This window comes from Cotesia typhae, unplaced genomic scaffold (genome assembly GCF_013202065.1).
Source record: "Cotesia typhae breed Kobodo isofemale line unplaced genomic scaffold, CoteBio_Ctyphae contig_48, whole genome shotgun sequence".
NCBI lineage: Eukaryota > Metazoa > Arthropoda > Insecta > Hymenoptera > Braconidae > Cotesia > Cotesia typhae.
Genome location: NW_027423756.1, coordinates 13,351,068 through 13,554,254, shown reverse-complemented (window position 1 = coordinate 13,554,254; position 203,187 = coordinate 13,351,068). Strand labels below are relative to the sequence as shown.

Sequence of the window (203,187 nt, the reverse complement as noted above, 5' to 3'; positions counted from 1 at the left end):
ATTAAAGTATAAAGAGAGAAAGAAAAAGTGAGCAATCGCGATTTCCTGTCGTTCGCTGGCGTACGGTGGATGCCTGAGCCTCGCGCAAAGAACGGCAGGTGCATGAGATCACTGAGTACCGGCTAATCGCTTATGCACCGTGGCTCTTTTCTCCGACAATAAAATCGTATAGGATACTTTTATTTGTATATGTGGTGTGGTATCCCTACACCTTGTGACTTAAATGCAATTTTATACGATACGGTGAAGAGTAGGGTCTCTTATACCGGCACACACGCCTCACTGGCCATGCGTGTGGGCGTTGGAATTCATACCATCCGCAGTTACGCATCCACTTGGTAAAACCATCTAATTTGCATGTAATTGTGTATGCCTAACGCTAAGATCCGATTGTTGACATAACCAAGGCTAATATTACTTTATTTTATATTTTATTTTACTAAACCATCACAGGCTATTATTATTTAATTATCAATTATCTACAGTAATATTTTTATTATTTTTTAATAAAGTTATTATAATTATTGAAGAATTTTTTTTCTCATTTTTTTTTTTTTTTTTTTTTGATTGAAAAATAATTTTGAAATATTTAAAAATTTATTTAGTATAACAATAATAAAAAATTAAAATTCGCTGAAATAATTAAAAGAATTCACGGAATGTATACATAAATTTATGTTCTACATTAGAGCGATGAATATAAAGACAACCGAAGCTTGAAGATTTCCATTAGATGTAAATGAGAATATGTAAGTATGAATACGTTTATTGTGGTACGAATGATAATTACTATATGAGCAAGGTATAGCAACTGGGAACTTATGTTTAATTATTTAAATAAAGTAATGCCGTGACAGGGATGTTTATTGCAAGTGCAGGCAAATGAGTGAAACTAAACACGCGAGGACAGGGAAAAAATAATAATAAAACGGAATGAGGTGCTGATGGGGTAGCGGCCAAGAGAGAAGAGAGACGAAGAAAGAGAAAGAGCCAGAAGACTTTCTTTGTACTCCGTGTGTAAGTCGGCCCATTAGCATCGCTCACGATCTAACTGATAACAACGTTTTCTTGGAAACGAAACGCTCGTGCGCTACTGGAATACGTGCTTCAACAGTCGAATTTCCTTCATTCTAGTGAACCTCTGCCTCTTCCTCTTCCTCTTCATCTGGCTCTGCACTAGTACACTGTAATTCCAACTTAAACTTTTAAGACTCGACGAAAGATCGAACGAGTTTTATACATGCGATACTAGTTATGTACCCAGCCATCAGCTGCTTAAACTTAAACTTAAACTTCAACCCATGTGAGTCTATTGACGATTAAAATTTATTAACCGATTAAATTCAATCGTTAGTTAACGATAAATTAATTTAAATAATGTTTCCACATAAATCGAGAGTTTCCAATGTAACTACAATAAATCCTGAGTAAACTATGAAATACTCGTGAAATACTCCAGGTCGTTATAAGTTATAGCAGGATCGAATGTTAGACTGAGAAAGTTCCAAAAATTGGAGTCGAGTGTGCTCGATATATACGTCAGTGTATAGCCGGGATAAGTAATAGTGAAATACGTTTTTAGTTCGCGAGAAAGAGGAAGCGAGAAAATCTTAAAATCAGCTTGAGAGCTCGAGCTTAATGTTCTTAACTCAAGAAAGAATAAGAACGAGTCTTGAGGACTGAAAGAGAAGCCAGAGTCGTGATGCAATAAAACAGCGCCACCCACTGGGCCCGCCGTTATCTTCCAGGGATCTCTGGCAATGCCTCACTTTACTCTCTGATCCTGAACGGTGCGCCAGGAAGTAGACCTATGCCGAAGAGGCCGCAGGGTGCATAATGAACTCGTTAATTAACTATCAGGAAGCTACATCAAATCTGATAACTATTTCAGCCACACGATCTACCAATCTTACTCTTCGTCTCCATCTTCATCTCCATACTGGAGATACTTTCCTCCAAATCAGGGCATTATTCCTATTTTTTTAGGTACATAGATTTAAATTTAAAACTGAACTCTCCTAAACTCTTGTTAGGAGACGATTTAGCGATCATTCGCCCTCTGTTGGGGCTTTTCAACACTATCTTCAATTTTATAAATTATTAATAGAGCTCCAAATTTTTTTAAAAGGCCATTTATGGAATTATCAGATTTTTTTACGAGCAGGTATAGTGATCAGATATTTATCGTGAAGAAACACTCGGAACTATCCACAAAATAGATCTCGGAAAGAAGTATAGTATAAATTGAAGAGAAGGGTACGTGCGATGCCCCAAGGCAGTATGGTAACTACAACCAAACGGCGTCGGGAGCCTCCTCGAACAAAGCATATTATTAGACATCTACTGAACGGTACGAGCCACCCGCAACTGGGACAGATCAGTGGAAAATAACCCGCAGCGATAAAAACAAAATTTAAGATTTGGGAATTATATTGATCTTAACGTTATTCTAGGCAACACACGTGATGATCTAATCCTATTATCTGGATGTATATTATTAAACACGTATCAATCAGAGTGGTTCTGATGCGCTTTTAAATACGCCGCTTCTGTTGATTTATTAGGCGCTGGATACTGCTCCGATCTCGGGTAAACGATTGCCTTCGGGGCATTTTACTTTTAGATTTTTTTAATAAAAATTTCCGAGCAAACAAAAAGGCTCTTGTGCTTCCTCTTCACCTTAAATTCATACGCCTCGGGCTCTAGATATATCTCCTACCTTTATATGTATCCTCGGCACGGGCTGCTAACCAGCTGTATATTGCATTATTAATTAATTTCGTAGTTATCTAATTAAAATCAATATTCATTACAAGTGTGTGCTTGTTCTTTATAAATATAAATTAATTATCCAGCTTTAGCAATTGTTGTGTGCTGTTAATTCGCATTTGCTATTGCTATTAGTTTTCAACTTGAAACTATTAATAGGTTAATAATAAATTTCCATATTGCCTATCCCTTTATAAATATTTTATGTGTATGCTTAAACAATGAGCAAACCTAATTTAAAACTATTTTATTTCCTGGAAAACACAATACGTTACTTTCTACCTGACACATCAATCATTTTAGCTGACATGTAAGCTGTAATTTGGGTAACCCAAACCACAAAACAGCATATATATATCTACAGCAGCCTTATTTCATAGTTCACATCTTTCTTCCCTTCATTCACCCTTTGTCTCTCTGTTTGCTATTTCAAGCCGTTTATAAATTTGTGGTCTAAAACCTGCATAATTAGAATCCTTCAAAAAATTATTAAAATCGTCCTTGAAGTGTTACCGGCCAGCTGATTTATTGAAGCCTAATTCCTAATTGGTAAACATCATCTACGATACGCATAAAAATTAAAATTAGGCTTGAGACCTTGCCTTCAACTACATTTAAAATAATAGCGAGACAGATACCCATTATCATTATTTTCAGAAACATTTATTCAAATTTTCGCGGTCAGACTGAATAATAAATTGGTGGGGAATTTAGGAAGCTTTGTTGCTAAGCAAAAGTTGCTAAGGGGAGGAGATTTTGAGTGGTAAATATTATTATTTGTCCAATTTTTGCTAAATATATTTATTTATTAAACTGTATTACGAGTTAGGAGCTTGAAAAAAAAAAATCTAAAGAAGTAACGACTACCGATATCGATAGATCAAAAGTATCTTCAAAGTGAGGAGCTGCGAAAACTCAATTTATCAAGTTCAAAAACACAATCCCAAAATGAAGAACGTAGTGATCCCTTAAATGATCTTGATATCGAGCGATTTTATCCGTTTATATGGATAATCGATCGATAGTGCCGGGCGATACGAAGGTAAGAAGGGCTAAAAGAACTCAACACTCTGGATGCTGAATGCTGGGCAGATTTAAGATTGCAGTTGGATCTGCAATCACAGGACGGGGATCGTGCGATCGTCAGGTGAGAAATATCGAGATCGCACTTGCTGGAACACAATAGTATACTTAATACTTAAATATTGAGTTAAGATTGCTCAGTTGATGTTCAGTGAAGAGTCACATTGATCTCTAAAACTAGCTGATCGAATTTTCAAAACCTTCATTTGATAGATGAAGATCACTTGATAAATAATAAATGTAATTGCCTTTTGGAAATAATAAAATCTTCACTTTTGGGCTGGTGGGTTTTCGAATTAGAAGTTAGAGTCAAAGAATCGGTGGGCAGAGCATCGTAATTTCTGTCGAGTATTGTATTCTGATGAATTTATGAATGCTACGGAATATTTGAATGTTGCCAAGAGGGACGTACCATGTCTAGCCAAGCCTGTATCTAAGACTAAAGATTTTAGAGTGTAGTGTGTTGCTCAAGCTTAATATTCTCTTGCCCGGCTTCGACAGGATGTAAATCATTTGAAACTTCTAGCGCCACCCCTATAATCACTTGGTTGCGGTTCTGCGTTTTGCTGATCCGTAGAAAACATTTTTGAATTCCGAGATTTACTTTTAAGGACTCAGTTCTTCTAATAATTAATTTTATTTTTAATCAGATTTTCATCGTAAAATTTTCACACAGTCATTATAATAAAAATAAAAAAAGGCTTTAATGAATATTTGTAATATAAAAATTACAATATTGCTCCAAAGTATAGATCGAGAATAATAAAAAAAAAAAAAAAAAAATAATAATAATAATAATAATAATAATAATAATAATAATTGGCTGGAATACTAGTAATCATAAAATATGAATTTCTTAAAATTGCATATGCAAGATCCTTTTTTCTGTGGATTAAAAAAAAAAAAAAAGTGTTTTAAAATTAATGATTATATAGAGATATAAATAAACCTCCACCTGCTGATGCAGAGATTTAAAAAATGCTGATAGTCTCGGGGAGCAGTGGAACATATCTGTTGATACAGAGGAAAGGGAGAGGAGGGTTGAGTATAAAGTTCAGCGCTTGAACAAAGTAATACAATAATAGGTGTATACTAATGATACAGGGCCCAGTTGCGCGGGTTAGGCCCACTGAATTCAGTCACGTAGTTGCATTAAACTTAATATAAATAATAGCGGTTTGTGGAGCGTGGAGCGTCCGAGTATCCGAGTATCCGAGTATCCAATACCATCCACCTTGTACCTATCTCCATCTTCTCTCCCGCGCGTTCAAGTCCGCGTTCGATACGAGAAGGACTGTAGAGTGGAGCATAATACATCGCTGATTCCCTCTCGCCGCATAACCCTTTATATACTTTATATCGAGGCTCCACGTATGTAGCTATACCAATACACGGAGATAACACTCGCCTCCACTTAATAAGCAGGATCATCCTCGGATCCTGAATCACCGGCAGCCAGCGAGCTCGACCCAACAGCATCCAGTGATCGTCAGTCTTCTTTTATCCTATATTCAACGACCCCTCTTTATCTTTTTTTATTTTATTATTATTCTCCTCCATTTATTTTTACTTTTTTTCTTTTATTATTTTTTAGTCATTATCCACTATTGAACTAATTATCTCTATATGATCCAACGGTAAAAATAACCGATATTTTTTAAGTTAAATTAAGCTCGTGATGATTAAATATCACTGAGGGTTTATTTAGTTATTAAAAAATTGCCGGTTGTGGGTTCAAATTAAATTTTTAAATTAAATAAAATTTGAAAAAAAAATTATTATTAATTTTTATTTAACTTAAAAGCACATCATGACTAATACTGCGGGAGTCTTTTTTCTAGGCTGGCCTCGGGGTGCAAAATAGGATCATCATAATTGTCCCAAACTGTATACTGTAGCATAGAATCACCATATAATTACAATGGTAGTGTAACATGATAATTATGCTTTGGAATTGCCTTGTGGTTATTTCTAATTGACGAATATTATATTGGATTGCTTTTAGGGTTATGCTTTTATTTAAATCCATTTTTGTGTAAATCATTTTTCACGAGCTCTCACATACACATAATACCAGTGATTCCGATTTTTGCACCTTGTTATTAACAGATGAACTTTAAAACTTCTGTCAGTCACAAAAATATTATAGTCCTTTTTACTTTTATTACTTCTTGGCATTCTCTATCACAATTATAAAATAATTCACCTGACCAACATTGTAATTATTAATAATCAATCAATATTCCTCATAAAACAATTATAATTAACTATTTTTTACCCTCATAAAATGTTTAATAATATATATATATATATATATATATATATATATATATATATATATATATATATATATATATATATATATACTCGTTTTAAAATTTTTAAAAAATTACTCATGTCAAAAATTCCATTTAATTTATGGAAAAATAATTCAAATAATTTCTCTGTTGCTATTGAACGCTGCTGGGCGATAAGTATCGTCTTCTCCCTCAATACAATACATGTCAAAGAAATAAAATATCTTTCCTCTAATACGTCCCCTCAATTATAGTACCCAAATCCAGACAATAAATTTTGAAAAAAATAACAAAACCGAAATGACTGATTTAAATATTTATTGAGCCGTAATATTTTATCTCTTCGCGTTCATTAATTTCACGATAATTAATGCCACGTATCAGAGTTATTTTTTTGGTATTGAATCGTCGCCTTGGCTGACTAGATGTTACGTAGGAGAGACGATAAGAGAGCGAATAAGAAAGACGCAACCCCTGGACAAGTTAATGAAACGGAAGAAATAACGGCAATCAGCAAAATATAAATGAGGAATGGGGAACTGAATCCCGTTTGCACGTCACGCGCACACCAGTTCATCTATATATATTTTTCTCATTCTTTTACCGTCTCTCTTACTTGCTCTTACTTACTTACTTCTGTATGCTTTAATTTTTTTTTTTTTTAATATTTTTACCCTCCTTTTTTCATCATACAGTGGCTCTGTGTGAGGTGAGAAATAAAGTTTAATTATGAGCATGAGAAACTGGATGCTCTCTTGAAGGACATTATCTTACGATGAGAATAATTATGAGCTCCTAAAAATTGCTGATGAGGATGAGACATTCGTGTTTTGTTCTCTAGATATTATATTATATTATATTATATTATATTATAACTATAACTTTAACTACAACTATAACGGCTCAGTCACGAAATGAATCACGCGTATTTATATATTTATTTATATCTCACGAAGAAACAATTAAAAAAAATAAAATCGGATTGTTGTAAATTCATTCGTTTGTTATTTTCTTGGAATGGATAATGATATTGTTTAAATAGTGAAAAAAAAAAAAATAATAATAATAATAATGTTAAGTAAGATGTAAGGAAGCGGCAAGAAGTCGAACGCATGCTATTAAATATATTTTTCTCATCAGTGATTATTATTTTCTACGCTACGTATTTTATTTATTTATTTTTTTTTTTTTAATTTTTTTTATCAAAATTTCTTTAAATATTTCGGACAAAAATTGGAAATTTAAAAAATGTTTTTAATTTTACAGAAAAAAATTAATATATATATAGATTAGCTCATTAAAAACGGACAAAGAGATCGGATCTGGAGTGAAGGAATGAGATCGATTAATAACTCGCGTAAAAGGTTTCTCGCGAATAGAAAATCTGAAGATTTTCCAGTCACGTTCAACTCAGGCTGAAGTTAATTTACGAAATAAATAATATCTTCTTGCACGGCGGATGGGTGTGTGAAAGGGGCGCGGGTGGAAGGTAAGAGGCACATTGGTGTAGAGAAAAGGACACTGCGTTACAATACACTTGTAGAGAATAGAACGAAAAGATGAGTGAGCTAAGAGGAAGAAAAGGAAAAGCAGGAGAAAGAAGAAGCCAACAAGGTGGAGAAGACTCATAAAGCTGCCTACGTGTCGAGAGTAATGAGAACCGGTGATTTTTCTTTTCACACTCACGTCTGCAGATAGAAAAAAATAACTATGTACAATAACATCATAAGCATGTATGTCTGTATTCTTCAGGGCAACAATTAAAAATTGCTAATATTTTATTATTAATTTTTTTTATCCACCACGCTGACATTAAAACTAAATATCTGTCATATTCTCGTGAGTTAAATAAATAGCCGAGGTGAAGGATATTAAAAATAAAAATGAAAAATTCTGTTTTCCATCTTAATATATTTTCTAAATCGCCTTGGCAAGTTTAATACCCTCACACTCTTTTCCTTGCTTTCTGATTAATACCTCTGACTAATAACATTTTTTCTCCGGGGAAAAAGAGAGACGTGAATTTTATACGGACTTATACAAAATTAAAACACACATATTTATCCGTGTAAGAAAAATTTTTATTTTTAAACATATGTGACTTTATAATAAATTCAGAATTAATTTTTCTTTCTGTAATTAAAAATTAATCATAAAATTATATTAGTCTTAAAATTTGAAATTCATAATCAAATATTTTTTTTTGCACGAGTAATGTCCAATATTAAAGGCATTGAATCTGACTTTTACCCAGGACGCATCTTTTTTTGCTTCCACCCTCTGGCCTCTACTCTTTATCTTCTTACTCAGGTTCTATATCTAGTTCCAGTTCTTTTCTCGAGGCTTTGTTCTTCCGGATGGCCGAGCAGCCGCAGCTCTTGTTCTTCCGGCCGAAGACAAAGACCATTTTATAACCTTTTACAACAAAATTCCAGTGAGTAATCATTTGACATTATGATTATCATTATTCATTAAATTAAAACATAATAGTTGTGAATTTTTAGGATTTTTTGGTCTATAAATGTCACAGATTGGAGCCTGTCTCGGATATTCAGCCCGTCAGAATTTGTAACAGACGTGTCGTTGCGTGGATTGCATTTATAAAGTTGATATTGTGGATAATAATGCCGGCGTCACGGGACTTTTGATGGTATAGGACGGGAGACAACGACGACGGTTTACCTTTTCTTCCGTCCTCCGGTTGTTTTTATTCTTGTTGGTCTTAGGTTATCACCTTTTTGTTATACTTGTTCGTCTACTGATGTGTCGTGGTGCTTTTTACTCTTATTCTCACGCGCCCTCTATTGCATTTTCTGCAAACCGGGTAACTATAAAATGGTGGTTTGTAGATGTCAGGCTCGTCACCTCGCCCGAGACCTGGCATTGATTAATCACCGTAATATTCCCCCGTATACGGAGGATCTTACATCGTTGACACTTGGCTGAAAATAACACCGCGGTGACCAGAGACCATCATTTTCACCGTTCAATTACCGAGAATCTTTCGCATTCCTGGAAATTAAAGAAATTATTTTCTTTACTAAAATTTAATATGTTTTATTGTTCTTCTGCAAAAACAATTATTTCAAGCTTTGTAACAGTCTCTCTTTAAATTCATTTTTTTTTTTTTTTTTAATATACATCAACATTTTTAAATTCTACAGAGAGAAATTTTAGATACAAACATACAATAAAAACAAATTTTTAGTTGCAATAAAATTTATTACTTTATGAATAAAGTATCGAATTTATCCAGCTAGTGAATCCTTTAAATTTTATAAAGATAATTAGCTTTCATTTGAACTGCAAAAATAAATAATAGATTAAAATAAAAAAAAAAAAAAAAAAAAAAAAATAATAAGAAAAAAAAAGTAAGTAAATATTACTATCAAAAGTTAGTTATAAAACTTGACAGCTTACATCGAATAAGACAGATATTTAGTGTTCAGAGAACCGTGACAGCTCGTTACTAGTAGTGCTTCGATTGGATCGCCAATCGATTAGGTATCAAATTTCAACTAGTTTTCAGTCAGCCGATAAACTTAAGAGCTCTAGTCGATAATTTTCTTACCATACAGTTTATCGAAAAGTAATGATAAGCCATATAATGATGTCCAACTTTAGAAGCGATAGGTGATAGACCAAAATTAACGATATATTTATCAGCACTTTCTTTCACCAAGTGTTTGTAAACATTTAAACGCTTATAGATAATATCTTGTGACAATTACCGATGAAAGTCTTCGGTGACATTGATAAATAAATCGTTAATTAATTTAATAGTAATAGTAATAGTAACCACTAAAAGATCCTCATCGAGATCAAGTTCATCGAGCTTTGAGTAAATAAAGAAATTATCGTTCAATAAGCCTCATTGTAAGTTGTATGAAAAAATTTTAATTGTTAAATTGTTAAACTCAATATCTGAATCTAGTTTATCACGTTGTAATGACTGACATAAAAGACAATCGACTTTAACCGTTATCAGTATTTTGTCGATCTTTTTAATTTTTTAAACAATTTCATTAGAGAAATAATGGCGCAATTATTTTATTTAGACTAATAGAAAAAATGTTTTAATATTAAAACAATATGAAATTGATAGATGGTTAAAAATGATAAATATAATCTGTGTGTGTGTGTGTGTGTGGGGGGGGGAAGGATCCGGTAATGCCCAGAACAAGGTTGGTGGTCCCTGGTTGCCTTTTTGCGATGGGGAAGCAACCGGAGGTATAAGGCTGATATGAGGAAAAGGATTGACGCGATCTCTATTAACCTCTAGCTTAGCCACGAGACCACGCGGTGTATCGCCGTTTATTATGTGATATTCTGCACAATGTACTATTTACTGTCTACTGTCGAGTTTAATTCTGGTAGCCAGATAATATAACTGTGTGGTAGCTCAGGATAACTAACGTAAAACACAAGAAAGAACCTGATTGCGGTATCATTAAACACACGTGTTTAATCCATTCGATTCTCGTTACTACGACATCTGTTTTACGTTAACACTCTTTATCAGCAAGAAAATTCTTCGCTCTATCAATCATTCTATTTTATATTAATTTATATAATTAAGAATAAGAAAAAAAATTTGTTTTTGGCGTATCTGTACATGATAAAAAATTTCTAATCAATATTTTATAAATTAATAATTATAAAACAATATTTTTATTTTATTATTATTACTAATATTTTTTATCTTTAGAACAGAACAAGTTTACTAAAAAGGAAGTAGAGTTGTATAAAGAGCGGGTGGATTGAAATGAATATCGAGATTTATATCATTAAAAATATTTTTCTCAAAGATAAACTAACGTTTTTTACAGAAAGTTAAGTTAAAGTTATTTTTATTTATTGTATATAAATGAAATAGCGAGAAATAGTAAGGCATTAGCGGGCAGGATTCTTGCAGTGTACATAACAAAGCAATAGAGATAGAGAATGGTATGGAGAATAAAAAAACCGATTGGTAATATCTTTGAGTTTAAAAGAGTCCAACTGCCGTTGTAATCTCCCGGTTGTCGTTTTATCGGTATTAGAGAGTTAACTTTGTTGTCGACGTTCGGCTTGCGCCACAACATAAACACGATCAGATTTCCACGACTCCATCGCGAATAAAATGACGTCCATGTCTTTAACCCATTATAAGCGACTAATTACTAAACTGCTCTGTCTAGCTAATAAATTATTGCCTACCTCACCGCCACCGCAATCTTTTGCTAAAGACTCCTCTACATTGAACACTGTCTACAAAAGAATTCATGCTCAACACACTACGCACTGGAAACCAACTTCGTCTCACGCGTTCTTTACATTTACCTTTTTCCCCGTACTCAGATTGCTGACACTTCTTTTCTTTCTAGCTATTGCACGGAAAATATACGATTATAAATCATTTAAGAATTTTTTTTAATCGGATAAATTAACGTTACTTTGCTCTTTGTAAGAGATTATTTTTTATATTTAAAATTCTGGTGAGTTTTCTTCATTTATTGTGACAGTAAAATAAGACATTTTGGAATTTTTATTTCATGTTTGCAAGTATTAAATTTATTACTAAAATTGGATTATTTTTTTATTTAATTTAATTTAAATTTAAAAAAAAAAATATTTTAGAGCTAATTTCAAATACTTTAAATTTCGAAAATTTATCTCCGAAATGTTTTTCATAAAATTAAAAAAAAAAATAATTCACGTATAAAAGGGGTCTTTGCATGTTTGCTTTCAATATCAGTCATTGTACAAATCGACGTAAAAAAAAAAAAAAAAAAAAAAAAAAAAAAAAAAATTGCACTGTTAAAATATTTTTCTTACAAAAAGTTTGTTGATTTGTTGATAATCTTGAGAATGACCGATAAATAAAAAAATACCTGATCCAAATCGAGATTTACTTGAAAATTTTCCAATAATTTATTTTTAACTTAAAAAAAAAAAAAAAAATTCTGTTGCCTGAATTTCAAAATAATCCACGTACAAAAGTGAGTGTAAAAGTAAAAACATGATTTATTTAAATTTTTAATTCCATTATATCCGTTTACGTGTGTTAAGTCCGAATTGTTACTCAGCAAGAACACTGAATAAGTGTTTGTACATAACACAAGATTGTGCGATGAATATCTATTATATTACAAAAGGTATGTATGGGATGTATGGGTACCATACGGGCATCAGGTAGGGAGACTTTGGGAGACTATTATAAGATATGCAAAGTATTTTGTGTTTGCCATAACAAGCACCTCATTGACCCATTGCATGGCTCGGTAGCCACGCATTCAATTATTATTGTCTTCAAGTGTGGTATATCGTGTTTCGTGGTCGTATAGGTGCAAAGAAGAACAACCAGTTTACTGAGTGGGTGGTAACTGGAATCCAACACTGATTTCAAGAGGATTGTGGAAATTTACTCCGATATTTTTTTCTGTAATGAAACGGAAAAAAAAAAAATTTATTTAAAAAAATTAAATTGTTAAATAATTTTATATTTATAAAGATAAATTATTAAATTTAAAGAATAGTCCTGTATAAAATATAATTTTATATTTTACATCGGAAACACAAAAAATTGTAAATAAATAACTAATAGCTTCTCGTTAGGTCAAGCCCTTTAAGAAGTAGCGTGAGGAAAGATCTGAAATCGAATTTACGTAAGCAATAAGGTGTTTCACGAGTTGAGACAAAGTTTATATAAATTTATGTTTATGTATATGTATATGCTGAGGATCGATATGTATGAGGCAAATGTAGCGTACGCAGATAAGATCCTCTCGGGGCACTGGGCACTCTCAGGTTCATGGATAACCCGGGTGCGGTACTACTCGTGGTGGACCTCTGCAGAGGCTACGAGGATATGGGAGAGTACGCGCCCGTGCTTGCTGGGTGTAATTGGACAGGCCCTTTTGAGATCGTATCACTTGTGGATCGAGATCCTCGCACCCGCACTCGCTACTTTTCTACACTCATCATTTATCCTTTTCTCATACTAACTTATTTTAATAAGTTCATTTGATAATACAATGATTTTTAATATTACTTTAATTGATCTAAAATTTTTCTCAAACCAAGAAAAATTTATTAGATAAAAAGTTTTTCTATTTATATATTAATTATTCATAATAAAAAATAAGAATAAATTTTTATTTGTTCAAGTAGCATACAAACGACCTATTTAAGCTGCTTATACATTTAAAAAAAGTATATAAAAGAAAATTTTTATAATATTATGTTTAATAAAACGATTTTCATGATATTAGCGTATTAAATGTACCCTCAAAGGTTTTATAAGTTATAATTAAAAATTAAAATAATGTTTAAGAGTAAAAATTGTGCGAACAATCAACAGGTGTAAATTCAAATATATATTCAAAGTGGATCGCGTGCATGAAGAAATAAAAAAAGAAATATGATGTATCCTGCGTATGCTAATAACAACGAAGTAAAGCGCTCAGCTTTTCCTCATGCTCACATCAGCATCAGTATCTGCATAAAAGCGTTGGCGGGAATAATATTTTTCCACGAGGCCCGCGGGTATAAGCCTGCAAACACATGTGGGGCATATAGTATAAAGCGACCGATAGATAGCGTGTACACCCGCAATGTATCACGTGTGTGTTTCATACAACACACGAAGGCTAAGCGACGGATACTCTCGTGCGAAGAGCTAAGGCAAGAGACGGTAATACGCTCTACAACTCTCCTTTTCTCTTATTTCTTGTCCTCCCCCCAGTTAAGTTCCTATCTCACTTGGATCGACTCACGTAATTGGGCGCCTAAGAACGTACGATATTGCACCATGCAAATATCCAACATTCCCCGCCAAAAAGTGACTAAATAAAAACCCGGATTACTCTTGGGTGACCTACGCCTGCTTGTATTGTCCAAGAGAAATTTTTTTCACATGTTATTAAGAGAATAAGAAAAATTTTTTTAATAAATTCAATCTCTAGCAATAAAATATTTATTTAAAAAAAAAAAAAAAAAAAATGAGACAACAAAATTTTTTTACAATCAGTTTGTGCTTTCAGATCAGAGTGAAAATAGTTGTTAATGTTGTTCAGAGTTTATATTATTGGTGATTGCGTAGGTGTGTGTCTGATATCGAAAGAGAAGAAAAGAAAAATTGGAGGTGGATGAGAATGAAGCGGAGGAAGTGGTGAATCGAGTCTCGAATACTTAGCTTGGCTGCGTAAAGAGTCGTGTCAAAAGAAGTGCAAGGCGAAACCAGGTGCGAACGGAATGCGGTCCAATCCATTCGCGGAATCCGATCTTCCCTCAGTAAATCCCATCCATGGAAAAAGCTCCTGGAATAATATGTTTTGAGTGTCGGCATTTGCTGCTACTGGTGATACTTCATTTCAACCAAACTTACCACTGATTTTTGATTGTCTACATAGTTATTTTCTGTTGAACCAAATCTCTTTTCTCTCTTTGCCTCTGGGTACCAAAAAAATATTTACAATCAACCGAACACTCTGTGACTTTTTATATCAGAGTCAGAGTTTAAATCCAGTACAATTCTAACTAATATTGAATTTTTTTTTTTTTTCTAAAACAATAATTTATGATTAATTTAAGTCTACCATAGCGACAAGTTGTACATTTCATACAAAGATATCTAAACATGAATGCCGGCTGGTAATTGGAGTCTACTCGGTGGACCTCATTGCATACTTAAAACGCCAACAATTTGTAGCGTCGGATAAAAAGTAAGCAATTAACTGGGACTTTCGTTCTGGCGATACTCGGTTACTCTGTTGCTATTATGAGTTAGCTGCCTTTTAATTTCAAATTCTCGAGTATTATAACTTACCTTTCCTGGTATAGTAATGGATGTTACGTTAAACGCTTTGTAAAAATTTTAAATGCCTGCTAAGTACATGAGAAATTTTATCTTGCTTGTCAATTTTAAAATCCAAGCTCGATGCTAAAATCCAAATGTTGAGATTTTTTTAACATAAATTTCATTTAATCTTCGGAAAATTTCTAATTTTCGGAGCTTTCTAATTTCCACAGGGATCAATTGCGTAAAATAATAAGTACAAAGTTTAAATCAGTGACTTGTACTTGTCAAGTATAAAAAAAATATGGAAAAAAGCGACGGCGAAGAAAGAAGAATAAGCTCTAAAGTATGGGAACATTACGTAGTGCTTATAAATATATGTGAATGTTGTAAGTAACTGAAGGAGTAGAGCTGGAGCTGAAGCCAACGCTCAAAGACTTAGTACCGGCGGCAATACAACAGCAGCTGCACACAGAGGTAGCCCGCCCCCAGTGGTTCACATAATCGTTATCAAGATCAAGATTCGTGTCCTCGTCTTAGATCCTAATCTAATTTAATATCCTCCAATGAAAAATGAATATACCCTCGCCATCACTGTAGACAAATAATTTATCTATTTTGCAAAATAATATTTTTGTCTATGAAAATAATTAAAACCAGTCCGCTAATTATTGGACCGAGGATTTTTGTATAAAGAGACGTTAAATGAAATTAATTATTGAGGTAGATTATTGCTGTAAAATGATGACGAGATTGATTGAAGATACTGACAATAAAATGATTTTGAATAAAGTTGATACGCACTGAGGATCACTGTTGAAGGACAGTTTCTTGCACGTTGGATGCGTCAGTAAAAACAATCGTATCAACTCAACTCACTCATGGCTCATGGCTGACGAGTCCAGCTTGACGCTACGGAAGAAAGATAAGGATGGGGATAAAAAGAAGGAGGATAAAGAATGATGAATAAGGAGGATGACAACGACAACTACCAGTCAAACAGGAGACGGAAGATGGCCGCAAGCTCTGTCTCTCAGCATCTCAGGATCTGAGGAGTTGAGTTTTAAGCGAGCAACAATCGAGTCGGCTGGATTCGTTTAACTATGCGAGGTATTTTCACGACAACTCTTTGATTCAGTCGCGACTGGTAAAATGCCCGTATCGGTTGGAGCCCAAACCCCGGTGCCTGGCACCCATATGTTTTGCTTTAATCCTCTCAATCTCTTACTTTCTCCTCGGAACATTGTAAATTTTAAAATACATCCCCCTGTTTTCTTCATCATTACAATATTTTCGTAAATAACCCTCTGGGCACCTAAAAACATGTTCGTTCTACGTGTTTGCCAGGAAAAAAACAAATCCTCCAAAATTACTTAATTCCAGGTAAAATCAACAGGACCAAAAAGGAGTGAATGGGTTCCCAACGTGATGGAATGACGAAACTAAAGGGTATTATAAGTAAGGTACGCTGCTCCTCAGCTAAATGCTATTCGACAACTTCCGAAATCCGAAACTAAAAGTCTGGAATTTGTATGAATACGGATACTAAAGATTCAGAGAACCAAGAATGGCTGTCCTGGTGGTACGTGACCGCGCATGCGCGTGCTTTTTGCCCTCAAGAATGCTGGAACGGCGGGTCGTTTGAATCGAGCGCTGATTGCGCGCGAGCTCTCAGCTCTCAACAATTGCTGGGCATCTCTTTTTATCATTTACCCGACTCCTTATTTCTCTCTTACTTTAATGTTCTTCTCCGCAAACTGATTTTGTATGAGTCGCGGCAATCGCCTGATCACTACGGAATTTGTAGCTCAATTAACTGTTCGCAGATGTGACTTTCCTTACTTAAAAACTGCTAACTCAACTTACTCCATGAATTCATTTGAATTTTATTCAATCAAAAAAAATTATTATCATTTTATATACATTTATTACCAAGTTTTGTTGGACGTATCGTTTGCATAATCCATATCAAGCAGCCGTACATGATTTTCGATAAGTTCTGAGATCAAAAGTGGCCACACATAATTTTTTCAAAAATTAGTATTTCTAATTTCCAATAGGTGGCGCATGGTCGCTAAATTTTCTTGCTATAAGAGAGTTAATTTCTAAAATATAAATATTTTTTTTTTTTTTTTCACTTTTCTTGGAAGCTTATCTATAATTGATTTTTACAAAATTATTTCACAAACATTAATACGTAAAAAGCATTCAAAAATAAAGTTATCAAAAATATATTTACTTAATATTCATAGGACGAGACAAGTGATCTTATGCTGGCAAACCTTGGGGTGGCGGGTTGATTTATCATTTGCACGGAATGCAGATACTTTATAAATTATATACAGAAGACATTGGACGTCAGACGGGCTGGCAATCTACAGTGACTTAACGTCAGAGTCAGGCATGCCAAGTATGAGCCTATCAAATACCGTCTATCCCCCTCTTTTAATCCTCATTTTAATCCTCAAGGTCACTTTATTTTTGTCACAATTCAATTAATTCTCCTTTTTTTACCCATCACGTTGTTAAAGTTAACATCGCCAGCTAGATAATGAATAAAATAACGGTATAATATTTCCAATTTCCGAATTTGTGGAATTATTCAAATCTAATGAGCCGACTTTAATGTTAAGGCAGTCGACGCAAAAAATGGAGAGTATTTTTCGGATTAACAGCCTAGGAAACTGTTGGCTCTGAATCTAAAAGGGTAAAACAGGATAAATGCCCGTACTTAGTTGCATTCAAATATGGTGTATGGTATGATGAGCGCATCTTCAGTATTCTGAAGATCAGGAATAAGAAATAAGAAATAAAATATGTTATATCCTCGGTAACCGGGGCTTGCCGCCATCTTTAATAACTACTAACACGCCATATTGCGGGTAGCGTCTTCTTTTTGTCATAATGAGACACGGCCGTGAGGTTAAACAGATTGCCAGGTGTCTTCTGGCAGTCGGAAAGCCATCTGAGACCAAATACTCGGCATATACTCACCATCTTTTCTTTTTAAATCCCCAGAGTTTCGCACCGTCGATATCATTACACCGAAATTAAGCCTTTTTTTTCATCAGTCGTCTTAATCTTCGAAATATAGTGTTACGCCCGTGTTACACCTTTCTTGACACTCCGTTTCTTGTAAATTGTTTCTTTTTTCATTTAACTCGGAAATTGAATTAAAAGTAAAGTAAGAAATTAAATTTAACGTTGTAATTAGAATCAGGATTTATGGATTCGAGATTTCAATCATTTTCCCAGTGGTAAATCTATGAGAGACATTATATTAGCAATGATACTAATGAGCTCAGCGTGTTCATCAGAATATAGCGGTTGTAATTGAATTAATTTTTTTTTTTTTTTTTTTTTTTTTTTTTTTTTTTTTTTTTTATAGGTACTAACATTAAATTTATAAGTTCATTTAGTGATTTAAAAGCAATTAGAATTGCTGATTGCTTCTTTAAATTGTTTTAAGATTAATAAATATTTAAATTTTTTTAGCCAAAATGAGCCTTGGAGCCTTGACTATGGTGATTTCATATAGCTCAACATTATCGTGAGAGAAAATTATTTTAGATAAATTTCAATTAAAATGGCATTAAAGGAGGAAGAACATAAAAATGAGAAAAATAGATTCAATGTATTAGCAAAGAATAATAGAGCAAAAAAGTGAACCGGAAACAGACGTATGTCATCCCTGATGTCAGTGACTTTTACTCCTACAGAATCTTTTCTTGCAGACTAGTGCCTGATCATTCTTGATCTAACTCGTGGTACTTACATTTACACGCCAAGCCGATACATCTATCCCGATCGACACGGGTACGGAATTTTAGTTGGCTCCTTCTTTCGCGTGGCGTTTAAACAAATAGACCCTGGTTGTTCTTCAGTCTCTTGCTGTGAACTCGTTGTTGTTATTGTTGTTGTTGTTGTTGTTGTTAGCTTCTTATATTCGAGTTGCATACCGTCTCGCGCCTCCGTGACACTGCACATCGAGTGTAGCTGCTAAAAAATTGTTGCCCGATAGGTCGATAAGTCACCTGATTCATAATCCTCTGACTGTTTATCATTGTCAATGCGAACCCAAGGGCAAAAAATATTTGGTACTTTGAGCGACTCACCGACATGTATCCGCGGGTAGGACAAAACAATTATAAATTATTTAATATATATCCTCTTCTTGAACCCCAGACATTCCTAATTGTAAGGCAAAAGTCCGGTTTTATTTTTTTATTTTTAATAAATTTTATTTGGTGACCAACCACCGAAGTCTCATTTTTCTTCTTTATTTTATATAAATTTATCCGATATAGTGGAAGTAATAATAATAATTTTTAGCGTGAGAAATCAATAATATAGAGTTTAAAATATTAATTTTATATTGGTTTACCAGAGTATCGAAGTATTAAATATAATAAATGAATAAATTGTCAAGTATACATACAAGTGACTTGAGAACCTGATTCTTTGATACATTAAAGACGCAAGAAAATTCTTGCAAGCGTGGGAAATAAAAAGCACTGTCCAGACGGTCCAAACCTTTTGTATATACATATATGTATATGTATAAATAAGTTTTTGTAAAAAAAATTTATAAGCTCCGGCTACTATTGAATGACAGAGTTATAACTGAGAGAAAAAATATCGAGACTTTGCAATTATTATGTGACTTTTTAGTTTTCTGTGAAAAAAAAATATTATATGGACTTTTCATGCCATATAAAAAAATTTTGAGGTCCATGTCCAGTCTGCTGTAGTTATATATGCCTACATTTAATTTTTTTAATTAAAGTTAGTACTGAAAGTTTCCGTTAGGCGGCGCATAGTCGCTAAATTTTTTCACTAGCAAAGAGTTAATTTTTAAAATTTAGGATTAAATTTTTTTTTTTTTTTTTTTTTTTTTTTTTTTCTACAGAAGAGCTCTTCTGTCATTAATTTTTTAGTTAAATTAACTACTAATTAATTTTTATCTTCTACAAATTTCGAATTTACTAAAAAAATTTTTTTATCGGTTTAATAAACGAGCAACAAACAGCTCATCATCGATTGAGTATTTATTTTAGTATCTTATATGACATGCTAGCCATGAATTGTTGATACTCGTTGGTTGTTGAAATCAGTCGGTAGAATAGAAGCTGTGTCTCGAGTAAGAGACCCGCGGGTTCCAGCTCGGTGCTGGAGAGGGAAAATAGTGGGAGAGAAAATGTATGAGCTAGGGAGAAGGAGAGGTATCAAGATCATTCTGGACCAATGGAGGAGCTTCCTCTTATAACCGTATGCAAACTCTATCACCGCCTCTGCCTCTGAGGAGATTCATTGACTATGCAAAGTCCTTGTGCTAAACTACATTCTCCGCCCATAATCTGTAGCTTCACTGTCCACACATTATTATTATTTAAACATCTATCAGACATTCATCTTGCCAAGATCCAGTCACCAGATAAAAAGACATTTCTGCCAGCAAAAACTGCATAGGTCTGATTCCTGCAGAGTAAACCTAGGTCAGCTTTGCCATGGAAATTTTATCAGCAAAACCTGATTTGTTACGATGTTTTATGATAATACTATACTGTTTTATCTTTTAAATTATTTATTTAAAAACAAACAACAATTAGAGCTTCTACTGCTTGAATTATTTTTTTTCTATTTTACTCAAGTGATACAAATAAATAATAAGACGATACATTTTTGATTCGTCGGTAATTATTGACAAAAACTACTGGCTTTGAAATAGAATCAATAATGTGGGAAAATATTTTACAGTATTACGTAATTTAAACACCAATTAATTGATCGATAATTTTGATTTTTGCAATTTTTAAATATTAACATAAAGTTAAGGCTACATAAAATTGAGAGAAATTAAAATTAAAAATCATGGGAAAATATATACGAATAAAATAATTATTTATGATGTTTAACAGATCATTATAGAAAACATGCAGACTGTGAAATTACCCTGGTGACTTTTTCCACCAGCTGGAAAATAAATACAACAGCTAGTATTGCTATACAATTTTATATCTAGCATCCAGTGTACGCCGCTCAGTAATTATTTTTTAATGCAGTCTAATATATAAATCGCAGACTTTCTTGATATGAAAAAATACGTGGATTTTCCTAGAATACTAATAAATTAGCATTGTTAAATAGTTAACAATGAATTTATGGTTAGTGAGCTCGCTAATAATTTTCAAGGAATCCACTTTATATCTAATAAGCGCAGTTAATGATGTTGGATTATCAATAAAATAAATAAATAAACTGTTAAAAGGATTAATATATGATAATTAATTAATAATACATTGGTTAAAAATAAAACAGAGTTTGGTCGGACAGAGATGGATAGACGAGGATTGTGGGCGGCAAAGCAATACGTTTAAATTTTTTCGAGAATACTGTGTGTGGGAGCGCCGTTTGATCTTACCGCTACTGGTTGCATTACACATATATATGGTTGAGAGTGTAGAGACGCGTGTGTTAAGTCACAAAGTATATACACACACGTATAAAAAGCAAAAAAAAAGTTTCCGCGTTAACCATTCGCAAAAAGTGTCCTTAAAATTTCAGGGTACTGACCAGCTAGCTTGGTAAAAAGAGAGAAGACATTTGTGGTAAATGTTAATATCGAAGGACGGATATAAATATCTCTTAATAAATATTTTGAGTTTATAATTTAAACAATCAAAGGAATAATAAATAATATAAATGACTGAAAAAAATTATTACGTTAACGTGCAGTTGATAACCATTCGATCCGATAAGACGTTATACGCCGGATGTTTATTTCAAAAGTGAAATAACGACGCTGGAGAGACGCCAACCATCGTAAATCCTAAGGATCGAGAAAAATGACGTAAATTTCACTTCTTAGATTTTTACGTTACGTTAGTCATTTTTCTCATTCTTGTTTTTATCTTTTTTGTAACATTGATTTTTTCGGGCTTTGGTTTGACAATTGACCGAGATTACTACTTAATTTAAGGAGCTTTCTTAAAATAGTAACCACGGAACTGTCACGGATAAATCTTTCGGAAAATTTTTTATAATATATTTTAAAGCCAAAAATCGGATCACAAATTTAATAATCATCATTCATATTAATTTTGGTAGAAAAATAATCAATTTAGGATTTTTTCCGTTAAATAAAATAGATAGCCTAACATCGACAATAAATTTGAAAAATACGTGAAGCATAATGTGACCACATGTTGTTATCTCAAACTAGGCGAATTTAGTACACACACTACACAGGGGAATGTGTAGACCATAAGACAGAATTTTTTCCAATATATGAAATACATATCTTGAGCCACGCCTCGTACGTGTCTTATCAAGATGGCGCCACATTGTAAACATTTTCCAGTATTTTTTAATTATTCATTAATCGCCCAGACGAAAGACCATATAGAGCAGAATAATTTAATAATTTAAAACGTCAGCATGAAAAAACATTAGTCATTAGTTGGGGAAACGTAAGACCAAGTGAAAAAATATTACGTCAAATAATGAATTTTATAAAATGAATAGAGTTAAGAAAAATATTGAGCATAATTAGTGTGAGAAGGTGGATATTGGAGGGGAAAGTAACTGTTGGAGCGAGTCAAGTGTGGGTAGAGATGAGGGTGGACGAGTAGGTGGATGGAGACGTCGAGAGGACAGAGAAGCCGAGGGGAGGTAAGGTTAGCTGGGGGGAGGGGGTTGTACACCTCTACGATCCATATTTTACAATATGGCCGAGGGTGGCTGGCAGGTTAGAAGTAGCCTATAGGCAACCCCGCTGATGTACGCAGGTCTGCCAACGATTGGTCGATAACGCGAGGGTTCTATACCATTCTTCACATTGTCTCGCGCTCGGAGCCGCGTATGCAGATCCTCCCCACTATATTTTACGTAGGGATGGCTTTACTTTTACATTTTTTTCCCTTTTTATCAGCAACCCCTTGATGTATCAACGACCTATCACGTTTCTTCTTCACGCTCTTGCAAAACTGGAGGTGGATCTTTTTCACGTTTTACAGCTTTTAAATATGGCGGATGTTTATGGTTTTAATTTTTTCTGCAGGCTGTCTTCAAACTCAAGTCCCAGACATTTAATTTTATTTTTTTTTTAATCTACTTAATAAATTAATTCTTTGAGAAAAATTTTTTTAAATAATATTTTTGATCAGAAGAAAATATTGATTTATTATATTTGTTGTTAAATTAAAAATTTCAAATAAATTTTGAGGAAAAAAAAAATACTTGTTGGATTAAGAAGAATTTATTTTGAAATAATAATACTTTGAAATCAATATTCTGTCACTCGGACAGGAATAGATATACTTTGTTGTATAAATAATGGGAATGGCAAACAAAAGCGATGGTGTGTAGATATATAATATGTCCTCTTGAAGTCATAAGAAAACGAGACTTGGAAATAGTAATGATATTATGTTTGCTTGAGCATTTCTGGTGGAGTACTGTAAGGAGAACTGCAGGGCAACTAACTGGAGAAGGATAAAGATAAAAGATAAAATATAAAAGAACGAGTGAGAGTAGGTGGCTGCAGGAGGGAGGGAGAGATAGAGAAACAGGAGGTTGTAAGAGGGCGGAATCCATGGACTGGACAGTAGGATGAGTCGTAATATCCCGAGTAAAACTTTTCACTCAACGTGAAAATAGAGGGAGCTAGAGAAGTTTGAGAGATATGAGGACGAGCGAGCGAGAAAAAAAAAAATAACCGAAGTAAGGAGGCACCAGGGTAAGAAAAAGAGGCTAAATACAAAGAATGTAATGTCCTCCTTGGGACTCTGTACTGTCTACGGATTTTTCCGAGATATCCCGAGAAATAATAAGGATAACGATGCTGAGAACAAGTGCCCTACGACAAGGAATTCCTTTTCTACTTGTGGCTTCTACAGCACGTGCATTCTTATACTTACTGTCAGTTCAAGTTTACTAAACATTAAACTTGTGTCTTTCTATCGATTTAGATCAATATCTGCTCTAGGACCTAATTTTTTTATTTGTTTTTACAAGTACACTCTTTATCAAAAATTTCGGGAAATACAGTGTGTTTATTTTTTCTCTTAATAATTAAATCAAGAAAAAATTATGTCTATTTTATGCCCATATAATATTTTTTTGAATAATTTTAGTTTCAAAAATTTCCAACAGAGGGCGAATGATCGCTAAATTTTCTCGCTGCAGGAGAGTTAACTTTCAAACTATATATAAGTTTTATAATAAAAATAAAATCAGAATAAAAAATTTAAAATACTTTAAAGGAAATAATTTTTTTCAATTATTAATTAATTAAACATAAATTACAATTAACAAGATTCTAGAAATAAAAATGATGAATTAAAAGTAAATAAGGAATTAAATAAAATACTTTCCACCGCACCGAGAAAATGTCCATCAAACTTTTGCGCAATAAATTCAAATCCTTTAAATAATTATTAATTACCACTACTTACATAAATAACTTAAAAAATAATAATAATAAAAATGATGTTGATGATTGTTGGAACCAATCAACAGATAAAAATCAAAGTGTGGGGAGTAAATGTCCATAAAGGATACCGTGAGAATTAGAACTATAGCTGGATATTAACTTAGCAAGCCAGAGTTTAGAATCTCCTCAACTAAGACTAGCTCACCGATAAAAACTTACCTTCATTATGCGAACGGCATCCGTAATAATAGTTAAAATTGCCGTAAATGGCTGTGACGCTCTTACACGTATTCTCGACGCGGTTGTACGCTCAGCATAAGTAGAAGGCCCCCGCGGTGGTTCGACAACAATCTCAATGTAATGTTAGTAAGTATAAGTACACATTGAATAACTTTTAATAGTTATCATGCGGCAGGATAAGGATAACCGAATGACAAATGAATACCGATCTCTGTTCGGTTAGGTTAGGTTCTTGCTACCTAACTCAGTCAAGAGGCCCATAGATCTTAACCAGCGGCCATTGGGTATTTAGCAATGTAAATGAGCTTCGTGTGCGTATATGTCGCAATAATTATGTTACTTAACCACCCCAAGATCTATAAACGAGATTTATAATTTTAAAGAAAGAAAATGTATAAATAAATAAATAATTATAGTTAGTTACAATACTTTGATACTTTAATGCCAGATTGGGAGGCAAAACCCAAGCAGTTACTCCAACTGCGAGTTGTTTAAAAGAGTTATCACCGTTTTTTTTATCATCCTGTTCCCCGGTTCGCGGTTCAGTAAAGTTGGCATTACTGACCAAGGAATATCCATTAGAAATCGTCAACACACACTCGCTCGAATTCTCCTTAAGTTGTCTCCTCATAAAAGAAACTGTTATTTAGTAAAGCTCATTATCGACTGACATTCTTCAGCGCAAGACTACTCAGAGTATCTCGAAGAAGCTGATGATGCCGATTTCAATCCTCATCCTCCAGTGTAACTCTTTTTAATTTTCATTCCCTGTAATTTTATGATCTTCAAGATTTCATCAGACATCAAGCATCAACCATCGCAATTTCCCTTTTAATTGCTCCTCCCATCGGCATGCAAATATTTTATAAATGTAATTATTAACGACCCTACTAGTTGGCAACATCAGAGAAAGCATGACTCGCCGTGGGGTCTTGCCCACCTACGTTGCCTTCACGTCACGTGTCAACAAGGATATTACGTCATGGTGTCACGCTATCAAGAAGACTTAGAATTTATTTATGAGAATTTTTGGGGAACTTTGGTGTGAAAAGTGGGCTAATTTATTTATTAGATTGTAATAGCTCTTTAAATTCAAATAAATTTTCGATTTTTGATGTTTTTGCGGATGACCACTGACTATCAAGCAACTCGCTCAGCAATAATAGCTAGAATCGTGAAGTGTTAATTTTAAAATTCTATTCGGTGACTTTTACGAAAATGTTAGAATAAATACGGCAATGGTAATAAAGATTGACAAAATTTAATCGAGTTAAACGGATATTTGTCTAAAAATAGTCCTTGGTCGCTTACCAATTGACAAGCTGACTAATGGAAGTCATTTACAATCTCCGGGGTTACGGCTGTTAACTACTTAAGTAATGTTAGCTGATAAAAATAGTTGTGACACTATGAATAATAAATAAATAATGAATTTATTTATTGAATGTCGGATATACTTTTTTTGGTTAAAAAAACTAGAGACAAGTTATTTTATGAGAAATAGCGAATTCGTTTGTGGATTTTTAACAAATAGAAAGTATGGAATTGCTTGTCCTTTGGGTGAAAATGTTAATTGTAAAAGCAATCAGGTAAATTAGTTTTTTTTTCGGACGAGTTTTATAAGATAATTCCAACTATTCGGGAAAAATATTCTGGGAAGGTTTATTAGGCGATATAAAAATGAAAAATAAATTTATTTTTATAATTAATAATGATTTTATTTAGTAGTCTGTGAATGATCTATTTAAATTTATCCTAATTAAATTTTTTTATTGAAAAAAATTATTTTTGTCTCGGAAATATATATTTTTAATTTTAATTTTCTAGTAGCGAGAAAATTTAGCGACTATGTGCCATCTGTCGGAGGTTATGGACACTATATTTCATAAAAAAATTATATATGAATATTTTAAACAATGCTCGTACTTACATTGAGTTAATTTTAATATTAGATCATGTATGGACTTGGAAAAAATTAAATATGAATATATAAGACAATTTAAAAAATTTTTTTCACGGTTACACATTTTAAGAGGGGAAATTTTAAAATGATAATAAGGTTCTAGCACCATCTGATGGCACCCTTGTAAAACATTTCACCAGAACGAAAATCGATGACCAGAGAATAAAAGTCTACGTGGGACCTCATTCCATTCTGAAAGGTCATCGACCTTTCCCAACACCACGGGCTACAGGACTAGAAAATCAACCAAATGCTTTAAAAGTTCAATCAATCACTCATCATTAAACTAGTAGTTAAAAGAGAGAGTAAGAGAAAGACGTAAAAAAAGGAAGGAGAATAAAAATAATAATATGACAGTGGAGTGTTTTATTGTAATTAAAAGTATAAATAAAAAGAGGTTAAAGAAGAAACAAAATAATCAGATCCTGAGAGTGGGACAGAATTCATCGGATTGTGGTTTATTGTTGCTGAGAAATTACGATGAGAGGAAGCACCAATCATTTGGTACAGCTGGACTAACGGGACCGAAGCGAAAGTCGATTCGTGCCGGTCGCAAATTCAATTAAAAGTTGCGGTTATTAAGTTGGACAATGAGTCCCGAGAGGGTTGGAGAACTGGTAAAAAGACTCGATGACTCTATTCCTCTCTCTCCTTCTTATTACTAACTCCCAGTGACTTGGCCGGGGAACAACAAACCTAAGGGGTAATACTAATAGGGTCCTTGCTTATTCCACTCGGCTCTGCCCGCCTTGATTAAGCTCCGCGCGACGCCTAGAGAAAATATAATGACTTTCGCTCTACTCTGCAAATTCCATCTCCAAGCCACCCTCGCTTTAGATCACCCGACTCTTTATTACGATTATATATCTCTCTCTCTCTCTCTCTCTCCCTTCAACTCTATGTCTAAACATTTTTACTCTTAATAACACTTTCAATTTTTTTAATTAACATTTTTTTCAATTTGAAACTTTTGCTGGTCGTAATGGCCAGCCCAATTGATAGTATACCGAGCAATCTCAAGTAAGGACACCAGTGTGCTGAGATTAAAGGAATAAATATCTCGAAACCGATAATTGTATTGGTAGTTCCGGTAACTAATGATCGTAAAGTCATTACTGCGGCTTCTTCGATCCACAGATTGGTTATACAAAGGACCCCAACGTGTAACTCTTTTTTTACTACCTTACAGATGTAATTTCAACTAGAATAGAAAAATAAAACTAAGTATGGCTTTCAGCAAATTGCTTAATGTAATTTAAGACAAAAATGATTATTCATTGTCCTTTTCATACAAATAATAATATTATATTCTATTAATAATTAAGATATAAAATTACAATTAATTAGTGAAGAGTAAATATTGGTATAATATCGCATAAAAAATGTCAAAAGAGCTTATAAAAAAATTTTTAATGACCCTACAAATATTAGGGATGTATAAATTTACTAAAAAAAGAAGAAAAAAATTTCTTAATTTATAATAGTCTTTTTTTTTTTTTTTTTTTTTTTTTTTTTTTTTTTTTTTTAATATATTCCTCGACAATAAAATAACAGTATTTCATGTAGAAGATTTAACTATTCGTTATAAACAACGGAAAGATAATAGAGAAGGGATAAAATAATAAATTTTCTGTCTGGTATTTATATATATGATATGATATAGTGATTGAAAATAATCCAACAGTCGATACATACCATGATAAAATATATAGCGATAGGTCAGTATGCAAGGGTGCATTATTTCACAAAGTTTAACCTCATGATCCTTGAAAGTAAAGAGGACATAACTCTGGCGTGCATGTGCGAGCATGTATAGCGCAAAAGTCTCAACAACAACAGTAACAGCTAAAGCAACAACGAACATATCGAAAAGTTGCCGATAAATAAAAGTGCAAATACATGCGTGACGGGACTTTATATGCAGCTTTAAAATACGCAAGAGTAATACTATAACTTAACGATACACGAGGAAGGTCAAACGATCCTGAGTATGTACTCGATCGACTCTGGTCATTCGTATCGAATTGCTTTAAAATAATAATACAATACCGAGTACAATACATATTTTCTCCTCATCTCGGAGATATTGAACACAACACTTCCACACGCTGCGGGAAGTCACCCGATGATGTTCAGTGGCGCTTGTATGCGACACACTTGAGATGCAAAACAGACTTTTGCCGTATGAGATCTGAATAAACATTATTACTTTATTAATAATTCTAGCACGTTAAATAGCTCTTTTATTTACTTTCAATCATAACAGTATCGTCGCTTATTAATTTTCTATTCAAGTTTTCAACAAATGATACGTAACATTCTGGAGAAATTAATTTTAGGAGTATCTGGGCCCATAACCTGTGATGTAACCCACAAAGGCTTTTATTGGGTAAAAAAAATTATTAAAACTTCTGATATTTTTACAATAATTCCTTTTATGTTTTTACAAGAAAAAAAAAAAAAAAAAAATAATTATTGAATCAAGAGTTTTTTTCAATTTTTTATCCATGCAGATAAATTTCTCTAATAAAAATAATAAATAAAGCTCCCTGATGATCAAAGTTTGATAAATGAAGCACATGATTCATTTTTTATATATTATTCACATGTTCTAGCATATGCTGTCTCGAAAAATTCAGCAAACTACTGCTGAACTTTATTGAAAATCGTATTTCTTACAGATTATTCCACCATCAATCAAATGAATTCAATTCAATTGTAATATGACCTCAAGTAAAAGACATACATTACAATTTATACTCGTATATATTTCTTCTGATAAAATAACTAGTTTAATAATATTAAAACTCACTATTATTGATAACAATAGGAAATTTTTACTCAAAAAAAAAAAAAAAAACAAAAAAATATAATCATGATAAACAACTCCTTTGAAATTGACAGATTTGATATATTAGTAGATAAGTAGTCGTGAGTTCTCACTTCATTTATCATGAAACTAGCCCACCTGTCGTCTCTCCTACTCCTGGCTTTCTCCTTCCACTTTTCGATTATTCTTTTATTTATTTTTTACATTCCTGTTGACGGATCGTGGAGCTGAAAAGCACACACATTTTAAGTAAATAACTTCTTATCATTTGTCATGCTTTTTTTATCGATTTTATTTTAAAATATGTGAGCAAAAAAAAATAAATGAGTCTTGAAAGCTGCAAAATTACCAAAATTTTCTAAAATTAAATGAAAAATTTAGAGCAGCAGGTGTTGAGTCCTGATAAAAACAAACTTACTCACAAATATTCTCAGATTCTCACATGTATCTTGGAGATAAAAGTCCGCAGCATCAAAATTCACATGGACTCATCGAAAAATAAAACTACTTTGCTTATACTCTACACTATACTCCGTCAAAGCGCAAAGCGGCTGCGTAAATTATCTCAGCAGTATGTACTTACAAAAGATTTACAATCTAGCCAGCAAGGTTTGATTTACACACCCGCGCGTTCTTATATACTCACTGTGGACCACAGCCAGAAGGCCTTTTTTTATTTTTATTTATTTATTTATTATTCATTTTTTTTTGCAAAGTGAAATATGCAACAGGATCCTACTTCAGCAGACTCTCCTCTTATCTCTCTCTTATGCATATCCGCTCCCATCTACAACGATATTCGACACAATGCGCTAACAATGCTATAAACCTATGAATTACGATGCCTCGTTTGATCGGTGCTCTTCGCTCTTTACTCCTCTTGTTTATTCTCACAGTCAACATGATTGACTCGACTTTATTATTCCTTAACTCGAATTATATCGACGCTGAATAAATCATCAACGTGTGATGTTCAAATTATAATTATTGATTTTTAAAATTATTATTTTTAGGATAAAAAAAAATTTAATTTACAGTGTAATTATTTTTTTAATGCACGATATTTATGTAAATAAAATTTATTAACCTTTCCACGATTAGGGAAGCGATATATTAAAGACTAACTGTCTTTAGACGTTTGTAAGTTTGCATGGTATTGAAAACAGGTGAAAAAGGATGAAAAAAAATGTAAAAAATCTCGGGAAGAAACAGAAGAGGAAGATGTTTAAGAAGAAGGTGAGGCCGAAGAAGAAATACAAAAGCAAAGAGTATAAAAAATAAAAATATCAGTGAGAAGACTTACACTCGTATTGCCAAGCTATGAATCGTCGAAGCGCGAGATCGTAAAGCCAACGTTATCATCTTCTGCATCTTAATGTAGGGTACGCTCCTTACGTATATAATATCTACATAAGTACGAGGCTGCGTGTATGTTACAAACGCACAGTGTGCCAAAGAGCAAGGAGCAACCAGCAAGAGCTACAGCCGCGATAAAAAATAAGAGGAGATTGTGTAACGTATGCAGAGCCCGTTGGCACAGGTGTCCGACGTCTCAAACAACATCTTTATGCTCAACTCTTCCACGGATCCCCCCTGACACTATTCATCTTTTGGAAAACTATTTTTTATTTAAGTGTTTAAATATATATTTTTTATTTTTATGAATTAATTTTCAGAATAATTATTTTTTCAAGATTTATTATTATGTATATTACATAGACCCGGTATGATTAGCTTACACGAGTGTAGAGATTAGATTAGATAGTATTTTTTATTTACCCAAGATTATTTTTATATTTTATTTTAATGTTTGTTATTTATCCATGGAAAATTATTTTATCTTTGATATTATTTAACCTGTTTCAAATATTTATTTTTTTATTTTAAAAATACATTTTATAGCTGTTAAATAATTTTTAAGAATGATGATGGAAAGATTTTTTAATATTTATAAGCAGTTAAAAAATTATTTTATTACAAATCAATTTTTAAAAAATTAAAAATAAGTCCTTTTTTATTTTGAACAACGCCTACCATTGTATCCTCGGGCGTTGCTTCCCGTTCAGCAGCCATAATCGCAATGACTTTTATGAGTTAGCAGTATAAAATAAAATAGGTGGCTCTATCTGGACTATCCGGAATCGGTCACTATACTAGTTACTGTGAGGATCAGCAACAGGACTGTTGACTTGTTGGTAGATGAGATAACTAAAAACAACAAGCCTGATACCTGACGGGCTGCGTCTTCTGCTGAGACTCAGGAGAACATTTAAATGATGTCGCCGGCTAAACTGTCGAGAAGGAGAATAGAACAAGGACTAGACATGTATACTGCTACTGCTAAAGAGCAGATATGTGTATTGCAATATTTTTACCGAGAGGAAACAGCGACACCGCGAATAACTCACATGCACAGGTACAAGTCGCAGAAGTAGTGGTTAGACGGCTAGACGGACTGATGGAGAAACGACGGACTTGGCTCAGTCACCGGTGACATCCTGGATCGCGGTGCCGCCTTTTTCTTTTCCTCTCTTTTTGACGTCTCCTGTCCTTTCCTCGTCTAATATAAACTTTTATCCTCCGGTCGGGTGTAATGGATAGACCAAGAGCAACAAAGAAGGTGAATTAAGAGTTCCGCTGGTGAGTACTGGATAGGAAAAGACTTAAATTTACGTCGACTTATTTCATAGGGTTACGGGAGGGGGCCGAGAAAGGAGGGATGCTAATCAGATGCCGACAACGCCGGCGAAGATCAAAAGAAAGTAGCGTCGCGGCTCGTCACCGCACGCGCGGCCGAGCCTTTATTTGAATGCGCTATCTCTACTCGGGGAGAGTCAGCCCATAGCTCCGGGTCCCTCTTTTTTGGGACTTTGTCGTTGCCCTTTACAACCCGTGGAATCTTTGCCAATTTCAAATTGGGTTACTTTTTTTATCAACTCCAATTTATTTATTTATTTATTTATTTATTTCATTTATTTCATTTATACATCTTTTGATGTTGCTTGATATTAAAATTAAGTCATATATGAGCATAAAAAATAAAATGTTATTCTTTTTTAATCCATATTACTAAGAGAATAAACAAATAAAAATTATTTTAAATTTTTCAATTAAAAAAAAATGAAATTACTTAGGAGTATTAATTTATATTAATTTGATGAAAAAATAAAAATGATAGCCAGCGTGTCATCTATAGAAGAGATTCAGTAGCTAGTGACGTTTGCATTCCAATTCCAGAAGAGCGATGTTAGGCTTGGTGGCGGTGTCCTTTACCAGCCAAACATACTCAACATAGGAGTTTAATAATATGCGACGCGGTGTCTCTTTGCTAAACAGTCAGCAGAACCAGCAGTAGGAACAGACCAGTTTCGCCCTCATTTTCTCTCTCTCTCTCTCTCTCTCTCTCTCTCTCTCTCTCTCTCTCTATCTCATTCTCTCCTCTGTTTCCTCTCGAACTGTCTAATAAAACAATCGTCGATTATCGTGCAATTATGCCGTCTCATTAATCCACCAGCAATTATCTCTCCCCCTCCCTCGTCCCTCTTGCCCCTTTATTTCTCCGCTTTTATTCTTTCGTGTTGGTCCTTTTGGTTATTCTGGTTCCTTCATTTATAAGTTATGAACGCACCAGCTTCTTCACCGGCAATTACATCCCGCTGTGTAGACTAATGTTGATCACAACGATTCACTCGGACAATGACTCGGGATATAATTTAACCTTACTTTTAACAACAACAATAACAACCATAACAACGATTATAATAATAATAGTCACATTAAAAATGATTGCCATTCGGTCCATCAGTAGCTTCTTTGATTATTAATCCGTGAAGATTAAGAAAATTTGGAATAAAAAATTAATGTTTGATTTTTTTGAATAATTTTCGGGATAATATAAAATAAGGATAATTCTCATACATCCTGATAAGGCTTCAGTATTTAATTTTTCAGTGGATTGCAATTTTAGCAATACTGACTACCCACGAGAAGAAAAAAAACACACACTTAGCATCACCCGAGGATGCGATGATTGAAAAAATCGAAAGTAGCCCGGAGATTATTCTCAAGAGAATCGAATCTGGTTGCTGACGAGTGACAGGCGGCGGCTTTGCCACGATGTAGATTTGTTTGCATTTAAAAATCAAATCCACCGCTCCACCTCAGCTCTCTTCTGTTGTCTTTGATGCCTCGATACCTGAACATGGACATCAGCCGAGGAGAAACAGAAGCAATCGCTCGTCACAGTAGCAGCAGGTCTCGCACGATCACGATAGGATTTTGAGATGGTGTGTGGAAGTTTAAACTCTGGATCCTCAATCCTCTTATTTCTCAACATCAACACACTGTTGGTATGCACGGGTCTCTCAGTTGCTTCTTCACTCTGGTCCTTTCCTCTACAGGTCCCGGGACAATGCTCGCTAGTTTTTGCGGCGTTTGCTTCCCCAGAGCGACAAGACAGGGAAGGTCCAGCGAGGATTCGAGCAACATCCAAGACCAAGACCGAGCAGGAGCTAACAACCGTCCGTTTTCTGTCTTAGTTCTTCTTCTTCTTCTTCTTGTTCTTCTTTCGAGGGGAAGAAACCGAGGAGGCTTCCTCATGCCTCTAGGAACAATGAAACCAAAAATTCAGCCGGCACCCCAAGAATGCGATGCATGATTACCTACTTCGAGTGAGAAGTCGATCCAGATCCTTTGATCTTCTCTTCGCCACCCCAGAAGACGATCTTTGGAATACTGCCCACCAAGAAAAAAAAAAGTACTTTTACGATCATCTTTTCTATGAATTGTTTTGCTTCAAGTTCTGCTAAATATAAGATCATCTTCATCAATGACACTTAATTGCCACACGCAAGGATGTAACTTTGAAAATTTTTAATTTATAAAAAAAATAAACACAAAATTAAGCTGCAACACTAAATATTTATGCTTCAGAAACATTATTTATTACAAAATAACTAGATTTATTTTTTATTATTAAATTAGTAAAAACTAATATTATTTTTTTACAAATAAGTACCATATTTGTTAAGGTAGCAAAAATTTTCGATACTTGAAAAAAAAAAAAAAAAAAATGTCTGAAGATGATAATTTTATTGGTTTTTCCAATGGTATGTATGAAGCAATAGACTAAGACTGCTGTGGGAATTGGATCGATGAAAAAATGTGTAATGAACGATCTGCAATAATAAAAATAGAATAGAATAAAATATAAATTTATAAAGAGTATAGGATAGGAATTATTATGAAGACATGAAATAATATACAACTGTAGCTGTACCAGGCTATTTCTTCCTGGCAATAATACATGTCCTGTGGTTATTTATGCAACTAAGTAATTATGCGACTGAATAAAGTTTGTACTTGAAGAAAAAGATGACTGATGCTGCATTTGATGCGACTTGAGAGTAGAACAACTCCACCTTTTACCTTCTACCTTGTTCTCTCCTCGGGTTTATCTTCATCCTTATCCTTCTCCTCGTCCAGCACTTTGATCTCTCGTTTCAACTCTTACGCGCGATTCTTGCTGACGTTAAATATAAATTTCAAATGTCCTATGGCGTCGAATTTTTGTTGGAATTTCGTCGACTTAATTTTATATCCAATTACATTGCATAAAATTGTATAAGTTTGTAGTAAATATTAATCACTACTTCTACTTGTAGATATAAATATATTCCAATGAATTAATATACTTCTCTCATTGATTTAATATTGGAAAGTTGAAAAAATATTTATTTATATTTTATTTTAATCAAATTGCATTAAAAATTCAAATTTGTTGCTGATAAAAAAATTTCTGTAGCTTGATTTTTTATTTAATTAATCAATAATACTTGTTGGTAATTTACTTATTATTTTTTCCTTATTTAAATATTATAATTAAAAATATCCAAAAATTTTATTTACTAAAAAAAATTTTATGTCAATTTAAAGTGCACTTAATTATTTACAAAAACTCTCTAATTATATAATATAATTTAAAAATAATAAATATTAGAATACTTTCAACTTTATCCAAGACTTAACATCGATAAATAGATTTAAAGCGAACTGGACTGAAGAAAAAAAAATGAATACAAATACAAATGAAGATTATAATTGTAATTATTTGAGTAAAGACAAAGATTAAGAGGATGCAGCTGGCGATTTAAAGTTATCGTCCGTTTGGAAGTTCGATTAGTGAGGTATCGATGAAAGAGTTGGATGCAATAATAATAGGGCAGTGGATAAACTTCTTATGAATTGAGCACACAAAATAAAAATTAAAAAATGAAAATATACATTTGTGTTGTTTGTGTAGACAAAGAGGAAGAAGAATAATAATATCGCAGGATGGAGGCCGTGAATGAACAGAATGGGGGGCCTTGGAGTTCACGCTAATACCAGCTAAGAGAAGACAGATTAAAAAGCCCCTATTTAAATATTATCAATGAAATTACAGTGCTCATCCAGCACAATTTCTCAGTCTCAAAGATTATTACTTATTATTTGTACTTATGCTTGCTCAATAGTAATTCTTAATCGTCCTTGCCAATATAATCGGCCGTCCTTATGATTTAATTCCTTGTTTTCTTTCGACTAATTTTATTGTCCGATAAATCTTCGGGTTTATATTTATAATGCGGCTTCTGATGCTTTAAATGTTTTTTACAGATTATAAAAAATATTAACTGTTAAATTTTAAAAATTAAAAGAGTTTTTTACTGCCCGGAGGTTTTGCCAGTTATTTATTCTTCTAATATTTTTATTGCGATCCTTGGCATTGTTAAGCCATTTCAGTACAATACATAATAATGTAATGTATTAGATGTAATACATATAAAGAAGAAATAATTACTTTAGTATGATCAATATCTGAAGTAAGAAGTTGGCGTGACTCTGCATAAAAGCAAAACACTTAAATGTTCATACACATACACATATATTTATATTTATATGTATATAAATACACATGAGTACCAGAGTCTGTCGGATTGTAGATTCTCCCGGAGGCGGGCATATAATTAGGTGAGAAATATTAATGTGAAACTAAGAGCAATAAATCCTCGTAGCCGCGAGGGAAACATTGAGTCAAAAGTGCAGGGAAACGTCGAGTGACTTAAATATTTGTTAATAATCATAACGATTTTAACACTATTTGTTAATTCTTAATATTTTAAATAACCACATCATGTGTCTATGAACTCTTATTATGCAACTCTTTTATTATTATTTTTATTGCATTCGTTTACTGGCTAATCGATTCATTTTTTTTTATTTTCTACAAGGTTTTTAAGCCAAACAGTCGATTAGACTATTATTTCTTTAGAAATTTAGAATTTTAAAATTTACATCGTTGCGTATAGAAAAATAATTTTTTTTTTTTTTTGTTATTCGACGATAATAAAAAAATTAATTTGATGAGTCATTAAAAATCTTTTTAAGGAATAAAAAAGAAACATTTATTTTATTTAAATTTGTTCATCAAAAAAATTATTGAATTGAAAATTTTTTCTTTCAAATTAATTTTTCATAAATACGAAAATAACAATTACAATTTCGACGTAAAAAAATTATAACAAGTCATAAATTTTCTTAAAATTAAATCTAAATAATATAATTATAATTTTGTTAAATAAAATTATTATCTAAGATACAAAAATTTATTTTTCAATTGAAATTCAAAGCTACTTAATAAAATGAAAAACTTTTGTCACTCTGGCTGGAAAAAAAAAAAAAAAAAAAAAAAAAAAAATCTAAAGAATGAAATAGAAGTAGCCCTGAGTAAGCAACTCTGAGAGAACGTGTCGGCATGGTCAAAGCACAAACTTGGACTCTGAATCTAAGATGCAATCTGATACACTGAACCAACTCAGATTACTATATACGAGCCCCCGCTGAGTCCACGCACCTTAAAACATCATCCTCACGTGCCACCACCAAAACACTCTGAATTATAATCCCATCGAATGTAATGTGCAGATCTGGAGCACTTTTCCGGAGCAGGATATCTGGAAAATACAAGACAGTAAATTGATATGATTTTTCATTTTTAATTTGATCGATCGAGAAAAAGATATAAAAAAAGAGAGAGAATTACGGAGAATATGAAGGAGTTTCTTTGTTTGTTGCTCTCGAATCCTGAAGTGAAGTGTATGATGTCTCTTGTGTATTGCAGGCATTGTACGTATACGGTGTAGAGTCACGTTCGAGCAATGCAAGAAAGTACTATGATTATCTATAATACGACGATGATCCGTATAGTAATACCAACCCACTTTCGAATTAATCGGATTGTTCTACGTCCAAGTGCTTATTAAGGAACCCGAGAGTATAAAACCATGCAAACTCAATATTGCTTTTACGGGCTGAGACCAGATACATATATTAATTTTATAAATTAATTCTAAGAACAAACCCTATAAAAATTTAAATAACCGCTATTGGAAATTTTGATTATTAAAATAATTGTATCGATGTGATAATTTCGCGAGTCAGGATAATTTTATTATACAAACTTTAAAAAATTTAATTAATAATTATTGAGAGAAAGAGATTTGATAACTCAATAAATGTACAGACAAAATAATTTTCTTGGTTCAAAATTTTTTTCTTTAAAATCAAATTAATTTTTTTTTTTTAGTGTATGGAGAAAATTAATTTGCAATAAAGAGCCAGAAGCTTTCTTTTTAATTTTAAAAATCAAGCTTTAATATTTTTTCATTTCTGTCTTAAATTATTAAATTAATTTTTTCAGTTAAGTAATTAAAAGAAAAAAGTAAATTTATAAAAAATTTTTTTGTTTAAGAATTTTTCTATTCAAATCACAAAGTCAATGTTCTTGAAAACTATTTAGTTGATTAAAGTGAATTTTTTGTGTATGATAAATCGGCTATGCAAATAAACAGGTTAAGTAAAATTATTAATGTCTGATAATGCCCGTCGAAAACGATTATCTCAATAAACAAGTCGTAACATTTATCAAGTCAATCACAAGATCTTTGATTTCTCAAATGATCTATCTAATAAAACGCACGAGTACTAAGTGCAGCAAAAAAGTAAATATACAGGTTAAGTCCGTTAAGTTGTTTTCCGTTAGGTTAACGCCCCTTAAGTACTTACTGAGAATTGTTTAAATTAATGCTCTCCTATGTTTTTAACATCCATATAAATGCTCCCTTATAAACACTTGTCCTGCTAATACTTTTCCTTTAGGGTTATCACTGCCAGATGGTTCTTTTCTTTTTATGTATCAACCAACAGTCTTCATAATTACTCATTATCATACCTGCAATTATTATTATAATTATTATTTTGTCTGATATTTATTTTAAATTAAAAAAAATTTATAAAAGCAAATTTAAATTTAACAAGAATAAATAAATAAATTAAATTCGTTCGACTTTCTTAAACCTTTCAAGTAACATGAGACGAAATTAATTCGTGCGTATAAACAAAAGCACTAGTATTTTCTTATTTATTTTAATTTAATAAAGTAAATGTAAAACTATATGGATAAATAATAATATATTTTACAGAGTGGAACAATCAGACATGTTCAGGCAAGGATAGAATAACTTTTATTATTGTTAAACATTAAACATCATTTTAAAGGATTCAAAGTCGTTCAAGGTAGGTGAGTGAGGTGAATCTGTATTTAAAATGTATATATAAGAGCAGAATGGATATTACATGTCTTGGAAGTGGACGACTGTCTCTCCAGGCTGATGCAAAAAAGTTCAGATGACTGTTGACTGTTGACGAGTAGAGCGAGAGTCGTCGTTTCAATTCCGTGCAAATAAATCCGTGACTCGTAACATGTCATGAGCCGTACCGTGATGCATGATTTCATGGAATTGGCCAGAAGACTTAAGACCTGCTCTTGGGATAAGGAGAAGATACTACACACTAGCTAGTGGCGTTGCTATTTTTAAGTTGGAAGTACCAACGCCAAGTCTAATATAAACGCGTGTGGGAAAACTCAACAGATGCATTATGTATTTATTGCTTTAAGTTAGTTGGGAATTACTTTGCCACTGTAATGACTTTCTGCCCCTGCACTGTCTTAGGAATGCCATACAACTGATTTATCGTTTATACCTGCAGTGTCTTCTCCTGTTATTTTGTTATCGCCCGGCTATTTTCCTCAATACGTGCTATAACTATTACGATTAAATTCTATCGTCATTCTCATTAAATCTTACATTTATGAAATTTGTTTATTTGCGTAACAATCGTTTACGTCAATCTTTATGATCATCCACTGGAGGAGATCAATTGATTAGTTGAAATTTTTTTTTTTTTTTTTTTTTTTTTTTTTTTAAAGTCATTATTATTATTATTATTATTATTATTATTATTATTATTATTATTATATTTATGCCGGACGTGGATAGCGTTAAAGAGATCTAATGTTTTTTTTAATGCAATAGTTTCACTAATTGCCTAGACTTGGTGTGCGTGCATGCGAACCTGCCATAAATTCAGATTAATTAATGCTAAAGGATATTTTATATGCAAGCATTGCAAATGAAAAATATAATTTATTACCAAGTTAAGTCTCTTGATAATAATAATTTTTTTTTTTTTTTTTTTATTCCGTAAGATTTTTAATTGAGAAATGATATGTAAATTCATAGTTATAATATATTGTTTTAGTTTTGCGTGAGTTTGCACTTTTTATATTTATACACCTTCGGTATGATGAGACAACTTTTGATAACTTTGTTTTCCTTTATAAATATTTACACGAGCGTAGCGAATAAGCGAATACACAACTACCGGAAATATAAAACGTTAATTTTATTAGCTTTTTCTCATTTATTTTACTTTTATAGCTATTTACGACTTTTAGGAATTAATTGTTCTAAAAAAATTATTTTTTCCTTTTTTTAAAATTAAATTAATTGTATTTATCGATTTTTATTGTTAAAAAAATACTTTTTTACGAATTTAATCTAAGAAGATGACCATGAAGCGAAAAAAAAAATTTTTAAAGTGTAAAATGTTATCTCTGACTTATATGCGAGCTGGTAATTGAATAAACATAATAGAGAATAAATAATCAATAATCATAAGCTTGTCAGTACGCTAATACACTGATATATGTATTTATAACGATTGATAAAATATCTACTCTTTAACGTTAATGTTTACTAACTGACGAGCATTTATCGTTATCGATAAATACATGTCTCAATCAATAGTTTTATTAGATTATCTTTATTCCATAATAAATCATCGTTATTTTCATGATAAAGTAATATTAATTTTTCTCGAAACTCAGCTCGCTCTATTTGGATTTTTTCATATCGAAAAATCACTCATCAAGGCTGAGATATATCCTCGATACTATTAAACGATAAATCATTTTATTTTTTAAATTATAAATAAATTAATTAAAAAAAAATAGTATGAATAATTAATCTGATTTTGTTGATTGTTTTTTTTTTTTTTTTTTTTTTTTTCTTTTAAAATTAATAACTAACTTTATTTATTTGTGAATAATAAAATTCAATTGAAAAGTCTTTTTATAGACTTGATCGATTATAAAATATTCAGTGATTCAATAATAATATCTGTATTTAAAAGAAAACGACTTATAATAACAGAGTGCGTCATTAATTTGTAAATTATAAGTACGTCGAACGCATACAAATGTCTAATGACAAATAGAAATGGTTATTTATTTTTTGTTCTCATTAGACATAATACAAGTGTCCTCAATTTAAACGACGCAAGGATGTGTTGACAATTGTCGAGTGTCAATCGATCATTAATATTGTAAAATCGAATTATGCCTCGAGAGCTTGAGCAATATAATAATCATTAAATCACCTGTATAAATTTTATGTATCTATTATTGTAAATTGTAACAAAATATCGGTTGTTTAAATTTAGTATTTTTATTGAGACGCAGATCACCTTCCCTAATAAGGCATTTTACTCTGAGAATAAATGTTTCTCCGAACAATGATACATATTTATTTTTATTAAGAATAAGTTATGATTGTAGGTATACATCGATCTCAGACGATAGTTTAGTTAATTATCATTAATTACTGGCTTTAAATTCCCCAACAAATTCCGTTAGCTATAAAAATACTTTTATGTCAACTCTCAAGACATTTATGTTAATTATTTTAACAACTAGGCGACTTGGTCGATGATGAATTGGTGTTGCTCAATAGAAATTTATTTGTATATTACATTTGTCAAGAAAAATATTTTTCTGCCTTTTTTAGGATCTTTGTCGTAAATCATTCAGAGGGTTGATGACAAACATTTTTTTTTTTTTTATTGTATTAATAAATTATGAGATTTTTTTGTTGGAAAATAATTTTTTAGTGATATAATTATTAAATTTAAAATATTAGTATTATTATTTGTTTTTTAATTAAAATTTTAGAAATTTTTTTTTTCATAACCATACACTTAAAAATTTATTTAATTAATAATTATCACTTTAATTTTTCTTTGTATTAAAAATAATAAAATTATTTTTTTCAAAATTTTTACTTCATTTAAAATTCTTTTAATTAAAAAAAAAAGTTTTTTAACTCCAAAAAAAATAAATTATGTTTTAAACTTTACATAAATAATAATATTAATAATAAAAATATTTATCAATTTAAAAATTAAAAATTTCAATAATAATTTTTCAAAGCTTAAAAAAAAATCAAACTTTCCCAGTGCGCATTTGATAGCTAACAAACACATAATTTCTTAAGCGCAGCCGCTCTCCCCATCTGTAATATCTTGCGAATGTAAGTGAAAAGGATGAGAGTTCCAGTTGGTGAAGTTATCCACCTCTTGCCCCGATTTCTCGAGCTTTTCACAAGCATTGTACACTGTTGAAGGTAGGGGGTGTTAAACGTACGATGATACCAGTGTTTCCGCCGCCAAAACATTCTCCGAGAAAACAAAACAACCTGAAAAATTATGAGAGTTTGTACCATTCGCAATAACTAAGCTCTGATATATATATATATATTACATTTTTTAAAGCTCTGTTAAACTTTTTCCTACCTATTCGCTGGCCATCGAGCAGCAGGGATGATTTGTAGACTGTCAGCCAATCTGAAAATGAAAAACATTTTTAATAAATGCGCATAAGGTAAATAATTGGAGGGTAATTATCGTTATTACTATTTTTTTCTCGGATATTCATGGAATTTGCTATTTAAATAAAACTCGACATGCGTAAATGTATTATTTCATGGAAAAGAATTAAAAATAAAAGGGATTACTTAAAATAGTCCGATTATAATAGACAAGAAATTATCCTGCGTGAAATTATCAAGAATAAATTTAATTTTAATTTACATTTTATTTTTCTTTTTTATTTACAGACAATTTAAAGTACTCAAGTTGTCAAATGTTAATAAGTTTTAGAGCAGCAGATTAACACATCGGATAGCTTACAGACTTTCCGGGCAATAAATTTTAATTCAAATGAGATTATTATATCGTAAAATTACAATTTAATCCTAATCAAAGAAAACTTTCTATCAACACTTGCTAGGTTGAGAAATAAATAAAATAATTAATTTTTAATTGTAAGATCTAATTTGTAAAATCGCAAGATATCATTGCTACAATTCATAAGCAAATAATAAAATCCATACGGTCTTCACTGAGCCATCAACAATAACTTTTTCCGTCAGACCTCATACATTATATTACAAAGAAAACAAGAAGAGCCATTGAGGAAGAAATGAATAAAGGTTTATCTTAATCCACGGCTGAATGAGCAGACGAGCTCTTAAACTCTTTTCCTTCAATTTTTTCATCATAACATGTCTTTATACTCATCTTTACTCTTTACTGTAAATACATATGTGAGTTCATAACCTATCACACTTCATCTTAGACTTATCTCTACGTCTATCGGTATTTAACAAAAAATATTAAAAATTTTTTTAAGGAAAACAACTTAAATACTGTTTTTATAATTTTAATAAAAAATCCTCCCTATCTTTAAAGATGATCTTTGATTATAAACTGAGCATGAAATTTTCGATCGAGATTTACGATAACGATTAAATTGCATCACCGGTAATTATCACTCATTCATCAGTTATTGACTTTGTAACTAATTAAATAAGTACCAGCCTTAGTAATTATAATTAACAATGATTAGTAATAATAACTGGGTGGAAATCATGGTTATTAATTTTTATAATTAACCCAAATGGCAATTGAACATTCACGTCATCGCTCCAGTGTACTTTCTCAGTTAAGCAATTTCTTTTAATTCCATTCGTAGAAATCATGAGCTATTTATAATGAAATTATATTATTAATTAATTATAATTCACTGAATTTCCATAGTGTTAAATTTCATTTGGAGCAAAAAATTCTTAATTTCCGATTGAAATAATAATGAGGCGTTCGAAAGTTTATTTTAATAATTTTTACTAATCCAGATTTCAGAAAGCGATCACTGAAAAAAAAAAAATTAAATCAAGAGAAAAAATTCTTGAATTATTTTTTCTGTGGTGGATTTTTTTTTTATTAATCTTACACCCGAATCTTGAAATAAAATTAAAAAAAAAAAAAAAAATTCTGTCAGTAAAAATAATTTACTATCCAAAAATATTAAATGGAAATAACCTCGCTAAGTAATCGCGATCGATTCAAAGTAATTCAGCAATTCTTCTCGTGTTTCACGAGGATACATGATACCGTATGTAAACAGCATTACATTAGCACGACTGATCAAACACCTCCAGGGTGTTGATGGCATGATGACGCACGTTTTACTTCCGGTGATAGGTAATATTATGCCCCGAAATTACCAAATTTTGTTTTCTTTTGTGTAAGCTCAAATTGGTTTTATTCTCAGTGAGACTTTATTTGCAGTACGATAATTTTTGAATAATTTATTGATTCCAGTATTCCGTGACAGCGAGTAAGTAATGAGTTTAATATTCTGATAACAATTTTACTGAAAGGGTTGCTAAAGGATAACTGCTATGCTCTGAGAAGGAAAAAAAAAAAGAGTGAGAGAAGCTTCTGTAATTGACGTTTAGTTACATTCGATGCTAGGTAATAAGACAAATAGCCTAGGATCACAGAGATCGTCGGTGGTCTGCTTGGTGTCAGGAAAATTGAAATTCTACTAGTCACTGTGACATGTTTACGTCTTTCAGACATTTTATTTTATTTCATTCATGATTTTTAATATCACTTTCAATGATTTTTGGTAGCAGGTCCGTGGCTAACAGCATTAAAATTTATTTATTATAAATAAAAATCAAATCATCGAAAATTATGAATTTTTGATGAATAATTTTGAACTTGTAACGAGTAAAATAAATTTAGAATAAAGTTTTGAACTTTATAAAGATTTGCATGGTCGTTAAGCTCGATCTGGTTCGGTTGAATCGTTGTATCGGTGGAATGGGGGCGTTCACTCTCGCTAATCACCGTATCGCCGGCGTCGATGAGAAAAAGAGGCTGTAACTCTTGATACTTGTGTATGTCTGGCGAAGAATTAAATGCACAAAAAGTGGTAATTTCGAAGGCGAACCGGGGACCGAGGAGCTAGAGGGGCAAATTGCGATAAGTGGTACCTGCACGCTTGCCGCACGTGGGAACATTAATTGTGCCACTATCATCTGGAGTACATGTATAGAAGTACGTAAACACGCGATATACTAGTAATACGCATCTTTTTTTACTTTTATCATTATTATTATTGTTAACTAATAATAATATCTGTAATGATAAACTACATTATTACTGAGAACTTGTTCAATTTTTTTAATCTTAATACAAAATCACGTAAAAGTATTTGCTGAGTATTTTTCATAATCTAAAAAAATTATCTGATCGTTTATATATTATTATATTATGAATTTTTCTTTAGACTAAAAAATGTGCTTTTTCAAAATTATTATTTAAATCCTTAAATTTATAATATAGAATTTTTTTTCTGAAATAAAAAATATTTTTAAACAAAAATAATAAAAGTTTTAAGTGAACTTGAATATAATGATTATTAATTCAAGAAAATAAAAAGGATATAAAGCAGTATCTTTACTTAAAGTAAGAAAATATTTACTTGATACTATTCAAACACACAACTACTTGGAAAAAATTTTTTTTTTATTCTCAATCTCGATGATCCGGTATCTTTTATTACGATAGAAACATTCTGAGATGTTTAAAGCATCATTTACAGCCTAGTTCTTATTTACAAGGCTAGAACATTATTACATACTTTAATTCCATACTCTGCTAATTAATTTTACTTTTAATTTCAAATAAATTTAATTCACTATCGTGCAAAAAACCCGAGAAATTTTTTGATCCAAAGAAATTTAAGGATTTAGCGAGATAAATAAATTCGGTCGTTTACGGATTGTACCATTTGTTGATGATACAGCTGTAGTGCATTGTAAATCCTTGTCGATAGGAAGTCAATGCCCGGAACAGTTGCGTGACCGCAGCATAAACTGCTGGTGCTTTTTTCATTTCTCTCTTTCATCTCCATTGAATTCTTTGTTTTCTCCAGCTCGTCTCCTTTTTATTTAATCTTCTGGTCTAGGTTGTGCCCCCCACGTGCCATGACGAACGTCGTTAATCCGGTTATCGAGAGTTCTCGCTAATTTATCAGGATCCATGCAGAGACGTGTGGAAGTAGGAGGAATAAAAGAGCACCACAAGTGACTACTTTTTATTTTTATTTTTATTTTTACTCTTTTTATTTTCTTGTTCATTCTATCATCGACTGATTGTTAGTTTACAACACGGTGTGTGCAAAAAACTTTTTCATTCTTACTCTAGCATACTAAATTAGATACTCACATACTTACTCAAAACTCCTCAGCAACTAGACCTTCCTACTGTGAATTAGATTTCACTTTGCCTTTTTTCTCACGGTATACTTCGGTGGAGTCATCCTCTTCATTCATCCAATTGTAATTTCACTTCATATGTTATTAAACACGTCCTCAATAGCCAATAAGTCTTCGATATCTCATTCATTCTTTTTTTTATCATTAATAATTAATGAATAATGGCTTCTCATTAATCTCGAGCAAATTCTGAAAACAAATAATTTTTTAATTCAAAATAAATTAATTAAAATTATAAAAACAATTTTTTTTTTTTTTTAATTATTTTATTTAAAAAAAAAAAAAAACTACTAAAATTATAAAAATGGATCTTTAAAAATAACTAACCAGAAAAATTTTTATAAAATTAAACATTTTTATATAAACGATTTTTTCAAAATAAAAAAAAAAAAAAAAAAAAAAATATCCAAATCATTACTTTTCAACGAGACTTATAAAAAAAAAAACTGATGAACGAAATGATCCACATAAAAATGTCGTTTGACATCACAAGGAAGCATCTTTAGAGGATCTGAGATGCTCTTCCGATAACCTCAAAGCGGTGAAGCAAGGTATATGCTAGTAAGACCGTATAGAGTCTTTAAGTCTTTGGGCACGAGACCACGGCGACGGAGACTTGGGAGATTCATTCTTATAGTTGTGGGATTACCCCTTTGCCCGGTGGTTGTTGTTGTTGTTGTTGTTGTTGTTAGTCCTCGCGGTTACGTAGCCACATACTGGGGAACAACTGAGGGAACCCATGGTGGTCCTTACTAACCAGGTGGATTATATACCAGAGGGAACTGGAGAGCATGCTCAACTAATTAACTCGCCAAGTTACTAAAAGAGACGGTGATCGTGCCCTTGTGGATTTTTTATGAAATTAATAAACCGGAACCCGGGGCCAGGGGTTCTCAAGGTCAATATTCAAATGCTATGAATAATAATAATAATTTTTAATTTAATTTAAAAAAATTTTGTATTTTTTACCAATACAAAGATTTTGGGATTGACGAAAAAGCACGATGATTGACAGGAGCTAAACGAGTTTATATCCGGAATGGTTGGCTCCTTTCACTAGAGCGGCCCTCTGGCCGCTACACACAAAATAGCCGTATCTGTATCTGTATGGCAGGCCTATACTATCTAGATGCCTCGGATCGCAATGGGAATAAAAATGTGAAACTGTAAATTGTGCGTGGGAAAAAATTGATCCCTCGACGATCGTATATAGTGGTTTTGTGATACCTATAACAACGTTAGGTGTGTCAAGGTATAGATATATATGTTACATATAAACCACCATCGAATCCAACATTCGAGGATTTAAATGCGCGGGCGAGCAGACTTATAGGCTAGGGTGAGGGTTGAGAATTTGTTATAAGTTATGTTGGATCACTCCCCAGTGAATATGGAGAAAGAATTTTTTTTTAACACTTCTCGGGAAGCTAGGCGTGATGTGAGGCAAGAGGATACCGGAAAAAAAAACACCGAGGTGCTTCTTCACGGTGTCTCGCGCGTGCTCGCTAGCCAAGGGAATGTTGCTAAACGTTGCCAAGAATACAAAGCGCTGGATAAAATATGAAAATTGAGGAAAAAGTGCATATGCCAACCCTCAAAGCTTTGATGCATTTCACACATTCATTTAAATTTTTTTTTTTTTTTTTTTAAGAAGTCTTTTGATTTCTTTGAATGATCTCAAATATTCCTGATGATAATTACTCGTAATAAAATTTAAAAAAGTTAAAAAATAATTTATATTTAAAATTTACACTCTCTTGTTACGAGACAATTTAGCGATCATACGCCACCTGTTGGAAAATTTTAAAACTATTTTTGATCAAACAAATTTAATATGGCATATTAAATCATATCAGACCTGATATGAACCATGTAATAAATTTTTTTACAGATAATTGACAAAAAACTCAGACTTGAAGAGAAATTCTAAAGCTGTAGTTTCCATGGAAACTCATCAGAGTGTGTTATTATTCTACTATCAATATCACAGGAATATTAAGAAATAGCTCTGCGGTATTCCCATATTTGCGGACGGCAATGAACCATTTGAATGAGGTGCTGTCTATGCATGGCACGCCTTATTTCCAGCAGCCCTCTGGCTAGCTTTAGTATAAATAATATTTTTCCTATTTTCTTTCCTCGGTAATTCCCTTATTCACCCGCTCGCCTCGTGATACCTCAACCTCTCACTCGAAGGCGATTTCTCGGGATATTTATTACCTAAGCGTGATTTTTACAAAAATTTTGGTTTAATAAATCCTACATAAGCCGAAAATATATTTTCGATTGGAAAAACTTGGTTGTGTTTCACAAAATTCATAAATTTTTTATTTTACCGATGAATCATTTTTTGGACGTCACTGTCATTTGTGGAACAATTAAACCATCAACCGAGAGCAATAGACGGATGAGTATTACTTGAGAATAAAAGAGGATACAGAAGGATGGGTGAAAGAAAAAACAAGACGTTGTCTTTTTGGTCTCGCTAGACGTGTGTTCTTGTTGGTGTAGCGACGCGGCGACAAAAATAGCGTATGATTGAGTGAACGCCGCGAGGGATTTACCGTCGGAGAGTTCGACCAGAGGGTGAGGATTCAGAGTGCCAGAAAGAACAATCGAGGGGGGATCGACGTCCACATTTACCCGCTGAGCTTCTGGGGACTGTACCGCCTTGCGGGAACCAATATTCGCAAAAATGACGCTGTCAAATGTTTTTCCTATCCCCTTTTTTTATCCTGATTTTTATCATTTGTTTCGTCCCCGATAAAATATAAATTAAGACTCATCCACTATGCGCTAGTCAAACTACTTTTTGTACTTTCAAATAATGTGATCGCTCCAGTTCGGTCATTTATAAATGGGCACTTTTTCATTTGTTTTAAGTGAATTTATCAATAATTGAGGATTCGATCAAATAAATTAACCCCCTGATCCATTTGTAACTTCAAACAAAAGTAAAGAAAACAGAGTTGAGAGACACAGAAAAGGACCGAGATAGTCGACTATCATTTCCGTCGGTTATCGTATCGATATGACGACCGAGGGTTCTTTTAAGTCCTAAGTAAAATCATTAGTAATAGGATTGTCCTACCCTATTTTAGATTTCTTGTTTGTCTTTGGCTTTTAAATAAAATTTATTGACTTTTTTTTATCAAATAAAATTAATTTATAGTCACTAAAAAATGTGAATAATTTTTTTTTTTTTTTTTTTTTTTTTTAAGTAAAAAATATAAAGAGTAAACTTATTGCAAGATATTTTTGAAATTGCCATTACAAATTGACAAAGAAAAATATAAAAGCCTCATAAAAACGGTCGGCATTTGATATTTCGTAAGATTCGGTGAGATATATATCGAGTTAGTATAACCGATAGAATCACAGACATGATACAGCTGAAGTAGATATATAGTGACACAGGTACACTTGAGTCATACTTACAGTTATCCACACATACATAAAATATGTATACACAGTTGTATAGAATTTTAGTGAGCGGATTCTGGTGGAGACATCTCAATGATAAGATATCGGTTGCAGTCGTAGAAAAATTTTCTCGATGGACATCATGAACTCAGTCACAAATAATTTCGATTGCTTTTGAGAAAATCGTTTATCGAGGAAAAATATACTTTTGAGAAGAGTCAAAGCCTCGAACCAGGAGCCAGGACAGTCTGCGAAACAAAAGCAAATAAAAATAAATAAGCAAATAAAAGTAGGAGAAGAAAAGGGCAAAGGATAGTGTCGAGACGAAACAGCAATCAATAAAGAGGACGTTAGGAGCCGTTCGTTGGATTCCTTCAATCAAATTGGGAACATCAAAGCTATGGGGATGACTTGAAGAGTATAAGGAGTTCGGAGAATCATAAGAAAAGGACCTAAGAAGGTGGAAAGCATTCCTCAGGGGTAGAAGCCGGGAATTAGCTGGTATCTCGAACCCTCGAGACAAAGAGAACCACCACCACCACCACCACTGGCAACTACCATCACTGCTATTCTAGCCTGCTCCTTTGACCAACGACTCTCCGTCATCTCTAAGACTTTCGTTAAGCCAACCGAGCCAACATTTTCGAACAAAAGCTAATTAACGTTCTCTTATATACAATAGTAGGATTCAAGTTCGAGCAGTATAAGTAGGAAAATTTAAGAGCTAAGCTAGACTTATTTACTCTCTATTATCTCCAGCTCTAGTACTAACTTGTATGGTTGATAGAGAAAGAGAAGGGGTAATAATTAATCGGAAAAATTGAAATAATTTTCTTGAAATGGGGAAGTGGAGAAAATATGAAAGAATGAGAAAATATTGTTATCTGTCGGATTTTATGCAACTATTCCCCTGAAAATGGCGAGATTTTTATCTCTGGACAAACTTATCAAGGCATCAGAGTAATTAGAATGAGAAATATCTCGGTCTGTTTGATCGTAGACGTGCACATGACGACTTGAATTAATACTATATAAACTCTCATCTACAATTGTTTAAATCGTAAATCGTGAGTGTGGAAACCCGTAGCACTTTAACAGAGGACGTTGAATAAAAATAATAAATAATTATTTTGCGTGAGTTATGTGGTGCGTGGCATCATGACTTATTTATTTCTTATTTAAGATGCATACCATGCATATGCATTATATTTATTTACTGGCTCTAATAAAATTAATGCTTCGTTCTTCATTTTAGTTTTTCAAATATTCAATATTGCAATTATTCGCGATGATTAATCGGCTGAGCTTATTATTTATTTTATACTATATTATATTATAGTACGTAATAGCATTTAACAAACTATTTTATTAATTATATTCTATAGACAGGAAGCGGAAGTTTCTCCATGCCTAAATTTTCATTAATCATATTTACAAGCTGCATAATATGACAATTTATTTTTTTTATAAACGTCCAAAGATTTGATTTATAATTTATAATATTTTCTTTTAAATTTATTTAATTAATTGTTATTAAAATTAAATTGAATTTTTAATTAGCTAAAATTATTATTACAGTTTAACAATCTTTAAAACAATGGCCGTTCTTATCTACAGTTTACGACGAGGTTAAAGTCACGAAGGGTGAAGAGTGAAGGGATGAAAAAGTAGTATACCAGGAATAAGATGACAAGAAATATATATTCGCGCATGCGCCAGTGAAAAAAGCGAAATAAGAATAGTCCGAGGGAGAAGAAAGAAAGAAAAGTAAACCCTCGAGGACCAGTACAGTGTTCTAGTCGGACAGGGTGAGAGAAGGAACGCAAACGAATGGAAAGTACCCACCACCGAGCGTCGAGGGAGAAGGAAAATAGGGGTAGAGAGAGAGTAGGGGATGTAAATGCCCCTGTGATGTATCGGATCGATGCGCCAGCCAGCATCGCCAGCATCCAGACATCCCTGCTTTACTACGCAACCTAAAAACGTCCTCCGAGATGGATTGCTTGCTAAAATTTTTTATTTTTTAAATTTCCCGGATTAAAACGGCATTACATGGTAATAAGTTTGCAAAATATCCGATCTAGAGTAACTCCCTTTTGGATTACTCCCTCTTGATGACAACTTTGATAAATATATAATGTTAGAGAGTTTGTTGGGCGTTGGAAAATCCAATTGAAAGCCCAGCGACTCGGGATGTTACGCAATTACTTGAGTTACTTCGGAAGGATAACATTTACGGATAGAAGAGTGCCAAGAATTGTTGAGGGAACTTTGAATTGGTGGAAGCAGTTGTCGCAGATTCGACTTGAGAAGAAATGAAAAGGAAAACATGAGCTCGTTTTTAAAAGTTATCTCCAGTCGTAGCGAGTGGTCACCAGTCAAACTAAAACTACTGTTTGACTATGTATGTATCATAGGATATATATATATATATATATATATATATATATATTTTTAGCAAGCTGACCGCACCACCCGCAGGGCGTACACTCTAGTAAGCTCAACTTTTTAGTATAGGTAGATATATTTTCCGAGGAAAGCCTAGTTGTAGCTTAAAGTTACTTGGCACATACTTCTGCTCGCTGTCGGGGACAAACTTTTCGTGGGAGGAAACTGCATCAGGATGAGAAGCCTAATAGAAATAGAGACAGTTAAGTTCTAAGTCAAAAGAAGACTCGTGTTTTCTATTAATTGCCTGTGAAAGCTTCTTATAAAAAAAAAAAAGCTCAATTTTGTTTTGTCTTAGAAAAAGTTTACGATGCACGGGTATGCTTTCGAAAGTTAACGAACTAAGCCGATTAATGATAATAAATGAAAGATAAATTATTTTTATTGCATTAACATCACTAGTATGATTTCTTATTTCTCAAAGCACCGGTGGATTGATGTTAAAAGTAAGATAACTATAAAATTGTAATAACTAGTTATAAAAGTCAAGCTTACGTCGCTCATTAGTAAGGTTTCGTGTTAATTAGTTAACCAATATCAACATAATATTAGCATTCCAATGAGCTAAGAATAATATTATTTGTTCTTTCTCATATTATTTTTTTTCTATATATCATAAACTCTACCGGAATCAGAGCACAAGTATTCCAGGTGATACACAATTGTTATATTATTATGTTGGTTTAAGTATCACTGATACTAATCAAACTCTAAGTTAATATATGTGAATCTATTAAATGTTTGTTGATTAAATTAAATTTTTTTTTAATTAACAAACTATAATTTTTTGTAACGAGATAATTTATTCTATTAATGATATCAATTACGACCGGACATATTTTTATACAATCTTTTTAATTTGTTCTTAATTAAAAGTAAATTATAGTTTTAAAAAATAATTTTTAATACTTGCTGGAAATATTTTATTTTAATTCTATTATGATAAATTTTCAGGAAGAATTTAAATAATAAATTCTGAATGGATAAAACAAGGCTTGCGCATTGGAATCCTTTTTCAACCAATAGGACTCGTCGGAGGGTGAAAGTGATTTTTTAAAATTTAAAAGGGGTAGAGAATCAATCCGACAAGGTCTTCTTGTCGGATTGGTTAGTGCGAATATAAAATGAATAGGTAACAAAATTTTAGACATGCGCAGGTTGTATGCAAAACAATCGGAGTATCAAAGGACCAATGGAAGTCTAACTTTAAAATTGAGTTGAATTTATCCCTCGAGCAATAGCCACGGACTGAACCAGCGAGGGACGTCCCACAAAGTTCACCCTTATCATATCATGTGTGTCAGAAAGAAAGGGATCGAGTAATAAATGCGCAAGTTAAAAAAATGACGTAACCGAACGACCAATCACCCAGCAGGTGGCGGAGGGCGTTGTGTTTATGTGAAACTTTTGTTCATTTATATTTCCATTTGATAAATAAATAATGTTGTGTTGAAAAAGATAAATCTAGGGAGAAAAAGAAAGCATAGTAGACTTTAGAAAGAAACTTTTTGTGGAAATAAAAATTATAAAATTTACTGATAGAAACAAATTACTAAAAATTGTACATTAGTGTCGGGAGAAAGATATAGGGTTATATAAGCAGTCAGACACAAAGACTAGAAGCAAAGCCACGAGTTAAAATTGTAGAGGAAAAGGAAAAGTAAAAGTAAAAAAGAGTATAGCTAATACAAAAGATAAAACAGTGAACCACCCTCTTTGATCGTGTTGCTGTAAGGTAGTTGGCATCCATTTCTTATTTCTTTTAATCTTGCTTGCCCGCAAACGGGCAACCGGGCGTTAATTCAACGGCATTGATTGCCACACGAATCTAACCTCTCCCCACTAGTTTTTTCTGTAACCAACCGGTCTTTTCTCTCCTTTTTCCCTTTCCCACGAGCTCCGGTAGGGGGTTTTCCACCTTCTCTGCTATTACTTTTCGGGGAACTAATGGTCTTACATTTAATCGTGAAAATAAATTTCAATTCATTATTTTGTCATATATTTATTATCTAAATTAAGACTAGAAAAAAAGAAAAACGGTGGACAAGGTAAATAAATTTTTTCAGGGCATGATTTTAATGGGGGAAAAAAAAAAAAAATAATGATGAAGACATACTGAGGAAAATGACACCGAGCTCTCGTTCTCGTTCAATGCAAACGATCGAGATAAATGGTTAAAGAGAATGGTAAGGGCTGGAACATTGGACGGTGTGAGAAGAACAAGAAGATCTCAAGGGGGTTTACAGGGAAAAAGAGGGAAAATTTAGACCGAAGGAGAGAATAGGACGGGATAAAAGGCCAGAACATGAATGTGAGGGTCAATCTATAATAAAGCCTGGCGCTATCTTGACTAGCTAGCGCGGACACGAACACTGGGGAATCGTAAAAAAGGAAAAGAGGATACTGCTTAAGAACGGATTATGGGGGTGAAATCGTATGAACGATAGTCTGTGCTGTAGACACATGTCTTCACATGTGGAGAAACTTTCTCTATTAATATGTTTCGTTGTATCTGTGATGATACTTTGATGTCACTCGGAGATAACTTAACTCAACAGAGGATGCTTTTTTATTCAGATTCTGGGTGATAAGAAGATTAAAGCAACACTCGAAAGCTTTTTAAAAAATTAAACTTCTTAAAAAGAAATATTAGTGATTATTAATTTCATGAATTTTAACAAACCTTAAAGAATTTTCTAATATTATCTAAAATATCCATATATAATTTTTTTAATATGAATATTGGCCATATTAAATCATATTCGGCTTATTATATTTTTTTGTGAAATTTAGTTTTGAAAACTTCCGATAGGCGGCGCATGTGCGTTAAATTTTCTCGCTACAAGAGAGTTCATTTCTAAAATATAGATAAAAATTTTTTATTTCTTTTGTAGTTTAATTAATCACTAAGCTAAATTTTATTTTATACGATAATTATAATAAAAATTTCTTTTTTATTCTTATATTCAGCTAAAAAAATTTTTTTCACGGATTAGTTTCTTTTAAATTTGAAACTTTGAATAAACAAGACATTAATGAACGAAAAATCAGTCACGTGTAGTTACATTGGTGAGTTGTACTAACATTAGCGGAAGCGTAGGGTTGCTATAGTTACGTCACAAAAGTCACGTGAAACTAATAGTAATCCAGGAAAAATCCCAGACGGCTGACAAAAGAGGAGAAGAAAAGAAGACATGTATCGTCTGTGTAGTCAGAGGGTGGTTAATGAACCTAAATCCGTTTACGATAAATGCGATGCGAGGACACACAGAGCACGTCGCTTCGTTAAATAGTTTGCATCCAATTCAAACATCATCAAATGATGAAACGTAAGATAACTTTGAAGTCTAAACTGAAAATAAATTAATCTTCGCTGTAGTTTTTTATTTCGAGTAAACTTGAAATTGAATTACCGAGTTTAGGAAAACTTTCCCGATGATATTTTTTGCTTTTGTTGATCAGAGTTTTAAACTTTAAATAAATACAAAGTTATTAATGAATTAATGATTATGACAGATAGACTGTGTTGTAAAATTTATGTTACATTCGATTGATATTTCATTTCAATTCCATTTGCCTGGTTTTTGTGCAATCACGTTATATGTTCATTCATTCAGAGTGTACACGTGACCTCATTAAATACATGCACGCAAGCTTTGTTAGATTACATTATATTTGAAAAATAATTAATGATACTTTTCAATGTGGATTATTTATTTTGAAATCCCAGATTAAATGAAATTTAATATTTCATTTAAATTGTCTTATTTATTCCATTTAATTTAAGAAAATAAATTGTTTTTAATAACTCTTTACATCCACAATAATTTTTTTCCCACATAATTTTGTCAAGAAAGCCCAAAAAAATATCAATAAGTAAGCCTATTATAATTTTTCTCGTATTCAAGCTTGTGTAATTATTCCAAGTGATTTAATCCAGTTGTCAGTGATTGGTAATTCGACGCAATAGTATAAGAAATCGTTTTTCTGGAATACGAAAAAATTTATAGGGGAAACTCTTGTATATATTGTCAATGAATGCAAGCTTATTGATTTAATGAAAAGATGTCTGTTATTTACTCCATCGCCGGCTCCAAAAAAAATAATTAATTTAAGAAAAAAAAAGAAAATAGTTGTAATTTTATGTATGCATAGAAAAAGGTCGATGGACTTGTGATATAAGGATGAAGGGTGCCCTTGTGTTTGTCAGGCACCTGTTGACCCTGTCAGGTACCTTCGTGTGAAGCAAATTATTATGTGAATACAACTTCTTTTATGTCGGAAATTATAAACATTATGTTTACGTAAACGATAGTATCTTAATTGTAAATATATCCAAATGAGTTCACACAATGGCTGGTAGGATGAAAAATAATATCTTAATAGTAAATATTTAAGCATTACCATTTATCGTTGAGTGTAATAAAGGGTGAAATAAAATTCCGAGCAATATTGTTTTAATTTCTTATTTCTCAAGTTATTTTAACGTTCTTTTTGTTGCAGTAATTCCCGTTATTGAAGTTATATTTCACGTACTTTTCACATTCCTCCCCTGTATTTCCGCGGAATCCATAATATCACCGTCCGAGAGCGGGAAGGGGGGGGGGGAGAGAGTCTGTTCAACTAGCCTATATAAAACTAACAGTTTCTCGTGCTCGCGCAAACAATACCAAAATTATGTTCAAGAGAGTTTTCTTCCTTCGGGAAACTTAAGTTTTGCAATCTTTTCGAAATACTTTATTGTCTCTATATTATACGAGAACTTAAAACTTTCCATAGTTATTCAATATCCCTACATAGGATTGCTCCAGACAATCGTATATCGATATTAAAAACTGGACAATAAAACCTATAATAACTTTATTTCAATAAATCATGGAATTTTTTTTCTTTTAAAAAAATTTAAATCAAAAATTTTAAGTTTGCAATTTTTAGACTATAAAAAAATAATTTGTCGATTTTTAAGATAAAAATAAATTATTAAAGATAGTATCGGAAAATGTAAAGAAAAAAAATTAATTCGAAAGCGAAAAAAACTAAAAAAATAGTCGTAAGAGATTGGAGCATGAAAAGTTGGATTGTTTAATAATACGAAGCTTTTGGAGCCTATCTTACTCTCACAGATTTAGAGAAAAAGTAGACCTGGAAGAAGACATAACTGAGGGTGAGTTTGTCATAAAAGCAACCAACTCCACTTTTCTCCTTTCTCCACTCGGGTTGTCGCTTAACGAGATTTCTTTCAATTAAACTGTCTTCCCTCTTCTCTTTTCCTTTTCCGCCCCTCCAAAAATCGAGAAATAACAACCGACAGTCGCGTTATCGGAACTTGCCAGAAGTCTCTTTTTCTCCTTCTTCCTCAACTCTCTATTCTCAATAATCTTTCTTGAGTTCTCTCTCCCTCTGCCCATTTGCTGAACTTCGATAACGTTATCGCGATGCTGATGCGAAATTATCCCTCCAGTAAATCCTAAAAATGATCCTCATTGATCTTGCCTACCAAGATAAATGACTTTATTAAATATTTTTTAAAAATAATTCCCTTTTCTCCCGAGTAAATCGTAAAAGTTTATACTTGTGACATTTTAAAATTTTCCATTACTATGATTATCATTATCATTATTATTATTAGATTTTTTTTTTTATTGTAAGCACCGAGACGTATGGTGTTATTTTCTTATAGGCCAAACGAACATAGAACGTTATAGACGCATGAACAAGGTGGAAGTTACGAGAGTAGTGTTACACCGGACGCTCGTAATGTCAACTGACGTCTAATGTTTTACTATTTGCTTCTTCTTTATCTAGATCTTGGGTCTTGCTCTTTCGCTCGCAGGCTACAAACTTGTTATCTTTATTCTTGATTCTTATTTTTCATTTTTGATGCTCTTTTTCAACAAAATTACTTATAATATCTGGTAGTACCGGACAGACACACCCGGTAACGTCACGATCCGTCCAATTCCACAGAGAAATGCCCTCTTTATTATCTATTACAAGCAATCTACCATCTAAAACTCCTTTATTACTTATTTCTTAACGTTTAACTTTTTTATTTTATTTATTTACTTATTATTATTATTATTATTATTATTATTATCGTCATCTTTTAATCTAGATTATGTTTTTTCTATTTAATTTTATTTTACTCTATTTTATTCAGTCCAGTCGAATAAACTAAACACGATAGATTCTGTTGTATAAACTAGTCAGCTAATTCAGATCGACTGTACCGTTAAATTACCAGAGTCAACGATGTAATGAGAGGGTGAATACGGAGGGTAAGAAATTTATCCCCTACAGCTGATGCAACTCAGCTAATCACAGCGTCTCATTTGGGACTCTCATACGTGCCGGAATTAAATTATAAGGAAGAATATACTTGCAATTTTATAATTAATTTTAGCATAACTTATTTTAGAGAAGAAAAATAAATTATTTTAAAGTCTTAACGAAAAATTTTATAAATTTTTTAAGAAATTGTAAAAAATATAAATTTTAATTAACAAGAACAATTATTGAGAGCTTCAAAAATAATAAAAAAACAATCAGTCACCCGCCTATATTTGCTCATTAACGAACCCTTGGATAAAATAGCGCCAGAAAAGTAAAAGACAGAGGGGAAGAAATGACACAAGGGTCGCGTGCAGAATATCGAGACCAGAAACTCGTTACAATGCGCAAGAAGAACAATACGTTGTCCTCAAACGGACACAAATTACACTCGAGAATGGGCGCGATCTCGAGATTGTCCGTGTACGTTTCGAATTCAATTGGAACCCACGCACAGCAGAGAAGATATATATTTATGTATATTTGTATTTATCTTACAAACTTTTCCGTTGGTCTGAAAAAATTTCAGGTTGTTGAACTCGTCGCTGTTTTTAGCGATATTGTTTAAATTTATTTTATTAACAATTACGAGTGATGGAAGATGGTCATTTGAAAAGAAATTATAAACAAAAAGAAAAAAAAGTGTTGGGAAGAAAAGAATTTGTCGGAGATGACCCTCGCTTCGGCATTACTTCTCGTACCAGAAAAGGAATCTCATGATGAGATACCCAAGCGTCAGACCGCAAATAAATAAATCAATTAAAATTTAAATTCTACTGAAAGAATTAAATCGCTAATTGCTCCTGGTGAAAGAACGTGCAATGGATTTGCAATACAATGTCGCTTACGACGAAAGGGGCTTTGAGAAAAAATTAAATTTTAGCCCATGCTAACAAAATTAACATTGCAAACCTTTTAAACACACCGGTTATTTTTTTTTTTTTTTTCTTACTTCAATTATAAATTTCTTCTATTTTATGCAGCGAAGGAGTTTAACAATCGACAGAAAAAAATTTTGGGCAAACGGAAATGAGAAGTGGACAATTATTCAAATGAATTTGTTGTAACGAATAAAATAAATTAAATTAAATTAACCAACAGTTGTCAACCCACTCAAGGATAAGTCAAACGAAATTTATTGTTAGAAAAAGCAAAGTCTATTCATCCAGATGAGTTCTTCATTGCCAGCGCTGGACGCTCACGTACCAGAATAAGATCCGTTCATTTATTATATGAATATTAATGTCTACGAAATTAATGCAAAACAATTCTCTGGTTAAGTGAGACGAGTTGCTCTGCTCGAGCAATCGGTATGCAACGATACCTGCCACCCAGTTTTTTTCGATCGCTTTCAGTAAATAATGTTTTTATCATTTATTTATAATTGTATATATGTTATGTTGTTGATTCCGAGTATTTAAAGCATCACCTCGTGTTTGATCTGATTCCTGATTAATTATCCTGAAATCAATCAGTATGTACTCAAGATAAAATTGTAAATAAATATAGAGATATATCTGTAGGAATAAATTTTATATTTTTATTATTTATAGAAGCTTCAGGGTTATTGTTTTATTCATGATAATTTTAAAGAAATTGAATATCAAAGGTTTAATTTACCTGTTAAAGGCCAAATTATCAAGAAGATACATGAAGGTAAATATTAGAGAGAAAAAAATGTCAAGAAAACATTGAAAGAACAAGTAGGATTGATACTAAAGAGTTTGAACCTCAAACTGATGGTTTGTGTTATAAAAAGGGTGTTTAAAACATCCTCGGTCTCAGGACATTCTTCGGGACAGATCGACGAGGATCTTAGCAAATATTTGGTTAGTCTTTGATGGGTTTTAGCTCGGAAGGACTTAGAATGAGGGAGAGACAAGCCTCTGACTGGGTATATCTATACTCGTATACCACTGAAGCGTCGAAGGGATGAGGGTGAATAAAAATAAAAAAGTTGAGAAAGAAACGTCGTGGCAAGAAGTTGGTGGGCAAGGATGCTAGGTCTGATCCAAGATCGAGCATCGAACAAACGGATGAGCCGTTAGACTCCGGGAATGCCGAGCATTTTTATTGGATCCAGGTTAGACGGGCTAACCATTTCCTTCTGTCTTCTTTTATCGGTTTTATTCGTTTCTTATACTCATCGGGAATCCGATCAGCCAAACGGAAGCATCAGGATAAGAACACCTTACCCGTACTATAACATTTGATTTCGATCTTGTATGTACCTACTTCTCGAAAGAACAAGAACAAAAAACAAGGATACTAGACGAATATCATCACTCAACGCGACCATATCCAAAGTGTTAAAGACTTATAAAAGTGTATTAGACCTAAAAAAATAAACAGAATCACACATTCCGTATCATCATCATCATCATCATCATCATCAATTCCAACATTTCGAATTCCGTGATCTGATTTTTATCGCTCTTTCTCTTAGTATTGGTGAGGGAGAACTGAACAGAGGGTTACTTCAGGCCGACTGCTAGGTATTTTTCGAAATAAGATACCCTTTTGAACTAAAGAATGATACTCATTACTAATGTTGTGACGGGAATCCGTTTTAGGGTTCGCAGAATCGAGTTACACTGAACTATGGTGTTGGATTTCTACATAATATCAAATCATTCTTTCGATGCTTTCGATTTATTACTATCGTTAGTACCATTAATATCGTTTTACTCAAATAGTTTATTATTGTTCTAAGAAAACACCCATGAAATAAAATTTTCTAATTTGGACTACGAATTAAACGAATAAAATATTTATCACAGTTAACAATTTTATAAAAATTTGAAAAGCTTCTCGAGCTGTAATATTCCTTTTAATATACAATAAAAAATTTTAAACTTAAATAGTAGACATACGTGCATGGTCTATATCTACTTAAGCATCGACCCGTCTTCTATCCACGTGATCCACCGTACAATAACATTGGTTCTCTTCCGCTTTGTATTTTGTGAGTCAATTCGAAACATGAATCGTATAATAATTCAGTAAAGCAAAGGAAAATACGGAAGATATTATTCGTCCCACCTCGTGCTCGTCTTGAATCAACTCCATATTTATGGTCAAGGCGCCGTTTTGAAATTCTCCGCTCAGACTCTCCCTATTATATATACACCTACATTTCCCCACTGCACACATCAACCAACTCAAGCTAAACTCCTTTGGGACCACATCATAAACCAGACATAAAAAACTACCATTTTTTTTTTCCATAAAATAAATTACAAATGCTAAAAAAATATCAACTTTACTTGCAGCGCTAGTTTTTAAAAGCCCGTCTAGAATTTAAATCGAAGAAACATTTTATTCTTAATATTAATTGCGGTAAAAAGTGATATTAATTAACGTAATTAATATTGTCTTTACACGGTATGTAAGAAAGTGATCGATTACTGACGGTAACGGATCGTTTGCCACACATAAAGACTCCGTCAAAGCAGTTTCCACTTCCGTAACGTCTGGCAGCCTTTCTTTTTTTATCTTTCTGTGGAACTCACGCTCCAACTCTCACCACCTCCGTTTGTCTTTCCTCCGAGTCCATCCAAATGGAATAGAATAGAAGCGTGATCCCGTCTCTACCCCTACATACTTTACACCCTATTCTTACTATACCTATTCTTGCTTTTACTATTTACTGTATACCGTCGATCGAACAGTACCCAATGCTAAATAGCAGAAACATAATTTTGTGAGTGCAGAGAAATTGCTTTATCGAGTGGAATAATGGACCGTATTCATCGGCCCTCACAATTTCTCTTCTCTCATTTAGACTTTTGTAATTTTGTTTTTTGCGTAGACAAAATTTGCTTCTACACCCAAAAAAGAAAAAAATAATTATTATGTCTTGTGTCAAAAAATACTATTGTAATTAAAAAAATTATTGTCTATGAATAAAATTAAAATCTCAACAGAAATTTGTTAATAATAATTAAATTTAAAAGCAGCGTAAGACTGTAAAATTTTGTTATTACAAAAAATGAGAATTTTGAGTAAGAAAAAAAATTTTAATTTTTTTTTTTTTGATAATAATAAATATTAAAAATTGAAAAAATATTGTAATGATAAATCTTATTCAATTTCAACGATTAAAATTGGTCGCTTTAAACTTTACAATAATATTTCATCACTGAGGACAATTGTCCGAGTAAAAATGATAAAAATATTTTTATAATTTTTTCACCACCAAGAATTGTACCTCTTTGTGGAAGCACTCAAGAAATCGCATTTTTTTTTTTTTTTTTTTTTTTTTTTCATCTTAAAAAGACTAGACACGTAAAGTGCTGGAAAATTGAGTATACTAGCCGGAGAATAGCAGCGCTCAGCGTGAGCATAAAAAGCAGAAATGTTCAGGCTCATTCATTTTGAATTATTATTCTATTTGAATCAAATTACTGCTAGTTTATTCTCCGTTAATTGATTATTTTTTTTTTTTAACTTCCCGCTAAGAAAATTAAAAATTTTGAAAAATTGGGAAAATTTAAATTTTTGCTTCCGGATGTGTAAATGGCCATAAATCCTAAAATAATGGCTCTAAATGCAATATTAACCACTATAAATTGTTCCTCGGGAAATTTCCTACAAGATACGTTTGTGTTTTATAGAGAAAAAAAATTTTTTTTGACAGATATTTAGACTTAAAAAAAATTTCAAAAATCGAAAATTTTAATTTGAGTTTCCGGACCTTCAAGTGGCCATAACTCCTAAAATAATGGCTTTAAATGCAATTGTAACCACTCCAAATTGTTCCTCGGGAAATTTCCTACAAGATATGTATGTGTTTTATACGGAAATAATTTTTTTTTTAAAGATATTTAGACTTTAAAAATATTTGAAAAATCGAAAATTTCAATTTTTGTTTCCGGATCTTTAAGTGGCAATAACTCCTAAAATAATGGCTTTAAATGCAATTCTGACCATTCTAAATTATTCCTCGGGAAATTTCCTACAAGATACGTTTGTGTTTTATGGAGAAAAAAATTTTTTTTTGACAGATATTTAGACTTAAAAAAAATTTCAAAAATCGAAAATTCAAATTTATGTTTCCGGATCTTCAAGTGGCCATAACTTCTAAAATAATAGCTTTAAATGCAATTCTAACCACTCTAAAGTGTTCCTCGGTAAATTTCCTACAAGATACATTTGTGTTTTATGGAGAAAAAAATTTTTTTTTGACAGATTAGACTTAAAAAAAATTTCAAAAATCGAAAATTTAAATTTGTGTTTCCGAATCTTCAAGTGGTCATAACTCCTAAAATAATGGCTTAAAATGCAATTCTAACCACTCTAAAGTGTTCCTCGGTAAATTTCCTACAAGATACGTTTGTGTTTTATGGAGAAAAAAATTTTTTTTTGACAGATATTTAGACTTAAAAAAAATTTCAAACATCGAAAATTCAAATTTGTGTTTCCGGATCTTCAAGTGGCCATAACTCTTATAATAATGGGTTTCATAGCAATTTTGACCACTCGAAATTGTTTTTCTAATTTTTTTCAATTGTTTTGATATTAAATAACACATGTTACGAGATTGCTTTAAATGCACGACAATTTGATAATAAGTGTTCATTTTCTCCGATACTTTTTTTAAGTATTTGTTATAATTTTATAACAGGGATAATTAAAAATAATAATAACAATAAGATGAACGCGCGTCGATTGCAACTCTGAAGAAACGGCAATTAAAAACTGAGATGCCGATTGTGCACTGAAGAATTCCCTTCTTCATTCTTAATCCCTTATTCCGTTGATGTGCAGGCGTAACGGACGGTTATGTAGAGTGAATTAAGAAGATCGAAGGAATACAAAGGTAAAGGCTAAACCAAAGTGACTCTTTGAAGCGCCAAGACTCTTATACTCAAATGGCGGCGCATCAAGAACCAGTCACTGAACAATTACACCGTCGAGCAGTGTATAAATAAGACCACAGTAGCTTCAAGCTTTAAGACAATCAGCATTCTCAATTTTTGGTTTTTAAATTTTATTAATCAATTTTTCGTATAAAAAATTAAGAAATAAATTAAAAAATAAATTTGATTAATTTTTTGTCATTAGTCATTTGTATTACAAAAAGTTCTAACACTTGAAAAGACTGAATGTAAAGCTTTCACATTTGGGAAACCCTTGATGCAAATGGTTCTATTCATTGGAGTTGTCAAAGGGCGAGAGAATATTTTCCTGTAAGTCTCAGGACACGAGGGTGTGTCGCTCTCGGCTTACACTTGATACTTTCTCGAGATGAAACGAGTTCTCTCGCAATCTTGTGACTTTTTATTGAGACCCGCGTTTTCTCGATGTGTATAAGGCATTCAAGTTAGGAACAGAAAAGAGACTACGTGCCGGACTTTGTTAGAACCTAAAAGTACACTACAGAGTTTATGCTTTTGAGGGAACGAAATGTGCGATGGAATATATGTCCAACGCATTCAGATAAGCTATTGTCAAACAAACGCTTGAAATTCTCACACCGCTGCAAAAAAAGTCTATTTTTTTTTTTTTTTTCATTTTTATTAATATCTTTTGTTAATTTAATTTTAAATTATGTAGAAAATAATACTCAAGATACATAAAATTAAATATCTCAATATAAATTCAAAAAAATTTAATAAATAAGTTAATAAGAGAGTTTAAAATTCATTAAAATAATTCACAAAACTTTTTTTTTAAGGAAAAGTAGCTTAAAAAAAATAATATTGATTATAGTGATGAAAGAAAAGGGACAATAAAAAAGAAAAACTAAAAAAACAGAGAGTCAAGGGCACAGAAGAACCTGGGCACGATGCTGGACCCTTTAGATTTCAGAATCCACCCGCTTGGATCAATAATACCACCCCATTTTAGCGCATGCTCACTTTACCCCTCTCGGTGACTGAGTGGTTGAGCGTACACACTCGGTATTTCTCCCTCTACTCTCCAGTATCATCCACCCCCTAATATTGTAAGACTTCAAGACACCGTATATCGTATATCGTATATCGTACATATTTTCTCCATGCAACATTCATACCGCCGTCAATATTATATGTACAAAATAATAACCTGTGCATTTATTATTAGGGATGAGGGATCGGGGGTTTCAAACGGAAAAATAAGACAAGAGAGCTAAACGTGACGTTTGTTGTAGGCAAAAATCAAGTGTCAGAATACAGGAATAGAAATAGGAGCACCGAAGGAAAAATATAAATATATATCATTGTTAGTATTAGGGGATTTATGATCAATGATGCGGATAAACGCTTATGCAAATGTATCAACAACTCTTATGATTGATTATCTCAACGACTTGCTGTAATTTATTGTTCGCAGTATGAATATCATTATAATAAATTATTTATATTTCCTTGTGAATTTAATTCATTAAAAAAAATTTTTTATTTAAAAAATTAATTAATTGAAGAAATAAAATAATTAAAAATTGAATTATGAATGTCTAATAAAGAGCAACTTGCAGTTTTTTTAATACTCTTATTTAATTAATTAAATTAAAAATAATTTAATTGAATTTATTTACTTTGCGTAATACTTCGAGTACGAATCTACGTCTTATAAATTAAACATGTATTTGTATTTATATTTATATTTATATTTATATATTATGAATAAAACTGTTGTGAAAAACATTATCATAATATAATATGCTAATCAACGAAAGCTATGACGACATTCGATATCAGACTTTAAACGAGTTTACTAGTTTATTTTAACAGAATACATGGTTAGTTTATTGCCAAAAGCCATTGACTACACACTCGAAATAATAAATTTATCATAATAGCTTTGATTAATCATATTTTGATCTGTAATTATGAGGTAACTTGATTTGAGAGCATCGATTATTGATGAAGCACAATTTTCTATTTTAATCATGAGTGTTGTAAAAAAAATATTGAGTCAAAAAGAAACCAGGGAATGGTTAATGAGGTCAGTCATTCTCATTATGTTTATGTTATATATTATTGTTATTAAATATATTTTTAAGGAGTATTGAGCAATGTTATTAAAAAATTTAGCACGCATTTTTGGGGCCCTGTATTGAATTGGGGAATTCCTATAGCGGCAATATCAGACTTTAAAAAGAGTCCTGAAATAATCAGCGGTAACATGACTTTAGGTATAAATTTAAATAATTAATATAATAATAATGATAATAATTATTATATTGTATTATTTTTTACTCAAGCATTAATCGTGTATTCAATGGCTTTCTTGCGGTTCGCAGTCAAAGTTCAACCGAGAAACATATTGTTATTTGCATGTCATACTGTTAACCTAGCAGCTCAGATAACACAAGGAACGAGATTCATCAATCATCACTACATTCAAAAAAATAAATCAACTATTAAAAATTAAAGAGGTTTGTAAATTTTTTTAATTAATTTCAAAAAGTGAATTTGATGATTTTCATCCTAAAAAAATTTATTTTTCCTTTGGTCTGCACAGTCGATCTCGATTCCCATGTTTTCCCTTATCTTCGAAATCCAGAGAGCCGAATTATTCAACGTGCCCCGATTCGATGGACGAATATATAAGAAGAGCAATAATTTTGTGTGTGGAAAAGGCCAAGAGCCCGCGCATTTCAGGGGATCGAATGTAGTGTGTAGTATATAGAATGAGATGGACGATGGGATACTGTCGATTGTAGCTCAAGGGAGAGACGCTCTACCGACTGCAGGGGTCACTTTATACGATCTGCTACATCGAGATATATCCCATCGAATTCGTATTCTATTTTTATTTTATTTTACTTTTTCGGAATGCTAAGCTACTTGGTTTACGTCTTCCATAGATCGACTCTTGTTTCCTCACCCTCTTTTGCCTATAAACTCCACCCCACCCGCCGAATAAATATATATCACCTTATTAAGCCCGAGCCTTTTCTCTCCCAGGAATTAATTCCAGTTTCTAAATTCTTAGGATTATACGGAATTTGTTATAAAGAAGGAGAATAGACAAAAATTATTAATATGGATCAGTCCTTTAAAAAAAAATTTTTTTAATAGGTCTATTTATAATTTTTCATATGCCTGAATATGAAAATTTGGCTGAATATAATCTAATACCTCCATAAAAAAAAAAAAATTTTTCATAAAAATTAGTATTGAAAAATTCCAACAGGCGGCGCATCGTCATTTAATTTTCTCGCTAGCGGAGAGTTAATTTCTAAAATATAGATAATACATTTTAAAACATTAAAATGTTATCTGACATTACTTTTTTTAGTTTAATTAACAATTAAATTAATTTAATTGATAAAATTTTTAAATAGAACAATAATAAATAGATATTTTAGTGAATGATTGGGATATTTGGATGAACGAGACAAGAGAATGAGAGTGAATGAGTCCTCTGGGACTGATTTCGCAAACAAATGTCGACGATTGAATCCTGGCAACTTGCAAGATGGATTGTTCTCTTTGAATCACAGATTACCCAGGCCTCTCTCTCGCTCCCTTGCTTCGTATCCCCATCAACCAGTAGTTCCATCAGACAACGTTCTTCACAATCGCCTGCCTTTCTCTCGTCGCTCCACGCTTTGCTACTGTCCAACAATTTGCCATTCCACTCACGCTGCGTCCTAGCAGTAGTCTCGTGTCTTTTACTTTCACTTATGGTGGGTAAATTTGACAATATCAATTTGTACTAGTGATATTTTAAGTAGACTAGTAGAATAAGTGTCGTTCAAATTATAATTATATACAAAAAAATTTTTTTTTGAATTTAAAATCTTTGGAAAGGCTTCTCAATTTAATCGACAAGACAAATTGAGAAATAAAAATGAACTGTAAAATATGAAGGAGGAAGATTATAAAGTCGTTATTGATGAATGAATCTAAAGCCAAAGGGGCTTGAGCAACCCTCAGTCTATCAGACAACCTTTCTACTCCCAAACAATCTTTAAATTGAGTGCGTTGGCTTATGACACCCGTGTAAACTTTTTTTACCGAGGAAAAAATTCCGTGGGTCCTTCCCCTGTTTTTTTATCCTCCTGAAACTCGATGAAATGCGTAAAGAATTTCGAATTACACAGCGAACACTGAAGAACATGAAACAGTAGTAGGGTAGCGTAGGAGGGTCGACATGAATCAAAAGCTCGGCTGACGTGAAACAGACATTATTTCAACTGCTGGTATTTCGGTTGCCAAAAAATGATTGTCATATTTACATTTGCCGTTCAAATTATAGTAATTTTGAAAGTATACATTGTGTATTAAATTAATTTTAACTCGAATTTGAATTCTTTTGTAGCAAATTATTGATTCTGCTAACAAAGACAGCTCGAGATATTTTATGAAATTATTTGCCATATCGAATGACTCACATTTTCCGGGATACATAAATTTCTGCTCGCCAGCAGCGACGCTTGGACAGTAAAAAAAGACAGAAATGTGATTTTCTCTCTGCGTTTTATAAAAGGGCGAATATCTCATGGGATTGTCGAGGATTTATAGTTTTTATGGAAAACACCGACGCCTGCAAGCACATGAATCATGTTCTGTCTTACGGACAAAACAAAAGATTTTTACTGTTACCAAAATAAATGTATAAATATAAATAAACAGTGATAATACATTCAAAATTTCCCAAAGAAAATTGAGCTATAACTTTTTTTTGATAAGAAAAAAAGAAGTGTAATATTATTAATATTAATCCCCCATCAAGTTTTCTCCCTTTTATTATTGAGATAGGCTTTTTTTTTTAAGCAATGTACATAGCATTGAGTACCACTGGTTATATGTAATATGTAATATAAAGATAAGATGTTCCCTGGTGTTTGGATGTACCACGACCCTCAATCGGAGATTATGTTGCCGGGCTCGTAGATACAGACGCACCCTCAACTTGACGTGAAAACACCGTATCCAAATATGACCCGTCATCAGTGACGAGTGACGAGCGTACCCTCAATCTCGACTCCCGCAAGTCTTGACTATCCATGATCTTGCCACCGGTTGTTCCAACCTGTTTTTTTTTTTTTATAGAAGCCCAATTTATACCCGCTCCTATTTTGCTGTTGCCGCTGGAGAATTAAATTGTTCTGCTAGTTTATTACTAGAAAGTAATGTAAGGGCTCTTGAAATTGCTGTTGATTGGTAGTGCGGTTACTCGAATGGGACAAGTCCGAGGGGATCATGGTTATCATGATAAAAATGTTTCCCTTATGATTTTTTAACGTTAAGTGTTCTTATATTTTTATATATGGAAACTTTTAGTGAATTTAAAAAAAAAAAAAAAAAAAAAAAAAAACACGTGAGAAAAATTGTTGATTTGTTCATATATAATTTTTTATATGTTCTAATATAATTTGATGGGAAAATTAGTCATATGTAATTTTTTTTTTATAAAATAGTTATAAAAATATCTGGCGGAGGGCGCATGATCGCTAAATTTTCTCGTTACAAAAGAGTTAAATTCTAGAATCTAAAAAAATTTTTTTCTGAAACTGGAGTCTAGAAAAATTTTTATTATCGAATAAAAATTTGAAGAAACTAAAAATAAAGTACTCAATAAAAGTATAAGAATTATTTGACGAATTCAGTGGAATAGCTTGTGTGACTGAAGATGTTTTATGATCCGTAACGGCGCTTAGGAGGCAAAGTCTATAAGCATCAATTCATCCCCTAAATTCCACCCTCGCCGGTACATAAAAAAATACTTTATTCAAGTGACAATATCACACGATTCATTGATATTTGAATATATTTTCAAAGAAAATTGAATTTTCGGTGGTTAAAGGACAAGAACATAGAAGAGTAAAAACACTATTGATCGACATTTTCATAAAAACTCGAGCTCCCGGTCCTTTGCTGTTATTTTCCCATATGCACGTTCCACCCGACAGGGACCGGGAGGGTGACCGCAAACGCCCGAGCCAGTAACTTTGAAGGATTTTTTTTATTCATGTGACGTGTTCGAGAGCTCGAAAAAACACATTTCAACTATTTTAGTGATTTCGAAGGATGCCGATACCGATCCCAAGGAATGGGTAAGAGACCTCTTGGCAATTTTAAACTACCCTCTGAGTCCAGCCTCTCACGAATAATACATAAGCATTCAAAAGCTACCAATCCTCCAAGGAAATGCATGAAAGATACTCCCGATTCCCGAATTTCATTTTGTCAATAAATTTTATAATAATTTCCATGAAAATTCATTTTCTTATTTATTTTAATTAAAAAAAAAATCTCATCCTTTTATAATAATTAATAATAAATTTTCTGGGGATCTGTTTAATAATTTCAAATTTTGTTGATTATTTTAAGCTAATAAAAATAGTATAACAATAATAAAGATTTAAGAAATAAAAAAAAAAAAAAAAAAAAAAAAAAAACTAATGGACGAAAACAATAAATTAGTTACGGGAAAAAAATGTCGTGGGAAATAATTATCTGGCGAATAGTTATGTTATGATCACAAGATTATTTAACGGACGATAGGAGTTAAAGACCGGGAGAATAGAAGTTACCAGCAAACTTTGTATTTAGTAACTGCATTACCCAAGCTATTGGCTGGGAGACTCGGACCAATAAAAAACTTTACAGCCTCATATTATGAATGCAAGAAATAATTATCTCATGAATACATTAGGGTTTTAGTATCCTCCAATAGGGAGCGAACCGTAAAGTGTGCGGCATCAAAGAAAGATCTCAACCAGCCTCGGATTTTCAACAGAGCTCTTTAAGCAATTGCTAATATATGCCTTCTTATTTTTATTATCATTATCTTTATTTTTTACAACTGCTACACTCTCGCTCATCCATTCATGGGCTCGGTGATTTGCACGGTGTTTTTTTATTGTTAATTCACATCGGGGAGAAATAAGGCTCGAGGAGGAAGGGAACGAGGACTGTCACAAGGTGATTGATTGCTTAGCGACACCCCAGAGATTTTCACGGAGAGTTTAAGTAAAGGGTGAACATACTTTGGAAAAGCTCTCAATGTGCTTTGGAATATCAGTCACTGAATCACACGTGAACTTGACGGTACATCAAAGGTACATTAAATTTATCTTCAGCTTCTTTATTTGTTATATTTCTTCATTATTTTGGGTATTTTTTGTTACAAAAAATAACAATATGAAATTCATTTGACCGGTAACTGGATTTTCTTTGCGATAACAGTATTTTGTCTCAAATAGTTCTTTACTTTAACTTATATTCAGAAAGTAGACGATGAAGTTTGAAGATAAGTTAGAAGTGACTTTGCCGATTCTTGTCAATCTCATTTCGTCATTTCTTTATGATATAACTTTAATAAAAATTCTATATCAGCAATAACTCTATTATCGTTATCTTTGACAACTTTTTTAAATATTTTTAAGGGAAGAAATCCTTTTAAAAGTTTTATTTCTTCATTTTTCAAAAATTTAATCCATTTAGATAGAATATATTTGCCAGAAAAAAAAAAATATAAAATATTTAGCACTGTAATTTTTTATTGAATAAAAATTTTTCCAAAACTATAAAATAATAAAATGAAAACACTCATCTAAAAGAATTTCTTCCTCAAAAGTCAATAGATGCTTTCACCTTTCTTCCAGTTATTAAATTTAAGCAAGTTCTTTGATCAATAAATTAAGTTGAATTGAATGCAGATATTAAAATTGAATAAAAGTTGTTTTAACATGGATCAAGAGCCTGACGGATGCACGGGGGTGTAGAGTAAAGTCAAGGGATAAATACGACAGTGGAATACCAATGCTAGGCAAAAAGAGTACGAACTACGAGGCAATGCTGTGCTGGGGAACAAAGAGCATCGAGCCTTTTTCTAGAAACACGTCGCCACACGGTTGACTTGCTCTCGAACCTCCGCTAAAGAAATATATCTACTCCTGTGTCATATAAAAATGTGTTTATATGACCATGGCAACTGGAAAGACGGAAACATCGTCGTTGTGACGCTGACGTTGTACAAAAGTCGCTAGAATAAATCCTCCATGGATTTTTCATAATAAATTAAATGTCAAATAACTATTATTATTATTATTATTGTTATTATTATTGCTATAATAAAAGTTTATGCAATTTACTGTGGCTAATATAAGTAATTACTTGTAATTAGCGGAGCAAAAAAAATAGCCGTACATATATATGGAGTAGATGTACGTCTATGTCTATATTAAATGGAATAAAATGAAAAAAGAATCCATCTGTATTGTAAGAACCTTTCACGAAAGACCAATGCTCAACGTGAAGTATAACGATGAGCTTCGTTTCCGCTTCCGGCCTTCATGATTTTCGCCCCGTCAACTCCATTCTTCTGGTGTTCGACTCTGCGCACGCTTCTCATTTTCTCCCACTATCTTATACATTACTCTACGCTACTTTCGTTCTTCAACTGTCGGGGATTTCCCCTTTTATGTCCGATCTCAAATCTTTGCTGATTGTGCATTTATTGTTCAAAAATTATCAGTTTCTCCGAACATAATTATAAATGCATTTTTATGACAATTTTATACCAACGTTCATCTAATTCAGCAAATTTATTAAATTATTAAGCTGGTTAAAAGCGAAAATAATTTTTTTTGGGACACAAGAAACAAGAACAGGCCAGGATTCGAACCTGAATCTTCTGATTACATATTAGGAGTTCTAACACTCAAGTCACTATCTTTTTCACTATCTATCTTATTAATAATTTCTAAAAAAAAAAACTATAGAGACAGAAATTTCTAAAATTTCTAAATAAATTAAAAATATAGCATTCTATTATTAAATTATAAATTTTTATCAAAGATCTGACTGCCCTTTCAATGCAAAAAAATAAAAATAAGATTTATAATTAAAAAAAAAAAATTATCTACCCATTGTAAAGTCTAAAATCTATATGAAAATAATTATAATAATAATAAAATGAATTTTACCTGAACAATCTGGCAGTGACATTTCCACAAATAAAATGTTGAGCATTGAAAATGTTGAGACTTCGAAATGATTGGCTACTTTGATAAGAATTGGTAGATTTTTACACGTAAATATATATCCGAGGTTGTGTATATATATATGACCAGCGTAATCCCGAGTGACCGCTCACCCTCCGTTGCCAAAGCGAGTCCTGGACTTCAGACTGTAGCTCTCGAGATTTCTTTCCTGAAAAGAAAACGGAATTGAAATCGGCTTTTCGAAATTGCACGTCTACCATCCCTCGGGAAAGAAATGCAAACACAAACCACGTACTATGAGAAACTAGAAAAGGAAAGGTGGACCCGGATAGATCTTGCTGTAGTGAGATAAAATATAAAAAAAGAATAAATAAATAAAGGTAAAGAAGGAGATAAAAAAAATTCAAGCATTCAACGAATATATCGTTACTTTGAGGATTTTAACCCTCGAACGGGAGGCAAAGTAAACGTAAACCTTGCAATTCCGATGACTTTGATGCCAAGTAAACATTTTAGGAGATTTCGACAAACGATTCATTGTAGATATTATTTTTTTTATTCAAGCAAACACATTTGATAATAAAAAAGTCTCCCTTAGTTTACTCGGTTAGTTTCAAATTACAAGGATCAATTATTATTTGCTAATTAGTAATTTAATTTATTAAACTTTGCTGCTAATTCAATTATTTTAAGCCTTTTTTCGATCAAAAGATCAATTTAAAAAAAACTTCAAGGCCTAAAATAACTTTTTTCAAAATTTTCAGAGCTAATGCTGTCATTTAAAGTATCTAGGTTTATAATGCATCGATTACGAAATTAATAAACTCCCTAAGAAAGGGTCAAGATACAGCCAATAACTTCAATTTTTTGAAATTTTTAATATTCGCGACATCTAAAAGCCACAGAAGGAACTCGGAGCTCGTTCATCGATTTTCGAAAATAAGGATAACTTTGTCTGGTACCGCTTCAACCCCTCGACAGCTGATCAGAACACTCGGTTTTATACCGTACAACTGCAAGAGAACTCGCTGGATAAAAGTGAAAGCTGTAGAAATGGTAACTGATAAAATAGAACCGGTGAATTTATTTTATAAGATATCAATTTATGAATTCAGCCATTGGTAATTTTATTTCTGAATAAAATAGTTTGATATTTCGAAAAAAAAATTTTCTTTGTTCTCCATTGATTTATCTCCTTGTTAACTAATTAAAATACTGATGAAACTACTAAAACACTAATATCACTTAATAATGCAATGATAAAAAATTAATTCGATTCAAGAGAAAAAATTTAGAGCCTAAAAAATTATTTCTAAAAATTTTTGGAGCTTAAATTAAACTGATAAATGTTTATTGGTTCAAGTGAATTTTGTTTGATTAAAAATAATTACATAAATTTCTTTAGAATAATTTGTTTAGATCAAGATTTTTTCTTGTAAGTCTAGTTAATTTTTTTTATAAAAGTAGTATTGTCTAATTCATAAAGCTAAACTTCGTTTGATAACATAAAGGACGTTTACAAAAGTCAATGATTTTTTAAAGAAAAAAAATTTATAGCTTGTAGCATAAAATTGAAAGTAAAATTAATCAAATCTGACGGTCGCTACGTGAATCAGACATATGCATTGAAGCTTTAAAATATAAAAACTGAAATTAATTTTCAAAAAATTACAAATTTGTATTAAATATAAATTATAAAAACAATTTTTCATAAAAATAGAGATAATAAAGGATACATTACTGAATTTATTGAGACTAAGTACTTCTACACTTGCAAGTGATTAACCAAATTTAGCACCATCACGATGATATCGTTATCCGAGAAATTCATGAAGAAATAACTGACTACTGTCAGTATTTAAATCCCCATAGATTTTTTATAAGGACAAAACATTGCTCTAATAAAATAAAAATTTTCTTTGTATGTTTAGACGCGAATGCAAAACTCTACGTCAACGCCCGACGGAACGAAAGCATGATGAATATATAATTTTTTTTTTTTAATGGCTTTTAACTACTCTTATTTGTAAAACAAAGAAATTAAAACAGCACATACTGTAGAATAAAATAAAAATACTTACAATTGAAGGATTTATCCAATACCAGAAAATTTTAACCGAGAAAATTGTTTTATAAAATTCACCGCGACGTCATTTGTTTCCATTGTGTAAAAATTAATTAATTTAACACTTGAATACATTATTCCAATATATTTTGAAATAATCCACGTTTTAGTTAACTAATAATTCAATTAGTGCTTCGAATGATCTGTAAACCAAAGCTTAAATTATTTTTGATGAATTTTGGGATTAAATATTTTAAAAATAATTAATTTCACTGTAATTTTTGATAATAATCTTAAAAGAAAGATTAATGGACTATATTTTGATTAAATTTTATTTTTTATCAACAAACTAGATGATAAAATAGCTCGAACAAAAATTAAAATGATTTTTGGTAATAAACGACGATTTTATGAAGCTTTTTTGGATTTAAAAGAATCTTATCTTTGAATATTAACTAAAAATATTAAAATTAAGTTATTTTGTTACTAACACTTATACCGTAAATGCTGAAGTAACTCTGAGAAACCCTTCCCGTCGACTCAAAAAATGCAAAGCGCAAGGAAAAATAAGCTCCACCCCCGAGTTTCTAAGAACGCGAATGTTTCCACGATATTCTATATATTTTTCTACTAAAACCACACCCCTTTTGTAAAAAAATTTATCTATTAAAAAATTACTAAACAATTAAAAAATTTTAATCAAAACTAATCATCAATTTAGAGAAAAATTACACCGAAAAGCTCAAAAGTTCTAAGAAAGTATATTTAAAAATTTTTCCGTTTTTTATAACAAAATATAATTTATAAAATTAAAAATGACTTTTTCCAGAGGCTTTGTTATGTTTTTTAGGAACGTTGTGTGGCCTTAAAAAAGGGGTGAATGGAAGGGTGAACTGTAAAAAGGGGTACATAGTGTTCTTTTTTAGACTTTCGTCAACCCTTGCACAGATGTTAGCTAATACCGTTTTATTTATTATTTTTTGTACGTTTACCCATCGGAATAGTTCACCGTTTTTTTTTTTTTTTTTTTTTTAAATCAGAAACTATTTCCAAAATAAAATGTAGTTAATGTTCTGAAAAAATATCATGAAATATAATGGATACAAACTGATGTAACAAAAAATTGTTTTGTTAAAAAAAAAAAAACTAAGCAATAAATATTTAATAGAAATTTTTTTCTATGATCGTTACAGTCAGAGTTTTTATAAATAATAAATTATAGTGAAAGTCAACATGTAGAGAAGCTTTTGTTAGTTTTAGGAAATATTTTTTGGGCTTTTTAGAATTATTTGTTATTTTTTTAGTTTTCATCATTCATTTAATTTAACTAATCAAGGATTATTGATTAATTTTATTTTAAAATAAATAATAAATATTCATTTAATTTTTTTTAATTAAAAATTAAAAGATTAAAATTTTAAAATAGAATTAATGGATTAAATAACAAGTAAATAATTTTTTTAATGAAATTAAAAAAATTTCTGAACTTTAATTTAACTAAAATGATAGTAAAAAATTGAATTCTTTTGTAAATTAATTCTATTTTAATAAAAAAATTTTTTTATCTTTAAGAAAGTATAAATAAATTTTTTTCACACGATAAAAAAATAAAATTGATATTAATTTATTAAAAAATCACACAAACGCACATTTGGAAAATTCACACACTGAAATTTAAACCAAAATCCACAATAAAAAATTTTTATAAATTTTTAATTTTAATATAAAAAATGAAGTGACAACTTGAATGCTCTGAGAAACACTGAACTACCCTTTCGATATAAACTTGTGAATACGGGATAGCTGGTTAGGTCTGAACCAATCGGCTGCTACCTTGAGCATCCCTTAAAGAACAGATCCCACCACTACGTATTTTAAAACGGAGCTTGCAAGCTTCCTATCGTTTACTGATATATCAAATGCGCAGTTTAATATATTTCCATAATATATATGAGTATTCAAAATTATTACAATTTAAATAATTTTTCAATCGAATACAAAAATATTCTCAAAAGTTAATTATATATTGTAAATAAAATGCAACTATTTATCATTTTGTTGAGTTAAAAATTTTTTATCCAAAAAATTAAAGCTAATATTTATAATTTAAAGTACAAAAATTTCAAAAGAGCTAGTTAAGGTTTTTTTAACGTTCTTCTTTTATGGGCACAGTTTTTTACAAATAAAGGGGTGCTGGTACCCCTTTTTTTTATGTTGGAAACTAACACCCCTTGTAGGGATAAAAAAAGGATGAACTGATGGCTTCAGAAAGAGATACATTTACTGTTTAGAAATCGATAGTTGAAATATTTAAATAAAAAATAAATCGATAGTTAATTTTTTATTATTGTGATTTTGAAAAATTAAAACTTTAATAAAAAAATATTTATTAAAATTTTTAATTATTTTCTAACAATACTTAATTTTTATGATATTAAAATTATTGAAATGAACAGACAGACAATTCTTTTAATTTTTAATAATCATAAAAACAAATATTTATAAAAATGTTTTTTTCTCTTACCTCTGTCAAAATTTTTCATAGTAATTTCATTGAAAAATCTAATAATTTTTTTTAAATCATGAAACTTTCTTATAGTATTACACAATAAAAAATTATTTAACACTTTTTTCACTTTTAATAATTATAATAATAATCTTGAATTTAAATTTATTTTCATACTTTCAGTTTCACATCTTAACCTCAACAAAATTTCAACCATACCAACTGCTGACTCACTAAAGCCGCCATTACCAACAATCCCAAATTCAAACATCCACGCCCTCTTTATTGCTTATTTGTTTTTCTGCATCTCGTCGATCGTATCTCCACTTGATGATTTGGAGTTTAATAATTAAATTAAATGTTCTAAATGTCGTAGTGTAGGTTATGATAAAATAATTTTAACTTAATTTTAATAATTATAACATAAAAATGACATTATATCATTTTGGTAATTGTGTAGCACTAGTTTATGTGCCATACTACTTAACATATAAATATTCTGGGCTGTAAGTAAAAAAAAAAAACATTACTTTATTTACTTGTTATTGAAATCACCAGGTATCTGACAATTTTTATCACAATTAAATTATTATAAAAAATATTTAACAAAAAAATTTCAATTAGTAGAAATAAAAATGATTACTATTGTAAATTTTTTTTAATATTATTTAATTAATTTAAAATTATTAAAATTATCAGATGTCATGATTCGCTGTCATTTATTTTATATTAATTAAAAATAAATTTTACAGATCAGAATACGGAACATTTTGGAAATGCATTCAAGCAGGTGGCATTTATATATTTACTCAACTTGTAAAAATGTTAGCACTTGCAACATTTTTTCCTACTGCTGACAACATTAGTCAGGATGGCTTTGACATTTTTGGGGTATGTATTTAATAAAATTTTACTTAAATTAGTCGACGTTCAAAAATTTTAAATTTTATTTGTTAAAAAAATTCTTAAAATTATCAAATATCTGCTCAATTAATTTTCATTTTTTTAATTAATTAAATAACGAATAAAATTCTTAAAAAAAAAAAAAAAAAAATTGCAGGTATAATTTGCAAGTTTTTTCAATAAAAATTTCAAATGTCGGCTAATTTAATTTTTATTTTAATGAAATTAAATTATTTTTCTCCTTACAATTTTAATTTATTAAAATGTACTCCAGGAATTTTGGAAATACTCAATAGACTTAGCAGACCTAGTAGGATTATTGGTAGTCCTAAAAGGAATCCCCGGAAAAGGACACGCCAAAGTTTTAACCGCAGGAATAGGCTGGGCTGGAGCGGAAGTTCTTTTGACAAGATTCCTACTCCTGTGGGTAGGAGCACGAGGAGCCGAATTCGACTGGAAATATATCCAGAAATGCTTGGAATCGAATATATCTCTAGTCCAACATATAACGACCGCAACATTAGTCTGGTTGTGGTCGCGACATGATTTGAAGAGAAGCTTGGTCCCGCTGGTAATCAGCATGCTGCTGTTAACCGTATACAGACCATTAATATTAGATTTATTAGTTTCTTTGTTACTCGCTGGACCTTGGTCATCACTGCTGATCAAAGCGGTGACGACTCTCTTCATGGGTGGAATTACCCTTCATATCTACGCTGGTCTAGCCAAATTCATTGGAATTTTTTAAGTATCAAATTTAATTCTGTTTTTCACTGCCTTATTTTTTCATAGTAATTATTTCTTTACTGTAAACATAAATCATCCATCTAATTGTCAAATTTACTTTTTAAGATTGTAATAAAAATAAAAAATTTACTTCTAGACTAGATAATTTTTTTTGACAATCGTAAGCTTAAGAATAAATTATTCAAATAATTAATTATTATTTTTAAAAAGGGTATCTTTAAAAAAAAAAAATAAAATTTATTTAATAAAAATTTTTTATTATTTAATATGGAGAATATTTAAGTAGAAAACACATAGATAACATAAAGCAACATTAAATGATCAAAACGATCGTTTAAACAATGAAAATATTTTTAGATGAAAATAACTGAACTTTATAACTATAAATATAAATATTTTTATGAAGTTGAACACTGATGGCCTTCCATATCGTCATCAGATTGACTATCACTGTTTCTGCTGCTACTTGAATCGTTTGAAGAATCTGAATTATTCCCGTATGAGCGATCGTTTGCTGCTCTTTGAGCCGCTGAGGCTCCTTGAATTCTTCCCAGTCGACTACTTACTCTGAAGCTACGGTATCTACTGATATGACGAAGAAATACTGCAAGCATTCGTGAGTCAAATGGATCTGGTTCACGAGTGATATCATCTGCGCGTCTTTTCATGTTAGTTTTAACACACTGAAATATTTTATTTATTAATTTAAGTTTTTTTTTCATTAATTTTATTTTTTAAGTATTAATAATTTTAATTTAATTAAAAGAAGACTTACAACATCCAAATCCTTCATCGCGGGTGGAAACCCACTAGTAGGAACCCAAATTTTAACATCGCTATCAAGACCACTAGTCGCTAACATTGGTATAAATGGATGTGATTCCAAGCAATTGACCTGTAAATAATTTATTCATTAATATTTTTTCAATGGATAAAAATTAAAATAAAATAATTTAAAAATAATCCTACCACTCCTTGATCATCTCCCTGCATCCACTGAACAATAGCTTCGGAATTTTTATCCCAGAAGAAAATATTTCCGCAATCAGACCCGGAAACAATAAATTCACTTTTGGGTCCGAAGAAATTAACGCTTTTAACAGTTGCGCTATTACGATGTCCCTCGTATTTATGAGCGTAATCTTGAGTTGGATTTGGGGAAACAGTATCGAACAAATAAATATCGTCATCATTGTAAGATGTGACTATTTCCGTTCCATTGTAATTATACACTGCTGATGTTACGTACGCTGTTTGTCCGTTTATAGGCTGGATAAAAAATAATTTAGATCATAAAATAAATTATAAATTATAGTAAAAAAAATGTATTTCAAAAATTTAATCTTCAGAAACTCTAAAAAATTATAAATGCTTTTTTTTTTTTTTTTTTTTTTTTTTTGTAATAATTTTCTAGATCTAGTTCATTATTAAAGAAATATAAAAAAATTTTCAAGTGTCTGATAATAAAAATAATAAATTAAAAATTACCATATTTCTCGGACATAATTTTTGAACAGGTTCCTGAACTCTTCGCCTGTCAAATATTTTAACACTCTGAGAACGACCGCCTACGCAAAAATATTGACTGTCACGTGGATTTATATGAATAGTATAAAGCATCGTATGATTGCCATCTTCCTTGACTGTCATCAATCTGCAGCGAAAAAAAAAAAAATTATCAGTAACTTAAAAATAGACTTATCCAAAAAAATATTACCTGGTTGATTTTTCAACACGAATATCTATCGACAGTACTTTTCCATCATCTCCAACAGACAGAATGTTGTAAGGATTATCAGAATGAGTCGCGAGTCTTCTCGCTTCCTCGCGATGACTGGCCAACTTTTTATGTACATTTGTATTTAAATCTAACAGTCTGACTTGACCATCACGAGCACAAGTTACAATGTACGACTCATAGTCGATCGATAACCATTTAGCTTCGAAGACATTCAATGAATGTCCGGTTTCGAAGACACCCCGCTTTTTTCCGGACGCCCAGTCCCAGACGATAACTTGCAAGTCGTCTGAGCCACTAGCCAGCTTAGTTCCGTCTTCACTGAAGTTTAATGCGTTGACACAACCCTGGAATTCATTCAGTTACATCAAAATATTCATAAATAATGAGTAAAAATTTAATTAATATAATTTTTATAGCAACCTCGTGTCCGTTTAACTTGTGCATTAATTCCAACCTCTGTACAGTGTGTAAAGAACCATAGAACCTTCGATTAAAGAACCTATTATTACCAATCTCACGATTTATCATCTCTGGTACCATAAACCACTTTGGCTTTGGTTTTACTTTGGTCAATACTTCGGGTACTTCCATGCTTATTTCTTCTTCGCTGGCTGTTGACCATTCATCAGAGTCACCTTCTAAATTAAAATAAAAAATAAATATTTCCAAATTATTTATAATAATAGAAAACATAAAATATGGTAAAATCCATATTTTTTTTTTTTTTTTTAAATTGCATTTACAATTTATTAAAATTCCTACATCTTAATTTTGTTTCTCATTTTTTTTTTTTTTTTTTTTTTTTTTTTTTGCCATAATTTATTTGTCAAAATTTAATTTCAGTGTCATTAAAATACACTACCTTTAGCACTATCTATAACTTTATCACTATCATCAGAATTAGAATTCCTTTCGGGATCTTGGTTGAAATTCTTACTCGTTTTTTCAGGATCAACAACATTATAAGACTCATCATCAACAGAAGAGTCCAATTCCTGTGAACTAGAGTTAGAATCTCGTGCTTTTTTCCCAGATTTACTGTCAGAATCCTCATTATTATCAGAATTTTTTCTGTAATGCCGTTTTTTTAATTTAGACTTGGGTTTTTGGATTTTGGCATGACTGCAGCTTGGCAAGTTCTTATCAGCACCTGAAGACCCGGAATTTTTATTATTTTCACTCGAAGGATTCCCAGAGCCTACATTATCCAATATATCTGCAAAAACGAAACGTAAGTTCAATTTTCTACCTAAAATATAAAAATTAAAATACCTTCTAACGGATTGTCAATCGGCACATTATTGTCATGATTTTCCAACAAGCCATTGACATTTGCAGGCTTATATTTTTTCTCTAGAGGTTCATTGTCTGTTCTACAATCCACACTATCAATCTTGTTATTGTCCTCATCACAATTTCCAAGATTTTTCTCGATTGCATTGTCGCAATCCATTGATAAATTATTAATGACAATTTCTCGGATGGAATTATCATCGGTTTTATTTTCAACTTCCATGTTTGACAAATTTCCATTTACTGTCTCATCACAATATTCGGTATTTTTGTTTTTATCTTCCTTGACATTTTTAGTCACCTGGTCTTTATCGTTGTCCATGATTAATGTAATTATTTAATCATTACATTCTTCTTTTTTATTTATACGTGCCGGATAAATAAATTATTTACATTTCAAAAGTTTTTGACAAAAAAATTAACCAAAAAATTATTAAAATTATTTGTGCATGCAAATTTAATTTTTTTGTTTATTATTTTGCTATATAAAATAGCACCAAGCTGATTTTTATTAAAACAACTGTTATTATTCTAAGAATATTAACTTTATTATTTATTTGCGTTTTAAAAATTATTGAAGGGTTAAAGTAAAGAATTTTTTAGTGGATTAGCAAGAACAATGTGTGAACATTTACGTAAACGAAGTATCTATTGCAGCGTTGCCGTCAGGGTTTAGCACACATCCCCACATGCAAAGACAAAATTCCCCACATTCCTCACTAGTAATTTTAGAAATCCCCACTCATTCCCCAACCGCTATAATGGCGCGATAATTCAAATTTAACACAACACTGAAGTTGGCAGATGTTAAAAATTTTTTTTGGAATTTTATAGCAATTAAATTATTAAAAAAAATTTAATTAAAAAGTTTCACGTGTGAAAATTAATAAAAATTGAAAATGAAAATTTTTAGAAGTATTTTTTTTTTTTTTTTTTTTTGTAATTAATTTGTTAAGAAAATTTTTAAAATTAACAGCTGACCGCTAACTTCAGTATACACATAATGCTCAGTATAGTTCTCTATTTTATTGACAGACAGCGCTCTCTGAGAATTTCTAATTTACCAACCTTTTTTTTGACACTTTAATTCTTTATTTTTAATTACAAAAAAAAAGTTTGTAACACAAAAACTATTAATTATTTATTTATAAAAAATTATTTCTTCTTTAAATGAGCTTTAAAGTGATGAAATGTAAAAAAAAATTTAAAATTTTGGGTTTTAATAATTTTTAAATCACTATAGATCAGCTGGTAAGGATCTAACAAATCTATAGTATGTAAAATATAATAATAATAACAATTTTTATAATTATGCATTCAACCAATTTGTAGTAGAGTAACTTTTTTATTTTTTATAATGTAAAATATATTATTTTTATTAAAATTTATAGCACAAATAATTGTAAATTAAAATTTTTAAACATGTGGGAGTTAAAAAAATATTGTTGTTTGTGTGTTATAATTAAAAGTTTGTGTAAAAAGTAATATTGAAAATAACAATCACTGTTATTAATTGTTGCTTATGCTTCTAATCACTTATCGACATTAATTGATTTTTCAATCATGTTATTGAAGTAAAAATTAGAAAAATTGTAAGTATGTTTCAGAAAAATTTTTATAAAAATTAATTTATCAAATATTTGATAATTTTTGTAACAAATAAATTATGGAATAAAAATTAACATGTAGAAATTTTTAAAAATTAAAAATGCAATTTTTTTATAATAATTTCATTTTATCTTTATTGTCATAAAAAATTATCAAGTGACTGCTAAATTTTAATATCACAAAATTTTTATTAAATGTACAAAATTTTATAATACCCAATCATTTTTTTTTTTTTTTTTAATAGGCTCAATAAGAATTGTGCAAAAAAAAAAATGTTTCATAAACACGAAGAAATAATTACTCGAGCATAATGTACCTGCGTTCATTAAAAAGGAAGTTGATATTCTTTTCAGGATATCTCATTGGATTTATAATTACACTCTACTTAGCTTCTATTGTCAGCACGTGTAATCACAAAGACTGCCATGGTAAGTCATGGAAATTGACTAAAAATACAAACATAAATGTAGTAAACAAAAAATTGACGATACGTGGTGTGAAATTATCGTATCAAGACATCAATTTACCAGAAGACAATTTGATTAAAGATACTCAAAAATTAAAATACCAAAAATGGCTGAGAGGATATAACATTACCCTGTCAAAAATCAACTTGGACCATCAATACTACGGATCATTATTCGAGAGTAATTATACATCATCTTCACTAGAGTCAGATTGGTTAAAGTCAGAAATAAACATTGTATGCGTAGTATTTGTTGAAAAAATAAAATTAGCCAAAGCGATACACAATACTTGGAGTAAAAATTGCAACAAGGTGTATTTTTTTTCCCACAAGGTCACTGATAACGACAGCAATCCATCGATAGTAAAATTATCGGTAAAAATAACGTCATCGTGGCAACTACTTTGTGAATCATTGCACCACGTGTGGAGGTCTTTAAATGACTCGTTGAAATGGGTGATAGTTATCAAGGACGAGACTATGATATTATTAGAAAATTTAAGGTACTACGTCGCTCCGCTGGACTACAAAGATGACCATTACTTGGGACACCCGGTTGTTTTATGGGGCCAAGCCTACAATGTGGCCCAAGCTGGTTACATTTTGAGCAGAGGAGCTGTTGAAAAAATAATTAGTCACTTTAATACTCATGAGAAATGCTTGGCGGGTGGTAAATATTGGAAACAAGAAGACTACTATCTCGGCAAACATTTAGCAGCTTTGAATATTCAACCGTCTGATACCAGAGATTATAAACTAAGAGATATATTTCATGGATATCCATTACAAACTCTTTTATGGGGCTTGAATAAATTAGGAAATTATTTTAAAAGAGCAGTGTATCCTGGAGGAGACTGCTGCTCTCCAAGATCGGTGACATTCAGTGTTCCTGATGCAGAACAGTTGTACACTATCAATTACTATCTTTATCACTTATTTGTACACAATAGCAGAGGAATTTATGGAAATAAACCTGCTCCTACGCCAGTACCCGAACAAGAGGTATGTTTCTTCTTCAAAAATATTTTATTTTAATTTGATGGAATTTATAAAAGTCATTTTTTTTTTTTTTTTTTTTTTTTTTTTTTTTTTTTTTTTTTTTTAGGTTTGGAAACTAGCATTGAAAGACGAGTTTAACATCACTTATTTTGATAATATTACTAATGAAGTGTATTACAAAATTTGGAGATTTAAATATGTTGACCCAATGAACTTGAAGCTTATGACTAATAAGGAGTATATCAATGGGTCGGATATTTTTGAAGCGCTTTGGACTAAACAAGAATCTGAAAGAGTTAAGCGTAATTAGATTTTTTATTTATTAATTGCTTAATTTATTTTTACAGTATTAATATTATTAAAAGAAGAATATAGATATGAACATATATATATATATATATATATATATATATATATATATATATATATATATATATATATATATATATATATATATATATATTTATGTTAATTTAAATGATAGTGTTTTAATATTTTTAAGAATTTTTAATGTCCATTAATCCGTCCGAATATTTTTTTGTTTTAATAAAATAGTTTATTTTATTTTATGTTAAAATTATTTATTTTTTTAAAATAAAATTTACTTTCACAATGTGACTTCTGTAATAAAATAAATTTATAGATTGATACTGCTTGTAGAGCTGATAAGAATTCAAAAGACGTCAAGATTACAAATTTATAGTCAATTTTTTTTTTCTTCACAATCGATAAATATAAAAAATTTCATTTTGAAAATCAAAAAATGAAATTTTTAATTTTAGTTAAAAATTTATTTGTCATTTTATTTTATTTTATTTTAATTATTTTTATTGTAGTAATTAATTAATCGATCAGCTTCTCTAAACCCAGTTTCAATTGCTCCATGAACAGTAGCAAAATGATACGCAGTAGCTTCTCCAGCAAACTGCAAAACCTAAAATAAAAATATAATTAAATAAAATCTTGATAAAAATATATATATTCTTCTTACTGGTGAATCATTTTTCATAATTGGCTCGGCATAATCTTTATTATCAATCCCATTAGCTTCAGCTTGAACAGAAAGGTAACTCCAGGTTCCAAGAAAATTTTCATTAGTGCTCCAAGAACTCCTAACAAATATATTTATATAAATTTATAATCAATGCTTAAAAACTACAACCAAAATACCGTTTTATTATCGAAGGCTCCGTGAGGTTGCAGGCTTTTCCAAAAAACCTCTTTAAAATATCTTTGACTTGTTCCTGGAACATTTCTTCAGGAAGAATTTCCATTTCATTGACATGAGGCCCAGTGATCCATAGTACAAACAATTTGGGCTTGTGCTCTGTTTTGGATCCTACAGATAAACCGAGCATCCATCTCTTCTGAGGCTAGAAGAATATTTTTAATTAAATTAAAAGTTTTTTTATTTCACAATAAATAAATAAATAAAACGCAAAATTTATACATCATTTTCGATTTGTTTTCGGTCTTCTTCAGTCCAATACATCCCCCATAAACCAATTGGTTCATTTATATACCACGGAACGTCATAGTAAATCAATATTTTAGCTGCTGTTCCAAAAGAAAGACTCTGAAAAAAAAAATTAATGCTTTAAAAATTTTTTTTTTAAATATTTTAATGAAATTTTTGTTACTTTTATTGTATTGATTTTCTTCTCAGGCAACTGAGGCTTGAATAAAGTGTCGATATTCTTCTGAAGAACTCCAAGAGACACTGTAACTACGACGTGGTCAGCCGAATATTCTTTTTTATTAGCAGTAATTACTTTTACAGGAGTTTCTTCATATTTTATCTCAGTAACTTTTGTATTAAGCTTTGTTATATTCTTCACAGGTAATTCTTCTTCCGGATTTGGATATTTTTTCTAAAATAATAACTTTTTTTTTTAATATTAATATTTTTAATTACACTAAAAAAAAAAAAAAAAAAATTAATTTTAATCAGAAGAAAATTTTTTTAAAGAGTTTAATTGTTTTGGATTAAGAGAAAAAATTTTTTAATCAAGAAAAATTTCTTAGTTTAAGAATTTTTTTTACTCAAAAGAAGATGATACTTTTCAAAATTATTTACTTGATTCAATTAAATTTTTTTTCTGTGTATAAAAAGAAATTACAAACCATAAGTATATCCAAAATAGTAGCGTAAGTTCTTTCTTTCCAATTAATAGCCTGTTCTCCTTCACATTCTGGATAATCTCTGACGCTTTTCGCGGAAAGATTGTGCCAAGTTGGAGCAGCTTCATTTGTCATTTCCACCATGTCCAGAAGATGAAGCAATGGTTTGTGTTGATTGGCATGTATTTCTTCATAATTTTTAAAAAAATCCATTAACCTGAATAAAAAATAAAATTTAAAAATAATTAATAATAAATAAATAAACATCGGAAAATAATTATTTACTTCTTCTCAGCGTATTCTCCAAATGAACCACTATTCAAATCTTTGAGGCTCTCATTGATAGAATCAGACGAACTAATATTCTCCATAAGATATTCAACCAAAGAGCTTGATGCGTTTAAAGATATTTCTTCACCATTAGATCCATATATTTTTGAACTAAAATAAAACTCTTTATTTTCGCTCAATCTTTCAAGAAGCCCCAAGGGCCAAGCCAGTTCAAATGCAACATTATCTTTTTCTCCGTGGACCCATTGCGCTCCCACATCAACTAAATAATCTCCTAAAATAAAAAACTTATTAAAAATACAATTATAAATTTATATTTTTTTAAGTAAAAAATTTAAGTACCAATTTTTATTGAATGAACTCTTCCACCTATTCGATTTTCCGCTTCAAGAATAGTTAGATTTCTAAATCCATTTTGAAGCAATTTTGAAGCGGTTGCGATTCCGGATGGTCCTGAACCAATTATTAAAATCCGAGGAAATATTTCTTCAGAAGAAAATATACAGTTTATTAAACAAATTAAAATTAAAAGCTTCATAGTCACGCTGTGAGGATTTTTGTTATTACTATGATTTAGATAGCCACCGCGTTTTATTTTATAATAGAATTATAAGAGATAAAGTTGATAGTTGATCTTGGGTTATTTTATCAGCGTCAGAGTTCATTTGATTTTTATCCAATATAAAGTAATCTGAAGGACCGCTTATTTTATCATATTATTTATTGATTTTAATAGAAATATCTGCTAAAAAAAAATTTATTATTAATGTAATCATTTATTGTTCTTTCGTTAGGTCATTCAAACTGATAAACTTTAAAACTAAATATATCTAATTAAATCTAGTTAGTTTTATTTTCTTATTATTATTTTAATATAAATACTGAAGTTAGTTTACACTTGTCAATTTTTTTAATTTTTACAAAAAGTCTACAATAAAAATAATTCTTTAAAAAATTTGCATTAATAATTTTTTTGAATTTTCACATGTAGAATTTTTTTTATTAAAGTTTTTTCAATAATAATTTTATTGCTTTAAAATTATAAAAATATTTATGTCAGTTAACTTCAGTGTTAAAATAAATTTAATATTTTAAATAATTAATTTTTTATAAATTAATTATTTTTTTTTTTTTTTTATAATAATTAATCAAACGATCAGCTTCTCTCCACCCCGAATCGATGGCTCCGTGAACAGTTGAATGATGTGACGACGTAGCTTCTCCAGCAAATTGCAGCACCTGGATAATAAAATTAATCTTAATAAAAATTTATCAATACTAACTAATAAATTAAACTCAATTATTTACGGGTTTATCATCTTTGATTATAGGCTCAACGTAATCTTCAATATGAGCATCAGCAGTATCAGCTTTGACTCCTCGGAAGCTATAAGTTCCCAAGAAATTTTCGTTGGTGTTCCAAAGAGTCCTGAAGAAAAAAATAAATAAATAAAATAACTTTTCAATAAAAACCATAAAAACTCACCGTTTTATAATTGTAGGCTCTGTGAGGTTGTACGCTTTTCCAAAAAACCGCGTCATGAATCCTTTCATTTGTTCTTGGAACAAATTATCAGGCGTTCGTTCCATCTCATTAATATTGGGCCCGGTCACCCAGAAGAGCATCAGCTTCGGTTTATGTTCCACTCTTATTCCTACAGATATTCCCAGCATCCATCTCTTCTCGGGCTGTAAAATAAATATGAAAATAAAAATTGATACTATCAATCATACAAATACGTACATCTTTTTCTATTTCTCTCCTGTCAGCAGCGGTCCAATAAACAGCCCTGAAGTAAACCGGATCGTTCAACCACCAAGGGTTTTCGTAGTACAGGATTATTTTAGCGACATGTCCGAAAGAGAGATTCTAAAATCAAGCAATTGATGTAGTTATAAATAAAGATTTATAAATTATCAAAATTATCAAAAATAATTATTAATACTTTTATTGCATTAAGCTTTTTTCCAGTTAAATGCGGATTGAATAGTATGTCTATATTCTTCTGAAGAACTCCTAAAGATGGTGTAACTATTACGTGGTCAGCTAAGTATTCTTCTTTATTAGCAGTGATTATTTTTACAGGAATTTCTTCATATTTTATCTGAGTAACTTTTGTATTTAATTTTGTTATATTCTTCACAGGCAATTCTTCCTCTGGATTCGGATATTTTTTCTATAACAACAAGAATTTTATTATAATATTAATTTTTTTTTAATTATAAAAGAGAGTACAAGTCATTTTAATTAATAATTAAATTAATTATTGCAAGAAGAAATAATTAAAAAAAAAAATTCAAATTCTAGAAGCTTTAAAAAAATTATAAATGCAATTTTTTAAAAATACAAATAATTTTTTTAATCTAGTTTTTTTTTTTTAATTAAAAAATTAAATTAAATCTTAATTATTAAATATAAATACAAACCATCAATATGTCAAGAATAGTTGTATAAGACCGTTCCTTCCAATTAATAACCTGATCTCCTTCACACTCGTCGTAATCTCTTGTACCTATTGCCGAAATTTCATGCCAAGTATCTCCGGCCTCTAACACCATTTGCATCATATCAAAAAGATGAAGCAGAGGTTCGTATTTATCAGGAGTTATTTCTGAACGTAATCTGACATATTCGTAAAACCTACCGAAAGAAGATACATAAATTTAACATAGTCTTGTTTTGAAGAAGAAATATGTACTTACTTAATTACTGCGAGTTCACCAAAGGAACCAGTATTTAATTTATCAATATAATCACCAATAGAATGATCTATTCCTCCAAGAATCGCAGCTAGCGGCATTACAATAGCTTCTGGTATTTCTTCTCCAGAAGATCCAAATGTGCGTGTTCTAAAATTGAACTTGGTAAATTCTTTGTTTTCGGTTGACTTCTCGAGAAGTCCTAATGGCCAGGCTAATTCAAAAGCAACGTTATTTTTCTCTCCGTGCACCCATTCAGCACCGAGGTCGACTAAATAGTCAGCTGTAGCATACAATTAATTAAAAATTAGTCTATTAATGAAGATATTTGCAGTTAAAATTCTTACCTATTTTAATAGAATAAACTCTCCCTCCAATTCGATCTTCCGCTTCGAGAATTGTGACATTATTGAATCCATTTTGGAGCAATCTTGAAGCTGCAGCGATTCCTGATGGACCAGCACCGATAATTATTATTTTAGGTGAGATTTCTTCAGAAGAAATAACACTTATCAAACCTAGTAGAAGAATTAAAGCTTTCATTGTTGATCAAGAAGAAATAATCAAATCTACTGACAGTAAGATTTATTTTATACTCATAATAACTGTCTAATAATTATATCTCTTCAATTTATCATGTATTTATTTATTCTAAAGATATTAAAGTTCATGGATTTGTTAAATCACAAAGTTATCTCGATTGCATAACATAAAAATAGCATTTAAATTTTATTTTATAAAAAAAGTCGCCTAGAAGTATCTATTAAATTAAAAATAAATTCTTTATTTCTAAAAATAAAACAAGTAAGAAAAAATCTAAGTGTCAAAATATTTGTACCGCTGGATTTTATATTTTAGAATTGAAATTTTTTATGTAGCGATGGACAAAAATTTTTTAATTATTTGTTACATTAATTATCAGAGTAATAATCAATTATCCGATCTGCTTCTCGCCATCTCGATTCAACGGCACCGTTTACCAGACTCCAGTGTTCAGCAGTACCTTCACCAGCGAATTGCACTACCTATAAAATAAAATTAAGTATAATTTCTTAATCCTTAATAATTTATTTATTAAAAAAATTAAAGGACATACTGGTTTATCATTTATTAAAATCGGCTCGGCATAGTCTTGAGTAGGATTATCAAACTTATCATCAGGTAGCCCCGCAGTGCGATAGGTACCTTGAAAGTTTTCATTAGTGTTCCACATACTCCTAAAACATCAAATTCAGTAGCTCATAATTAATTTATTTAATTAATTAACGGTAATATCAATTATACCGAATTATCTCCGTCGGCTCAGTGATATTGTAAGCTTGTCCAAAGAACATTTTAATAAGCTCGTTGATTTGTACGTAGAACAAGTCGTCAGGAACCAACTCCATTTCCGTGACGTATTCTCCAGTTACCCAAACCTTAAGCAACTTCAATTTATGCTCGATCCTCGTTCCCACCGATACACTAAGCATCCACTTTCTCATAGGCTAACAAATAATTTATTAAATATTAACATTAATTCTTAAAATACTCCAAACAATAAAATCCTTACATCATTTTCTATTTCTTTTCTGTCTTCATCCGTCCAGTATATCCCCCGAATGTAAGTTAAGTCTTCTAGCCATCAAGGGTCTTTATAGTAAAGGATTATTTTAGCATTATGCCCATAGGTAAGATTCTAAAATAAAATTACAAGTTTTTTTTTTTTTTTTTATCATTAATCTATTATATTAAAACAAAAAATCTTACCTTAATTACATTAACTTTCTTCTCAGGTAATTGTGGATTGAAGAGCGTGTCCATATGGTTCTGAAGAACCCCCAGAGACACTGTAACTATAACGTGGTCAGCTTCGTATTCTTCTCCACCAGCAGTCATCACTTTTACGGAATTTTCATCGTATTTTATCTCAGTAACTTTTGTATTAAACTTTGTTTTTTTCTTCACAAGTAATTCTAACGCTGGATCCGGATATTTTTTCTAAAATAAAGTAGAATTAAAAATTTATTTAAGCAACCTTGCAGTCACTATGTGATAATAGATTACAAACCATAAGTAAGCCTAAAAGGGTACTGTAAGCTCGTTCTTTCCAATTAATAGCATGATCTCCATCAATCGCTATTAGCTTCAATAAACTGTTTACAGAAACATTATACCAACTTTTGCCAGCATCGTGTACATTGTCCAACAAATTCAGCAAATACTTTAAAGGCTCATGTAAGTCAGGGCTTATTTCTGGATGATCTTTAAAGTACTTATCCAACCTGAAGAATATAAATATATAAAAGTTTTTAAAAATTTCTATCTCAAAAATTTAATTAATAATTAATCAATTAATGTTCACCTAGGATCGAAGTATTCACCAAGATTTTCGGCTTTTACATAATCACTCTCATCCTTAGAATTTATTTCTTCCATGACTTTATTGAAATATTGCACCAATTCACTAGCTACATCTCGAGGGATTTCGTCCCCAGAAGATCCGAAGAGTCTTGCCGTTGTATTCCACGCATTATATCCAGAACATTTCTCAAGAAGACCCAACGGATCAGCTAAGTCAAATACTGCGTTACCTTCTTCTCTTACGACCCATTCACCTCCAAGGTCAACCACGTACCCACCTGTGATAAAAATGTACATTAATTTACAAAATTATGAAGAAAGAAGAAATAATTTTTCACCTATTTCAACGGAATGAATTCTTCCTCCAATTCTATTTTCCGCTTCAAGAATAGTAATATTGTCAAATCCATTCTCAATTAATCTTGCTGCTGCTGCGACTCCTGATACACCTGCTCCAATAATTATGACTCTAGGAGACTTTCCTTCAGAATTAAAGAAATAAGTTATCACGAGTAACAAGATCAAAAGTCTTTTTTCCATTCCCCTTGGAAGAAAGGAGAATGTTGCGGTGAATGCGAGCAAACATTTTGTATAAAAAATGGAATTTTACATCAAATAAATGCCACCTGGCAATCTAATGATAGTTGCAAGACTTATATACTTGTCAAGTTAAAAACAATCAGGTACAATAAAATATTTATAATTAATTTTATAGTAATTGATCATTTAAATTATTAATTAATAAAAACTTTTTTAGTTGATTTTAAACAGCACTTCTCAACAATGTCCTGATGTGTCTAATTGTAAATCGCTAAGAATTAGTGACAATGGTTGCTGTAACGTATGCGCTGAAGAGAATACTAATTTAGGTAAAAAATTTAATTCTGTTTATATTTTTATCAGCATAAAAATTTATTGAATAAATTGGTTTTTTTTTTTTTTTTTTTTTTTTAAATTATTAGTCATAAAAATTTTTAAAATTGACAGATGTCAGCTGATTTCAGTATAATATGAAATTTTATTATTTATGTATAAATGTGTTACAGTTACTCAAAGACAATTGAAAGAATGTAATTGTTGTCAACCAATTGGTAAATTGAGGACAATCACTGTTGATCTGACATGTGATGATAAGACTAAATTTCCACAACAAGTACGAGTTCCAAATAAATGTTCATGTCTAGGATGCAACAATTATCTTTCTCAAAAAGTCATAGTTAATAGAAAAGCTTAAAAATTTTTTTTCTTTAATTCTTCATCCGTAAAATGCTTCACTGTTTATTTAATTGTTATTATAATTATGAGTATACTAAAAAAAAATAACTCTAATATTCATTTTATTAAATAAATGTAAATGTACTATTTAATAAATATATTATCTCTACTTACATGTATTTCATTGAATTTATTTTCGAAATATTTTTCTTCTGAACATTCCATGACCTTATCAATTTAGTTAATTGTCTTTATTATTATTTCACGTGTATAAATAAAATAAATCCCGCCATCATTGATTTGATTCACGGTCGGTAGGTTATCTTCACAGCCGTAGTTAACAAAATGTCCGCTAGGCAGTGACACATTTACAAGTACTACCTTTGTGCAAAATATGCGGAAAAAAAAAAAAAAAAAAAAAAAATAGTGAAGTCAACAATAACACACACGATTACATGACACGGAGTTTAGATGATTAAGTTTTATTAATTTTAATAAATAACAGTAAATAAAAAAAATGGAACCGATAGACGAAATTGAAAAACTTGAGTATCTGTCACTAGTTTCTAAAATTTGCACTGAACTGGAAAACCATTTGGGTCTCAATGACAAAGATTTAGGTATGTTTATCTACTTTCAACTTGACATTTTTTTTAGCAATAAAATTCGTGAAATAATTTAATAAAAAAATTCTACAAGTGAAAATTAGAAAAAAATTTTTAAAATCACGTTTATTACAGTAGTTGATTTGTGATAAGAATTAAAAAAATTGACAGCTGTCATAATTCAATGACATTAAATTCAACTGTCACTTTACAATATAAAAAATTTTTTTTAATAAATAAATAAATTATTAAAAAAATGGACTTGTAGAAATTTAATAAAATTAAAAATGCAATTTTTTTTTAAATAATTAAAATAAAAATTTTTTTTGTTGAAGAAAATAAAAAAATTATCAAGTGACAGCTAAATTAAATGTCATTATTTAACTTCAGTATAATAAATTAATAATTTTTTTTTTACAGCTGAGTTCATAATTCATTTAGCAACAGAAAATCCGACATCTGATGGATTTAAACAAGCGTTACGAGATAGTGGAGGCGAACTTTCTGTAAATATAATAATTATTTTATTTACTTTGTATCAAATAATTTTGTAATTTAATTAATTATAGCGTTTAATGTTTAGGATTCATTTATGGACAATTTACTCCGAATAATTCAGCACATGAAACCTTCTAAAACATCAGACACCAAGGATTCGCTGAAAAATTCAAAACAGAGTGAAGCCGCTAAAAAATACCCAGTCTTGGCCTTGGCAAACAGCGCCCCAGTAGCTCTTTCAGACGACGAGGAGGTGAACGAAGCTATGTCAGCACTCGAAGCCTTGGCTCCTTCTTCTCTGCAAAAAGCTAATGAAAATAATGAAAATGAAAAAAATTCAAAAAAAGTAGAGAAGGAGGATAAACGTAAACGTAAACGTTCACGATCTAGATCTAAATCAAGAGAGCGAAGACACAGGTCGAGAAGTCCCCAGAGAAGAAGACAAAGATCTCGTTCTGGCAATCGATCTGTTACGAGAAATATTAAATTAAAATCTAGGAATCGTGATAGGTCAAGGTCGAGAAATCGGGATAGTTCCAGGTCAAAAAATCGCGATCAAAAACGACGAAGATCGAGAAGCCGCAACAGATCATCCTCAAGGGATCGAAAACAGCGACGCAAATCAAGAGACAGGTCTGATCGTGACCGTCGAAAAATTAAAAGCCGCTCGAGATCTAGATCAGCTGAAGAAATTCCATTAGATCCTGAAGTTGGAAAAATTTACTCTGGAAAAGTAGCAAACATTGTACAGTTTGGATGTTTCGTCCAATTGGAAGGGTTGCGACGAAGGTGGGAAGGCTTGGTACATATTTCACAATTACGACGCGAAGGACGTGTCGTCAATGCCAGTGATGTAATTTCTCGTGGTCAAAAAGTTTTAGTCAAAGTTTTAAATATTAATGGCCAAAAAGTTTCACTGACTATGAAAGACGTTGATCAAGAAACTGGACGCGATTTAAATCCTATTTTACCGTTGACCAAGTCAGAAGAAGATGAAAAACACTTGAGAAATCCTGATCGTCCAACTTCACTCTTAGAGCTGCAAGGAAATATTGACGACGATGAGACGCACTCACGGAAACGAGTTCAACGTATTTCATCTCCAGAAAGGTGGGAAATCAAACAGATGCTTGCTGCTAGTTGTATCGATCGCAGTGAGCTGCCTGAATTTGATATGGAGACTGGAGTGCTTCCTCGTGAAGATGATGAAGAAGAAGACGTTGAAATTGAATTAGTAGAGGAGGATCCGCCATTTCTTCACGATCACGATAGAGCTCTTCGAGATTTGAGTCCTATAAGAATTGTTAAAAATCCTGATGGATCTCTAGCACTGGCTGCAATGACGCAGAGTGCTCTGGCCAAAGAACGTCGAGAGCAAAAAATGCTGCAACGTGAACAGGAAATGGACCAGGCGCCTACTGGGTTCAACAAAACTTGGATTGATCCTCTTCCCGACACGGAAAATAGAAATTTAGCTTCAAATATGCGTGGTATTGGATTGCAATCACAAGATTTGCCAGAATGGAAGAAACATGTGATTGGTGGTAAAAAATCTTCCTTTGGTAAAAAAACAAATTTAACTCTTCTTGAACAACGACAACACTTGCCAATTTTCAAGCTGAGAGACGAATTATTGAAAGCTGTGACAGACAATCAAATTTTAATAGTTATCGGTGAAACTGGTTCAGGAAAAACAACGCAAATCACACAATACTTGGCAGAAGCAGGATTTACGGCAAGAGGAAAAATAGGTTGCACGCAGCCCAGGAGAGTCTCAGCTATGTCTGTTGCTAAAAGAGTCGCTGAAGAGTTTGGATGTCGGCTCGGTCAAGAAGTTGGTTACACAATACGATTTGAAGATTGCACCGGGCCTGAAACAAGCATTAAATACATGACTGACGGTATGCTTCTTCGTGAGTGTTTGATGGATCTCGACTTGAAAATGTACTCAGTGATTATGTTGGACGAGGCTCATGAACGTACTATCCACACTGATGTTTTATTCGGGCTGTTGAAACAAGCAGTTGAACGGCGACCAGACTTGAAGCTAATCGTTACAAGTGCTACTCTTGATGCAGTCAAGTTCTCTCAGTACTTCAAAGAAGCTCCAATCTTCACAATACCTGGTCGTACATTCGACGTAGAAATAATGTACACTAAAGAGCCTGAGACAGATTACTTGGATGCTGCTTTGATCACTGTAATGCAAATCCATCTACGAGAACCACCAGGAGATATTCTGTTATTTTTAACGGGTCAAGAAGAAATCGATACTGCCTGTGAAATCCTTTACGAGCGCATGAAATCACTGGGCCCAGACGTTCCTGAGCTTATTATTCTTCCTATATACTCAGCGCTGCCCTCTGAAATGCAAACTAGAATTTTTGAACCTGCACCACCTGGATCACGTAAAGTTGTCATTGCGACAAACATTGCTGAAACGAGTCTGACTATTGACGGTATTTATTACGTCGTTGATCCGGGATTTGTCAAGCAGAAAGTCTACAATTCTAAAACCGGCATGGACAGTCTGATTGTTACGCCCATCAGTCAAGCTGCTGCAAAACAGCGCGCAGGTCGCGCAGGAAGAACTGGCCCGGGAAAATGTTACAGACTATACACAGAACGGGCTTACAGAGATGAGATGTTACCTACTCCAGTTCCTGAAATTCAAAGAACTAATTTAGCTACCACTGTATTACAATTGAAAACAATGGGTATCAATGATTTATTGAACTTTGGATTCATGGATCCTCCTCCTGCAGAATCATTAGTTATGGCTCTTGAGTTATTACACAGTCTCAGTGCTCTAGATAATGAAGGGTTGCTTACGAGACTAGGAAGAAGAATGGCCGAATTTCCACTGGAGCCAAATCTCTCGAAAATGTTGATTATGAGTGTCCATCTTCAGTGCTCTGATGAAATATTGACAATTGTTAGCATGCTGTCTGTACAAAATGTATTTTATCGGCCAAAAGATAAACAAGCGTTGGCTGATCAGAAGAAAGCTAAATTCAATCAAGCTGAAGGGGATCATCTTACTCTTTTAGCAGTTTACAATTCTTGGAAGAATAATAAATTCAGCAACGCGTGGTGTTACGAAAACTTTGTTCAAATTCGGACATTGAAGCGAGCTCAAGATGTAAGGAAACAATTGCTCGGTATTATGGACAGGCATAAATTAGATGTCGTTTCTGCTGGAAAAAATACAGTAAGAGTTCAAAAAGCTGTTTGCTCGGGTTTCTTTAGGAATGCAGCGAAGAAAGATCCTCAAGAAGGATATAGAACGCTAGTTGATAGTCAAGTTGTCTATATTCATCCAAGCAGTGCTTTGTTTAATAGACAACCTGAGTGGGTCATTTACCACGAGCTCGTACAAACTACTAAGGAATATATGCGGGAGGTAACTACCATTGATCCCAAATGGCTTGTAGAATTTGCCCCAGCTTTCTTCAAATTCAGTGACCCGACCAAATTGAGCAAGTTTAAGAAAAATCAACGACTTGAACCACTGTATAATAAATATGAAGAACCCAATGCGTGGCGAATTTCTAGAGTACGACGTCGACGAAATTAAATTTTATTTTTACGTATATAATACGTATCTAATTTTATAGTCTATTGAATTTATGATTTGATCATTATTCTGTATTAATGCATATAATTGCAATAATTGTTATTTTTTTGTAAATATTTATAAAATATTATCATCATTAATAAAATAAATTATATGAGTATTTTTAACGATTGATTTTCTTATAATTTCATGCTTTTAAATCAAAAATTAAATATTTTACCAATTAAAAAAAGAAAAATTGTTGACTCACAATTACTGAATTTTATAATGAAGAAAATGTCTTAAATAACTATACAGTTTATTTATTTTATGTCAAACTTTATTTCAATATCTATTACAAACTTTTACTAATTATTTATGATTAGTATAAATGTGAAAATTATTACAAATGTAATTAAATAATATTAGAAAGAAGAAAATTATATTCAATACATTTTACTTATAATAAATGCGTTATATTTTACTGAATTAATATCAAAACTATAAATGTTTAAGTAAGACATTATACTTATTACCTGAAAAATACAAATAAGAGAAAAAAAAAAAAAAATTAATTATTAAGTACGTATCAAAACCTAGAATAATGTTTAATCTCCAAGGATTTTACTAAATTTTCTACATAATCTTGAATTTAATTTTAGTTAAAGTCATGTCTGAAAAAAAATTAACGATAAATTAATATTTTATATATTATAAAACAGTAAATAAAATATATATATATATATATATATATATATATATATATATATATATATATATATATATTAATTACTTTTTTTAAGCTGTTAAGTGATTAGATTTGCGGTCATCTCGGTCATTTAGCTTCTTGGCGACATCAGCAATAAGTTGTCTGTATTTATACGCATCAATATTTTTGCTCAATTGGTAAAAAATGAACCAATCTCCTATTTCAAACTTCTGTGTAATAATGTACACATGATGTGACATTGACAAGCGAGAGCGTGCGCTCAAAAGCATGCCCCGAAATTGTCTTGGTCCCACTAATACAGCAATTCGATAAACTAAGCTTAATCCGCTGAGAATTCCCAGAATTATGAACCAGAACCAAATAAAGATGTAAATCTTTTCATTGATAACGTTCAGTGGGAGCACACACAGCGCGTCGATTCTCTCAATGTTTCCAGAGCTTCCGAACATGTGAAAAGTACACTTGGTGATTTTTGGAAAAATGCGGGCCATTGGATCTATTCTATGCTCGGATTCAATTTCAGTAAATCTCACGACGTCTATGCCGTAAGTTTTAAATTCACCATCAAGGAAGAAATCAATTAAATAAATCTGTCCGATGACGTTGATAAAATTCAGTATCTCGCAGAAAAAGAAGCGATACGCATAAACATTTTGTGATCCTAAATTCCTTAATAAATAATTAACTAACGCGCTGTAGTTCTTGTCAGTTTGTTCGGTATTAGTGGAGATAGGACAGTTGAGATCTTGCATGATCATTTTCATCCTACCGCCTTCCCAAATTTTCCAGAGGTAGCGCGGGACGTAGAAGAGAACCGCTTGGAAAAATAACATGAAGCAAACCCATTGGTAGTACTTGTGATATTTAACCGGTTCGTTGAATTTACCAAATCCTACTCCTGGATAAACAACATGTCGGCCAATGGTACCAGTTACATTGGGCATCGTGAAGGTAGTGAGCACCCAGCAGTAGGTGTCCATTACAGCTTGTGGTATTTCTTTACTACCACCTATACAATCAATTGGATCTCCGACGAATTGCTTGCATGTTATCAACACAGAAAAAACCACGAGTAGGATCATCGTAGCTTTGTAATGTAACCGGAATACATTGTTGTCAATACACACCTGGTCTATCTTTAACAAACCTTTTATTTTGCTAAGTACTTCAAACATTGTTAGTTAGATCAATTGTCTTTTAAATTGTTTTTCTGTAAAAAAAAAAAAAAAAAAAAATTTTATTAGGATTTTTTTGAAAGAAGAAATTTTAATATAATTAATGTGATATTTAAATTAGAAGAAATTTGACAATTTTTGATTTTTTTTTTTTTTTTTAATCAATTAAAATTATAAATAAAAAAATATTGGACTTGGAATTTTTCAAACTTTTTTTTTTCAATTTTTTTTTTTCTATTTTTTTTTTTTTTTTTTTTTTTTTTTTTTTTAAAAATTTTAAAAATTTTTCAGCAGTATTAAAATTAATTAAAAATTAAAAAAAAAAAAAAAATACGATGATTATTATAGGTTAATTATTGAAATAAATTTGCATACCTTGTAGCGTGTAGCTTCGGATCTTTTTTTAATCAAGTGCTGTTATTCACACAATTAAGTTGTCAATTTGATTTAAATCAACACGTCTTATAAAAATGTAACCTTTTTTAATTAAATAGACCTCAGTGTTACTTTCTTTTATTTTTTTATTAGCTGGATATTTTTTTGTTTTAGAAAATATAAACGTCCGAAGCTTCTCTCGTGTTCGATCCCTTTGTCTGAAAGATTTATCCCCACCACTTTGACTCGCCGCGAAGTCAAGTCCCGCCGGGCCGCCGGAACTACTACATGTGTCGCTGTAAACAATGCTGGCACATATAGCTGTACTAAATCAACGGGTTTTTTTTTCCTTTTTTTATCTATTTTAATTTTTAAAAGAATTATAATGAATTTTTAAGGAAAAATACATTTTTAAAAATATAAAAACAGCCAAAATGTCAATGAGAAGAAATAGTGATAAATTGAAATGTTTTGATAAAAATGAAACACACTGTAATGGTGAAATGGCAGATATGTATTGTAAAAAACATCCTTTGGATAAAGTGACATTTTATTGTTACTCATGTAAAGTATGATAATCATAAATTTAATAATAATACTAAAGTTACCCGACATTTTTAATTTTTGGATTTAAAAAAATTGTCAGATGTTTTTTAATTTCAGTTTTATATTGTTATTTTTAATTAATATTTATCAATTTATTTTTTATCAGGAACCAATCTGCATTGAATGTCTACGGTATGAACACAAATCCTTAAAACACCACTATGAAAGTATTAGCAAAACTGAATCCCGTCTTGATAAAGAACTAAGTTCTATAAATGATAAAATCGACGATTTGGAAAGTGTTCAACCTCAAAATGAAAAAATTATTGAAGAAATCGATTTTCAATATTATCAAGTTGAGGATAAAATAAATGAAACTTATCAAACTCTCGAAATTCTCTTGAAAAAATATCGAGATGATAGTTTGATCAAGCTAAAAGAACTGCGGAAATCACGAAAGTTTGAAGTGATCGAGACGTTTTCCAAGTAAGTAAAAAATATTACTGTAACTGTAATAAGGAAACTTTTGATAATTATTGATACAAATTTTAGAATGACTGATTGTTCCTTGGAAATAAACACTGAAATACACCAATTTTTTACACAATTTTTAAGAAGTAATAACACGTTAGATAACATTGCTCTTAAAGAAAAATTAATTGAAGAGCTCACAAATTGTGTCAATCGGATGTCAAAATTAAAAAACGAGTTTCGTGTGGATTTTAATAAATTTAATGAGCAATGTTTTTCAGAAATGATGGATAACTTCAGTAAAATGATTGACGAAAAAATGGTAAAGCTTAGATTTATGATTAAATTAATTAAACAAAAATTATTCTTACTTGGAATAATGATTTATGATAATTTTTTTCTTTTCAAATAAGATTCAGAGAATTTATCATTCTTCGAATCCGTTTTTGGATAAATTAACAGAAAGTGAGAGATATACTCTTAAAGAAGTAACTATCGATCGTAAAACGCCTCAATTAAATGGTGTTAATAAACAAACTGATAATAATTGTCATTCTTCACAACTATCTTCGTTACAAAGTCGAGAATCTTCAATACCAAATCAAGAACAATCTACAGAAGAAAAAAAAATTCAAATGGTTGAAGAAGAAGAAACATTTTGTCCCTCTGATAAAAAAAATAATTCAGCTGAAGATCATAAAAACTTTATAGTTTCTAGAAATGCTCCATTAAAGTATTTTTTGACAAAAAATTTAGATAACAATTTTAGGCCAGCAAGCTTGAGGCTAGAAAAAAAATTTAACTATTTTACAAACCCGCAAGATTTTTGCTTGAACACCAAAGGTAATATTGTTGTTGCAGACACCGGAAATCACCGAATTGGGGTGAGTAAATTTTTGATCAAAAAATATAAATCTAATAGAGAAAATTCAGTGTTAATCATCTTGATACATTTTTTTTTTTTTTTTTTTTTTTCCAGGTTTACGATCGATATGGTAATCATAAATTTGAATTTGGACGCCATTGCAAAATCAAAAGTTTTTTTTTATTCCCCAAGTGTGTGAGCATATTTATGAATAGTAATTCACAGAATTATGGAAACATAGTCATTTATGATAAAGTACATTATTGCTGTCGGCTACAAATATTCACCGAAGGCGGCGATTATTTAAAAATTGCTAAATTTAAAGAAATGGCTAAAATAGAAGCTCTTACAACGACAATGGATGATCTTATTATTACTATGGACGCAAATAAGGAAATATTTATCATTTCTGATACCCTAGTGATAATTAATAGAATCAATTGCCATAAATTTCTGACGATTCCATTCTATATAGCTGCAAAAGGTAATTTATTAAATAATACAATGCTCAACTTATCAAAAAATCAATTTAATAAAAATGTTTTTTCTAATTACAGACGATGAAATATTTATCACTGATTGGAAGAAACATAATATATCAGTTATTAATAGAAAAGGCCAATTTTTAGGATACATTGGCTTTGAAAAACAAACCTTCTGCCCTCGAGGAATTTGTTTCGTTGGTGATAAAATTATATTCAGTCACATAGATCGTTTGAATGATGCTGTTAATTTTTATGAGTATTCAAAAAATGGACGCTGTTACTTGAAATATGTATTAAAAAATATTAAAGTATGTATATTATAATTTATAATAATAATAATCCCATTTATATGTTTAAAATTAAAACGAAACGTTATTAAAAAATTTTTTATTTTGTAGGTCTCTATATCAGGTAGATTTGAGATAACAAAGGATGGTTTTTTGGTGTTACTAGGCAAATTTCCTGTTTCGAAAATCATGATTTTAAAAACTTTAACGCAGTTTAATTAATTTATTAATTTTTTCTTGCATGTTTGTAGTAATTGGTTCTGTTTAATTATTTATTATATTTTATTGTCATGCGATAATTACCATATTTTATGATGGAATATTTACGCCTATTATTCAAGCATTGTAAAATAATATTTACGATTACTTAATGACTTTTACGGGTCATTTTACAATTTAACTACCTGCTCTTATAAAAGGTTTCATTTTGTAAATAATTTCTAATAATATAATTATTAGAATAATTATTTGTTAAAAAAAATTCTTAAAATTTTCAAATATCTGCTGAATTAATTTTCATTAATTTATAAGAAAAAAAAAATAATAAATCATTTTATTTTAACAATAAAGTTTATATTTTTAATTTCTGTACTTCAATTTTAGCCATTTTTCATTTTTATTAAAATAGCGCATGCGTTCACCGTTTCCATGCCAACCAATAACTGGTAGTGAGGTTGGCTTCACAATGCGCCCACCTTCTCGTCACTTATGATTTCACCGCGTGACTTTATTGTGGCGCTGACTATGAAAAAGAATAGGCATGTTGTTTTAGTAGTCTTTATTAATTTTATCGCCATTTATACAAGTGTTACAATGATAAATTAAAAATATTTTTACATTGAAAAGTAGTTTGTTTTAAAATAAAAAGCCACAAAATGTCTCACCCACCAAGTGAACATGAAAAAAATAATTTGCCGCAAGGTGATCTCGTTCATTATTCAAATGAAATTACCACTCATCAAGTGCATCAAATACAAAGTCCTGTAAATATAAATATGCCAATGATTGCAACGATCGTGCCGAGCCAGTTACAAATGCAGTATCCAGTAGTTCAACAACCTGTAAGATGTTTTAATAATTTCCATTCAATTATATTAATATTATTTAATTTTACTTAAGTTAATTACATATGATTAATAAATACATGATCCAATGTAATGTACATTATTTTGTCAATCACAGCAAAGCATACCGCCACCGGTTCAAGGTCAACCACTTGCTTTGTACGCTTATCATCAACCTATAATTTTGCAGCCAAGTTATGGGTATCAACCTACGGGTCAGTTTTTAACTGGTAAGTATTATCTATTTATATTTGTGACGACGAAAAATAAATAAAATAAACAGTAACCAAATACTTACGGGTATAATAATAATAATAATAATAATAATAATAATAATAATAATAATAATAATAATAATAATAATAATAATAATAATAAATAATACTGTCATTGATAGTATAGTTTGTGATGATGTCATAACATGATAAACACTCTTTTTATCATCAGATTAATTTTAGTATTTAAAATCATCTGTTTTGATTTATCTATATAGATAATTTTTATTTTCTTTCTTCAGTGTATCAGGCGGCTTATGATAGTCCACCAAATAATCCAATTACTGTGGTGCCCAACATCCCCCAGTCACCCCTATATAATCAACCAGGTATGAATAAATTGTTTTTAATTAAATTGAAAATTTTTTATCTTACATTATTTCGATGATTGTCTTTTTTTTTTTTTTTTTTTTTATTATTAAATTAGTGAAAATTATAATTATTTTATTAAATAATTATAATTTTTACCCTGATCTATATATTTTATGTTTATACTGGCAATTTTTTTAATCTTAAATTCTTTTTTTTAATCAGAAAAATTTTTTAAAATCTTAAAATTGTCAGTTACTGTGTTTTAAATTGAGCAGCTGTATATCTTATATCATATAATAAACTTTTTAAAAAATCACTCTTTAGAAACACTTGCACAAGCACCGCCGAACCCGATACCACCTCCGGTAATTCACCAAAATACAGCACCATGTAAAAAAAAAAATAGACCACATGCACTGACCAGCATAATCAATCCAAAAACTGGAGAAAATGTAGCAGAAACCATTTATCAAGAAGCCGAGACTGAAACCCACAGTGAATCTTCGTACTCTGAGGTATATTTTTTAATTTAATTTAAAATAATCAAGAAAATTAAATAAACCGAATTTATTTAATTAAATAATTATTTTTTCATAGCGCTTGCAGACAAGTATTGAATTTTCATCTGATATTAGTATAGAAGAAATTGCCCCACCAGAACACGAGCTAGTTACGCCGGTATCATCTTCACCAGTTAAACATAAACACCCAAAGTCACCGAGTGTCAATCCGAAGAGTCCACCGGAAAATTATCAATTAAGTGCACAGCCTCAGTATACAAATGCACCAAATAATGCTCAAACGATTGTTACTCAGAGTAGAATCCAGCCCAGTTCTAGTCATGAACATAATACTCCACCGAGTCATCAACATTCAATTTCCACTGGCGATCAATCTTTAATTTCCACCGGCGATCAATCTTACAATCAATACTATGACAGTTATCAACATATTCAACATTACCCACAGCCTGTATCTGTTAATCCTCAATATAAAGCACCCCTAGTTAACATTCACAATCAAATTCCACCAAATTATCCCCAGCAAGTTACTTCGAATGTTGAGTACAATCAAAATCCCCAATGGATTAACCAACAGAGTAATTATGCTGGTACCCACCAGCAACATTATCCACAAGTTAATTATCAGCAACCTACCGCGATGAATGTTCAACCTCAAAATTACCCCGTGAGTGATCCAGTTTATAATAGAAACAATCAAGCATACGGAATTATGGCGAATACTCACGGGCGGAGTTCTACAAGCCATCAGCGATTGCCCGAAGCGTATCCACGACATCCTGCCCCCAATTATCAACATAATTTAACAACATATAGTCGAGAATCTAGTCATGCACGTAATCAACAGTACAATTTACCAGTCCAAGTTAATTTTCAACATCCTGCTTATAGAAACACTCAACATATGGTACCAGAAAGCGGCCAAACTGCAAATATTTATCACAAAAAACCAGCTCTACCAAACAATAGTGATAAAATTGCTTCAATCTCTAGTCAACAATATGTTTCAGTCACTAACACTCAACAAACTATTATTACATCATCTCAAGTTGTTATTTCACATACTAATCAGCAAATTTATACTGCTAATTCTAAGCAAAATGTTACACACAATTATTATCAAGGGGCTGCTGCATCGAATGTTTCAGCTCAACAGATTCCACCTCAATACAGATCAACTGGTCAAGATCAACTTCCACAGGATAGTAGAAAATCTATTTCTTCTGCACAAGGTTCTGTGAATATAAATCAGAATCTTCCTGCACCTAATTTTCCTCCTCAGCAAGTAAACTATCAACCAATTTCTATTCCTGTGCAAGAAAATCAAAGAATTAATCAACAATTCAGTTCCAATATTCCTGAAAGTAATTATCAAGCTTCAATAAATCAGAAAAATCAATATCAAAGTATGAGACAGCACCATCACGAAACAAAACGAAGACGAAACGAAGGGTATTCCAAGCCGACGAATAATTCTAACCAGAGAACATTTTCAGGGCAAACTTATAGTGGTGTGAAACCACCAGCGGTAATGAGCTCGACACATCCAACTATAATATTAAAGCATTCTGTAACACCTGAAGCAGAACCGAAACCTGTAAAAGTTCCATTTAAACCACATGTGACATTCCAAGAAAATACTAGGCCGGAGAACACTCATTCACATGTGAGTGCTAATACGTCGCATGCTACTTCGAGATCTTTCCATCGAAATATGGTGAGAATGTCACAGTATCCGCAACTTCGACCACATAAACCCTCTAATCCACAATATCAATATCACCCAAGATATCCTCATGCACAGAGCTTACCGTCATATAATTTAGGGTCTACTCCTTCTGGGAACACTGGGACTATTCACAAACAATCTAGTAACTTGAATGTCCCTATTACATTAACTAACCAGCCTGTATCACCGACAACAAATCAGGATGCTCCGAGAACAATTTTAGGACGACCTGAGCAAGGTTCGAATCAGCAAATTGAGACAATACGGCCGTCTTTATTTCCAAATCCCACGGACGATTCAGCCGGACAAAAAAGTTTAGAAAATATCACTACTAATCCGCCAGAAAAATTGTCTCAAAATGATCAACAACAGCAAAGCTCAAATTTAAAACCGCGGTCAGATTCGTCAGAAACTTCTGTAGCAACTAACTCTGGGACCCTTAAAACTGACTCGGTTCTCATCACTCAACCCAGTGTGAAAGAGAAATCTTTACCAGAACCGGTAGTGGAAAAAACTAATGAACGTACGGTGAATATTAATGTTTTAGATGCACCTCAAACTTCAAAATCTTCGACACCTTTAGTTGCAACTAATCAGCAAAAAATTAAACAGAACCAACCTGAAAAAAAATCATCTTCAAGTACTCTAGATACTGCTGGCTCAATAAAAGTTATTCCAAGTAGTTCTACTTCTAAAAATGATTTTAAAGAGATTAGAAAAGATTCAGATACAAGCGTAAAATCTAAAGATTTGTCGGTAGATTCTCAAAAACCTGAGAGTCAATCTAAATTGAGTTATTCATCAATTCTGGCAAGTGGTAGTAAATCTACACTAACTGGTACAATTCCGAAGACATTGAGACCTGTAGACAGTCAAAGTAACTCTTATCGAGAGCAACAAACTTCGAATAACGCGGAGGATAAACTTGGTAAAAAGTTTAAAAGTAAGATATATATATATATATATATATATATATATTTTTTTTTTTTTTTTTTTTTTTTTTATTGTATTTATTTACATATTTATGAACATATTGAGAAATATTTTGATATGTTTATTTATATAAAATCTATGTTCAGTTATTAAAGTAATAATTTATTTTTTAGGTAAGAGTAAAAAGAAAAACAAATATAGATATGATAATGATTGGTATGGAAATGATTTTACTCCGGAGAGACGCCAAGATTATATAGAAAGGCCAATGGAATCAAGACAGGAGTTGAATGAGAGATCACTTTCATCCTTATCATCAGTATCAAATACTTCCCGAAAATCTCAGCCCGTATATTCGAACAGACAAGAACCAGTTGTGGAATCAAAACAGTTAAAGTTAGATAACAAATCATCATCATCATCATCATCGTCACCAAATATGTCGAAAGAAACTCTACCAGTATCTTCTACTGGATTTGAAAAACAAACTGTGGAATTAAAACAGTTAAAGTTAGATAACAAATCATCATCATCATCATCATCATCATCACCAAATATGTCGAGAGAAACTCTACCAGTATCTTCTACTGGACTTGAAAAACAAACTGTGGAATCAAAACAGGTAGAGACAGATAAAAAATCATCATCCTCACCGAGTACGTCGAGAGAAACTCTACCAGTATCTTCTACTGGACTTGAAAAACAAACTGTGGAATCAAAACAGATAGAGTCAGATAAAAAATTATCAGCAAGTACGTCAAAAGAAACTCTACCGGTTTCTTCGACCGAGCCTCAAGAACAAGCTGAAGAATCAAAACCGTCGAAGGTGAATAAACCATCATCATTATCATCATCAGGTACTCTGGAAAAAATTCGAATTGTCCCTTTGAGCGATCTTCAAGAACAACCTAAAACATCAAAGCAGTCAAAGGTAGATAAAAAATCGTCGAGTAGTTCAAAAAAAAATCGAGCAGGGCCTTCGAGCGAATCTCAAGAACAAACTGGGGCTTCAAGACAGTCGGAGCTGGATCAAAAACTATCATCGTCGTCATCTAATACTTCAAAAAAAAATCAAGTGTTATCTGCGTCCGAAATTCAAAAACAAACTGCGCTGTCCGAAGCAGAACAGTTGGCATTAAATTTAGAACCATTATCATTATTCAAAGACTTGGAAAAAAAAGAAAAAGACCCATTTGACGACGCAGTAGAAATAGACCATGTGAAATTACATAAGTTGAAGTTACAATTAAAGAGGCTAGGATCATACTCATCACCACCGGATAATACACCAACTCAACTAATACCTTTGAACGAAGTTGAAGGACAAGCTTCGGAAGATCCCGAAAATGAAGAGATAAAAAAGATTCTAGAAGAATTTCTAGAAGATACCTTAGACGATGATAAGGATGTAATTTTTCCTGAGGATCATCAAACATTCCAAGTGCTGGTAGATCAAAATAAAGAAATAGTAATTGATCAAGTGTACGATGTATCTTCAGAAAACGGGATGAATAAATTTAGAGCAGAAATCGGTGAAAAGTCAAAAATGAGTGACCCACAGCTAATAAAATCTTTCTTCTTACAAAAATTTACATTTCTGAGTCCCAGTGAAATTGAAAATGTTGACGATCTTCTAAATACTCCAGACACTATTCAAGAATCAGCAGAAATAGTTTCAGAAGTTGTAATCACTCCAAAAACTACTACTGACAAAAACAAGTCAGCTGATGTAAAATATTATAGCGAAGATGAAACCATCAAAAGTAAAATTGTTTTAGATGATCCAGGTTTCAAAATTTGTACTAGTGAATCTATAGCTGATGAGACTGAAGAAATTTCACAACTTGTATGTCAGAAAAATAAAAAAAATTTACAGCAGCCTGATGACTTAAAATGTAATCCTCAAGTCCCAATTTGTATTATACCAGAGTGTAGTATTGAAATGAATACAGAGAGTGAACTTGAGGTTGAAAAAAGTCAAGTGGAGCCTCAAGAAGAAACACTTTCATCAAATCAATTAAAATGTTCAACTGAAATAAATCAATACGACCGCGAGTTTCTTTTGAGACTTAGAAATTCTCCTTACAGTCAAATCCGATTGGCAAATTTGCCTGATATTGAAATTGTTAACCATAAATCAAACTATCAAATTAATTATAACACTCCGAAAAAGCACTCACGCGCTTTTCCAGAGCCATCATTTAAACCTTCTGAACATTTTAACTATCACACTAGAACATGTTCTTCAAAAATGATCTTACCTTCGAGAAATAATACCCCAGAAATAAAATCAAAGCCCTCTGAACCACCAATGATACATTTTAGATTGTCAAATTCTGAAGATGTAGCGTTACATAAAATAGATAATGCATGGAAGCCGTCTGTTAAGAAAAATAATTCATCAGAAGCTAGAGACCGAGAAAAAGCAGAATTGGTTTATAAAAAAGTCCGTAGTGTATTGAATAAACTCACACCCGAAAAATTTGCTACACTTATTGGACAAATAAAAGATTTAGAAATAGAAAACGAGGAAACATTGGAAAAAATTATTGACTTGGTATTTAATAAGGCTATTGCCGAACCAAATTTTGCCGTAGGCTACGCTTCAATGTGTAACGAAATTAGTCATTTAAAAATTTATAATTCAAGCACAGATGATAAAAAAAATTTCAAGAAATTTCTTATTAATCGATGTCAAGGTGAATTTGAAAAAGCTGCTTCTGACGAGGCTGTTAAGCAACAAAAATTAGAAGAAATAAAACAGTGTGCTGATTCTGAAGAGAAGAAAAAATTACAATTAAGTCTTGAAGAATACGATTATCAAATCAGGAAAAGATCTGTTGGGATTGTTAAATTTATTGGGGAATTATTTAAAAAGGAAATGTTGACTAGAAAAATAATGGAATGGTGTATAAGTCAACTTTTGAGCACTCCAGATGAAGAAAGATTGGAATGTTTGTGTAAATTGTTGACAACTATTGGAAAGTTATATGAGGAAAAAATTAGCTTGGAAAGTTATATAAAACAATTGAAAAATTTAGCAAATCAAAACACTGAATATAAAGTCAGTTCGAGAATCCGATTTATGATTCAAGATGTTGTTGAGTTGAGACTCAATAACTGGGTTCCTCGTCGCAGTGATTCTAATCCAACAACTATGGATCAATTGCAGAGAGACGTCGAACAAGAAGAGCGTAAAAATTTTTTCTATCTAAATACACCCCAAGAAATGAATCGTAGAAACGATCGTACACCTTATCGTCAGCAAAATGATCGCGTAACTCCTCAAAACACGAGCCACAATGAAGATCGTTTTACCCCAAAAGAAACGTACGGTAGGCAAAGAGATTATTCGAGCAGTGGAAGACGGAATAGTCGAGCTAGTACCAGATCTGACAGTGAAAGACGGAGTCCGTCTAAATCAAGAAATGGAATTAATATATCAATAAGACCTCCACTGGAAGATACTCATGTTTTGGGAAATAGAAATGCTTATATATGGAACAAAACTCCGTCGATGCACACGCCCACGGAGACTTACAACCCATACAGTTTATTGGACACGCCTAACTTGGCAGTAGATGGAGATAGAGATAGACTGTCTGTTAATACTGCGGGGTCACGCTCGGCTGGTCCAAAAGAATATCGCAGCAATTCATCTTGGAGAGGACGTCATTCGTATAGTAGTACTCAAGCCAGTAGTCAAACCAGCAGCAGCAGCAGCAGCAGCTCTTTGAGACAAGAATCTTTATCAATAAAAACGATTTTGCCCAGCATACAAAATACTAATAATTTATTCCAACCGGAGTTTACATCACAAAGTAGTCTGCCGCTTGCATCTTCGTCTAAATTGAGCAGCAATAGCAGTAATGTCAGTGATAAGCCTCAACAAACTGAAAGAGCAGAAGAGGTGAAAGATTATTCTAAGGTCTTTAATGATATTTTGGACTGCTGCTATAATTCTACCGATGCTGCATTCATTAAAGTAAGTTATTTATTTATTAATTAATTAATTAATTTATTATTCTTTAAATTATAAATCATAATTTGAAAATTATAACAAAAATAATTTCTTATTAAATGATGCCCATTTAAATTAAAAATTATATTTAAATTGTACGTTTTTTGTTATTTATCTTTTTGCATCATTTCTAAAATCATTTTTTTTTTTTTTTTTTTTTTTTTTTTTTTTTTTTTTTTTAGGATATTGAAAATGTGTTAAATGAATTAGAAACTTGTGCATTTGCGCAATTTCTCCAAGAAACAACTTTAAGAATTTTTGAAGACTCCTGTTCAAAAGCTCTTACAAGATATTCATTAATGCTATCTCACATGATAAAGATTAAATTTATTTCTTTCTTATTGTTCCAAACAGAGTAAGTTGTATGAATATAATTATCTATGAACAATATTTAAAAGAAGACACTGATTTTAATTAATTTTTTTTTTTTTCCCCATAGGTACCAAAAAATACTTGAAACAGTTGATGACATGATATTAGATATTCCTCACTGCTTGACCCATCTTTCACAACTTCTATTAGAAATGTTGATATCCGGCCTTCATCCGTTTACTGAATTAAAGCAAACCTTGTCTTCTCTGAAGAATGAAGAACAAAGAAGAAAGATTTTAGGGGAAGTGTTGTCGCTTTTGAAAAATAGCCAAGGATCCGAATGGTTAGCGGACCAATGGAGTAATAGCGAATTACTGTGGACTGATTTTCTTGATCTCAATGAGGAACCGCTTGATGGATTTATAAATATGTACAAGTTGGATTGTCTTAAGGATGATTGTAATAATTCTAAAAGAATTACATCTATAGAATTAAGTTTTACCGAAATTCAAAATCATTTAGTCGGGGTTTTACCAATAGATGACTTCGACAATGTTGTTTCTTGGATATCTGTAAGTGTAATTAATTTTAATAAGTGTAGAGTATCTAATATTTGTCAAAGGTATTAAAATTATAAATTAAATAATTATTACAGGTAAATGTCGGTGAGAGATCCGAGCAGCCTCAATTTGTAAGAAATCTTGTTACATCTATTTTAAGAGTTTCTATTGGTAAGAAATTAATTTTTTTATTTTGATCTTATTATTTATTTATTTTAAAATTCTGTAAAAATTAATAATTTTATTTGATGATTATTTTTAAAAATTTTATTCTTAAATTCTTAGAACAAAACGGAGAGTCGTGGAAACTAAATGAAGAAATGTTTAATAAATTATTGCGATATATCCAACATTATGTAGACACAAATTTTCAATTGGAGCTTCAATGTTTGTACGCGATCCAGGCATATATTTATAAATTAGAGCATCCCCAAGGTATAAATAAAAATTAGACATGTCAATATAAAGGTTTTTTTTTTTTTTTTTTTTTTTTAATTTAATTTAATTAAATAATATAATAATAAATTTTTTTTTTTTTTTTTTTTTTTTTTTTTTTTTTTTTACCAGGTGTGTTAGCTCGTATCGTGAGTATCTTATGCTCTGAATCAATCATAGCAGATGAGACATTTTTAGCGTGGCGAGACAGTAAAGAAGAAACCGAAGTTCAAGGTCGCGGAACTGTCATGTCAGCGCTTCGGTCATTTTTCTTTTCTTATCGTTTCTAGAAAGCGATAAAACTTGATATTCCATTTCAGAGCTTTATCTAATATATTTATTTTTATTTTGTGATTGTTATTTATTATTTATATATTTATGAGTTCTTGTATTTGTTTTTTTTTTTTTTTTTTTTTTTTTTTTTTTTTTTTTTTTTTTTTTTTTTGTTTACGAAGTTTTGAATTCATTTATTTATTGAGATGATAATTTATAAAATTAATTCGAGTTAAATGATTTAAAATAAAACAAGTTATTGTTAGAGAATATTCTATTATATAAAATGTACAAATTTAGCCTTCGTAATTCTATTGCAATGTTACAATTATTCGAAATTTTATCTTGTTTATATGAAAGTGATATTTAGAATATTAGAACTAAAAAGTATAGTATTTAAAATTTAATAATTTTCTAACTCTTGAAAAAAAATGAGATATTTTTCGTAACATGTGTAAATATTCAATATTTTTTTACGGGAATGAATAAAAATAAAGTGCATTTATTGAAACTATCATTTTAAATACATTAAGTACAAATTTGTAAATTTAACAATTCTCAATTTTAGCGTAACAGTAATTTTAAGTTTTCAATTTATTTTATTTTATTATGTGTTAATTAATTTTTAATAATGTTAAACTACTGGAAAAATTCTAACAATGTGTAATTGTAAAACTAGAAAATTTTTGAGACCTAAAATCATTAAGAGTCTCAAAAGAAGTATATAATCTTTTAATACCATCAATGTTGTTATTAGTTACTACTGTAGTATGAAGAATTATTTTTTTAAGTGACTTTACAGCCCCTTCGATGAGTTCTTTTTACCTGAAAAACTGACGCAGGTAAAATTTAACATCCCTAAGTACTTTAGAAAATTTTCCGGTTTGAATAGTGAGTATAGTAAATTTTAGAAATTAACATTACGGTGCTACGAAAATATACAACTGAGTTTTACTCCAACCGAAACATTACATTTCGTTTTCTGCTCCGGTTGAGGAAACATCTGCTGAATTTTTGTAGTTTTGTGAAAAGTTTAACAGCTAAAGTGCACAGTGTTTTAATTTCTCTACAATATATATTATTGTCAATAATATTAAGTGATATATTATTTATTATTTAATTGACAAATATAAAATATTTTATAAATCACTAATAGTTTTTTAAAAAATTTAATTTGCTCTAAAATATAAACATGACGATATCAAGTGTAAATAATTTAAAAATTAATGGAGAATCTAATAATAATAAACAGTACGATCGTGATTTTTTAATGAAACTACGAGATATTCCTCAGTGTAAAATAAAACCTGCTTATCTTACTAACCGCTTTGAAAGTATTCACAAATCCAATTTTAGAGTGAGTATTTTTATTTTATTTTAAATAATTAATTTTCTTTTTTTAATTTTATTGAACACGTGTTATTGTTCTGAAACTTTTAAAAAGTTGAAAATATTTTTTTAATAACAAGCCACGCTTTAGTCATGCTTTCAACTAAAGAGGTTATTTTTATAGGAATTCTCATCTAACAGGAATGGAGGTGGCAGAATAAATGGTTTTAATTCAAAATCACATCATCAACTATTTCCTAGTTTTGCAAAACCTTCAGGTGGACAATTGGTAATTTATATTTTTATAATAATAATTATTATTATTTATAATTCAAGTTTTTATGATGACATTAAATTTAACTGTCACTTGATAATTTTTTTAACAAAAAAAAATAATTAAAAATTTTTTTAAAATTTTTTGGCAATTAAATATAATAATAAAAGTTAACTGACGTTTTTAATTTTTTTTACAAATGAAAAAATTTTTTTTATTCTTTTGTAATCATTTTTTCAATTAAAAAAAAAAAAAAAAAAATTCTAAAAATTTTCAAATATCAGCTTACTTAATTTTCATCAATTATAATTATTATAAAAAATTAATTTTGATATTTTTATTCTGTAAATATTCATGATAATAATTTTATTTTAATTATTAGTCTCATCATCTGGCAAAACGGAGTATTTCTCAAGAAAATGTTGCTAGACCCAGAAGGAGTGGGATGATCCATGTATCATTATCACTGAATGAATCTATAAAATTACGTGAGTCTACTAATGCTTGGAAACCAACTCTGCTGAAAAAAAAGACTGGAGCACAAGTGGAAGAAGAAACCCAAGTTCTTTACAAGAAAGTTCGCAGTGTATTAAATAAACTAACCCCGGAAAAATTCGACAAACTTGTTGGACAAGTGCGAGCATTAGAAATTGACTCACAGGATAAATTGCAAGGTGTCATCAATCTGGTATTCAACAAGGCGATTGATGAGCCAAATTTTACTGTAGCGTATGTTCTAATGTGCAAAGAACTTGCACTGATGAAAGTTAATACACAAAATGAAAAAAATTCGTCCCAGGAAAATGGAAATTCGGCTGCGAAAGTAAACTTCCGCAAGTTACTTATTACTCGGTGTCAAGTAGAATTTGAAAAAAATAAAACTAATGAAACACAGAGAACTGAAAAGGTGAAAGAAATTGAAGGATGCAATGACGCTAAAAAGAAAAAAGATTTGCAGTCAGAACTTGCAGAGTATGATCGTAAAATTAGAATAAAGTCTGTTGGAAATATTAAATTTATCGGTGAATTGTACAAACAAAGAATGTTGACAAGCAATATAATGAATTTATGTATTAATCATTTATTGCAAACACCGGATGAAGAAAATTTAGAGTGTTTATGTAAATTACTGACGACTATTGGAAAAATATTCGAAAAAACAAATGACCTTTCCTTGTACTTTAAGAAATTATCAGAGTTTGTTAATCAAAAGGGAGAAAAGAAGATTAATTCTAGAATAAGATTTATGATTCAAGATATTATTGATTTAAGATTAAATCAATGGATTCCTCGTCATAATGATAATAATCCTAAAACAATAAGTCAAATTCAAAAGGAAGTTGAGACTAAACAGTTTATCAACTCACATTTGAATTCTTCGTATAATCCATTACAAGATTCTCGTATTGATAATAGACGAAGAAGTCGTAAGTTTATTTTTTATTTTATTTGAACTAGCACTTCCGTGATTCACGAATTATAAATAAATTTTGATGATAATTTTTTTTGTTTTAGTTATGGGTCCACCAAGTCACTCGAGCAATGGTTGGAGTGTAGCGACAAGTAAATCAAGGCAGTCGTATACCATAGAAACTTCTAAATTGAAAATCAACACTTCAGTAGATGAGGTAACGTTAGGTAGCAAAAATTCTTACACTTGGAAGCCTCTAGGACCACCAGCTCCTGAAATATTATCACCTAATAAATTTTCTATCCTTGATACTAAGCTTGAAGAACAAAACTCAAGACATTCATATGCTGGATCACGATCTATAGGATTTTCCGAGAGGTCTAATGATAGATCCTTTCAAAGAGGCACTAATAACAGCCAGCAGAGAAGAGTTCCCTTGTTTGAGCAGAGATTAGCGATGTTAAAAAATACTTACAGTGGAAATACTCTTCCAGTAGCTCCAGCGGAAAAAAATTCTTCATCAGTACCAAGTCAAGTTTGTGTAAATAAATCTCTGCAGAGTGAAATAATAAAATCACTTTTAAAAACTTGCGAAAATTTTGCAAACCCTGAAGAATTTATTAAAGCTGCTGAGGCGACAGTTGTGAAAAACTTCGACAATTCTTCCTACGAATTTTTTGTCAGTGAGACCATGAACTATGTACTTGAAAAGTCTAAGCTTGTACGTCATAGGTACTCGGTTTTATTATCATACATAATCGAGAAAAATATTATTTCTCTATGTCTGTTCCAAAAAGAGTTCAAAAAATTATTAGAAATTCAAGAAGATTTAGTAATTGATATTCCTAATTGCCAAACATACCTTGTAGAAATATTGTCCGGGTTATTGACTTCAGGTGCTCATCCGTTTATTGAATTGAAGCAAACGCTAGCTGCACTCAAAAATAAGGGTTGTGGAAAATTCTTGGGAGAATTATTATCTACTGTAGCAGAAAATCAAAAACATGAGTGGGTAGCTGGTGAATGGAAAAAGAGTGGACTAACGTGGTCCAATTTGATCGACACCCAGCGAGAATCAGTTGATGAGATTATTAAAAATTACAGCTTGGAATTTTTAACCGATTCTGCGAAAGTAAAAAAATCACCGCAGACAGATAATTATTATTTTAACAAAAATTTTAATCAGTTATTGGCTTGTATGCGTAAAAATAGTGTAATTGACTCTATTACTCATTTCATTACTGTAAATATTTAATTAATAATTTTTTTTTCAATTAAATTGGCATAGTTTTTTTTTTTTTTTTTTTTTTTTTTTATAATGATTTTTACGGTTTTAGACGAACTTTGGAGAGCAACCAGCTAAACTTAAATTTTCCAGGTGTCTTATTGAGGCAATTTTGACCGTTTCTGTTGGTAAGTAATTATTTTTTTATAAATAGATACTTTTCAATTGCATTAAATAATTTTTTTTTTTTTTTTTTCTAATATTAGATAATGAAAATGGATGTCACAAATTAAATACTGAAAAATTTAAACAACTCTTACCACTATTAACACGATATGTTGATGCTGATTCAAAAAAGGAACTTGAAGTACTTTTTGGAATTCAACAATTTATTCACGGCTTATTGTATCCTCAAGGTATGTTTTTATATTACACTAAAGTTAGCCGACGCTTTTAATTTTTTTTTTTTTCATTAATTAAATTAGAACAAAAAAATATTTTTAAAAAATTGCACTTACAGTTTTTCAAGTTTTTTACAAAATAAAATTATTTTTCGATGAAAAAAAATTCTATAAATTTTTAAATGTCGGCTAATTTAATTTTTATTATTTTCATTTATAATAAATTCTGATAATTAATTATTTTTTTTTTTTTTTTATTAAAGGGCTACTAAGCAGCATAATTGCAGTAATTTACGACGAAGGTATTATTTCAGAAGAAGCATTTTTGTCTTGGCAAAAATGTGAAGATCCGGCGGAAATGGAAGGTCATGCGATAGTAATAAAGTCGCTTACATCTTTCTTTGTTAATCTTTCAGAAGGAAGTGAAGAAGACGATTCCGAAGAATAGTCAATTAAACATTATTAAATAATATTAATCTAACGAATTATTTTTATAATGATTCACGTATTAGTGAAAACAAAACAAGCCTTTTTATAAATTTTTATCATGAGTTATTTATTAAATAAATTTAATTAAGTCTTTATAACAAAATTATATTAGAATTTTTTTCGGTTTCCATACTATAGATTTTATTACAATAAATATATTAATTATTTATATTTATTCTAGCATGATTGAGATTGCATAATAATCAATAAATTTTTTATATACAGAGATTATGCGTATGTTAAGTGTTGATCGATGTCAGAAGATTTTAAATATTGTGACTGATGCCTGAATAAATTTAATCAACTAATAAAATTACGGCGTCAGACTTGATGATAGTTGAAGAAAACAAACCTCCAAACTATCAGGTATATCCTTTTAAATTTCCATCAGTAAAAATTTTAATAATAAAATATTGATAATATTTATACGTCAAAAAATTTTTAAGTAATTTTATTCATATAAAAATATTTAGAAAGCTATTGGGTTGTTTCGTTTTTCTTTTTTACTAAATCAACCAGTTGACGATATCGTTGCTGGCATTCTTCCTGAAAAATACAAGAAAATAATCAATATTATTGAAATAATATCATGACTGCAATGATTGCCAGTCAAGTAATTATTTGCGATACGTACTTTCGTTTTTCCTTCAATACAATTGGCTATTTTTTCCCACCTATCAACAGAAGAGCTTTTAGGATATTTCAATAAAGCAGCTTCCAAAGCTTTCTGTTCTTCTTGACTCCAAACGACATCACTTTCTGGATTTTCTGCTCTGGTTTTAATTTTTTTCGGCTGCTGAACCACCGAAGGTTCTTCAGCAGTTTGATTGGGTTTCAAACCCTCATCTTTAATTTTTTTAACCATATGCGTTACTTCATTGACACTGCGGTTCATAATCTCGGCTATTTTTTCCCATCGATCAGGCGTACCTCCGGGATATTTTTTGACTAACTTTATCAGCTCTAGTATATCATCATCTGTCCAAAGACCACCCGTATACTTAGGCTTCTCATAAACATGATTAGCCCGGATGTTTTCCTTTTTTTTTAATTCACTAGAATTATTACCACTGTGTTCTTGGGGTGTAAATCCAGCACGACGTCGCCTTGGACCTCTTGCCACCGGTTCTTGCTCGGCTTGTTCATTTTCTTCAGCTCTGACAAAAATTAACATGCTTAAAATTAAATTATAAAATAACTTATTAATTAAAGTAAAATTAATTACAATGCTGCTTCTTCTTCTAATTTTCGCCTCTTACGCTCTTCAATCATTTCTTTAATTGCTCGTATCGTTGATGGAATCCCTACGATTGACGCGAAAGTCCAACATGGTAATTGAAACGGCAAGGTATTCCACACACTAGGCGTAGGAATTTTTTCAAGGATATCTGCCAAGTCTGGTACTTCCATTTTACCTTTACGATTTTTCTTTTGTAATTTTTGTAATTTGCTACCTAGTACTTGTTCCTATTTATAAAAATAAAAAAAAATTTTATTAGTAAATTTAAAAGCATTATTTCATTCTTAAAAAAAATTTTTTATTTAAAACAAAATCATACTCTATTAAGGCTGTAAAATTATTGATACTATTTTATATGTTTAATTTCAAATGGCCTAAAGCTATAAAACCGATTGTAATCGTCAAGCAACCAGTAATAAAATTTATTCCTTTAATTACTATTGTTAAAAAAAATTCTATGTATAATACAAGTAGATTGTATTTGATTAATTATTATTAGAATAAATATTTAGATATTTAATTTATTACTATAAAAAAATTTTAGATTAAAAAAATTAATTTAAAAAATATATAATGAATTTAATAATTTTTTTTTTACTTACATAAGTGTATCGTTTTTCAAAATAAGCAGCCCATGCTACAATATATTGACCAATTGTTATAACGATAAACAATATAATACTCATTTCCAATAATCCCATTTTTCTAACATGGCGATAATAATAAACAGCTGACCGCCAATTTGGCAGTCCATTGACGAGAACATTGTCATAATGTTTTCTTTTATTTGTATCTCTTAAAACATCGTACACAGAGACTAACTGAAAGTAATAAATAAAAATTAATTGCAATAAATATTAACCAATACTTAAAAAAAATAAATAAAAACTAAATTAGCTGACATTGATAAATTTTTATTATTTTTTTATTAAAAAATTTTGACATGCAGAATTATTTCTAAATAATTTTATCAGTCAAAAGCTAATTGAATTATTTAAATTATTAAAAAGGATTTACTTACATTTCTAAACTTAACATCAGCATCAGGCGCATCATTTTTATCAGGATGCAGTTGTAGAGATAATTGCCGAAAGGCTTTCCTGATACTCGTCGCATTGGCATCCTTGAATGAAAAATAAATAAATGTTAATTAAAAAATATAAAATATTTATTTTTAAATAATAAATAAAAAATTTACCTGCGTTAAACCAAGGAGTTGATAGAAATTTTGATTAACTTCCTCGACTACATCAAAAACTTCTAATTCATCATCGTCCCAAGCGACAGAAACATTACATATGTTTAAAAATTGTAAAGTGATGAAAATAATAGCTACAAACTTCATTTTTTATTACTCAGTAATTATCATATCACTAAAAAATTTTTTAATTTATTTATTAATATTTAATTACACTTATTTCAAGGAATATGTTGTAATTAATTAATGTGATGGTGAATTAGTGAAAACTGATTTTTGTGATAATTGAAACTCCTTTTAAATGCCACATTGTACTATATAAATGTCATTTATACGTTTACTTTCCTCGAACTAACTTTGAGGACTCTGAAAGACAATCAGAATTTTTAATTCATGCCTAGAAAAACTTATTTCATAAAAAAACTAACATGTGGTGACTTGCCAATACATACACAAAGTTGATTATGAATCTATAAGTATTGAAGAATTTTTTTAAGTGAGGTTATCTTTTATCTTCTTCATATCTTTAGTTTTCTTGTTTAGTTGGTATCCTTTTTGCGGGTACTATATATACCAACATCTGTCAATATAGAGGGCGTGCTATCTTGAAATAGACAAAAAAAAAAAAAAAATATAAATTGTTTTCTATAAATTTCTCTTTATTTACTTACAAATAAATAATAAAATTTATTTTTGTTCCGATGTCTTCGCAGTTACAAGTTTTTTTTTTCCACTCAAGTTTTTAAAATTTATCAGAAGAATATCAACTTTACTCCTTGTGTCCAAAAAATAGTGCCAAATCTCAAATTAAAGTGAAATTTATTTTTTGCTTTAAAAAAATCATTTCTTCTGAAGAAATCAAAGAATTAATTTTCAGGTTAATCATGACACTGAAGTTGACAGACATTAAAAATTTTTTTAGAATTTTATAGCAATTAAAATATTATAAAAAAAAAAAAAAAATTGTAATTAAAAAATTCCACATGTGAAAATTAATATAAATTACAAGTAAAAATTTTTAGAAGGATTTTTTTATTATAATTGATTTGTTATAAGAATTTTTGAAATTGACAGCTGACAGTTAACTTCATTATCATTGTTAATCATAAAAAATTTCAAGGTATTTTATAATTTTTAAGGAATTATAGTTTTTAATAAAAAAAAGTATTTAATTTTTTGATTGTTTTATATTCTTGAATAATATATAAGATTATGTTTGAAGAAAATGAATAGTAATTATATTTACGTGAATCCAAGCAAGTCAAATAAATGTGACAGGTAAAAAGCAATACCCTCCGAAATTATTGACTAAAGAGCAATAACAAATCGATAAATAATACGCAATGGCTAAAAATAAATAATAAAATAAGTGTCGACGCACATGATACATACATTGACCTTCTGGACATATTATATTCATCCCCTGATGGAAAATACATGAATATGGACATGAATATAATTCTACACCTGTAAACTGAAACTGAAACGTTATAGCGCAGAATCCACCCCCGATATATACAAAGACCCTTCCAACAGAGAATTCGGCATCGCTTATCGTTTCTCTTTGTATAATGGTGCAGACTATCCGCATCTTTACTATCATACCTATTCTTTTGATAATCTTCGCAAGCCAAGTAAGAGTGATAGGACTGAGTAAGAAAGATATTAAATAATACTATTAGTATTAGAAAATTTAATTAGTTATTTTGCCAAAAGTAAACGAAAAAAAAAAAAAAAAAAAAAAAAAACAGTTTAACAATGATGTAGTGCGGTTATACATATGAGAAAATTTTTGATCTGCATCAGTTTCAAGTCGATCAATACGAGTTGTTTCTTCGGCTCTTTGGAGTCACTATAAACTCTATCAACTAAATCAAGTGTATTATTTCTTTATGCGTAAGTTAAACTATTTTTTTTTTTTTTATTTTTTATATTACAAATCGATACATTAACTCACTATTAATTATTAATTGTTGTTACGTGTAACAAAACACACTGGAGTGAATGTTAATTTGCAAATTACTATTGTTATATTATTATCTATTGAAATATTTATTTTTATTTTTAAAATTTATTCTGGTCAATTGACACTTCTGCAAAAAAATGAGTATAAGTATGTTGACGGCTTTATATTTGACGTAATAACTAGTTTTATAGATATATTGTGTTATCATAAGTGTATATATCAATAATAGTTTGATGTTTGTTCTACCCTTGAAGGTCTCTGCTAAATTCTGCAATGGAGGGCATGAGTAAGTGTTTTGATTGCATTTTAATTCCTCTTTTTTTTTTTTTTTTTTTTTTTTTTTTTTTTTTTTCATTGTCCTTGTAGGCTTCTGTCACTTTTAATAATCATTATTATTATTATTATTATTATTATTACTTATCTAACATATACTCACTGTTTTTTAATTGAAGATTGAAAAAAATTTTTTTTATCCAAAAAAATTATTTTTTACAATTTTCAGTTGCTCTCCTCCAAAAGAGTGCTGCTCACTGGGCTGTTGTTATATGTATTCACAGCCAACAACTCCAGTCACCGAAATGTTTGCGTTCTTGATTTGGACTTATTGGTATTTATGGTGCGTAAAATTTTAAATATTTATTAATTGCTGAAAATCAAGTGTTTTAATTTTGAAAAGTTACTCCAAACTTATAAAAATTACAGAGGAAAGTTTTAGTAATAAATTTTGCATCGCCGAATATTGATGTTGTTAAAAATAACTCTCCAATCAAGTTGAATGGATTTAAAGATATTTTTATTATTTCCTGAGTTAAATTTATTCACTATCCTTGTATAAATTTTTTTAACTATTTTATTATTTAATTTTACAAAACTATTTCTTCCCAAAATAGATAAAATTTCAGTAATTTATTTTAATTTTATTTAACAAAAAAATTGCATTTTTAATTTTTTTAAATATCTAAATGTTAATTTTTTTTTGTCATAATTTATTTGTTAAAAAAAAAAAATTATTAAATATAAGGCAAGATTAATTTTTATGTAAAAATTAAATTTTTTATTAAACAGGGCAGCAATATTAGCAGGATTAACACTTGCTGCGGTGTGTGGATGCTGGCTATGGCAACGACGTCGATTAGGATCATCGGGTGATAGCTCAATATCTGATCGTGCATCATCATCATCTTTTTACCTGCCACCACATTACAGTCGTTGCAGTTCTTTTGTCCAGGCTCTGCCACCTCCGTATAATGAGGTAAGTAGAACATATAAAAGTATGTAAATAGATTTATATATAAGACAAGTCATGAGTTATTAGATATAACATCAGCTAATTGGATTTATTAATATGCACGATATATTAAGGTAACGGCGAAACCGGATTTGTACCCATTAGTAATCGGATTTGACGAAGGAATGGGCAAAGGAACATCAGGTTTTGTAATGCGATACTTCCGTACATTGTCACACGCAAGTACTTTGGACTCACTCAGTTCGAGTTTCATGTGTAATGTAGTGAATGAAGCTAATACTATTATTCCACCTCCGTATTCGTGTGACAACAGTATCGATGAATTATCAACGATGGGGTGCGATAGAGCGGAAATCGGTGCCGGGGAATCCGTTGTTTCACTTACCAATAATAGAACAACCTCAGACATATCAAGCTTAGCGGCACAATCACCGTGTTCCCCACCTAGAGCTACTAGTCCAACGTTAGAGGTATGCAATCTAATTAATTTGTAATTAAAAATTAATTAATTTTAAATTTAAATTATTAATTACAGTTACGAGAATTGTTAGACAAAATTCAACAGCTACCAAATGAACACAATAGCAATGTGATAAATCATCAAAACCGAGCGCAAGCGCTGCATTCATCAAATATTAATTCATCATTACAAAGACCACCTAGTCCTAGTGGTGAATGTGCATCCTCGCGTATGAGACGCGCGCGAGGAAAAATGTACATGCCTTTAGGATTGCCTAATTCGAGAAATAAAACCAAACGATGGCTTTCTAGATCAGCGCCTACTACTCCATCCGGTAATATTCCTATGGCTTTATTTCCCGGACAAAATATGAGGCCTTTGGAACACGATAATTACAATCAACAAGTTATACCATTGTTGTCGGAACAAGAAGAAACCGATAATATTAATATTAATAGTATTGAAAATTCACATAATGTTACTTCATTATTGAGAGAACGGGAGGAACAATTATGACAACAATAATTATAGTTTATTATTATTAATTACCATTATTGATATTAATCATGTAATTAGATGTAATGTTTTAATAATCGATCTATTATGTCGATTGTGTTATATATTGTCTTTTATGAAATTTAAAAAACAGTCCTTGAATGTAACGATTCAAACGTTATTGAAATATCAAGACTGCTACTGACCGGGTGAAGATTACTAGTCATTTTATATAGGATTTTAAATAATACTCAAGTTAGCCGACGTTTTTCATTTTTTTTTTTTTTTTTTTTTTTTTTTTTTTTTTATAAATTAGAACTAAAAAATTGAAATTATAATTTTTCAAGTTTATTACAAATGTAAGCTTTTTTTTTTTTTAGTAATAATTTTTTTTTTTTTTTTTTTAATTTCATTTGTAAAAAATTTGAAAAACTGTAAGTACAATTAAAAAAAAAATTTTTTTAGTTTTAATTTAATAAACTAAATAAAATCAAAAAATAAAAAAGGTCGGCTAACTTTATTATTATTAATTTTTATAGATTTTAATTGTTTTTAATGTCTCTAGTTATTTTATTTAAAAAGTATCAACACGTCTAGTATATTACTGCTGATATTTTGAAATAAAATTAAAAAGTTCATATATTATGAATTTTTTTAACTGCCTACGCATTGTCATTTAGTTTTTTTGAATATCTGACATAAATTATTAAAAAAACAATAGCTTTCAAGTAATTATTTTTAATTTAATTTTTATAAATTTTAACTAAATAAATTTGATAGTAAAAATTTTTTTCAATAAAAATACATCGAATTAAAGATATTTGCTTATTATTGACATCAATAAAATTATAGAAAAAATTATATTACAATTGCATACTCAAAAAGAAAAAAAAAAAAGCTTATAAAATTTTAAATAAAAAAAAAAAAATAAGAGATTTATATCTTCTTGATTAAATATTTGAATTAATAATAAATATATTAATTAATTTATAAAAATCCATCCAATAAAATACCACCCGGAAGAAAAATAAAGCATGAAATAGTATAACGTTTTTATGACAATATGCATTGTTAAAATAATAATAATAATAATTACAATTAAAATAATTTTTAAATGACGCGATTGCATTAAAAAGGCAATGTAAAATATCAAATCCGTCAATAAATAATTATTATGTTTTAAATGGGCAGTGATAAAATAGTTTGCACTCGTTTATATATGCCCAGGTGCACAGACATGTTATAGACATCATAATAATTACAAACAAATAATAATAATAAAATATCTAATACGAAAAAAATTAAATAATGCACTAAAAGTGAAAAACATTCGATAAAAATAATTAATTAATTATTAATTAATAGTAGATAAAAAGCAAATTCAAAATTTGTGGCAAGTACAATACGCACATTGTGTAATGCGATCACAAACTTTGGATAGTTAAATTTTGAATAAATGTGTAGTCTAAAAAAAAAAAAAAAAAAAAAAAAAAAAAAATGTAAAATAAATTTTGTCAAGCGGCCCGATTTATTATTATACAATATATCATCTACATACGTCACGTATTGCCATGTATTTTTTTATAAAGTATAAATAAAATATGAATTCAAGCTTTTATTTTTTAATTTATTTCAATTTTTGAATTTAAAATTAATTTTTTTAATTTTTTACAAAAAATCATTAAATAAAATACTAAAATAATTATAACAAAAGTACAAAAATAAATATTTGTATGGAAATATCGAAACAACAATTTTAGCAATTTATTAATTTATTTATTATTGTAATTGAATAATAAATATAATACTTATACCACTTTACGTTACAGACGGATAGAGTAATAGACTTTTAGATAATTTTTTAGCATGCTAATGGACGTAAAATTAATTATTACTTTCATAGTAACTTAAAAATTATTTAAAAAAATGTTAGTTAAAAAAAAATTCTGAGTTATTGAATTACCAGCAAGTAATTAAATAGTTTTTACTGGCATCTTTTCATGTATTCATATTATCAACTAATGAGTATATTTTTTTTAATTAGGTCTTACTATTTAGTAAGTAAATTTATAACATTCACAATTTTAAAAAAATAATAAAACTTTTTTGATATTTAATGAAAAAAATTATTAAAATAAAATTTATAATATTGCAGTAATACATTAAATAATTAAAACTAATAATTTATTAGTGAAAAATTCATTTTTATTTTAAATAAAAACAAATTTTTGGTCTTTAAAAACAATTTTTGTCTCTCCTTAGTTTCTCATTTCAATAATAAGTATTTAAGACTAAGTAAATGTTCTTTTACATATATACAAATCCAAACAATTAGACAGGGTGCATATTACAATTGTACCCTGTTAAAATATATCACATATATTGAAAGAAGAAAGTTAAAAAGCAAACCAAATTACGTATATAATTATCCAATCCAAGCTTAATTTTAATTACGTAAATTTTTTTCCTTAAAATGTTTGCCAGTATCTACTCTTCAACAATAAATAACGCTAAATTGTAGTCATTAACTTTTCCATAACAATAAGATCACAAAGTACATTTAAACAATATTTTTTAGGTCATATTATAAATTTTACTTAAACAATATAATTTTTTTTTTTTTTTTTTTTTTTTTTTTTTTTTTTTTTTTATAATCTTAATGTGCGTACGGACGAATATATATTTTCAATCTTTATGCATTCAAGTTAAACTATATAAATATATTTATTTATAAATATAAAAAATGCTTGACTAATTGTTGATAAAAAAAAAAAATCACGAATGCCTATTTATTTTTTTTTTATGCTCGTCAAGCACTGTCCATATTATTTTCAAAAATTAAACATATTATGTTTAAGTGGTTTTTTATAATATCAACTATTTATTGACTTACCTATCAGACTTTTCTTTTAGAGATTATTTAGAATTATTCAATAATTCTCGTCATGGTGTTAAAATTATTAACTATGAATCTTTTCTTCAAAAACCCTATTTCAACTGGCCGTTTGGTAAATATGTCTTAAAAATATGATTCTGAAATTAGCAAACATCTGAAAATTATTCGAAATTTTACAACAAATCAATTATTATATCGACGTTCTAATTAAATTTATCTATCAAAATTTATTATCACTTAAAAAAATAATTTAATTACTTTAATTTCTAATAGAGGTTTAGTATTTTGGTTTGGATCATTCAAATAATTTATAATTGGACTATTGCTACATCAAAATGTCAAAAAATCACTCTCTAAAAAATAAGGAGTTAGACCAATTGCTAATTAGACCGTCGATATAAAAAATATTTTTAAAAATACAATTAAATTGTTATAACAATCTAAAAAATTTTTAGATGTCTGTTAAATTCAGTATCATTTAAAAATTTGGTATCCATTTAGTATAAATTTATAAAAATGGTGTAAAAAGTTTTATAGAAAATTTTATAAAAAGATTTGTGTATTGTTTCTTTACTGAAAAAAAAAAAAAAAAAAAAAAAAAAAAACCCTATCTAGAGAAAATATGTCATGGTATTATTATGCAATACTTGTATGGTTATTAGCTCCACTGATAGCACTGAAAAGTGCAGCGCTATTGCGTTTAAAGCTTCCAACTTGGTCATCAGGCCATATTGATTCTCCAAGTAATGACGATAAATTCTGACACAACTTCTGATAATTCTCCCTCAGAACTTCTTGATATTCGTGTTGATCACTAGTAATTAATTTACTATTTATTTGCAACGCCGTGTAGCATATTTTAATAAAGTCTCTAAACACATCCTTCAGCTCTTCAACCTTGTCGTCTGGATACTGCGGTGATAAAGCAGGATCTAAAAATGCTGATGCATATGTCAGCGGCCCGGCATTGACAGTAACACAAACGCTTCCTTGAAGTCTTAGTTGCAATTTTTTAACATCAGTTGGTGCTAGCAAAGCAACATCCTCCAACTCTTGTACACGCTGTCTCATTTCATCCAACGCCACTTCTATGGGAGTCAATTCTATTATTTTCTTCTCTATTATTGGGATCCGTTTTTTTATGTATGGAAATGAATATTGCGTTGTTATTATTGTTCTTCGTTTCCATTGATCCTCAGGATTTCCGCGTGGCTTACCTTCGTGGGTGAACGGAGTTTCAAACATAAAACACGAGACATCGTGATTTTGTTCAAATTCTGTTAAACGTGATTCTAATTCTAATTTTTCAAAGTACGGTGTCACGTGTGTTAATTGAATGTAAGCCATTTTTTGATCAAGATCACTCAATTTTATCGGCGCTGAGTCCATTATCATTTTAACATTTTCTACACCGAATTTTTCAGAAAATAATCGGTATAGCCTTTCTGATATTTCTGGTAAGGATGTTACTTTAGGCTCTTTATAAATATACTCTTGACCATTTTCTTCTTCAAAATAGGCCTAAATAAAAGAAAAAATAGTATTAAAAGCGATTTTACCATATAACTAGCCTGGATACAAAATTTTTCTTATTCTCTTAATAATATAGATTACGTAATTAAAAAAACAAAAAAAAAAAAAAAAAAAAAAAAAAAAAAAATTTACTTACTGAACCGAAAAATGCAACACGATAAAATCTTCCAAGCAATCTTTTTCCCGTTTTTGTTACCTCCACAATTTTATTACAAGCTTGAGTAAGATGAGAGTAGCAATTAGATAATGCATCATAATTACGCTTGTTCTCATAAATGGGAACAATTAAACGATACAATGGTCCCAACAATTCAAAACGTTCTGCTTTTTCCATCATTTCAGCGCAACTCTCTAATTGTTCCAATAGAATTAATTCATTGTAATGTATATCTTGTACCCCTAAAATATATAATTGTTTTATTAAATAATTTAATCTGATAATAAAATCAACATTAAAAAATCTAGATATAGCAATCCATGCGACATTGAAACAAAAAATCTGAAAAGCTAAGCATGCATTAATTAACTACAAACAACAACGACACCACATACAAGTCTCACCAGCATCAAGCTTCAATCCTCGCTCATCCTTAGAAATATTAACAGATATTTTGTCAAATGCTTCAGCTCCCCATGAGTGTATTTTTTTCAGTTTTAAATATTCGGCCATTAATGCAGCGATATGTAATTGACAACAAGCAGCCTAAAAAATAATTTCGTTATACTTTGTAATGAATAAATAAATAAATTATTTACCTCTGAGTAATTTCCATCTCTAGCGTGATTGCGAGCCATAGTTTCAAGCCAAGTATGCCGTAATTCCGGAGTGCTGGCGTATGAATTGGCGAGACTGTGTTGTAAATCGACAAGCATTTCCGGATCATTGTTATGCTCTCTCATTTGTGCAGTAGCCATTAAAACAGTACGAATTCTTTTATTCAAATCTTTAACTTCAACGGGAAACCCAGTTCCCTTCATAACTTTGTCAGATGTAGCATAACTATTGATCAGTGAAAGAGATTCTTGGAACCGTGAATTATTTAATCCAATTACGTTGCCAAGCATTTGTGATACTGATATGATAACCTTGATAATCGACAAATTATTAATTAATTATTTAGAAATAAAAAAAAAAAATTTAATAATTATTATTTACCTGTAAATGTACTCGTATTAAACCTTTTCTATTTGTAAATTCAAAATTACTACGCATCAATAGATAAAGCAAAGCACACGACTCTTGTCTTATTGAACTTAATTTACTGTTACAGCAGCGCAATAATTCATAACAAAGGCGTCCACAGAACACTGCATTGCCTGTAAAAAAAAAAAAAAAAAAAAAAAAAAAAAAAATATTCATGATTTAATTAAATATAAAATAAATTTGTTTTATATTTTAAAAAATATTTATACCCTTAAATAATGCAGTAGAATAATTATTAAGAAAGGCTCGTAAGCTTGCAAAAACATGTCGAAACAGTGTTTCAGATTGACCGAGTTGAAGAAATGATAAATAAATATTAAAAAGTTTTTGCATCACGGGATTATCTCCATCGTTAACAAGAAGGATATCCTAATAAAATTCAAGAATAAATTTTCAATTAATTACTGTCAAAAAATAAGTAATTAGAAAAGCTTACTTTAAAATGAATGCAAAATAATCCAAGACAATCAAGAACAATCAATCCAACTTCAGTAGCCATGTTAGCTTCCAGTAAAGCTTGATGATTAAGCGCATTATCTTCATCGACTAAATTTTCACGAGTCGATGTATTATGTGGCTGTAATGTACCAGTCCCAGATGTGTCATTTGAAAAATCGGGAGGTGCCATTCGAGCAGGCAATGTCATGGCTTTCACAGTTTTAGGTTTCCCACTATTCGTAGTACTACTATTCGCTACAATCAATCTCTTACCGACGTACTTAAAGTGATATAAATTCATTTCAATAATAGTAAAAAAACTTATAATCTCTGTTTCAGAGCATTGTTGCCACCATGCAATAACTTGGTGATCTCCCAGATATTTAACAACAAACAAAAAGCATAGCAATAAATCTTTCATTTCAGAAGATTGAAGCTTGTCGCATCTAGAGGATGCTTGAGCAAGACTGACGGATCTTGAGTGTCCCTTTTTTTCTGAAATACCATTTTCCGTTGGCTCTCGAGCAATCGTTGTCTCTTGAGAGACGAGCGAATGAGATGTACTCGATAATGTAGACGTGCTGGACTCAATGCTAGTACAAGAGAATCCATTAGCCAAACCCTGTCCAGCGATTGCGGCAAAATAAGTCGAGTCTCTGAGATGCATCGATGCTCTTATTGGAGACTGTGAATCTAAATGCAACGTGAATCGGTGAACAGATTTAGGTGTCTCTCCTTGTCCAACTCCATTAACTTGGTCCTTATTTATCAAGCAATTACTGCTGCTGCTGCTTGACAACCGATTAGCAGCATGATTCTGTTTTAAATCAGTCTTTGTATCAGTCTCGTAAACTGATTGTAATCTATGTAAATTTTCTAAAACAACACTCAAAAATGGAATATAAATAGCTGCAATACGGCTCAATTGTCCTTTGTTTTGGTATCTGTCATCCAATTCGTGTTTTGCTAATAAATCTCGTAAAGTAGCAATTGCCACTTTTCTAATCTGGACAATTTCATTTAACGAAGACTTAACTTCTTGCAACAATAAACCCACCAAAAAATGGTGCTTGCAAAAATCTTGAGACAAAGAATACTCCAATATTAAATCTGAAAAATTTTATTATCAATTAATGTCAATTTAATAAATTCTTTTTCATAATAAGATTTGAAGATTATAATTATAAACGGCAAATTGTATTGTGCATATGTTAATTGTAAAATTAAAAAATAATACATGTGCTAGGTTTAGTGTATTAAAAAACATTAATTAAAAACAAAACTCCCATTCACTAGTATCTACAAGTAAATTAAAAATAACAATGTTGGTTGATTTATTGTAAAGGGAGTTTACAAGGTCAGAACGTACCATCACCTTCCGGCTCTGATTCTGAGTCTTCACAAAAGCAATAAAATACATTATAAATTGTTTTCATTAATATTTAAAAATGTATTAGATAATAGTTATTTGATTTGAGAAAATTTTAGAAGAAAATAATAAACTTACCCTTACTTGTAACGCGAGTTTGCATCATAGGTAAATTAAATGACACATAATGCTCGTGTGAGCACAAAATTTGGAGGAATGTAAATTTAAAATCTTGCAATGTTCGTACATCACCTGGTGAAAAATTGTCTATGTAATCATTTATTAATGAAAATACAAATCCACGGTCCATAAACGTCAGACATTTCTGTAATAAAATGATAAAAATTAATTATAATATAAATAAAAAAATTTTTTTAATACAATTACCTTTAAAAATTGTGCAAGACTCTTGTTGAGTTCATGCGTTTCAACTGGCATGTCTTTATATTTATTCATAAGATATGGTGTAAGAACTTGTAATAATTTTTTTATGTTGTCATGATAAACCTTAATAAATCTTTCATTGCGATGCATTTTAATTCGTCCACTACTGAGCATGTGTTGAGCCATACTTTTGACCATAATATCAAAAAAGAAATTGGAATGATGCATAAATTTATTTACAACTAAAAAATCAGTGTTGTTTGGATGCAGTAGAGTAGGTAAATATTTAGCCAGTTGTTCATGTACAGTAGTAGTAACAGATGTGTCTTTAGATGGTAGCATAAATACAAATTTAACATAAGCATGAATGATTTCTTTCCTCTGAGCTTTATAAATTAAATTAATAATATGTATTAGCAGTCGTATAATATAAAGACCGACTTCATCCCCTGGATTGCACGTGAGCAGTGCAAATAATTGATTTAATATTATCGGTAGGAATGTTATTGCTGTAATTAACTGAATAGCATGTGCTGCTTTCAATATTTTACACGTTTCTGAATCAGATGGTATACCCGACAATTTATTATCCAATATTCTTTCAGCGTGTACAAATAAATTATGTAAATGTGGATCTCGAGTAAATACCGTTGATGATAATTGAAATGATACAGTGAATATTGGTCGTTGGGTATCAATCCAAGTGATGTCTGGTCCAGCATTGCCTTTACCAAGTCCGAGAGGTTGAATTGATAAATAATCTGGTGGTAAATCTGTCGCGACTGGTAAAGTTTGTACATTATTTTCCATATCAACTGTTAATTTGCCTTTATGTAACAACAGCATCCACGAGTAGCCGACACAATTTTCCACGCCGTTTTCTTTTTTTTTATTCATATCACAGCTGATATGATAAAAAGAAAATAACAGATGATGTTTATTGTGCAGCTTAGTCGGCAATCTCATTTTTATTTCTTCATACCAGGATGGCACAGCACTGTGATGCAAAACAGTGCAACTGGCGCGTGTCGTCAGTATTTGTGCGCCTGGTTTACCATAAATGCACCTCAATGGCTTAGAATTTTCATTGTCATCATCCCTTAGCTCAACAATACAAGCGATATTCCTCGCTCTGGTAAAAATTTTCTGAGTATCAAAATTTAAAACTTGAGGATAAATATACAGATGGTTTTCATAAGTCGTGTAAGGATGCACGTCTTTTTCAGACAAGCTCTCAAATTCTGAGACTTCGAAAGTCGGATTACTAACCGGAGGCAGTGGAAAAGGCTTCAAAGGAGCCAAGGACGTGGTGAGTGAATTTTCAGGAATTTCCGCAAGTGGTTCGATGGTGAGTTTTATCCAGCCAGGGATCACAGTCAGCTTGCTTAATTTATCAGGCTTCCGGTATTCAGTGAGCATCTTCAGCAACTCATCATCCCGCATTTTATTGCTTTCTTGGCGATAAATCGCTGGAAAGTCCGAGAAGGTATCCAGCTCATTACTGTACAATCTGAATAGCGGCCTGGCTGACCAAGCAAACGGCATGCGATAGTTACCAAGTCTCTGGCAACAAGCTCGGACATTTTTGTGAACTTTCAGACCCAATCGGGGATCTTTGGTAGCTCGAACGTACGGCTCAGACGTTTGGCAAATACTTCCTTGGAGAATTTTTTCAATTCTTACAACGAGAAAAATATCCGGATGTGGATTACTAATACTGAAAATAGCTTGTTTGGGATATTTTATCCATTTATCAGGTATGTTTTTCAATTCGTTCGGCAGTTCCGCTTTATCATTGTCAGTTAATTCACTCACGGGACTCAATTCTTGAACCATATCACGAACAATTTCATGATTAATATCAAAGTGAAAATTTTCTGACAATTTTTTGCCATTTCTCGCGTCAAACAGACTCAAGGTCGTGTAATAAGGCTCAACTTGGCAAAGAGATTCGTTTTCATCTATTGGAGCTTGCAGCCGAAATTTAAGAGTCTCACATTTAATAAATATTCTCTGTCCAAATTGTTCTTTATAAGGATCAACATTCCCGTCAATTAAATTCCCTTGAGTCTTACCAAGCGTTAAATGATGATATAAATTAAACAAACGTTTTCTATTTTCTCGTCTGCTCAATAAAATACTAGTATCAGTTTCACGTGAGTATTTTATCAACTGTGGATTCATACTCTGATCCAGTCCTTTCAATGTACCATAAGTTTGCATTGGTACGGGCGACGGTGGCGGGGTGTGACAAGTGCGTTCTAACGAAGCAGCCCGTTTTTCTTCTTGCTGTTTATAATGCTGCAAAACTGAGCTCAATTTCAGCAACCAATCCTGCATATCTGTCTCATTATCAGCAGCAAACGTGTAAAATTTATGAGTACCACTTATACGCAATTCAAAACAAAATCTTCCGCGTTTTGGATTTCTTACCACGTCAGTGCAAAAGTCCATTACGATAGTAAGCTTGGCCTCTCCTTTTTTTTCATCTTTAAATAATTCGAGGATGTAAGTCCCATCTACTTCTTGTCTGAGGTGACAGAACCGCCGTTTAAATGATTTGGATCCAATATTTACAAACATGCGATCGCTGCTACCGATCTCCGGTCCTTTCATCAAGTATCCCTCTTTGGTAATACCATCACTTTTCATCATTTCCTCATCCACTTGATCTACATCCGTATCAATTTCATAAATTTCCTCTCTGAGCTCATCGCTTTTAGATAGCTTCGGTAAATCAAGATACGAGCCGCTGTACGCTGCGTATTTATAGTGAACGACATTCCAATTAGACGCATAATTTTTTAGGCATTCTCTAGTTAAAAGACTCTCTCCGCCGTCTGATTGCTCCAAAATGCTCTGTACAATTGATTGTACTGTCCTGTATCTTCTTGGAAGTACAATTTGCTGTAAAATAAAATAAAATATTCAACATGTAGTTCATGCAAGTCTTAATTGTATTAAGTAAATAGGCTACTGTTATTTAATCACTACGATAAGAAGGACATCCTGTGAATCATCAGTTGCTTTTATCTTAATGTACTTTCCTGAGGGTATGAAGCGATAAGCGTTGAGTTATTATGAAATATTTATACTCACTGAAACATCATCTGGTGGATAAAGCAATAATTCTCGCTGCGGATCATTTTGCATTAATGTTTTATTCTTTAGAATAAAACTCTCAAAGTCTATCGGCTCGACCAAATGTGGTTTATTCTGTAAAAAATATAATAAATAAAATAAATTATTGGAGCACGATTATTTAACTGCGGTTTGGAGGATTTAAAAATAAATTTACGTCATGATAGTATTATAAATAACTATTTAAATAGTTTAGAGGGAAAAAAAATATCGTTATATCATGGATAAATATAAAATTGTTTTTATGAATAGCGGCAAAAATAGAAATGTTATAATCTGTTTTGGAGAAACGTGTCAAGGTGCCTACCTGGACTGTACTCTCCCGAACAACTTGGGAAACGGTTTCTCGGAGCTGTGCAGCCATCCCGGGCTTGCCTAGTGCCCGGGTAAATTTTCTTTCACTCATATTTGCTAATGACACCGGAAAATCATTGCACTTTTTAATGGGCAGTCACTTTAAAAATATCTAACAAAACAAACTCGACTGTCGTCTAATTTCGTCATTTCACTGCTATGTCGCCGCTATTCTGAGTAATCTAGATTCTTTTTACAGTTTTACCAACTTTATTCAATAATTTCCACTATCTTTTTTATCAATCACTCGTTTTTTATTATTTGTAAAATATTTATTTTATTTTTAATTATCAATGAATAATTTTTCGAAATAAATATTAATTATTGATTGAAATCAGCTGATAATTTTCAGAAAAACAAATTTTAATTTTTTTCCGCATTTCTCAACAACAATCTTCAAATAAATAATCAATATCTAGACTAGACTTATTATTCTGCGTCTTTAATCTTTCTTCTGACAGCCGTAATAACAAATTACTTGTCAATGTAGATTATTAATTTATAGGTTAATACTTAACTGTCAAGATAAAATTTATTAAATATTTATTTCTCGTTTATTTTGTCGATAAAAAATTCCAATCAATACTAATTTTTTATGAAGAAATATTAAATGATTTTATTAATAATTATTTTATTTAATTTTAAATGACACTGAAGTTAATAGACATTTGAAAAGTTTTTTTTTAGAATTATATGGCAACTAAATTATTATAAAAAAAATTTAATTAAAAAATTCCACTTATTTTTTATTATAATTGATTTGTTAAAAAATTTTTTAAATTAACAGCTGACGGGTAACTTCAGTTTTATAATTTTCATTAAATAAATACTTAAAAAAAAAAAAAATTTGTTAATATTTTATAATTTTTTAATGAAAGTAAACTCTTATCACAAGCAACATATGATTAATAATAATAAAAAAAAAAAAGAGCGCGAAAGTTAAAAAATAAAGTTTTAAAAAATCAATTATTATTTATTTGAAAATAAATAAGTCCCTAGATAATTTTTCCGAGCACATGCGCGGGAACAAAATGCAGCAAAAGTGGAGGGAGTAAAAATTCCAATTTGGCAACTGCGCGGGCGTACCTGTAATATGACGAATGTAGCCACTTACTTGCGCGTGCTTGTGAGTTTGTGACTGTAAGTTGCAAATGGTGGTCAGATTGTCATTATTCTATCGTTTAACATCAGGTATATTAATTAATTAATACGTCTTCAATAATTTTTAAACTAATAATCATATAAAAAAAAATAACCCTCAATAAATTCCCGGATAAAATAGCGATTGTCTTTTTATAATTTGGCTAGTTTAAATTATAGGTATTTTTTTTTGTTACGTAAAAATTATTGCACAAGACAAAAATAGTCGCTCCAGTCTATTAATCTTGTTTATGTCCTTCATCTGTTAAATAGTAATGTTTAAATAATTTTTCTTTTAACAAAACAATTAAAACAGCTGATGCTTTTATTCAATTTATTCTTTAAAATGCTAAATTTTATTCTGAGACCTTGACACATCTCCAATGAAACCGGAAAATAACCTAGTTTAAAGACACACATTGAACGTACACGTGTGTGTGGATTTTGTATTTTTAAATTTGCCGGTAAACATATTTTTAAAGGTTTTATTTTTAATATAATTATTTTTATTTTATTTTTAGGTACTAATTTTCAATTACAACATTGAATTTTATTTGTATTATCTTCGGTTTTAAACACAAGCTGGAATACCATGCGGACAATGTATATTTGACCTGATTAAGCCATGATATATTTTATCCACATAACATTTACGTGGAATGTGATTTCACTGCAAAAATCGTTTGACTTTCCAATCGCTTAATCGATTAAATAGAAAGAAAATTTATAAAACATACTTTAATTAATTAAAAAAGAAAGAAGGAAATTTTTTTTTATCAGTTCACACTTAAAAGTAATTAAGATAGTGAGATAATAATTACCATTATAACATCAGAACAAAATATGCTTTAAAAGTTTATTTGTTGGGGATCATGTGACATGAATGTAAAAATTCAGCCTTCAAATATTTCCATCTACTGTCATAAATAACACTATTTCATTCTACAAAGCATTTTTTATTTATGATTAATAATATGTAGACAGCTATTTTTGAGATGAGTATTGAAGTAACAATGTTCACGAACACGGCGAGTAAAGGTCAATTCAAGACGTCAATTTATTTGGCGATTGACCAAACAAAAATACTATTTTAAATATATGTACATATTTTTTAAGTATTAGCATACTGCCAATTACCACTCGGCAAGTCTAACCGATGCAAACTGTTTTGTTATCAATAAGTAAAAGAAAATACCATGCAACTATCGTTATGAAAAATAACAAAGTGATAAAATAAAATTGAATTCAATGACCTAATCATATTATAATTATTAATTTTCATTTTATCAAGCTGATATATAATCCAGACAGTCAACAGATGATAAAAATAATGCGTAATTCAAATAAAAAGCATTTTATTTTCTTCTGAGTTAATTACTATGTCAAATATTCGATATGTATTGATTTATATTTGGCAATAATATCTAATATTACTCTGGTTGTGTCTGTGATAATGGTTTGAACTTTTATTATTTAATCTTTGCCAAATTTTCTTCTTAGATTTAGCCAAAAATCGGGTGGATTACCTTTTCTTCTATTCAATAACTTATATATACTGTCCAAATAACGTTATACATTTTTTTGATAACACTTTTAATTTTTTCTAAAGATAATAAATTATCGTAAATAAAATCTGGGGATTGTTAGATACTTAATAATACAATGATAAAAATTTTGAAAGACTAAAATAATAGACTACACTAGGTTGTAATTATTAAAAGATAACTTACTAATTGATAATACTTGCTGACGTCAAATATATGTAAGCATTAAAAATAAAAATGTGTGATAATTACAATATTTGTCATTTTGTTTCAGGACAAAATGTATAAAGCTCGGGCGGTATTTAGTTCATTGACACCCTTGGCTCCACGTGTCTGCGGGGGCGAGAGATTTGCATCATGGTTAGTCCGCAGCAATCCAACAATTCGTACATCCAAAGTTATTGTTGGTGTTGAACCAGCCCGAAGATTCGCTAGTAAAGTTGCGACCGAACCGTTCCTCAATGGAAGTTCCAGCTCGTACGTCGAGGAAATGTACAACGCATGGCTTCAAGATCCAAACAGCGTTCATGTGGTATGTTAAAATTAAATGAATTTATTTACATTTTATTGGATCTTTGCTTTAATGTGAATAAATTGCCTTTTACAGTCATGGGATTCATTCTTTCGTAATAGTACCGCGGGAGCGACTCCTGGGTTTGCTTACCAAGCACCACCATCTCTAGCACCGAGCTACAATCAAGTGCCACTTGGATCTCTAATGCCGGCACTGGGAGGCGGTTCTCAAGTCGGTCAAGTTCCTGTTAATGAAAAAGTTATTGATGATCATTTAGCTGTACAGGCTATCATTCGATCTTATCAGGTAAGTGATGATGATTTCATCTTGATAATTCTATAAATAATTCAAAAAACATGTTTACATAAATTAAAGTTTAAAATTAAAGGCTCGAGTTATGAAAAATAATTTATTTCTGGGCCACTTCGCACCTCCCAATAAAAATTTAATTTTTAAAAATTACTAATTAAAATACTGGTATAATTAATTTTTAAAAATTATTTTTAATGACGATAGCATGATAAAATAAAAAATATCGATCAGCGATTTTTAATATCAGGGGTAAAACAATAGGTCAATGCTCTGCATGAAAATATGATGCAAATCATCATTGCTATATCGTTTATAATAGTCATATTTTTATTATCTTTAGGCTATTATGTGTTTTATTAAAGTTTTATAAATATTATTTGTTATGTATAGTTCAAACACTATTCATAATATACTTTATTAATTAAACAACTTAAATACATAACAGCTTTTCATTACATGAGAATGAATTCGTTTTATAAGCATGCTAAAGCAACTGACATTGAAAAAAAAGAGTACATAAATTTATTTATAGTGATAATTGTAAACGATTTTAAATATACTATTTACATTTTTATTATCGGTAATTTTATATTGACTTTTGTCACATGCTAGCATAAATTAACTTGTTAAAATATTCTTATCTTTTAAAAAATATTTATAAAATAACTTAAAAAAAAAAAGGATTTTTATTTTGCATGTGATTAATTTTTTTAAAGCATAAAACATTTTATTTTTTATTCTTTTTTAAATAGATGTGTACAATTGTTTGTGTTTAGATTATTTTAAATATTGTAGTAGAATTAGATAATAAAATCAAGACTTTAAAATTGGGATTATATTCGATGGAATTTAGGCCCGGGGTCATTTAGTAGCTGAATTGGATCCCCTTGGTATTATGAGAACCGATGCAGTACACACACATTACGCAGCCCGCAAAGGGGCACCTGAACTTGTTCTTCGACAGTACATGCTTGGTAAGGTTTATCATCAAACCATCATACGAAAAAATAAATCAATATCATTTTAAGTCAGGTATTATTCATTAAATAAGGTGAAGGCTATGCCAATTTAACAATTGGGTTCATTTAAATTAAATTAAATCATCCATTCACTGCTGTCATATTATTATTTGAACTTTTAGACCGAAAACAACAATATACATTGTTTTTTTTTATTTTATTTTTTTTAATTTCAAATGATTAATTGCTTTAAATTATTTTATTGACATTGATACTGAAAATGCATTAGCAACAATAAAAAAAAAAAAACGTGTCTAGACATAATAAATTTTGAATTTCATGAGCGTGGTAAAATTTGTATAAAAACAAAAGGACAGTACGAGACTTGTTCGTAAACATCAGGTAATATACACATATAAATTTCTAATATGTGTGCAAATATATGTGTATGCTTTGCATGTTAGTTGTAGTTGCACATTTTTTTACATTGCACGCTTATCTCATTTTTTTTTCTTTTTTTTTTTTTTCCTTTTTCTTAACTTAAAAAATAATAAAACGTTTTTTTTTTTTTTTTTTTTTTTTTTTTTTTTTTTTTGGGTTAAAAATTTATACTAATATTAATGGTTTTGATAAAAATAATCAGAATATTTGCTCCACTTGTGGGAGGTGTTAGGTGAGCTACAAAGTAGCAAATTTTGCTGTTTTTATAATAATTAATTAACAATTTATAATAATACAGGAATACAAAAAATGTCTGAAGGAGTTGTAAAAGTTTTTATGTTGTAAAAAAATTTTAATAATATGTAATTGATAATAATGGACCTAAAGCACATGTAAATCGACACGGTCGATATGAATTTGACAGATCCGAGGGCATCATATCGCTAAATTGGATCCACTTGGCATCAACAGTGCTGATCTTGATGATAAGCATCCCCAAGAGTTACTGTACTCTTATTATTCATTTGGTAAGCTTACTAGTCGGTAAATTTCGTCATCAAACTATTTTTATTTATAAATTTAAAACTTTTTAATCCAACTTTGATCATTTTTTATAACAAGAGACTTTAATATCTTCAATAATTAAATTACTAATGCTTTATTAAATTCCAATTTTTCTGATTAAAGATTGCAACATTGCATTACGAAAGTTTAATTAGTCTCTTGTTTACAATTTACATCCATTAGATTTTTCGATAAAGACTGTTTTATTTATTTAGTATTTTTTTTTTTTTTTTTTTTTTTTTTTTTTTTTACATTTACATTAATCATTTTCGTACATTTTTTTTAATTATATTCATGTCATTATCATAATCATTTTAAGATCGTTTGTTAAGACCTGAGTCATTTAGATTTTTATCTTTTTTGAGTTATCAAGTCTTTTATTCGCGATAATTTAGACCCGCCTACACATCGAGACGGAATAGCCTTCTATTCTCAGAGTCAAGTGACGTTTATGTTAAATTGACGTAAGAGCCTTATGAGAAGAATAACTACAAGTTTTAAAGTCCAATAATGATGATAAAATATTTTTTTTAATATTAAAAAATTTCTTCTTTGTTTTGTTAGAAAAAAAATTGATGACCTAACAGATAAATTAATTTTATAATTGTAAAAATTATTTTATATTCTACAAATATTTTTACTTTGTTTAAGAAATTTTTATTACTTTTTTTTTTTATCAAATTTATTTTTTTATTAAATTAATTTTATTTAAAATTAATTTAATAAAAATTTCTTAAACAAAATAATTTTTTTTTTTAACTATTTTAACTGACATTAATTAAATTAAATTATATGCTAACAAAAAAAAAAAAAAAAAAAAAAATTTATTTCTTAGAATCAAAAACAATTTTTAACGATTTTTATAAAATAAAAAAAAAAAAAAAAAAAAAAAAAAAAAAAAAAAAAAAAAAAAAAAAAAAGCCTATAGTTTTTAGTAATAGTTTAATGTCCACAGGAAAGAATCCTCGCACCACTTACTCTCAGGACCTACAATATCGAGTAGCTGCACTCATGAAAAGTATGTAATTAACAAGTCCCAATTAGTTTTCTCGTTTAAAATAATAGTTTCTATTTATTGGGACTCGCATCATTGGATCGACACCTATCCATGAAAAATTATAGCCAATCTATGTTGTTGAGGTGACAGGCTGTTTATTTATTTTATCTTTACTTTTAATCCTATCTGATCGAATATTTAAAAATAAAATACTACCATTGCTTGATATTAATTTTATAAAATTAATCGGTGAGTGGGTAGGATTTAATTTTTATTTTTCCTTATTGATCAAGATGTGTAAACTGGAAAAGTTTATAATTACATCTGCTTCATTATATTCATCAGCTCATTCTATTTTTTTATTTTTTTATTTTTTTATTTTCTTCCCTATAACGTGTCATGCATTATATAATTATTGAATCACTTAATGTACAAATATGCACTTTTACTGTTATTCTAATGATTTTATGCTTTATTCTTCTACTCACTGTATTAAACATGCACGTATGTCACTATTTATCCACATTAATTATATTTTTACAGGAAATTTTATTGCTATGGTATTATTATTTATTTAAAAATTACGGTCGTAAATATAATAAGCATTTTCAGTATCAACAAGTCTAAAAAAATTTTTTTAATTTTATTATAAATGATATTGATTAAAAATAATTAAATTTTGAAGAATTTATATGAAAAGAAATAAATAAAACTATTGATTAGTTTCTTTTAATTGATTAAAATTATCAAAAAAAAATTTACGCTCAATTGCTAAGTGTTTTTTGTTTGTACAAAGAAAAAAAAATTAAATTCCAATGCTATTATATAAATTATCAGATAGCATTGAAAAGAATGGGTTTAGTAATTGATTTCCTGGTAAAAAATAATACGCAAGAAGATTAATTGAAGCTAATTAATTTCAAGTAAAAAAAAAAAAAAAATCAATTAATTAATTAAAAAAATAGTTTTATTTATTAAATATTATATTTAATTTTTCAAAATTAATGTTTAGAATTTATAAAAAAAATTTTAATTAAATAAATTATTTTTTACAATAGAGGAAACCGATATGGACCGCGTGTTTAAGCTTCCATCGACAACATTCATCGGTGGTAAAGAGAAGTCTTTGCCACTTCGTGAAATCCTTCGTCGTCTGGAGGGTGCTTACTGCGGACACATTGGTGTAGAGTTTATGTTCATAAATTCTTTGGAGCAGTGCAACTGGATCCGTCAAAAAATGGAGACTCCTGGAATAATGGAGATAACTAATGATGAGAAACGTTTGATCTTGGCTCGTCTTACCCGTGCTACTGGGTATTAAAATATAAAATTTTACAAATTTTAATTTTAATTTCTAAACTTTATAAAATTAAATATTAATTATATATATATATATATTTTTTTTTTTTTTTTTTTTTTGTGTAGTTTTGAAGCTTTCTTAGCCCGTAAATGGTCATCAGAGAAGAGATTCGGTTTGGAAGGATGTGAAATTTTAATTCCAGCGATGAAGCAAGTAATCGACAAGTCCACCGAATTGGGAGTTGAGTCAATCGTGATGGGAATGCCGCATCGTGGTCGTTTGAATGTATTAGCAAACGTATGCCGTAAACCATTGAATCAGATATTTACGCAGTTCGCAGCATTGGAGGCAGCCGATGACGTAAGTATTCAAACTTGTCTGCTGTCTAGATTGAACTGGTAATACAAATTGAATGATAGCTTAATTAAAATAATTTATTATTATTATTATTTTGTTATTAAATGCTCAGGGGGGTTATCCCCGGAGTCCGATTCTCCGAGGGCCCAGCCTGAGCTCCATCCGTTACTGCTGGACCACTCCGCACAACAAGGCGGTTAGTGATCACAGCAGGCCAAAGTCATTTCCCTTAAGAGACGGAGAGAACCAAGTAAAACAGCCTTCTGCATCCTAACTGCCAAGAACTCAGCTTTTGATGAGCAAGCTGGAACTTTGGCAAGTGAGGATACAAACGACTGTTTCATCCCTCCTAGGACGCCAACAATCAGGACGACAAGCTTGACACGGTAACCTGGGTAAAGTTTGCCAATTTCAAACAGGAGATCCTGATATATTTGTCTTTTGTGCTCTTCTTTGGCTGAGATGTTGTATTCAGCCGGGGCCGAGAACTCAATGACATAAATGTCACGAGTGGCCTTGTCGAAGAGCACAATATCAGGTTTGTTGTGATCTATTCGCCGGGTTGTTGCAAATGGCATGTTCCAATAAATTTTGCAACTGTCATTCTCAACAACCTGGGGAATATCTCCTGGCAAATAAGGCAGCACTGGTGTCACGTCAATACCGTAGCAATGACGAAGATAGTAGTACAGTACTCTCAGGGCAGCATTGTGACGCTGGATATATGCACCTCTCGCCAGCACTGGACATGCCGACAAAAGGTGCATAAGCGTCTCCGGATGTTGTCTACACCTCCTACAGGACGTGTCCGGAAGCTGCACCTGGAGCACCTTGCTACGGTACTCAAGAGTGTTAATGACACCATCTTGGCAGGCAAATATGAACCCTTCAGTCTCGGACATCAGGCCCGCTGACTTTAAGAAGGAAAACGTCAGCTGGATGGACAAGCCATGATCACGCACGTGTTTAAAGAACACGCTGTGCATGGACTTGTCCATCAGTTCGCCAAGGAGTAGTTTTTCCTCGGCGTTCCTGATGACGCTCTTAAATTCCTCCTTTCGGAGTTCCATAAGAGCGTTTATTTCTCCAAGACCAAGGGTTCTTGCCGCATATATTGCTGCCTTATACAAGAATGACCCCTTATGCGCATTTTCATGTTTATGTACAATTTGCATAAGAAAGTCATCCTCGTCTGCAGTGAAATTGACAACTTCGTGAGTTAAACCCAGGACCAAACGGTCGTGAAGCCGCTCCAAACTCTGCAAACCTCTCCCACTGATGGACCGGGAGAGGTATAATCTGGCGACTGATGAATTGGGGTGCATGCTCCGATTCATATTAATGATCTTACGGGTTTTGATGTCGAGATCTCGTAAATCCTTTCGGGTCCATTTCAGGACACCGAAAGAGTATAGTAAGACTGGGACAGCGAGCATGTTAGTAGCTGAGACTTTGTTTTTGCCTGAAAGTTCGGAGGACCAAATTTTCCGGAGTCTCCTAACATACTCGCTCTGGAGAGTTGTTCGGACTTCAGAGACCGCATGCATGCGGTGCTCTTCCATTCCTAGATATCTATACAACTCCCCGGCGTCTAATTGGCTTAAGACGCTCCCATCCACTAATTCGACATCATCACCAGTATCAGAGCACTTACCCCTCGCCAGATGTACGACCGCACACTTGTCCAACCCAAAAGACATTCCGACATCTCGTGTGTACTCTGCTACGATGTTGAGGGCCGCTTGTAGATGATCTTTATCAGCGCTATACAGCTTCAGATCATCCATGTAAAGCAGATGGGTAATCGAATAGTTTCGATCACCCGGAGGCCCCACAGAGTACCCATGAGTTTTACGGAGAGCAACAGATATAGGCAGCAGTGAAATGCAAAACAGCAGAGGGCTCAAGGAATCGCCTTGGAAGACCCCTCGTTTGTACTCTACAACTCCGGTTACGTGCAATGCGTTTCCACTTCCAATATGAAATCGCGTTCGCCAGAGCTGCATTGTACGCCGAATGCATTCCACTATTTCAGGATTGACTCCCAGGCATTTGAGTAGATATAAAATCAACTCATGTGGAGTTGAGTCAAATGCCTTGCGATAGTCAATCCAAGCCATTGACAGGTTGCGTTGATAGTAGATCGCATCTTGTAAGACGCATCGATCCACTATCAGGTTCTCCTTGCAACCTGACAGGCCTCTTTTACTGCCACGTTGTTCATATATCTGTTACCATACAGGCTCTATCTGCTGCAAAATACGGTTATTTAAAATTTTTGTAAAAATTTTATAAACCGCATTCAAGCAGGTGATAGGCCTGAAATTCTTAGGGTCAGACAAGTCACCTTTTTTAGGTATCAGTACGGTTCGCCCTTCTACAAGCCAGTCCGGAATCGGATCGTCAGCTCTAATGTATGATGTAAATATGCGGGCCAGATGGAGGTGGGTAGAAGTAAACTTCTTCCACCAAAAGACATTAATGCCGTCTGGTCCCGGGGCAGCCCAATTTTTGCTGCCATTTAGAGCTGAACGAACTTCATCCACACTGACTGCAGGGCTCTCTTCATCAGCATTCTGTCGACGGTGTTCCCGACAGAATACTTTGAAGTCGTGCAGAGCTGGAGTGTTGGCGTTCACGTTTGGTTGATCTCCATACAACTCAGTCCAAAAACCTTCCACCCGCTCAGGTGTTGGATAATTCCCGGTAACATCGGTCTTTGGTGTCAGAAACCGTGAAGGGCTGGATCGAAACAACTAGTTGTCGACCAACCGCTTCAGCCTTTTCTCTAATGACTTTTTAGCAGCCACTAGAGCCCGCAATTTATTAAGAGACTCTTCCTTGATGACATGAAGAGTACTCTTGTTCAGTGTGTGTTGACGCCACCGAAGTTCAGCAGCAATGCGCCGAATTCGGGGCGTGTATGGTGTTTGAGTTGTGTCGTACTCAATCACACACTGAATGCGGGAGACCTGTTTCCGGGACATGTCAATTTTCAAGCCAAGTTGTGAGATGCGCTGTTTCAACCTTGCCTCGATCGAGAGACATTGTCTCTCTCTCGGAAAAGCCGAAACTGCTGCACCATACACAACCTGGCTCACAGTGAGCAGGGTGGAATCCTCCAGGATGTTTGCACGGAGATCTTCGTTTACCGCGTCAAGCTGTTGTTGGGAGTAAGTTATCTTTTTAGATATACTACTTACTTGCCGTCCTACAAAGGGATTGTTGTTGTCCAAGGAGGAACGGCGTCGCTCTTGGTGTAGTTGCGCCGGAAAGGAAAGTCTATTAGACTGCCTTCTGTCCGGCACAAGCGATCTTCTATTTCACCGAAGATGAGCGGCATAATTACGCAGGTGTTTGGGCGTAAAATGCGCTAGCTCCGGATGCATATCACTCCAAAGAGTGTGCATCCGGGCCATATAGCCGCTCACCCCCGGCTCGCTACGTTGGTAGCACACCAAGAGATCGACTCTCAGTTCCTCCGTCCACTTAAAGTAAGTCCTTAAGGCGCCAGGGTCGTCATCATTCATCGGGTCCGGCGTGCTCCTCCCACCTGATGAATGGTCCTCATCCGAAAAGGACCGGTTGTGGGGAGCACTTCTGAGTTGATATCTTGTGGTAACTCAGTTATTTCCATGCAGTGGGTAGTTGGCCCACTGCACGGGTTACGTCGTTCGCCTACAGACCTGATGTTATGGTCTGCGTTTCCCGCGATGCGCCGCTTGGAGGCCACGTAGCAAGCATCGCTTATTATTATTATTATTATTATTATTATTATTATTATTATTATTATTATTATTATTATTATTAGGGTTCTGGAGATGTCAAGTACCACCTGGGAACTTACATTGAGCGTTTAAATCGCGTAACAAACAAGAACATCCGCCTGGCTGTCGTTGCTAATCCATCTCATTTAGAAGCTGTTGATCCCGTTGTTCAAGGAAAGACGCGCGCTGAGCAATTCTACCGCGGGGACGGAGAAGGCAAAAAAGTAATTTATTTTTAATGATACTAAATATCACTAAAAAAATTAATTTTATCAAATGATTCTCTTAATAATATAAATTTTGTATTTTAAGGTCATGTCCATACTTTTGCACGGCGACGCAGCTTTCTGCGGACAGGGTGTTGTCTTCGAAACGATGCACTTATCAGACTTGCCAGACTACACAACTCACGGAACAATTCACATCGTCGCTAACAACCAAATAGGTTTTACAACTGACCCACGACACTCGCGATCCTCTCCATACTGTACCGACGTCGCTCGTGTCGTCAACGCTCCGATTTTCCACGTAAACTCTGACGATCCAGAATCAGTGATGCACGTCTGCAAGATAGCAGCTGAATGGCGCGCAACATTCCACAAAGATGTAGTCATTGATCTCGTGTGCTACCGTCGTAACGGACACAATGAAATCGACGAGCCGATGTTCACCCAACCGCTCATGTACCGTAAAATAAAGAACACTCCACCTGGATTGGATATCTACTCGAAGAAGCTGATTGACGAAGGTGTCGTAACCCCAGAGGAAGTCAAGGACGTAAAAGAAAAGTATGAGAAAATTTGCGAAGAAGCTTACACCAACGCTCGCCAAGAAACTCACATCAAATACAAAGATTGGCTCGACTCTCCCTGGTCAGGATTCTTCGAGGGCAAAGACCCGCTTAAAGTATCTCCAACTGGGATCAAAGAAGACACTCTGGTCCACATTGGAAAGAAATTCTCATCACCTCCACCAAATGCCGCGGAGTTTGTTATCCACAAGGGTATCGAGCGTATCTTGAAAGCGCGTATGGAGATGATTGAGTCTAGGCAAGTCGACTGGGCTCTGGGAGAAGCTATGGCCTTCGGTTCACTGCTGAAGGAGGGAATCCACGTGAGATTGTCTGGCCAGGACGTAGAGAGAGGTACCTTTTCTCACCGGCACCACGTACTTCACCACCAGACTGTTGACAAAGCTACTTACCGACCTCTGTGCTACCTGTACCCGGACCAAGCTCCCTACACCGTCTGCAACAGCTCTCTGTCTGAGTTTGGAGTTCTTGGATTTGAATTGGGCTACTCTATGACCAATCCAAACGCCCTCGTCTGCTGGGAAGCCCAGTTCGGTGACTTTAACAACACTGCTCAGTGCATCATCGACCAGTTCATCAGCAGTGGACAAGCCAAGTGGGTTCGTCAATCTGGTATTGTCATGCTCCTACCTCACGGTCTCGAAGGAATGGGCCCGGAGCACTCCAGTGCTCGGCTTGAGCGGTTCTTGCAGATGTCTGCTGATGATCCAGACTACTTCCCGCCTGAAAGCGAGGAGTTCGCTGTTAGACAGCTCCACGATATCAACTGGATCGTCGTTAACTGCAGTACTCCTGCTAACTATTTCCATGTTTTGCGTCGGCAGATTGCTCTACCTTTCCGGAAGCCTTTGATTATCATGACTCCTAAATCGTTGCTCCGTCATCCTGAGGCAAGGTCTAGCTTTGATGTCATGACAGAGGACACTCAGTTCTTGAGAGTCATTCCTGAGGATGGACCTGCTGCTAAAAATTCTAGCAATGTCAAGAGAGTGTTGTTCTGCTCTGGAAAGGTCTACTATGACCTCAAGAAAGCACGGACAGAGAGAGGGTTGGATGACAAGGTTGCTATTACCAGGGTAGAACAGGTAATGATTTTTTTTAATTGTTTATTTATTTAATCGCTTTGTCCGGTGTGATTAAGTATTCATGTTTATTGTCAAGCTTATAAGCCAAAATTTTATAGAACTAATTATTTTTTTTAATTTTATATTTTAATAATTTTTTTTTAATTGTAGATCTCACCATTCCCATACGATCTTGTGAAGCAAGAAGCAGCTAAATATCCAAACGCTGAACTTATTTGGTCTCAAGAAGAAGCTAAAAACCAAGGATCTTGGACTTACGTTCAACCGAGATTCTCCACGGCTCTCAGCAACTCACGTGACATTTCGTAAGTTTATTTTTTAAATTTAAATAATTATATTTTTTCTTGAATTACTAATCTTTGATTACTTTTCAGTTAACACTTATAACTTGATAATAATTTAAGCAAATTTTTATTTATTATTAATTTTTTTTATTTTAAGTGATAAGTATTGACTAATTTTTTATTTTTATATTTTAACACTCGTTAGTTATTTTATTTTAAATTAAACGGTGTAATGAAATTATTTTTCACTTGACTGTAAACATGGCCCACGTTTTTGCCCAAGTGATTATTTAGTTTTTTTTTTTTTTTTTTAAATTTATTATTGAATCAAATTGCTGTTTACAATTAATTGAAATTAAAATAAATATACTCAGTAGGATTATTTGAAAAAAATTAATTTTCTATAAAATTTATTTTATTTTATTTTTTTTTTTTTTTTTTTTTATAAATAATTTATAAAGTAAAGTAAAAAAAAATGTTGGGCCATGTTGCAGTAGCCGAAGTTCAAGTGAAAGTAATGGTGGTTGGTTAAGTGGATTATTTTCTTCATCAAAAACCCCTTCCAAGTCAGAAAGTATTACAGAAAAATCTACTGAATCAAAATCACGAACTGTGAGGTAAAATTTATTAAAAAATTAAAATTAATACACTTAATTAATGGTAAAATAATTTTTCAGTCTCACAAAAATTTATTTATAAAATATTATTGCAAATTTTTAATAATAATAATGATAATTTATTTTTAATAAATAAAATAATTATTTTTCTAGGTATGTCGGTCGTGCCACAGCGGCTTCACCAGCCACTGGTAGTAAAATGCAGCACCTGAAAGAACTTAAACAACTTATGGACGATAGTTTTAATTTATAAATCATTTTTTAGCTCTATAGTGATTAAATTACATTATTATTTATTTTTTGTCCGTTGTAATATCGATCATTCGCTGATACAAATGTTATAAAATGATAATTACATTTAATAAGACTGTTCAAATTAATTTGGTGTAATTTTTCCTATGATGTAAGTGTTAGAAAAAATTGAGTAGCCTATTTAAAAAATTATTTTGAAATTTTAAATAAATTATAAACATTTTATAATTATTTAAAATAATATTTTATCTTTTTAAACATTTATGCGAATGGTTGATTTTTTGTCATTGATTGACAATTTAGTGCAAAGTTCTATTTATTCCGGCAATAGTAAACGACTTATTTATATTTAAATACACGATTGAATGAGTTTAGTATGAATTTAATATGTAAATTTAAAAATTAATACACCAACTATTTAAATTTTTCGTAAATTGTAAACCATAACAGTAATCATAAAAAAATAATATCCACATCACAAAATATCGGCTGGAAAGAACTTCTGCAACTGAAACTCCAAGTAGTAGACATTGTAATAATTAAAATATTTTTATTTACTAGAGTAATGGATAAAAAGTCTAATACTTAAATTAATTTATATATTATTTTGAAAGTTTTATTTTTCTTGTAATATATTAAGTATTATTTATGAAATGCATTAATTTATCATTTTAATTTTCTTTTAAATTTATTCTTCACTACTACTACTACTACTACTACTAGGAGAGATGAATAATTAATTCTTATCATATTAATAAAAATATGATTTGTAATTTATTTATATATACGTAAAAAAAAAAAAAAAAATGGATAAAATATGTAAAAATGATGTTTAATTTTGTTCTTTTGAATGGATGTATCATAAGTGTTTTTAAAGTGAAAATACTTTGCCTTGAAATAAAAAAACAAGACTCATTTTAAAAAAAAGAAGAAATAAAAATAACAAAAATTCTAATACATAAATGCTAGTTGTGAATGGAGGTATTATTTTAATTTAAACTTAATAATATTTACAAAAATCACAGTATTTATTCTTTCAATAAAAAAATGTCTTTAAATTTATTAATTAAAAATGTAATTATTGGATCACATTAATTAAAAACAAAATTGTAGAATATTTAAACCAACTAAATATCATTGTTTTTTTTTTTACTGTGGTCCATGATATTGTTTAAAGTATCATCAGATGGTGCACGTAATTAAAAAAAAAATAATTAAGAGAAGAAATAAAACATTTTAATTAATATTAAAAGTAATTAAATGAAAATTAACATTCAAGATTTTGAGTTAATTTTATTTTCAAGCCCTGAAATTAAAAAGTATTCAAATTTGCATGTTTTTTCAGGAGTACTTACAGTTATAGTCATTATTTAATGAAGCAAAATTTTATCTATTCTTAATTCATTCCCCTTTTTAAAAAAAAAAAAAAAGTTATTTTTACAAACAAAAATATTTACAAGCAGCTAGATAATATAATAATTGATACTCTCCAGTTGTTAATTCCCACGTTACCAGAAATATCAAAAAAATAAACGCACAATTTTTCATCAAAAATATGTTTTATTTGATAATTATTTAATGTATTTAATATTGATTCTATAATCAAATTTCGTAGTCGTATATAACATTAAAATAATTCGTTTTAAACAAAATAATAATATTAAGATACATATATAGTATATATTTAATGATATAATAAATTTTTATCAGTGGATTAAGCGTTTAATAATCCGTTGTTCCAAGCACACTGTACATAATCCTCTTGAAACTGTTGCTTTGGTGAATTTTCTCATCATCTTCGTAGCCGCTGGCCTGTAAATAAAAAATTTATTTTAAAAACCCTATTGAAGCTAATTAAATGCAAACAAAATAAAATTTATTTTATTAAGTCACTCATAAAACAAAGGATGAGTTATTGTGTTATTTTTGACAGGATAAATATGCTTTTTTTTGTCATTTATTTTATTATAGTAATGAACGTACAATTGATGGATAATTTTAGTAGCCGTTGACGCGGTCCTTTACGAAAGGAAGAGGAAAGGGACGATACATTCCACCCTTAATCAGACAAATATTTCATAATTAATTAAACAATCATGCTAAGTATTCATTCTATTTTTATAAATTAATTACTGACAATTTTTTCATTTTTAAAATACAATTTTCCAATTAACGAAAAAAATATTTAAACAATTTTTAGTCAGACACAATGCAGACTTAATAATTTAACAAAGTAATCCTTTGTCAGCTTATCAACATTAATTTAAAATAAAAAATTAAATCAGGACTTACGTATGACAGAGCGGGGCTTTTTGGTGGCGCGTGTGCTTGCTAAAAGAAGAAGAAGAAGAAGAAGAAGAAGAAGAAGAAGAAATAATTAAAAATTATAAAAAAATTAAGTATTAAAATATAAAAAAGAAATAAAATCTTACTCGGTGATGATGAGCTTTCTGAGGTGCAAAAACACCAGCACGTGCTGGCTGAGTGACTTCGTGTACATGGTCGCCCATTTCTTCTTCTTGGAGTGCTTTGTAGGCCTCGCTTTTGCTGGGATCATATTTGGCCGCCGGCTTCATTGCACTGTATTTAATTTTCACGAAATCTTAACTCGCGTTATTACAATGTACGGTATTGTTGGTTAATTACATTGAACGATATTTCTTCCTTATAATTATTATTATTATTGAAGTAGTAAATTAATCTACAACAAAGCTTACGAGCACATTCTCGTGCAATTTATGGTAGATTTATTTGTAAAAAATCAGTAAATAAAACAGAAGAAGAAATAATTAAATGATAATGTTAATAACACTGAAGTTGACAGATATTAAAAATTTTTTTAGAATTTTATAGCAAGTAAATTATTAAAAAATTTCACATATGAAAATTATTAGAAGCATTTTTTTTATTGTAATTAATTTTTTAAATTGACAGTTGACCGCTAACTTCAGTATCATTAATGTTAGTTGAAAAATAAATAATTTATTTAATTAGTTTTTAAATGCATGCAATAAAAAAATAAATGTGTTTATCTTTGTTGTAGAATTTAAAAGTCATGGGTGCGTTTCGTTGATTTTTTATTGCATTTGGTGAAACGAATTTTAATACTCGTAAAATACTGCATATTTTAAAACTAAAATGGGAAGAAAATAATGAATAAATATATATATATATATATATATATATATATATATATATATATATATATATATGAAATCTGAATAAATATAGTAATGATATTTAAAAACAATCCGATAATTATTGAATGATAAAATTAATTAGACCCATTAAATTGGGGCCATGGATTCTTAGAAGCAACCTCCCGGGCCTTTTCCTTCATTAATCTCGCCTGTTCCTCTATTTCTCGTTTTTGTTTCACGAAGGAAAAATCAATAAAAATGCTGGAAAAAGCAAATAATACACATATTTTCATTTATATTCACTTAAAAATTTTTTTAAGTGTACCTAACACTTTTATTTAGTTATATTAATAATTAATATGCAAGCAAGCATACCAATTACATTCATCTATAAAACAAATTAAATTATTTTAATTAATAATAAGCTTATTTTTTTTTATGTAAATACTTTTATCGCAAGCTCCAAGACAATCAGCAGCTTTCCTCAATTATTTTATTATTATAACATTGTTAAAGGCTGTATTAAATATTATTATTAATTTTTTAAATTTTATAAATTATTTTATTTGTTTGAAATAATTTTTTTTCTATTTTATAAATGTTTATTACTTACGGAATGGCCGTGGTCTGACACTTAATAGTGTCTGCGATATTTTGTTCAGAGTACAGTCCAATCGGTGAATTGAATTGCTTGTGGACAACCTGTTTGGACAAACAATCATTCATACTCGATAATTTGAGGTTAAGATTAAGAAGAAATTAATAATTATTAATTTAAATAAAATTAATTATTTCTTCTTAATTGTTTTAAATATTTTAAAAATTAATTTAGCGGATATTTAATAATTTTTTTAATAAATAAATTACTCCATTAAAAAAATTGACATTTAGAAATTTTAATAAATTAAAAATGCAATTTTTTAAAAATAATTTTTTAGAATAAATTTTTTTGTTAAATAAAATTAAAAAATAGTCAAGTGACAACTAACTTAAATATTATTGAACATTTTGTGCATTTTTAAAAATAAACTCCACGGAATTTGAGGTTATATTTTTTTTATTATAATTATTTAAATGTTATGTAGCTAAAGTCAGCTGACAGCTGTCAATTTTTTGGATTTTTACAACAAATAAATTACCATTAAATAAAATATTTAAAAAAAGGCAATAATAAATTTTTTTGACATCTACAAGTTAAAAAAAATCCTAAAAATCATCAGATGTCAGTTGATTTGAGTATTATGGGATTCTCTCACTCACTTAACGGGCAAAACTGATAAAAATAAACTTTTTTATTCAATTTAAACTGCAAGTTTATTAGTAAATTTATTTATTTTATCACACATTGGCGATTATTTGGATTGAAATTAAAATTTTTACAATGAATAAGTTTTTTTAATTGTTTCAGTTGCTAAAATATATGAAATAATACATTTTAGTTGATAAAACTTTGTAAGTAGTGTGAAAAAAATTTTTTAGAACAAATATTTTTGTTAAAGAAAATGAAAAAATTATCAAGTGACAGCTAACTTTAATGTCATAATTGTTTATGATAAATGCGATAAAGCCGAAGCGTCATGTTTTGAAAAATACTAAAAAATTGAACAACAAGTGAGTAATTTTTCTGAAAATATCTGAAAACATAAATGCTGCATTAATAATATTAAAAAGATAAAAATAAATAATCTCTCGAAGCAAAAAGCGACTCAAATAAATTGAATCAAACCTTTGGTAATTCATTCGGTCCTAATACACGCTGCATAACTGATTCCGCCACCTGTTTACAACGTTCATCATTTAATCAAAGATTTCTAAGTAAAATAAAGTTAATTTTAATTTTAAAAATAATAATTAGACTAATAACGATAAATAAGTCAAAAAAATAAAGATCATAGTTAGCAAAAATAATTTTTCAATGGGAAAATTATTCCCTCTTGATTTTTAAAGCAAATTCCTTTTTAAATATTTAGATTTATGCTGATTTTGGATCACTTTGAGATTTGAGCTGGACAGTGAACTCAGCATAGTACTGAAATTCCCGGCTGTATCTACCTACGGTTTGTACCTTTTGTTTCATCGCCACCTCAGGATGAGCAACCTCATAATGATGAGGAGCGGCCCTTATCATTGGATTTGGATGGTGGCGAAGGTAACATTCACCTAATGGAGCATCCTTCTTGATCTTAGCGCCTGGCAAGACCAGAGGAGTCGTGCGGTACGGCTAAAATAAAAAAATAAATATTTTTATTAGCCAAAAAAATAAAAAAGTATTTTGGTTGGTATTTTATTCGCACATTGAAGCTGTAAACTCCAAATTTTAGTATTATTTTCTATCTCATAAATCTGGGGATTAAGGCCACTTGTTTTAAATTTCGAAATTCCTTCGCACTCTCTAAATTATTTGGGTTATCGCCAAAACACGCGACATTACTCGTTTACAAATAAATTATCAAAAGATATAATTATAAGTATAATATTTTTGTTGTTGAAACTTTTTATGCCAGTAAAACTATAAACTTAAATATAATACTGAAGTTAGCAGTCAGTTTTTAATTAAAAAAATTTTTTTAATAAATCAATTACAATAAAAAAATTTTTATTAATTTTCCTATGTGAAATTTTTAATTTAATTTTTTTTTTTTATAATAATTTAATTGCTATAAATATCTAAAGAAATTTTTATATCTGTCAACTTCAGTGTCATACTTAAATACAATAAAAATAAATTTAAAAAAAATTTTTTTTTTTCAATTAATTTATATAAATTGCTAATTTTCATTTTTAAAAAAAAATCTAAATTAATTGACAGGCTTGTCAACACCTTCAATTAATATTTTGTCAACAAACTACAGTGAAGACGCTCAACTTCCTACGCGCAAAGATTTAAAAATAAAAATATTTATCGTCTGGTGTGCAGAAAAATTCACGTCTGAGCTAAATAATGAATATTAGTTATTTAAAATATTATTCCTTAATTTTTATAATTTTTTTTTTCTTTTTTAGAAGTTTCACCATTTCTTCTCATTAGATTTTTTGACCAACAATAAAAATTATCCTGTGAAGAAATAAAATAGAAAATGAAACATGATCCTGGTTGGCAAGCTTGCAAATATGATTGAAGTAAACATTTTTGCAGGTACAATAAAAGGAATTACATAAATCGCTAGGTGCAACGTAGATTATTAAGTCTTGGCAGTAATATACATCGTTATGTCATATTAGTTGGTTAGCGCGGATGAAGATGACGAAAGAGCCCGGTGGTTAAATTCAGCTCTTTTCTTTATTGTGTTTGTATTAAATAATAATAATATCTGATCTAATACATAATAACTCTCGTTCTTTAATAATCTTCAAATTTTCCGCAACATTCACCATCATAATACTTACACGATATTATTAATCATCGTTTATAACAAAGCCTGTTAGCAGAATCTTTAAACGCTTAGCGTGTAAATAATTTTGTGAGTAATTAAAGTCTAAGCTGCTGCTAAAAAATCATCTCTTTAATCTCAAAACAATTATTTCTTCTTAATTTTAATCATAAATAATTTACAAAGTAATATTAATTTATTGAAGTTAAACGATAAATTTTTGAGAGCTTTGTAAATAAATTTGATAGGCAATAATATTTTTTGTTTTGTTAAAGAATAAGAGAAACGAATACGATATGCTGAAAATAGCTGAAGGCTTTTAGCTGGCACAAATAATCTGTCGTTGTGTTGCCTCATCACGATCTCCATTTAATTTTTTTCTGCCCTCGATATTTACTTTCGATGACAGTCAATCAACTCTACCTTTGAATATTAATTCACCTAAGATTTTTTTTTTAAATTAATAAAATTATATTTATTTTTATAATTATAATTATATTTTTAGTTTACAAACATGTATGGATAACATTTACATTCCATGCTTGTCCATCTTATGTAGATCTTACGGCATAAAAAAAATTTTTATTTTGTTTAAGAATTTTTTTTAACTTTAGGTTTTTTACCGACTTTTCCCTAATAAGTTATTAATATCAAATAAATATATATTATTAACATTAATATATATATATATATATATATATATATATATATATATATATATATATATATATATATATATATATATATATATATATATATATATATATGGAGATCTGAAATAATTTAAGTCCCAGCGACAGGACAGGAATTATTATGACAAAGATCTATAAGCTGAATGTAATTGAAAAATGCAATTAGAAAAAATAGTAAAAAAAAAAATCAATCCATGATATTTCAAATTAACTTGAGCCTATCAGATTACAAGCTTCTATTCCAATAATACAAGACGAGTGATTTGGCGTATAAATAAAACAACAACTTTTATTTTTCAACCTGAATTAAATAAAAGCTCATGCAGATATCGACCATGTGTCTTTTATTACATCTGCGCCATAAATTCGCTGCAAACTGCAATTACTTTCCTTTCATCTTCTCGGATGTCTCTGATTTGCCGTCCATTAGCTTTTAAACGCTTGTATTTATTCTTTTTCTATTCAATTTGTTTTTTCTAACTCATTTGTCGTTTTTCACACTGGGCTGACAAATGTGTCAAAAATAGTGAAGGGTAAACCAAAGTCACTAAATAATATTTTCACAAACTTCCAGTTAATATGTCAAGGTTAATACTCGAGGCGTAATGTCTAGTTATAATTAAATCATTCTCCCGTTGCATCATTTGTGCTCTTGACTTTCATCGCAATAAATTTAAACCAACTTCCTTTATTTTATTACTTAGCGGTCTTATAAATTAATTTAACTAAATCTTGCATGACATTTCGGAATTAAATCCTGAAATATTTACAAGCGCAAAATGTTTAGATAGTTCAAAAATAATAATAAAAGTTAATAAATAAACAAACTCAAAATTATTTAACAATGATGATGTAAAAGGATATGTAATTGACAGTTTGGCAATAGACTAAACATCTGGCAAATTTATTAGCTCATCTGCTATTAAATATTACTCTTTGCACGGTTTAGAATTAAAATTTTACGTTTTATTAATGCACCGAACTCTATTTCAAGTAATTTGATACTCTCAAGTGAAATTTATCAGTAAAAATTTAAAAATAATTTTTATTTTTAATTCCTAGGTATATATTATTATTTTTTAAATTCGTATTCCTACCCAATAAACAGCCGATTCTTCTTCTTTCGGTTGACGTTCAATAGTGTAACGATATGTCGTAGTGTAACCCGGCATTTTCCCACTTATTTTCTACAGCTAACTATTTCTTCTTTCAACTAATTAATTATCTTCACTTTAACAGAAACAATTTAAAAAAAAAAAGTAAAAAAAACACGATAATTTTTGGACCTGGTATAAACGTACTGGCTCGAAGCGCGGGAGTTACTGATACAAACTAACTCCGGCGTTTTCCCAAGTACTTCAAGAAATGTAGTCTCCCGAATAAAATTAACGTTACGTTATACAGCATATGGCGTGTGTAATTTTTAATATACTTCACCTTCCAACATTTTACAACTCCTACGTGATTTCAAACTCAGGGTTACTACGTCATTAAACAATTAGAGTGTGACAATTGATGAAAGACCCCCAAAAGTTGATTCATCAACCGATCAAAAATTCTTATTTCTTCTTTTTAAAATTACAATTATTAATAACTTCACTGAAAATTCTATTTTGCTATTTTACGTCGCTGTAATTAATTAATCAATTTTAATTTTCAGAGCTGACAATCTTGATCAAAGGTGACAAAATTAATGGGAAGAAAACGAGGATAAACTGCAGCAGCGAAGAATAATTTGAATTTATGAATGAAAAAATAATTTGGTGATGAAATTAAAAATTTTTAGTATCGAGATCGGTAAATAAAAGTATCAGTGGTGGTTTTGATGCAAAAGTTATATTTATAGAGTAACTCTACTACATCTTGACGAACTTTCCGGCATCAAGAGGCGGACCACCAAAAATATATTCACACTTTATCTATAGATTTTGTTGCTGTCTCTTTTTCTCATTAACTTTATATAAAAGCGCTTAGCTTTTTTTTTTTTTTAACTGATCAAAACATTCTCCATCATTTTTTTTTTTTTTTTTTTTTAAATATCAAAACATTTCTTCTTGATATTTTAATACCGAGTTTTGAAGCAAGTTTCATAAGAAGCTCATTTTATAATAAAATTTCAAGGTCGTCAGTAGAATTTCTAAACGCTGCTATGATATAACAATTTGTTTACATTATCTTGATTGTTTATATGAGAAGAAATAATTTTTAGCTAAAATATTGAATAGCTAGAAGAAAAAAAGCGGCTGGTAGCTGTTTAAAATCCGATACACGTAGTAAATTTTGCACCGGGGATTCTTTTTGCTCCACAAATTGCGTCTTACAAACACAACGTGTCGTATCGGCCGAAATAGCCGTTGATTCTGCTCTAAACTTAGAGACAAGCCAGCTGAGCTGTTAAGCTTGCATCATTTATAAAGATTTTTTCTTCAATAATTTATTTATCGATTGACAATCCCTAATTTCAGATTCAGCCGTTCTTAATAAAAAAAAATATCAATTTCAGGAATTTCTTCTGGCTTTTGGATACTATCCACTGTTGCTCGCCAAAGAATGATTGCATCAAGACGATTATAAAATTAAAATTATTTATTATTTATTAAACAAGCTACTAATCCTTCACCTGAGACAAGTAGAATCTTTCTTCGCGAACTTCTTCGATGTGTTCTCGAGGAGGGTCGAAGTGATCCGGTGAATAAGTTTTGTATTCGCGGGGAGGCGAATACACTGCTGGAGGAACTGGACTTTTCGGCAGAACTTTTGGTTGCGATTCTTGCGGCCTATTTATTATATTAAATTATTATAGATTATTTTATATATTTTTTCTTTGGGAAGAAAAAAGCTGAAAGATTTTTAGTCCATAATTTCATTAATGCTCTTTGTTAAATAATTAAATTCAACTAATTAAATACTCTAATTTAAAATAATTAAAAAAAAATTACAAAAGAAGAAATAACAAAAAGCATTAAAATTTTTTTAGTCGTGGTTATCACTCCTCCTGAGCATCGCGATGAGGCAAGCGTTATTTTGTCAGTTTAATTGAGCAAGAAAATATAAATTAAAAAATAATAAAAGTAGCAACGGAGCTAATAGCATAAATAAAATAAATAAAATAAAATTAGTGGATAGAAATAGTAAGAAGAATATGATTTAAAATTTTTTCTGACAGACTAATGAACGCAGCCTCGTCGTGAGAGTGGATTGACTCGACAATCGATGACTGTGAAGTATATCGATTGTATGTCAGATTTGACAACGGCTCGGACCTTTCCACGACTAGTCTTACAGACTCTGAATTTTGGAGAATATTCTGGGCGTCCACGTGCCTCACATCACGAGAATCGTAATCGTCTATTTTCTTGATCACGTCACCCTTCCGGAGCTCATCGTTCTCAGACTGAAACAACCAGGTAAATATTTTAATTATTAACAAATTTTTTTTTTAGATTTATTATTTCAAATAATTATTAATTAATCAATTAAACAATTATAGGAAAAAATAATCACAAAAACACTCACACGGGTGACGACGATCGGAGTGCCTAAATCTGCGCCCCCGGCAATTCGGATTCCCCAAGGGCGACTTGGATGTCTTCTTAATTTCAATACCAACGTGTGTTTCTTCGTCATACTCTGATGGATTTATTTCTTCTTCTGGTTCTTTGGTTTTTTTTTTTTTTTTTTTTTTTTTTTTTAAATGTAAAAATTCACACAAGGATCTTCGATAGAACAAGACAATTTTTAAAATTACAAAAACACTTATCTAAAATTTTTAACACAGGGAAGAAATGGATGTTTTTGAAATTTGTTTGGGTCAATGGTGACAGAAGCTGGGAATCTACAGCGTTCGGTCTACTGTCAACCGTGGGACAAAACTGCGGTAACGGATTGCAATTTGACAAGACCAATGCATATCTCGAGAGCTCCGAGTGTCCCTGAAGTTGCCCAATAAGCGCCAGCATAACTAGGTTCTTATTCTACCCAATCTGGCCTCATTTCTTATTGGCATCCCACATTGCAAGTGTTCGATATGCTCCCACAAATCTAATACCTGCTCTTGAACAATCACGACAATGAACCCCTCTTGCTCTTTTTTATAGTATTTATATGTCCAACATTGTCAGCACCTCTCATTGTTGTTTCTATTGTGGATTAGACAATAACAAACATTATTTTGTTGTTAGACTTCTTGCGCTCTCGGGTGCTCAATCTTTAAGACACGAGACTGGATTCTGCTAAGCGCGGAATTATTTGAATTTCAATTTTATTCGCGCCAAAATTAAACTGGGATTCCCCTTAATTTTTTTTTAGCCCGGATTTTTTAACGGAAATATTTGAGATGATTTTTTTTAATTACATGATTTGTTTTGGAAAATTTTTTATTAAAATAAATTATTAATTAATTAAGAGTTAAAAAATTAAAATTTTTTTTTAAAGAAGAAATCTAAAATTTGTTATTTGGGAGTTTTCACACAAACTATTAACACAATTGATAATAAAAATAAATAGACAATTCACTTGAAAAAAAAAATTAATAACAAAATCACCACAAATAAAATCACTTCACTATTTTTTTAACAAAAATACTCACGTAGGTCTCATAGTAATTTCCAATGGAGAACTTGAGGGCCATTTTCACGTTCTCCTATTCTCTTGATCCAACAATTGAAGACAAAGTTTATTAATTTTTTTTTTTTATTCCAAGCAAATAAATTTTAGCGAGTAATCATAAAATCAGTCAGAGACTCGGAAAGCCACAAGCTTGTCCTTTTTGAGAGTCCAATTAGTTTGACGGTCCTCCGATTAATGAATTTAAATCAAGAGGAAGAAAAGTAACAGAGAGATAGAGAATGTGTAAGTGCAAAGGAAATAAAACAGGGGTGTCGACACTTAAATTAGCCACCTATAGCGCTAAAGGTTAATCAATCGACTTGATTAAGAGACTACTACTACTTCTGCACTGATATGTTCTAGTGACTCATTTATCTTGATGTATATTTGTTTAAAAAAAAAAAATTAATTAACGACGCATCTAAAACAAAGAACCAATAATGATCTGATATATCTTCAAGGCTGAGTAGTTACGACTCACGGTCATGTGGATTACTGATTATAAGTCAATTATTTTCAGCAATATAAATCATAAATATTTATTGTATTACCTAGAGAGTATTAATCAGATCTATTGTCATTTATATAAAAATAAATATCCAATCATTAAGTATTAAAAAAAAAAAAAAACTAAGAATACTCCTCAGTAATTTCTCGGCTAATAATCATTCTTCTGATTTCACTCGTTCCTGCTCCTATTTCATATAATTTTGCGTCTCTCAGCAAGCGACCCGTTGGGTAATCATTGATGTATCCATTTCCTCCTGAAAAAAAAAAAAATTATTTTTTAGCAAAAACAAATAATTATTAAAATAAAAAAAAATTACCAAGTATTTGAATTGCATCTAAGGCAACTTTTGTCGCGCTTTCTGCACAGAGAAGAATAACTGCAGCGCAGTCTTTACGATTTATATGATTGGCGTCACAAGCTCTGGCTACAGAGTATAAGTAGCTTCTGTTTGCACTTAAAGTAGTGTACATATCAGCTATCTTTGCCTAAAATATATAAAATATTTTTTTTTTAATTTTAATAATATTGTTAAATAATAAAATAAAATAAATAAAAAGTACTTGGATCATTTGAAACTCAGCTATTCTTTTATTGAATTGTTTTCGGTCATGAGCGTATTGGAACGCTATGTCGCAGCAAGCTTGAGTGATTCTGTAAAATAAGTACATATAAATTAAATATTAAAAGTAGTTTAAATGATATTGAAGTTACCCCAATGGACCACCAGCTAGAACTAGTCTCTCCAAATCTAACCCGCTCATCAAAACATAGACACCTTTATTTAACTGGCCTAATATATTCTTCGCTGAAATAATTACAATAAATTAATTCAACTAAAATTTAACTAAAAGGTAGAATTTAAATGGTTGATAATTAAATAAAATTTACCGGGTATTTTGCAATCTTGAAAGATTAATTCCGCTGTATTAGAACCGCGCATGCCAAGTTTATTCAATTTAACTCCCGTGGTAAATCCTTCGGTACCTTTTTCAACGATGAACGCAGTTATACCGTGCTGTGGTTTGTCGGTGGTTAAATTTGTTTTAGCATAAACAACAAGTGTATCAGCATCGCATCCATTAGTGATCCAAAATTTATTGCCGTTTAGAATGTAGTAGTCTCCGTGTTTTTCAGCTTTCGTTTTCATTGATACGACGTCGGATCCTGAACCCGGTTCAGACATCGCTAAAGCCCCAAAGTGTTCACCGCTGCACAGCTAGCAGAAATAAATTTATTTTTTTTATTAAAAATTAATAAATATAAATTGATCAATTTACCTTTGGCAGGTACTTGAGATTCTGCTCTTCAGTTCCATTTCGTTGGATCTGATTGATGCACAAATTCGAGTGAGCGCCATAACTCAAGGCGATAGAAGCGGAAGCGCGACTTAATTCTTCCATCACGATAACATGGTCCAAATAACTTCCACCTGTGCCTCCATATTCTGGCTTTGCAGTTATTCCTAACAGGCCTAAGCTTCCCAGCTGCTTCCAAAATGACTGAAAAATTAAAAAAAAAAATGTAATTAATAAATTAGAATTAATTTAGCAGATTTAATCATTTTTTTAACAAATAAATTATGGCAAAAAAAATTTGACATTTAGAAATTTTAAAAAATTATAAATGCAATTTTTTCCAAAAAATTTATTTGTTAAATAAAATTAATTACATAAGCTAGTGAATCATTTTGTTTTTAAAAATTTTTGTCAACAACCTATTTACTAAAAAATATAAATACCAAAAGGTCAAAGCTCTTATAAAACGACCAGAATTTATTTTTAGCTAATGAATATATATATATATATATATATATATATATATATATATATATATATATATATATATATATATATATATATTTAACTCTGACAGAACAAGAATTTTTTAAACTAATTTTAAAATATCGACGTCAATAAAAAATCAATGGAAAAAACTTACCCGTAGGTCATCAAAGTTGTTTGTTTTGTCTATTTGCGCAGCTTTTGGGGCCAATTCTTTTTGCGCAAAATTAAAAACAACCGTTCTTAACTGAAATAAAAATTTTTAATACTCATTATTTGTTATAAAATTTATAAAAAAGCACTAACCTCTTTTTGTTGGTCATTTAATCCAAAAATATGCTCATCAATTGGATAATACTGAGATGCACTTCGAGAGCTGCACTTGAAGGATTTTATTTTTATAAAATCAAATAATCTTAAACTATTACGGAGATTGATATTCATTTTTATATTGAATACTTGCACGAGTTAGCTTAAATTAAGAAATTAGTCTGATTATTTTTCATCATTGGTACGATAACTCTCTAATTGATAAGGAAAAATTATAATATGTGTTGTAATACTCTGTTATCAATTTTTTAATATTCAGCATTGAATAGTTGAGCGCGATATATATACATATATATATATATATTCTAAGCTGAATAAAAATAAAAATATGGCTATTATTGAAAAGAAGAAATGTATTTAACGTCAATAATAAAAATTAATAAAATTACGTAAGATATTAATTTAGATAATATTATAATAAGAGATAAAAAGACAGTTGAACAAGTAATAATAAAAAAAAATAAATTTTAAACTGAAATTCTCGAGTAGTAATGCTGAACATTGAATTTATCTGTAGGCTGAACCCATGGACCATTGTGTACCACGTGAATCCTGCAATTGTCGTTGTAATGTAAATTCGGAAGCAATTTAGGCGTAATTAAAAAGTACTGAGAGCTAGATCTATTGGTCGTCAACTCAACCAGCAAATCCATGACGCGTCTTTCATAAATCGGATCCATTCCTTGGTTGATTTCATCGACGCATCTGAAGGGAACGTTGCACATTTCTTGGAGCGCAAGCATGTAAACTGCAGTGGTGAAAGCCTTTTCACCTCCACTCTGCCTTTGTTTGTCAAATATCTGAAGCTCGTCAGCATCACGAAACTTGACAGAAATCTGCATTTCATACTGATCATAGTCTTTAGGATTTTCAGGGACATTTAGCTTTATTTCTCCAACGCACCCGACACTTTCAAAGTACTCAGAAAAATTGGTCCCAATTTTTTGCACTAATCCATTAATAAGCGGTATCCATTCATCGTGTAATTTACTGATGTGCTCTCTGCTGTCCTTCCGTTTCTCTTCAAGTGCATTTATTTCATCTTGCAACTTTTCAATATCATGACTCAACTTATCATACTCAGCCAATATCTGTTCGCCATTTTCAGTTCTATCCAAGCAATAAAGCTGAGCTTTAGCTCTCTGTGTAGCTTCTTCAATCTCTTTAAAAGTACCCGGAAGTTTATTGAAAGCAGCTTGGATTTTCTTGAACCGTGGGTCGTCTGAATCAATACCTTCAGTTTCTGCAATTGCTTTGCTTCTGTACTCCCTGAGTGCCCCCATCATTCCATCAACTTCTTTCTCTAATTTCTTAACATTTTCCCTGACTCTTTCAACATTCTCTCTCAAGTTTTGCGACTCTTCATTAAACTTAATTAACTCTTGCTGCATTATTTTCAACTTGAAAAAATCAGTTTTAGACTGCGAGGACATCAGTACAACTTTTTCATACAATTGATTACACTCTGTATAATAAACAATTTGTTTTTTAATAGCTCGTAAAATCCTTTGTTGAGCGCTAGCTTTGATCGACTCAATACTCTTCCGATCACTCTGAAATTTCTGAAGTTTAATCTTCGCAACATTAATATCTGCTTCTAATTTCTGAATTTGACTTAAATCAGACCTAAGCTTAGCTTTGCTATTACGTATCTCCTCCAATTTTCTGCACTCTTCCTGGTGTTGTCCAACAACAGTCTCCATTTGCTGATTTAAATTATCCAGAAGACGCTGATACTCGACAATTTTTTGCTCATAAGTTTGAATTTTCCTAGTATCAATATTAACGTTAAAGTAACGTGTCCCACCTAATGGAGAAATGCTTGTAGACTTATCCCCAGTGTACTTGGACCTTCTGACACTGTAACAATTACTTGGAGAGAAGTACAAAGAAATGCTGTCAGGAACGTGGTCAGCCTGGTTTTCAACCGCAGCTGTACCAACGGGAATGTTGTGAATATTATACATGGACACCAAATAATTCATTACAGTCGGAGGTGCATCAATAAAGTCAATTAAATAATTCTGAAAGCCCAATTGACGGAGCTGGTCCAGTGGAATGTAAGGTCTGTTATTGTAATTTTTGTTAGGGTCTGAATGAACGGCGTTGATGACCAATTTTCGCTCTTCTCTCAAGTACGTCAGCAAAGAATTCATGTCTTCTTTGCTCTCGCATACGAAAGCAATCAAATCACGCTGAGGTATGACACGCTCGACATACTTGGCGTGGTCAGGATGATCAACTTGAAGCGTCAGGATCATTGGCTCGAAAATTTTACCCTGGAATTTATCAGTGTTCCTCCGAAGCCACTGAACACCTTCAAACGCATCGCTGCTATACTGTCGGAGAATATCCATGCGTTTGTCCTCGACGTTCTTGAGATTTTTTATCAAACGCTGAAAGTCCCTAATTTCATACTTGATTTTGTCGCAGTCATTTCTTAATCTTGAAGTTTTATCGGATAAATCTTCAGTTACTCGCTTCTGGTTCTCCAGTAGGTAATCACATTCTTGAAAACGCTTTATAATTGTTTCTACAGATCCCAACTCTTCAATCAGCAAAGTCTTGTCATTTTCTAATTTATTTTTAAGTATTTCAGCTTTTTTTATTTCTTGATCCCGTGATTTTTCTAATTCTATCTCCATAGTAGATTCTTTTTTAATATTATTTATGTCACAGTGACAATTCTCGAATTTTTCAACGGTAGTATTCAACTTTATTTCATGCTCAGTGATTTTACGATTGTGGCTGTTGACCAAATTCTCTAATCTTCTTATTTCATTTTTTTTTCTAGAAATAAGTTCATCAGAGGGAGCGAGTGATTCTTTTAATTGAATTAATTCCAGAGAAAGTTTATCTTTTTGTGCTTTAGTTTCAGTCGTAACTTTTTTGGCATCCCCGTATTCCATCCAAGCCTTCTTTTGGTTCAATTTTTTCAATTTATTAATCATTGTGGTACGTTCTTTGATGGTTGATACAGACTCTTCCAATCTGGCGAAAGTCTGCTTGTCAATGTCTAACTTAGACTTTTTCTGTTCTATCTCAGCACTCATTTTTCCTTCTGTAGCACGGAATTCTATCAGCTGAGTATGGAAACTGTGTAATCGTGGATCTCCGACAGACTTCTCAGTACTTATCAACAGCTGGCGTGAATCAAGTCCGGCGAAATCTTGGACGCGTTCTTGTGGTAAAAATTGACAAAGATTGTTAACCTATTAAAAAAAAAAAAAAAAAAAAAAAATACGTTTAATATTTATAAGGCTAATTTAATAAAAATTTAATTACCTGTATGTTAAAATCATTAATAACTTCACGAGCTTTACTTTCAATGATTGGTTTTCCGTCAATCATCCAGGTTGATTTATTTTCAATCGTAATTATGCGAGTCAGCTGTAGAATTTTTTGGGGCGACTGTTGAACGTGAATTACGATGATGGCTTTCTCACATCCTCTACGAACATAATCGCCAATCCCACATGGTTTGCCCAGTGTTTTGGGTGTAGCACCGAATCCAAGAGCTAGAGCTGAAACCAGCGTTGATTTTCCCGTACCATTGGGTCCAATAATCATATTCAAATTACGACCTGGTGTCACGGTAACTTCATTGTACGTGCTGTCAAATGTTTAAAATTAATTAGTAAAATAAAAATTAATAAGTTTAAAAAATTATGATACTGAAGTTAGCTGTCAGCTGTTAATTTTAAAAATTTTTATAACAAATCAATTATAATAAAAAACAAAACATGCCAATTAAATTTTTTTTTATAACAATTTAATTGTCATAAAATTTTTAAAACATTTTTAATGTCTGTCAACTTCAGTGTCATAAAAAATTATAAATTTACTTACATAAAATCTTTGAGGTATATTTTTCTAATGACACCTTTGTCTCGAAAAGCTTCACCGGACATTTTTGCTTATTTTTTTAATTCTTTCAACAAAGATACTTTTTAATTAATTAAAAAAATTAATCTGTTGAGTGAATTGTTATTTTGGTCGTTAAAGTAATTAAAAACAAAATGCTTACGATCGTCACATTACTTTTTGCGTTATTCACAGGAACGGACGTGCATGAACATGAATTTTTTGTTACACAGGAAAAAAAGCGCGGTTACTGGAGAGACAGGATTTTGTTTTTACTATAGTTTGTGCTTTGTAATTAAACTGTATTATTCTTTATTTTTTTTTTTTTTTTTTTTTTTATTTTTGTGGCGCCATTATCGACTGGCGCATGCTTGCTTGTGATTTCTGTGTTACCGACAACAATGATACAAGAAGTGTTTACATTGTTGATAAATTCGTGAGGTTCTTTTTTTTTTTAAAAAAAAAAAAAAAAATAAGAAAAGTCACACGTGTTTCTGTATACTGAGTGTTGAGTGGAGTTTATTATATATACTCTGTGAATTAAGGTTATATTAAATTTTTTTTTTATAATTTAAAAGATTAATAATATGTCAGTGTTGAATATTTAAAAGTAATTTATAAAACAAAATAAGCAAAAATGGGTGAAATGAAAATGGGTAATTCGGAGCATATTAAAGAAGAGGATAAATATAATAGAGTTGCTCGGCACATTGAGGTAAGTTTAATATTATTAATTTATAAATATTATTTTTTATAAAAGAATTAACAAAAATTGTATTCTTTTTTTTTTTTTTTTTTTTTTTTTTTTTTTTAGAACAAATGGAAACTTGTACCGGCGTTTTTAAGAGGGAAAGGATTAGTGAAACAACATCTTGACTCTTTTGATTATTTCATCAATGTTGAAATTAAAAAAATTGTTGCGGCTAATAATTTGATTCTTTCTGATAGCACGGATTCATTTTTTCTCAGGTATTTATTATTTTTAATATATTATTTAAAAATATGAAAATTAAGTTAGTTGACATCTAAAAAAATTTCATTTGTAAAAAACTTGAAGTGCAATTTTTAAAAAATATTTTTTTGTTCGAATTCAGTCAACAATAAAATGTCTCTCAATTTCAGTATCATAAAAAAAATTAATAGTTTTAATAAATAATTTTATAATTTTTTTTTTTTTTTTTTATTGATAGATATTTGGATGTAAGAGTTGGAAAGCCAGAAGAATTGGAATTTAACGTTTCAACTCCAGTGACTCCACATGAATGTCGATTGAGAGATTTGACTTATTCCGCTGGTATTTATGTAGATGTTGAGTATATTGCCAAAACGCGAGTAATCAAGAAAAATATCTGCATTGGAAAGTAAGTCAATTCTTTAAAAAATTTTTATTAATTATACATAAATAATTATTTATTAATTAATGTTTTATAATTATTTACAGAATGCCAATAATGTTAAGGAGCTCAAACTGCGTATTAAGGGATGCAACTCACTATCAACTATCAAAATTAAACGAGTGTCCACATGACCCCGGCGGTTATTTTATAGTAAATGGCCAAGAAAAAGTGATTCTCATCCAAGAGCAGATGATTAAAAATCGTATAATAATTGAGCGTGATAACAAAGGGTGTATTATGGCGTCCTGTAACAGTTCCACAGATGAAAAGAAAACTAAGACAAATATTGTTGGTAAAAACGGCAAGTACTACTTAAGACACAACATATTCCAAGATGATATTCCAATAGTTATAGTGTTTAAAGCAATGGGAATTGTTTCTGACCAAGAAATAATTCAATTAGTTGGTACTGATGAAGAATCAATGGAAAAATTTGCATCGAGTATTGAAGAGTGCCGTTCACTCGGTATATTTTCTCAAAACCAAGCATTGAAATTCCTCGCTGGAAAGAGGAAGCACAGAAGATTTGCTTCTACATCAAAAATGTCTTTGACAGATGAAATCAGCGACGTTCTAGCTCAAAATGTAATAAGCCACGTACCGCTGGTTGATTTTAATTTTAAATCAAAAGCAACATACCTAGCAGTGATGATAAAGCGCGTAATTCGCGCACAGTCAGACAGCTCACTGATAGACGATCGTGATTATTACGGTAATAAAAGATTAGAGTTAGCTGGCTCTCTGCTGGCGCTCATGTTTGAAGATTTATTCAAGCGCTACAATACAACCCTCAAACAAACTACTGACAAAAATATTGCTAAAATAAAAGCGGCGCCGTATGATATCACCAAACATATGAACGCAGATTCAATAACAAATGGCCTGGTCTTCGCTATATCATCTGGTAATTGGAACATAAAACGTTTCAGAATGGACCGTAAAGGTGTCACCCAAATTTTGTCGCGACTGTCTTATATTTCAGCGTTGGGAATGATGACAAGAGTAAACTCTCAGTTTGAAAAGACCCGCAAAGTATCAGGACCTAGGTCTTTGCAGCCATCTCAATGGGGAATGATGTGTCCCAGTGATACTCCTGAAGGAGAATCCTGCGGGTTAGTTAAAAACCTTGCATTGATGACTCACATCACCACCGAAATTGAAGAAAAACCAATCGCTAGATTGGTTTATAATTTAGGCGTTGAAAGCATCAACATCCTCAGCGGCGAAGAAATACAGAGCAAAGAAGTATATATGGTCTTTTTAAACGGAAACATCCTAGGAGTTATCAAAAACTACAACAGACTCGTCAATGTATTCCGAATGCTGCGTCGCAAGGGTTTAATAGATCCTTTTATATCTATTTATCTGCAGCACAGCCACAAGTGCGTCCAAATAAGTTCCGACGGAGGCCGTCTTTGCCGTCCGTATATTATTGTCCAAAAAGGCGAGTCTTTGCTGACGAGTGAGGACATTACAAAGCTTGAACAAGGTCTCAAGACCTTTGATGATTACCTGCATGATGGACTCGTTGAATATTTGGATGTAAATGAAGAAAACGACTGTAATATTGCGTTCAATGAAGAACACATTATTTACAAGACAACTCATTTAGAAATAGAGCCTTTTACTCTTCTAGGTGTCTGTGCTGGACTAGTGCCTTATCCTCATCACAATCAGAGTCCGCGTAATACTTATCAATGTGCTATGGGTAAGCAAGCGATGGGAACTCTTGGGTACAATCAGCGTAATCGTATTGAAACCTTGCAGTATAATTTAGTTTATCCGCAAAAGCCGATGGTGTCAACTCGGACGATAGAGCTGATTAACTTTGACAAGCTACCAGCTGGACAGAACGCCACAGTTGCTGTGATGTCCTACAGTGGGTATGATATTGAAGATGCTTTAATTTTGAACAAAGCCTCGATAGATCGTGGGTACGGGAGGTGTATTGTTTATAAAAATATGAAGACTACGTTGAAAAAATACGGAAGTAAAACTACTCCGCTTCAAGATGGGATTAATGGACCTAAAATGTGTAACAATAAGCCTGTTAAATATCACAATGTCATTGATATGGATGGTATTGTCGCTCCGGGAGTTTTGATCAATCATAAGCAAATAGTTATCAATAAATTCGTCCCGGCTAATGTCAATACTACACCAGGAAATCCTGCTGCTAGTGATCATAAAGAGCAGCGTGAAACTCCAATTGTTTATAAAGGAACTATTCCTTCTTACGCTGAACGAATTATGGTTGGAACAAATAGCAGCGGCGAGTGTTTGATCAAAGTATTATTGAGGCAAACCAGAAGACCGGAGATTGGAGACAAGTTCAGTAGTAGGCACGGACAGAAAGGTGTCACTGGTTTAATTGTTGAGCAAGAAGACATGCCGTTTAATGACCAAGGAATTTGTCCTGACATGATCATGAACCCCCACGGATTCCCGTCGAGAATGACAGTCGGGAAGTTGATTGAACTACTCGCTGGAAAAGCTGGAGTTCTGAATGGCGAGCCTCACTATGGTACGGCATTTGGTGGGTCCAAAGTTTCTGATGTTTGTGAGGAATTAGCGGCGAACGGATTTAATTATCTTGGTAAAGATATGTTTTACTCCGGAATTACTGGAGAACCTCTTCAAGCTTATATTTACTCTGGGCCGGTTTACTATCAGAAATTGAAGCACATGGTTCAGGATAAGATGCACGCCAGGGCAAGGGGGCCTTGCACTACTCTGACGAGACAACCTACTGAGGGAAGAGCTAAGGACGGAGGATTGAGGCTCGGGGAGATGGAACGGGATTGCTTGATTGGATATGGAGCGAGTATGATGTTACTCGAAAGACTGATGATTTCTAGTGACGCTTTTAAGCTTGATATTTGTAATAAGTGCGGCATGATGGGCTACAGTGGTTGGTGTCATAATTGTAAAAAGAGCGGGTGTTTGTCTACGATTATCATGCCTTATGCTTGCAAACTTTTGTTTCAAGAATTACAGTCGATGAATATTGTACCGAAATTGACGCTTAAGAATTATTGTGATTAATCTACGGTAAAAATATTTTTTTGACTTTAATTATGTCTATAAAAATTTTTTTTTTCTATGACAATTTTGAAATTCAGAGATTAGGTTTTATTGGTAGTTTATTTTGATACTGTAACTTAAATTTAATATATAAATATTAATGACTCAGTAAATTAAATTAGTTATTTAAGTATTACATAATATTATGTAATTTAAAATTTACTTAAATAAAATATTCTTGAATATAATTTAATAATTATGATAGTGAAATTAAAAGAAAGACATCTGTCAATTTTTTTGGATTTTTGTAACTTAATTATTTTATATAATTAATTTTAAATAGAAATTGTCAGATTTTTGTTGATTTAATTAAAATTAAGTTAGCCGACATTTAAAAATTTTAATATAATTATTTTATTCGTTTTTTAATTAGATAACACCGGTAAATTAACCCACATGATTTTTACGACTAAGAACAATTAATAATGTATGATTATTATTATTAATCTTTCATTAAACAAAAAAAAAAAAATTATGATTATTAAATTAAATTACCTGCAAAAAAAACTTGACAATTAAAATAATAATTTGCATTTTAATGCCAAGAGCAAACAAGGGGTGATTTAGTTACAAATGGTTACAAATATTTGGCACTTGGCAGCACTGGCGAGTGCTGTCGGTTTATGAGAGGAGAGAGAAAAAAACAGGATAGCGAGTGAGATAGAAATTTCACTTAATACTTAATGTCGAGTCAAGTTTATTGGGTTTGGTGTTGTAAAAAATAGTTTATTTATTAATTGTGCTTCCGTCTTTATTTATATTTAAAAATTGTAATTAGTAGAAAATCTAATAAGTGTTTTATTTAATATTTTTATTTTATTAATGTCCTTAAACGCACTTCACGTACATAAAATATAGAAATTTATATTTTGCCAAACACATTGTAATTGAAATCCTTGATCAAAGCATTATTAACTAAAAGTACATTGAAATATAAACAAAACACAATAATCATAAAGAAGAAATAGTATAAATAAAAGGACCAATATTTTAAGAATAATTACCATAAATATTTACTTATTATTTCAAAAATGAGTTCTAATAAAGCGAAAGCGTTATTTGCGTGCTCACGGTGTTTCGCGAGGCATCCCTTTGAAGAATTATCTCCTGGCCAACAGCTGTGCAAAGTAAATTATTAAAAAATATTATTTTTATTTCTTCTTAACTCAAAAAATTGTAATTATTTTCTTAACCTCGATAAAATAATAAAAAAATATTTTTAATGACAGACTTTCATACATATATATTTTTTGGTTAACTACTCTTGACATTTCTCATTGACAAACATCAAATATATATATATATATATATATATATATATATATATATATATATATATGTATACGAGACGCAGCTAATATTAGAATTTTACAAGTTACGTCTCTTGTTTACATGAGTGAAAAAAAAGTTATAAAAAAAATTAAGCTTGCGTATAATATTTCAATGCTTATAATTTATTTATAAGAACAAAATATATCCAATTAAATATAATATAATATAATATAAGTAAGCTTATTTTAAATTTTTATATTGCAATTGAATTAAAACAATAGTATATAATATCGGATAATACGATATTGTTAATTTAGGAATGTCGTGGTTCGTTTCCAGTGGTTAAGTGTACCTATTGCAGAACAGAATTCCAACAAACAGTGTGAGTATATTTTTAAAAATATTTATCAGTAAAAAAATTAAAATAAAAAAATTTTAATAAAAATTTTGAGCTTTTTTTGGCTTTTTTTTTTTTTTTTTTTTTTTTTTTTTTTTACAGAAAAGGTAACACTTGTACGATTTGCAAGAAGTGCGAGCAAAATGTCAAGGCTTATGGCAAGCCATCGGCTTGTGAGTACTGTAACACCATCGCGGCGTTCATTGGCAGCAAATGCCAAAGATGTACTAACTCGGAAAAACGCTACGGTCCACCTGTTACTTGCGAGCAATGCAAACAAAAGTGTGCTTTTGATAGACAAGATGAAGATAAAAAGGTTATTTTTTATTTATTTATTTATTTATTTACTTACGAGCAACCTTGCAGTCACTATGTGATTACCGTCACCTGTGAACTGTAAATAAATAAAATTTTGCTTTATTAAATAATAAATTTTGTTAAGTTGCACAGTACTTTTTTAAAGATTTAAGCTCATCTCGATATTACACTCATCAAGAGCTTTCATTTGAATACCCACATGCATTTTTATATATTTTTCATATATTTATATATATGTTATATATAAATATATGAAAAATTGATGTGGGTACTTAAATGAAAGGTCTTGATGAGTGTAATATCGGGATGAGCTTATATCTTTAAAAATGTCAATAGTTCACAAAATACAAGTTCATTTTTTAATTCTGTATTTAGAGATAGAGCATTTTCGAATGCAGCCTAAATAATGGTAATATAGATGAATTTATTTATTTAGGTTGATGGTAAATTACTATGCTGGCTATGTACGCTGGCGTATAAGAGAGCGTTGGCGAAAACAAAACAGTCTGACGCTGACCGAAGAGCTCATTTGAAACTTGCACATGATCGTGCATCTAAACACAAGGAACAAAAGTAATAAAAAATTTTTTTTTGTTTTTAATACAAGGATTTTTAATTAAATAATTTTTTAAATCTTACAGATTAAAAGGACACAATAAGCGACCGCATCGTGTTGATGTAACGAAGCTCCCACCTCAACCAGAGCCTGCAGAAGCGAACGGACCAACTCCATTAAAAGTTGCGAGAATGGTCGGAGTTCATGATCCTCATGATCCCAACAGCTCTGACCACGTGGTCGCTGTAACGCAGCTCAAAGAAAAAATAGCTCACTTACAAAAACAATTATCGCAGAAAGATAATCAATTACTTACGAAGGATAGACAAGTAGCTACTCAATTTTTTTTTATTAATTTATAATTTATAAAATGAATTGTTGCTTAGTTATTTTTTTTTTTTTTATTGCAGATTACCGATTTAAAAGCTAAAAATTTTACCTCAGAAACTGAACTGCGCAACAAAATGAAGCTGACGGAAAAAGAGCACGAAAATAAGGTAGCGACGATGCAATCTAAGATTTCTTCTCTTTTGAAAGAGGTTGCTACCTTGTCCAAGAGTACAAAACGTGCTGACCGGTTAGCTGCTACGAAAAATGAAGCTAGTACCAATAGTGGAAGTGGTACCGACAGTCCAATACCTTGATAAGGTATTTTATTATTTATTTATATTACTTACGGCCTAATAAATTTAATTAAAAATTTATAATCTACAAAATTTATTAATAAATTTTTTTTTCAGACATTCGATTAGATGAGACGATGTTAAATGTCCAACTTTTAAATATAAATAGCTAATTTTTTCCAATTTATAAAATACAAAAAAAAACTGTATTATTTTTATAATTATCAATAAGAAATTATCCTCAATATTGCATGAATGTAAATCATTATTTACAGTATCGAGGATTAGGATTTAAATAATAAGTATGAAAGCAATTTAAATGATTGCTTCTTATTTAAATTTGTGTTGTAGATGTTCGTTTATATTAACAGTTTTTCTCTAAATTATATAAATATAAAATGAAACGGTAATTTGACATATAAATTTATAACTGACGTGAAATTTCATTTAAAATTTTTTTTATAAACTGATTTGATAAAATTATTTTATTAAATGAATTAAATATCTCAATGATATTATAATAATAATAAAAAATACTAATTATATAAATTTTGATATTTGTAAGTGTAAATTAATGATTCTATTAATTTTGGTTAATGTAGAAAAATTTTTCAATACAATTTATTAAAACGTGACAAAAAAAAGAAAATATTTTTCTTTACTCAATAATTTTATCTTTTTGCTACAAAACATATCAAATTTAATATTATTATTCCTTTCCATAACTTATAATAATAAATACACATGTGTTGCGTTAAAAAAAAAAAAAAAAAAAAAAAAAAAAAAAAAAAAAAAAATTAAATAAATAAAAAAAATAACAAACAATAGTACGCATATGTAAATATCCAACAGCCATATATTTATTTTATTTTTTATTTTTAAGAAACAAATGCTAAGTTGAGCATTACCTATTCGATAATTATAATATTAATAAATGCGTAACAATTTTTTTTCCTTTTTTTTTATCTTCACTATTTTTACCAAATGTAAGGATAATTAACATTTTAATTTTATAAATTTTTAATTACGAACATGCGCTATTGTACATAATGTGTTTTTTTAAGTACAAGATTGGTTGGAGTTTATCATGATTTTTTGTTAAAAATTAAATTTTATCCTTTTTACTCAAAAAGATGATAAGAATAAAATATTGCTTATTTGTTACCGAGGTAAGCGAGTAGTCGCCTTGCTTCCACTTAATAGTTTACTACTTTCAGCATATTTACATGGTCTTTAGCATTTTTCATACGATTAACATTTCTTCTTGCATTAAAATTTTTCTTTTATAACATATAATGAGAGTGCGCTTTTTGCAGGCAAGGTAGCGAGTCGAGGCAATTCACAGAATGATTTTTCATAATTAATAATTTTATTTTATTTTATTTTATTTTATTTTTTTTTTTTTTTTTTTTTAGCGTCGCGTTAACGGCCTCTGGAAGCAGTTTAGTTTGATAATATTTTTAAAAAGTCAATTTTTATTTTATCCATTATTTTATTAGCTTTTGTAATTGACATTATTCGAGTATTTATTAATGTACTGGAAGAAAATGTATTTTGGTATATTTTTTGGAAGCCTCCTTATGCTTTAAACTGTTTCTATATTTATTTATTTATTTATTTATTTTTTTTTTCCAACTCATTTCTATTTTGCGCTATTTTTGTTTTATTATTTATCGTAACTTTAATAATTAATATTATTGGCTTAATAAAATTGCCGATTCCAAGAGTATTTATACGACTAGAAAAATGTACAAGCACTTGTTATACTCTGAAAAATATTGACAAGGTAAAAATTATATTTATGTGTATATAAATATTTATTCATTTATTATTTGATCCTTTTTATTTATTTTTTGAGCATTTAAATTATTTGCGAATAAATTTTTAAAATAAAAAACACACTCTCTGCTTTGTCAATTATTATACAGAATTTACGGCAGTGCGTGAACATTTTAATAACAAATGATAAATTTTTTAAAACAATTATTGGGTCGTTTAATGGTGTTTTTTTTTTTTTTTTTTTTTTTTTTTTTTTTTTTTTTTTGCTTGGGCATCCCGTGGAGTGCCTGAATCATCCACGTTGCCTGTTGCATTTTTAATAAAAGTCTTTATGAGTAATTTATTTAAAATAAAAAAAATAGGTACGCAAAAATTTTTAATTTTACAAAAAAAATAATCAAGTATTTATCGATTGATAAGAAAAATAATTTATTTATATTTTTTTTTCTTCTTTTTTATAGCGCACTGATAAAATTTTTATTTCTTCTTTAATAAGAGATCCTCGTTATTGCATTTTAATTTTAAATTTACACTTTTAGTGTAAAAATGTGAGCTCCAACAGCTGTATTAATATCAGTCTGCGAATTCGTCTTGGAAATATTATCATAGAAGAGCGATTTGATATCTAACATTCTATCAAATATAATTAAATTTTATTTCTTCTCATTAATTATCCACATAAATGATTTCTTCTTACAATAATAAAATTAATAATTAAACCCAATTGAAATTTAAATAAATTAAATCACTTATCTATGAAAATATCTGTAAGCACGTTTTCGTTTTTTTTTTTTACTTTTTTAAGCGGTAGACTGTATACATCAGTAAACTAAAGATCTAGTGAAGAGTCACAGAAGAGTATGCTTAAATATTAATGGAAGTGTGTCCAATATATGATTATTTATAAAATAATTGAGATTAATAAATGAAAAAATAATGGAAGAATTTATATCAATAAATATATTTAATAAAATAAAAGTTTTAGTAATAATTTAAAAGACTAAAAAAATAAACAATTTAAATTATAACAAAAAATTAGTTGAAAATACTGATTGGTTTTTAATTTCAATTTTATAAGAGTTAAATAATAAGATATATATATATATATATATATATATATATATATATATATATATATATATATATATATATATATATATATATATATCTTGATAAAAAATATATTTACATCATGAGTATATAAATTGATATATAACGTGAATGTATATAAGTGGTGATTTATGTGTCTGTTAAGAAGTTAATAAATAATTAATTACTTCAATAGTATACAGCCTACCGTTTGGCCAACCGACAATACAAATAATAATTAAATAATATTAACAGTAATAATAATAATAATAATAATAATAATAATAATAATAATAATAATAATAATAATAATATATTTATATTTATATTTATATATATATATATATATATATATATATATATATATATATATATATATATATATATATTTATTGTGTACTTTATAATATTATTATCTTCCTATATTACTGATTACAATTATCCCTTATAATAGTATATACAGGTACAGGTCTCGTATAGTTGCAGTCGTGTCGTCACTGGTTTTTTTTTTTTAAACTTTTAGCCCTCTTGATCATCCTTTTTTAAAATCATCAATTTATCACTTCTTATTTCTTGTTTTAATTTAAAAAAAATTTTAATTTTATAAATACTGGCGGGTGCCGACAAAATCCGCCAATTGGAGATAATTAAGTACTCTATTATACAAAATTTATATATTATAAATAACGCAAGAAAAATATATCATCGAATTATGTGGATATAAGATAATTATAAGAGTAAAAAAATTATTTAGCATTAAAAATATTTAATTAAGGAAGCATTGGTGTTTTATTATTTCTTCTTTTCTTTTTCTATTCAAATTAATAATATTTATAGAAAAATTTATTTATTCTTTTTAAATATCCATTAATTCGAGAGTATTTCTTGCGTTAGCGCATAAGACTCGAAGTAATTATCACCGATTGTGCAGATCCGAAGCCATAGGGTCCCATGGTATTGCATCCAATTATTACATTGGACAGTTTGGAGCTGAGATTAATTTATTTTAATTAATCCCTTAAGTACATTCAATAATATGTGGCTGAGAGGTTTCTATAACACTCGGTCGACCCACTGAATTGTCCAAATTGTGTAACGACGTTGAATGTGCACTATTACGCCTTTCATAATTTTCTATGTGCTCTAACTCGCAGTCTTTTTGCATATTACCTGGAAAAAAATTCAAAAATTCATCAATCAATTAATTAAAATAAAAAAAAATAAATAAATAAATTGAGATTATTAATTTTATCAAAAATTATTATTCTTACCAACATCAGGTCCGTATTCGTAATAATTCGGGGAACCAACAGCAGCAGCTAGAGCTAACTCGTCCTCAATATTATTTGGCCTGCAGCTGGTGGTTTTCCAGTGGGTCCTGAGACCACTAGCGCTTATATACTTTTTGTCGCAACCCTGACACGTGTAAGGTCGCTCATTGGTGTGCAATCGTTTGTGCAGCTTAAGATGAACAAACTGAGTGAATTTTGCTGGACAGAGGTCACAAGCATACGGCTTCTGCCCTGAGTGTAATCTTAAGTGGGTCTTGAGATTCGAAGTTGAGCTAAATCTTTTCTGACATATTTCACATTGGTGCGGCTTTTCACCTTTTAAAAAAAAAAATAAATTCATTAATTAATATAAATACCATGTGTAATTTTTAAATATCAATTTTAAGTCTCACGGCTAAAATATTAGTCGTATAAAAATTTTTTTAAACAAAACTTGTAAAATTTTTTTATCCGACCAATATTTTCTTCTTAAATTAATATATATATATATATATATATATATAAAAAAAAAAAATACCTGTATGAACCAAATGATGCTTCTGCAGATGCGCCAGCTGCGTGAAGCTTTTAGTACAAACATTACACTTGAAAGGTCTTTCGCCTGAGTGAGTCCTGAGGTGAACCTTAAGATTAGACAATTGTCCAAAAGTCTTGCAGCAAACATTACATTCATAGTGCATCTTTCCATCTTTTTTCTTAAGCGGATAAGGGAGAGACCGATATCCTCTAGAACCTTGAGAATTAGGACTGAGCGAACCGCTCTGTGAGCAAGCGTGATCATCGGGAGACAGAGAGCTCGCCGGTGAGTATCTGTTGAGCGAGGAGGAGTTGGCATGGATCGTCAACCCGGGATGATGACCCAGATGAAGATTGTGAGTCCCGGCAAATAAATTAGCCTGGTTGTCTATCTGCATCGTCGAGGAAGTGGGCAGCTGATGGCCAGCGGGCTCGTGTCTCCTGCTGTCACTCCTCTCGTAGACGTTGCTCGAGGGAGTTGGCGAGTAAGCCGAGCAGTTGATCGAGAGCGGGGCAATGTGCTGGTGAGAGCTCCCGGTTTGGTGATAGAGCCCGTAGGGATACGAGGGGGATTGGATTGGCGAGACACTTGAATTATTTATCGTAGTTGCATAATTAGACTCTGTGTGCGAGCCGTTTGAGCTGGAGTACATGATCGTGGATGGTCCTAGCGACGGCGAAGACGTCGTCGGAGCGGTTGTTGTGGTCGGCGACGGGCTTCTCCTCCTTCTTCTCAGTTTATTCTGGCAACTGTTGGTCGCAGGGTGGAGGTTGCTAGTGGTTGAAGTCAGAATTGTCCTGGAGTGGATGTTCCCAGCGACTGAGTGGCCATTGGAGCCGTTGCTGCTGGAGTTGCACGGGTGAAGGAGACTCCCCGTGCTGGAGTGCAGGTTCGCAGGGCTCTGGAGCATCGGGACGTTGCAGGTTGAGTTTATCAACGAGCTGGTGCACTCTGCTGGGACTGGCAAGTTTGAACTCGAATCTGGACTGCAGGGCAGGATGTTCCCGTACCTGTGGGACTTTTTGTATGAGTAAGCCATCTCCGTGGGGCTAGACGGCGGGGGAGTCACCGAGTCTATGTGGATTTGATTGTGAGCTTGGAGATGGTTGTTATGATTACTGTGAAGCTGGTGAATATTTGTGTTGTTGTTGTTGTTGTTGTTGTTGTTGTTGTTGTTGTTATCAATATTGCTCCTTAGAAGAATATTCTCCAAAATAGAGCTACTGGGGCTGGTCATGCAGGATGTCCGGCCGGTGGTCAATATCGGAGGCGAGTTGCCCTTTGAATTGACCTCCAATTCATAAAACGCCTTGGGCTTCTTTTCTACCTCGTCTGAGGTGGAAATCATTGTCGCTTTTTGAATAATAGGAGACACGGACTTTTGGGGAATCTCCGGCGTTACTGCTTGGATTTCTTCCTTGTCTTTCATCTCTTGATTCTTCGACTGAAAGTTGTTGTAGGTCTTACTTATTTTTATTTTTACTTTTCGGTACTCGTTTTTCATCACTACGGTGTCTTGCTTGATGACACTGCTGCTGTTTAACGCGGGTGGAGGCGATAACGGCGACGACCCTGATGAAATCGTTCTTGTCGTTTTGCTAAAGTCCAACACGTAGTTGTTCTCAGAGTCAGACTCGCTGCTCTCCTCGTGAGGTGGTGTCAGGATCTCGTCGTGGTACCCGTTTGAGTGGTAACCCTCGTCTGATCTCACTGAACCTTCTGTAGGAGTCATTTGGCAACGTCGCTCGTAAATTACTGAGTCTTTATCTTTCATTGTTATTCTTTCACTGAAAAATATTTTAAATATTTATAAAAAAATTTTTTTTTTTTTATATTTTATAATGAAACTTTTATTTTAAAAATATTAGTTTTTAATTAATTAATTAAAATAAAATGTAAAGATATTAATTTTTTATGAAAAATGTAATTTAAAAAAAGTTTTACATCGTAATCCTAACGGAATTAAATAATAAAATAATTAAAAATACCTTAATGAGATAGATACATCTGACGAAGTAGGTATTTCATTAATTGGTAATGCCGATTGTTGAACTTGTTGGCGTATTCGCTGGAGCATAAGCTCACCCGTAAATGGATAGTTTAATCTCTCCGCAAACTCGCGACAGTACCACACCAGCAATTCTTGGTTCGGTAAAATTGGTTTAATTGTGTAAAAATAAATGTTCATCTAAAAAATAAATTTATTAATTAATTAAAAATAAATCAGTTGTATAATTTTTAGTAACTTACTTTGTATTGACATGCTATCAAATTTTGGGACTCAGATGAGTACGCGGGGTTCACGTATCTCATCCAATTTGATTTTTGGATATCGTATCCGTCGATGTAGTAGAACAACTCATTGTTTTTATAGACCTATTGTAAAAAAAAATTAATAATCTATTAAAAAAATAATTATTAATTAATAAGTAAAAGAAACTTACCCTCCAAAAGTACTTTCGGTTCGCGTCGACAGGTACTGAATCTTTAGTATATTGCTGTCCGACCAAAGGTCCAAAACGAGTCCCTTTAGGGATGTAACTCGTGCTCCATACGCCCAAAACCTAAACCCGCAATAATTGTACTTTTTATTACAAAAAAAAATTCCGACCTTTATTTCTTCTTCTTGTTCTTCTATTTAAATTTTCAAACTATTGAGCTAATTTTTATGAATTAAATAAAAGACGCTGCTATTATAAAAACCTAAACTCTAAAGGTCAGCTTGAATAAATCAACCGAATCATTAGATAAAAGCGACTAAAAATAATCAGAAATTATACTATCTTGATATTATAAATTTATTAGCTAATCTAAATCGATAAAATTCGTCAAAAAATAACATGACGCTCGACCTTTCAGTTTAATATAGAACTTTAGCAATTTATTCATTTAATTATTTATTATTTCTGACTATAAATATCCCTGAGTTAAGTTTAACGTCAATAGTTTGATAAAACATTTCTTGAAATAGAAAATTTTTATCTATTTTTTCTTTTGAAAATTAATTTTATTTTTTAAATTAATATTTAAATTATTTAAATATTAAAAATGAAAATACGTACATCATTAAGTGCTTGAGATTGCTTCAGAACAAGATTTCTCGGTAGTGATGCCTCCGCCCGATTCGACTCGTTCGCCGACGTCGAGACATCCGGTACCAAGTAAACCGCGTGTAGTTCAAACTCCTCCTCCCTCAGGGTCGCGTGATCCCACTCACTAGCCTCCATTGTTCACTGTAACAAAAATTATAAATATTGTTTTTATTATTAATCGCAATAATAATTAATTTATATCAAATTGATTAAAAAAAAAAAAAAAAAAAAAAAGAAAATTTTAACGCTACCCATAGCTCAATTTAAATTGATCCCCAGAATAATTTTCATTTTAATAATTGTTTAATTAAAAATTTGAGCCAATAAAAAATTTTTTTTCCATTTCTTGTGAATAATTAATAAAAATATATTTGGGATTTATTTAAGTTTCATTCAACTGAAAGTGAAAAAAAAAAAAAAAAATATTTCTTCTTTCAGCAATTTTAATTGAAAAGATTTAAAAAAATATATGACGTCGCTGCACCGAGCTTGCACGGTTAAACACCGCGAAAGTGAAACCCGTCCATGCATTGATCGACTGCAAGCGAGAGGACTGGGCGGAGGGTTGAGGAAATGTGGGCGGAAAGGGGCGAAAGATAATATAAACTCCAGGATTTCGACCAAAATATCTTTCCGTTTTTACTATTTTTACACATTTATAATTACAACAATTATTCTCTTTATTAATACATACACTTTTTACTTTACTAAATCGATACTAAAAGGACTCAAAAGTCCTTAGCTTTAAAATTAAAAAATTTTAAAACTTTATCAGCTTATGTGATCCTGTGATTTTTCAGAGAAATTTCATCGATCATTTTTACAATAATAATCTTAGATTTTATAATTATAATTTTATAAATGTCGTCAATACTTTTAAGATAAAATTGTCTAATTACTCTAAACATTTACTAATAAAATAAAATAAAAAAGTAGTTGCCGATCGATCGATGTGTTACGACACGTTTTTGAGGGCCCTTATCGATTATCAGGACATCGGTGGGCTGGAGAACGTCCCAGTCATTATTTTTTGTTAATTTTATTTATTCAGTTAATAAACACTCAATAAATAGTTTACAATCAGTCTTATTTATCTTCGTTGCTAATTTTGTGCGTCGTTGTCAAGGAAGAAATATTTTAATTTTAAATTTAAATAATAATAAAATCACTTTTGATTTTTGGGAGTCGCCCATTCAAAAATTTTCAGAGTGATTAAAAAAAATCCAAGTTCCCTTTCTCTTTCTTCACCGCGCATGTCCTTCCTATTGGGCCACGTAAATACACTTACACTGCAGCTCAATTTTTTATTTATATCCAAAAAAAATATAAACTATTTAAATTAAAAAATCACTTGATAAAAAAATTTTTTTTTTCACTAAATTTAAACTGATAAAATTTTTTTAAAATAATTTTTCATATCACTGGCAATTCATTTTAATTATTTTAAACAAATTCAGATGAAAATACTCAAGAGAATTGTTTAATTTTATGATTTCGGAGTGTTTTATTTTATGATGGCGCACAATGGATATATTTAATGAAATTCCCGATAAGAAAAGTGTAATTTAGTGGCAAACTCGCGAGGGTTTCGCGGATGGCACAGTGTGGAACTCGGGTAGACCTGACCTAGCCCAACACGAGTTTCCTTGGCTGGCCTACGTTGGTATTGGCTGGTGGCGCATGTTCAAGTTATACAGTGTATATATAAATATATAAATTGTAGGTATATCTGTAACGAAAGAGGCAGAGACAGCGCCAGTACAGCAAAACCCATATTATGTACATGGTGGTGCATTTCTCCTGCGCTTTCAATCGACCCGCTGCTGAGAGCGCCCTCTCCCTCCCTCTTTCCGTTTTCTGTCCACCCCCGACAGTCGCCCTCAACAATCCCTCTCATTTTCACATCAATATCACTTTCTTTCGATTTTCATCCCCTCGTGATTCTTCAATCTTATATTCTCATTGCAGATTAATATATTATTAAACATTTTCTTCCCGAGGATTCAAACTTCAAAAGAAGGCTATTGTTAAACACATTTTTATGCTTTGTACTTTTTACCATTATTCAGTTTTGCTAAATTGATAGTATGGATTTTTTTCTTCTTTGTCCTGTTATTTTCGCTGTGCGTCCAGACATCAAAGTCTAATAAGTGGCAATAATAGTTAAGGGTATCGAGGGTTAAAACCCTTTATAAAGTTCAACGTTATTTATATATTAAAAAAAAAAAAAAAAAAAAAAAAGATAAATAAAAAAGAAGATTATAGAATTTTTTTTTTTTTAATTATTTTTCTTGTAAAGAAGAAATCAGTGGATTTATTTGTTAAGAAAATTTTATTGGTAATATATATATATATATATATATATATATATATATATATATATATATATATATATATATATATTTTTTTTTATTCTTTGTAGAAATCTGTAGACCTAATCGGTGTTTAGGCTTGAGTTCAATGACCTCTCTGAATTCAAGGTGCGAGAATTTAAATTAAATTGTGCGAATATAAAAAAAATCTCAACTTAAATAAAAAAAATTTTTTTTCTAAAAATTCAAAACGAAAAATTGTAAATCAATATTAATAATTAAAATAAAAAATTGATGATTATTGTTATCAATAAAATAATAAATAAAAAAAAAAAAAAAAGTAGGGATGTACTGAATGAAAATTTCACTTTTCCGCGTATTTCTTAGTGTTCACTTGAACGATCTCGCCCGTGCGAGTGAGCGACTAGCGAAGAATTTCCGCGTGAATCGGCAACGACTACTAACCCAGATACGTCTTCAGGTCGTCGATCTCGAGACTTCTCGAAAAGAAGTTGACTCCATGTGTACCAGATAACATTTCTATGATAGTTTTTACACTCTCGTAAGTCCTTACGAAGACTCGTCAAATCAATAGACCTTTTTTTCCCTTTAAATAAATCATTAACTATATAGTCTAATACTCCCCATATAATATCTGCGTCATAGCTTTATGTCGATTGTCGATAGCATAAATCAATGTCTTAATAATTTCTTTGTAATTAAATGGAATTAATTATCGGGGCATCTGTATACAAATAAATAGATTTATTAGTAGATATATATATATATATATAACATATATAACTGGATAAATTCTTATCGAGTTCATTGTACCTTGATCACATTCACAAGAAATTTCCCGTAATCGGTGTTGTAGGCAATTGTGGGCAAATGTAAACCGGAAAAGTAACGAATAAGTGAATTAGCGAGACTTGTTTCTTCATTTTACATTAATAATACAATAAAAATATATTTTATCCATATATTTACAGTCTTTAGTTTTTTCCCCTCTCAATTTCTTTCCTATTTTTTTACCACTTCTATTTCTTAACTACAAGTACAAGTTCCTTCATTCTCTTTGCTCTTATACTTAATACTTATTCTGTTTGTACTCGTCCGGTTAAGCGCTCGAAAGAAGGTCTCTGCCGGTCATTGTCCCACTTGGTAATCGCCTCACCATCTGGACTTGGACTTGGACCACAAGTATCCTTTTAATCAATTTTATATTCTCTACTTTTTTGGAAACTTTTCTCAATTTTCAAACTCCTGATTTTTTTTTTTTTACTGATCCTTCATCAAGTCAACGGTCATGATATTTTTTTCGAGTCAATTAATTTAAACTCACGCTGGGCCTTCGTGTAGGAGTATTACAACTTTTACCTAATGTATTACACTTGTTATGCATTTATATAAGTTTTTTTTGTTTTAAGGATTGCAAAATAGTCAGTAAATATTTTTTTAATTGATAACTTTTAATAATTTATTAAATTAATTTGATTTAAAAGAAGAAATTTTAATTAAAAAAAAAAAAAAAAAAAAAAAATTAAACGAAAGAAGAAATGGAATAAAATCAATACTTAAGTCTAAGCTACATAATAGCGGATTGTAACTGTTAAAACAGTTTTCCTACGCAACGTATAATAGTAATCTCTGATTGTTAGTTACATATAAAGCCCACATGATCCGCAAAGACATAATAACTATAAACAAACGCGATAAAACAAAAACATAAAGACTGCAGGGGAATAATAATGGGATAAAAAGAAAGACAAACAAAATAATAAAAAAGTGAATAAAGAAAGAGACATATTCTCTACCCAGCGATTTATTTAATACGGTAAAATAATAGTAACGTTACTTATGTCAATTTATACGACAATATTGGGCGGTTCGCGATTATCAGTGCATACCGATTGTTCTTACTCTTCTCCGTGCATGACTATTTATTAGATTCGTGATGTAAATTTTTTCCACCAATAAGAAATAACATCTATATTTTATCTACAAAATACGTTTAAAAAAGGATTAAAACGTATAAGGAGCTTTTATTTAACTTTGACCATTGGTGCATACACTCGGTATGTAACTTTAACCGTTATACTATATACGTACTATACAGAATACAGAGTCCCGTTTGAAGTAAGTTAAGGCGGTGAGGGGAAAGGAACACACGAGACATCAGACTGGTATCAGTGGCCCGGCCAAAAGTAAAACCGAATTCATTTTCGGTCTCGTAAGACCGCAACGCCAGCCGGCCACCCGAATTTTAGTTTTACACTACAATAAAGGTCGTTGACTTTGCCTCTTTTTTTATCCGCTAAACTTGCCAGAATTTTCGGTTGAAAAAATTCATTGTATCAAAAAAAATAAACAACAAAAATAATAAAAATTGCGCAACTAAGAGAGATAAAGATTGGATTTTTGGACCGCAGGACCTCGAATCTGTAAAACTCGGGAGGGGAGAGATGAGAGTTCATCGAACTCCCGTAAATTCGATTTAAAGATGATACACGTGTCAGAATAGTCTCTAGCCGAATAATAAAAAGCAAAACTCAAGTTATTTTTTTTTTTTTTTTTTTTTTTCCGTGTTATTCAAATGGGAGAATTTTTTTATTCTGACCTCTAAATATTATCATTAATTCCAAGGGCTTGAGTTTAATTTTTAATTTGACATCCTGCAGACAGATAAAATATAGCTAGTAGTTCCTTGGAATAATTTATTGTATTGGTATTAATAAGATAATATCTTATTTTGGTGTCTCTGTCAGGTTTTTATTATTATTAGCATCTCAGTTGGTCCTCTTATACTTTTTATACTTCTTATACCTGGCAGGCTCCCTTGGTAAAGATCAATGTACTTTTTCTCGGGTGCGTCAAAGCCAAATTCTCTTTCTGGTTCTTCCTCTATCTTTCTTTTTCTTTCTCCGTTTCTTTCTCGACAGGATCACCGGAGGACATTGAACTTGTTAGTGCGATCGACTGCGAATTATACCAACGTCCTCGGTTCCTCGTTTTCATTATCATTCTTTTAGTGGATATGGAATGTCATTTACAGTTACACTTAGCTCCTTTTTTTTTATAACTTTTTTTATTTTTTATTTTTTGTGGACTCAATTTAGCGTGAGTAATAAAATACAGCATTGTATTTTAATTAATCTTGTCGATAATTAATTAAATAAAATTATTTTTAGGCGCTAAAAAATAACGATTTAACGGCTGTAAGTAGTAACAGTCAACGATGTGCGAAACGGCGAGCTGCACTCAATGAACGGATGGATTTTGTATGGTCCATTGTAAGTGCGCTGATAGGGAGAGACAATGCAAGTGTGAGCTTGAGCTTTAATCATTATTCGGTGTTTATGTACTAAGTACATTACATTACATTATTATTATTATTATTATTATTATTATATATGAGCGAAGAGAAAGAAGCGGTGAAGGCGTAGATATGCAAGAGCCGCTACATCATTTCGCTAACTTAATGCGGTACTCTCGCAAACTCGCAACACGTACCAAGTACAAGCTACGAGGTCTTTGAACTCCTGGCACTCTTGCGCTGCATAACCCATTTTGTAATAGCCCACTTTGTTTAACCGGCACGCGGCATCCTCACACGGCCTGAACTCCAAGCAAAACCCAGATACCTTTGTCGATATTGCAGCTTTACTCACTTTGTTCTTTTCTTCTCTCATTTTCCTTGTTATTATATTGTTTCAACGCCGTCAGAGTTATCCAAGTCTTTTTTTTTTTTTTTTTTTTAAACACTTATCTCTAAGCTTTTTTTTTGAGAGGTTTTAATTTTACTTTTTTTTTTATCCTTATCATTGGTAATTATTTTGGTTGAAGAAGGCTTAGAATAGTTCAAGTCGAAAAAATGATTTTAAAAATTTTTTTTTTTCAATTTAAAAAAAAAATTGATAGAATTTATTAATAATTTTTAACTGTGATAAAATATTTAAAAGTTTTATTATTACTGTAAATTTGCCAAAAATTGAAAAAAAAAAAAAAATTTTAAACAATTTTAAATATATTAATTTATTGTAATCTTGATTTAAATAAAAATCAATTCCAAAAAACTTTAGTAGAGCAACAAAATTTCTCAATAACCCGATGGCAAATTATGAATGACCACCAAAAAAACCTAGACAAACTTTTAAGTATTTAAATGTGTAAAGTAGGAAAGAGTTTTACCGGTTGAATTAACTCTGAGTGCATAGAAGATCGATACCTTACTTTCTAACCTAGTTAAAATCGCTGTCTCTCGCTTACACTTGATTCCTTTTTCTTCGACTCTTTCCTTTTCCTAGACCCATCTTTCTCATTGTAAAATCCGTTAGTTGCTGATTTTTTATTATTATATTCTCGCAAATACCATTTCCATAAATAATTCACTCGGTTCAATTTTTTTTTTTTTTTTTTAATCTCTTTTCATTTCTCTCTAAATTGCATCATTAATATACAAACAAGTAAACGATAACAGCCGCTATTAATTAAATTAATTACTAGATTTTTTGAAGCCATTAACAAGGATAAAATATAAAGCACAATTATAATTATAATAAAAGGGTAAATAACCTGCAGTAGAGTTGCGAAAGAGATTAAATAATCGAATTTTTCGTTTCCGCATTGGAATTATACACTCTCAAGACGTCAATGTCAATGCCGCAGCGCCCTTTCACCTTATATAACGAATAAGTATACAAATACGTAGTTGCCGCGAGTATTACGGCTGAAATTTAACTATTTATTTTACTTAAATATCATTTCTTCCGAAAAAAAATTTTTTTACAATCAACAAGACTGATTTTTGTTTCAGGTCCTGAGCGCGCCATCATTGCGGTCCTCCTGAATGACAATTTTGCCAAAATTAGGGTAATTAAGAAGAAGGCAGAGAAGAAAAGAAGCATATGTGTACGTACATATTTTTATACACCTTAATATTTATATTTATATATAGATATATTGTACGAAAGGAATCTCACGGCTGACGGCTGGCCGTGACTTTACTCAACTCGTGCGGCACTCAGCGCAACGCGTCAATGTAGAACGGTCATTGACTTCCCGGTCGTAGTATAAGTATTATATATTATATATAGTCGGCTCTCCTGCGTTGGTCTTGTGACGACCACCACCACAGCCACCATCGCCAAGTCTATTCTTTTATATCATCCTCTATAATCTTATGTTTTTATATTTATGTGGATAAATATTTTTAATTGCGGATTGGTAATGCCTAGGTAAGCTGCACTTGTAATTTGGATTTTTTTTTAATTAATTAAATTTTTGATACAATTTTTCACAATTTTGCTTGATTAAAATACAAATTTTTATTTAAAGTTTTAATTGTTTCAAAAAATTTTATTAAATATATTCTTAGTTTTTTACAAACATTAAAATAAATATATATATATATATATATATATATATATATATATATATATATATATATATATATATATATATATATCAATAAATAAGAATTTTTGCTTTCAAAAATTGTATTTAATTTATGAGAAAAAATTATTTTTAAATTAAATAAAATTTAATAATTTTGACTAAAGATTTTCATATTCATCTTGGTTAAAAAAATTTCTTCTCTCAAATCAAGTTAATTTTTTCTATAAATGCAAATTAATATGTAAATTTTTGAATTGATTTAAATTAGAATAATAATTAAATGATTTAAAAGCAAAATTAGAAAATAAGACGTAGGAAATTAATGTAATAAAGCAGAATGATAAAATAGATAGGCTTTGATGGTGATAACGGTATTTGGCACAATGACTGCTCTGCGCAGAGAATCCGAAAAATAAATAAATCAATTAATATCATAAATTCCGGAATATTCTGAAAAAAATAATAAAGATCCTTTCGATTGGCGTCTCATCTAAAAAGTGCAATGACCGTTCCAATAATAATAAAAGGACCCCCCACTCGAGTGTTCTTGGTGATTGTTCGACCCTGGCGGTGTGGTGGTAAATGTCCTGGTCGTTCTGTCATGAGCACCCCCTCCCCGAATAAGAGATAGCAATTTGTATCTTTCAACTGAATTCCCTTGACACCGGAGATACCGTTATGTCACATTATATTAAACATTACACTGTACAAGTGCCTTTGGAGTTCATTTATCCATTTGTTTGTTTTCCAGCCGGATTCTCTATCCAGATAGGATATTAACGCCGTTTGAACCCATTGTCAGTCGGGAACATCATTAGCCGAGGGAAGAACAATTAAAAGTCATTTTAAAAGTAAAAAAAAAAATTAATTTTAATTTAATCAATTTTCTTTCAAGTAGAGTAAATAAAAATTCTACTCTACTTGATTTAATTTAATTTAACTCCTGACGCCTCAGTGTCTCCGAATGGGCAGAGTTCAATGGCCAAAAAAATATAAACAGCCTTAAATACCAGCATATGGCAAATACAATAAAATCCTGAGAGTTTTTTTTTATATAAATTAATATCCGGATCGAACAATGGCCTTCGTATTTCCGTCTCATCCTCCACTCAGTAAGTCCGTTATTTCATTCGAAGGCCCTTTCATTTTCTTATTTCTTCCCTGCTCCTTTACAACAACAACACCACGGCTTGCTGTACTCCCTGATAAAAAAAACTATTGCCGAGAGTGAGACTATTTATTTATTTTCCTTAAATTTTTTACCGTGCGGTAACAGAATATTTTTTTTTTCTTTTTCTTCGAACAAAATCCCGTTGGCGCTCACCTTAGGATCCGTTCAAGCAAAGAGCTGTTCCCCAATGAATCTACCAAATGTAAGCGGGTGCTTCCTCCGTTTACTCCTTTTATTTTCGACTACTCTTCTTATTTCAGTCTGCTCTTTTATCTTACACTCCAAAAGCAACGGTACTCTGTTATATCATATTAGGAAATGCGTAGCGTAGATTTAACGGTCTCTTGTCTTTTCTTCCTAGAATTACGCCACTAGTCATCAATATCTCTTTTGAATTTTATCCTGTTAAATTTTGCTTTAACCTTGAGGATAATTCACCAAGTTACACTTTAATAATAATAATAATAATAAACCGGAGATTAAGTAAAAGTGAATTACACAAGCCCGAATTTATAATTATCTAATGTAGCAAATTAATTCTGCAATTTTTAAATATTTTTTCGTCATACAATATACATTAATACATTTATACATTTATATATTATACCTGCGGTGTGTTATGTATATTTGTCTTTCGTAACCGGTCTCTTCACAGAGTAAATTTCATTGCGAATTACGAAATAAAAAAAATAGTTGTAGATTAATTTTTAGGAGTCCTTGGGTTTGAACGAAGGCCAACAGATCTTTGCCAACGACTAGGTAAATTTCAACATAATTTCTGTTGTAAATTATAATAATAATGATGATAAAAAAATAAGATCTTGTTAGTCGGTTAGAATAGACCAGACCCTACAGAGTTTAAATCTAAATCTAAGCCTGAGAATTATTAAAGATTGCCAAATAACTATTACTTTTTTTTTTTTTAAGCTAGCAATAGACTCTCGACAACACTTTCGATATCTCGACCTTCGAGCTTAGCAAATAGTTAAGCCCTCTTTTTGTATTATGACCTTGGATCTGAGAAGCCGGCAAAAAGTTACGGAAGAGTCGACCGTAGGTTATGTACTTTCTTACTCAAGCTATTATAAATCAAAATTAATATTTCTTCTTTTAATTATTACTCAATAAATAAATAAATCATTTTGAATAAATGACTTACCTCGGTAAAACGACTGCAAAAAATTGTCCTTAAATAACCCTTGAGCCAATTGTCATGTCTAATTAATTAAAAATCTCCAATTAATCTCAGTGATTTAATCCAAAGTCTTAATTATTTTGTTAAATAGCCGCAAGTCTCTTATCCTAAGAGTTTTCTTCGGTAACAAAACACTTCCACCAAAATTACATTTATAAATATATAAATATATAAATATATATATATATATATATATATATATATATATATATATATATATATATATATATATATATATATATTTATTTATTTATTTATTTATTTATTTATTTATATATATATATCTCACTCTTCACGTTCACCACAACCCTTGTGTCACATTAATAAAATAAATAAATAAATAAATAATTAATTAATTAATAAAAAATAAAGTCTGAAAAAATAATAAATTTATATAAAAATAAAGTCTGAAGACACTCTCGAGGGGAATCACCTCAATGTGGTCGACGTCCTTAATGAACGGTTGTTTCGTACAGCCGCGTGGTACGTACTGAAGCTCAGAAGGTGAATATAGGTATAGGAAGGCCAGAAGCGCACAACGTCAGTGGTGATGGCGATGGCGATGGCGGCAGGAACCAAGAAGAAAAGGAAGGAGGCATTACACCTCGAAGGCTGTTCTACGGCCACGGTTTCTTCTCCCTTTACTACTTCTTCTTCTTCTTCTTCTTCTTCTTCTTCTTCTTCTTCGTCTTCTTCTTTCTTCTTCCACGAGTGCCTCAGCTCCTCTCTCCTTACCTCACATTACACTGGCCACTTTGCTTTCGTTCTCTTCGGCTTTACTTACACACAAACTTAACTCCAGAGTCAACGAAACCACACTGAAGAATACACACATAGTCTTCCTCCTTCTTCCCTCTTCTACACTCACACACACATTTTAAGCGCGTACATGAGTCTCAGCATTCCCGTGACTATCATCGGGAAATTCACTGGTGCAAAATATATATATATATATATATATATATATATATATATATATATATATATATATATATATATATATATATATACGGAGAGAATTTTATGGTAAATACTATCATCGAAAAATTATTAAAAAGCTCCAAGATACTCCAATATTAATAAATACTAGTTATTATTATTATTATTATAAATAATTAGACTTACCACCAATATATTAATTTTTATCATCTGTTACATTACTATAAAATTATATCTCAAATAATTTGATTAAATATCTCGATAATAACTTTTAAATCAAATTAATAATTTCAACAATCTTTGATGGTAATTATTACTCCAAAATTTATATTTTATGAAATTGATATTAATATTAAATTAAAAAAATATGTTTTTGAAAATACAAGCTCATCCCGATGTAACACTTATCAAGAGCTTTTATTTGAGTACCCACATGCATTTTTATAAAACTTATTTTACCATCAAAGACCGCAAAATCTACAAAACAAGTATTGTTAGGGTTAATATAAAATTCTCTCTGCATTAAATGAATGTAAAGTTTGTAGGGACCCTGGTTCTTCGTCCCTGCTCGAGTGTAATGCTTATAACTTGCTATGCTTGATGTACAGCGAACAACGGTACTTCGCTCTTCCGTCTTTGCTCGACAATAAGAGCACAAATACTCCTGATGGTTACTGACCTCCGAAAATACTCAACTTTTACCCTCTTTCTATGGAGGAACATTGTTACAAGATATTCCGAATTATCTCCAGTTACATCGACACGTATGTACGCATCATAAACTTACGTATGAGACTCGATTTCGTTTGGAATTTTTTTAGTACGTTTAAATGGTTCCATGATTCTCAATCCTTCGACAAAATATCCCAGACAAAATATACCCAAAATAAATATCTTAAATATTTTAAGCGTGTTATCGTGTTGTATTTTTTTTATTATGGATTTTGTGTGATATTTAGTCTCAGGGATATTTTTTTTTAGGATATTTTGTCGAAGGATCACAACACCTGATACCGCTTAAAAGAACCTAGCTTCTTATTTTTTTCAAGGACTAAATTTAGTATATATTCCAGTGATTGATGTAATCAAGCTAGATTTTGATTTGAAAAAGAAGAAGAAGCTTTTGAGATTTAAGCGATAAGAAAAACAAAATGACGCAATACAAGCGATTAAAAGTTAATGGTATTCACCAGGTAAATTAAAAGCGACTAACATTCGGTAAGATGACTTTCATTTGATTCGGTCAACGCTCCCAAAATTTCTTACCAAGTCACAAATTCCATAAGTCATAAGTAAAAGTAATGCGTCGTTTTGTTTTATTTAAATCTTTTTAAGTTTCATTTAGTCATTGGTGGGTTATACAATCGATGGAGAATAATTATAATGACAATAACATACTGGAAAATAATTAATTTCAGAGGCTGTGATGATATAATGGTTGACGTTATCTCCTGGCGCTGGAAGACTTACTGGAAGTTGTCACGAGACATGTTTGGCGTTAATCACTCATGAACTATACGCAAACACTTTTTTATAAGATAACTATATCGTTAGTTAGTACTAAGCTCGGGGTTTTATTGCCTTTGCAGCTATTACAGTCTCTCAAGTTGACACTCTGATCAACAGAATTTTATCATTACTTAATTCATTCATTTTTATTTGCTTGAATATTCGTTTCAATTCACTGAAATATAAATAAATAAAAAAAAAATTAAAGAAGAAATTTTGAAAAATAAATAAATGTATAATTTTAATTTTGTACAAAAATATTAATACTATTTCTTCATTAAATTTTTTTATTATTTATTATTCGTAACATTTGCTCCAAACATTAGGCAAAATTTGGTAATTCAATCCCACTTAAAACTTACATAACTACAAGTTAATTTTACATTACAAATTTTATCTAAAATAAATACAAAATATTCAAAGTCATATTTCGTAATTAAAGAAGAAACTTAAAAAAATTAATAGAACTTTAATCTAAATTCTTTGCAAAAATTAATAACATTATTTCTTCTTTAATAAATTATTAAAATCTTCAGAGAAAATACAAAAATATCTTACAAATATTTCTCGTACAAGCGTTAAAGTCTCTAGCGTTCGGAAGCTAACCAAACGCAAGGTCTTATAAAAACAAAATTCCATAAATAAATTATTGATTTAAAAATTCTCGCAAATAAATTTTATCAAGTGTTATTGCGCAAACGTAATGTGGGTACTTAATGCGGGCGATATTACTTAACGTAAATAAGTGTTAACGATAAAACATTAAACTTGTCTGTCTTTAAAATCTTAAAAAAATAATAACAATATTAACAATGAATAAAAGATAAGGCGAATAAAATCCCCGAGTGTTATTTTTATGACAATCCAAATAAAAGTTAAAAGAGCGACCGTTAACAGAATAATATAAATGTATATTATATATATATATATATATATATATATATATATAAATTCAATGAAGATATATAGATATAGATAGGAGGCTTTTACATAATAATTCTGAACCAGCAAATACTTTAAGAGAGTAGTGATGGTAAAGTATCCCTCCCTCGATTGGCCGTGAAGCTACCAACGGGTAACCGGAACGGAACGGAGCGCCGAGTGGTTACTGACCTCTCGAAGCACTCTTACGCTTGCACTACTTAGCTTAGCTGAGACTTATTTTTACCTAATTTGCAGTTTGCCTTTACCTTCACCTTGCTCATAACTTTATGAGTTTTGTTTAGCCGCCTTTATCTTTATAATCATAAAACATTTTAATTAAATAATATTTCTTGTATTATTTCTTCAGCGAAGCATTTGTAATAAGAATAAGAGTTCTTCTTCATCTCATGACGCTCCATTAGAAGTATTTTCCCTGTGAAAAACAAAATAAATAATAAATAAATAATTAAAAAATTAAATATTATTTGAAGAAATGAAAAAAATCATACCTTAATTATCTTGAATGATAATTCGCGTGAAATTAGTTGAGTTGCCTCCTATTTATTTTTTCTTCTTCATTTCTTCACTTTCCTCGACGCGCTCCTTTTACAACAACAACAACAACAACTGCAATAATATTAATTTTACAATAGAAGAAATAGAACAATTAATTAATTAAAAAAAAATATATATAATATTTATAAATATATGAAAGAAGAAAAAAATTATGCCAATAAAGTAAGACAAGACGTCGCGGAAAAAGATGGCGCTCACCGGGAGTTCGTTAACCCTTGAAAATACTCTTACATCGCGGTTGCGTGCCCACCAGGTCGGTGCACTAGTTTACTTTACGCTCACTCTTGAGTCTTGACTCGCCAGAAATCCTCACTACTGAGTAGACTTCACTCGTCACTCGTTTTTTTTTCCAGCTCTTTCGTTCTCTTTTGCTCACTGATTAATTTTCCTTTAGCTCTCCATACCATCTCCTGGATTATAGCTAGGTGTTTACCGTCCACATGTGTACATATTAATCTAGCCTCGATCATTTCCTTCTAATTCTGTCTTCCACTGGTGTCTGATTAAACGGAAGCTCTCCTTTTGCTAGAGAGAAGAGCAAGACTTATTATTCTCGTTGGAGAAGAGAGACATCGGCCAGTCATTAGAAAACTACTTCACCTACATCGAACGATTGCTCATAACCAGCTCTCCACACAACAATTACCTTATCGTATTTTATGGTACATTTTAATGCTATTTGGTACTTACGTATATCGTGTAAATATTATGCCAGCATTTCCGCCGCTTCCGTTTCTTCCATTTCCTCCATTTTTATGCTAGTTATCTAGTTTTTCCACTCAAAACTTCAGTTTATTGAAGTTACTCTCTGGTGAAGACAACAGTTGTGATTTTTTTTTTTTTTATTTTATCAATATTCTGCGACGAGGTTTGCCAATTTACAGTTATTGATGGAAAAAAAATTTCTAGAAGATGAGTAGTGGAATTTTTATTACCTGGATGAAATAAATATTCATTTAAATTAGTTAAAAAAAAATTATTTGACTAGATCAACAAACACTTGATAGATTAAATAAATAAATTATGTCTAAAAAATTGCATTTATATTTCTTCACAAATTTTTTATATGGAATTTATATTATTATTATTATTATTATTATTATTATTATTATTATTATTATTATTATTATTATTATTATTATTATTATTATTATTATTATTATTATTATTATTTTTTTTTTTTTCATAAATTAAATAATCATATTCTTCAAAATAAAATTTTTTTTCTTCCCTGTTATTTCTATCTCTTAATCAAATAATATTTCTTATCTTAAAAAAACTAATTAATTTTCTTTTTCATGAAAGAAAATATAAAGTTTTTTATTTTTCATCTCTGATATCAAGAAGATATATTAATTCCCCAGAGAACTTTTCCAAAAAAGATAAAAAAATATTAAAATTTTTTATTAGATATTTTCGAAACTGGTTTCTTACCAGAGAACGACACTCCACGAAGAAGTGAAGATAAAAACCTTGGTACAGGTAAAAAAAAAGGATCTTGTTCAATCTCCCTTTTGTCAGGAGTCATAGCCTTGATAAAAATAAATGAAATCCTTATAAATAATAAATTGTCCTGTTATATCTTGAGAAGAACTCAGGGAAACAGTCCGCAAAGTCTGTGGGCAAGTAAAGCAGAGATGTTGACAAAAAATTGACAATACATATATGTATAAATATAAATATAAATATATATCTGGAAAAGATGGAGTTTGAGCTTACTGTACGCACAAAGTCATAATGCCTCTCTCTTTTCACCGCGTCCGCTATATATTGTATATGTTGTATTCTTGACTCCGTAGCTCGGTCACTCGAAACGAACGTTATAAGTGAAGTGGCACACGATGCGTAAGAGTATTTTCAGGGGGTCGTCGACCGTTCTGTTTCTGCGCGTATTGTGCCGATCTCAGACTTACATTAACTCGTCGTATCGGTCGTCGGCGTGCCAAGGAACTTCCATCGGCAAATCGCGAAACCGCAAGACAGTCACGTGCCACCGAAAGCCCGAGGCAACACGGCCGCACTTTAAGCTCTTTTTCTTATTCTTCTTCCTGAGAGCTGCAGATCGTCAACCATCACCAGAAATGAGAATAATGATCGAGTTTTACCGGTCACGCCAATCAAACAACCTCTCAGGTCACCAGACAGATTGGCTTCTTTTCCTAACTTTACTTTTTTTTTTTATTTTAACTTCTCTTTCATTGCTAATGATCATTTTTTAAACTAAATCTTCTAACTTACTTGGAAATTTTTATTTTATTAATTAATGTGTAAAAAAATTTATTTTCTTTAAAAATCCATTTTTGAAAAAATGCTATTTAAAATTTTAATTAATTTTAAGTTTTTTATAGAAAAAAAATGAATTTTTTTTTTTTTTTTTTTTTTTGTATAAACTAATTTTTTATACATTTATTTAATTTAATAGAATAATAAAGCTCTATAAAAAAATTTTTTAATAAAAAAAATAAGAAAAATCAAATTTTTATACTTAAATAAAATTAAATTTCCAAATAATTCAACTAACTTTTTTAATAATTATTAAAAATAATAAAATTCAGTAATAATTAGCAATCGATACAATAACAGTACCCGTAATTAATATAAAGTGACAAATCGGTTTAGTTTGAAAAGGAAATTCTCGTGACACATTCGTTTTTATTGCTTGTGCGTACGGTTACGAATCTCAGGTGAGTATCTGATACTCATACGCGGTAAATACGGAAAGTCGGCAACACAAGTACTGCTCCGTATAGAAGGCATTGACCCTCGTTCTCTTACACATAAACACTCATGCATTACATCTTATACTACGCTGATGACTGTATTATACGATCTATGATGTACAAGTGATATGAGTTGAATTATTTTTTTCACTTGTATATTAATTCATACCGTAACTTGTCATTCTTATATCCTTGTGAAACTAAAATCGAAATGTATTCGTAAACAAATTAATATCTAGCGGTATTGTACCAGATCCCGTTAAATGTGGGCTGTGGTATTCTTACGTAATGTTAATTCTAAGTCATACTTTTAACTCCAATTCCGAATAACGGAATAACGATATCAAGAGTTAATCAAAAGTCATAGCGTTTTTTT

General features: G+C 30.7%; 22 protein-coding genes and 5 long non-coding RNA genes across 55 annotated transcripts; 13 read left to right on the top strand and 14 right to left on the bottom strand.

Moving 5' to 3' along the window:
- Window positions 1-36,570: 36,570 nt before the first annotated feature.
- LOC141529464 (uncharacterized) lies at window positions 36,571-40,792 on the bottom strand. 2 transcript variants are annotated; one of them, XR_012479595.1, is made up of 4 exons: window positions 39,067-40,792; window positions 38,497-38,662; window positions 37,475-37,742; window positions 36,571-37,385 (listed from the first exon to the last, which is right to left on the bottom strand). It is a non-coding gene; the product is annotated as an uncharacterized LOC141529464 (long non-coding RNA). The 2 variants fall into 2 exon arrangements; XR_012479596.1 differs by having other exon boundaries at window positions 37,475-37,612.
- Window positions 40,793-40,930: 138 nt separating this feature from the next.
- On the bottom strand, window positions 40,931-77,180 carry LOC141529623 (uncharacterized). 3 transcript variants are annotated; one of them, XR_012479626.1, is made up of 7 exons: window positions 77,044-77,180; window positions 75,411-75,597; window positions 73,312-73,537; window positions 49,677-49,909; window positions 46,189-46,427; window positions 42,403-42,453; window positions 40,931-42,305 (listed from the first exon to the last, which is right to left on the bottom strand). It is a non-coding gene; the product is annotated as an uncharacterized LOC141529623 (long non-coding RNA). The 3 variants fall into 3 exon arrangements; XR_012479625.1 differs by lacking the exon at window positions 49,677-49,909; XR_012479627.1 differs by lacking the exons at window positions 49,677-49,909; window positions 75,411-75,597 and having other exon boundaries at window positions 77,044-77,140.
- Window positions 66,132-67,645, top strand: LOC141529779 (mitochondrial pyruvate carrier 1-like). Its single transcript, XM_074246473.1, has 4 exons — window positions 66,132-66,371; window positions 66,461-66,561; window positions 66,631-66,804; window positions 66,891-67,645. The coding sequence occupies exons 1-3, from the start codon at window positions 66,316-66,318 to the stop codon at window positions 66,798-66,800; spliced, it is 327 nt and encodes a 108-aa protein (XP_074102574.1). The 5' UTR covers window positions 66,132-66,315; the 3' UTR covers window positions 66,801-66,804; window positions 66,891-67,645.
- Window positions 77,181-78,208: 1,028 nt separating the features above from the next.
- Window positions 78,209-79,679, top strand: LOC141529559 (BOS complex subunit TMEM147). The gene is made up of 3 exons (XM_074246158.1): window positions 78,209-78,406; window positions 78,653-78,791; window positions 79,078-79,679. Exons 1-3 carry the CDS (start codon window positions 78,330-78,332, stop codon window positions 79,549-79,551), a joined length of 690 nt encoding a protein of 229 aa, XP_074102259.1. The 5' UTR covers window positions 78,209-78,329; the 3' UTR covers window positions 79,552-79,679.
- A 107-nt stretch (window positions 79,680-79,786) lies between these two features.
- LOC141529258 (DDB1- and CUL4-associated factor 8) lies at window positions 79,787-83,207 on the bottom strand. 2 transcript variants are annotated; one of them, XM_074245753.1, is made up of 8 exons: window positions 82,564-83,207; window positions 82,154-82,507; window positions 81,712-81,926; window positions 81,268-81,635; window positions 81,039-81,204; window positions 80,520-80,819; window positions 80,326-80,445; window positions 79,787-80,233 (listed from the first exon to the last, which is right to left on the bottom strand). In XM_074245753.1, the coding sequence occupies exons 1-8, from the start codon at window positions 82,904-82,906 to the stop codon at window positions 79,949-79,951; spliced, it is 2,151 nt and encodes a 716-aa protein (XP_074101854.1). In that variant the 5' UTR covers window positions 82,907-83,207; the 3' UTR covers window positions 79,787-79,948. The 2 variants fall into 2 exon arrangements, with proteins under 2 accessions (XP_074101854.1, XP_074101853.1); XM_074245752.1 differs by having other exon boundaries at window positions 81,712-81,929; window positions 82,564-83,206.
- Window positions 83,208-83,943: 736 nt separating this feature from the next.
- Window positions 83,944-86,035, top strand: LOC141529479 (C1GALT1-specific chaperone 1). 2 transcript variants are annotated; one of them, XM_074246021.1, is made up of 3 exons: window positions 83,944-84,176; window positions 84,437-85,660; window positions 85,764-86,035. In XM_074246021.1, the coding sequence occupies exons 2-3, from the start codon at window positions 84,503-84,505 to the stop codon at window positions 85,965-85,967; spliced, it is 1,362 nt and encodes a 453-aa protein (XP_074102122.1). In that variant the 5' UTR covers window positions 83,944-84,176; window positions 84,437-84,502; the 3' UTR covers window positions 85,968-86,035. The 2 variants fall into 2 exon arrangements, with proteins under 2 accessions (XP_074102122.1, XP_074102124.1); XM_074246023.1 differs by lacking the exon at window positions 83,944-84,176 and having other exon boundaries at window positions 84,308-85,660.
- Window positions 86,036-86,212: 177 nt separating this feature from the next.
- Window positions 86,213-91,327, bottom strand: LOC141529482 (uncharacterized). Its single transcript, XM_074246026.1, has 16 exons — window positions 91,117-91,327; window positions 90,773-91,052; window positions 90,497-90,710; window positions 90,016-90,246; window positions 89,814-89,939; window positions 89,556-89,758; window positions 89,378-89,498; window positions 89,204-89,308; window positions 88,412-88,565; window positions 88,064-88,343; window positions 87,782-87,995; window positions 87,298-87,528; window positions 87,108-87,233; window positions 86,828-87,030; window positions 86,649-86,769; window positions 86,213-86,591 (listed from the first exon to the last, which is right to left on the bottom strand). The coding sequence occupies exons 1-16, from the start codon at window positions 91,310-91,312 to the stop codon at window positions 86,475-86,477; spliced, it is 2,922 nt and encodes a 973-aa protein (XP_074102127.1). The 5' UTR covers window positions 91,313-91,327; the 3' UTR covers window positions 86,213-86,474.
- A 6-nt stretch (window positions 91,328-91,333) lies between these two features.
- Window positions 91,334-92,303, bottom strand: LOC141529481 (spermine oxidase-like). The gene is made up of 3 exons (XM_074246025.1): window positions 92,054-92,303; window positions 91,866-91,986; window positions 91,334-91,794 (listed from the first exon to the last, which is right to left on the bottom strand). Exons 1-3 carry the CDS (start codon window positions 92,251-92,253, stop codon window positions 91,681-91,683), a joined length of 435 nt encoding a protein of 144 aa, XP_074102126.1. The 5' UTR covers window positions 92,254-92,303; the 3' UTR covers window positions 91,334-91,680.
- LOC141529480 (spermine oxidase-like) lies at window positions 92,116-93,785 on the bottom strand. The gene is made up of 6 exons (XM_074246024.1): window positions 93,451-93,785; window positions 93,114-93,390; window positions 92,820-93,033; window positions 92,519-92,749; window positions 92,322-92,447; window positions 92,116-92,256 (listed from the first exon to the last, which is right to left on the bottom strand). Exons 1-5 carry the CDS (start codon window positions 93,650-93,652, stop codon window positions 92,394-92,396), a joined length of 978 nt encoding a protein of 325 aa, XP_074102125.1. The 5' UTR covers window positions 93,653-93,785; the 3' UTR covers window positions 92,116-92,256; window positions 92,322-92,393.
- Window positions 92,307-93,113, top strand: LOC141529484 (uncharacterized). Its single transcript, XR_012479598.1, has 3 exons — window positions 92,307-92,439; window positions 92,545-92,838; window positions 92,915-93,113. It is a non-coding gene; the product is annotated as an uncharacterized LOC141529484 (long non-coding RNA).
- LOC141529483 (uncharacterized) lies at window positions 93,656-94,386 on the top strand. Its single transcript, XR_012479597.1, has 3 exons — window positions 93,656-93,795; window positions 93,870-93,981; window positions 94,159-94,386. It is a non-coding gene; the product is annotated as an uncharacterized LOC141529483 (long non-coding RNA).
- Window positions 94,387-94,746: 360 nt separating this feature from the next.
- On the top strand, window positions 94,747-99,167 carry Pea (ATP-dependent RNA helicase pea). The gene is made up of 3 exons (XM_074246370.1): window positions 94,747-94,947; window positions 95,353-95,438; window positions 95,516-99,167. The coding sequence occupies exons 1-3, from the start codon at window positions 94,845-94,847 to the stop codon at window positions 99,005-99,007; spliced, it is 3,681 nt and encodes a 1,226-aa protein (XP_074102471.1). The 5' UTR covers window positions 94,747-94,844; the 3' UTR covers window positions 99,008-99,167.
- Window positions 99,168-99,451: 284 nt separating this feature from the next.
- On the bottom strand, window positions 99,452-101,453 carry LOC141529789 (innexin inx2-like). Its single transcript, XM_074246490.1, has 3 exons — window positions 101,267-101,453; window positions 99,780-100,926; window positions 99,452-99,660 (listed from the first exon to the last, which is right to left on the bottom strand). The coding sequence occupies exon 2, from the start codon at window positions 100,889-100,891 to the stop codon at window positions 99,785-99,787; it is 1,107 nt and encodes a 368-aa protein (XP_074102591.1). The 5' UTR covers window positions 100,892-100,926; window positions 101,267-101,453; the 3' UTR covers window positions 99,452-99,660; window positions 99,780-99,784.
- Window positions 101,454-101,555: 102 nt separating this feature from the next.
- Window positions 101,556-104,434, top strand: LOC141529788 (uncharacterized). Its single transcript, XM_074246489.1, has 7 exons — window positions 101,556-101,835; window positions 101,979-102,298; window positions 102,365-102,605; window positions 102,697-103,167; window positions 103,263-103,632; window positions 103,706-103,941; window positions 104,032-104,434. The coding sequence occupies exons 1-7, from the start codon at window positions 101,701-101,703 to the stop codon at window positions 104,140-104,142; spliced, it is 1,884 nt and encodes a 627-aa protein (XP_074102590.1). The 5' UTR covers window positions 101,556-101,700; the 3' UTR covers window positions 104,143-104,434.
- Window positions 104,435-104,664: 230 nt separating this feature from the next.
- Window positions 104,665-115,126, top strand: LOC141530137 (uncharacterized). Of its 3 annotated transcripts, none has more exons than XM_074247047.1 (11): window positions 104,665-104,981; window positions 105,103-105,214; window positions 105,502-105,588; window positions 105,896-106,086; window positions 106,169-108,749; window positions 108,928-112,739; window positions 112,958-113,130; window positions 113,215-113,659; window positions 113,743-113,818; window positions 113,933-114,082; window positions 114,215-115,126. In XM_074247047.1, the coding sequence occupies exons 1-11, from the start codon at window positions 104,796-104,798 to the stop codon at window positions 114,370-114,372; spliced, it is 7,971 nt and encodes a 2,656-aa protein (XP_074103148.1). In that variant the 5' UTR covers window positions 104,665-104,795; the 3' UTR covers window positions 114,373-115,126. The 3 variants fall into 3 exon arrangements, with proteins under 3 accessions (XP_074103148.1, XP_074103147.1, XP_074103149.1); XM_074247046.1 differs by having other exon boundaries at window positions 106,169-108,764; XM_074247048.1 differs by having other exon boundaries at window positions 106,169-108,764; window positions 113,933-114,115; window positions 114,215-114,352.
- Window positions 115,127-115,367: 241 nt separating this feature from the next.
- On the top strand, window positions 115,368-119,587 carry LOC141530138 (eukaryotic translation initiation factor 4 gamma 3-like). The gene is made up of 7 exons (XM_074247049.1): window positions 115,368-115,712; window positions 115,869-115,973; window positions 116,341-117,385; window positions 117,474-118,612; window positions 118,707-118,782; window positions 118,861-119,010; window positions 119,259-119,587. The coding sequence occupies exons 1-7, from the start codon at window positions 115,548-115,550 to the stop codon at window positions 119,441-119,443; spliced, it is 2,865 nt and encodes a 954-aa protein (XP_074103150.1). The 5' UTR covers window positions 115,368-115,547; the 3' UTR covers window positions 119,444-119,587.
- A 137-nt stretch (window positions 119,588-119,724) lies between these two features.
- Window positions 119,725-122,362, bottom strand: LOC141530139 (uncharacterized protein F54F2.9). The gene is made up of 6 exons (XM_074247050.1): window positions 121,923-122,362; window positions 121,746-121,847; window positions 121,327-121,545; window positions 120,710-120,951; window positions 120,119-120,641; window positions 119,725-120,030 (listed from the first exon to the last, which is right to left on the bottom strand). Exons 1-6 carry the CDS (start codon window positions 122,067-122,069, stop codon window positions 119,962-119,964), a joined length of 1,302 nt encoding a protein of 433 aa, XP_074103151.1. The 5' UTR covers window positions 122,070-122,362; the 3' UTR covers window positions 119,725-119,961.
- Window positions 122,363-123,466: 1,104 nt separating this feature from the next.
- LOC141530141 (uncharacterized) lies at window positions 123,467-126,395 on the top strand. 3 transcript variants are annotated; one of them, XM_074247051.1, is made up of 6 exons: window positions 123,467-123,556; window positions 124,143-124,174; window positions 124,391-124,504; window positions 124,954-125,140; window positions 125,251-125,607; window positions 125,673-126,395. In XM_074247051.1, the coding sequence occupies exons 1-6, from the start codon at window positions 123,494-123,496 to the stop codon at window positions 126,111-126,113; spliced, it is 1,194 nt and encodes a 397-aa protein (XP_074103152.1). In that variant the 5' UTR covers window positions 123,467-123,493; the 3' UTR covers window positions 126,114-126,395. The 3 variants fall into 3 exon arrangements, with proteins under 3 accessions (XP_074103152.1, XP_074103154.1, XP_074103153.1); XM_074247052.1 differs by lacking the exon at window positions 123,467-123,556 and adding an exon at window positions 123,679-123,818 and having other exon boundaries at window positions 125,673-126,393; XM_074247053.1 differs by lacking the exons at window positions 123,467-123,556; window positions 124,143-124,174 and adding an exon at window positions 123,678-123,818 and having other exon boundaries at window positions 125,673-126,393.
- Window positions 126,396-127,560: 1,165 nt separating this feature from the next.
- Window positions 127,561-137,624, bottom strand: Ziz (dedicator of cytokinesis protein Ziz). Of its 7 annotated transcripts, none has more exons than XM_074246063.1 (12): window positions 137,365-137,624; window positions 137,016-137,132; window positions 133,920-136,823; window positions 133,671-133,857; window positions 133,533-133,559; window positions 132,162-133,273; window positions 131,935-132,094; window positions 131,678-131,838; window positions 131,278-131,607; window positions 131,074-131,224; window positions 130,658-130,920; window positions 127,561-130,509 (listed from the first exon to the last, which is right to left on the bottom strand). In XM_074246063.1, exons 1-12 carry the CDS (start codon window positions 137,461-137,463, stop codon window positions 129,625-129,627), a joined length of 6,396 nt encoding a protein of 2,131 aa, XP_074102164.1. In that variant the 5' UTR covers window positions 137,464-137,624; the 3' UTR covers window positions 127,561-129,624. The 7 variants fall into 7 exon arrangements, with proteins under 7 accessions (XP_074102164.1, XP_074102165.1, XP_074102166.1 ...); XM_074246064.1 differs by having other exon boundaries at window positions 133,677-133,857; XM_074246065.1 differs by having other exon boundaries at window positions 131,083-131,224; window positions 137,365-137,622.
- An 886-nt stretch (window positions 137,625-138,510) lies between these two features.
- On the top strand, window positions 138,511-153,030 carry Nc73ef (oxoglutarate dehydrogenase Nc73EF). 6 transcript variants are annotated; one of them, XM_074246345.1, is made up of 12 exons: window positions 138,511-138,602; window positions 140,370-140,627; window positions 140,703-140,915; window positions 142,746-142,848; window positions 143,841-143,903; window positions 144,941-145,196; window positions 145,308-145,542; window positions 149,351-149,530; window positions 149,619-151,202; window positions 151,353-151,507; window positions 151,981-152,103; window positions 152,257-153,030. In XM_074246345.1, the coding sequence occupies exons 2-12, from the start codon at window positions 140,376-140,378 to the stop codon at window positions 152,354-152,356; spliced, it is 3,264 nt and encodes a 1,087-aa protein (XP_074102446.1). In that variant the 5' UTR covers window positions 138,511-138,602; window positions 140,370-140,375; the 3' UTR covers window positions 152,357-153,030. The 6 variants fall into 6 exon arrangements, with proteins under 6 accessions (XP_074102446.1, XP_074102448.1, XP_074102449.1 ...); XM_074246347.1 differs by lacking the exons at window positions 138,511-138,602; window positions 143,841-143,903; XM_074246348.1 differs by lacking the exons at window positions 138,511-138,602; window positions 151,981-152,103.
- Window positions 153,031-153,895: 865 nt separating this feature from the next.
- Zasp66 (PDZ_signaling and DUF4749 domain-containing protein Zasp66) lies at window positions 153,896-163,393 on the bottom strand. Of its 5 annotated transcripts, XM_074246358.1 has the most exons (10): window positions 163,075-163,390; window positions 162,723-162,952; window positions 162,179-162,335; window positions 157,561-157,716; window positions 157,222-157,272; window positions 156,109-156,197; window positions 154,788-154,935; window positions 154,648-154,686; window positions 154,339-154,413; window positions 153,896-154,167 (listed from the first exon to the last, which is right to left on the bottom strand). In XM_074246358.1, the coding sequence occupies exons 1-9, from the start codon at window positions 163,183-163,185 to the stop codon at window positions 154,354-154,356; spliced, it is 1,041 nt and encodes a 346-aa protein (XP_074102459.1). In that variant the 5' UTR covers window positions 163,186-163,390; the 3' UTR covers window positions 153,896-154,167; window positions 154,339-154,353. The 5 variants fall into 5 exon arrangements, with proteins under 5 accessions (XP_074102459.1, XP_074102456.1, XP_074102460.1 ...); XM_074246355.1 differs by lacking the exon at window positions 154,339-154,413; XM_074246359.1 differs by lacking the exon at window positions 154,339-154,413 and having other exon boundaries at window positions 162,822-162,952.
- LOC141529690 (isovaleryl-CoA dehydrogenase, mitochondrial) lies at window positions 163,214-167,064 on the bottom strand. 2 transcript variants are annotated; one of them, XR_012479641.1, is made up of 9 exons: window positions 166,765-167,064; window positions 166,616-166,705; window positions 165,955-166,176; window positions 165,566-165,893; window positions 165,389-165,482; window positions 165,238-165,328; window positions 164,994-165,162; window positions 164,147-164,930; window positions 163,214-163,697 (listed from the first exon to the last, which is right to left on the bottom strand). XR_012479641.1 is itself a non-coding variant. In XM_074246354.1 (8 exons), exons 1-8 carry the CDS (start codon window positions 166,900-166,902, stop codon window positions 164,797-164,799), a joined length of 1,266 nt encoding a protein of 421 aa, XP_074102455.1. In that variant the 5' UTR covers window positions 166,903-167,064; the 3' UTR covers window positions 163,214-164,796. The 2 variants fall into 2 exon arrangements, 1 of the variants encoding a protein (XP_074102455.1); XM_074246354.1 differs by having other exon boundaries at window positions 163,214-164,930.
- A 114-nt stretch (window positions 167,065-167,178) lies between these two features.
- Smc5 (structural maintenance of chromosomes 5) lies at window positions 167,179-170,908 on the bottom strand. Of its 3 annotated transcripts, none has more exons than XM_074246353.1 (4): window positions 170,830-170,868; window positions 170,638-170,719; window positions 170,074-170,401; window positions 167,179-170,000 (listed from the first exon to the last, which is right to left on the bottom strand). In XM_074246353.1, the coding sequence occupies exons 2-4, from the start codon at window positions 170,697-170,699 to the stop codon at window positions 167,256-167,258; spliced, it is 3,135 nt and encodes a 1,044-aa protein (XP_074102454.1). In that variant the 5' UTR covers window positions 170,700-170,719; window positions 170,830-170,868; the 3' UTR covers window positions 167,179-167,255. The 3 variants fall into 3 exon arrangements, with proteins under 3 accessions (XP_074102454.1, XP_074102453.1, XP_074102452.1); XM_074246352.1 differs by having other exon boundaries at window positions 170,638-170,734; window positions 170,830-170,847; XM_074246351.1 differs by having other exon boundaries at window positions 170,638-170,908.
- A 286-nt stretch (window positions 170,909-171,194) lies between these two features.
- Rpiii128 (RNA polymerase III subunit RpIII128) lies at window positions 171,195-175,445 on the top strand. Its single transcript, XM_074246343.1, has 4 exons — window positions 171,195-171,367; window positions 171,467-171,621; window positions 171,843-172,013; window positions 172,094-175,445. Exons 1-4 carry the CDS (start codon window positions 171,290-171,292, stop codon window positions 175,092-175,094), a joined length of 3,405 nt encoding a protein of 1,134 aa, XP_074102444.1. The 5' UTR covers window positions 171,195-171,289; the 3' UTR covers window positions 175,095-175,445.
- Window positions 175,446-175,758: 313 nt separating this feature from the next.
- LOC141529692 (protein FAM76A) lies at window positions 175,759-178,744 on the top strand. Its single transcript, XM_074246361.1, has 7 exons — window positions 175,759-176,260; window positions 176,723-176,787; window positions 176,905-177,118; window positions 177,557-177,693; window positions 177,762-178,005; window positions 178,087-178,324; window positions 178,417-178,744. Exons 1-6 carry the CDS (start codon window positions 176,165-176,167, stop codon window positions 178,318-178,320), a joined length of 990 nt encoding a protein of 329 aa, XP_074102462.1. The 5' UTR covers window positions 175,759-176,164; the 3' UTR covers window positions 178,321-178,324; window positions 178,417-178,744.
- A 2,889-nt stretch (window positions 178,745-181,633) lies between these two features.
- On the bottom strand, window positions 181,634-196,550 carry Blimp-1 (PR domain zinc finger protein 1). 2 transcript variants are annotated; one of them, XM_074246194.1, is made up of 9 exons: window positions 196,433-196,550; window positions 196,108-196,277; window positions 186,039-186,209; window positions 185,421-185,540; window positions 185,227-185,352; window positions 184,965-185,164; window positions 182,977-184,763; window positions 182,439-182,774; window positions 181,634-182,337 (listed from the first exon to the last, which is right to left on the bottom strand). In XM_074246194.1, exons 3-9 carry the CDS (start codon window positions 186,201-186,203, stop codon window positions 182,186-182,188), a joined length of 2,886 nt encoding a protein of 961 aa, XP_074102295.1. In that variant the 5' UTR covers window positions 186,204-186,209; window positions 196,108-196,277; window positions 196,433-196,550; the 3' UTR covers window positions 181,634-182,185. The 2 variants fall into 2 exon arrangements, with proteins under 2 accessions (XP_074102295.1, XP_074102296.1); XM_074246195.1 differs by lacking the exons at window positions 196,108-196,277; window positions 196,433-196,550 and adding an exon at window positions 186,763-187,670.
- A 3,042-nt stretch (window positions 196,551-199,592) lies between these two features.
- LOC141529591 (uncharacterized) lies at window positions 199,593-202,259 on the bottom strand. Its single transcript, XR_012479620.1, has 6 exons — window positions 201,811-202,259; window positions 201,526-201,707; window positions 200,782-201,026; window positions 200,290-200,616; window positions 200,025-200,142; window positions 199,593-199,948 (listed from the first exon to the last, which is right to left on the bottom strand). It is a non-coding gene; the product is annotated as an uncharacterized LOC141529591 (long non-coding RNA).
- Window positions 202,260-203,187: the final 928 nt, after the last annotated feature.

What these genes read in the sequence shown, in the direction of transcription:
- LOC141529788 (XM_074246489.1), top strand. Translation starts at nt 101,701, where the DNA reads ATGTCAATGAGAAGAAATAGTGATAAATTGAAATGTTTTGATAAAAAT. An exon ending in TTTATTGTTACTCATGTAAA is followed by an intron (nt 101,836 to 101,978) that starts GTATGATAATCA and finishes ATTTTTTATCAG; the next exon opens with GAACCAATCTGCATTGAATG. An exon ending in ATTCTATATAGCTGCAAAAG is followed by an intron (nt 103,633 to 103,705) that starts GTAATTTATTAA and finishes TTCTAATTACAG; the next exon opens with ACGATGAAATATTTATCACT.
- LOC141530137 (XM_074247046.1), top strand. Translation starts at nt 104,796, where the DNA reads ATGTCTCACCCACCAAGTGAACATGAAAAAAATAATTTGCCGCAAGGT. An exon ending in CCGATGCTGCATTCATTAAA is followed by an intron (nt 112,740 to 112,957) that starts GTAAGTTATTTA and finishes TTTTTTTTTTAG; the next exon opens with GATATTGAAAATGTGTTAAA. An exon ending in TATTTTAAGAGTTTCTATTG is followed by an intron (nt 113,819 to 113,932) that starts GTAAGAAATTAA and finishes TTAAATTCTTAG; the next exon opens with AACAAAACGGAGAGTCGTGG.
- LOC141530138 (XM_074247049.1), top strand. Translation starts at nt 115,548, where the DNA reads ATGACGATATCAAGTGTAAATAATTTAAAAATTAATGGAGAATCTAAT. An exon ending in TGATAATAGACGAAGAAGTC is followed by an intron (nt 117,386 to 117,473) that starts GTAAGTTTATTT and finishes TTTTTGTTTTAG; the next exon opens with TTATGGGTCCACCAAGTCAC. An exon ending in CTATTACTCATTTCATTACT is followed by an intron (nt 118,613 to 118,706) that starts GTAAATATTTAA and finishes TTACGGTTTTAG; the next exon opens with ACGAACTTTGGAGAGCAACC.
- LOC141529692 (XM_074246361.1), top strand. Translation starts at nt 176,165, where the DNA reads ATGAGTTCTAATAAAGCGAAAGCGTTATTTGCGTGCTCACGGTGTTTC. An exon ending in CTGGCCAACAGCTGTGCAAA is followed by an intron (nt 176,261 to 176,722) that starts GTAAATTATTAA and finishes TTGTTAATTTAG; the next exon opens with GAATGTCGTGGTTCGTTTCC. An exon ending in TACTTACGAAGGATAGACAA is followed by an intron (nt 178,006 to 178,086) that starts GTAGCTACTCAA and finishes TTTTTATTGCAG; the next exon opens with ATTACCGATTTAAAAGCTAA.
- LOC141529481 (XM_074246025.1), bottom strand. Translation starts at nt 92,253, where the DNA reads ATGAGAAAGTGGATGCTTAGTGTATCGGTGGGAACGAGGATCGAGCAT. An exon ending in GAGCCGACGGAGATAATTCG is followed by an intron (nt 91,987 to 92,053) that starts GTATAATTGATA and finishes TTGATGTTTTAG; the next exon opens with GAGTATGTGGAACACTAATG. An exon ending in TTTTAATAAATGATAAACCA is followed by an intron (nt 91,795 to 91,865) that starts GTATGTCCTTTA and finishes TTTATTTTATAG; the next exon opens with GTAGTGCAATTCGCTGGTGA.
- Ziz (XM_074246063.1), bottom strand. Translation starts at nt 137,463, where the DNA reads ATGAGTGAAAGAAAATTTACCCGGGCACTAGGCAAGCCCGGGATGGCT. An exon ending in ATCCACCAGATGATGTTTCA is followed by an intron (nt 136,824 to 137,015) that starts GTGAGTATAAAT and finishes TTTATTTTACAG; the next exon opens with CAAATTGTACTTCCAAGAAG. An exon ending in ATCAGAGCCGGAAGGTGATG is followed by an intron (nt 133,274 to 133,532) that starts GTACGTTCTGAC and finishes AAAATTTTTCAG; the next exon opens with ATTTAATATTGGAGTATTCT.
- LOC141529789 (XM_074246490.1), bottom strand. Translation starts at nt 100,891, where the DNA reads ATGTTTGAAGTACTTAGCAAAATAAAAGGTTTGTTAAAGATAGACCAG.
- Smc5 (XM_074246351.1), bottom strand. Translation starts at nt 170,699, where the DNA reads ATGTCCGGTGAAGCTTTTCGAGACAAAGGTGTCATTAGAAAAATATAC. An exon ending in ATATACCTCAAAGATTTTAT is followed by an intron (nt 170,402 to 170,637) that starts GTAAGTAAATTT and finishes AACATTTGACAG; the next exon opens with CACGTACAATGAAGTTACCG. An exon ending in TTAATGATTTTAACATACAG is followed by an intron (nt 170,001 to 170,073) that starts GTAATTAAATTT and finishes TTTTTTTAATAG; the next exon opens with GTTAACAATCTTTGTCAATT.
- LOC141530141 (XM_074247051.1), top strand. Translation starts at nt 123,494, where the DNA reads ATGGTGCAGACTATCCGCATCTTTACTATCATACCTATTCTTTTGATA. An exon ending in TGGACTTATTGGTATTTATG is followed by an intron (nt 124,505 to 124,953) that starts GTGCGTAAAATT and finishes TTTATTAAACAG; the next exon opens with GGCAGCAATATTAGCAGGAT. An exon ending in TGCCACCTCCGTATAATGAG is followed by an intron (nt 125,141 to 125,250) that starts GTAAGTAGAACA and finishes CGATATATTAAG; the next exon opens with GTAACGGCGAAACCGGATTT.
- Blimp-1 (XM_074246194.1), bottom strand. Translation starts at nt 186,203, where the DNA reads ATGGAGGCTAGTGAGTGGGATCACGCGACCCTGAGGGAGGAGGAGTTT. An exon ending in ACCGAAAGTACTTTTGGAGG is followed by an intron (nt 185,353 to 185,420) that starts GTAAGTTTCTTT and finishes TTTTTACAATAG; the next exon opens with GTCTATAAAAACAATGAGTT. An exon ending in GCATCATTTGGTTCATACAG is followed by an intron (nt 182,775 to 182,976) that starts GTATTTTTTTTT and finishes TTTTTTTAAAAG; the next exon opens with GTGAAAAGCCGCACCAATGT.
- LOC141530139 (XM_074247050.1), bottom strand. Translation starts at nt 122,069, where the DNA reads ATGAAGTTTGTAGCTATTATTTTCATCACTTTACAATTTTTAAACATA. An exon ending in TTGAAAAACGATACACTTAT is followed by an intron (nt 120,952 to 121,326) that starts GTAAGTAAAAAA and finishes TTTTATAAATAG; the next exon opens with GAACAAGTACTAGGTAGCAA. An exon ending in GTATTGAAGGAAAAACGAAA is followed by an intron (nt 120,031 to 120,118) that starts GTACGTATCGCA and finishes TGTATTTTTCAG; the next exon opens with GAAGAATGCCAGCAACGATA.
- LOC141529479 (XM_074246021.1), top strand. Translation starts at nt 84,503, where the DNA reads ATGTACCTGCGTTCATTAAAAAGGAAGTTGATATTCTTTTCAGGATAT. An exon ending in CGCCAGTACCCGAACAAGAG is followed by an intron (nt 85,661 to 85,763) that starts GTATGTTTCTTC and finishes TTTTTTTTTTAG; the next exon opens with GTTTGGAAACTAGCATTGAA.
- LOC141529690 (XM_074246354.1), bottom strand. Translation starts at nt 166,902, where the DNA reads ATGAATATCAATCTCCGTAATAGTTTAAGATTATTTGATTTTATAAAA. An exon ending in TCAAGATTGCAAAATACCCG is followed by an intron (nt 165,483 to 165,565) that starts GTAAATTTTATT and finishes TAATTATTTCAG; the next exon opens with CGAAGAATATATTAGGCCAG. An exon ending in CTGAGTTTCAAATGATCCAA is followed by an intron (nt 165,163 to 165,237) that starts GTACTTTTTATT and finishes TATATATTTTAG; the next exon opens with GCAAAGATAGCTGATATGTA.
- LOC141529258 (XM_074245752.1), bottom strand. Translation starts at nt 82,906, where the DNA reads ATGGACAACGATAAAGACCAGGTGACTAAAAATGTCAAGGAAGATAAA. An exon ending in GATTGACAATCCGTTAGAAG is followed by an intron (nt 82,508 to 82,563) that starts GTATTTTAATTT and finishes TCGTTTTTGCAG; the next exon opens with ATATATTGGATAATGTAGGC. An exon ending in AGTTATAGATAGTGCTAAAG is followed by an intron (nt 81,930 to 82,153) that starts GTAGTGTATTTT and finishes ATTTTAATTTAG; the next exon opens with AAGGTGACTCTGATGAATGG.
- LOC141529482 (XM_074246026.1), bottom strand. Translation starts at nt 91,312, where the DNA reads ATGAAAGCTTTAATTCTTCTACTAGGTTTGATAAGTGTTATTTCTTCT. An exon ending in CTATTCTTGACATATTGATG is followed by an intron (nt 90,247 to 90,496) that starts GTTTGTATTTAT and finishes TTGTTGTTATAG; the next exon opens with AAAAAATATCCGAATCCAGA. An exon ending in AGAAAATCAATACAATAAAA is followed by an intron (nt 87,234 to 87,297) that starts GTAACAAAAATT and finishes TTTTTTTTTCAG; the next exon opens with AGTCTTTCTTTTGGAACAGC.
- Zasp66 (XM_074246355.1), bottom strand. Translation starts at nt 163,185, where the DNA reads ATGACGAAGAAACACACGTTGGTATTGAAATTAAGAAGACATCCAAGT. An exon ending in GAGGCTGCGTTCATTAGTCT is followed by an intron (nt 162,336 to 162,722) that starts GTCAGAAAAAAT and finishes TATAATAAATAG; the next exon opens with GCCGCAAGAATCGCAACCAA. An exon ending in AAAGCCCCGCTCTGTCATAC is followed by an intron (nt 154,168 to 154,647) that starts GTAAGTCCTGAT and finishes TTTTATTTACAG; the next exon opens with GCCAGCGGCTACGAAGATGA.
- Rpiii128 (XM_074246343.1), top strand. Translation starts at nt 171,290, where the DNA reads ATGGGTGAAATGAAAATGGGTAATTCGGAGCATATTAAAGAAGAGGAT. An exon ending in GAGTTGCTCGGCACATTGAG is followed by an intron (nt 171,368 to 171,466) that starts GTAAGTTTAATA and finishes TTTTTTTTTTAG; the next exon opens with AACAAATGGAAACTTGTACC. An exon ending in AAAAATATCTGCATTGGAAA is followed by an intron (nt 172,014 to 172,093) that starts GTAAGTCAATTC and finishes AATTATTTACAG; the next exon opens with AATGCCAATAATGTTAAGGA.
- Nc73ef (XM_074246345.1), top strand. Translation starts at nt 140,376, where the DNA reads ATGTATAAAGCTCGGGCGGTATTTAGTTCATTGACACCCTTGGCTCCA. An exon ending in CATTGGAGGCAGCCGATGAC is followed by an intron (nt 145,543 to 149,350) that starts GTAAGTATTCAA and finishes TATTATTATTAG; the next exon opens with GGTTCTGGAGATGTCAAGTA. An exon ending in CTATTACCAGGGTAGAACAG is followed by an intron (nt 151,203 to 151,352) that starts GTAATGATTTTT and finishes TTTTAATTGTAG; the next exon opens with ATCTCACCATTCCCATACGA.
- Pea (XM_074246370.1), top strand. Translation starts at nt 94,845, where the DNA reads ATGGAACCGATAGACGAAATTGAAAAACTTGAGTATCTGTCACTAGTT. An exon ending in TCTCAATGACAAAGATTTAG is followed by an intron (nt 94,948 to 95,352) that starts GTATGTTTATCT and finishes TTTTTTTTACAG; the next exon opens with CTGAGTTCATAATTCATTTA. An exon ending in ATAGTGGAGGCGAACTTTCT is followed by an intron (nt 95,439 to 95,515) that starts GTAAATATAATA and finishes TTTAATGTTTAG; the next exon opens with GATTCATTTATGGACAATTT.
- LOC141529559 (XM_074246158.1), top strand. Translation starts at nt 78,330, where the DNA reads ATGACATTATATCATTTTGGTAATTGTGTAGCACTAGTTTATGTGCCA. An exon ending in ACATATAAATATTCTGGGCT is followed by an intron (nt 78,407 to 78,652) that starts GTAAGTAAAAAA and finishes TAAATTTTACAG; the next exon opens with ATCAGAATACGGAACATTTT. An exon ending in ATGGCTTTGACATTTTTGGG is followed by an intron (nt 78,792 to 79,077) that starts GTATGTATTTAA and finishes AATGTACTCCAG; the next exon opens with GAATTTTGGAAATACTCAAT.
- LOC141529779 (XM_074246473.1), top strand. Translation starts at nt 66,316, where the DNA reads ATGAGTGTTGTAAAAAAAATATTGAGTCAAAAAGAAACCAGGGAATGG. An exon ending in ACCAGGGAATGGTTAATGAG is followed by an intron (nt 66,372 to 66,460) that starts GTCAGTCATTCT and finishes TAAAAAATTTAG; the next exon opens with CACGCATTTTTGGGGCCCTG. An exon ending in CAGCGGTAACATGACTTTAG is followed by an intron (nt 66,562 to 66,630) that starts GTATAAATTTAA and finishes TTTTTACTCAAG; the next exon opens with CATTAATCGTGTATTCAATG.
- LOC141529480 (XM_074246024.1), bottom strand. Translation starts at nt 93,652, where the DNA reads ATGGAAAAAAGACTTTTGATCTTGTTACTCGTGATAACTTATTTCTTT. An exon ending in GGTGAATACTTCGATCCTAG is followed by an intron (nt 93,034 to 93,113) that starts GTGAACATTAAT and finishes TATATTCTTCAG; the next exon opens with GTTGGATAAGTACTTTAAAG. An exon ending in CCCTTTTAGGCTTACTTATG is followed by an intron (nt 92,750 to 92,819) that starts GTTTGTAATCTA and finishes ACTTTATTTTAG; the next exon opens with AAAAAATATCCGGATCCAGC.